The sequence below is a fragment of the Pimephales promelas genome, chromosome 6 (genome assembly GCF_988280905.1).
Source record: "Pimephales promelas chromosome 6, fPimPro1.hap1.1, whole genome shotgun sequence".
Taxonomy (NCBI): Eukaryota; Metazoa; Chordata; class Actinopteri; order Cypriniformes; family Leuciscidae; genus Pimephales; species Pimephales promelas.
This window is the reverse complement of record NC_142774.1, coordinates 17,257,421-17,545,778: the sequence shown is the minus strand read 5'-3', so window position 1 is coordinate 17,545,778 and position 288,358 is coordinate 17,257,421. Positions and strand designations below refer to the sequence as shown.

At 39.2% G+C, this 288,358-nt stretch overlaps 3 protein-coding genes, 1 long non-coding RNA gene and 2 pseudogenes across 6 annotated transcripts; 2 read left to right on the top strand and 4 right to left on the bottom strand.

Moving 5' to 3' along the window:
- Positions 1-47,696: 47,696 nt before the first annotated feature.
- On the bottom strand, positions 47,697-55,693 carry LOC148978523 (uncharacterized; annotated as a pseudogene). Its single transcript, XR_016168839.1, has 5 exons — positions 54,403-55,693; positions 54,167-54,208; positions 53,978-54,082; positions 52,479-52,592; positions 47,697-49,478 (listed from the first exon to the last, which is right to left on the bottom strand). The product of XR_016168839.1 is annotated as an uncharacterized LOC148978523 (transcript).
- Positions 55,694-56,299: 606 nt separating this feature from the next.
- On the bottom strand, positions 56,300-66,736 carry LOC148978522 (uncharacterized). Its single transcript, XM_089132196.1, has 10 exons — positions 66,686-66,736; positions 64,657-64,772; positions 64,012-64,168; positions 63,634-63,826; positions 63,359-63,460; positions 62,143-62,244; positions 60,927-61,028; positions 58,333-58,599; positions 57,402-57,524; positions 56,300-57,024 (listed from the first exon to the last, which is right to left on the bottom strand). The coding sequence occupies exons 2-10, from the start codon at positions 64,763-64,765 to the stop codon at positions 56,323-56,325; spliced, it is 1,857 nt and encodes a 618-aa protein (XP_088988322.1). The 5' UTR covers positions 64,766-64,772; positions 66,686-66,736; the 3' UTR covers positions 56,300-56,322.
- Positions 66,737-71,875: 5,139 nt separating this feature from the next.
- nlgn4xa (neuroligin 4 X-linked a) lies at positions 71,876-232,977 on the top strand. Of its 2 annotated transcripts, XM_039649529.2 has the most exons (7): positions 71,876-72,254; positions 77,967-78,729; positions 99,610-99,669; positions 110,958-111,110; positions 186,335-186,520; positions 203,980-204,769; positions 230,656-232,977. In XM_039649529.2, the coding sequence occupies exons 2-7, from the start codon at positions 78,267-78,269 to the stop codon at positions 231,542-231,544; spliced, it is 2,541 nt and encodes an 846-aa protein (XP_039505463.2). In that variant the 5' UTR covers positions 71,876-72,254; positions 77,967-78,266; the 3' UTR covers positions 231,545-232,977. The 2 variants fall into 2 exon arrangements, with proteins under 2 accessions (XP_039505463.2, XP_039505462.2); XM_039649528.2 differs by lacking the exon at positions 99,610-99,669.
- Positions 210,533-227,972, bottom strand: LOC148978521 (uncharacterized; annotated as a pseudogene).
- A 24,888-nt stretch (positions 232,978-257,865) lies between the features above and the next one.
- Positions 257,866-269,491, bottom strand: LOC148978520 (uncharacterized). The gene is made up of 4 exons (XM_089132627.1): positions 269,330-269,491; positions 261,782-262,722; positions 260,344-260,401; positions 257,866-257,904 (listed from the first exon to the last, which is right to left on the bottom strand). The coding sequence occupies exons 1-4, from the start codon at positions 269,489-269,491 to the stop codon at positions 257,866-257,868; spliced, it is 1,200 nt and encodes a 399-aa protein (XP_088988753.1).
- Positions 269,492-275,955: 6,464 nt separating this feature from the next.
- LOC120461367 (uncharacterized) lies at positions 275,956-277,347 on the top strand. Its single transcript, XR_016169020.1, has 3 exons — positions 275,956-276,479; positions 276,610-276,818; positions 277,283-277,347. It is a non-coding gene; the product is annotated as an uncharacterized LOC120461367 (long non-coding RNA).
- The last annotated feature ends 11,011 nt before the right edge of the window (positions 277,348-288,358 follow it).

The window sequence follows — 288,358 nt, the reverse complement described above, 5'->3', positions numbered from 1 at the left end:
CGCTTCAGGGACCAGCCAAGACTGATCACACCGGTGTGATCGTACGCGTGAAAGGGTTAAGTTCTGTTATGCTTTGCAACAAAATCCTTAATAACCATTTGTAACCAAATAAAGTTAGGGTACTGACCCATCATTAATGGATAAGAGGTTTGTAAATCCCATTTAGGAGATTTGAGAAGCATTCGTCAGAAGGTTACAGCTGTTGTATAGCTGTGGTCCTTTGGAAGTTTATACAAATGAACGTGCTTTTGCAGAGCAGTAAAAAAAGTCTTCTTGAAATGTACACAACAGGAACCTTCAGGTAACTACAATGTTTGAGGGCAGGTCAAGTTGTTCTTGGGCGGACAATGTACATAGATGGGCATTAGGCAGATGTGTAATCCAGTGACGTGTATTCATAACGGAGGTTGGATTCAAATTTGTTTACGTTTACAGACAGCTACATTATACATTGGATGGAAGGAAATATTTGAAAAAGCATAACAGAGGTAGCCTGGCTGTGCCCTCCTAACCACTTCCGCTCAATTTAATTTTACTTCAGTACTACGTATGGAACTGCTGTATATTCTCAGGCCCTGTTTACACGAGAACGCTCGCGGGTAAAAACATAAAAGTATTTTATTGGATGTGCCTTTCGTTTACACGGCGATGGCGTTTTTGAGGCTTAAAAACGCAAAAAAGTGAAACCACCCTCCAGAGTGGAAATCTTAAAAACGCTCTACCGCTGCGTTCCCGTGTAAACCAGTAAGATGAAAAAGATGGTTGAGTCTCGCCGCGGCTGACGGTGGTCCAAAGCTTTTCGCCCTGACAGTCCCCTTAACACAAGCTACTGCAGTGGTTCTGCAGCAGCCAACGAGTCACAACACAACCCGCTCGCCTGCACACAACTGCTTTTTTCACGGTGACCCAGAGAAATCTCATAAAGAGCATAATGTCTGGTTGTCTGGCTCACATCGATGGTGTTTTAAATGTAGAAAAAGTGCCCATGCCACAGAGCTCACCCCTACACAGAAACAAAGCACTTCCTGTGTCACCCACAGAGCCCACTCTCATAAAGCTGGCAAATGCCGCTCGAGTGTCCGTGCCCACATCTACTATCTGCCCGCTCAATTACATGGCCAAGTCACTCATATCAGTCAGGTTATGAGTGTAAGTCTAACTTACTGATATGCACTTCGCACACGGTGCTGCGTGCGCACCACGAAGTGCAGAAATATTATCTTAAAGAGCTGCGCTCCTCAGTCACCTGGAAACCGCTGGGTCTCACGGTCAATTGAACCAAGAGCTCATTACTGCCCAGTCAGTCAAATTTGCTTTTTAGGAATAGAACTGGACTCTGTGGCTATGACAGCTCACTTATCAACACAGCGTGCGCGTGCCATGTTCAGCGACTGGCCGCATTTGACCAGAAAGGCAGCACCACCCCTCTGAAGACATTCCAGAGGATGCTGGGCTAGATGGCTTCAGCTGCTGCGGTACATCAGCTGGGTTTGCTGCGCATGCGCCCGCTACAACGCTGGCTGGCATGTGTCACACCGAGCTTGAGAGTCGTGCTGTGAGCGGATCAGAGTGACTCTGATAGGAACCAAGCCCTGGTTAGCGGCCGACTGGTACAAGCGGAGAGTGATTATGTGAACTGTCTCATACCGAAAGGTCATCTCAACAGACGCGTCCAACACAGGTTGGGGCACTCTCTTCGAGGGCAGACCAGTCTTTGGCCTGTGGTATATGTAATATTGTACATAATACATATGTACAATATTACATATGTATTATATTTTTTCTTATATCATTAAAAACAGTTGTTATTATGATAAAAATAAACACATTATATTAATTTAAATTTTTTTTTTTTTTTTTACATTTTTACATTTGACGGTAGGTCTCCCTTCCAAGCAATTTACTAGCATTGCCATAGTAACTCTTCGGCTTTTGCCACCCGGAAGAACGTCTATTAGTGTTGTGACGTCATGGTGAATTGTCGTATAAACGAGCAGACACTTAATAGCTACTTGCTCTACATTTATTTAAAATTGACAGCAAGACAGCTAGAAGCAAATGTTCTGTCGGTTTGAAACTGATTCCGTTTGAAGCAGATTCGGCTTGAAGTTGGTCATCTTCAGACACTGAGCACTGTTACAATAAAAAGCCGTGCACACAGCCAAGCAAAATGGGGTCGGTCATGTGCACCGAACATGCCATTTTTGACGCACGCACCTTCTAGGGTTGTGCGGATGCGTCAAGTATAAATAAGGCTTTACTCGATGTCGGCGCGCGCTCTGATTGGTAATGGGGCACAGACCTCTTCCGAATCATCTCCAGCAGTAGAAGCCTCCGAATCCAGTGTAAGCTGATATATTAAAGTTAGGACAGTAAGGTTCAACTTCGGCATCCATCTTCGTAAATGTACAAAACCTGCTTCACCGTCGCTGTGCTGTCATCATCGTGTAAAGCCCACCCCAACGTTTCTGATTGGTGCCACGATTTCAACGGATTAAAAATGGGCTTGAATGAGCTCTTTGCCAGACTAACTTGCACAGCAAATCTAAATTTGCCCGAAGTTGTCTGGGTTTTCCCAGGCTAGAGAAAAATGGAAATTCACATTAAATTGCCAAATAAACAAACATACCCTTCATTGATTTGTCAAGTCAGTGGACATATTTAGGGCCCAAGCCCTGAAAGGGCGAAGGCCCTATTGTTTTCCTTGGGATTATTCTTATTTTCTATTATTATTAGGGCCCAAGCCCTGAAAGGGCGAAGGCCCTATTGTTTTCCTTAGGATTATTATTAGGGCACAAGCCCTGAAAGGGCGAAGGCCCTGTTGTTTTCTTTAGGATTATTAGGGCCCAAGCCCTGAAAGGGCGAATGACAGGTGGGCTGCTGTGTAGACGCTGCTGTATGGTGCCAGACGGACTTGGTTAGAGGGAATGCTTACGGACTGTTCCTTTCCTTGTGCCTTTCCTTTTATTATTGAAATAAGGTTGTAATAAAAAACATTTCTATTCAAACTGTTGTCCGGGTAATCCTGTTGTGTTGCTCCCACCAAACTAAAAGAACTTGAAAGCCAGGGTGTTTAAATTAATAGAGTCCCAGCTCTTCAATTGGGTGGCGTAGTCGGGCTACATTGTTGGCTCACATATATCGGATATCGGATATCGAGTATCGGATATCGGAGCGGCGTAACCCTAACTACTATAATGTAAACACAAGTAGATGTGGACCTGGATGTACACCAGACCTTTTAGAAGGCTGCTCACGCATACTTTGTGGTTGATTTGTGCCCTCGATTCGCACTTTTGCAGAGCCCTCACTGATGCAAGCTCTTCGGCACACTTCTTTTCGTCAGTTAAAGCGGGGGTTACGTTTTTGCACGTCGTGCAGAATAACCCTAAAGGCACCGGCTTTATATATATATATATATATATATATATATAGAATGAATGTTAAGAAAAAAATTAATAATTATAAAGGTAAAATTTGACTTTTCCCACTGGCAAAACTGTTTTGCCTCTCTATAGTTTATGAAAAATCGTTTTGCGTCTCAAATAAATGTTTTACGCATGCTTAGATTTTTTTTTATTAAAAAATAATAAAAACAATATTTATTTATTCATCACACATTGAATTTGTTGTCAGAAAAGAAAGAAAGAAAGAAAGAAAAAAGAAAGAAAGAAAGACAAAAAAATCTAAGTCAAAAACAGCTTTTAAAGATATTTCCTAGTTAACACCATGCATGAGAGGATATAGCATCAGATAAATTGTTTAAATATCTAAGCAAGTCAATCTAAGATTAAAAACAATTTAAATCCCTTTAAAGGCATTAATAAATATACACATCAAAAAGTTATGTTTTCGCCAGCAGCCTATTTGCACAGTTATTTGCTGATAGAGTCCAGTGGGGAGTAATGGATACCCACTGTGTGATAGCAAACATCTCCCCACGTTCCTGTTCACACAGTTTTTTTTCATCCACATGCACAAATCAATGGCTTTCTGTCTGTAAAGAGCAATCTCTCTGCTAGTTTGAAACATGACATGAATTCTTACTATCATACATGATTTGCTCTCATCTAGAGATACAGACATGCACATGACTTACTAGGTGCATTTATTATCTAGTAAGTCTGCTTGCAGCATCTCACCACATGTGGCCTGTTAGGTCAGGCAAGGCGACATGCTCCACAGAGAGAGGATCAGATCCTGCAGGCTCGGGAAGCATCAAAGCCTCGGCTGGTCGACCCTAGAGTTTCCCTCTGAGCCCCTGAGCCAGAGATAAGACAGACTTCATAACAACAGCAAATCATGAGTCTTGGATAGAGGATAGAGGATGGTGAAAGTACTAAATATATGCTGCTTTATGAAAACTCAAAGCCGTAAGAGCATGAACTGGAGAAGGGGGCAAATGGTTTGATCAATGATGCACTGCGATTCAGTTTCTGATTATTGATTATGATAAGGAATGCATATTTACTTTCCAAAGTGAATTTCCTTCAATCTAGCAATTTCTATAAATGTGTTCACTATATGAAGAGTTCAGATGCAAAAGCCTCTAAATGCCATTTGAAATTTTCTTCTAGAATGGTCATTTTTATCAAACTTGTATATTTAAGTTCAGTGATTTCACTTAAATGGCAATGATAATTACCTATTAATTGTTATTTAAGTGAAATTACTGAACTTAAATATACAAGTTTGATAAAAATCATCATTAAAGAAGAAAATTTCAAATGGCATTTAGAGGCTTTTGCATCTGAACTCTTCATATATAATTATTTTCTTTCTTTTTTAACTTAGCTTTTCCAGAATTAAAATGCATCCATTTTTTATCAGTCTGCTGGAACATAAAGTTACGATAACCATGCTGCTACATGAAGTTGCTGAATGAGAATAAAATATTTTTCACTTATTAATTCAGTGTTGTCAGAACAACCAGTCACTTCAGCATCATTTCTTGAATAAGCTCCCATTTTATGGTTCATTCTTTTTTATTTCTTTTTGTATTGTGGGGTATCATCAGTTTCAGAACTCACATTTTAAATGTGTCATGTAAAATGTAATAAATAAAAAAATAAAAATTACATGACATTTCAAATGTGGACATTTATGTAAAGTGTAATTGTAATTCATTTAAATAATCCTGTCTGGACATTTGAATAAGAAACAAAGGAGAGTTTTTATAGTAAGAATTCTTGCTCTGTTAGACTGTCTTGAACTGATACCACCCTTGGCGTTTAGGTCGAGGCTTGTGACTGATTCTATGATCTCCTGCTGCTTAATGTCCCCAATTGCCATGTTTTCTTTCTTCATCTAGAGAAAAAGAGTGAATGCCAGAGGATGGAGACTTCTTAATTGATGCATAACTCATTTACCCCTTGTAAAATGAACATACAGATAAAAAAAAAAAAAATGTTGAGGCAATAAGAGGAGAATATATTGAGAAACACCCCATTATCACACTGCCATTACACAACACATTGCATAAGAGCTCAGAATGTCAGAATGTGCTGATTTGTGCCAATGGCGAAGCAATGCTGATCTAACCACCATGTCATGCACATGAATAGCCAGAGGTTTGAGTCTATATTATAATTTATGTGATGCAACATCAGCCATACTCAGATTTACCTCAATGGAAACTGTTTATATCTGATTGGCCGAGTTGATATCAGACTAAACAATGGCAGAACAAAACATTCTCTGCAATCTGATCTTTCAGAAGAACTAATGTTTCATTCTCAATGACCCACATTAAGACACTTAAGTTTTAAACGTCTTTTTTCATCCTTGTTGCAATTTCTCAGCTTAAACCCATTCTGCCTACTGTGCAACTCACATTTCTGGTTGTGGAAAATATTGAAGGCCAAAAATAACCAGAGGACATGTTCTTGCAGCGGCTGGAGCATTTATAGCCTCAGCAAAAAGATTTCATGTGATTCTGTGCCCCATGTTTGCTAGTCTGCTCAACAACCATATAAAACAGTAAAATACTGGCCACTAATACAAGACTAAAGAGTGATGAAACAGAGAAGCAGCCTCACTACTTCCTGATATCAAAAACACTGTAAAAGATTAAATGTGTAAAAGTTTAAAATGCTTAAACCTTCTTTTACACACAAGCTCAAACAAGAACAAAACAATGGACTTTTACTACCAAATTTACCAATGCTTTAACACTGTATGTCAGAACAGATAACGCCATGTTCGAAACCTAACCTTACAGGCTAAAGTCAAGGTAAACAGCTGTTTATATTCTGAATTGAAACACAAATATATCCCCTGTATTTTATTCTATTGTTACTGAGAAACAGCCGATGTAATTATAGCAAATATATCAATCACAGCTCAAAGAAGGCCCAGAGCTAGAGTAACTGATGAAATAAGAGCTACTATAATAGACCATGTCATAAACCACGGGCTATCATACAGACAGGCTGGGGAACAAGTACAGCCAAATCCAAGCCGGGACACTGTGGCATCCATTATCCGTATTTTCAGAGAAACCAACAGGTAGGATATTGCTTCACCTACAGCAAAGTGTGAATAATTTTACCATTTATTAGAGTGACTGTGTGCCTTCGGTTTCTTAAATGTAACTGTATTTTGTCCCTCTAAGGATTCAACGTCTACCTCTCTCAGGGGGCAGAGGAAAGCTCCTGAATGAAGAACAGGAACTTGCTATTGTCAACATGGTGATTGCTGACAATGAAATAAAACCGAAGGACATTCAGTCCAGAGTTGTAGAGGACAACCTTGTCTTTGGCAACATTGCAGCAATCGGCACAACATCCATTTCTCGGACTCTAGCTAAACACAGAGTCCGAATGAAACAACTATACAAAGTTCCTTTTGAAAGGAAGAGTAAGCGCATCAAAGAACTCCGTCACCAATACGTCCAGGTAAGGTTATGCAATACAGTCATTACAGTTTTTCTCAATCAATTTGGTACATTTCTCCAAACTCAGGTCACTGCTCTCAAAACATTTAACACAGTGATCTGTACACTTCTTAATTGTCCTAAACAGATAGTAAATTCTCCTTCATTTCATACAAATTACAAATCAAAAGCATAATTTTCTCAAAACACTGTGCAGAAAATTCCCTAATGTTATCACAGCAGTTCATACACACAACCAAATCTTTAATATATCAGGAAAAACTTTTGCAGCTTTTTCATTGGTCTTCACAAAGATCACAAACATTTTTGTACAATTTTCAAAACACAACAAACAAAACTCCATGAATTGTAAAATAGTCAGTTGAACACCTTATGTCCTCAATTAACCCCAAATTGATATCTGATGAGTTAATAATCCCCTCAACACAGACAACGTCTCGGTTACGGATGTAACCCTCGTTCCCTGAGTAGGGAACGGAGACGTTACGTCAGAAGTGACGGAGAATGGGGGTTTCGCATAGAAAGCCAATCCTCTTCGAGTATTTAATAATGAGCCAATGGCATGAAAATGCCTTGAGGCTGCGGAATTTGCATAGTGTCACTCCACCCCACCCCTTGGGTATAAAAGGAGGAAGTGAACGCAACCGCAGTATGTCTTCGCTGAGGAGCCAAGACTGAACTCCGGCGTCTACCCAGCGGTACAGCAGAAGTGGCAAGGAGACGTAACGTCTCTGTTCCCTACTCAGGGAACGAGGGTTACATCCGTAACCGAGACGTTCCCTTTCGTAGCCACTTCGAGTTACGTCAGAAGTGACGGAGAATGGGGGTCTGTGCCATCACGCCATCTTTAAGCTGTCTTCCAGTGCCCTGCGAAAGTCTGGACTCCTGACCCTAACTTAACCCAGGAGAACTACTTTGACACAGGAATACCAAGGTACACTGGGAAACATATCCCGGGATGGACATGCAACCAGATGCCTACCGAAGGAGAACTACTTTGACACAGGAATACCAAAGTACACTGGGAAACATATCCCGGGAGGGACATGCAACCAGACGCCTACCAAAAGAGGACTTAAGAATACACATATGGCCCCGTAGGAACTACATATGGAGATCACTGGAGCACCAACCTAATAGGGTGGCTAGAGACTTAACTCCAGGAGTGGCAGATGGCTTGCCAAGGGAAGACACATGCTCAGAGAGGCTTACAGTGGAAAATACACATGAGACAGTTACCGGAGGGAACCGTGCACATGGAGGCACCTAGCCAGCAACATAGCAATAGTAGTGGTGGCCGCATCATGGATGCTGGAGGACTCAGGGCTTCAACAGAAGACTCAGCTGAGGAAAATCTCACTTATCCAGTCTCTGGGGAGTGGAATGGCGAGCAAGCGAAGACACCTAAGCGGGTCCAGTACTGGCGGAAGCGAGTACGCGTGAGGACACTGGCTCGATTCGCAGATTATAGAATCTTGCGAAGGTGTTTGGTGTCGCCCAGCCTGCAGCTCTGCAGATGTCTGTTAGCGAGGCGCCATGCGCTAAAGCCCAAGAGGAAGCCACACTCCGAGTGGAGTGGGCCGTCCCACCAAGGGGGCACGGTCGACCTTGCTGTTGGTAAGCCAAAGCAATGGCGTCCACTATCCAGAGAGACAGCCATTGCTTTGAGAGAGCCCTTCCCTTCTGGCTCCCCCCATAACAGACAAAGAGCTGGTCTGAGGTCCTGAAACACCACGTTCTGTCGACGTAGGCACGGAGCGCACGTACCGGACAGAGCAGTGCCAAGGCTGGGTCTGCCTCCTCCAGAGGCAGCGCTTGCAGGTTCACCACCTGGTCCCGGAAGGGAGTGGTAGGAACCTTGGGCACATATCCAGGCCGGGGTCTCAATATCACGTGAGAGTAAGCCGGCCCGAACTCCAGGCACGCTCCGTCAACAGAGAATGCGTGCAGGTCCCCTCCCCTCTTGATGCAACCAGGAGTGCTGCCTTCATGGACAGAAACTGTAACTCTACCGATTGCAAAGGCTCAAAGTGATGCCTCTGCAGAGCACTTAGAACTACTGAGAGGTCCCAAGAGGGCACGAGGGGAGGACGAGGTGGATTTAGCCTCCTCGCTCCCCTCAGGAACCTGATGACCAGGTCGTGCCTCCCGATGGACTTACCTTCTACTGCATCATGAGACGCGGCAATGGCCGCGATGTAAACCTTAAGAGTGGAGGGTGACAGCCTACGCTTCAACCCCTCTTGCAGGAAGGAAAGCACGACACCGATCGAACATCTCCAGGGGTCTTCTCCGCGAGAAGAGCACCAGTTGACGAAGAGGTTCCACTTCAACGTGTAAAGGTGTCTCGTGGACGACGCTCTAGCGGAAGTGATGGTTGCCACCACCGCAGGTGGCAGCGAACTCAAACCTGCCTCAGAGTGCCACAGAGTGCCCCGTCTCTGAGTGAGTAGATCTTGTCTCAGAGGAATAGGCCAAGGAGGTGCTGTCGCGAGGAGCATGAGTTCGGAGAACCACGTCTTGGTGGGCCAATAGGGGGCTACCAGCAAGACCTGCTCCTCGTCCTCCTTGATCTTGCACAACCCCCGTGCAAGAAGGCTCACTGGGGGAAACGCATACTTGCGTGGGCCCCGCGGCCTGCTGTGCGCCAGTGCATCTGTGCCGAGCGTGCCCTCGGTCAGGGAATAAAACTGGGCGCAGTGGGATGAGTCCCGGGAGACGAACAGATCTATCTGTGCCTCCCCGAACTGGTCCCAAATCAGCTGGACCGTCTGGGGATGGAGTCGCCATTTGCCGGAGATAGGGCGGACCCGTGACAGCTCCTGCATAAATGTGAGATTGGCCCCTACAACACAGACCACCTTCTCTTGTTTTTAGAAGACCTGCACGAAAGACTAGTGCCAGAGGTAGAAAGGGGACAGGTGGGAGACCACTTAGCAATATATGTGATAATATGGGACAATATGCTATTCCACCATTCCCGTGCAGTCACAGTATGGTTTGATGCCCATCCAAGGATGATGTCCCTTTTCCTTGCTCCTTACTCCCCTTTCCTCAACCCAATTGAGGAGTTTTTCTCAGCCTGGAGATGGAAGGTTTTTGACCATCGTCCACATGACCAAATGTCCCTCTTGGATGCGATGGATGCTGCATGCCAAGACATAACAGTTGAACACTGCCAGGGGTGGATAAGGCATGCAAAAAGATTCGTCCCAAGGTGCCTTGCCAGAGAAGATATCAGGTGTGATGTGGATGAGAACATGTGGCCAAATGCAGAAGACCGGGCAGATTAATCTTTTTTTTTTTTTTATTATTATTATTATTCCAGTGATTTTTCTGTTTGTATATCTTGCAGCAATGTCGTTTTGCAAATACTGTAATTTTTTACTGCAACAGTTCTGTTAATCTTTTTTATTATTATTATTATTCCAGTGATTTTTCTCTTTGTATATCTTGCAGCAATGTCGTTTTGCAAATAAATTCTTTCCTGCAACAGTTCTGTTGGTCTGTTTTTTCATAAACTGTACATTCTATAAAGCTACCCGAGATGGGCATTTATTTTTTTGTTTTGAATTTCTGCAGCAAAAGAAACAAAATGCATACATTTAAACCCAACAAAACAAAAAATTTAGACGGGCATCAAAAGAAACTATAGTGCTAAACACAATCTATGATCAATACAATATACTGTCTATTGTGTAAGGGCAGACCTGGCACATAAAATAATGCAGTTTCTGTAATTTCAGCTGATGATAGTGGTTTTTTTTTTGTCATTATGTTATGATTGACTAAATGTTCTTGTTGGAAGAGAACATTTGTTTGTGTTTTGAATAATTATTTGACTTTGAAACATGTTTGCAGTGTTTTGTTTGACCTAGTGTGTTGTGTTAGTGTATTATTGTATTTTGAAAATTATTTTTTGAGTTTAGTTTACAATGTGTGATTTTGAGCATGAAATTAAACGTTTTGCCAATTGTGTGTTTTAGGTGTGTTAGTGTGTTAATAGTTTAGAAAACTTGTTAAATGTATTGAAAAAAACCGTCAAAGCGATTGGAAAAAAACTGTAATATTCATAGCGAATTCCCTATGGCATAGGTCTGAACCAATGAGATGTGATTTTCAAACTCATGCTGATGTGAACAAAACGATCTCACTTGCATTAACTGACAGACCTGAAGCGTGTGCAGGGTGATCAGTGATTGGCCCCAAAAACCTTAATCGGAGCACCCTAAGATTTGAGTAATTCTGAAGGGTGGAATATAATACTATTGTATCAGTTAATTAAATATATGTTCTTAAACCTAAAATGTTGCAACCATATTTTTACAGTAAAGTTCTGTCAAGCTCTTTGAGCCATAGATATGGATGTTTTGTAACGGCTTTAGTAGTGGAATGATTTGCAGATGAATGCAGTGCAGTCTGAATACTGTATACCTCTCTAAAGGTCAACAGGATTGTGAGAGAATGGGAGCGGTGTCTCTCTGAGAGGCATATCATGCTGTCTGTTCCTCTGGGTAGAGATTGTCCTTTCAAGCTGATTTAGGAACAGCTTCCCCTGAGTAAATCTTACCTTCATAGTGAGAGGAGAACAAGAACAACAGGTTTTGGATCAGAGACAGCATGAATAGGAAACTTCAACCGACTTATTTCATGTGCAGTCAGAGCACCAAACTGATTTTGTATGACTGTGAAAATAAGGTTGAAAACAAATAGCCATCACAATGGGAAGACAGCTGGGATCAAGAACACTAAAGTCCATACAATCCACTGAATATGTAACTTTTTTTGAAAACACCTTTGATGCAAATGCTAGGGACTACAGTACTCTTTTTTCATTGCTGTGTAAGTGTTCATGTAAAAATGGAGCTAGAGCTGTATGAATGTACACATTAAAATGCATACATTTGTGGCCCACAAAACTCATCCCTGTGTGCAGAGATTTGTTAAGATGCATTTCCACTGGGAATTCTCAGAGTGTAAAACAGAAAGCCCATTGGTATTCATTAAGCCTGGCAGAGAATAGCTTTGCTTGACACTCTCTTGCAATTAAATTGCAAGTGCAACATTGGAATAGGCAAGAACAGGGTGGCTCTAGCTGTCCAATGTGTTTTGTCAGTTATTCCGTTTTGTCATCTATATGTTCAGCGCAATTTTTCATCAGCCTGCATTAAAATACCTCAGATACATTTTGGCATTCAGTCGCCTACTATTATTATTGTAACATTTTGATGGTAGCCTACCATTATTAACTATAATAATTATTATCCATATGGGCATTGTTACTGTTCAATTGTGTTTTTGAAGACTGTTGTTGTTCTAAGTTTGACAGATAGGTCTTTAATAGGCTATTGTATGTGATAAGGGAATTAGAGAAATGGCTGATAAAGAAGCAAAAGTTTTGTCAATCAAGTCAGGCAATAGAGGGAATGCATTGTCACGTGACTTTCCTGCGTGACAACCCCCCTCAGCCTGACCGAGTGGCAAAAGATCTGCTGCGTGACTGGATTTAATAGGGGAAAACTGCGGAAATGCGACTAAATCGAACAATTTTATCAATTTAAACTAAATGTGGGACTCAATATAGTGTTCCTTACAACTTACTAAAGATCCAGTAATTCATGGATATTGACATGCAGCCAGGAATCATGTTGCCTGACATTTATGTTTGCCTGATTTCGACACCGGGGAAATAAAAGCAATATAGACCTAAACATAAAGCAAATTTGCCTGTGAACGCTTTATATAAATATAATATAGGTCATAATATAATAATATAGGTCTAAATCCGGGTGATCACTTATATCAGTGTTATATATAGCCTATATATATATATATATATATACAGTATATATATATATATATATATATATATATATCATATCGTCCAGCCCTAAAACTTTATAAGTTTTATTGGTCAGTGTTTATTAAAAAAACATCAAATAATGCAGAATATGCAATGATAAATATTTAATTGATGAGTTGTTAATGTATATAACAATACAATATATATACAGTATATATATATATATATATATATATACAGTATATATGGTTTTACAGCTAAATTCAGCATATTGACACAAAATGATAACTGCAAATCCACCTTTCGCTGACTGGAGTCCAGTTGTTTCTGTGAATTGCTGCGATCCATTTGCTCCTCTTTCAATAGCAGTCTGTAAAAATAGACTTCCGATGTTTTGTCAAATCTACTTCTAGGCCTACAGTCAATTGCAAAGCTCTTTCCCACTTTATTTGTGTGTGTTGTGTTTGTTTTTCGCGGCATTCACGCTGAACACATATACAGCCGCTCAGTCTTTTTGCCACTCACTGCGAGGAACTGCAGGCACTCCAGCCGACGGTGACGTCACGCGCATTCCCTCTATATAGCTCTAAACACATGTTTCGTCCTTTACAATGGCATGCCCATTTTTGGATGACATCATAGATGATGAAGCACTTATATTGAGAAGACCTTTCAGACGTGAAAGAATGTTTCGGGACAGGTCCGACCCATTGGCTTTTCCTGACAATTACCTGCAAGAGCGTTAGGGTAGAGTGGGGGAAAACGCCCCTCTTAAGGAAAATGTGACATTACTGTAAAACATAACATAAATGTGACTAGAATTGCCATCCCAGTTTTGAGTGTCTTTGGCAGGAGTTTTTACCAAATATTAAAATTGCTCAACCTTCATAATCAATTTTTTTACTGAAAATATTTTTGTACAAAGTATTTTTTTTTTCGCTATGAATATTTTTGTACTTTCTTACCAACCAGTTTCTTCATAGATCAACAGCAAAATGAACATAGTTTTTAATCTCTAAAAGTAAAAGGCAAGTAATGCAACAACATAGTATATATGAAGAGTTCAGATGCAAAAGCCTCTAAGTGCCATTTGAAATTTTCTTCTAAAATGGTAATTTTTATCCAACACATTCTCACCCCAAGGCGTCACCTTTGACCATGCTTCAATATTTGACGTTTTAGGCGCCCTTTAACGTCACTTACATGACGCGATCCTACGGCGTCATCTAACTGACGCTAAAGGGCGCCTAAAGCGTCAGATATTGAAGCATGGTCAAATGCTTCCCAAGGCGTCAGTTAGGTGACGCCTTGGGAGTGAGACCCAGACAGCAAACTGACATTGAATCAACGTGGAAACGACGTCTCTCATGACATTGAAACAACGTTGATTTGCTCATCGAATTAACGTTGAACCAACGTCAGACGCGGCATTCTTCAAAGCTAAATGAAATCGAAAATTGGTTTGCTTTCATAACGTTAAAACAACGCGTTGATTTCAAGTTGATTTTCCGTTAGTTTTGAAAGAATGACGCATCTGACGTTGGTTCAACGTTAATTCGATGAGCAAAACAATGTCAGATCAACGTTGTTTCGATGTCATATTTCCACGTTGATTCAATGTCAGTTTGCTATCTGGGGAATGGGCTGTTTTATCAAGCTTATATATTCAAGTTCAGTAATTTCACTTAAATGACAATTAATAGGTAATCCTCATTGCAATTTAAGTGAAATTACTGAACTTAAATATACAAGCTTGATATATATATACCTATTAATATTTATTTCAGAAATGTACAAAATAGCCAAATTTCTACATTTGAATATTTTGATTTCTACACTAGGCCTATGGGTTGATAATTGTAGTATTTGTTCATCACTATCATCAAGAAAAACAGAAAACCCTAAATAAATATTAAACATAAATTAGTATATTAATAGTGAAATATATTCCATAAATTCATTAAAAGACACTGTGTTTTATCATTGGGTCACGTCACCTTTGCATCATTGCAAATTAAAGTAATTTTTTCATGTTTTGTTCAAATATTTTGATTTTACCGCCTAGTTTCTGCATTAAAGTGTAAAATAAAGACTTTGATAAACAGAAATATGTTACTGTAGTAATTATGATAAAAAGAAACTATGCCCCTTGGGGGGCATTTTCCCCCTACTGCTTTTCTGGGGATGGCATCTGCTACCTGTGCAGACTATTGGGTCCCAAAATTTGATCAGACACTTGCAGTCTGCAAAATGTTCTTATATTTGATCTTGACCTGTTGCCAGGTCCTCTTTGGTCCAGTCATGTTTGTTCTGTATAAATATTGATAGGATATAACACAAAAGAGTAACATAAATTAATCAGCTGTCAGATTCACACTTTACAACATTGACTTGACTTCAATTGTTCATTTTTAAGTTGTTCATTTGTTCAGGTTGTACAGTTGTTCATTTGAGCAAATGACAAGTAACTCCTTGAATGTATAAAAGATGTTGCTCATTTGGTGTGTGAAGTATGCAGTGTTGGGTAAGTTACTCTAAAAAAGTAATTAATTACTAGTTACTAATTACCTCTTCAACAGTGTAATTAGATTACTGTACTAATTACTCTCTCTAAAAAGTATGTAGGCTAATTACTTTTAATTACTAATTACTTTCAAAAGCCCATATCAATCTCAACCAGCTGAATCATACAAGGATGGACATGGATCTGTTTTAATTCTTTCAAATAAATACTATAAAATTGCATGAATTATTCTTAGACTGACCAAGGTGGAGAAGGTTACATTACTTTTTAGCATCAGACAATACATTTTGATGTTAAACCCACTATTGTTTTATGTCTGATCTCATGACATTTCACACTTTTTCATACATATTTTGCAATAATTCATACGAATTTGTACGAGTGCAGTCGTAATATTTAGACACCTCATAAAATGCATCAGAGCCGGCTTCAGACCGCTTTTAGCAGGGGGGCATTTATTTTCAATGGGTGGGCACTAGGTATATGGGGACTTTTTTCCGATATTAGATATCCTATATTTATTATTGCTACTGCCTTTTCTGTTAGCTATTAACATGAAGTAATGCAACCCACACAATAAACACATAAAACATTACACATTGTTGCAAGACGAGCGACTCTTAAGAAATTTGATCAAGGGTTAAATAGGCCTATACAAAAAAAAATTGCAAGACCGACTCTGACCACAGCTTTATAATAGCAAAGCTAACGAACATGTACACAGTCTCTCACTGACAGAATAGCCGTTTATATGCTATCTCAATGGCGGAAGTGAGAAAAAAAAAGCTAAGTTACTCATCTTTATTCTGCTATGTTCTAATATAAGCATTCGTAGCCTTAAAAATCATCATGTAGTTACCTTTATCAAATAAAACCTTTAACACCTTTAACAAATAAAAAACACCCACAACATTCACAGATATTATTCTACAATTTCCATTTACAAGAAAATATAGGCTTAAATACCTGTTTCTCCACGGCGGGAGTGAGTGACATTTCAGGACAATGGGCAGCGCAAAAACTAGGCCAACTAAACTCTTAGTTTCATCACGTGACAACACATAGTGAACCTTACAGTACATGCCAGTTAGATAAATAGCTACACTTACGACTCGGACTCGACTGTCTTTGGTCTCGGTCTCGACTACAACACTGCACGGTAGAAGAAGCACCAAATACCAAAGCCGGGCTGTCGTTGTCTTGCTGTATGGGGTAATCGATGTGTAAGGAGAAACTGTGGTATTGAACCATTTTCTAATTTCCATTTTTGGAGAGTTTTCATCTGTTTACTTTGTTTTGAATGCAGGAAGCTCGCGCGGTCGCGCCAACTGAAAATCATTTCATTCAAGTATTAACCGACGTATTAACGTGCGTGATTGGGGGGGCGGAGCTGGCAGGGGGGTTTCCTCACAGCGTCACACTGGTTTTTATGTTGGCTTTATTGTATTTTCAGCTAATGAACCGTTTGTAGACATATATTTGTACTATTTCTCACTGAAATGTGAATTAAATTAAACTGATATTATTTTGTAAATTATATCATAATTCAATTTGGGGGGGCACAAAATAAATTTGGGGGGGCATTGCCCCCTAATGCCCCCCCATAGCGCCGGCACTGAAATGCATACACATCGGATTGATCTATACACAGTATTTACCTCAATTACATCAGAAGTAACTGTAATTAAATTACAGATAAATTAAGAGTAATCCCTTACTTTACCTGTTTTAAAGGAAAAGTAATTAAATTACTTAGTAGTATTAGATTAATTAAATTAATTTAAATTACTAAATTAAATAATTAAATTAGTAGTATACTTAGTAATTAGTTACACTCAACAGGAAGTATGGCACACTCAACTTATCCATTGTAGCATCAATGAATCTGTAATTGACTGTGTGGTCTCTTGAAGAAAGCTGTTGACACCCACTTATCTGAATTACTTATACCTGGCTTGACATAACTGCTCCTCCTGAGCCTGGTTTGGCCTTTGTGAAACTGATAAAGGCAGGATGCACTGATTACACTAGGTCAAGCCCAGCTTTATCTCTTATCCTGGATTTCTAAATTCTGCTTTTGTGAAACAGCCCTCTGATCTGTATAATATCTATATTTATAAATTTCAGTGGTCAAAAGTGTGATGGTGATACACCTAGACGATAAAATAAAATAAAAGTATATGCTTGGAAATAAAGCTTTTTTATTATATACAAATTATGTTTTATTATAGTTTCTTACAAAAAGAGAAAGAAAGATGACCCCTGATCATCATGGGTACGCTAAGATCAGAAGATTTAGAGCCATTACACTGAAACCTTCCAAAAAATATACCGTAAATGGTATAAATATAAACAATAACAACAACAAAATAAACCAACATCAATAATAATAATAATAATAATAATAATAAAGCAACTTACAATTGATATATATGTTAAAGGTTGCACGCCTCTGGGGCAACTAGAGGTTAGGTGTCTTGCTTAGGGATACATTGGTGTCTCACAGTGGATTCGAACCCGGATCACTCACACCACAGGCATGGAACTTATCCACTGCGCCATCACCACCTAGTAATAAAATAATAATATTAATAATAATAATAATAAACAACATTTCTAAGAAAGAGTGCCCGCAGATTCTTGTATTTGTATCAGTAGATGGATTGTGGACTTTAGCTTTGATATTTGACCATTATTTATGATTCAAATGGTTACAGAGAGAACAACATCCATTAGGGCTTTTAGTCCAAAATTGAGTAAATTTAAAGATTAGATTTTTAGATTTGCAAATAGAAAACTGCACGTCGGCCACTATTCCTCCAGTGGAAGCTGCGTACAAGTGAATATGCTGTACAACAGTGTCGCAATAACTAATTTCTTCACTGTCACGCCTTGTTAGCAGCCTCTGCAATCCCAGCAATGTGCGTAATTAATCAATACTTTTTCCAAAGAGGTACAGACAGCAATTATACCAAGGCATGTGTATGGTACTGAACTAAATTACATCTGCAAAGCAAAGAAATCCCTGTCAGTCTATTGTCGTTGGAGCTGAAGGCTGTAGCGAGAGCTGCTTTACCAGTGACATCTCTCGTGGAGCCTTTAAAATGTCATTCACATCCTCAGATATAACTCTGATGCGTCACCATAGAAAAAAAAAATCCTTTGTTCCAGAAGGCAACATTTTATCAGCACCTTGGAAAGCCAAGGACATGGTAACCACATTGTACCAATACCACATTGCTGTGGTATAACAAAAATGGAGCAGGGGATTGGAAATGACATGGTGCAATACACTTCTCTCTATCTCTCTCTCTCTCTCTCTCTCTCTCTCTCTCTCTCTCTCTCTCTCTCTCTCTCTCTTTCACACACATACTTGCTCTCCATAACTGGCCACATTACAGTTCATTTCTAACTACTTTTGGACAAAGATGCATCGGGGGTGTCATAAATCAGAGTGTAGTGTAGGACAACCGTTTTTCAAGGGGTGGTGTACTGTTTTATTTTTTTTTTTTCTTTGCATGATTGTGTTTATGGGGTGCAATATCACATGTATTCATGGTTTTTCTTTTTTAAAAATCTTATTTTTCACAAATTTCACCTTTATTGTAAGCCGCTTTCTCCTCTGTCATTTGAACAACTGGTTGACTGAGTCTATGAAACCACTCTCTCAGAAACAGGCAGTGGGCTCAGATTGGTTAGTTTGGGCCAGTGTGTTGTGATTGGCTAAACTGTAGTGCACATTGTCTAGAAGGTTCACGCCCATTACCTTTACAGGCAAAGTTGCAAGTGTTCCTGTCAATTGTAAATAATGGTGTCGATACTGTAGTATCAGTATGAGCCAGAATCAGACCCAGAAAGCGGCGGCGATGAAGAGAGGCAAGCAGAACCTCACCACACACATAGCAAAACGTTACAAAACAAACCTTACAAACGTTTCTGAATGGTAATTTGCCTATGGTACTGTTATGTGGATGCAGGTGATGAACCCAAATGCAGGCAGAGTGCGATGAACACAAGGTTTATTGGTGAAAAACAGGAAAACAAAACCCACGAGGGGGCAAAACAGACAAAACAAACGGGAGATAACTACAGTGGTGTGAATAAGTGTTGGCACCCATGCTAAAGTTGCCTAAAAAGAGGAATAAAAAATCATCTTTTGGATATTGATCTTAATGCCTTAATTAGAAAAATGAGGAAAAGGACACCAATTTTCTTTGTGAATGAATACTGTATCATAAATAAATAAATAAATAAATGTTTTTCCTTAAAATACAGGGTGCATAAGTCATGGCACCCCTATGTTAAATTCCCATAGAGTCAGGCAGATTTTTATTTTTAAAAGCCAGTTATTTCATGGATCCAGGATAATATGCATCCTGATAAAGTTCCCTTGGCCTTTGGAATTAAAATATCCCCATATCACACACCTTCCACCACACCTAGAGATTGGCATGGTTTTACTTCAGTTAGCCTAATAGCAGGTTTGATTTGCATTGAAAGATGATCTTATGGAAAGTACCCCATGCCAATCTCTAGGTGTGGTGGAAGGTGTGTGATGATGTTGGGATAATTTAATTCCAAAGGCCAAGGGAACTTACCTGGATGCATATTATCCTGGATCCATAAAATAACTGGCTTTTAAAAATAAAAATCTGCCTGACTCTATGGGAATTTAACATGGGGGTGCCATGACTTATGCACCCTGTATTTTAAGGAAAAACATTTATTTATTTATGATACATTATTCATTCACAAAGAAAATTGGTGTCCTTAAAGGTTGGAGTTTTCCTCATTTTTCTAATTAAGGCATTAAGATCAATATCCAAAACGACCTGTGGAGACTTGTAAGTGTTTCACCGCACACTCTAGCTGCCTCACTGAGCTGCCCCAAACCCGGGTACGTCTGTGGTGCCTCTGGTCCCCCTGGCCCAGTTCATGGAAGCCTGGAGAGTGCTTCCCAACCAGTCCAGCTGGCTCCTCTGCACCATCAGACCCAGTGTCAGCACAGATTCAGCAGTATTTGTTACACTTCATTGTTGAGCGAACATGCCCCTGTCAGGCGTGCGGAGATTACAGTCCTACTGGCGAAGGAGGCAATAGAGCCGGTCCCTCCGGCCAATATGAAGGCTTCTACAGCCCGTACTTCATTGTACCCAAAAAAGGCGGTGGGTTACGGCCAATCTTGGACCTGCTAGTCTTGAATCGGGCCCTTCACAAGCTTCCATTCAAGATGCTAACGCAGAAACGCATTTTCGAATACATCCATCCTTGAGAGCCGACGAGCTCTAATGACAACCTGTGGCCCAGGGAGAGTGGAGACTCCATTTCCGGTCCAGCTGATTTGGGACAACTTCGGGGTAGGACAACGTACAACCTCCGTGTTTCCCCAGTGAGTCTTCTTGCACAGACACTGTGCAAAGTCAGCGAGGAAGAGGAGCAGGTCTTGCTAGTTGCCCCTTATTGGCCCAACCAGACCTGGCTCCCTGAACTGATGCACCTCTCGACCCATTCCTGTGAGGGAGGACCTTTTCTCTCAGGAACAGGGCACCGTATGGCACCCTCATCCAAACCTCTGGAAACTCCATGTCTGGTACTTGGATGGGATGCTGAAGTTTTAGGTAAGTGTATCAAAGTTTATGTTGCTTCTATTGCCGCACATCACGATGCAGTTGATAGAAGATCCTTGGGGAAGCACGACCTGATCATCAGGTTCCTGAGGTGCACACGAGGAGACTGAATCTTTCTGAGCACTGGCACAGGGTGCCTTACTCACAGGTATTTTCAGAGCTGTGGGCTGAGTGACACCAAACAGGTTCGCTAGATTCTATAGCCTACCTGTCAAGCCTGTAGCTTCCTGTGTGCTCTCTTCACATAGAAGCCACATGGAAGCCGCTTGAAGTTTCAAAATGGACTGGATACGTGTGCCATTCTTTCTCCAGTAGAGTTCCTCTTAGCCGAACCCTGTTTAGTTCCTCCACACCCCTGGGCAACGAACATGGTGGAGCGTCTGTTTCCAGGCCCATCACTCGCATGCACTGTGGAACCTGTGCTAGGCTTGGTCTCATATGTGGTGATCCCTACTGCGATCCCATTTTTGTATTCTTTAATGATACGGCTCCCTGCAGCAAGCCTGTGTCTTTTCCTTGGCAGAGTCCGCTCTGCCATCTCTGACCGGTTTTGTCTCCCCCCTCCTTAGGCCGAACCTACCCCAGTGACACTCCATATGTTATACTGCCCAGAAACGCCCAATCCGTGTAACCTCCACACAGTTTAGCATCAGTGTAGCTCCCTACAGGCAGGATGTGGCTTCAGCACCATTTCCAATGAAAGGGCATGCTTTCCCAGTGTTATCCAAATCCGTCTGAGTGGATCACGTGGAACAGCAATGGACTGGCCTAAGCCATGTCCCATCTCCATCTCAATAATTGCGGGGGGATCAGGAGGCTTCCACTAGGCACTGGAAGGTGGCAGTAAAAACTCTTGACACAACGGATGAGATGGGTCAGCAATAATAGCCTTAGCCTTCCTCAAACATCTGACCCTGTACACCTTGCTAAGTTCATTTAAGGCAATTCAGCAATCTTACTACACACTTAGACAACATCATTAAGACGGTTCTTTTGCTTTTCCAAGAGAGAACCGTACTAACAGATAAATGAAAAAGTAAGAATTGATTCAATAAAACCGGAATAAAACATTTTCATAAAAGTAGTATCCAGGTTAAACTTTCTAAGTTTCCGATAAAAGTACATATGTTGATGAGCCTTCTTGCAGACAGGATCATGTTCATAGTCTTTCTGACTTAGTAGTGAAACAATGACAGTGTCGTCAGCAAACTTAACAACATGACGACCTGGATAGCTGCGCTGACAGTTATTAGTATATAGGACAAATAAAAGTGGCGACAGTACACAGCCCTGCGGAGATCCAGTTTATGACCAAAGAACATCCGATTGGATCCCATTGACCCTGACTCGCTGAGGCCCCTCTGTTAAGAAGTCCATCAGCCAACTGATCAAACCTGGGTCAATGTTGAAGTTTTGATTCAGTTTATCAGCTAAAACATGAGGCTGAATACAGTTAAAAGCAGAAGAAAAATCAATAAAAGGCAAGCGGACTAGAGAACCTGCCCCTTCGAGATGATTAAAAAAATCATCCACACCTCAACCTGGTCTATAAGCAAACTGTAAAGGATACAGTCTGTCCTGCATACAGTCCATTATAGCAGTCTTCACAAGTTTTTTAAACAATTTCATCACCAGAGAAGTGAGTGCTATAGGTCGAAAGTCATAGGTGGCGTTTTAATTGGGATCCCAATCAGTATGGTACGTCCAACTACGTCAAACTTGCCCAAACTGAAAGGAACATCTCGTATGTAACCCTCGTTCCCTGAAGGAGGGAATGGAGATGTAGTTCCGTTGCCACTACGTAGTGCTGGATCACCGCTGACCCCGGTCTCTGCTTGGCCCCACTGCAAAAAACAAGTGGTGCATGTCTCGCACCATAATCTTGCATGCCAATGTGCGTTGGCTCGTTTTTTCAATACTCGAAGATGGCAGGCTCCCTAAGCATGATCCCAATCAGTACAGTACATCCGACTACGTCTCCGTTCCCTCCTTCAGGGAACGATGGTTACATACGTAACCAAGACGTTCTATGGAATAAAACATTGAAAATAATACTAGAAATAATACTAAAAAAAATTTAGTTTAAAGCTTCCTAATTTGTATGTTCTAAAATGTTTTCTGAGAAATGTGTATAGCCATCCTTTTTCCATAAAATCATACATTGTATTTCTCATTAGGATAGATTGTTACCTTCAATTATTCACAAACTTTCAAGTGATCTTTTGCTTCCTGAGTGTGGGTGCATGACAGAAGGACTCCGTCACTAAAAGAACCAGCAGTATGTTTTCTAATCTCTCTTCCCCAGCCACCGAGCGGGAGTGAAGACAACTTTTTAAAGGGACCCGGTTGGTCAGCTTTAACGGGACACTTGGAGGCCGTCGGGACACTTGGAGGCCGCAGTGGGGGAGGTGGTCGAGAGGAATCTCGACACCATTCTCCACTCAGGCCTCTCTTAGACCCTGGGCTGGTGAGATCCAGTCTAGAGTTCCATCCGCGGCTGTTTCCGTCTAGCCCAGAGCATGCTCATTGCCATCAAAAATGGCGGAGGAGGAGGAAGACCTCCATCCTCCCAAGAGCCCGGAGGTCGTGCCCCAGTGGCCCGCCGTTTTTCCATCTGCCCAGCCAGAAACTGTTCACGTCCTGTCTGCCCTGCCAGAGACTGTTCACGTCCCGTCTGCCCAGCCATAGACTGTTCATGCCCCGTCTACCCAGCCAGAGACTGTTCACGTCCCACCTGCCCAGCCAGAGACTGTTCACGTCCCGTCTGCCCAGCCAGAGACTGTTCAGGTCACGTCTGCCCAGTCGGAGATGGATCAGGAGATGCCCTTTCTCGTGGCCGCGGGGGCACTGACCGGCTGTTTAGAGCATCTAGCTCAGATCCTGGAGATGCCCTTTAGACCTTTCGTGTCTGCTGTTCCTGAGCTGGAGCCAGTGTCTGTCTTGTTTTGTTCTACTGTGGATTGCTTATACGGATTTTGACCTTTGCCTGAACTGTTGTGGAGTACGGATTCCCCTAATAAATAATACTGCTATTGGATCTTCTGCTTCCTGTGTGTCGGTGTGTGACACAGTGAGAATGAGCACACAGAAGAGTCATTTAAACAATGAATTTTGGGCAAAGACTAGTCTACTTTTGGCTGCCACTGAAGAAATATGAGGACACTCCACTTTGACTAAGAGGTATTTTACAATTTTGAAGTTGAAAAGTCGTACAATGGAAACTTTAAGCAAGGACATTTTTATTTTCCTTGCACCTCACAGCACTTAAAATTGCATTTAAACCATTTCACTGTGAAAAACAAAATGCTATGCTTATGCTATCCTTCAGACAAATACGAGTAGCAGAGGAGCTGGCATTTGACCTGAAATAGATTTTAATTTATGCTGAACAGCTGCAAGCCTCACAGTATGGACTTTAAAGAAATAGAAGATATTAGCCTAGGGACATTCAATAACTAATTTAACCCTGGGCACTAATGCTCAGTCTGACTGATCAATCTAGAATGTGTTAGATTATTTGATGTTTATGATTCAGGAACCAATAGCAGTAACAGACTCAATCAAACATCAAAAGGCACAGAAGATAATTTTAGCTGATTATTGTGAATGCCCCAGCCTTAGTTAGTCTTGGACACCCCTGGTCTCGGTGGTCTCGGAGGTGTTGTTCTGCTGAGTTAGATAGTAAACCTACCAGCCTTCCAAAACCAACATCTTTCAGTTGAATATAGATGCTTTTTCTTCTTCTTCAGCAAGCAGGGTTTAGGCCACATTTCTTCCAAATTCATATTACAGAGGATGCCTTTCATAAGATACTGACTCAAGTGAGTATTATGTAAGATGCTACTTGGGGAATGTAAATTTAGGACAAAATTTGCATGCGTGTGTGTTACTGTATTTATCTCAAACTTGCTGTCATTTTCTTAAATTTATCTGCTTTTTTATTACTTTATTCTACAACAGTTTTAAACTGTACACATTAATGAGGTGGACTGCAACACTATTAGAAAACAAGGGAGGGTCTACCAGGACATCTGCCACCTCAGCATTTGGTATCCCAACGTATAAAATTGAAATGCAAGTATTGTTTCCTGGACTGCTTTTGTGCAGGGGAGCTTCAATGTGATAAGATAAAAAAGACTATCCAAGCCAACTAGTCCAAGTAGGTACTAGATTTGACTCAGAACTTACTTAGCTATAAAAAAGAATGTTCTATATAGTATGATTGTGTGTAATATGAATTACATCTGGACACACTACATCCTCATCCTGCACCCATATTGTCATTATCATATGACTTGGCTTCAATTGCATCATTTCACTGCTATTCACAGCTTCTCTCTTATAGGAAAGTAAAATGTTGATTGGATGTGCATTTCAAATTCAACTATATCAGTAACATGTTTTAGTTTGTCACGATATATAAAGCACCGTTTATTAAGAATGTGCTTGTGCATTTTCTGTAGTACTTAAGAACAATTTAATCTGGAAATATAGCAAAATAACAGAAAAAAATGAGAAATAGTCATCATGTCTGTAATTTATAGCAAAGCATCTATCATTAATTCAATCTCAAATGGCTATATTAAAATAAGTTATCACTCCTTCACATTTGTGACATCAATAACCAACATATTTGTTTGCGACAATAGAGTGCTGAAATGATGACGTCACTTTGTAGGACAACTTGGAAGCTAGTAGGGCTGGGTATTGAGACAAATTTCACAATTCGATTCGATTTCGATTCACAAGCTTGCAATTCGATTCGATTTCGATTCGATTCAATATCGATTATTTTGGATATCAGTTACAATAAATGGGAATTTTTCTCAAGGGAATCAAATCTCTTAAATGCTGTAAACTATGGTCTATATATATATATAGTCTAGTTGTAGCCTACTAGGCTTCATTAGCCTAATATGAAGCTAATAATTAACTGTTTTGTAGCTATACAAACACTTAAATTACACTTTTATTTATTTTTATAATAAGAAGATTATATGAAATATAAACATTTAAATGGTGGCTGTCATAAAAACTTGCCATATTTATTCAAATATGCATAAATATTGAAGAACACTAACGAGTGTGGACTAACGAGTTTATGTGGGTTTTCTGAGGTAAATATGACGATACATGACATTGATTACAAGCTGTTTAACTGACGTCTTTCCACGGTTGAAACGCAGATTGAGCGAATCAATGTGACATGATAGGGATTTAGATAAGTTGTACTCTATCTTTTAACACACTTTCAGTTCATTTGGCGCTGTGACTGGTATTATTAAGCCGGAAGAGAGATCAGCGCTGCTGCTTCTCTGGAGCTGCGCCAGAGCGATCTCACGCCACAACGGCAAAAAGCTATTTAAGTTTTTCAATTTCTAAAGAAAATGGACGTAATTTGAAAATTGAGACTTTGTTTCATATCAATAGTAACAAAGGACAAAGATTATTGCGATTTGTTGGATGCGCGCAGCCGCGATACAATCTCTCATTCATTCAAATGAAACGGGATGACTAATCGATTCTTGAGATTTAAGAATCGATATCGGTTTGTAAAAATGAGAATCGATTAATATCGAGAAATCGATATTTATTACCCAGCCCTAGAAGCTAGCGGCTCATAGGTTCCCTCGGTCGAAAAGCAATGCATTTTCCCCATAGACTTTTGGAAAATCGCAAAAAATAAGATCTGTGTTTAACAAAGGGTTGTGACCCTTACACGTTTTGTTTAGCAAGATAATATTTACAAGTTAATCCAAAATTTATACATTTTGAAGCCTATATAAAGATTTTAAAAAACACAATCTGACACAATAAAGTTTAAAAAACCACAAGCAGGTTATAACTGTGTGTTCTGTGTCATAGATCAAAACGTGAAAATATTTAAAGGCTCTGTTCACCACAGACCTTATTTCAGGCGATTTAGCAAAAACCCATTCAAAAATCCCATAGGCTTTAGAGCGAGGGAACCGTAATGCTAAAATGCTAACTCACTTCCGCGTTTTGGCCTACAGAGTGACGTCATAACTTCGGCACTCTATGCGGTTTCTGGAAACAGTCTTGACTAGCTAGTTGATTTCTTCAGTGATGAATTATATTATGGTTGCTATGAAGCAGACTGTGTCACTGTACGGAAAGCATTGATTCTAGTCTCAGTCTCTTTAGACATGTACATCTATGTGCAGATAATAACGAGGACACAGTTGAGAGTGAGGGGAAGAGAGCAATTTTTTCTTGTATAGTTTTCCCTCAAGTTTTGCTCTTATAGAGCTGTCACTGTAATAGTTATGAGTTCTAACACTTCACTTTTTATCCACTGACAGGAATGAATTGTATAAATTAAGCCTGTGTCAGTCCAAAAACATATATATCATGAGCTATATATTTGAAAATCTGCTGACAATGATACATTATAACCCACTACTATGAGAAGTGAAATGTTAATCTTTTTTGTATATATTTCATATACAATATATATATATATATATATATATATATATATATATATATATATATATTTATTTCACATTTGTTAACAGACACTTACTGTTACTGTCACCTTAAACAGTTAGTGATTATGTATGACATATACGCCTATGTATTATTTCTGACGTGTTACAATCTGGTCCGCTCTTCCCTATTTGAATTCCCTATTGGAAGGCCTAAAATACTGAAGCTATGTCAACATTCTACACAAGATAAATACATTTATTTTCCAGCATGTTTTCTTTATTGGTAAATATCTCTCTATATTTAACCATAAAATATGGTTAAATTATGGGAGAGTCACCATGGAGAAAACTTCCCATCAAATGGTCTGAATTTCTGTAATTAAATGGTTGTCAATATTTCATGTTTTACAAGAGGCACACTGCCAACCACTGACCTTGCTCTGTTCCATGCAAGTCATTTGCTTGTCTTATCTCAAGTGCAACAAGGTTACAATGTGTGAAAAATAACTCTTTTGTACAATTGAACAAATCCATTATTGCCGGGAAACAAACAAATTACATAAAATTGCCATAATGAGATACAAGGATGTTTTGCTGTCTAGAAAAAGGGAGGTTGTTTTCAGTCCTGCTGCACAGCATGCTGCAATCTGTAAGCGCTGATTCGCAAATCGATTCCAGGGCGCGGATAGCTTTTTGATTAAGAACCTCAATATCTTTCTCTCTCTCTCTTTCTCACTGTCTCTCTATCTATTTCTTCTGATTTCTCCCCATGCTTTTACTTTTTCTTACTATTTTCTTTCTCTCCTCTGCTCCTTCTCTTTCTTTCTCAAACCCTCTTTCAGTCTACCTTCCTAATCTTTCCTTCCACTCCTAAGAGGAAGTTGTCCTCGTAGACAAGGAGTATTGCTCTTGTGAGCACTGCTGTCTGGAGAAATGCATGGGTTTGTGATGTAGGGAATGCACTGAGCACAGTGTTATAGATGGGCTGCAGGTCACCTATTGATCGGACCCAAAAACTCATCAACTCATTCCAAGAAAATGTCCCATGGATTCAACATCCTGGACATCAGTATAGAGCATGTCCCTCTCTCCTTTAACTGATGAGTGTGTCCCATCCTTTTGGAGGCCAAAGTTGCAGTCTAACATTCCCTGATGTGTCCTAATGAGATGCTAATATTTTACATTTGACAGAGTGGCCCTGAATTGACCATTTGCTAAGCTCTGCCTCAAACAAATTACTGAGTGAGCAAACCTACTTTATATGCTGCCATCCACCATTTATCAGACTTTCTTTTCTAATGTAAGTCTTTGAGGGATCTGTGTGTTTTTATAGTGTTAAATGGAATTTTATATAAATTCTAAATGATAAAACTCTTTAGTATGGTAAATAAATCTTTAGAAATACATGCTGTGAATTAAACAGCCCTCTTTCAAACATATAACACAAGAAGGGCATTACACGGCCTCCAAGGTAAATGAATGTTAATTAAACACCATTTCATTTACTTATTGATTAAGGTAATTGTAATGTCCATAGTGACTAAGTGACAAAGTTCACAGTAATGTGTTGTAGAAACAGTTCTGTAAATCTTACACTAATATTATCACTTTAAAATGTGGCTTTTCTCTTTTCAGTTGACTATGGCCTCGTCCACACGAAGCCAGAGCTTCCCCTATCCAATATTTTTTTTATAAAATTTTTTTATAAAAAAAGTCCGTAAACACAGCGGCGTCTCGAAAAATATCTGCGTCCACACGAAACCACCGAAACCGACTGAAAACGATGTAGTAGACATCCCAGACCGGTATGTGGCACTGTAATTCTGCCATAGATATCCACTAAAAATGCGAGAAGAAGACTTAGAGCATGCGCATAAAAACTTGTGTGCTGTAGGCAGTAAAATAAAAGGCTATGAAATAATATTATGCACAGTTGCTTATTTTCTTTTTTACCAAGAACCTTATTGAACAACCATAAATTGCCTGGTACAAATAGGGAGTCACGATATTCGATTAGATAGCGGACTCAGAAAGCTTGCCACAAAAAATAAATGTATTACAAGTTTTTTTTTATTTAAATTGTTTGTTATGGTGCAAAAGTTGCATAATCTAAATACGTATGTGCTAATTTGCATAAATAGCACAACATATCTAAACATTGTGTATAGCCAGGTGAAAATGTCTTAAAATATTGTTGACATCTTATGCCATGTTTCATTACCATTACCAGCTGGACTCGCCTCTCTCTCCGTTTTCCATTGCAGACAGTACTACAGATAGTAACCGGTCGTCAAAGCAACACCTTTCGTTCCTCGTTGCCCCATCAAGCTCTCGCTGGATCCTCTCTTCGGCAACCAAAGAAAGGAAAGTCTGCACCTCCTCGCTTGACCACGGCATATTCTTCCAAGTTGCCATAATAATAGTAGTACGTTTAGTAACTATCTCTCTGGCCAAACTATTTAAAAATGGCGGGGTCTTCTGGATACTCCAATCAGTAGTCGGCACTGTTTTTACACAACATTTTAGTGTCGCCTCAGCTCACTTGCCGGAGGTGATACAAAAAAAGTACCCGAAAGCAGGTACAGGTACAACTTTTACAAAGTGGAAAACCAAACAAAGGTGAGTCGAGTTTAGCTGGTAGTGTGTAGTGGAAAAGCGCCATTACAGAAAAAGACTATCAACTATATTCTTACTTAGGACATATTGAGGATACAAAATTAGTTGAGTTTGCTTCTGTTGCATTATTATTATTATTATTATTGTTGTTGTTGTTATTATTATTATAAACATTAAAATAAATCCCCTTTATATTTACATGCAAATAAACATACCCCTTTAAAAAGAACTTGGATAACTCAAGGCTGGGAGTAATCAACAGAAACAGAAAACAGGTCTGGAACTCAAATCAGTAACCACAGAAACAAACTAGTGGCAGGAAAATGGGAACAAAGGAAACAGAAACTAGAACTGAAACTACAGAATCAACACAAAACATACATGTGACACATGCCTTACATTTCTAAGAATAATTTGGGCAAAGATACAGTTATTTTTTTAAAAAGACTGAAATAAAGCGCAGTTCATTATATAACAAACATGAAAAAAGAGACAGGACTTAGTCTTTGTGCATTCACTGCCAGTTTTGTCCAAAGTTCTGAATCACGTGTTAAATTAGCATGTTTTATGGGGACATTCCTTAGACATAATAAATTATATAAACTGTAAAGGGAGAGTCGCCTCATCCACACCCCGATCTACTGACTCTAGAAATAGAGCTAGTACTTCGGCTGGCAGGCAGCCGCCTCATTGCATGCCATGGCCATCCTGCAGGTCCACCAGGCCCAGGTGCTCAAGGACATGCATGAGGGAAGGACTGACGAGCTTTGATGAGCTGCGTTCCTGCGGCTTGCTTTCGAGGGGCAGGCATACCAGTATGCGGTTCTCCCATTCGGGCTAGCCCTGTCTCCTCGCGTCTTCACAAAGATTGTCGAGGCAGCCCTTGTGCCTCTCCGGCTACACTGGGTTTGCATCCTGAATTATCTCAACGACTGGCTGATCCTAGCTCACTCTCGAGACCAGGTTTGTGAACACAGGGACTTAGTGCTCTGGCACCTAGCCCGCCTGGGCCTTCGGGCAGAGAATCTTTTTTTTTGGTATGGAGATCGACTCGGTCGCCATGTGCGCACAGCTTAGGAACGAGCGCGTGCAATCACTGCTGACTTGGCTGAGACAGTTCAAGGGCAAGAGGGCGGTTCCACTGAAACTTTTTCAGAGGCTCCTGGGGCATATGACATCGGTAACTGCTGCAACGTCACTCGGATTGCTTCATATGAGACCGCTTCAGCTCTGGCTTCACAATTGAGTCCCGAGGTGGGCATGGCTTCAAGGCATGCTCCGAGTCCTAGTGACTCCAGCCTGCTGTTAGACCTTCACCCCGTGGTCGAACCTCAGCTTTCTACGGGCAAAAGTGCCCCTTGAACGAGTTTGCAGGCATGTTGTAGTCTCCACAGATGCCTCTATGACGGTCTGGGGCGCCATGTGCAATGGGCATGCTATATTGCCACACACCATGAACCAATCGAAGGTAAGTCAGTGGGGAAGCATGACCTGATCGTCAGGTTCCTGAGGGGAGCGATGAGAATTCAGTCCACCTCTAGTGCACTCTTGGGACCTCTCAGTGGTTCTAACTGCCCTGCAGAGTGGTCCCTTTGAGCCCTTGCAATCAGTTGAGCTTAAGTTCCTGTCAATGAAGACAGTGCTCCTGGTTGCATTGGCCTCCATCAATAGGGTAGGGGACCTGCACGCATTCTCCATTGACAAAGCCATTGACGTGATCCTGAGACCTCAGCCTGGATATGTGCCCTAGGTTCCCACCACTCCCTTTCGGGACCAGGTGGTGAACCTGCAAGTGCTGCCCCTGGAGGAGGCAGACCCAGCCTTGGCACTGCTCTGTCCAGTACGCGTTCTTCGTGCCTATGTTGACAGAACGCAGAAAGGGAACGGGAAAGGCTCTCTCCAAGCAGAGGCTGTCTCACTGGATAGTGGATGCCATTGCTTTGGCATACCAGCAGCAAGGTCGACCGTGCCCCCTTGGTGTGACTGCCCACTCCACCCAGAGTGTGGGTTCCTCTTGGGCTCTAGCGTATGGCGCCTCGCTAACAGACATTTGCAGAGCTGCAGGTCATTCGCAAGATTCTACAATATCCGAGTGGAGACAGTGTCCTCTCATGTACTCGCTTCAACCACCCGCTCATGTGTCTTTGCTTGCTCGCCACTCCACTCCACTCCACTCCACTGACTGGATACATGCAATTTTTTTCCTTAGGTGAGCTTCTCCTGTCAAGCTTCCCCCACAAGCCCTGAGTTCCTCCAGCACTGCTTGGCTAGGTGCCTCCGTGTGCATGGTCCCCCCTCTGGGCGACCCCCACGTGTATTTCCAATGTAAGTCTCTCTGAGCATGTGTCTTTCCCTTGGCAAGCCACCTTGCCCCACTGGGGTTGAAATATTCAACCCTTCGGGCTGGACACCCCAGTGTTCTCCGTATGCTACACCCTTCCCCCCCTTCAGACAGGCACTATTTGCATATTTCCTCTGAGATATGCTTCCCAGTGTACCTTGGTATTCCTTTAAGTACGAGTCCTTCGTCCGTGCCAGTCTCACAACAGGGAGCTCAGACTTACGCAGGGCACTGGAAGACAGCTGTGAAGCTGGCTTGATTAGACTGGAACCCCATTTATTGTCACTCGACGTAACTCAGAGTGACAATGAAAGGGAACGCCTCGGTTGCATATGTGACCCTTGTTCCCTGAGTATAGAACGGAGACATTACGTCTTCCTGCCGCTTCCGCTGTACCGCGGGGACCACCTGAGTTCAGTCTTGGCTCCTCAGCGAAGAAACATATCTGCATGTTGCCATCTTCTTCCTTTTATATCCACGAGGTGGGGCGGAGTTGTGCCATGCAAATCCCGCAGACCCATGGCATTTCTTTGCCATTGGCTCATTTTTTAATACTCACAGTTGATAGGCTTTCTAAGCGAAACCCCATTCGTCCTCACTCAGCGTAACATCTCCGTTCCCTACTCAGGAAATGAGGGTTACATACGTAAGTGAGACATTTTTTTCTCACACTCCTAGTGACGATTTTACACTTCTGTAGCACCTACATACAACAAACTGTACAGTCTTATTCCCAACTATATTGTGAAGGTTTTTCCAGAGGGATTTGTTGATATATCATTCTTGGCCTGATTTATATGACATTTTATGCTTAAAAATAGGGCGGAAATCTATTTAATGCTGTTGGCAGTATTTTCTGATTTCCAGGGTAACAAAAAGAGATATTTATAGTCCCCTTAGGTGATGTCTTTTCATTGAATATATCAACAAAATGCTAAAATATTTTTTAACCTTATTTTTTTTCAACGGTGAGATTCGTCACTTCAAAATATATGTAAATTAGATATAGCCTATTAGATGTAGATATAGCCTATTAAATGGTAATTAGATATAGCCTGATTAGCATATTTAAATTTAAAATTACAGAAAACTCGCAATACATTTTTTCTCCTATTCCTGCGAGTAATCAACTGGTAAAGTTTCATGGTGATATCTGCAAGTTAAAATTTTTACCCTATTCACCTGTAGTGGTGTCTCACCTTAAAGGGGAAATGAAGCAGTGAATCAAGTTTACATGATTTACAAGATGGATTTCCAATATAATCAACAATTATATAAGGAACTTTACAAATGTAAACATTTAGAAGAAAAAAAGAAAAAACTTTGTATCTTTCGCCGCCAGGGCGCCGCCATTGTGCAGGTGACGTCACAGGGTTGGTTGGCTCAAGTTTAACAGGCTCTGGGCATTGAAAATCGCGACATCAAACTGTGTTTACACCAGTGTTTTGACCGCGAACGACTAATGTTAGGTACAGATATTAGACAAAAAGACGACGTCTCATGTTATATGTTGACAAACTGCACATAGAAACATTGTTCGCGATGTCTGCCGTCAGATATTCCCGTCTCGTCAATAACATGCAAGTTAGCACGTATTTGTTAAAGGAGAAATGAAACGTCCATATTTTCGCACTGGTAGTGCTAGTAACGTTAGCTACAGCCTACATATACTAGGAAAAAGTGTCTCCGCTCTGACATCCTTCAGGGAAAGCATCGCCGCTTCCACACGTCTAACTCCCGGCACAGCATGGTAAACGTGCGCGCCGGTGATGCAGAATTGACCACGCAACACATGGTCAAGATCAACCTCTTGACAACAGATGGACTTTGACACGGAGGGCATCGCAGGACAACAGCCACACTGACACCTGAGGGCTATTTCACAAAACCAAGATAGTGGATTAAGCCGGGATTTTCCAGATATCCTGGCTGAATTAAGCCGGGACTCGGTTTCACAAAAGCAGTAGCACATAAGTTACCATGGCGTTTTATTCTGTGCAGCTAGCCTGCTCCAGACCAGGCTAACAGCCAGGCTTAGTCAATCCTCGTGCCTTATCTGTTCAGTCAGCGGTCATGCAGATCAGAATCCAATGTGTTTTGTCAGTTATTCCGTTTTGTCATCTATAAGTTCAGCGCAATTTTATCAGTCTGCATTAAAATAACTCAGATACATATTGGCATTCAGTCAAGTATAGCTTACTATTATTATTGTAACATTATGATGGTAGCCTACCATTATTAACTATAATAATAATTATCCATATGGGCATTGTTACTATTCAATTGTGTTTTTGAAGACAGATAGGTCTTTAATAGTCTATTGTATGTGATGAGGGAATTAGAGAAATGGCTGATAAAGAAGCAAAAGTTTTGTCAATCAAGTCAGGCAATATAAGTAGCTCTAAACACATGTTTCGTCCTTTACAATGGCATGCCCATTTTTGGATGACATCTGATGAAGCACTTATATTGAGAAGGCCTTTCAGACGTGAAAGAGTGTTTCGGGACAGGTAACATTTGAATATTTTGATTTCTACACGAGGTCTATAATTGATGTAGTATTTGTTCATCACTATCATCAAGATAAACAGAACACCCTAAATAAATATTAAACATAAATTAGTATATTAATAGTGAAATATATTACATAAATGCATTAAAAGTCACTGTGTTTTATCATTGGGTCACCTAACCACCTTCCATCATTGCATTCACCAAGCTAGCTAATGCTCACTTGAAGTAATTTTTTCATGTTTTGTTCAAATATTTTGATTTTACGGCCTAGTTATACTGCATTAAAGTGTAAAATAAAGACTTTGATGAACAGAAATATGTTACTGTAGTAATTATGATAAAGAGAAACTATGCCCCTTGGGGGGCGTTTTCTCCCACTCTACCCTACTGCTTTTCTGGGGATGTGTAACAAAAAAGAGGAACATTAATAAGCTGTGTAACATAAATTAATCAGCTGTCAGCAGTGTTGGGTAAGTTACTCTAAAAAAGTAATTAATTACTAGTTACTAATTACCTCTTCAACAGTGTAATTAGATTACTGTACTAATTACTCTCTCTAAAAAGTATTAAATTACTTTTAATTACTAATTACTTTCAAAATCCCATATCAACCAGCTGAATAATACAAGGAGAGGCATGAATCTGTTTTAATTCTTTCAAATAAATACTATAAAATTGCATGAATTATCCTTAAACTGACCAAGGTGGAGAAGGTTACATTAGCTATAAAAACATACTTTTTAGCATCAGACAATAGGCTACATTTTGATGTTAAACCCACTACTGTTTTATGTCTGATCTCATGACATTTCACACTTTTTTCATACATATTTTACAATAATTCATACGAATTTGTACGAGTGCGGTCGTAATATTTAGACACCTCAAAAAATGCATACAAATCGCTGTGAGGTCGGATTGATCTATACACAGTTTTTACCTCAATTACATCAGAAGTAACTGTAAATAAATTACAGATAAATTAAGAGTAATCCCTTACTTTACATTTTCAAGGAAAAGTAATGAAATTACAGTAACTAATTACTTAGTAATTAGTTACACCCAACACTTGAAGTATATGGCGCACGCAACTTATCCATTGTAGCATCAATGAATCTGTGATGGACTGTGTGGTCTGTTGAAGAAAGCTGTTGACTCCCACTTATCTGAATTACTTACACCTGGCTTGACATAGCCGCTCCTCCTGAGCCTGGTTTGGCCTTTGTGAAACTCATAAAGCCAGGATGCACTGATCACACTAGGTCAAGCCCAGCTTTATCTCTTATCCTGGATTTCTAAATTCTGCTTTTGTGAAACAGCCCTCCGGTAAGTTAGCGTTGCAAACCCGCTCTCCGCCCCAAACCACCACTGACTGTTCTACACAGCAACGTAACTTATGGTGTTGACGAGACGGGAATATCTGACGGCAGACATCGCGAACAATGTTTCTATGTGCAGTTTGTCAACATATAACATGAGACGTCGTCTTTTTGTCTAATATCTGTACCTAACATTAGTCGTTCGCGGTCAAAACACTGGTATAAACACAGTTTGATGTCGCGATTTTCAATGCCCAGAGCCTGTTAAACTTGAGCCAACCAACCCCGTGACGTCACCTGCACAACGGCGGCGCCCTGTTGGCGAAAGATGCAAAGTTTTTTTTATTTTTTTCTTCTAAATGTTTACATTTGTAATGTTTCTTATATAATTGTTGATTATATTGGAAATCCATCTTGTAAATCATGTAAACTTGATTCACCGCTTCATTTCCCCTTTAAAAAGCCAGTTGGTGGTCATCTTGAATTTGAAGGTCAAAAATAGGTAATCAATAAATCTACATAATTTATGAATTTCTTGACCCAAATAGTCTCAGAAACCATGTATTATGCAGCACTGTGGGCAAAACCATTAAAAAGTTAATTTCACAGCTTGGCCGACGGCAGCCATTTTGGATATCGGGCTCTCACAAAATTTCCCCACATTTTTTGTGAGGGGCACCCCGGCTCATTTTTTTCTTTACCAAACCAAACCAAAGCCAAACAAAACAAAAAGATACACCCCCACACCATTCATCACAATATATATATATATATATATATATATATATATATATGAAGAGTTCAGATGCAAAAGCCTCTAAATGCCATTTGAAATTTTCTTCTTTAATGATGATTTTTATCAAACTTGTATATTTAAGTGAAATTACTGAACTTAAATATACAAGTTTGATAAAAATCATCATTAAAGAAGAAAATTTCAAATGGCATTTAGAGGCTTTTGCATCTGAACTCTTCATATATATATATATATATATATTAGGGCTGGGTATCGATTCACATTTCAATTTCGATTCGATTTCGATTCACAAGCTCTCAGTTCGATTCGATTTCGATTCTCGATTCAATTTTCGATTTCGATTCCTGATTTGATTCTCGATTCGACTACAATGAAGATGTAATACAAATCCTATATTTATAAAAAAGAACAGTGGACATAAGTTTACTAGTGGTTAATTAATACAAGGAAATTAAGAGCCATAAACCTGTATATAAAACTCTTTTTATTTTAGATACACTAAATGCATACAGAGAATAAACAGGATTTTGATGCAATATGCAAAAAAAGTCAGAACAGTCGCACAGCTTGATCAAACAGTATCATGTTATTTTATGTTTAAGATATATATAGATAAATAAATACATAAATATTTAGACTGTTTTTTTTTTACATTGATCTTACCTAAATGGTAATGTAATTTTTTGTTTATTTTTGTTTTAAGAGTTTATGTATGGAAGCTTGATTTCAATCTTTGAATTAAATTGAAAAAAGTAGCACAAATAAATACAATAGAATAAATACACAAATTAAGAGTAAGAGACATTTTGGGGTAGTTTTTTGGGTATGTCAGATATACTACAGAAACTGAATAAAGTAATCCAATGTAAAATAACACTGGATAGTCTTTATAGTCCAGACTGAATTAAATACAAAGGCTATTAATTCTAATTGCTTACAATTAATACTATATTCTGTTGTTATGACAACAGAATTAATGACTGACACAAATGGCTGCATTCACTTTAAGAACTAGTGCGCGAATCCTTTACCGTTTCATTAACTTTCTGTCACACGCGTTTAATGCTAATTTAAGACATTACCGACTGTCTTTACGGGGTTACTCACCAAGACCAGAGTTTTGTCATAATGTCGCGTGTTTTAACTGTTAAAGTGATATAATCCAGGGATAAAACTTTTGTTTCTGGCGAGCTGTTTGTGAGGCAGATTTAGGCTGTAACGTTACTGTGCACGCAGTGAAAGACATCTCTGAGAGTGCGCGAGCACGGGATGGTTTAACATTGCTTGTAAAACTCAAAAAGACGTGAAAATGATAAACGTTAGTTACGATCATAGGTTACGATGCAATGCTGGCCCGATTGTTAAGTGAATATTCCGTCATGTCCCGACTCCTAAACGCGTGTGTGTATCGACAGCTGCAGCGCTTGGCGCTTGCCTAGTGTAGAGAGACGAGAAGATGCAGCACTGCGTCCGCGAGCCCTTTATATGGAAAAAATCGATTCCGGCCGTTGAGAATCGATTTTGAATCCAACACATTTTAAAAAACGATTAATCGAAAAATCGATTTTTTTGATCAGCCCTAATATATATATATATATATATATTAGGGATGGGGCCGATCCGATCCAGTATCGGTATCGGGACCGATACCAGCGTAATTCACGTATCGGATTTTTCCGATCCAACCTGCGTAAAAATCCGATATTTATGATCCATGTCTGCGCTTTAACGTTGTCTGCTGAAATGACTCCAAAAGGGATTCCCCCGGGCCTGCTAATCTGCTAGCTGGTTGCAAACTGTGGAATGGATATCCTGAACGGAGGTGCAGCTCAATCATAGACTGTGAAAAATAGGGCTCAATGAGACACACCCCCGCTCAGGAAATCCATTCCGCAGTTTGCAGCTAGCAGGATAGCATTGAGCTACCAACATGTTCGCTGTGTGGAAATCATATGGTGGAAATACTTCACACTGGAAACACCGCAGCAGAGCAAGACAGCAAAATGCAATGTTTCCAAAGCCGTTTTAATTAAAGTATTTGTCTGTGATGCATGTTTGCAATTCGCAGTCCAGAAGAGAAAGAGAGAGATCTCGTGCCACAGCAAGCACAACACGACAGCCCTGCGTAATGAGTGACGACAGAGGAAACGTAACCTGGTTACAGATCTGTGATATTAGTCTGATTTCCAAAGATTAAAGAATATATTGAGGTAAAAAAAAAAAAACATTAAAAACAATAGCCGCATTCTGTCTAGCCAACATCCCGTCATTTCTCCTTAAAACTAAAACTTTAAGACAGAATCAGCACGATCGATGATTGTTGTAAAATGCAGTCTCTGCTGTTGCTAAATTGCGGGACGCTTTTAATAATAAAGAGAGCTATTAAAAGCACAAAATCTGCGCAAGAGATTCTGTTCCCAGTGCGGCGCGCGCTCCGTAACAGACCGCAACAAGACAAGCAAATTATACTCTGGGCTTCATATGCGCGTCTAAACGATCAAATGTTGCATGCACAAGCAAAATGTCAAAACGACCGGCTTGGACATTAACACTTAAACCATTTATGTCTAAAATGAACGTAGTTACGAAATAGTTGGGAGAAAACATGGCGCATCAGTAGACTATGAAATCTGAACTCGTTCTTAAAGGGGCAGCAGTATAAATGTGACGATTGCGACATTACTGAGAATCAAACAACAAAAGGCAAAGAGAAAATCACTCACAGCTCTTGAATGAATTACTTCAGCTTTAATAAGCATAAATCTATCTATGATAAACTTTGCAGTGCTATTTATAGCCTACTTTTGATTACTTTATTATAATTCTTTTTAGACCATACCTGAATAATGTTAGTAGACCTTCCTGAAATTAAAGCACTGTGTAGGCCTGTATAATGTGTATCTTTGTTTAATTGTCTATCTATTGTTTTATATATATATATATATATATATATATATATATATATATATATATATATATATATATATATTGACATACATACGTACATATCATCCTTGCCTGTAGAGAGGAGTTTATTTCAGCATCATATAAAATGAAAAATAATGTTAAAGCAAACACAGCTCTGGTATCGGAAAAGTATCGGTATCGGCCGATATCCAAAGTCAGGTATCGGGATCGGATCGGAAGTGAAAAAATGTGGATCGGTGCATCCCTAATATATATATATATATATATATATATATATATATATATATATATATGTATATATATATTTATATATATATATATATATATATATATATATATATATATATATATATATGCCTGTATAAACTGTTTTACTAAAAGGGATCTAAAAAAAAATCCCCACAAGATCAAAATTTATTTACTGATATTACTTTTGCCATTACATTTGGTCCCCAACACCTAGGGAACACCAGTTACACCACACACACACACACACACACACACACACACACACACACACACACACACACACACACACAGGCACACACACACACACACACTCACACTGCCCCAGCAAGTAAGCTTGTCAGAGTTTGTTCTATCCCCTTCACACTGTGAGATGAAAGGGAAACAGAATGTGAGTCAGAATGCTGTCTGTTGCTCCACAGACCTTCCCCCCAAATTTCTGTCCTTCAAAGGGCAGATTAGACGATTCATACTGTGCACATTTGGAATTATTCCTGAATCCTTAATACCTCAGTGTGTAAATCCAAACCCTGGCACTTGTATGAGTCAAAAAGACACTCTCTGAGCATGTCACATTTTTCTGTCTGTTATGATATTTAGTCCATGGGGTTTCAGCAGTAACTGCCCCATTGTGCTGATCTGAGACCAGTTTTCTAAGCTCTTTAAAGGGCACCTATTATGCCCCTTTTTACAAGATGTAATATTGGTCTCGGGTGTCCCCAGAATGTATTTGTGAAGTTTCAGCTCAAAATACCCCATAGTTATTTTATTATAACCATTTGAAAATGTCATTTTGGGGCCTGCTGAAAAATGATCTGTTTCGGGGGTATACGACCTTAAATGCAAATGAGCTGCATATCCCTGCCCTGCCTTTGGATGAGGGCGCAACTTGATACCTATGGCAGTCGGTACTGAGAGACTGAGAGAAACCGCTGTTTTGAATGTCATTCAGCGTACGTTTGAATCGTAATATATAAATAGTACGAAGAGACTCCGGCAGAATAAACATAAATGAGAATGGACCAGTACGTCTCGGTATGGTTATTTGATACATTTATGTACTTATAGCGTTGTAATCGCATCCAGATGTGCAACACACACACACAGACACACACAGAAACACTGAAACTACTTACACATTCTGTGATAAAGTTTGCTACGTACGTACATGCGAAATTACATTTTTGCGAGGGACCTGTTGCGTCATGTTTACTTGTCATACAGGTGCTTCTGTGGCAAATGTGAGAAGATGGCTAACTTACAGAACAACAACATATTGTATTAAAAACTGCATATATCTTTAAAAATATATATATATATATATATTTATAAACGTGTGGTTACACACTATACAAACAAGGTTTAAATTATATAGCCTACACAGACATCTTACGACGACAACAACTTTAGACGCATTTGTTGTTGAATTGGCTGACATTGACTGAAAAGACTATTTGCTCATTAAACACACTTACTGTTACTGGAGGTGACGGTGGATTGCAAACAGTAGATGACGATCCACGGATTAACTTTTAAGCCACAACAACAGGATTAACCCACGAGAGAACGTTTACGTTTCCAAGAGACATTACCGGCTGTCGTTGAAACAATGGAGGATGATGTGTACAGATCACCGAGGGCGGGGTCTATGCCACAACCACACTGTCAATCAAACCCCTTTCTCACTTTCTACATCACAAAGAGCTGGATCTCAGAACAGCTCGTTCTGACACAGTGCATATGATTTATTGAGATTGTAAAAAAAACACTGGGTGGATTTTTATCATTCTAGGGTGGTTTTGCTCACACACTGCCAACACACATTTATGTTTAAACACCAAGTAAAAGTGAATTTTCCATAATAGGTGCTCTTTAATAACCTTTCAGTCTGGAATCCTCAAGCAACGAGGAGGAGGAGGATGGTCCTGGATAAGATGAAAGGGCAACTTGTACCTAGAGCAACAGAAGACTATGGTCTGTCATGTTCATGAGAGGACAATCATGAGATCAACATCGATGGAAGCCTCACAGTCCTTTTCATTTCCACTGTGAGAGAATTAATTTACTGTTTACACTTCTTTATTGTCTGGCAAGCTAACATGGCAGAAGACCAGTATAGTTTGAAGACCATCCAGGTTCTGATGAATGAGCATTATTGTACTTGTGGAATTCTGGTTCTGGTGGAATTCTGGTCTTATGCAGGATTATCAAGGCGGGCCCCCCTACTACAGCACGTAATGACGCAATATCCAGGAGTAGGCTACCATAAATAGGACAGGATAGGATCATAGAGACACAGCAAATAAGAGATGAGATTACTGACAAAATCAGGAGTAGCCTACGCACATCACAACAACAACAAAAATACACTGGTGAATGCGCACCATAACTCATGAAAAAACACTGCTGGTGATGGCACACCATAACACATGAAAAAGCTGCTACTACCAACGGTTGCTTCAGTTGCTTCACTCTCTTGCTCCAGCTCAATCTTGATCTCACCCTATCTTTTTAAAGAAGCTTCCTATTTTGGTAATTTACTCATTTTGGTAAATTACTCTTTTCGTTTTCAATTTTTAAAGCCACTTTTGTGTTTGTAATTTGACTCCAAATCGATATTGTCTGTCTCAAGTTCAAAGATTTTACTTTTTTGCACGCAAAACATGTTCACTTACCATATCCAGGATTTAAATTAGGACCCAGGATTCCCTCAACACAAATCGAAAGAAATTACACCAAAATCCATCATTGTTCGTGTCAAACATGTAAAGGTAAAATATGATGTTCTCATTATTTATTCAAATAAATTTGCGATAAAGTAAAATGCGATCAGACTAAAAGTAGTAAAATGCGAGAGGGGGCCCCGGCTGTCAATCAATATCTTTCGGTTATGCGGTCCTGATTGGTCCGGGACCATAAGCAACCGTGTACCCAGCTTACCGGTAGTTACACCTGTGGGATAGGCATTTATCATATAAATTTCTATTTCTATTCAGAGATGACACAATAATTTAATATGTAATGACAGTAAAAAGTGTTTACAAAAGATTTCTTCCACAAATAATAGTTATATTTATTTGTAATATCATTTTACACTATTGATGTTTTTTTTACTGACCCCAAGTTTTAAATTGAATCCAAAAGTGAGAACAGGCCAGTGAGACAGAGAGAATGAGAGAGAGAGAGAGAGAGAGAGAGAGAGAGAGAGAGAGAGAGAGAGAGAGAGAGAGATTGAGATTTATTGAGATGCTATACTTTGGGTTTGCTGAAACCATTTTTCTAGCTGGTGTCTGTCAGCCCTGAGAACTCCTATCACCCTCCGAACAACCTTGTGCTTGACTTGCCAAATTTTTTTCTAGCTCCTCCTTAACTCCTGGTACATTTTGTACCCATCTGCCTTGTTGTTTTCATCACTTTCTATGGAGCTTTCCATTTAGTCTTCAGGCTGTGTCCCACGTACTTTAGGTGATCCATCTCATTGACCTCTTTGTTTCTAATCAGTGAATGCTGTTAATGTTGCATTAGGAGCTGGAGGCCTATTTGAACGGTCTGCACTTGATGTCTTTTTTCTCTATTGATCTAGTGCTTTGTGCTTCCATGAATGTATCCATGATGTATGCATATGTTTGCATTTCATCCTTTATTGGCCTTGACACCATAAATCCTGCCACTTGTTCTTTTCAACTTGTATGCAGCATCTTGATACTTCAGGTGCAATGCACATTTCTTTCTGTTGGCAGAATTTCTCTTAATGTCGACTTCTTTCTGTTATTCTCTTGTTCAGATTACTATGGTAAGATGACTGGCAGGGCATACACATTGTTCCTGTAGTGTTAGCAACATCAGGGTCATGGGTTTGACTAAGGGAATGCATAAACGGATAAAATGTAAAGGTCTATCTTGAATTGCAATGGATAAAAACACTTGACATGTAGTCTTGAGCCTATCCATTAGTGAAGATGTGCCTGAAGGGTTTCGTGTCTATCCAGATCAGAATTGGCTTGCTAGTCCTAACACCTTGTGAAGTCGCCATTTGGTGATCTTGATTTGGCCTTTAGAATCATGAGTTCCTGATGAAGGTCCGAAGTGTTTTCTTAACCTTATAGTGCCAAGCCTTCAATTATATATGTGGCATGAGTCATTTGCTTCCCTTTAGTTAGTCTGGGCTGAGGTTAATTTGGTTTGTCTGGTTTTGGGGAGTTGAGTTCCTGCTCTTACCATTACTGGTGCTTCGAGCCACGTGGTGTTTTTCTTCAGATCTCTTCAAAATTGTTCTTGTGCATTCAATGCAATATCAATAGTACTGTTCCTGTATTGACTTTTCTTTTTCTTTCTTTCTTTCTTTCTTTCTTTCTTTCTTTCTTTCTTTCTTTCTTTCTTTCTTTCTTTTTTCCTGACTTTTTCCTTGATATATATATTCTTTATTATTAACGTCATTTGCAGTTATTGCATGAGAAATGGTCCCTCCGAGTGAAAATAGTTGTAGAGTTGTTATGCTTCTGTAAAAGATTTTGTGAGATCAATAACAGGAGTGACAGAAAAATTATGATTTGATTAACTTTATATTTCTGTATTAATGTCTGCTCTGAACCATTAACAATTCTGACATTATATTTTACTGTATATATGCCTATTATAACTATTGTTTAAGCAGAGATTTATATAAATATGTAAATTTTATGTATTTAAAAGTTATATTTGTAGTTGCAGTATTTTGATTGCAGCTGTCTAAAGCTACAAACAATATTCTATACATTACTTTGAAGGGGATATAGTAATGTGAAATTATGAAAAAATCAATTTTGAACAATATTTTAGAGTTAATTCTTTAAAAAAGGTTTCTAAAAATACCCTTTTTTTTACACTTGAATTAAAATGATGACAGTGAGAAATAAAATTACGTTTATATTAACCTGTTAACTGTCACCCCCCCTTTTTTGAATAGACATGAAAATGCACATTTCGAACTTAAATGGTTGTAATTCAAGAATGCTTTGGAATATAGACATATGATTGGTCTTGTTTTAAAGAAGACATTTGGCAGATTTTTGTAGAAGTGAAATAAATTAAGAAAGTGAAACAGAAAAAAAGTTATAGAAGTTTGAGTTTATGGAAATGTACAATGTAAAAATATTAATTATTCATATTTTACATAAAATATATATTTTCAAAACCTGGGCTACTCTAAAATGTCAGAAAGATCAAAGCCAAAAATCTGAACAAGTTGTGTTTCAAATTTTAGTTTGATATCTCAAAAAATGAGCTTTCAGTAAGATTTAGTTTGAGCGCAGTACCAAACTTTTTCACTAGGGCACAATCAGACTCCATTACTGCCCATATAAGGGCGCCTGCATTTCCATTCGTGTTTTGAGTGATATGAACCATTATTTTCACAATTTTCATACAATTTCTGAAGTAGAGATCCTATTCAGAAGTAGCATGGGAAGTTTGGCAGATTTTGATATGAATTGAACCTCTAAGAAACACATACAAAGAACACGCATGCAAGTCATAGCTAGCTGCCACGTCACAAATGGTGAATTTATTATTTTTTTCTTGATATTTCAAACTTTTCAGACCTTTTTTTCCCAAAATAATTGAATGGATTCTATCTTTTGAACTTTTGGCATGAAAACAAACTGAGGTATCTACCATTTTTTCATGATTTTTCATGTTTACTGCTATTTTAAAATAAAGGTCTGAACACGCCTTATGAGTATGAAAATATTCTTGTTTTATATTGATAAATTATGGCTCCTCTGTAATATATTTTGAAAATCAGTCACCAAATATGGAAACTAGAGATTATAAGCTTTCAAATGATATATAGTTTGTCAGTATTATTTAAGGTATTTACTAAGATATTATTGTTTTAAAAACATAGTGGCAAACGTCCCACCTGTGCAAGTGTATTTATGCTTTTGGTGTGGGTGTATGCGTCTCTGCGAGTGTCTTTGTCAGGTATATATACGGAGCCAGAATCACTACATCTATAAGCAGGTCAGTCTCGGAAGCTCCCCTTGAAAAAAACCTGAAAGAGTTCTATACCACCTCTAATGACCAGCACTATTTTTATTTTTCAAGAAAGTGGAACCTACTCTCCAGACCTCAAAAATTAAGAAGTAAATAAAAATCTCAATTAGACAAATAGCACATAATATATTCCCTAAAATCAATCATAATATCAAAATAAATGCTATTACCAAAATAGTATTCGCATCACCTTCAATATTTAATTTGGTTATAAGTTAGCCAACTCATTTGCCAAGGAAGTTAATATTGTTGTTGCATATTTGCCAGAAGGCAAAACAAATATGCACCCATGTGAAATGAGAATAGCTCATTTTAATGCTTCACTGTGGGAGTGTTACACAATAATGTTTTATTTATTTTCATCTGATATGCCTGAGTGAACTGTGTCAACAAATTCACATGAGAGTCAGTGAAAAAATGTTATGTCAAAATTGTTAAACATGCAAACTATGATACACAGTCAAATAGGCTTGAGGTTACTATCTTTCCCAGCCTTTTTTTTTTTTTTTTCAGAATTCATAGCTCATTCACTGACCATCTTTAAATATCTTATTAAATCATCAATAAGCAGATTGACAGACTGATAGAAAATGAAAGTGTAATTCAGGGATGCAATTATTCATACCATTATAAGAGGCTCTTTTGAACACAAATAATTTCATCAGTCTGTAAATTATTAATGGCTCAGGTCAAACCACATCATCCTTATCCATCAACACGTTCCGTTTTGACATTGATCTTTCCCTCCTGTGCCTTCCGTATCTGTTGCCTCTGAAGGACAGGAACACTCCAGTGCTTATTTTAGCTGATCTCTGAATATGAAGAGCCTTTAGAATTGGACCACTCAGTTTGTCCATCAGCCCTTGAGAGACTGGCAGATGTCACCGAGGATTCATATCAAATTTTGTGCATGGAAGTGTGGAGTGCTTCTGTCTGATCTGGGAATTTTGAGACCCTGTGGTCAGTGTCTGGGCAAGGATGTTCAGTGTGGGAAAGATTGTATCCTCAGTGTGTCATTTTGCACCTTGCATTGCCCTTCTTTAACTCCTTATGCCCGTGTTATTGACTGTGAGGTGATCTATCACTCACACATCACAGACTCAGACATATTATACTTTATTTCATTTTATTAAAAAGAGCTTAAACCCCCCCTCCCACACACACACACACACACACACACACACACACACACATTCTGACGCAGGCCCCCTAATGGGGCCCACAAGTTTTTTTATGCGTTGTGGGATCCACCCTTTGCAGTGGTCCTACACTGCTGTAAAAAATAACATTAGATCTAAAAAAAAATCTAAATCATTAATATCACTTCAATTTGACAAATTTCTAAAGTTTTGTCCAAAAAGGTATTTGGCCCCTTGTGGGCCCCGTTTCTAGGATTGCCGACTTGTGGGGTCTGCCCACATACACACATACATACCAAGTTTTTATATGTTAATGGGGCCCAAGGTCACTATCTGCAGCTGCTGACACCAGCCTTTATTATTACTCCCAGTTTCCTTATTTTGGACTAAAATAGTTTTGTAATGAGTAATTATAATAATTAAAATGAGTAATTATAGTAATTATGTATATATGTGAAACTTTCCATCTGCCTTTACAGATAACAAGACATACGACTTTAAAGACAGTTTTATGACAACTGAAATGACCAGTTTTATTTTAATGACAGTTTATGCCACACAGTTGTCAGTCCAACTTTTTATGAAATGATTAAAACAAATTTTAGTTTTTAAACAACAAACAAATTACATTTTAGAAAGTTTTAACAAATTTTGAAATCATGATACACAGATATTTAAAGAAATGAAAAATCCTTGAAATGTGAAATATTTAACATATTCCCAACACACTTTCAGTGTTCAGGCCCTAAAATAAATTAAAAAAAGATATTAAAATAAACAAGAATAAATCAATATCCATCCAACATCCATCCATATATCCAACATCTACCCTACATCCATCCATCCAACATCTACCCTTTATTCATCCATCCAACATCTACCCTACATCCATCCTTCCAACATCTACCCTACATCCATCCTTCCAACATCTACCCTACATCCATCCTTCCAACATCTACCCTACATCCATCCTTCCAACATCTACCCTACATCCATCCTTCCAACATCTACCCTACATCCATCCTTCCAACATCTACCCTACATCCATCCTTCCAACATCTACCCTACATCCATCCTTCCAACATCTACCCTACATCCATCCTTCCAACATCTACCCTACATCCATCCTTCCAACATCTACCCTACATCCATCCTTCCAACATCTACCCTACATCCATCCTTCCAACATCTACCCTACATCCATCCTTCCAACATCTACCCTACATCCATCCTTCCAACATCTACCCTACATCCATCCTTCCAACATCTACCCTACATCCATCCTTCCAACATCTACCCTACATCCATCCTTCCAACATCTACCTTACATCCATCCTTCCAACATCTACCCTACATCCATCCTTCCAACATCTACCCTACATCCATCCTTCCAACATCTATCCTACATCCATCCAACATTCATTACCTCAGTTCCAGTGCTTTTCACAGTAGACTTTTCTTCTCAGGGCTGTAATGTGATTTTTAACATATATTTAACTGCTTTCCAGTCTCTATTTCTGAGAGCTTGAGGTTCTGCAGTAATGCAGCGCTGACATTCTTCTTTTCCAGGAACTTGATTCATTGATTCTTGATTCAAGCCCCAAAAATTCATCCATCCATCTAATATCCACCCTACATCCATCCAACATTCATCCATCCAACATCTACCCTACATCCATCCAACATTCATCCAGCGATCATGTATCCTACATCCATCCAACATTCATCCATCCAACATCTATCCTACATCCATCCAACATTCATCCATCCAACATCTACTCTACATCCATCCAACATTCATCCAGGCATCATCTATCCTACATCCACCCATCTCTCAAAAATCCATCCAACATCCATCCATCCATCTATTCAAAAATAAAATTAAATAAGTGCTGTGAAGAACTGTGAAATGTGTTAAAAAAAAAAATGAAAATTTGAAGGCCACTGGACACCCATAAAACCTGAGCAAACCCCTACAACAAGGTTACAACAGAACACAACCAAAGACTAAAATTTTAAGATCCTACCTCAAATCTTTTGGTTTTACCTCAGTTCCAGTGCTTTTCACACTAGACTTTTCTTCTCAGGGCTGTAATGCGATTTTTGACATAATATTTAACTGCTTTCCAGTCTCTATTTCTGAGAGCTTGAGGTTCTGCAGTAATGCAGCGCTGACATTCTTCTTTCCCAGGAACTTGATTCATTACAATAAATCTCCTCAAATGTGTGTCCACGGCAGCACACTCGTCTGGGGTCCAGCTTCTTTTGACGGCCGTTTGTTTTCCTATGTAGGCAAAAACACAAAACATTGTAGGTTTTCTTTTATAAATAAATTTTTATCTTACTTAACCCTGTAAGACCCACTGTTTCAGAATTACATCAATTGTGGTTATTCCCCAAAACCCGCTTTGTCTTTTTTAATTGTTTGTTTTCCACATCAATATGATCTGTGGGTCCTACATTTTATTCCCACCACGTAATTGAATCCAGGATTTGTGTACAAAGCCCACCCTTAAGTCAAGAAATGACACATCCAACAACTTTCTGATCAAGCAACATGCCTTTGAATTACTGGACTGGATTCATCTTCAAGTAAGTAAAATGCTTGGAATATGTTTTTCTGTGTTTATTACAGTGTCTAGAGCAAGGACATTTACAGTAAATGTTGAAAATATGCCCTACATTTTGTACATTTTTGAGCTTGTTTTATAAATAATTTTACAATTTTACAATAATTTATAAGAAATTACAATGTTGGATGAGAGTGGCAGTCGTAATTGCCCTGTATTTAAAGGAATCATAACCTGCAATTTTCACTTTTCCACGAGAATCAATGTATGTTAAGATTGCCTAACGATTATACATTGCAAATTGACAACGAAACCTAACAAAGAAATTCAGAAATTCTGTGTGTACAAAATGTTCTCATCAATTTATAGTCAAAGTGCTTATTATCATTAGGCCAATAACCTTTATTTAACCAGGTCTGACCCATTGAGACCCAAGATGTCCTCTTATGTAAGAGACACCTGGCCAATCCTCCAAGCGGTGCTTTGTTCTGACACAGGTGTAAATGTTCATCACTGTTAGATTTTGTTGTAAACTGGACGGTGAATGCATTCCTGTAAGGATTACAATCACAGTCTACTATAGGTGAGCCATTAGGTATAATGTGACCGGTGAGATGTGTGAATAGGCTGCTTTAGTCCAAAGTGTGAACACGTCATAATGAGGCATGTGTGCTATTTGTATATACAAATGTACATTTGTTTCAATTTTATCTATTTCTTTTCAGAATGCCACCAGCAAAGGAGAAATCCTCGGTACAATGTGCACAATGTAATCCAAAAGTTTGTGTCAGAAGATTTGGTTCAAGCTCTGGCAACAAATACGAATGAGTACAGCTTTCAAAATGACGAAAGATCAGTCAACACTAATACAAAAGAAATACAGGCAGCATTGGGCATGTACCTGAGGATGGAACATTACATTTTGTAAACAATTTAACCTTGCCAGAGACTGACAAGAGGGACAAACTCTGGAAACTCAGACCACAGCTTGATTCAAAACTGCCTGCAGATGGTACCAGAAAAGCACATTCCATGGACAAGATGATGATCCCCTTCAACAGGAAGTTCAGCGGCATCAAGAAGTATATGCAAGGTAATCTACGCTCATGGGGCTTTGAAGTATGGGTGAAAGCTGAAATCTCTAGCATGATGCTTGACTTTGATGTTAACCAAGGGAGCAACAATGAAGTACGAGTCAAATCTAAACTTGGATTGTCAGGTGGTGTTGTAATGAAGCTTGCCTCCACATTTCCAAAGGGTCAACACAACAAGATCTAGGCAGACAACCACTTCACCTCCATTCCACTGGTAGTGAAGCTCCTTGAGGAAGGAATGCATTATGTGTGAACAGCCAGGCAAATGCATCTACCGAACAGTAATCTTTACATGCGAAGAGCTTGAAGAAGAAGGGCAGAGGAATCTTTGACCACAGAGTGGTGGGGAAACAACATCTGTGCTGTCAAATGGTACGACAACAGGGCGGTGACACTTGTGTCATCCTTCGCTGGACCAGGACCTGTTCAGGAGATTCAAGACTGGGACAAAGCCGCCAAAACCTACATTGACGTTAGAAAGGCTTCCATTGTGGGCATCTACAATAAATACATGGGAGGTGTGGATCTGTTGGACTCAATTACAGCAAATCACAAGTATGCACTGAAATCCTGGTGGTGGTACATGTGCATCTTCTGGCACACAATCACCCTTACTGTGGTCATCGCCTGGCTCCTCTACAAGCAGCACAGCCTATGCTCTCAGGATGCCAAAGAGGGAGATACTGAACATGAGAAAGTTCCAAGCACAGCTGGCTTCCTCTCTCATTGCGGTAATGATCTATTTGTGCTATTTACCTTGTTCGTGAAAAATCAGACTGGTATTTGAGATGTACATAAATTGAGACATTTGTTCTTTAGATTCTAATCTGGTGGACAGAACACTGAAAACGCCAAAGAGAGGACGGCCATTTTCAGCCAACAAGAGCCCAGAGATAGGAGCCCTCTGAATGGTGGAAAGAGACCACACATGGATGATGGAAGTCCAAAGGCTCCCTCTTCTAAAAAGTCACGCAAACCACCGCCCATGGACGTGCGCATGGACCAAACTGGACATTTCCCCCTGAAGACAAAGAGAGGGCTCTGCAGATGTTGCAGTAAAGGGTACACCAATACCCAAAGCAGCAAGTGTGATGTCCGCCTCTGTTTTTCAGAGGACAGGAACCGTTTCTGGGATTACCACTATAGAGAAGAGAGAACACTGCAGACGTTGCACTGTTAACAATGTAAATAAATAAAGTTCTTATTTGTTGGAATAAACAACTCTTCATAATAACATGACTGAGATTATTATTCATTTTATACACTGGTTTGAGACTTGGATGAAGGAACACTAGCAGTTAGGAGGTATTTAAGGTGATCGGAGGTTGTTGGAGTTTTTCAACTGGTCACTGTATACCTCTGTCGTTGGAGGAAATACAAGCATTTTTCCTGAATAACTCCATAAAGTGTTAAAGATTTTTTTTTCTTTAATATAACAGACTTCTTATTGATATAAAGGTGATAATGGCAGTCTTTCCCCAACCCTGGCACCGGACAGTAAGGAGGGATATTAAAAATATTTAAATATTTAAAGTGTTGAGTCAAGGAAGCAAAGTAAAAGACCTTAAAAAATAAATGAGCAACTCTGGCCCAAAAGAGAGAGCAAGCCCCAAAGCTTACCTCTCTTTTTTGCAGACACACTCCGGTTTTGGACTTGTGATGTGGAGGGACATTCTTGCAGGGATGACACGCTGACCTCATCTTCTGACCCCTCTTCTCTTGGCATACTGACATCTGGACAAAGAAATAACTTTATTGTAGTATACACAACATGAAATACGTAATAGCCGTCAGTACAGTGGTTGTGTTATTTTATAAAATAATTCAGTTTATTTATATAGCCCCGATTCACAACAGATGTCGTCTCGAGGCACTTAACAAGAAGTCAGTATATGGGATTTGTGTCCCTTACAGAGACACTGTTTATTTCATCCCATCTCCTATCGTCCTAAATTCTTCTCAAGTGACTAGTGACGTGAAAATATTAGTTTTCATGTTAGGGATGAGCAACTCCAGTCCTCAAGGGCCACTATTCTGCAGGTCTGAGATGTTTCCCTGCTTCAACACACCTGATTCAAATTAAATAAATCAAACAGCTTGTTGCCAAGCTCTGCAAAATGAATCAGGTGTGTAGCAGCAGGGAAACATAAAAGGACCTAAAGGATAGTGGCCCTCAAGCAGTACATTTCCTCATATAGTATAAGGACGACAGACCGTTCCCACGCAGTCCACTAGTGCTGAAGTAGCTGCGCGCTGTAAAGATTGTATGTTGGACAATATAAGATGAACTGATTTCATCAGACAGAGAGCGACTGTAGTTACCATCACAAGTAGCATTAACGTTTAGGTTAGTGTGCCCTCACCTACTGTTTATAGGTTGCTCCAATCTCACGGCGCAGACTTCACGCAGGGATTGCACGGCTACTCAAACATTTGTCCTCCTCAACTATGTACGAGTACACAGTTACAGCGAGTCGAGTACGAGTACGCAGATGAGGAGGTAACATGTCAAGACGACACGGCTGTACGAGTTTATTTGATGTCATCTAACCCGATGGCATGTGCGTTTGAGCCAGTGATGAGGAGGAGAGTTGAGAGACCCGTTTTTGCAGAAGTTGAGGGAGCTGCAGTGGCTCCGGAGGAGAGGGTCGGCAATCCTTTGCAGTGCAAGTGCAGTCACTGCGATCAACCGTGGAGTCTGTTTGCTGCCATGAACCAGACTTGGATAATGTGCTCAGGGAATTGTCCTGCATCACCTTATCCAGCTCATTTCAGATGTTCTGTAGTGACAGGGACGTGTTGGAGTAGCTGTGCTATCCCTGTATGAAGTCCGTGCCAAAAGATTAGAGCAACCTATAAGCAATAGGTGGGTTCACGCTAACCACAAAATGAAATGCTACTTGTAATTTCAGGCAGTACTGAAGCAGTGTTCAGTTTTAAAACTGGGGTTGTGTTTGACTGATTGTGCAGCCTCTGCATCAGACAGGTCTCCTGACAGAGTTGCAGGAGAAAGAGGTGGGTAGGACAAAGAAGGGAGATGGAGTTGTTGATGTTCAATTTTTTGCCAAGTGCCGTGTGAAATGCAAGAAAGGAAAGGTAAGAATTGCGTTCAAGCTCACCGGTTGAAGACACTCTCTGGTTTTGACTTTGTGATGTGGAGGTACATTCTTGCATGGATGATATGAGCTCATCGTCTGACCCATCATCTCTTAGCATACCGACATCTGGAGAGGGAAATAACTCATGAATACACAAAATATCTAAAACGGATCATTTAGAATCAATTTAGGAACATCGTATACACATACCTTCAATATCCTCAGCTAAAGGTCCCTCCATGTCAATGGTCTCTAAAATGATAATTGATAAAAAATTGAGATTGGAAAGCTGAAACTATGGGCAATCTGCAAGAGTATACAACAGTAGTATTATCTCTCATCCCGTCACTATTACTGCCCTATGCTTTACATTGCAAATAGTTGTTTTCTGAATGCGGAAGACTAAATGTCATATATTGTGCCTTCAGGAATATAAAGTTAATTACCATTCACATCGACTTGTATTTCATCGAGGCTCTTTCCTTTGTAATCTCCTAGGCGTCCTTGTTCCATTGCGAGGAGGACTTTACTCACTTTGGCTAATTGGAGGGTGCTTTCTGGGAGCCTGTAGTGTTTCCTGTGAACAGCGATATTATGACCGAGGAAGTCTGCCAACTGGTCGAGCTCGGTGGTTTTGAGGTTCAAAACAGTAGACAGGGTAGCAATATGTTTCCTCAGTTGAATTGATTTTAGCGCTTGAGGATTTTTTATGTCACCGCATTCACTGACAAATTGCCTCATGCAGTCACAAGCCCTGAGGTAATGGGCAGATTGTGGCAATGCAAACAGATATTCATTGTCCTTCAGCACCCCACATACTTCTCTGCACTCAGTAAGAGCATCAAGTGATTCTCTCATTAATGGGGTTAGAAGAACTGGAACCTTCCTTCCTCTTTTTCCAACAATTGCTATTCGCACGAAATGCCTGCAGAGCTTCTGCTCAAGCGGTGTGAGGGCCAAATTTACATCTCCCTGTTCCTCTGATGTGTCTTTCGATAAGTATGCAGACAGGTGCATTCGGGACACTTCACCTGCTCTCCGCCGATTAAAAAGCATAACTTGAGTCAACGTTACTTTTGCAAGTTCCTTCCAATTTGTGGATGAACGATGTTCTTTTAAATCTTTGAGATGTTGCTGCTGTTTTTCTTCTAGATAGCAATGTAGCTTTTGGATATCTTGTGTAAGAGGTAAAAGTTGCGGTGCTTCCATTTGGCCCGGTTAAGCTGGGTTAATGCCTGGCCTGCAATATCAAACCTCCAACTCTCTAAATACAACTGTGCGAACTCCTCAGCATCTTTAATGGTTTCCTTATCTCTCTTTTTCAGTCCTTCGGACTTGATAAACATAGCCAACGAATGCAGGCTGTGTCCTACCTTGCGTGCAAGAGATGGACATTGGTATATCCCAGTTTCCTCACTGAATCCAGATAGGTTCTTTGCAGCTCTGACAACCTGTGAGTACTGTTCAGGTTTGATGAGTTCTTGAATGGTCCTCACACGTGTGATTTTGTTAGCTTCCAATAAAAGCCTGCCAAGTTCTCGCAGTTTTTGGCGTATATACTGGTGTTGACTGACTATCTTCTCATTCTTTTTGAACAACCTGAACCCATAATTGAGGATGCAGTTGTCTCCTTTAATTGCAACTGTGATCTCGTCCTGAATCATTACACTCAAGAACTTCCAATACGCATCTGTATATTCTGATGGAGAAGGTTCAGCGAAAGCACATAATGCCTGAACTCTATTTTTACCAGGTTTAGCATTTTTGGGTTTGAAGCTGCAGACCTTGAAATGCCGCCACATCGCTCTTCTTGAGAACAGCCCATAGCAATGAATGCAATGTGCAAATTTATGTCCGTCTGACTTTTTTACTGGTTGTTTACATGGGATTAGTTTTCCTTTTTTTTTTTCCAAAACATGACTGTTGTGCTCGAAGTTTCCCTTATTTCGTATGTAGTCCAATTGTAGTTTTCTTTCCTTTGAGTTTTTTGGTAAACTGAATGCTTTCGCAACATCCGATTCATCTTGGTGTTTACGCCATAAGTGTCTTGACATTTTCTGGACAAACTTCTTGCAATAAAAGCAGAAATGTTTCTTGTTATAGCTTCTGGATCCGTCATCTTTCTTTAAAGTTGGACTGACAATCATGTACTGCTCTTCTTCCAGGGGCACTGAAACACTGTTTTCAGAAAATGTTGCGATTTCCTTTTCATTCCCATCAACTCTGCTATTTGGAAATCTTTGTGTGGGATCATGACATCTTTCCAAAAGTCTTCTCTGGCTAAAGTCAAATTGGCTATGACTAGAGGACTCGCTTCCACTCTCTCGGGAGGATCTACTTCCACTCTCCATGGACTTAGACTTGCTCTATCTGGAGGACTCGCTTCCACTCTCTCGGGAGGATCTACTTCCACTCTCCATGGACTTAGACTTGCTCTGTCTGGAGGACTCGCTTCCACTCTTTCGTGAGGATCTACTTCCACTTTCCCCGGGCTTAGACTTGCTCTGTCTGGAGGACTCGCTTCCACTCTTTCGTGAGGATCTACTTCCACTCTCCATGGACTTAGACTTGCTCTGTCTGGAGGACTCGCTTCCACTCTCTCGGGCGGATCTACTTCCACTCTCCATGGACTTAGACTTGCTCTGTCTGGAGGACTCGCTTCCACTCTTTCGTGAGGATCTACTTCCACTTTCCCCGGGCTTAGACTTGCTCTGTCTGGAGGACTCGCTTCCACTCTTTCGTGAGGATCTACTTCCACTTTCCCCGGGCTTAGACTTGCTCTGTCTGGAGGACTCGCTTCCACTCTCTCGGGCGGATCTACTTCCACTCTCCATGGACTTAGACTTGCTCTGTCTGGAGGACTCGCTTCCACTCTCTCGGGAGGATCTACTTCTTTCTCTGGGCTTAAACTTGCTCTTACCGGATGATGCACCTTTCTTCTTTTTTTCCTTTTTCAGGGTTAATTCCATACTGCTATCACTTTCTGTGCTTTCATCCCTGGGATTTGGAATATACTCCTCTTCGCTACCTAAGTTTGAGTCATCTGATTCCACGAGATTCATCTGAATCTTTAAAAACAAACACAAATCTGTTAATACCTATTTTTTCAAAATTACATATAAAAACCTGAGTATACTGATTGAACAGGGTCAGGATACTAAATGAAGAAAAATCTGTATGGACCATTTTCAATACAAGTACATTTTTAAATTAGAAGAATCCCCATTAGACTCACTAGCAAGAGCAACTGCCCAGCCCCAGCCCAACCCAGCCCTAGACCAGCCCTAGCCCCAGCCCAACCCAGCCCTAGACCAGCCCCAGCCCCAGCCCTAGCTCCAGCCCCAGTCCTAGCTCCAGCCCTAGACCAGCCCTAGCCCTAGCCCCATCCCTAGCCCCAGCCCCAGCCCTAGACCAGCCCCAGCCAAAAAAAAAAAAAAAGACTTACGGGACGGCAAGACCTTCTTCTCAGCTTCTGTGAAACCCTTTCAGGATTAAAAAAAGGAGTCTCCTCTGCACTGTCACTACTTGAATCATGGAGACCGTGTGTAAAATCTTGTACTCTATCCATCTGCAAAAAGGGAGACATGGAGATGTTTTGTTGTATGATTGCTGTATTTTTAATTGATAGGGAGACCATTCAGGGGTTGTCAGGTGAGCTAGACACCTATGAAAATTATTGACCAATATTACCCCTCCATCAACCTGCTGAGGCCCATGTCCAAACTGCCTTCCAGGTGAAGTAAACGTTGACAAAAATATATATATATATAAAAAAAAAGAGTAACATTTCAGTTTTCATCCATTTAATTGTTAAAATTAATGACTTCACAAGAATGATTCATCATAATAATATAGTGTCATTCCTGTAGACATGGAACTACTCCAGAGAGAGGGAGAGATTAGTCAATAATTTTCCAAAGTGTCTTCCTCACCTCACAATTGTCTCCCTATCAATTAAAAATCAGCAATTAGTCAGAAAAGAATAATTCTCTAATAAATGATTACTGATCGATTGTTGGTGAACTCTATTTAATTGATAATTTAATGCACCAGGTGAGGCGGAGGACTCAACCAGATTTTGGCAACAGAGACCGGCCACTAGGCGCGTTGTATCTTTTTTTTTTTTTTTTAAACACACCTGAGCGCTGATCACTGGACATCACTCCTGCAGGTGTTTATGCCAGTCCAATAGATTCAATTTCAAATGAGTCCATTTAAATTCAGATTTTAAAAGCAATTGTTCAAAACAATCGATTCAGGTTCAAAGTGAATGATTCCCATTCAAATATAAAATAATTCAAATTCACTTACTAGTGGCACAAAAATTATCACATAAGCAAGTTAATTATATTGTTAAAATGTGTTTCGGGGCATACCAGAATGCTTTTTGTGCGTCTCAGCCGTGGAACAAGTTCATCATCCGATTCATTGTTGGAATGGTTGCTTGAAGAAGCCTCATCACAAGTTTCTTTCACAACAGTTTCATCTGAATTGTACAAATGATCTGAAACATCTGGGCCAATATCATTCTGCCCTATAAGAACATCCAGGTGTGGGGTGGGAGGTTCGTTTTCCATACCATCCTCATCAGTTTCATCACTATCTGGATAATCAACCAGTGAAAATCCTTGGACAGTAAATACCTAAAAAATAAACAAAAATGTATTAAGTATGGAATTAGAAAGGTTGGCCAAAGAAACATGGCATGGTCTGACTAAAAATCTAAATCCAGAAATGTGAACACCAGCCCTTTTAGACAGTGTACAATTATAAATGTTAAAATCAGAGTACAGTTATACTGAAGTATTACAATACTATCATACAGTTGCCTGAGGAAGACCATTTGGATCCCCACGTTGGTAACACTTTATTTGAAATGGTGTGCATAAGACTGACATAACACTGTCATAAACTTGACATAACACCTGTCATGAACATGAAGCAGTCTTTATGAATGTTTATGACTTTTGTCATTAAGTGTCATTCGGTAAATTATGACACTTTTAATGCAAAGTGTGTGACGTTACCTGGCCGTTAACAGCCAATATAAAGCCACATAAGCATTGGTCCACTTTAGTAATAGAACGCCACATACATGTCAGCATAGATGAAGTGTTTGAAAGTACTTTTACCTCTGAGCAGGTCTGATCTGGGTTTGGTCCATCATTTAGCATCTGAGGAACAGGGCTGGTCTCATTCTCTACTGCGGCAGCAGGAGTCTGAAGGCCTTTCACCTGAAATAGACAGACAAGAAGAGACTCAGAACTGTATGAAGAGACATTCACAGGCTAATACAGTCATCTAATGGTGAAACAGCACTGAACTTTGTGGACTAAAAAGCAGCTCACGTCTATTCAAGGAGTTTGCAGGGGATGAAATGAAAATATTTCTTTAAAACATCTAACAGCTCAGATACAGTATGCAATTATGAATGTTAAAATCATAGTTGAGGTCTTGTCAGGTGTTGCTATAGTGCATTAGAAACACTTACAGTAAGAACTGGACGGAAGGGCCCCACAAGGGTCTGACTACAGACATGTGAGTGTGTAAAGGAGAGACTAGAGAAACAAGTGTATTTGGAAGATGGAAGGAAGGACCCCATAAGGACATGACTGGAAACATGACGGTGTGTGTGACATTACCTGGCCTTTAACAGCCAATATAAAGCCACATAAGCATTGGTCCACTTTAGTAATAGAACACAACCACATACATGTCAGCATAGATGAAGTGTTTGAAAGTACTTTTACCTCTGAGCAGGTCTGATCTGGGTTTGGGCCATCATTTAGCATCTGAGGAACAGGGCTGGTCTCATTCTCTACTGCGGCAGCAGGAGTCTGAAGGCCTTTCACCTGAAATAGACAGACAAGAAGAGACTCAGAACTGTATGAAGAGACATTCACAGGCTAATACAGTCATCTAATGGTGAAACAGCACTGAACTTTGTGGACTAAAAAGCAGCTCACGTCTATTCCAGGAGTTTAGAGTGGATCAAATGAAAATATTTCCTTAAAACATCTAACAGCTCAGATACAGTATGCAATTATAAATGTTAAAATCATAGTTGAGGTCTTGTCAGGTGTTGCTATAGTGCATTAAAAGCACTTACAGTAAGAACTGGACGGAAGGGCCCCACAAGGGTCTGACTAAAGACATGTGAGTGTGTAAAGGAGAGACTAGAGAAACAAGTGTATTTGGAAGATGGAAGGAAGGACCCCATAAGGACATGACTGGAAACATGACGGTGTGTGTGACGTTACCTGGCCTTTAACAGCCAATATAAAGCCACATAAGCATTGGTCCACTTTAGTAATAGAACGCCACATACATGTCAGCATAGATGAAGTGTTTGAAAGTACTTTTACCTCTGAGCAGGTCTGATCTGGGTTTGGGCCATCATTTAGCATCTGAAGAACAGGGCTGGTCTCATTCTCTACTGTGGCAGCAGGAGTCTGAAGGCCTTTCACCTGAAATAGACAGACAGAGACTCAGAACTGTATGAAGAGACATTCACAGGCTAATACAGTCATCTAATGGTGAAACAGCACTGAACTTTGTGGACTAAAAAGCAGCTCACGTCTATTCCAGGAGTTTAGAGTGGATCAAATGAAAATATTTCCTTAAAACATCTAACAGCTCAGATACAGTATGCAATTATGAATGTTAAAATCATAGTTGAGGTCTTGTCAGGTGTTGCTATAGTGCATTAGAAACACTTACAGTAAGAACTGGACGGAAGGGCCCCACAAGGGTCTGACTACAGACATGTGAGTGTGTAAAGGAGAGACTAGAGAAACAAGTGTATGATGGAAGGAAGGACCCCATAAGGACATGACTGGAAACATGACGGTGTGTGTGACATTACCTGGCCTTTAACAGCCAATATAAAGCCACATAAGCATTGGTCCACTTTAGTAATAGAACGCCACATACATGTCAGCATAGATGAAGTGTTTGAAAGTACTTTTACCTGTGAGCAGGTCTGATCTGGGTTTGGGCCATCATTTAGCATCTGAGGAACAGGGCTGGTCTCATTCTCTACTGCGGCAGCAGGAGTCTGAAGGCCTTTCACCTGAAATAGACAGACAGAGACTCAGAACTGTATGAAGAGACATTCACAGGCTAATACAGTCATCTAATGGTGAAACAGCACTGAACTTTGTGAACTAAAAAGCAGCTCACGTCTATTCCAGGAGTTTAGAGTGGATCAAATGAAAATATTTCCTTAAAACATCTAACAGCTCAGATACAGTATGCAATTATAAATGTTAAAATCATAGTTGAGGTCTTGTCAGGTGTTGCTATAGTGCATTAAAAGCACTTACAGTAAGAACTGGACGAAAGGGCCCCACAAGGGTCTGACTAAAGACATGTGAGTGTGTAAAGGAGAGACTAGAGAAACAAGTGTATTTGGAAGATGGAAGGAAGGACCCCATAAGGACATGACTGGAAACATGACGGTGTGTGTGACGTTACCTGGCCTTTAACAGCCAATATAAAGCCACATAAGCATTGGTCCACTTTAGTAATAGAACGCCACATACATGTCAGCATAGATGAAGTGTTTGAAAGTACTTTTACCTCTGAGCAGGTCTGATCTGGGTTTGGGCCATCATTTAGCATCTGAAGAACAGGGCTGGTCTCATTCTCTACTGTGGCAGCAGGAGTCTGAAGGCCTTTCACCTGAAATAGACAGACAGAGACTCAGAACTGTATGAAGAGACATTCACAGGCTAATACAGTCATCTAATGGTGAAACAGCACTGAACTTTGTGGACTAAAAAGCAGCTCACGTCTATTCCAGGAGTTTAGAGTGGATCAAATGAAAATATTTCCTTAAAACATCTAACAGCTCAGATACAGTATGCAATTATGAATGTTAAAATCATAGTTGAGGTCTTGTCAGGTGTTGCTATAGTGCATTAGAAACACTTACAGTAAGAACTGGACGGAAGGGCCCCACAAGGGTCTGACTACAGACATGTGAGTGTGTAAAGGAGAGACTAGAGAAACAAGTGTATGATGGAAGGAAGGACCCCATAAGGACATGACTGGAAACATGACGGTGTGTGTGACATTACCTGGCCTTTAACAGCCAATATAAAGCCACATAAGCATTGGTCCACTTTAGTAATAGAACGCCACATACATGTCAGTATAGATGAAATGTTTGAAAGTACTTTTACCTGTGAGCAGGTCTGATCTGGGTTTGGGCCATCATTTAGCATCTGAGGAACAGGGCTGGTCTCATTCTCTACTGCGGCAGCAGGAGTCTGAAGGCCTTTCACCTGAAATAGACAGACAGAGACTCAGAACTGTATGAAGAGACATTCACAGGCTAATACAGTCATCTAATGGTGAAACAGCACTGAACTTTGTGAACTAAAAAGCAGCTCACGTCTATTCCAGGAGTTTAGAGTGGATCAAATGAAAATATTTCCTTAAAACATCTAACAGCTCAGATACAGTATGCAATTATAAATGTTAAAATCATAGTTGAGGTCTTGTCAGGTGTTGCTATAGTGCATTAAAAGCACTTACAGTAAGAACTGGACGGAAGGGCCCCACAAGGGTCTGACTAAAGACATGTGAGTGTGTAAAGGAGAGACTAGAGAAACAAGTGTATTTGGAAGATGGAAGGAAGGACCCCATAAGGACATGACTGGAAACATGACGGTGTGTGTGACGTTACCTGGCCTTTAACAGCCAATATAAAGCCACATAAGCATTGGTCCACTTTAGTAATAGAACGCCACATACATGTCAGCATAGATGAAGTGTTTGAAAGTACTTTTACCTCTGAGCAGGTCTGATCTGGGTTTGGGCCATCATTTAGCATCTGAAGAACAGGGCTGGTCTCATTCTCTACTGTGGCAGCAGGAGTCTGAAGGCCTTTCACCTGAAATAGACAGACAGAGACTCAGAACTGTATGAAGAGACATTCACAGGCTAATACAGTCATCTAATGGTGAAACAGCACTGAACTTTGTGGACTAAAAAGCAGCTCACGTCTATTCAAGGAGTTTGCAGGGGATGAAATGAAAATATTTCTTTAAAACATCTAACAGCTCAGATACAGTATGCAATTATGAATGTTAAAATCATAGTTGAGGTCTTGTCAGGTGTTGCTATAGTGCATTAGAAACACTTACAGTAAGAACTGGACGGAAGGGCCCCACAAGGGTCTGACTACAGACATGTGAGTGTGTAAAGGAGAGACTAGAGAAACAAGTGTATGATGGAAGGAAGGACCCCATAAGGACATGACTGGAAACATGACGGTGTGTGTGACATTACCTGGCCTTTAACAGCCAATATAAAGCCACATAAGCATTGGTCCACTTTAGTAATAGAACGCCACATACATGTCAGCATAGATGAAGTGTTTGAAAGTACTTTTACCTCTGAGCAGGTCTGATCTGGGTTTGGTCCATCATTTAGCATCTGAAGAACAGGGCTGGTCTCATTCTCTACTGCGGCAGCAGGAGCTTGGGTTTTTTTCAACTGGATTGCAGATAAAGAAGAACTCATTTTAAAAACACATCAAAGACCAAATATTAAATGCATTTCCATAGACAGTCAAGAGTAATATTGGACACATGGTTAATATTGGAGAAATACAAAATTTGCTTTTGCAAAAAAAAAAGAAAACTCTAAACTTAATCTAACCAACTCACCTTACTGCGCCAAGGCCATTTTGAATCACCATAGTTGTAATCAATTTCATCTCCTATTTCTATTTTCTTCAGAGAAAATAGGCACAAATGTGGTTTGTTGTCAACTATGATTTTTTTCATAACGCAATTCGGATTTTGGTGGTTGTCGTTGACCAAACGTCCTAGAGAAAAATCGTCTTGCGATGCATCCAGGCTGAAAAGTATCAGAAAAATGGTAACAGTTTTACATCTTTTTAAAAGTTTTATTGAAAGAGTTATTTTTAAAGGAATTTAAGAGTATTTGTGCTTAATTCATTCATCAAGTATTAAACCCTTGTTTCAGAGTTAACTCGTAATTTCTATAAATCAATAAAAAAACATCCATCTTTCAATGTTTACCATAAGTGATGATTCTGCCACTGAAAGTCAAAGAGAAATGTGCTTTCAATCTCTGAGTATTTTCTTGACTTGCTTTCCTCCTGTGTGAGGAGTTTACCCCTGTACTCCAACACGAAGTCCCCGGGTTCAATGGGTTGTGTGGCAAACACTCCTCTTCCTACAATAATATATAATAATTAAACATTTCATTCTGGGACTCAAAAAGAGATACTACAGTATTTTCAAAGTGAGGATGAGGTTCTTGCGTCTAGTCAGTGTATTACCTGCAGACAATGATCACAGATTAAGAACGGACCAAACTGTCAGGGACCAGTGGATTAAATTCATTTTTAATGACGCAGTTCCTACAACCTTTCCCACTGGCTTAACATTAGGTGTCTGTGCTAATCATTTTATCATTTGGGATCAATCAAGATGAAAATTTGCCTTAAACTCTAAACTGCAGCTAGTCTACCACAGCACTTCAGTAGAATATTCTGACAAAGCACTCTGACAATCTTGCCTGGGCTGTAAATTATCACACTCACTTCGATCACTGTCTGTCTTTGACAAAGGCAAAAACTGTACCTGGTCATTACATCAACAACAATACTTTTTTTGCTTCTGAAATGCACAAGTTGTGTCAATGAATCTTCTGCAACTTACCTTTGTAATGGTCAATGAATCTCGGCATAAACCCATCCTTGTCAGTGCAAGACAGAATGTATGTCTTTGCATCGTCTATAGGCTTTTTCCTCCTCCTCCTTATGGACATAATGGCTCTGTGAAAATAATTGTAATTCGTAGTTAGTTAAGGCAAATCTCACAAAAAGGTATTCTATTGTGAAAAATAAATAAATAAACAGACATTCATACAAACATTGCAACAGCTGTGTAGCTTTGCTATTGCAGGATGCATATTGTTTAACATCAAACACGGGCTAATGAAATATGCAAATTCTGAAATATGCACAATGAAAGCTGACCGAGCCTGTTGAAACTGAGAAGTTAACTTGTTAGATGATAACCATGTTATGCTGCACAGACACTCAGTAATCAATTTAAACTAGGGCTGTCAAACTTAACTTCTGGTACAGCAGCATGGCGGCGTTGCCACATGACCATTGACTGACAGCATCACATCCTTCCTCATACATACGCGCATGGATGGTTATGGGGGGGACGGGGTCCAGGGTAGGCCGGTACCACCCAGACAAAAAGCTTGGTGAAATATATATATATATATATATATATATATATATATATATATATATATATATATATATATATATATACACTGTCTACCAGTCAAAAGTTTTAGATCAGTAAGATTTTTTATGTTTTTAAATGAAGTCTCTTCTGCTCACCAAGGCTGCTTTATTTGATGAAAATTAAAAAAACAAACGGTAATATTGTGAAATATTATGACAATTTAAAATGACTGTTTTCTATTTTTATATATTTTAAAATGTAATTTGAAAGCTGAATTTTCAACATCATTACTGTTGCTGATTTGATTACACATCAGTTTTCAGTGTCACATGATCCTTCAGAAATCATTCTAATATGCTGATTTTATGCTCAAAAAACAAATTATTATTTTCAACGTTGAAAACAGTCGTGTACCATTTCACCCCAAAATTCTATGATGAACAGAACGTTCAAAAGAACAGCATTTATTTAAAATATAATCTTTTCTAACATTATAAATGTCTTTACTGTAACATTTGATCAATTTAACTCATGCTTGATGAACACAAGTATTTTCTCATTTCTTTCCCCCAAAAATAAAAAAATAAATTCTTACTGACCCCAAACTTTTGAATGGTAGTGATTAATGTTACAAAAGCTTTCCATTTCAGATAAATTCTGTTCATTTACACTTTCTATTCATCAAAGAATCCTGAAATAAAAATGTAAAAAAAAAACTGTTGCTGATGATGCTGTAAATTCAGCTTTGATCACAGGAATAAATTACACTTGACTATATATTCACATAGAAAACTGCTGTTTTAAATTGTAATATTTCACAATATTACTATTTTTTATCAAATAATAGCAGCCTTGGTGAGCAGAAGAGACTTCTTTTAAAAAAACATAAAAAATCTTACAAATCTAAAACTTTTGCAAAGTAAATTTGGAAAAAAAAATTATAATATTTTCTCTCAACTGTCCTGCTCTAACGAACCACCTGCGGGTAGGATGTTATTCCAAAACGGCACCGTACATTAGCTTCAGTCCTGCGTTAGCTTCTGGCTAACCTCCATTAGAGAGTCCTGCCCTGTCTTGTTTACAATTCACAACCGATTCTACCTTTAACGACACGATTTCACTGCACCCCGTCTCTGTCCCGCTGTCATGTCCGTGGTGACGTTATTAGATTATGCCAACAGCTAATATTATGTCGCTAAAGTTAGCTACATGGCAGCTAAACGAGGTAGCAAACATCACGATGTAACGCCAAAATATGAACTCACCATAAAAACCTCACAATTCACAACCAACTCTACTTTTAACGACACTTCACTCCACCCCGTCTCTGCCCCGCTGTAATGTCCGTGGTGACATGTTATTAGGTTAAGCTAACTGCTAATAGTAATATTATGCCGCTAACATTAGCTAAATTGCAGCCACAAACATCACGATAAACTATAACGCCGAAATAAACTCACCATGAAAACCATGCCTAGCTTACCTGATGGATGCAGAGGTCGGTGTTTGTAAAAATGTTCTGATTTCCAACCCGTCTTCTGTCTTCAATCTTCTATCCTTGAAGTCGTCTTCTTCTTCTACGTACGTTACTTGTGCACTTTCCGCAGTTTTCCTTACTTTCGCGGGAATCGCGGCTGATTGTACAGTGCTGTAATTTCATTGGCTAAAGGTTTCAGATTCCCGCGGTGTGTATTCGATTTCGCGGGAAGTGTAAACCTGACTTCCGGTGAAAAAAAAGCTCGACGATACACACCTACACACAATTACCCACTTTTTGCTACCTTATGGGCCACTTTTTAGAGATGGAAAAAAAAGCAATGGGAGCATCAGGGGAAGCTGCTGAGCTTATTTAAATTGAAATCGGAGTGGGGCCCACCATTTTGGGCCCCACTCCGATTTTGGGACTCCTTAGGTGGGTGTGCTCCCACCGATGGGGACCCACACCGACGTATTTGTAAGTACACACACACACACACACACACACACACACACACACACACACACATATTTTCAATTACCTTGATGCAGAGAGCTGCTGAAACCTTATAATGTTAAATGGTGAACATGACAAAGATACAAAAGACAACCAATGTGATCTTTCAAAATGAGGCTGTGACATTTCATCAAATTACATTCTGCTGTCTCATTTTACAATAATGACATTTTCTTAAAATTGAAACGTGAAAATCATATCATCAAGGCATATCAATGACTTGCCACATAGTTTTTACAATTTACCTCTAGTTAAATTCATAAAGAAAATTGTTGAGGATTTTGTTCTCGGAAAACAAATATTGTAGAAATCTATAAATTATTATTTATTTATTCATACATACACAATATTTAAAGGTGCCATATGTAATCATTGAGGTAAAAATATCCAAAAAATGAGCTACACGCATCAAAAGAATGAAAAGAAATAAGTGCAATGATGTAATTAAAAAACTGACAAGTTATAGTGCTGCCGAGATATAAACCCAAATTAGCATGCTAAATTACTAGCCCCGGCCCGGCAGGTGTCGTAATACCAGTTTCGGCCATGGGAGGCGGTATGCGGGCGGGCAACATTACCACCAGCCAAACTGCAATAGACGAGTAACTCGCGCGGCGTGTGTGTGTACTTGAACCTGATGTCAGTCGTGTGGAAATACAACCCACTACTACATTTCAGTTCAGGGAAGAGTTCAAAAAATGTTTGGTCGACATTATGCATGAGGAATACATTTTGGTAAGTTGTAGCATACTGTATCTTTCAACAGTGTTCGTGTTCTTTTTCCATTAGCTAGTAGAGATGATCGGTTGACGTGCGCTAGGGATCTGTCGTGTAACAGTTACAAGCGCCAAAACGGTATTTATTGTTTGAATTGTGTAATAAAATTGACAGAATCTGAGAGCTTAACTAACCTGCTTGCTAAGTGTTAATTGCATGCGTCTCACGGTGAATTCGTGAGAGTTGGCAGCTCTGAATGGCGCTAGGTTGATCAACATCAGCGAATGCTGTCTGTCAAATCAATTCAAACTAACAATAAAAGTGTAATATGAACAAAACGAATACCGTAAACTTAAAATAATAGCCCGCAAGCTTTTATTTTCCCATATCGTCGAAATGCACCAGCTTGTTTTTGAGACAGGCGTCTATGAGATGGTCTTCATCATTTAGTGTTGAGATGTTGTTCATTGAGTCTCTGATCTCTAAAAATCTCCAAATGCTCCACGTGAAACTGCGGTCTTCCGAACTTTTACTATCGTGTCAAATGATTTGAAAAATATGCGGAGAAAGAGAGCAAAACAGCGCTCGCTTGTGTTGTTTGAAAACGTGAGAGTGCGCACGGCCGCGGCACAACGCATTTTCTGGAGGTATACTGCCCCCATCTGTTATGGAATATGGAATGTTTTTTGATTTTTAGTTCCAGATGGCACCTTTAACTGCCACATTCATATTCATTGTAGACTAAGAATCCACATTTATCAGATGTATTAGAGATAGGGAGTGATTTCTCTTAAAATCATACACAAGCATGCTTAACTTCATCTCTCGCTCAATCATCTTAAAAAAAGAAACAAATTTATTAAATATATATATTAGATCAGTATTATTATTTTTTTTTAATTCTACCTATTTTCTTACTGGCCCCATTCAAATCTAAACAATGATGTTGTGTATTTATACTCTCACCCTTGAAATTTTCATAGTTAGATACTCCACAAAAGTGCAATTTTTTTTTTCTCTATACCAAAGCCAAATGTAATACGTAATATAAAATCAATACATACTGTGCTAAATGTCAAATACAGAACATACATTATTAAAGACCAGTCATCTCAGTCTTTTTCTTACTCTTATTCCTTCTGACAGGCACACTTCAGGTGTAAAAGCTGATATGCCATTCCATACTGCCCATAGCACTTGGCCAGCTCTCAGCAGCCATTGATGCGGGTGTCAAGTCCGATACATCACATGCTTTCCACTAGAGACATAGCAATTGTTACGTGACTGCGGGATGTGGCCAGATTAAATGTGTAACTAAGTTTGGGGTCAGCGGGCACTAGACAGATCCCTGCTATTAGGCCGAGAGGATGGAGACAGTGAAGGAAAAGGAGCTGCATTGACTCAGTTGCAGCACGATAAGTGAGAAAATCTGAGAAATAAGAGACGTAGAAGTTTCTCAGAAGAGAAGGAGCTGAATGCTGTTGCTGGGTTTCTTAAATGTAATAGTCATAGAGTGGACAAATGGGCTAGAGCCTCAGCACTGACTTGGAAACTAGTGAGTGCATTTACAACATCACAACATTTAACATTAGATTTATGAATTTATGAACTCAGAATTATGAAACCCAGTTTTTTTAATGATTGTTGTATTGACACAATCTCTTTGAAAATTCCTTTTCAGTCTCAGCCAGAGGCTGGAAATATTTATTTCCTCAGGCTTTCGCTGGGGAGACAAAACTATAAAGTATATGGTATATAATATCTTTTAAAAGTACAGTTTTTTTTTTTTAACAGATATGAAGAATAGGGAGTAAACAGTGGCAGGGATCTACTCACATTAAACTCGCGTGGGCCCTCGGCTGCCATATAAATCCATTTGTTGCCCTGAGGCAACAAGCTTCATCTGTGCCGGGAGTTTGAATGCCTGGAGAAATGAGCGTCCATGGTCTTTGATCTAAGTCTCTTGTGCATGATTGTATCTTTGCAATCCAATGCACTTTACTCTGTAAATTACACTATCGCCACAGCACCAAAGTGCATCAGCCACTGTTGTTAATTGTACCTTTTTTACAAAAATTACATAAAGGATCTCGTTTTTAATCTAAACATCCAATTACAGCCGCAATTAGTAATAATAATAATAATAATAATAATAAAATTATAAAAAGTTGATAAATGACAGAAGCTTTTGTGAGAAATAGAGATGGCCCTCCTGAAAATGACAGTGTGCCTTGTCATCCAATAAAGTTTAACGCCAAACTCTGTCTGGTCATACTAAATGTAATGTTCAGTGTCTGTTTGCCAGAAAAAGGGATCAGGGAAACCATTTATTTTTATGGCCCCCTTCAGAAAGTGAACTAAGTAACGTTGCACCTACAAGTCAACTAACTCTCTTTAGAGTATCAATAGATTATTAGTAGACTGTCCGCTTAACATATGCTAACATTTTATGGTCATGATCATCCAACAAACATTCTACTGACAAAAAAAAAAAAAAAAAAAATCACTTTTCAAGCAACTTAATCTACAAACCCTAACCCCTTATTATACTAAACCTATCCTTAACAGTCTACTAATACTCTACTACTCGAATGATAGTTATTTGACATTTAGGTGCAATGTTACTTAACCTGGATAAGCAATATTTCTATATGTAAATGGATTTATTATTTGTGTATGTTTAAGATACTCATATATATGAAGAGTTCAGATGCAAAAGCCTCTAAGTGCCATTTGAAATTTTCTTCTAGAATGATCATTTTTATCAAGCTTGTATATTTAAGTTCAGTGATTTCACTTAAATGGCAATGATAATTACCTATTAATTGTTATTTAAGTGAAATTACTGAACTTAAATATACAAGTTTGATAAAAATCATCATTAAAGAAGAAAATTTCAAATGGCATTTAGAGGCTTTTGCATCTGAACTCTTCATATATATATGTATATGTATTAGGGGTGTAAAGATATTTGAACCGAACCGAAAAACCACGATACTGAACTCTTGATTCGAATCGCGGTACTCTCATTGCAAATTGAACAAGCCCCACCCCCTACTACCCTGGCCCCACCCAGTCCGGCTCAATAGACCTCATGTCTTATGTGTTCACACAACAAATTCACACAGACACACACACACAGATTGTGACAATATGATGAACATACATGCAGCTCACAATGAAATCACTTTCAAACCAAGTTGCTTTCCATTGGCCAACACTGCAAATTGACAATGAAATCAATGTCGGGAAACTGTCTCCCTCACAACTGCATGGGTTCCTATTGAAATGACTGGATTTGACAAAATAAAAACTTGCTGAACAATGCTAAATGTTATTGCACCTTTAGAGTTTCTCATGCAGATTATTTTGTGCTTTTAAAGTTATTATTTTGTGCCACTTCATGAATGTTTGGAGTGGGGTTTCTCTCTACAGGAAGAGAAACATGGAAAACCTAGTGTGGAGCTCGAGCTAAGTGATAACAGAACAGTTTGAGTGGAGGAGGGAAAATCTCTGTAACTCTCCTCCACTGATAAAGTACACTGTTCCAGACTGCTTTACAATCTGTACTGGCAATTTTGCAATCTTTATCTAAATGCAATTTTTAATGCTTGACTTCTTTTGTAAGTATTTCCATTGGAAAATAACAAGTATACAAAATAAATGCCTTTTTTATTGAAAAGTAAACTACTGTACACTATTAACTGGTTAAGTGTGACATCATGACCTACTGTCATGTTGATATTCACACCACTCATATATAACATTGATGTTAATATACATCGAAACAACGTAACCACAAACACCCAGCAATTATAAAGGTAATAGCAGCTGTTTAAAGGGTGATAAAGTGAATGCGGCAATCTATTGGTTGTAGGCATTGTAAATTTCATTCAGTGCAGTCCAATGGCAACTAGAGAGAGAGAGAGAGAGAGAGAGAGAGAGAGAGAGAGAGAGAGAGAGAGAGAGAGAGAGAGAGAGAGAGAGAGAGACGCCTGATACAGCCTCATTCTCTTTCCCTTTAATCTCTTTTTTTTTTCAGTCAGTGTTGCCTCTTTCTATGGAGACAATCGGATTCTCTACAATTTACTGTTTCTCCGCAGTGATTTCAACGAATTATCCTAATCTATGTGGGTCATTTACATCTGATATGTTGCCGCGTCTGTGTTGAACAGTCTCCGTTGAGCCACCTCTCTTTCGGACAGCAGCATCACGTTGGATTTTAACAGGGGCAGAACGGAGTTAGATTTTTTTCCCTTGTGTGGCACATACATTTTGACCGTAGCCTACCTCAGGAAGTCGGGCGTCAGGACAGAAGCCGTACGATGCAGATACTGCAAAGGTAAGACACACGAGCAGCCGTGGAAGTTAAGTAGCCCATCTCTATTTTTACACAGTTGAACTGTTTGTCTGACGCCGCGTACACGGTTATTTCCAGCTGCTTCACAATATTTTCCTCCCTTCTATCGCTCTCTGAAAGCTTCATCCATCCGGACCAGGCAACGATTTTGCTTTGAGTGTTTAATTCGCACCGGGTACACGCGCTGCATGATTTGCATGAAAAAGGCAACCTGTTTCAGTAGTTTTTGTGGCAATTTTGCGTTTTGATTTTTTCGTTATTGAAATTATAAGCATATTATCATTAAAACCCTTATATTATATTTCCGATAATAGTGGTATCCACATTTAGAGTTTAAAAGCAAGTATAGCACTAGTGTATTTCATGCGTCATGGGAAATGGGTAAAATGTACGCACTTGGACAGTCTATGAGGGAAAATGGCTTTAGAAGGGGAATCGTGTGGGAGAACTAAGTGTTTCAGTAGGCTATAGCACTACTTACCTGTGGCTAACCAAAGCTCGGTACAGAGATATGCTTCATGATTGTTTTCCTAATGCACATCCATGCGTGTTAAACAGACACTCGGCTAAATATGTAGTGGCGATAAATCGCTCGAAATTTCATTTCTCGAGAGCCATAATATTAGCTCAAGCTTCGAAAAAGACGAGGTTAGACTACTTAAAACACATAATACAATCGCGATAAAAATAAAATACAATATTAGTCTGAGACGGGACACAGGTGCGCCCTCATTGAAGAAGAATTATTTTAGCGATATGGTGTGTTGTTTAATTAACTCTGGCCTATAGCTTTGCTGTTGGCTACAGGAAAACTACATTCTCCTCAAAAGATGCGGTGACTCCGGACTTTCATCACAGGAACCACTGTTTCAGTCCAAGCTATTCCGCTTATGCTGTGGTGAGCCACAAGGTGGTACTGTGGACATCTCCATGCGCGTTTGGGCGATGGAGTGGGCCGCCTCTCGAACATTCGCACTGTACAACATTTTAACCTTCTCTTCTGTCAGGATGCGCGGCAAATGCGTGACATCATGTCAGATTGCGGTGAAATAATGTTCATACTAACGATGTGCAAACCGCTTCAATCATTCTACCTGAATTACGTTAATTAACTTTAGGTAGGCCTATGAATTTTAGGAATTGTGTGGAATTGTTTGGAAAAGTTTTGAACATTTTTTTTATACATTTTTGTATAGGCCTCCAATTTACCTTGTGGGGTATCTATAGTAGTATTATAGGATCTTGTTGTGTTTTATTCAGTTTGGGGCAGATAGGCCTAGCAGATTTTGGTGGTATAATAGGATGTTGAAGAGGCCTGGACTAATCATGAGCTTGAGAACCTGTTGGGTTTTTTTTTTTTTTTTTCACTGTTGATTTAATTAAGCTATAAATAGAATGTAATGAAGCTACCTTTGAGTGTTTATTCACATGAATTGAATATTCTAATTTAAAAATAGACTGCTGGTTTTAAGAGCAATATTTGGTCATAGTCATTTAGAGGTGCAGTTCGTACATTCTCTTTCTCTCTCACTAGCTCATAGGATCAGTGGTTTGCCTTTGAATACATTTTCACTCTCTCTCTCTTTGCTTGCTGGAGTTCCTGTCCACACTCAGTCAATTGACAGATAGAAAGAGAGAATACAGCTTGAGAAAAAAAAGAAATTCCAGCTGACTTGCTAGTCCAGACGCCATGTTGAATAAGTCATAGCAGGTGCATTTGCAGCAGAATCGCCCCACGTTTATCTGAAGTTCACCCAAAGGTCACAGCGGTTTTCTATGCTTTATTTCTTGGTCTATCGTTTGGACTGAATCAATACTATCTCCTTTGTATCATGAGTCACTCCTTGAACTGAACAGTGCAATTGTTAGAGCCTCCTTCAAATAGATCATTTATTATAATTAAAATGCAGAGAGAGACTCAGCACCTTCATTGAGATTCGCGTGAGTTATCTTCCTTGATCACACAGGCAGTGATTCTATTTTCTCTCCGTTTATTCTCGTCATTCCTTCTTTTTAGTTTTCAGACTCACAAAAAAAGTATTAAAATTCCAACCAATCACCTTTATCTAAATGTAACTTAGACATATGTGGTCGTGGGGAAAATTATGAATTTAAAATGCTATGCATTTAATACTAGAACATGGAAGAACACTAATTTTTATAATACGTAAATTGAGAACATCACTAAACTGGTTGAATGTTTTTAAATGTTCTTTACTGTATTTATTCATTTATTTAAGTTACCATTTAAAACAATATATCACATTTTAGTGATGCAATGAAGGAAGATATTTTGAAATATGTCACTTTGAGTGCTGTTATTATTATTATCATTTCCACCAGACAATGAGGTCCAATGTTGTTTTGCATCCCAATGACTCTTTTATTGTGTGGACAAAAATTCTTCATACAGGTTTTGAGCAATGAGGGTAGGTAAACCAAAGGGACCTTTCTTTTTGGTTGAACTATCTATTTGGGCTAATAGCCCAAAGAGTATAGACACACGTATTCTTTGTCCTTGTTTGTTGCAATCAGGTATTTTGGCAGAAAGTGCCTCCAAACTGAACCTCTTGAATTTAAGAATTGCTTGTGGATGTAGCAATATTGGTGTAAAGTTATTGAATAAATCTCTCTTGGCTGATCTAGCTTGGACACCAGACGAAAAGGGCATTCAAACTGGTGGATGTTACATGGCTTTTTGTCTGTGTTGGAAATTAAATTGCCGGCCAGACATTCAGACCCATCTGCTTTGGAGGACAAATACGTGAAAGGTTTTCTGAAATGCCCAACTCAATGTCAATATATTTTATTATCAATGCCAAAGTAAACAAAGGCTTTTAAAATAGTATGAGTATAGCGCAGCAAAGGCCTCTTGATGGGTACTGGTCTTAATTCTTAATTGTTTATCAGTCTATTAAAATGTGATTTTTTTTTTTTTTTTTTTTAGAAAACTATCTTTTTTGTGTCTCTCTATAATGAAGCCACTGCGTAGCATGTACAACACAAACCTTTATGTCTGGGCTAAATGATGGTTTTAATTAAAAAAAAAAAAAAAAAAATAGAGTGGACTTCTAACCCCAAGGTGTCATGAGATGTTTTTTTTCTCAGACAACCAATAAAGATCTTTTAAAGCATGTCATGTGTAAGGTGTACAGGGACTCAATCCTTATGGCATTCTTACTCCTTCATTATATTCTGCCTTAGAGGAATATCACCTTTCAAATGCTCTTAAATCCCTGTAAATGTTAAGCAGAATAATATTTTACAGCCATTTACCATACATGTGGATATTTTCTGCATTGTATAAAGGAGAAAAAGCTTTTTTGTTGTTTGTTTTCTTGTGCTTTCATGTTTTCTCTTGTGACTGTCAGTGCTTTAAAACATCCTGCTGTTGTAAAGCGTTCTGTTATGAAGTGGAGAAGTGGAGATAACCCTAATCCTTTTGTAATTTAGCATTGCTCAACACCAATTTAAGTTAATGTGACTGTCTCAATGAGTCCATTATATCATCACTGCTTTGTTCGCACAATTAACTTTCCATGGGTTATGCTATCTACTCTATGATCTCTGCTGAAATTGCTTTTTGATATGAGGAAATTAAAAAGTTGTATTAATCAATCTTAGATTATTGAAGAATTATTTAGAAAGGCTTTGAAAATTACAATGTAGATAACACTGGGTGTGACATCTGTTGAACACACCATATTTTTAAGCTGTTGGCAAACCGATGCCTTTTTATATGTTGAGGATTTCAATTTAAATAAGAGGTAGCCTACTGATCATAAGAAGCTTCCCCACTCCGGTTTCACTGACAGAGCTATTAATGGAGGGATCAGAGCAAACGAAAGAGTTCATCGGTTGTAGTTTTACACAGGACTTAAGTCATTAAAGTTTGCCTCCAGAGGCTCCAAGGAGTCCAGCTCAGTAATTTGAGGCAAATGTGCATGAACAATCCATAAGATGATCTGGAAACTTATATAAAGCTAAACAAATCTGAGCTGTGGTGTGTGCTGTACAACTGTGTTGAAGTTCAAGAGTATCAAATGCACCAACTGGTAAGGATCTACTCAATTCTGTTCACACCCACTCTCTTCCTCTTTCTTGTATGTGGATGTAATGCATAGAGCATTCATTATTCAAATTATCTCACAGGTTAGCATTTCTTGTGAGTTATCTGCTCTCAGCTTTGTGTGCTTCTTCTGTTTGTTCATTCAGGTAGAAAGATTATGTTTTTTTTTTTTTTTTCAGATAATAAATGTGATGTAGACATACCGTTTTACTATTAGCATTTAAATCAGTGGCAAATCTACTCCAATATATGCCTCCAAGGAAATTTATTTTGAATGTTTTTTGGATTTATTCCAGAGGATCTTCCTGGAAAGATTCCTGAAAACACAGTGACCTTTAGTGTTTCCACAACAAGAGGCATCTCAAACCAATGTCTTTCATGTCATTTATTCTTCTGTAATCCTGTACGAATGGTTTCCTTTTGCTAAATTCCCAAATTTGTACTTGAACAACATATCTGAGTCAAAGGATAATGGATAAATCTGTTTAGATTTGTGTATATGACTCAGCCAGAGACATGATGAATTCTACTCTCTGAGTGTGCTCATTGCCTATATATATCAGGCTATTATTGATGGTGATTCTGAAGAGTATTCTGTAGCTCAAACAGCTGAACATGGCGGTAATGCAAATGTCATGGGTTAGAATCCCAGGAAATGCCTGGATTGATAACATGTTTGCTTTGAATGCAATGTAAGTTGCTTTGAATAAAGGTTTCTTTCAAATACATAAATGTAAATATGACATTTAATATGACAAAAATATGACAAAAAAAAAACAGGATTATGGATGTCAGAATGAAAACTTAACATTCATTACTGGATCAAGCCATCAAAATGCTTCAAAGTCTGAGATTGGTCTTTCCTACATTAAATGGATATTTCACCCCAAAATTAATAATTGATTCATGTTCAGATTGTTCCAAATCTCTATGAATGTTCTTTTTTTTTCTGAACACAAAATAAGATATTGTAAAAATGGTTTACCAAACAGTTGATGGGACCATTGACTTTCATTAAATGAAAATAAATGTTATGGAAGGCAATTTGATTCCATCAACTGTTTGGTTACCAACATTCTTTGAAATGTATTATTTTGTGTTCAGCAGAAGAAAGAAATTCACACAGGTTTGGAACAACTTTGCATTTTTGGGTGAACTATCAATTTAAGTAATAAGGAGAAATAATGTATAGATTGGACAGAATTGTATTTCTAAAAGAAAAAATAACTGCTCAATCATACATGTTTCAGTCACAGATAAACTGTTTCTATATTGGATATAAAACAGGATATAATATATTTTTTGTTTGCGCAACAATGCAATGCTAACAGTAATTTGAGCCTATCAATTTACCAGACCACTTACTTTATAAATCGTGGCCCAGTCAATGGAAACCTTAAATCATATTTCATTGTTTGAATCTGGAGTATAATGATGTCTAAGTGTTAGCATTTATTTGTTATTTGAGTTTATTCATGTATTTGTTTTCCTCTTTCAGTGCAAGGTTACCTTGGCATCTCAGATGCTTAATGCAAAGCATACACATTAATAAAGGAAATGGAACTCCTTTGTTTTTGTTTATGACAACGAATGAAAATTTACGCGCTGTTCTTTCTTTCCCACAGGCAAACCAATAAAAGAGGGATTGAAAGGAGGGAGTAATTACACCAGAGAACAGCTCAGGGGAAAAGAGCCACATTTTGTTTCTCGTCAAAAGGATAGCATTTAAAGAACGACAGAAATACAACAGAGATCCAGAATCACCCTCATGGCTTGGAGGAATGCCGTGATTGTTGATTTGATTGGTGTGAGTGCTGTCAATCATCTGTCCATTGCAGCCTGAAGGCAGGTTTCACCTTGGCTGTGGGAGAAGGGAGGAGTGGAGGACTGTGAATTCAAATAACTCTGCCAACCGCAGCTGGACCATGTCACGGCTCAGAGGAACTCCATGGATAACACTCACCATGGTTCGTCCGTTGGCTACTCTCCGTCTTTTTTCCTGGATTGTGCTTGCGGCTGCTTGGCTAGCCGTTGCACACTGCCAGCAGCAACCCATTGTCACGACAAATTACGGCAAGCTAAGAGGCTTGAAAACATCTCTGCCCAATGAGATTTTAGGGCCTGTGGAACAGTATCTGGGGATTCCCTATGCCCTCCCACCCACGGGAGAGAGAAGATTTCAACCCCCTGAGCCCCCCATGTCCTGGCCTGGGATTCGAAATGCCACACAGTTTGCTCCAGTTTGTCCTCAGTTTCTGGAAGATCGGTTTTTACTCAATGATATGCTACCTGTATGGTTCACCGCCAACTTGGATACTGTTGTAACCTACGTACAAGATCAAAGCGAAGACTGCCTATACTTAAACATTTATGTTCCCACCGAGGATGGTATGTAATTTAATTACTATAACATAATGTGATGTTTGTCTTAAAATTTTTTTCTTCTCAACAAGTTTCATTATTGTTTGTTTGCTAATTAGGTTGTAGAAATGACATCTTTTTAGTTGTGATAGACCATTTTGGTTGTTTTACAGCACCATCTGTTCAGTTAGCATCATCACAATGCGACCTTTGAAGATTTTCCAAACTGAGCAAGTTGAGAATTCCCAAATGGCTTTTTGTGTGTTTGTCGCTGAAACTCTGAAATTAGATTTGACCATTTTTTTGGTAAACTTTTATTATTATTATTATTATTATTATTTTCTCAAAATCTGGCTAGTATACAATTTTATTTCTTTTGGCAAGAATTTTGACCATGAATGTTTAGGATGGTTTATATCCATGATGGGAAGTTAAAATTTAGCTTGAACACTAGATCGGCAGATTGAAAATGTAAGAAACGGGATTAACTTGCAACTGAACATCAGGTTGTATAACAACAAATTTACTTCTGGGAGAAGTCACTCAAGGTGGTTAATTAGCCACATTTGTATGTTAGCCAATATATATATATATATATATATATATATATATATATATATATATTATTCTCTTTTTTTCATTACTATAACATTATGATGATAAGATATTTGATGAGTCAGTCATTCGGGGAGTGGATAGGGAAGCTATGAATCTTGCTCTTTATTACATAATGCTTTTATTATTCATTCATTTATTTATTACTTTATTTATAAGTATAACCTTTGTTAAACAGAAGTATGTATTAGAACCTGAATTCTGAAATCTATATTGAAATTTGGAATAACTGGATAATTAGGGATATTATCCATGATTCTGACCTAAAATCAAAGTTACTATAATCCTTCCTATATGACTGTTGCAATGCAGTAAATTTCCAACAAAATGTGTCTGAAAATTGTGACCTCGCATAGTTATGCTTTTAAAAAAAAGTCCCTCCTGTAATGTTGAAATTCAATCCTCCTTTGTGTCATGCTGAAGATGGTCATCCCCTGTTAGCTTTCAAACGCTTACCACCCATTATGCCTTGGCTCTCCAAATTGCCCTTTTCAAAATCCTGTGTAATATGAGAACTTTGACTTAAAGAGGGACATGCTCTGAAGTTGTCCCACAATTGAAAAAGGGATGACAGATATATATAAAAAAAGCCCTTTTGTGCCATTATCAAAAGAAAAAAGCATGACGTTCAGGACTAGAATGGGAAAACCTGGATCACCTCTTCCTGATCTGTAGAAAACAGGCTAGAGACATAAATTATTTGTTTTAGTTTCCTGCATCTTTTGTTAGCTATACGCACAAAAGAGACTGCAGTTTGTTAGTGACGCAGTCAGCTTTATCTCTGTGTTACGAGTGAAGACTGTGGAGGTGGCATCCTGTTTTGTTGTGAATTAATAACAATGAATGCCTCAGCCTAAAGGGACGGTTTTGGGGAAGAGACAATGCAGGCTCCCTTCCATACTTTAATTGGGAAAAGCTAACCAATTTCATTTTTATTGAACTATTTAAAAAACCCATTCAGAGAAAAAGAAAGAAGTTGAAAAGAAGCAGTCACAACAAATCAGTGCTTGTTACCCTCATTGATTATCTCAATGGGTGGACTTTTAAACATCTGAAATCCAGTCTTGTTTTAAAGGTAATTGAGATCTACATGTAGATTGCAAATGAGTAACTGACACTTATGATCATGTACTGTAATTAATCCCACTCCCTGCCGCACAGCCTATCAGCCTATACATTAATTATATGACCAGCCAATTATATGCCAGACAATAATTGACACACTCGTGCGGATACTTGTTCATTATTTATTAATTGTAAATAATTTATTTAGAGATTTATTTTGGGATTAAAAAATAAGAATGAAACAATTCTAAAGTAAAATAATTATAATAGCAATATATAGACACGGTGATATGGTAAAATCTTAATATTACTAGAAATACTAGTCATTGTAATTAGTTTTAGTCTTATGTCCTACTTCACATGTATGTGCAAAACTTGATTCCATCATTTGAGATTATTACAAATAACCAAAGAGTTCAAATTTGTCAAATGTGCTTATTTTATAAGTAAAAACTGAAGTATTATACAATATATGCTGTATGTATATATATATATATATATATATATATATATATATATATATATTATCACAACTTGAAGTTGAAACACCTTGAAGTTGTTTTTTGAATCCTTAACTTTCAATCTCATCTCATTCTCTTTCACACCACTAAATATATCTCAGAATACATCTCAGAAACTGCTGATCTCCTGGGATTGTAACACACAACAGTCTCTTAAATTTTGAGAGTACGAAAAAGAAAGGACGAAAGAAAGACATCAAATGAGCTGCAGTTGTGGTGATGCTGGTGAAATTGCTTCGTTAATGAGAGGGTTTGGGGGAGAATGGCTAGAACGGTTCAAGCTGTCAGGAAGGTGGCAATAACTAAAATAACAAGGTATTACAACAGTGCTATTCCAAAAAACATCTCTGAATGCACACTTTGAACCTTTAACTTTGGCGGCAACAGCAAGCAAACACAATATGTTCCTCTGTCAGCCAAGAACAGGAGGCTGAAGCTACAGTGGGCATATGCTTGCCAAACTGGACATTAGATAAAATAATAAATAAATAAATAAAACATCCCTTTGTTTGGTGAATTGTGATTTCTGATGCGATGCAGATGGTTGAGTCATAATTTGGTTAACCACATGAATCCATCCTGCTTTGTATCAACTGCTACTGGTGGTTAAATGACATGGGGGATGTCTTTTGAGCATCATTTATTCCACATTCACCTTGCTGTGTTCTGCAACCTTGTTGACTGTGTGCATCTCTTTATGGCAAGAGTCTACCACCCATTTTCTGAGTCTCCAGCAGGATAACATGCCATGTCACAAAGACTGGTGATGTCTTTGAGTTTTGAGTCTCCTGGGAACGGCATGAATGTGGAGCTGATTAATTTGTAGCATATGTGTGATGCTCTCATGTCAGTTTGGAACATAATCTCAGATTATTTTTACAACCTTGTTGAATCCTTTCCATAAAAGGTTCACCTAATAAAGTGGCCAATGTGAATAATTAGTATGCCTCTAATTGTGATTGCTGTCTTATTTGAAATATGTTGAGGATCTAAAACATGAATGAAATTACATTTAACAATAGCAACATTTTTTTTAAGGTGAATATTTGAGGTACCTGTAGTACTATAATTGTGGCTATTCATTTGTTGTTGTCTATCACCTCTGAATAATTGGCCATTTTTTTGGTTAATGTGTTTTGTGTGAAACCTTTATTTGAGCTGTGGGGATAGTATCGACTGCTGGGTAATGATGAGATGTCCTTTTATGTTCAGCAAAAAAAAAAAAAAAAAAAAAAAAAAAGCGTTCAAAGCTATTTTAACTTAGTTCTTCATATTCTTCAGGTTGAATTATTAATGAATAAAATGTAATGAGCTTCTGAACTAAGGGATTAATAAATGTGCTTCGTACATGCTAAAAATACAGATTCAACCTGAGCTCAGGAGAAGAATAAAAAGTAGATTATATAGGATGATTTGGAAGTGTCAAACCGAGGCATGCAGGGTTGGAGGGTTTCCCTGTGAATTTTTGTGGTATGCATATAATTAGTGTCAATGTTCAACACTCTTCCTGAACACATTTCTGTTTTATCAATTATTGATTAGTTACGTTTTAAATGAGGTTCTTTTTTTTTTTTTAAATAAAAGGTTACTGCATTGAATTTAAATATAGAGTTACATAGGAATAGAAGTATACAAAAATATCTAAAAAACACAGATCTAAATAACATCAAATTATGTAAATTATTATTTTATTAATTCTGAACAATTAAATGTAAATACCATGAAATTAATATCAAATTTATTTTTCTATATTATGGCATTTACATCTGAAATACACTTAAATAATTTTCATATTGCAATATCAAACTACATTTTCATAAAATTGGAAACTAAAACCTTAAAATAGAATTCCAAAAATAGCATTCCATTACTTGTACGATATAAAAATTGCATCATGCAGAATCCATTGTGCCATGTTTCCAAACGTAATTTCAGTCATGTTTTAAATCCTTAACAAATTTCAATTAGACAGCATGGTGCTTGACACTTTCCTTGGAGATTATGGTCCAAACAGACATGAGAGCATCCCACATCTGCGCCAAATTTGTCAGCTGCACATTCATGCCATTTCCAGGAGACCAAAACTCAAGTTTAGTTTTGTTTTAAACTTAACTCAATGACATGGCATGTTTTCCCGTTGGAATGAACAATCCAAAAATGGGCAGACAGTGGCCATAAAGAGATACACACGATCAGCAAGGTTGCAGATCACAGCAGGTTGAATGTGAAATTTAAATGATGTTCAAATGGCATTAACACTAAAAATGTGAGAGAACAGCAGGAAGTGTGTTATGCTATTATCATCATGGCAACCAGATGCAAACTGATTTGAAAATATATTCTATGAATGAAGGAAAATCAGCTTGCATTGCAACAACAAATATTTATTTCCTTCCGTGTTATTTCATTCTATTGAGAATGAAGAATGATACAAGAGACAGCAGGTATAGGGGTCTCAACATTTCAGATCGGAAAAATGGACTATTCACCATTTAAAAACTTTTTGTTGCCATTGACCTATTTAGGAAAAAAAAAACTTGAATAGCACTGAAAATCCTTCTGTGACACAAAATTTCCAATCATGAAATAATCCCACATGAAAAGCATGTCAAAATCATAGATATGAATATAGTATTTAGCTGTTAAAAATGCCTCCTGAATGAAATTCTCCTCAGTCTTGACATTAATTAAATAATTTTATGTAAGCACATCAAGCTAATCTGTCTAAGCCAATGCAACCATAACATCACTTATACAGTACTTTATGTAAGGATAATGCTGAAAGACTCTAGGGTAGTGAATACACATTTCTAGAATATTTTGTGTACTTTAAGCACTAGTTAGAGTCGCCTTCGGGTAATTTTCTGTGGACCTTTTTTTTTTTTTTAAAGGTATTATTAATAAGATTCAGAACATTACAGTATGTATTTGACCCAACTCATATTTTAATGTTCATTCATATTTTTTGTAGGTATATTGTGTTTTAGTAGTACTAGAATTAGAATACAGTAGTATGCTGATGTGATATAGTGTAAAAACTAACTATTAGTATGGAGTGGACACCTCTAACTATTTTGCTAGCCATAGGTTTGTTGTAGTTGTAGTTCACCATATTCTGTTGGCATTGGTAGACCTATTCAGGAAAAATTTTGAATAGCACTGACAATCCTTCTGTGACACAAAAGTAGGATTTCCAGTTGTGAAATTGGACATGTCTTGTTTTGTGTGGAATCTTTCATTTGGTTGACAGTGTTTAAAAATTATAGATATTAACATTTAGCTGTTAAAAATGCTGTTGCGACCTCTGAATGAAATTCTCAGTCTTGAGATTAATATATATATTCAAACACAAACTCACCTAAATGATTATTAGGAACACCATACTAATACTGTAATACTACAGTAATACTACAGTCACCTTCAAAACTACCTTAATTCTACGTGGCATTGATTCAACAAGGTGCTGAAAGCATTCTTTAGAAAAGTTGGCCAATCTTGCAGTTGATGGAGATTTGTGGGATGCACAGCCAGGGCATGAAGCTCGTTCCACCACATCCCAAATATGCTCTATTGGGTTGGTGAGTGTGGGGGCCATTTTAGTACAGTGAACTCATTGTCATGTTCAGGAAACCAGTTTTAAATGATTTGAGCTTTGTGACATGGCACATTATCCTGCTGGAAGTAGCCATCAGTTAATGGGTGCATGGTGAACATAAAGTGATGGACATGGGCAGAAACGATGCTCAGGTAGGCCGTGGCATTTAAACGATGCCCAATTGGCACTAAGGGGCCTGAAGTGTGCCAAGAAAACATCCCCCACACCATTACACCACCACCACCAGCATGCACAGTGGTAACAAGGCATGATGGATCCACGTTTACGCCAAATTTTGACTCTACCATCTGATTGTGTCAACAGAAATTGAGACATGCCATTGCTTAAATCACCTTTATTTCCCATTCTGACATTCAGTTTGGATTTCAGGAAATTGTATTGACCAGGACCACACCTCTAAATGCAATGAAGCAACTGTCATCTGATTGGTTGAGATAATTGCATTAATGAGAAATTTCACAGGTGTTCCTAATAATCATTTTGGTAAGTGTATATATTTTTCTCCTGATAACTGGCATGAGGTCGAGTCTGGCACTGGTGGCTATTATTTAGGACTGGGGTGGTCTAAACTGAGGTTGGACTCTCTCTTGAAAAGCTAGGTGAGCTTGCTTTACTACGCAACCTCAGGGCATTCCATTTAGCGTCAATGTGCCAATATCTAGTTTATTCATCAACTCTAGAGGGCGCAGTCACATCATTACCACATGGCACAAGCTGATTGGCCTCTGTTGATCCTGCTGCCAATGCGATTTAAATAATCTGGTTCATTGTTTTTTGTAAGCTAGCCCTGCAGCACATTATCAGAGTTCCTCTGAAACCATCCACTTGCCTAGATCTGCCATTGTTGTCTATTTGTGATGCGATCTGGGAAAACCCAACACATGGTAAAATTTGACATACAGGTTTTGAGTCCATTTTAAGGCTGGGTTCAAGCCCTTTCCAAATCTGTTTTATTTCTTTTATCGTTTGTCTGTAACAAAAGTTGTGGTTATCTGAAGTCATTTGATCACTATGATTTTCAGAAACGGAATTTTGAGAAAAATCTGCTAGCGGGAGAACTGGCACTCTTTATCTATTGCCTTTTTTTCATATCACATATTTTAGTAATCATCATAGATTAGGTATCATTCAGAAGCTTACAAATTCAAAATTCATCCTGTGAAAACCGTTTTGAAATTGGACGATTGAGAGGCGAGCAAGATCTTTTAAGCGAGCAGCTTCAGACTGCTGTTCTCTTGTACATCCCACCACGCGATAGCGCTGGATTAAAAAAATAAATAAATAAAAACTTGTGTGCCGTTGTAGTTTACACAGGACTGGCGCGGGACCTTCATTCTGTTACGTGGCTTATAGGCGAAACTGTCTTATAGTGTCAAGAGAATGAGAGCTAAATGGGTGATTTTGTCTTTTTGCCCCGATCTGTTGCGCCGTGCGTGTTCTTAAAGAGAAAGACAGTGTGTCTATAAATCTCTTTTTTCTGCACTAAACTAGTGAATTTTCCCAAGATATATTCAGAGATGATAAACAAGATGTTATAGAATAATAATTTATTGAAAACACAATTTTGACAAAAAAAAAAAACCTACAGTAGATGGCATTCCATCTATTTTTGGACCTTACTGAAAACGTACCAGCGCGACATCCGACGGCTTTTCCCAGATCACATCACATTTATGGAGCAGCGGCATATCTTACTGTATATTTTTAAGCATATAACTCTCCAGTCTGGCTGTGGAAATCAGGTTAATGTGTAAAATATTGTATGTGTGAAAGGAGCATTGGCGCTCCAGGTTTAGCTAAGAGATGAGTAAGACCGGGGTATGTGTACGTGGAGCCATAGAACCACAGAACTTGTGGGGTCACTACAACGTGGGGTTATGTGTTCATAGACACATTCATATACACTCACATGTTAAAATATATAGAAATATTTTTTTACCCAATTACACATATATATGCACCATGAACCATGGGACCTCTTTTGTATATTTGTATCTGCATTGCCCATTTACATGGCCCTGATGTACTGAGATCAAGTGTGCTAAATCACTTGTACGGTCAAACAGATTGTGTGTAAGTAAGCTTTATGGGCATATTGCTGGTGATGTACTAATAACAATTGCACACAAAGCCAAATGTGTGAATAAATAGGACTCATAATTAAATAATGTTGCATGCAATAATCCCAAATGTTATCCATGCATGTGAGTTTTGAGTATGACAATTTTTTATGATTGTCACATACAGTACATATACCAAATAATTGAATGTGATACAGTATTGTGTACGACAGTCTTATCAGTTTTAGAAAGGTTGTGGAGATGAATACAATATAGCCTGAATTCACAAAATAATAACAAACTGGAATGACTTGCAGTCTTCTAGATGGGTGCAATTTAATCTATTTGTATGGTTCTGTATTTTGGCCTTTTTATGGAGACTGTATAGATTACATATTTACTATATTAGTAGATAACTATATTAGTAAGCTTTGAGATATTTTTCATGCAATCAATGTTTTACATGTTTTAATACAGAAAAAAAAACTTTAATAATGCAGGGCTTTTGTTGGGTGCAAATGCATTTATGTGGACCTTTAATAATGCATTATTAATCAGTTTAATTATTAGCAAATCTTTAATAATTTATCATTTGATTCGCATAATTAATAAGCATGGCCCATCATCAATTTTCTTTTCCACCAGGTACATATTGACATAGACAGTTAGCCTTCAACTTAATTACTGAGCCACCAGGGCACTACAGTGCAAAACCCTTGGGCTTGCTTTATTAAAAATCTGCCTTATCTCTTCCTTTAATGAGGAGGTTATAAAAAAAAAAAAAATAAATAATAAAATAAAATAAATAAAAAATGAGAGAGACTTGTCTTATTCAAGGCACAGTCCTGCGCTGTGAGGCGACATATCACACCCAATATTTATATTTAATGAATAATATGGGTATTATTCTTCTTTAAGATTTCATCTCCTGGAATTTTGTATAAGTTACAGCCGTGACACAATCCCTTGTCACTAGAAATGGCACTTAATTTTATTTTGTGCAGCATAAACAAACTGCCTCCTTTACATGTCAATTAAATTACCCAGAGGAACTGAAGTTAGTGAAAATATCATAGTTAGCAATTGCATACTTGGTGTAATGTCAGTGTCAAACTAAGAAGTATTATTATTCTTAATTTCAATCAGTAATTCTTCAGCCCATGATAGCCAGAAGTCACAACAAGATCACTTCATGATATTTATGTTTAGTAAGTCATTAACAAACTTTTGATCCTGACAGATCAGTTCATGAATGTCACAGTATAATCTGAAAATGTATAAATCAAGTTAAGTAATAAATTAAGTAATTAACTTAACTATTGTAATTTTTAATATAAGTTTGGAAGTGTTGCCAGATGACATTTGATAATTATATAATATATAATTAATGCCATGTACATACTTGTTATGATTGAACTCTCTGTTTGATTCAAATGAAAAATGAATTTGACAGCATTAAATATTTAATGCTGAACATTTTACGTTTGCATTGTGAATCTACTTTACAATTAACATTTACAAATTATTTATAACTTCCTCATTATTTTGATCTTCTTAAATTAAATCAATATTTGACAGGATTTAGACAGCACTGCATTACATTTATATCATTTTACTGATAACAAATAAGTGAAAACTGGATATTTTTTATGTCAGTCTGGCATTTTATATTTCTTAAAACAATTTAAAGTTCAATAAGGTGTTTAAACTTGTCAAAATAAATGTCAAGTTTTAGCATTAAAAATGAATGAAACACCAATATATAATATATTAATATATTATATAAATTTTTATGTACAGTTCTTGATTATGCATTTGCTTATTTTTGTTCAGTGTTGGTTAGTCTTAAGTTTGTACCATACAACCCTGTGAACAAACATGAAGAAAAGGTGAAAATAAGAGGCCAAATTCAACTCAAAGCAGATGTGTTTACTCTTGTGGTTTGCTCACATTCAGGCAGTATAAAACAGCGAAAGATCCACTGAGAAACGATTTGGTTCAGAATTATCTGTTATGAACCCCCAAATGTCTCTGTGATTTAAACGAGATTAAAGCCAGATGAAACAGTGCTGTTATGCTTATGCTTAAAAGTACTGGCATGGCAAACTGAAGAAGAGTTAGAATTTTAAAGAACATTTTGCATTTTTATTTTTACAAAACGTTTTTAGGCTACTTTTATGCTATTTTAAAGTTTCCTAATGTTGTTTTGGAGTCTCCTATAAATTACATGCATCAAAGGTCAACAAACTTTCATTTCCTCAAAATATACATTTGAACATCATCACATTTTTCAATGATTCTCAAACGACTCATCAGATGAATCTCTCTAAATCCTTCCTTTCCACAAGGAACTCTGTTCTGATTGGCCAGACAGCCCAGTGCACCACATACAGTGCGCTTGTCGATAACAAAAACACCTATAGCCATAACTGAACGCAAGCTCAGCGATTCTACACCGTAATCTAAAAACAATAAATAGTGAAGGGAAACCAAGGCTTTATGAACCTTTTGAGGCTTTCATCAAATAGTGCTAAAAAAAGGTTCATTACTCCAAGCTTTTAACACAATGCACATTAGAGACATCTTTTGGTCAGACTTGTTTCTCCACCATATCTGACAAAAGTCTGTGATATAGAAGTGTGGGATTAATACAGTTCTATTTAATTTCATCTAAATTAATTTGTGCCAATGTAACCACAACTTGTGTCATGTGTAGCTTGGTCAATGGATTAACATATAGATCAATTATGTAAATTATAGCCTACAAGTAGCTTACCGATAGTCTACTGCATGACGCTCTTCAATCGTCAAATGCTATTATCATTTCCATACAAGCATCGGTACAGTGTGTTATAAAAGTGCTTTGAAAATGTCTCAGTTACTGATGTAACCCTCGTTCCCTGAAGGAAGGAACGGGAGACGTAATGTTGATGTGACGACGTAATTGGGATCACTTCAGCGAGCCCTATCAACTTTGTGTGTCTATGGTGCCGCTGTCCTGCATCTGAGCGTGCTCACGCAGTTCAATACTGACTGGACGCTGGACTCGGTGAGGCAATCTGTCATGTTGATCGAGTCCAACTCCATACCGAGAAAAGAGATCCTCTGCCCGGGGATGAGTTTGCTCTTTTCCCATTTGACCCGAAGCCCTAAGTGGCTGAGGTGACTGAGCACCATGTCCCTTTATTTGCACAACTGTTCTCTCGACTGGGCGAGAATAAGCCAGTCGTCAAGGTAGTTGCGAACACCATGCTCACACATGGGAGTAATTGCCGCCTCCGTGACTTTCGTGAAGACATGGGCGACAGGGCCATCCCGAAGGCTAAGACTTTGTACTGATATGCCCTTCCCTCGAACGCAAAGCGAAGAAACGGTCTGTGTCGAGGGAGAATCGAGACAAACCAATCTTGGGGACGGATGCATTTGAAAATGCGTTTCTGCGTAAGCATCTTGAACGGTAGCCTGTGAAGGAACCGGTTCAGGACGCGCAGGTCCAACTTTGGTCGTAACCCTCCTCATTTCTTAGGTACAATGAAGTACGGGCTGTTGATGCCGGTCTTCATATCGGCTGGAGGGACCGGCTCGATCGTGTCCTTCGCCAGTAGGACTGCGATCTCTGTCCTGAGTACTGGAGTACTGTCTGCTAGTGTCCTTCGCCAGTAGGACTGCGATCTCTGTCCTGAGTACTGGGGCACTGTCTGCTAGAACACAGGTGAACAGAATGCCCTTGAAAGCAGGGGGGTGCCGGGCAAACTGAATCGCATAGCTGAGTCTGATGGTACGGATGAGCCAGCGAGACGGGCTGGGAAGCGTTAACCAAGCTCTCAGAGACCGAGCAAGCGGGATCAGCGTCACCACAGACGTACCCGGGGTGAGGTAGTGTGGCAGAATGCAGGGACCCGACTCGGACGGCACAGCGGCCCGAAGTGGGGTCTGAGCGTGTGGTGCAACACGTACCTGCTTCCGTCGAAGGGCAGAGTGAGTGTGCGGAGACGACAATGCGTCCAGGACACACCCACTGCTGCCCGCTAGCGACGTTGTCGACTGCCAAGCGTGCCCTCTTGGGGCCCAGAGGTTTCAGAAATTGCTTGTTACACCGAACATGAGCGACTGAAAGGGAACTGCATCAAAGCCTGGTATCCGCGGTCCCCTCACCAGTAACAAACTGACGTTGAATATATCATATCAATCCGAGCACGAGTCTGATGATAAAACAATGGAAGAACTACTTATTCAACCCAAACCTCCATAGCAAGGACGAGTCAAGCATTCTCAGTGATACACTAATCAGTTTGAGGTACATTTTGAGATGTTGCCGAGCACTAGCGTGAATGACTGTAACATAAACGTTGGAAAAACAAATCTTGCTCCATGCTTAATCTTTAATCAACTATACTTTTTAGCATGGTAGTGAGGAACCATGGTTTCAGTTACCATGATTCACAAACATTTAGATACAATGAAAGAAAAAAGGTGAATCTTAATAAGTGCAATATATATATATATATATATATATATATATATATATATATATATATACATAGTTCCCACATGACGTCACAACATACGGGCATTTGCCGACCCGGCAGCATTGCTGAGGGCAAAACATTAGAAGAAGCAATACGAGTTGAATGCGAGTTATTTAATGAGTTTCGTGCTATAAGTGAAAATGGTCATCTCCTGCTGGGTCAATGGATGATAAAATCGTGCCGGAGGTTCAGTTAAATCGGGATTTTACACTATACCCGTCATTAGACTCCGTATGGATGTGAGAAGACTCAGCTTTTGTCCTAACAATGACGGAGATTATCGCTGGCGAGCATAAACAGGAAAGAAACTCACTCAAAACACACAAGAATTTGTTTGACAAAAGCACAAACCATTGTTTCTCCTCTTATGGGCATAGAACAATCTGAGTCATTGTTCACAGGTGTTCCTTGTCTTGTAATTAGTCAGTGTATTTAAGCACTCTTGTTTGCCCTGTGTCTTTGTCTGGTATTGTATGTTTCTTGTCCAGGTTGCTTGTCAGTTTTCCTTTTCCAGTTTCATGCCTTGCCATGCCTTTGTTTTGTGTTTTGAGTTTTGATTTAGTTATATTAAAGTTTGCTTTTGGGTCCTTACCAGCTTGCCTCCAACCATTTATTACAGAATACTAGACCACAACATGGACCCAGCAAACCGTCTCTTTCGTTTCAGCCAAGATGACTGACCTATTTGGAAATATGTAGATAAGTTTTGTGGACTTTGTTATGGTGTGGATTTTGACGATGATGTCTTGAAAGACATGTTCCGTTATGGCCTTACGGACCTCTTAGAGTACCTTATGCCTGACAACACCCCGCAATGGACGTTAGAGCAGTAAATTGACATTACCCTTCGGATAAGCTCTGCTCTCCAAGTCAGCCCTGCCGTTCCAGAGATGCTTCACGTCACTTCTGCCGAGCCAGAGATGTTTCACGTCACTTCCCTTCATAGACATATACACTAGACGTCACCTTGGCTACGGCAGTTCATTGGAACGAATGCGTCAATAGAGCCGCCATCTTGAAACAGGGGAGCCCCTCCACTTTAATGCATCAGCGTCAATGTAGTAGACACAGGTCTAACGCAAATAAAATCACCATAAATCATCATGAATGCGATTTTTCTTGTTTTTTTGGTTTGTTCCAACGGCCAGACATGTATTTATCATTGATTCCAGAAAGAAAGAAAAAAATATTTTTTTTTTCCAAAAACACTCTTCCTAGTTCAGATTTCATCCGTGAACATCATACACTGCACAAAAGTCCGCCACCATCAATGAATTCGACGTAAAGGCAAAGATAGCAGCGTTACCTAGCCACTTCCTATGACAAGACCCCTGTTCCAAGATGGCGGCGGCTTTGACGCATGCTTAGAGCCCCAAGGTGAGGTCTAGTGTATATGTCTATGACTTCCCTTGAGCCAGTGTCTAAGGACAAGATGGCCGCCTCCGAGCCAGTGTCTAAGGACAAGATGGCCGCCTCCAAGCCAGTGTCTAAGAACAAGATGGCCGCCTCCGAGTCAGTGTCTAAAGATAAGATGGCCGCCTCTGAACCAGTGTCTAAGGACAAGATGGCCGCCTCCGAGCCAGTGTCTAAGGACAAGATGGCCGCCTCCGAGCCAGTGTCTAAGGACAAGATGGCCGCCTCCAAGCCAGTGTCTACGGACAAGATGGCCGTCTCCGAGCCAGTGTCTACGGACAAGATGGCCAATTCAGAGACTGTTCACATTACTTCTGCCAATTCAGAGACTTTTCACGCCACTGCCTCCGAGCCAGTGTCTTCGGACAAGATGGCCGCATCAGAGCCAGGGTCTGTTCCTGAGCTGGTGTCTGTTCCCAAGCCAGTGTGTGTCGTCTGCTCCCGAGCCAGTGTGTGTGTCTGCTGTTCCCGAGCCAGTGTCTGCTGTTCCCGAGCCAGTGTGTGTGTGTGTGTGTGTCGTCTGTCCCAGAGCCAGTGTGTGTGTGTGTGTGTCGTTTGTCCCCGAGCAAGAGTGTGTGTGTGTGTGTCGTCTGTCCCTGAACCAGCTTGTGTGTTGTCTGTTCCCGAGCCTGCGTGTGTGTTGTCTATTCCTGAGCCAGTGTGTGTGTTGACTGTTCCCGAGCCAGCATGTGTGATATCTGTTGCAGAGCCAGCATGTGTGATGTCTGTTGCAGAGCCAGGGTGTGTGATGTCTGTTCCCGAGCCAGAGTGTGTGTTGTCTGTTGCCAAGCCAGTGTGGGTCTTGTCTGTTCCCGAGCCAGAGTCTGTTCCTGTTCCCAAGCCATTGTGTATGTTTTCTGTTGCTGAGCCAGTGTGTGTGTTGCCCGCCCGAGGGGTCTTCACCGCTGCGGCCGCCCGCTCATCCTGCTCCGCCTTGTTTGACTGCTCAGCCTGCTCCGCCCTGGTCGCCTCCGCCCTGGCCGCCCGAGGGGTTGCCTGCGCAGCCCTGGTCGCCTGCGTAGCCCATGTTCCATGGCCTGGCCCTCCACCCCCCCCCCCCCCCAAGTCCGCCTCTGCTGCTCCTCCTGAACTTGTTGTTTTATGGCTATATCACGGTTTGGGTTTTGTGTTTTGTTCCTTGTTCTTGACTGTCATGTGATTCCCTGTTTGTCATCTGTTTGGTCTGGCCATGTGTCTTGTCATTTGTTAATTGTCAGGTCATTGTTCACAGGTGTTCCTTGTCTTGTAATTAGTCTGTGTATTTAAGCCCTATTGTTTGCCCTTTGTCTAGTATTGTATGTTTCTTGTCCAGGTTGCCTGTAGTTTTTCCTTTTCCAGTTTCATGCCTTGCCATGCCTTTGTTTTTTGCAGTGGTTTCTTGCTCCTGCTTTGAGTTCTGTTTCCTGAGTTCATGTTCTGTTAGTTTGCCTTGGATTACCTGTTTGTTTATTTAATTAAAGTGCTTGCTTTTGGATTCTCTCCTTTTCACTCCTGCCTCAACGTAACAGTCCTGAATTAAAAATAAGCCACAGAGAGAAAGAAAACGAGCGGAGCTAAACAAACAAAATAACAAAACCAAAACACTCACTAACTACTCTCCACTCTCCCCACTGTCTAAACTCAGAATTCTTCAGCTCCAAAATGTCCATGGGCGTCAGTTTGGTTTGAAATGTGCTGGGGACAGAGACGTACTCGGAAGGACATTTTCAAAAGTGCTGGGTACAATGACGCATTCATTCTTTTTTTTTTCTCTTACGAGTAGGTCACATTTTGAAAGACGATGTCCTGTAGCTTCCTGATGTACATAAATAAAAATGAGCACAATATCTGAGTATATTGAGTATATAAAGTATATACGCCCTTTATTGCATAAATAAAAATGAGCGCAATGTCAGAGTATAGTGAGTACAGTAATGGTCCAGAGGTAAAATTTTTGCCTAGCGTGTCGGGACTCGGGAGGTTCGAGGTTCTAATCTGCACTCGTATAGTTTTTTTTTTTTGTTTCCCCTCATCAAAACCAATAATTTTGATCAGTGGTTGAATTGATATAATGTTTATCAGTGGTTGTATATGTTTTGATGAGGGGGAAAAAATATACGAGAGCAGATTAGAACCCATGAGAAACAGGGACACGTTTGTGTGCATTTTGAATTGTGATTTCACCGGAATGAATCTCAGCAACGGATTGAAGCGCGTTTCCGAGAGAAGACAACGCATTTCAGTGCTAGATCGCCTGTTATTTAACAAACAAATGAAACGAATTCTGTTAACTGGAAATGTTTTATTTGTATTGGTACATCTGTGCCGTGAGATGTTTCAAAAGTGGTGGGGACAAAATTGACCCTGGCAAAAAGTGGTGGGGACATTGGTCGCGTATATTTTCACATACATATTAAACCTGCTTTGGCTGGTTGTATTGTCATATGATATTAACGCCGACAGTGTCTGGGTTTATTAGTTTGATATGTTGGTGAATACTGACTCAGATGTATTATTTTAGACCTTACGGTGTCTGGTCTGACGCATACATATTCGGATTATTGCTTGATCTGTATGCTCAGGGGTCCTGAGCTTCAGTGGCAACCAGTTACTCAGTGTGGCGTTTCATTCCCTCTGCGTATAGATATGCGATACGATGTGACCGTTCGAAAGAGAACTACTTGGTTACTCACGTAACCTCAGTTCCCTGAATTAGGGAAAGAAGTATTGCATAGCTGGCCGCACTGTACTAACTGGCTAGATGTCGCTTCATTTGTATAAACCTGCTATAATGGCGAATTCAGGGACTAATATAGGCTGAGGCCACACAACGGTTATGGAAATTAGAACAATAGTTCATTTAATTAAATTGCAATGAAGTTACAAACGATCCACAAAGAGAATATTAAAGAGAATAGGCTTCAAAATAGATAAATAAAAACGAGGATCAATCTGAAACTTTGTGACAATAATTTAGCCTACACACGATCCACCCCATAATTAAGTAACAGAGCATAGGCTCAAACATAAAATAAATTAAAAGAGGATCAAAGAGGATCCATCTGGAAGTTTTCAAGTGCAGCACAAAAGTCACTCAGCCTGGACAGAGAGAGAGAGAGGGAGGAGGGTGGGAGACGGGTGTTATGTGTTAGCATTCCCAGTAGGCCTATATGTGTAGCCATAATATCAAATACTTACCCATATTAATGCGACATGTGAGCTTGCATCTTGGCACAAAGCTCTCCGAAGTTTGGTGCAATAGTTCAAAAAGTTCAAGCCTCAATTCTTTCTCAACAGCATCCAGTCTTTGCCAATATTTAGTTTTACCTGTTGCAATAGCAGAGAAACCAGCCTCACAGAGATCATTTGTGGCGAAGGGCATCAAAACTCTCAAGGTTTGCTTTGCCAAGACTGTGTATTTTGTCAGTCCAAAAATCCACAAGTGGCTTTCGTTTGAACTGTAACGGCAGTGCTCCATCAGATGACAGCTCGATCAGCAGCTCCTGCTCGTGAAATGACAGCTGGATGGGCAGGGAAACTTCAAATGGATTGCGAATCCAAGCGCGAGATGTGTCTATAGGTGGCAAGTGTTTCCATAGCTGCTCGGCGAGTAGGTTGAGGTGTGATTATGAGACTTTTTACATGCTCACCCAGGTCCATGTTATTTTCCCCCAAGAACTTGTGAAGCGTAGGGAAACACAGGTGTGTGTTCATCAACTCGCCCAGAACCATAGCTTCTTTATCATGGCCTCAATCCTGTCTTGTGTGTTGAACACAATTACACAGACTCCCTGCAGACTGAGATTGAGTTCATTCAGAGCAAAGATGACGTCCACTAGATAGGCGTCCACCTTTTCTTCGTTATGCGTACTGGAGGCCAAATTAAACGGATTCTCGTCAAAAAACTGCTGCAATTCATGCCGGAGTTAAAAGAGCCAGGTCAGCACTTTGCCAAGGGATAGCCAACACACCTCTGTGTGCAACAGCAGTGATTTGTGTTCGCTGCCTATCTCATTACTTAACAGTGTGAATATTCGTGAATAGAGCGGTCGACCTTTGATGAAGTTCACCAGTTTGGCTATGTCGTTCAGCACTGCAAGTAGATCAGCCGCATGTTTTTGGCTGCGAGGGCCTCTCTGTGAATACTGCAGTGTAACCAGCTGATGGATGTGCAGACTCTCCTAATTTGAGCTATAAGCCCTGTGTTTTTCCCCGTCATTGATTTTGCCCAGTCTGTGCAAATTCCCACACAGCGCTCTCAGTCAATCCCATTGGTCCTCATAAAAAAATCAATTCAATTTTTAAATTAAAAAGATGTCTTGTCCTGTTGTTCGGGTAGCAAGGGGATGACAGAAAAAAAAGTTAAAATCCCACTTAAAAAAACAGACCACTATTAATTTTTTTCCTCTCGTGGTGCCTGGTGGCAGCTCCCGTACGTCAGAGGAGTCAGCACCATTGGATTTGAAGTTGCTGCAGCACAGTCAATGAGCGAGCTCAATGGGCTATCTGTGCAGCTACAAATGCATTTTACATATAGGTTTTAGTAAATCGAGAAAAGGGAGTTTTCCCACTGCATATATAGTTACGCAATACTTTGTTCCCTAATGCCGAGTTCAGACTGCAAGATTTTCAAAGTAGTCGGGTTGCTGTTCTTTTCAGACTGCATGACTATCTTGGCCAGCATTCAGTCGCTGCTGTGTTCATGCTGCACGATGGATTGGCGACAAAAGGTTTCACACTGCATGACTTTACAATAGGAAGAATCGCCGACAACTCTTACTAGCATTCTGCAGCGTAAACTAAGTACGTTTCACAACAAACACACGCGAGATATGACAAGGAAACAATGCGACATCACACGTGCAAGACCGGAGTTCTCACGTGAGACTTTTTCTTTTCTAACCCGGTTGTGGTACTCAGATGAAAGATGAAGTCAAACAGACATGGGTGCACCTACCAAATTTCTACTATTTTTTCTTACATTTCTCGGGTCCAAATAGACAGAGAAGAAGCCTTTCTCTGAAACAATGCCATGCTTGTTGATATGTGATCTATAACTCCTCCCCGAACTCCCCACTGCTCTGTATCTTGCTCTTTCATTGTCTGTTGGTAATCGCCGATGTAGTTTTCAGTCAGAACACTTTTCACACTGCAGGATTTTGAATTGCTGACAATTCCAGATATTTAGCATGCTAAATATTTAGCATGCTAAATATCTCACGGGCGTCGGCGACTCATCAGCGATTCTCTAAGATTCCGTCTTTGCTCATTCACACTGCATGATTGTCACTCGCGTGAACGAGCCCCGATTTGCCTGTGATTTCGGGTATTTGTCGGCGATTTCTCAAAACCTGTCGGCGAGCCATAATCGTGGCTAAAATCATGCTGTCTGAACTCAGCATAACTCAGGGAACTTAAGTTTTAGTGAGTAACCAAATAGTTTTTACACATTTTACAGAGGTTCACGGTGGCCAAGAGAGCTCAATGCACTGCAGCTGAAGAAAACACAGCATGTGTTATCAAACTGATGTTTGATAGATGTTTTCTTAATTTGCTCTTTTTTTGTTTGTTTTTTTCTATTTGCTTGTTATCTTCAGTTCCAGCATGCCAAGCTCTCTCTGCCTCCGTTATGGTTGTTAATATAAGTGAATTTACATCTACTCATAATAACCCATTCCCAACTCCTATCTGTGTAGAATTTGGCTCAGATAGCAAAGCTGTCATTTGTTATTCTGAAGCCATATAATGTTCACTTTTGTGGCTGCCAGGAACACATAAAGCTGCACCATAGCAGGGCTTTGTATAATACAAGCCTCTTTAGGAGAGTGGTTCAAAAGAAGTCGTTACTCAGAAAGCACCATGTAAAAGGATCTCTGGAGTTTTGATGCTGTGGTGATGGGAAAGATTTAGAGTCCAGGACAGAGCTGTTTAGCTAGAAGTCAAATAGATCTGTGTGGTGCAAACCTAACAACACACACACACTACATCTACAATGAAATATGGCGGTGGAAGCATTATGCTGTAGGGCTACTTTTCATCTTCAGGAACAAAACATCTTTTTACACGAAGGAAAAATGAAAGGCATAATGCAGATAACTGATGCAAGAAAATATCATTCAATTTGATATAAAACTGAATTTTGATAGTTCTTATTGGAGCAAAACAATGATTCCAATGCCATGTCACATAACCTAAATAAAATATCTAAATATGGGGATTAACATGTGCCAACACATTTTGAGTACCCAAATACAATTTTACTGTAGGATTTGTAATTTTGTAAAAGCACAAATTTGTGATGTTTCAAGAAAACATCTCTCTCTCTCTCTCTCTCTCTCTCTCTCTCTCTCTCTCTCTCTCTCTCTCTCTCTCTCTCTCTCTCTCTACTTGACATTTACTGTTAGGGTCGTAATTCATATAGAAATGGAGAGTGAAAATGCAGACTAGCAAAGTAGCTAATCATTGGGCATCCAACTGTATCATGGAAAAAAAGGAATCGTGTTCTTAAATTCTATAATTATTCAATATCTGTACCGAAATCACCTCTTGGCAATGTTATTACATGTAATGTTCTACAGTCCAACTTCATAATCCCTGTGGTGTAATGCTTATGACCCAGTATGGTGGGTGTGTTGTTCACACTCTAGTGATTTGCATGCTACTTTCTTTTGTTTATACAGCTTGACATCCAACAATCCTCTGCTAACAGAAGAAATATTGGAACCTGCATGATCTCTCAGTGTGATCCAATGTTAACACACAGTGCTGTGTATGTAATGAGCCAAGGTCATTTACAGAATCAACTGATGCTCATTTTGCATTTGATAAAATATTGATATATTTTTTTTGGCATAGACACTTTATTATTTCCCCTCATACACCAAAATTCAATACTAAGAAGTATTGTTAATATGTTATAATAGGAAAATAACGTTTGTAATTGTCTAAAAAAATACAGTATTTATTAAGGTAGAAAGCCGATTAATATCCAGTGTGTTAAAGTAGTTGTTCTACCAGATTTACATAATAATTTTCATTTAATTTTTAAGCTGCTGTTTTAAAATCTGTTCCCCCATTTATCCTTTTTACTTTTCCCCTGTTGTTGACAGTAGGAGCCAACACAGTCAAAGGCGATGATTTCACCAATAATGAGGGTGGCGAAAATAAAGGTATTTTTTCCCCATCTTTTCCCCATTTTTTTTAAAGACAAACAAGAATCTAGCCTGAAGCTTGCATGAAAGCATTTTTTTTTTTCTGTAATGAATTCTTTAATTTAATTTAATTTTGCTCTTAACCTTTTTGGCCATTGAAGCGCACCATCATAAAGCACACTTTGGACCCTTTTTGACACCTCTTTCCTCTTTGGAGATTCCTAGCACAGAGCTGAAGGGCTGTGTGAAAAGGCTGCCGTTTGCCTTTGCAGAAAATTCAATAACATCCATAAAATAACACTTGTTCTCACATAAACATTACCTTCTCCCAGTGCTGCAAGTGAAAGATGGTTGACGAAAGCCTGCATGTTTTCCCCCCTCTTCTCCGCAAAGAAATTATTAAACAGTCATGTTTTTCTCAGTTTTGCTATTGTTTTTCCTTCATTGCTCGGTGAAGCATGAACACTAACCTGTGTTGTTTTGACAGTGGAAATCTGTTCATTTGTAACTCCTAGATGCTGGGTTGGAGAAACTCTTCTCACTGTATTATTAATAGTTTGCTCTTTTGCATTCCATTAGAATTGGACAAATAGCACTTTAAGGCATGATGCACTGTAATTCTGAGAAAGGGTAGAGTCGTGTGAATGAAAGCAGTGAAGTATATTATATATGTCAAAAAAGCAACATAGGGCATATGGTAATTTAATTGATATATATTGGGGACAGCGTGTGTTGTTTTCTTCAGGTTGCTCTTGACGCGTCTGATAAATTGCTGCAGTGGATCTCACTGTGGTTTGAGGCTAGCGAGGAGTCAGCTGTCATGATCTCTGAGTGATGTGTACGATCATTGATTGCTGCTGTCCAGACATGTACATTTTGATTACCCTCTGATACCTGTTTTATGGAAGAGAGCAAACATGTGTCTGTAGATAGCTGGGGAAATACTACAAGAAACATTTTCGAAGATTTTGTTTTTGCTCTTCTTCCAGGTTAACCCATTTGTGGCCAAATTTTTCTGAATGGTTTCATGCATATAGTCGTGTTAATAATGTCCTATGTGAACATGTTCTGCATTTATTTCCTCAGTTTTTTTTTCTTCTTCTTGAAAATCGTATTTGAATGGGCAAATATGTTGTATGCACCCCATCAATGTTAAATATGAATAGGAGGAGAACATTTGGCATCTATCTCAAAATAACTGCCTTCAACAGATCAATCTTTATTCATAAACAAATTTATTGTGTATAAAAGTCGAAGAATGTTTGATGCGAACCCAAAAAAGCAGAATCTATAGCTTATAATGTCTTGAATATAAAAACACAACAAACAACAAATCCATTTGTTTTAAACCTTGTGTGCTGTTTGGGGTCTTTTTGACCCACATTTCTAACTTTCATTTATGGGGATAACATGGATAATTTGACATGGTTTAGTGTAAGATTTTTGCCAATCTTTTGGAAAATGCTGTTTTAAAAGTAACAAATTATCACTTTAACCAGTAGATGGCTGCAGAGCTCCACTATTTGCGATTTGCTATTTGACTAAATGAAAGACATATTTTCACAAGTTTTTCCAGTTGTATTCATATCTAGATATTATGAAATCACAATTATAACAATAAAAGTAACTTTTTGTCGAAGTTTAAGCATTTTTTTGTACTGGAAAAAAAATCTTTTTCAACAATGTTATAGAATCAAATGATTTTTGTCAATGGACAAAATTCATCCTCAAAATCAGAAAGAACACAGAAATTTGGTGGCACGCTTCACATAATTTTTTGAATGAAAAACAGATGTTTGAAATAAATTATAAACTCTATGTTTATAATCTACTTTTCTCTTTGTAACACCCTGATCAGGTTTGATTCTAATCATAATGTACCATTATTGAAAAACAGATTTTTTCAGTACAAAAACTGCTAAACTTTGACAAAAAGTAACTTATATTGTTATAATTATGATTTCATAATATGTAGATATGCATATATCAAAAATGTAATTTGTTACAAAATGTAACAAATTACATTTGTACAAAATTTGTAACAAAATTACATTTTGTTGCCTGGGGTCTCTGAGACCACAAACAGCCTGACTGTAAACCTCAAATGAACAGCGCACAAGGGTTAAAGTGGTAGAATGCAGAACAAAGTGCAGCCATAACAGGGCATTGTGTATCAAAAAGTGAAATGAAAATAAATAAATACAAATAAATAGAATGAAGTAAAATTCTAGAGACCTTCATGATTATGTAGATATATATATGTCAACAAAAAATACTTATTAGTAATATAAAAATTTGCTTTCTTTGGGAGGGTTTGCCTTCGCCATGCTTCCTGGAAGTAGGGGTAGGAAGTTGACAGCCTCATGTGACAGGAAGGAAGTGAATACCTTTTTTTTTTTCTTGAAATCCTTTATTTGGTTGTTTCCTTGCATGACATTGAGACACACAACATGGATAACATCTAGAAAAATACTTACACAAGGAAAATGACAACTATACACTGGGGCAACTATAGTTGCCGGTGGGCTTAAATGGGTTAAGTTATCTGAATACTATTGCTCACAAATCTTGTTGAAATAGATGTTACCTCTTTTTGTGACTTGTGTACTCACATAATGTTAACATTAAAATCTGTACAGTGTCATTGGTCCACCAAATTAGTAAATACAATTACAAAATTGACTTTTTGGGCTGTCTAAGTTGAGTTTACTCAAAGGGATGGTTCACCCAAAAATACAATTTTATGTCATAATTCACTCACCCTTGTGTCATTTTAAGCTTACTTTCTTCTGAGGAACACACACACATGATGTTTTATTAACAAAGTTCGGGAGGAACACATTCAAATTATCTATCCAATCATCACGTCATTGCAATAATCATCATTCCAATCATCACGTCAACCCGCTGTCAACATGTCTACCCAATCAGAAAATGAGTGGAGGCCTATATATACACAGTCGACTCACTTATGTTCTTCGACAGTTTTCAGCATTCCTCTTCCACCCCGTCTCCTCACACATGCCTGGTTACTTTCCTAACTAGAAGTGTGGGGGTAGTTCTCTGGGCTCGGAGCCCTGTCCTCCGACACCACGCCAAATACACATACTTCTTTATTCTGATCTGATTATTTTAAGTGTGAACTCATTAAACACATGTTTTGGATTCCATTGACTTTCATTATATAGAGTAGAAAAAAAGAGACGTGATATTTCTCAAAACATCTTTATATTCAGGTTTGAACAACATAAACAAGTAAATGAAATGATAAAATGAATGACCACATTTTCATGTTAGGGTGTACTTAGCTTTCTAAGGATTATAATGTCCTCATGTGCTGTATAACTCAAACTTGTTACGATGTTAAAGGATTAGTTCACTTTTGAAAAAACTTTTGCTGATAATTTACTCACCCCCATGTCATCCAAGATGTCCATGTCTTTCTTTCCTCAGTCGAAAAGAAATTTAGGTTTTTGATGAAAACATTCCAGGATTTTTCTCCATATAATGGACTTCAATGGGAACCGGATGGTTCAAGGTCCGAAAGATAGTGTTAATAACTGTTTCAGATGCAGCTTCAAATGTCTTTAAACGATATCAGACGATGAATAAGGGTCTTATCATGCGAAACGATCAGTTATTTCAAAGCTTATTCCAAAAATGTAACTTTTCTAAGGACAAATGCTAGCCTAGCTCTATTCTGTGAGGCGCGTTTGTAACGTCACGTAATACGTAATTACGTTCAAAAGGTCACGGGCGACGTAGCCGGAAGTACAGAATCAAAATCGTCCGACATCGTTGTTTTACCTTTTAATTCCTTTTTTGTAAACGGCGTTTGAGTTAGTTTTCACGTTCAACCTATGCGTTCAACTTGTAAACACTCTGACTCTGTACTTCTGGCTACGTCGCCCGTGACCTTTTGAACGTAATTACGTACTACGTGACGTTGCAAACGCGCCTTACAGAATGGAGAAAGGCTAGCATTTGTCCTTAGAAAAGTTACATTTTTGGAATAAGCATTGAAATAACCAATCGTTTCGCATGATAAGACCCTTATTCATCGTCTGGTGTCGTTTAAAGACATTTGAAGCTGCATCTGAAACTGTTATTAACACTATCTTTTGGACCTGAACCATCCGGTTCCCATTGAAGTCCATTATATGGAGAAAAATCCTGGAATGTTTTCATCAAAAACGTAAATTTCTTTTCGACTGAGGAAAGAAAGACATGGACATCTTGGATGACATGGGGGTGAGTAAATTATCAGCAAAAATTTTTTCAAAAGTGAACTAATCCTTTAAGGAATTATGGTAACTTTTACCTGATTTAGAAAAAAAAAAGGTAATTATATAAAAATAATAAAAGTGTAAACTATTATAAATATACTTTGGACTGAGTTGTATTGTATTCAACATATTAACATAATCCTAGTTAATCACTGCATTTATAAATCAGGTATGCTTTAAAAAGTCTTGAGTCTTGTAAGTACCTCCACCAAACACTTCTTGTGCTGAAGAGACAAAGATGGTGTTTTCAGAAGGGCAGGATCGATGCTCCGTGTCTGTACGAACATCTGCAGCGGCGATGAATTACTCTTCCTGGCTTCCTTAAGGTTGTACTTCTGCCATAAGACTCCCCTGCAAAATCACCCTACAGCAATGCACCAGCCAACGCAATTCCCTGACACTTTTAAAACTCACCCAGTAAGACTCTTTAAATGCATAAAAATTAAAGAGAAAGCTGTTCTCTCTGTCTTGTTAAAAGGATGAAACTCTTTAGATTAGGGCTTTACAGAGGAAAAATCTTTTGTTGTGAAATGAATGAGTGAAAGAATATTACTTGTCAACCATGCCTTAATTGGTTAACTTGGGCTCTGAATGGAAGGCCTACGGCATTGCTTTAACAGCTTTATTAAAGGTTGATGTTGAAAGCTTACATTTGAGACCCAGTAGCAGTACATGAATATCAAATATGGTACATGTCCAGAAGCCACAGTTGACTTCAGCTTTATTTGAGGCCAATAATCGGCATACAATTGTCTTTAATTATATATTACAGCCAAGTTTGTGCTTGCGTGCCTACCCTGTATTGCTGTGCATTAGAAATCATAGTTAAAGCTGAACAGACTGACTGAACAGCTCAGCATTGTACAGACTGCATGGTCTTTAACAGCCATCTTACCCTACTAACACTTGAATAGATTATCCAGAAATAAAGATTTTGTCAATATTTTCTTACCCTTAGAAAACCAGTTTGACTGTGCTTCTTATATATATATATATATATATATATATATGTTAAGAAAATAATACTTTTTATACAGTATATGTAATGTCTGTATATATGCTTTTGAGTCCATTTTTAAGCCTGAAAGCTTGGTAGAAGCTTTGTGGAAAAGAGTGAATAATAGTACATTCTGCTAAATATCACCTTATGTGTTGCACAGAAGTCATACAGGTTTAGGAAGACATGAGGGTGATGACAGAATTTATTTTTTTGGGTGAACTATTTCTTTAATAAGAACTGTTGAGTCTAATGAAGAATTCAGCTCTTTCTCTCTCTTTCTTGCTCTGTATAAAGATGAGTAATGTGTGCAGTGCTGTGCAGCACATGAGGGAATATATTATCCTCCTCAGCCTGTCCTGGCAATGATGAATGTCCAGGGTGTGTGCACTGCGGAGTCACCCCCATTCACTCTCTCCTTTCGTTCCTTCCTCCCTACCTTTTCTCTATATCTCTCTGAAACTCTCTCTCTATCGTTCCCTTTTATTTTGTTTCTGTCTTTCAGGTTCTCTCATTGACTTTCCTCTGCCTTTCCTTATCACAGCACAGTTCCACAGATAAAACCAGAAAGGGAACTTTTATAATGTCTAAGTGGCAAAACTCTGTCAGGGTGGATGCATAAAAGGCAGATCACACAGGAAATGTTCTTGCATTTACCTGGGATGTGCACACTTTTGGGGGGGGCAGGTACTCAAGAAAAAAGGGCACCCCTCTTATAATTATTTATTTAAAAAAAGTAGTTACATGTTGATCCTCTTTTGATTAATTATTCAATTTAACACTATACATCATAAATCAATTAAATGATATCAGTATCAACAAAATACATCTTACCATTTATCAATATCCATGTACACTGCAATTGCCTAAAAGTGTAAACATTTTATGAGATTTATTTATAATATCTAAAAATAACATTTTGAATATTAGAAATATGAAAACTATTATATATAAAACTAAAAACATTGTCCATTACATTTTTGAATGGGTCATTGAATCATTGACTGATTCATTCAAAAACAGTGAATCATTCCAGAACGAAACACTATAGATACTCTAGGCTTCTGGGAGATTAAACATTTCTTCTTTGAACAATCTCTGAATTGGCAGACGTAACATGAAGAGTCTCTGAATCGACCATCTTGTCCATAGACACTGGCTTAGAGTCGGCCATCTTGTCCTTAGACGCTGGCTTGGAGGTGGTGACGTGAACAATCTCTGAATTGGCAGAAGTAACATGAAGAGTCTCTGAATCAGCAGAAGTGATTTGAACAGTCTCTGAATCGGCCATCTTGTCCGTAGACACTGGCTTGGAGGCGGCCATCTTGTCCGTAGACACTGGCTCGGAGGCGATGACGTGAACAGTCTCTGGATTGGCAGAAGTAACGTGAACAGTCTCTGAATCGGCCATCTTGTCCATAGACACTGGCTCGGAGGCGGCCATCTTGTCCTTAGACACTGGCTCGGAGGCGGCCATCTTGCCTTTAGACACTGGCTCGGAGGCGGCCATCTTGTCCTTAGACACTGGCTCAGAGGTGGCCATCTTGTCCTTAGACACTGGCTCGGCAGGACTGACGTGAAGCATCTCTGGCTCGGCAGGGCTGACGGTGAGCGCAGGCTCGGCAGGGCTGACGTGAAGTTTTGGCTGAGGGGATATGGTAAGCTCACAGAGGTCCATCACCACGCCCACAGTAAACGATGATCCGCTCAACAGAAGGCCCAGGTCAATGTAGCTCTCTAAAGTCCCGTGAGAATCATGCAAGCGCATGAATGAACTGAGCGGTTCAGATAGTCCCCGAAAAAAGATCATAAGGCATTCTGTGTTCATTGAGGTGAGATGTGCTAGATCAATAAACTCTTCCACATACTTCTCAATGGGCTGATCTCCCTGACGGAGACACATAATCCGTGTCACAGGATTCCTGCTGGTCATTTTGGTAACTGATGGATCTCAATGTGGGCAAAGTCTTCTGTTATGAACTGCTCTGAGGCTTGTAGATGTAGATCCAAATGCAGCTTTATTAAAAATAGTCGTACAGGCAGGGTCGAGACTCTGCAGACAGGACAATGGAGAATAAACAAAGGGAATCCAAGAAACGGGCAGAGGGCAGGGCAGGCAGCAATAATCAGAGTCCAAGAACAATCCAAAATCAAAAAACAGAAAACAAACACGAAAAACACTCAGAAATGCAGACACACAGTACAACAAGACTTCACAACAGTGAATGTGAACACAAGGTATATATAGACACACTAACAGGATGAGACACAGGTGAACGCAATCAGTGAATGAGGGACAGGTGAATGTGATCAGTGATGATGAATCCGGGTAGTGAGTTCTGGGAAATGTAGTTTGTGAGTGATAATAGTCTTATCTGGAGTGCCCTCTTCTTGCTCAAAAGGGCACTCCAGCTGGTGACCGTTACAGATATAAATTTGCAATTGCGAGTAATAATTGCACAAGCATTTCATTGTGACTCGCAATTCTGACTTTTTTATTGCATTTGCGAGTTTAAACCTTGTAATTCTGACTTGGGGTTTTTTTTTCCAGAATTTTGAGATATAAACTTGCAATTTGCAAGTTATAAAGTCCAATTCTGATGAAAAAAGACTGACTCAATTGCAGAGCCGATCCTCCCTATACACACACTATGCCTCCCCCTTGTGTCAAAACAGGGGGAAAGAACCAAAGAAGAGTAAAGTAAAAGAAGAACTCCAGCACAAAATTAACATTTGGTCTAAAAAAACATTGGTACGTTGTCAACCGTTCTCTGAGATTTGTTTTCATGATAATTGAATGTAAAGAGTTTTATCTCTAAAAACTGTTTAGATTATAACGCTAGTTTAAGGGGGCATATAATAAGTAAAAAGAAATTGCTTGTTAATACCACTAACAAGGCTCAAAATAGCCCCACACTAACACAGTAACATAATGATGGTCCATACTTGCAAATGAAGCATTGGGAACTTTGTAAGTGTACAGACAGTTTAATAAGAAGATACTTTATAAAGACAGTCCATACAGTCAGGAGCCAATTTTGGAAAACAATCTCGATAAGTCAAACCAGGAACGCGTGCCAAGTGAGCTGAACTGTATGAGGTTCAGTGAACTTCAGAACTGCATGAAAAGCGTTCGTATTTCGACTTGTCGAGAAACAAAAAATTGTTTCCAGCTTTAAAGAAAATAAATAAATAAAATAAATAAATAAATAAATCAAAATTATTTGTTATTTACTGACATCCGCTATCCAACCTATGTCTATATGGATTACTTGTATGATTTCTTTATGAATTTTGGAAAATTTTCTGTGGACTTGCAATATTAAACATTATAAAATTTAGACTAAAAGTTGTAATAAAAGTCCATACAACAGTAGCTACAATACAACAGTAAAAGTTGTATGAAATGATCAGCTTTTCATTAGACATATCATATAGATTTTTACTGAGAAAGTACAAGCTAAAAGATGTAGCCCAAACTGAATAGCACTGCATTAACAACCTGAGTGTGAACGTTTTGTGAATAGCCAGAAAATCTTTCCTCTTCATCATTCTCAAGAGCCCAAATATTTGCCAAATTTGCAAATTTCCAATGCCAGTTGATTTTCAACACACCTGGGATGAAAATGTGCATAGATGTGCTTCCTCCTCAGCTACAGTAACAGCCCATCCAATTTGTCTCCTTGATCTACGAGTTTGCTGTGAAGAGCCTTAAGATGTGTATCGGCATCTACTCTACTCTAGACAAGTTCATGGCAGCACTCCATTCTCATAATGTGTTTCTGGATTGTTCTCCGTCCAATAGCTGTGGAGATGAATGAATTAAATTGTTTTCTTGGAAAGAGACTATGAAATCAGTACCTAAACTACTTCTATTGGCTCAAGTTTGCCAGTTAAGATTCACCACATGTTTCCAATTGTGTGGGTGGTATGCTCTTGCCTGCGTTGGTAGTAAAGGGGTTTACTTGCGATTTCGGGTCAGGATAGGTAAACCTAGACCAGTGTAAAAGGGTAAAACATCAACACAAAGCTTGTGTAACATCTCCACTAAACTAGAATCCTGTGCACAGCTATTAGTCAACCTGGTGGAGAGGCAGAATGTTTGACAGGAGGTTCTGGCTTTGGTGATGGTCCAGCGCAATAAAGGCGCTGCATCGCTGAAAGTTGTACACCAGCAAAGAGCTGCAAAATAGATGCACTAGCATTAGTGCACTGCCTGGCGCCCACTCAGAACCCAACCGAGATTAATCACCTGTCACGACGGGTTGTTTTCCACCTCTCCCTCTCTTTCTCTCTCTCTCTCTCTCACTGTTCCCCTCTCTCTTGTTCTCTCTGTTTTCCTTTGCGGGGCGAACGATACACAGGCTTGCCGTTAATTCTGCTCGCCTGCCCACAGGCACTGTAGGATTGTGCCAGCTCTGCAGCAGACCACGCTGTGTGTCTGTGTGTTTGTGCAGCACCTCTATGCAGTTAATGAAGCCATATGCAACAGAAACCAATAATCAAAGTACAGTGAGGTGGCTTTGGCTGAATACCAATTACTTACGCTGTCCCCTGTTGGACTCCACTCCAGTCTGAGAAGCCAACCAGAGCGTTCCTAATGCAGATATACCACTCCCACTGAGAGGAGGCTGTTTGCAGTGAGTATGTTTACAGAGGTGGATGCTAACAGATGCAGGCACACATACCGAATGTCATAACCCCTTTTTGATGCCATTAGCTCTCATTCCATCAGTTGTTTCGAGCGGGCTGAGGAAGCTATTTGATAAAATATTAGTACTGTATACACATTTCTCTAATACAACAGTGCAAACCACAGAGTATTAAAACACACTTAATTAAAGATGCGCACTGGTTATTCTCTATAAAAAACTATGTTAAAGCTTGTTTGTTACCAGTGATTTTTATTATTATTACTAGTAGTATTATTCTTTGAGGAAGCTTTGAATCACTTGTAAGTTGTTAAGTATATAGGGTATTTCTTGAGCACAGTTAAACTGTGAAACAACACAAATAACAAGCACAACTGAAGTGTAACACCATGGTGTTGAATTAGAAAACGAATTACAAAAAATTGGTAATATTATTAACTGGTTGCTTATTAGCATGCATATTACTAGGGTATTGCTTGTTTATTGAAACTTATAAAGCACATATTAATACTTAACTCTGCATGACCATATTCTACATCATTTAATCTCACCCAATACATTTAATTAACAACTACCTTACTAACTATTAATAAGCACTTTTTAGGGGTTTGATGAGGTTAATAGTTAATAGTGAGAATTGGACTCTTATCTAAAGTGTGACCAAAACATATATTATATGTTTTATAAAAAAAAAAAAAACTGCCTAAATTAAAGAGCAACATTTGTTGTTTCAAATTGTTGTTTCAGCTTCCATTAGTATACATTAATTGATATTAATGATGCAGTACAATGCAGTAAGCACTGTCGTCAAAAACTCTCAGTGTGTTCTTATTGTGACTAAACACAGGGACACATCTTGCTGTCCTGTTCAAGATCTGTAAATATCTGATGTGAAACATCTATAGTCTGGGTAAGCCTGCTTGCAATTTGGGAATTGCTATCAAAGACTTCCTCATCCTTGGGCTTCATGTCTCCTGTTTTATAATCAGCCTCCTACATGTGTACTAATCAGGGGCTTTAATCAGAACAAGAGAACCCCACAAATAACCAACTCATCTGCAGCAATTACGGACTTCCCTGTGCATGAGCCACATCGTGAGGTGAATCTCGCTGAGGTGGGATTAGTTTAAATGAAAATGCAGCTTGATAATGGTATAAAGAAGAAATTTAATTTGAAACATTTGTCTGATCTTCTCATTTGGGAATCGTACTATTGGATTTTCTTGTCAAACTGTAAAGCCTATGTGTTCTACTGATGTTTGTTTACTGAGAAAAACTGTCACTATTAGTTGGATAAAAAAAGGTTGTTCAGTCATCCCACAGATATAAAGTTTGTAGTATGTCCAGATGATTTTTTTTTTCTACTTGCAGACATCCATGACGAGAATGGGCTGAGACCTGTGATGGTGTACATCCATGGTGGGTCCTACATGGAAGGAACAGGAAATATGATTGACGGCAGCATTCTGGCCAGCTATGGAAATGTCATCGTGGTGACCCTGAATTACAGATTGGGAGTGCTGGGTAAGTTGTTCATTTTTCAGTCATTGCTGGATGGTTTTGATTACAGAATATCTTTATGACCTCTTGTTTTATATTCAGCCTCCTACACATGTAATAAAGATATGCATATGGTTTAAAGAGGAAAATGATCTTGGAATAGCTGAGGGTCATAGGCTTAAAAGTCACAGAATTTAAAATGAAGATTTCAATCAGTTATGGTCATACAATGCAAACATAGCATTTATGATTTACTTATAATCCTTAGTTTCTTGGCTGGTTGTACTTCAGTGTTATTATATTATTATATGATATTCTCAGTTTTTATTTAAATGTTGGTTTAAGTTCTTGTTGCTCTGTGCTTTTGTAATTTTTATAATTTTCATTATTTCTGTTTAGCTTATTATTATTATTATTATTTTTACTTTTAGGAAATTAAGTACGGCTACTTATAATTTTTATTTAAATTATCCTGTACATTCAGGTATCTAATACTTATATTTTACTTAATTTCAGTTTACTAAATTAATAGAAATTATATTTAATAATTGACCTCATAAACAAGCATAACTTTGGCTGTTCTTACATCTCGCTATCAGCTACAGCTCTCTCTGAGGCTGGTTATATTTAGATGTGTTGGAGCCAAGGGGGAAAAGGTATAGGAAAAGGCCTACTGGAAAAGTATGCACTGTGGAAAAAGACAGCAGTTGGGGAAGGAAAGAAAGTGTCAGAGAGGCAGGGAATAGGACTGAGAGAGTGCAAGCAAGGCCTTCGTTAAACGTGCTTCTGCTTCTCTGCCTGTCATCGCTCAGCATGAAGGTGATGGAGATAGCCTGGCTGTCTCTGGCTTTATGGAGAACAGTTTGAAGCGTGGTGGCATTAAAAACAGAGCTCTGTAGTGAGAGGGCAAAGTGAGAGTGGAACAGGTTTCCAAGCATATAAAATTGCAGTATCGTGTCCCATTTGTACCCTCTCTTCACAGAGTGATAGCTCTTTCTCCAAAACAAAAGTAATATCTTAACACCTCTGAGGTATCTTGGTGGCAGCGTGTGTGTGCGCGTGTGTGTGTGTGGGTGGCACTGCACAGACTGCTCTCTGGTTTGGCCCACGCCCAGTCCGCCACCAGTGAGACATATTTCTTCTCAGCTGTTTTTAGACCTAGTGTAGTAATATCTTTATCTAGCTTTTAGACACATGCTCACTGATTAGCCAAGGAGCATTTCGGTGTGAAAATACTATTTGCAGAAAGCCATGCACTCCTCTCTGGAATTAGCTTGTTGGTAGGGTAAAAATTGCTGCTGAACATATGTAAACATATTTGAGATAGATGCAGCGACCTGTTATGCATTGTGTGGTATGCATAACAGCGTTGTTAGTGTGATAATCATACGGAAATAATTACGAATGCTTGGGTATTCAGCTATTATCATTTTGTGTAGGCTACATGGGCATGCATGTATCAAATTTTTATGTCAAATTTGCATCTGTAACTGTGTGTGTGTGTGTTTTCATAGTAATTGCACCATCTGCAGTGGGGCACATGTGGCCTGCCAATGATCCAATAGAGCTTGTAAGAATGAACTGAGATGTGTTAATAGTACATATGACTCTCTCTCTCTCTCTTACATGGCAACATGAGCCGACTGCCGATGTGTTTCATAATACAGCAGAACAAGTCTGTTTCTGCACTTAACATGTCATTACAGTGCATTGTGGGAAACTTAATTCTAATTTGGCTTAATGAGGCATTTATGTATGCAGCACTAAATTAAGAATCACAATGGCTACATTCACATAGCAGCATAAGGCCCCGATCAGACAGAACACGTTCTTCTTTTAGTAAGAGGCATGTTTTTTAATCGTTTCTATTGGCATTGAGCTTTTTACATGCTTTTTATGCACCATGAGCACCTCGCGTTTTAGCCACCTGCTGTGTTTTTGTTGGAGTGCTCTGAGCTCCTGAAGTTTAAAAAAAAAACAACTCTGAGCAGAAAAGTGCCCGACGTCATTCGCATTTTATTTTTTAATTGACAGTTTTTTTTTCAATTGTCCAATCGAATGAATGAACACCATCCGTTGTTGTGACGGAAGTTTAAAGAAGCAGGTTACATGGAGCTATTGTGAAGGTAAAAGAGTAGCAATACTCCAGAGCACGTAGATGTGAATTTGAGAACTTGTACAAGAAATATTCATACAGTGCCCTCCACAATTATTGGCACCCCTGTTTAAGATGTGGTCGAGGACTTTTAAAAATTCTCCCTTTTTTTTAAACAACATAGAATCCAAATGCAAAAAAGAGAAAAATCCAACCTTTTATTTAAGTACATTACTTTGGTGGTAAAAAAAAAAAAAAATGTAATTTAAAAAAATAAAAACTTCAAATCATGTGTCCCACAATTATTGGCACCCCTGATGTTAATACTTTGTACAACCCCCTTTTGCCAACAAGACAGCACTTAATCTCCTCCTATAACATTTCACAAGATTGAAGAACACAGAGAGAGGGATCTTTGACCATTCTTCTTTGCAAAATCTTTCTAGATCATCCAGTATCCTGGGCCCTCTCTTGTGCACTCTCCTCTTTAGCTCACCCCACAGGTTTTCGATTGGATTGAGGTCTGGGGACTGAGATGGCCATGGGAGGACCTTGAGTTTGTGACTGAACCATTTTTGTGTAGATTTTGCCACACGTTTTGGATCATTATCCTGCTGAAAGACCCAATGACGACCCATCTTCAGCTTTCTGGCAGAGGCCATCAGGTTTTTATTTAAAATGTCCTGGTAGTTCAAAGCGTTCATAATGCCATGCACCCTAACAAGGTTCCCAGGGCCTTTGGAAGAGAAACAGGCCCACAGCATCACAGATCCTCCACCATACTTCACGGTGGGCATGAGGTACTTTTCGGCATACACATCTTTTGTTTTACACCAGATCCACTTAGAGTGTTTGTTGCCAAAAAGCTCAATCTTAGTCTCATCCGACCAAAGCACACGATCCCAGATGAAGTCCCAGTGCCGCTTGGCAAACTCCAGACGTTTACGTTTGTCAGTGTTAGTGAGAAAAGGCTTTTTCCTAGCATGCCTCCCAAACATCTTGTTGGCATGTAGAGAGCGTCTGATGGTTGTTTTGGAGATTTTGTGACCCCAAGATGCCACTATTTGATGCAATTCTGTGACAGTGAGCTTAGGACTTTTTTTTACTTTTCTTAGCATCCTCCTCACAGTGCGTTGTGGCAAGATAAACTTGGGACCTCTTTCAGCCTTGTTTGTCACTGTTCCAGTTGTTTTAAACTTCTTAATGATTCCTCTAACTTTAGATATGGGCAATATAAGGTGAGTGGCTATTTTCTTGTAGCCATTGCCTGACTTATAAAGGTCATCACACATCTGCCTTACTTGAATGGTGTGTTCTCTTGTCTTTGCCATGTTGACAAATGGGTAAGAGAATTAGGCCTCTGTGTCATGTCATATTTATACCCCAGGGAAATAGGAAGTCATGAATTACTAATTAAAAGTTCCTAGATATCCTGACCAACATTAGCAACTACAGAAAATATATATTTTTTAAAAATCAATTACATTTTTCAGCGGAATTGTTAGGGGTGCCAATAATTGTGGGACACAGGATTTGAAGTTTTTATTTTTCTAAATTTTTACTTTTTTTTTTTTACCACCAAAGTAATGTACTTAAATAAAAGGTTGGATTTTTCTCTTTTTTTGCATTTGGGTTCTATGTTGTTTAAAAAAAAGGGAGAATTTTTAAAAGTCCTCAACCACATCTTAAACAGGGGTGCCAATAATTGTGGAGGGCACTGTACTTGTATGTGAGCATTTACACTCACAGCTCCAATGTGAAAACCTGGAAAATAAAAATCTGAAGTTAAATGTTGAAATTTTCACTCCCAGATAATGAATCTGAAGCTGCAGACAAGCAGTCACAAATGTGTAAAATGCCATTCACAGTAATACAATGACAGTCACAAACATGTAATATGTATTTATATACGTATACAACCTCAATTTGGTACTTAAAGCCATAGATATCCATATAAAGGCTAGATATGTCGTCCGCGCTGCTGGCCAAGAGAGGTCGACGTCAGCACCTGGCAGCCATTTTGTCACAGGCAGCTCGCTCACTCATAACATTGTTTTAATGGTGCATGTACTTTTTAAATCATCGTAACTTGCTCAATTTTCTACCGATTTTCAAACGGTCTGGTTTGTTATAAACGTCAGAGACGTAGTTATGATACTGCATACTTTTGAATAATAAGTGTATAAATAAATAATCGTCCAGAATTATAACCATGTTAATAACGTTTGTAAGAAACCAAACGTTTGTAAATCCGTCAAAATTTCAACGAGATAAGAGTATTTCTTACATCAGATACCACAAAGCCCGCCAGAAAGCCTGCCTGTGACAAGATAGCCGCTGGTGATGACGATAAAGACTCCGCCGTGAGACATCTAGCCTTTATATGGATATCTATGCTTAAAGCTACACTGTGTGATTTTTACCCCCATCTAGCGGAGAAAAGGTATATGATCATCCAGTGAATATTAGTTTCTGTTCCTCTCAATTCCGATTTCGTTTTAACTCTTACGGTGGCCAATGTAGTCTAAGATTAGCATGGCTTTCAGTTCGACCTCGTCCATGAGCGTTAACTCAAATGTAAATGTGAAAGGCGAAGCTTGAATTAACAGGCATGTCCCTCTTTGGCTAATGTACTTTCAAGCTGGAGGGACAACATGGCGACCGACATTAGGACCCCTTACCCGTATGTATATTCAATGGCATATTATACACTCACGAGAATACTTTATTACTTGAACGAAGTAAATATACATTAATGAGCACATATATTTTTGAAAGAACTAAGTGTTTTTACCTAAGAATAAACTAAAAGAGTTACACAGTATAGCTTTAAGCACAAATCTGTCACTGCAAATTCAAATTTCATGCCTTGACTTTTGCTACTTCTTTTGTGATATACGAGGTGCAAAACTAAAGGCGGGCATACACTGTGCGATTTTCGTCCGATTTTGAGCCGAATTCTGACTCGTGCGACTCTTTTTCGTGTTGGACCGATTTTCAGCTTTGTCTTGCAGTGTTCGTGCAGTGTACAGGGAGAAACGAGAGGCGATTAACCTCTCACGATCGACAATCAGATGGTCGTATGAATTTCTGGCATGTCAGAAATTTTGGTCGCTTCTCGTGACTATATCGCACAGTTGAAGCAAGGCTACGAACCGATTGCCCTAAACTCAGTGTTTTTTCCCTCACTGCGCCTGCCCGAAAACAGAAGTTTAACCATTTCATCTGCAGCACAAATAAAATTAAAATAAAAACGAATCATCTTTAAGTTCTGTAGTTCAAACTAGCTACAAATTACTGTTGCTTACCTCCAGTTCGTGTTGCAAAATGGATAATATTACCCACGTCTTCCAAGCCACCTGCGATGTAACGCCTCTTTTATTATTTTGTCAAACAATGTTTTTGAAATAAACCTGTTTTTAATTTTCATTGATGATTATGGCAATGCTCGGACATATTATAAACTGCTAATAGTTATTTTATATGCCTATAATTCATTGTAATCGACCTAAATGTTTTAGACAATGTTTAATGAGGATTAAGATTATGTAATATTTTATTATCCTCACAGCACGTTGGATATGTGCTGTGAAAATATTGCGTGGCAAATTAATTATAATAGCGGATTAATTTAATAATAAAATTAGCCTATAGGCCTCCCCAAATAATGATAATACAATAATACTAATAATAATTAAATGCATAAATTGAAAATACTAAATCATTTTGATACTGATAGCAGATGCTTGTTTTGACAATATCTCTGGATACATACACGTAATTGCGCACGATAAATAGGCGCAATCCAGGGGGTTATCGCAGATATTACACGTATAGTATGAGCAGTGAAGTCGCAGCTCGACGATCGGACCGTACAGTGTGAGCACATAAATCCTGAACTTTGGCTTTGCATCGCATGCGATTTACTCGTTGAGTGTGAGTAGGTACCTTGCTGAAATCGTACAGACATCGCACAGTGTATGCCCGCCTTAACTTGTGCATTTGCAACTCAGTGGCGGCGAGAGTGGAAGGGGGTGGGAGCGGGGGGTGTTCAAACGAGCTGTTTTCTTGGTTGGTGCCTAGCCAATGAAATGAGACTTCTATTGTATGCGATGATGTCACGAAACCCAGCTCCTTCTGGATGTTCTGAAACGCTAACATGGCTTAATGCATTTGACTGATATTAAAAGAAATTAATGATATTATCAAACTGATCGAGTATTGCTATCGAGTGTCGAGTATTGCTACTCTTTTACCTTCATACTGTATGACTTCTTGAACCAAAATTACTGCAATGTTAACAAAAAGCAGCAGGCCAGGAGGCAAGTTAGGGTGGCAATAGAGATGTTTTCAGTTTACTTAACAACAAACCAAAGATTATACAGCACTCATGCTATAATCTTTGATTAGACTGACAGGACAGCTGATGCTGTGGTTGCCTAGCAACAAAAAACAAACAAAAAAAAAACAGTTTTCCTAACTAAAAAAAGTCAACCAAAAAAGGCAGTGTGGTGCTACGGAATTTGCGTCACTGTCATTACTATGAGGAAAACAACATCATGGATGTTAAAGTTTAAACTTTTCCTCTAGATTAAAAAAGACGAACGTGTTATTAAACTGTTGTTTACAAAGTGACAAAAAAAAAAACTTTTTTAAGGAATTGTATATTAATCATCTTATGAATATGTTTGTTAATTATGGAAATATTTTAACATATAAACATGCAAATCCATAGTCCTGTGCATTTTAAAGAATTTAAGCTATTTCCCCAATTCTGATTCATCTTATCAAAAGTTATATTCAATTTAACTCCACGCATTAATGATAAATCCACAATTAATTTTAAATGGCAACATAAATTGTAATGTGTGTGCATGAGAAACGTATCACAGATACATATAGTCTTTATTTATTTATTTATTTTTTGCGAAGGTCCCTTTAGGGGCTTCGTACGGTGCACCTCACGTTTTTAAATTGAAAAAAAAAACAGATTCTGTCTGATTCTAAGTCTCTAAGCCAGTTTTTGAGTGCTAAATACAGTTATGTTCACACACAATTTGGTTTTGAATGAGAGTGGCAACTGCATTCAAATAGACTCTCAGATTGCATAATATGTATCCTGATAGTTCAACCAAAGAATAAAAATGTATCATCATTTACTCGCCCTCATGTTGTTACAACCTGTATGATTTTTTTTTTCACTGAAGAAGATATTTTGAAGATTGTTGGTGATAGTTTTGGTAACCCTTGGCTAAAATATAAAATATCAGAAAGTCAGAAAGAAAGAAAGTCGTAACCCCCATCTTTCTTGGGAACCATGAAGTATTGGCTGTAAAACCCTCTCTGCTGACTCTCTGCTGGTAGGAGGAACCCTTCCAGAGAGAAGACTCTCTGCTGGTAGGAAGAACCCTTTCTATAGCTCCTTTCTGCAGAAGTATCATCACTTCCCGTTCCATGACCCGAGCCTGCTTGGGGACCACCACGGTGGGAAGGACCCATAGAAATCTGGGCGGACGAGAACCGAACTGAATTCTCTAATTCTCTTTGTATCACATGCAGGACCCACTGAGAAATATCTGGCAGTAGTTTCCACGCTGCCATGAATTCCACTAAGGGAACCAGTCTCTCGAGGCTGGCCTTAGATTTGGTTGAACAGACACTTCGACACCCTGAAGCAGTGAACCGGCAGGGAACAACCGAACTGACCGTTCTACAACCGGAGGACCGTATGGGGACGCTAACACCTCGGTGCCCTGAAACGGCAAACCAGCAGGGAACAGCCGAAGTGGCAGCGCTCCCCCAGAGAGCACAGAGGAAGAACGATTTCTCGAGACCGCCCTTCCCCTGAGGGGGCCACCCTCAGAAGTCTGACCCCCTGCGAGTCAGGACTTCTTCTTAGTCCAGACTTCCTTAGAGACTGCGACCGCCACCCAGGTTCCCCAGATTGTGGAGGAGCCCTGATGGCGACGCTTTGTTTTTGGCACACTCTGTGCTGAGAGGAGCTTGTACCCGGCTGAGGCTGCTCGGACTTAAAGAAAGTTCTACATCCCCCAGATGAAAGTCGATGCAGTGCCTCGGCGACAGCAGGACCTGCACCTCGGGGAACGCGAACCAAACCGTCCCCCTCAAAGGATGCTCGGCGGGAGTGGAGCGTTCTCATAGATAACTTCATACAATGCTCACAGTCAGCTGCCTCGAGAACTGACTGAGCATGCTCTACTCACAAACAAGCCACACAAAGCTGTGAGAAAACGAGGGCAAGGAACAACACAACGCTTAAACTCTTGATTCGCCATAATAATGATATGATATAGTGTGCTTAGGGTTGGGTATTGGTTGGGTTTTATCCGATACCAGTATCTGCTCTGTATTTTTTAAACGGTTCCGGTGCCTAAACGGTTCTTGAAACGGTAAACCGCACCCACTTTGTCAAAAAAGAATAAAAATAATACCCCTTTATTTACAGGGCCAAACTGGACACAATATTAACTTATATAAATACAAGTAACATATGATAATAAAAAATAAACCAATATAAAATAAAAGTTCATATTTACATAGTATCAAATAAAATAATATTATATCAAACAATGTAAGTATACTGGAGATTAATAGAGATTACTACCAGGGTAATATAATATCGACATGTCTACAGGTTCCCATGTTTTGTCTGCTTTAACTAGTCATGTAAGTTATCTTGTCATTTACTAGTTAAGCTCTTAGCCAGTTTGATATTTCGTTCCCACTGCGTCTTATACGCAGCTTTGAGTAAACATATTAAAGAGAACGTCTCTGTGTAACCCATGTTCTCTGAATAGGGAACGAGACGCTGCGTTCGCTGCCAAATATCTCGCGCTGCCGACAAGCTTCCTTTTCGGCAGAAAACTCTGAGGAGCAGATGATGCCCGCGCCAATATAATATGACGACGTGAGCGTCAACGCGGCGCGAATGGTGATTCTTCTATATCCATAGACAATCGTTATTTTGACGCGTAATTTTACACGTGAAATGCAGCCGTACATTTCACGTGTGTTTAATCTCCTCGCTATCAGCAGACGTTCCGGCAGTCTCCCGCATATTGATAACGGCTCCCGGATGATCGCAAATTAGTTCAAATCTCCCGGAATCTAGAGCGAGCGAGCAAAAGCGCGTGTGCGAGACAGATCAGACAGTGCTTCAATAAATCGTATAGTGCGCGCACGTCGGAGAGGGAGACAGCGAGAGACTGCCTGTGTGCGCCTCATGCCATAGACTCAGGAATCGAAATCAGGCACCGGAATTTTCATTCTTATTCGGTCTGGTTACTACCGTTTACTTCAGAACCAGTTTCCTGTTGGAACCGAGTTTCGGTACCCAACCCTAAGTGTGCTTGACAAACAACAATAAATAGACAAGGACAGAGTACAGAGATCACTTGCTGAAGGCAACAGTGCTTTACAGTTTCCTGGTCAAAGACGTCACATGATGTCCTGCTCTCTCACTGGACTGATTGTACAGAGGCTTCACGACGCAATCACGTTCCCCACCGCGTTCTAATGCAGCCCAAAGTTCCCTTGAAAGGGAACCATGTTTATCATCCAACAATTTGCATTTCCATTATATATTTGTTTTACATTTGTATTACATATTCAGTATTAGTCACAATAACTGTAATTGCATTTCCATTATATTTTCACATTTGCATGCATTACATATTTAGTATCAGTCACAGTAACTATATTTGCATTTCTATTATATGCTAATGTTTTGTTTGTTTTTTGTTTTTGTTTTTTTGCAAAAGATCAGCAAATGATCCTCTAACCTGGCCTTTTTAGGGGGCTTTCCTTTCTGGGTGAATAAGAGGATGAATAGTTGCTTTTTACCTGACATCTTTGACAGATGCAATGATTAATGCATCCCTGGCCAGGGTATAATTATGAAATATGACATGATTTTAAAAGTGACCTATAACATTGACTATGCAATACTCTTTACTTTAGTGCTAATACAATTATTAAGCCTATTTGGAGAGAGAGAGAGAGATGTAATGTGTCAGTAAGTCAGTCTTAATGTGCAATAAGTCAGTCATCATGTGATAACGAAAATATGACTAGACCTAGACTACTTGTTCAGAGTGTTGTCTTTGAACTGGCTGTAAAACTGTTGGCTAAGTTACAGACACTCAATGAGGAAAAACTGTTGATGTCTGATATCTGGGAAACATTCTCTAACAGCATTCTGCCCCTGTCCCCCAACCCAAAAACTAAGATTTTTCAGTCTATAACCATAACATTGAGCTGAACTGTCTAGCAGAATTGCACTTTGGCTTTTATCAAACAAGTTATTAAAAAAACCTTCCCAAAATCACCCTCTCAGTCGTTTAACAGACAGTAGCTTACACTAATAAACCACTCTGCAGTGGCTCAACCTCCAAGGAGCCTTTACCCTATTCATTTCTGTCTCTGTCAGGCTGTCTCCCGCCACTGCCTAGAAGGCTCCTACGGTTTACTGGAGGCCTGTGAGTAAAGTCTCCACAGCAGGGCAAGGACAGGCACAGCCTAGGGGAGGAAGGCCGAAAATGGCTTCATGAGGGACGAAGTGAAAAAAAAGAGAGATTAGGAGCGACAGACAATGAGAAACAGAGGGTTTTTTTGGGTCACAATTTAAGCAAAAACTATATAACGCCACAGTAATATTGGTGAGAATGTGTTTGAGTGTCTTTGGGCAAGTCATGCTGTCCTCGAGTGCCAAAAGGCAGAGATGTTTGTTGTTGTCTCGTGGTAGCTCTAATGACTGCTTTGTTTTACACAAAAACAGAGTGGAGAGGTGATGTAAGGTAACGACGGCTGGAGAGTTCAGTGGAGGACTGGTCCAGGTAAATGTGTTGAGAGTTGACGGTGGACAAGAGTGAGGTATCAGAGACTATTGAGTAGATTAAAGATAACATGTCAACACAAGGAGATGAAGGGCTGAATCTACATGCAGAAGAGGCTGCCGGGGAAGTTAAGAGGAGAGTCAACATGGGAAATTGGGAATAGAACAGAGAAACTGTGTGGCATGGAGGGGTGTGCGGGAAAAAAAAAATGTAAAAGACTTTGGTGCTGTGGTCTAACGATAGAGACTTTGTTGTGAGAAGTAGTTCAGCCTGATTTGTGCCCTGTAAAGATGGGCAGAAGCAGATAAATATATTCATACTTTTGTTACTAATGTTGCATTGAGATGATCTTCCCATTTAAATATGGCTCTAACATAGTTTTAAATTACATGATTTCATTTTTTATTTAGCATGAAAAGTAATGGTATTATAATCTTAAATGTAAAAAAAGTATAATACCTAATAGAAGTACTATTAATGATAATTGTATTACTATTAACAAATAGTTGTAATTTAGACATTTACTTATAATCAGATAATTTGACCTTTTCATGATGAGGCAAGGTTAGTTCAGGTTACAAAATTTCCTCAACTCATAAAAACCTTAATGATATTTATGAATGATATTCAACATTTTTCAAAATTTTTCACTGGAATGCGAACATTTTGCGAGTGAGTGCAGTGTCTTTTTTGGGGGAACGTACAACATTTTCTAGAAAATGCTTTCAACACTTTCATTACGGGCTCTGTATTTCTCTACTCTATTGATCAATATATATATATATATATATATATATATATATATATATATATAGTTTTATTATTTATTTATTTATTTATTTATTTTTATTAATCACACAAAGGACAAAGGATTAGGACAGGATGGATGAGGAATGAGGTTTAGGTTGAGAAACTGAGGTGACTTTTAAGGAGTCTTCAAAGCATGACACATCAAGACACAGTGCTGGTTAACACCTTCCCATTACAATCAGCTCAGAATACAAACAATAAGCAAACAAGCTCCTTCAAATTGCACTGATGCCCAAGGCAGGTGAGGGAGCTGATTTGTCTGTACCAAACAAAACCTAATTAAAGAGAGATCAAACATACATACACACCTCTAATGGCGTTTAGAAACACAAACCTCTAGGATTTATATAAATTACCACAATCCTCTCAGGATGATGCAAGCCCTGTTGTAGTGATTATTCAGACATTTTGAATCACCGTGGCCTCGTGAGAGGGTCTGGCAACTCAGATAAGGAATGCTACCTTGAGAGACCCTTGTTGAAATTCTTCCATTTAGGAATTTTACCTTGTAGCACACTAATTTCCAACATTAAATAAGAGTACAGCATTTTTATTTATTTATTCTTTTAAATAAAATAATTGTTGATATGGAATTTAAGTCCTTTTTCTTTAGTCATTGCTCATAAACATTTAGCTTTTACAATTGCTTTTGTCTTAAGAACCTTTACAGAACACAGACTGTAATGTTCAGCCTCTAGTTTGCCCTTATAAAGTTTGGATGTCTATGCTTAGCTTCTCTTGTAAAAGGTCATTGTTGTCATATTACTTTGTAAAGCCAATATTATAATGGGCTCTGAAGTATTATTTTGATCACATTCAACAAGAGAGTTTTTTTCTTTTCTTAATTATTTAAAAATTCATTTTTGTCCTGTGATGGCAAAGCTGAATTTTTAGTCTTTATGTACTCCAGTCTTCAGTGTCACATAAACCCTTTCAAAAATCATTATACAATGCTGATTTGATGCGCACGTAACAGTTCTTATTATTATTATTGAAAACAGTTATCTCTTAATATTTTTGTGCACTTTTTTACACAATTATTTTAAGAAAAGAAATTTCGAAAGAACTGTATTTAGAAAAAATAAGAATAATGCAGCTGTTCCTGTGTATTTGAATTGTGTCATTGCTGTCATTTGTATAGTAGTGTAGTTAAACTCCTTTTAATTATGATTACCCTTAATTAATTATTAACTTAATTATTATTACTTAGAAGTAATATAACTACAATAAGTGTAATTTAAACTAAAAGTTTGAAAGTCTTAAGCTTAGAGGTAATGTGTCTTGTAAATGGATGAATGGATAGAGGAATACATGAATAGAATGCCATTTTCTGTGTGAATGTCTTCGAATGCAATTCAGTAAATTCCAAATCACAATGCAGTTCTTGGAAGCTTTCTGTGTTGCACTAGCCAGGATGCCAACTGAACTTAGCTCTGCCCTCAACATTTGAGGATGGGAAGTTCAGTCTGGACTTGATCCGTTGAGAAGCAAGTATGACCGAAACAAAGCTGTTCGGACCAATCAAATTGTCAGGGCGGGCTTTATACGGTGAAGGACAGATGATCAACAGTAACGTAATCATTGACGTCACCAAAGAGCGCATGGGTTGAATTTGTTTTCAACAAAGCTGGCTGCCGATGGAGAATTGAGATGTGTAGATTCAGCCATTCATCCTGTTATAGATGATGTAGACAGCACATTAATTTTAAAACAATCCTTTCTATGGGATTTGGTCTATCCAATTTAGTGCAGAGGCATTTTTTTTCCCTGGTTCAGTTGAAAAACACCCCATAACAGCCCAATGGAGCAGTATCAGACTAGAATCTGAGTATGACGACTTCAGGCTAATTCGATTCAAATTACTCTTGGATTGCAAGTGAACCTGTTCACATTGCATCAAAATCACATTTTGAGTTTTGTTCAGCCCTGCAATAACTACATCAGAAACTTGATCAAACAAATGTGTTGTTGTTTACAGACATTAGTAAACATTCCTTCTTCTCAGATATGTGCAGCCTGTCATCATCATATCTCCACACAGACATAGGGAGCTCAGTTTGACCTTAGAGTGGACCTTCTTCAAGAACCAGATGTACTGGAGAGATATGGCCTTGTTTTCCCCCATAACTACAGATGGCCTGGTCCCTTTGAGAGGAGGAGACCTCACTGTGTTGATTGGTTAATCCTATAAAAATGGTATAAAGTGCTGTGGATGGCAGCTTGTCACTCAGGGATCCAGTGCGCTGGGGCACAAGAGGGCAAAGGGTTAATATGAATCTGGCTGCTGCCTCTCTGACTGGTGCAGGCCTTGTGTTCAGTCACGCTTACCCTGTTTTGAGCTGCTGTGCCAGGGGGAGAATGCGGAACTCTTCGCCCTGCATACGTTCGGATGCTAATGTGTTGTTTGCTTGTTTTTGTTTTGAGCTGCGGTGCAGCAGTGCCACGGGATGGAGGATGTAATTGCAGAGGACATTAAATCTTGAAATTACAATCGTATCGAGAGTGTTCACACACAAAAAAAAGAACTGGGAGAAAGATAATGAGGCAGAACAGGAAAAGTCATGTAAAAATGTAACGACATGACCTTGGCATGAACAATTTAGGGACATTAAATTGTTTTGTTTGTGTCAGTTCTTGGGGCAAGTGCACTGGAACCGGTGACAAGGTTAAAGAGGGCTCTTACCTGCAAGCTACATGCAGCCAAAATTGGTTTTATTTTTATTTTTTCTGATTATCCACCCATTGACCACTTTGTTTGTTGAGTGGTCAAATATGGTTGTGTGCATGGTGTAAAAAGCAATACATTTGCTAACATTGAAAAGTTTTGGGTCAGAAAATTATGGGATCATAGGCATTGGTTATTGATTTATTTATTTGAAAGTCATTAATAGTTATTTTCAGCAAAGAATTCATTAAATCAATCAAATGTGACAGTACAGACATTTACATATTTACAAACAAAGCCAAATAAATTATTTACTTTTTAACTGTCTATACATTAACAAATCCTGAAAGAAAAAAAGTATATATCATGGTTTTCACAAAAACAAACAAACAAAAAAACAAAACACTAAAGGTATAATTTTCAAAATTGTACACTTTGAAACCCATTTTCAGACTGTGAAAATGCCATTTTCTTTAGCTGTCAATGTCACTGTTTTTAGCTGAAAACGGTGTAGTGAAAACATTCAGTGTCTCACTTGCTCCTCAAACAGGCAGCAGGAAATGATGGATGAGGTTTCTATACAATAAGAGCAAATAGTTGCGTGCCAATTTTTTTATCATTATGAAGTCATATTGTTTTTCTTTCTTCATTTTTTTTTATATAATTCATAAAAGTATTTTAAATTACAAAATTTATGACATCATGACATTTTTTCAGTTACATTTAAAAGTGGGCCTTTCATTTTTGTTTTCATCGTGTAGCCGCTTCCACACAGTTCTATCCTAAACTGTATACAGATAATTGAGTCATTGCAGTAGATACAGATGCATTTACAGATAATGGGCTGTGTCCGAAATCGGCCCCTATACCCTAAAACCATAGGGGCCATTATCGGGTGCTGGATGGCAGAGGCAGGCTAAATATACATTAATTGTGCAGATATGAACATAAATAAATACATAATAATCAAGAAAAAGAAACATGAATAAGACTTATTCATGTTTATTTTTTAATCATTGCAAAAATTAACTAGATTTATCACACATTTTTTTTCTCTATGATTAATCACCATGAATCGCCATTCAAAAATGTAATGTTTTTAATATATTTTATAATGTAATAATATCACATTTAATCTCCAAATTAATTTATAAACAACCTAAAAGGTAGGAAATATACATCATTTTGTAAAGTTATCAAACAGTTTGCACTGCATATATTGGACTACCAGTTGGACTACCCGAAACACACCAGTTTCGGGTCGCCCAAGAAGGGGCTTCCTGCTTCCAAACAGACCGATAGCAACTTGCTCGTCCAAGCTATATCTATGGCCTACTAGGTGCTCAATTTGCCTTTACTAGCTACCAGAGGCATGGCGTCCTCTAGAGCCTTCCACTCAGCGGCCCCAATCCAGGAGGTCTGCGATGCAGCGGGTTGGGCCACCCCTCACACCTTTAAAAGGTTCTACAGCCTGGACATTACATCGCCACCTAGCACCCTTGTGCTCTCATCCTAAGTGTGCCTGTGTGCAGCTTCACACTGAGACAGGCAGAGCTTGTTGTCGAATAGTGGGTACTCGTTTCCCAAAAGTGTCGTTCAACGCAGTTCGAGTTCTCTCTAAAGGGAACGTCCCAGGTATATGTAACCCTCGTTCGCTGAGAAAGGGAACGAGAACTGCGTCGAACGACGCTTTGGGGGATGGAGTACTCACTATGCCACAATGAGCCCTGCTTGTCGCAATTGCTATAGCACAGAGGCTATCTCTCTAGTGTGCTGACGTTACGTCAGCATGCAACACCATTCAGGATTGGCTTAGTGTCATTCATACTTCAGAGGCACTATGCTGAGGGGCGTTCCCCCCAAAGTGTCGTTTCTCAGGGAACAAGGGTTACATACGTAACCCGAGACGTTTGTCAAACAAATATTTTATCCTCTACCCTTTATCTTTGCACAAAGTAGTAAGAACGACAGACAATCTGCATTAATAGACACAGTTTTAGGCAATAGTGGGCCACAGCTGCTTAGCCGGAAAATTTTTGTACGACAGTAATATCTTGAGTTTGCCAGTTAGACGGAAACTTTGCAGAACGTTTACATTCACAGCCATATTACACACTGCATGAAAGGGAAAATTCGAAAAACCATAACGGGGCACTTTACCAGCATAGATTATTGAATGGAGCTCCAAAATGAAGTATTTGCTCTGCATCACAGCTGACTTGTGAATCATTTCATAGATGCCACCCCAATCCCCCCGGAGGCTATCTATGCAGTGCTAACACAGTCTCATCCCAAAAAGTCATATAACTGACGTCTTGGGGCGTATTTTGACCATACGTCAACATCCGCCTTTTTAGGGCCCCCTTAAACGTCGGTAGATGGCGATCCCGGGCCGTCATACAACTGACGCTTTACCTTTAACGTCAGTTAGGTGACGGGTTAGGTTTAGGTATGGGGTAGAGTTAGGATCCCATAACCTCATCTACCGACGTTTAAGGGGGCCCTAAAAAGGCGAATATTGACGTATGGTCAAAAGACGTCCCAAAACGTCAGTTATATGACGTCTTGGGATGAGACCGGGTTGGCAGTGCACTCAGATACTCATTATGACTACACTAACCTCTAGCAGTAGAGGTAAGTTAGCAGATTCTGTGAAAGTGCCACATTTATATTTATGCTTTATGCATACTTCGTGAAGCCTATGTAAAGTGTCTTGCTATAAAGCATTGATTCGGGTGTTATAAAACTGACATTTAAATGCAAAACTGACAAAACCCATTTAAATGCATCAGATCATCATTGTCATGTTTCTTGTCACATTTCTATCACGCATGATACTGTCATTATCCACAACCCAAATATCAACACATGGGTTTGATAGCTTGAAATTCAAACATCCAAACATGAATTCAAACATCTGCATCAGTATGCAGAAAACGTATAGTGCATGAACAGCAAGAGCAGCATGGGCTAGAAACAATCTGACTGAAAGAAAATGTCTTTGTGTCAATGTGATGATGAAAATGGAACTGCCTTGGCAATGCTGTTGCTTTGCTCAGCAAGGCTGTAATGTAAATCTAACTTTGTTCTTGCCGAAAGACGGCCTGATCTTTATTCCCATGGGTTTTGAGTAGACATTATTAATGCTAGGGTTAATAATTAAATACTGTCTTACATATGTATCATAATTGGGTATAAAATAGATAAAATATCATAATTTATATAAAAAAGAGATGCAATTCATACATACAATGACTTGAATAAACAGTGCCAATGACAATGACTTGATTAAACAGTCAAATCATGCCAAAATAGTTGTGTGCACCCTGATTAAGAAGTGTTTTTTTTTTTACATCCATAAAGTCTGTTTTTAAGTCCATAAATGCCAGTGTGATATAACTGTCCTATTTCATAATGAATAAATAATAAATTAATTTGTTCGGCAGCATCTTTCATTATTTTGTAAAATAAAATAAAGCTATATATATATACACACACACAACTTTAATATTTGAAAATATGTTGTACAAAAATCTAGGCCATATAGTTGTCACAGTCCTTCGTCTGCACCAGTCTGTTTTCGTCATCTGCACTACACTTCCCAGGATCCTTTTGTCTCCTCTCCTGAACTCACTCCCTCATCAGCCACCTGTTCCTCGTTTTTGATCATCTGTTTCACCTGTTTTCACTCCATTATGTTTGATTCATCTGTGTATTTAGTTCCCTCAGTTTCATTCAGTTTTTTTCGGTCATTGTCTAATGTGAGCTGTGTTGCACCCGTCTTCCTGTCTTCCTGCCTGTTTATTATATTAAAAGCTATCTTTATGGTTACTCTGGAGTCCTCCGGTTCCTCAGCCAGCACCTGACCGTGACAATAGTATGGCCAATATAATTGTGTGATTGAACCAAAAATGTAAAACAGAAAATGACATCATAGCGAGATCCACTGCAGACTCTTGAAATACTGTGTTATTATACTTTTTTTTTTTTTTTATGAGAAGTCAAATTTAGTTTAGGATGTCATGTAGTGTCATATGGTAATTGATTAATAAATGATATTTATATATAAGAATTCACGTTTTTAATATTTTTTTCAAAGTAGTGGAAGGATATACACTCACATATTAAATATGTAAAGAAAATATTTTGGTATGTATTACTTGATGGCTAACTGATGGTTAAAACACTTGACACTGGTCCCTTATCGTTGTCAGAATTGGTTATTCTCTCTTTCTTGTGAAAAACCTGCAATAATGTTAATTTTGCGAGCACACAGCTTGCCAAACAAACAGTCCTAATAGTTGCTAAAGTGTGCCAAGTGTTAAATGAATTGCATTTGTCTAGTTATGTGAAAAAGGATCCTCTTTGTTTTCCCAGAGAATGAGGGACAATAGCAACATTGTGTAATGCATGCCAAATGTACTGTTGTACAACATTGCACATTTTCCCTTCCTATGAAAGCAAAATTTTAGTTTAATAACCATGATATTCACAAAGAAACACATTTTCCCCACCTTCTCCTTCCTAAAAACCCTGCAACATTTCACTTCAAATACTTTTGAATGAGGATCAGGCTGTTTTAAGAGGTGTATCTCTCCACAGGATATCTTATGTAGATTCAGATGCCTACCACTTTTACATCAGAGGTTATTTCCCTTATCCAATATAGACACTTAAGCCTCTGTCAGAGGACATTACTTAAATGCTCTTATCAAGACATTCTCACAGTTGTACTGTACTATAGTTATGGAAATGAAAGTAGAGGGAACTGTGATGGGCTCAGCAGCACTTGGCTGCTGTATGGCCATGTGATCACACCATGCACTAAAAACATGCAATATTGTGAGTGAGGGGAATTATTGGAACAATGTGACTTGATGAAATATGATTATTCACTTTGAATTAGGTGATATTACCATGAATTGTTCTAGGTGTAGCCTACATATAAGGTTGTGACACTCCAGGGAGGCACTTATTATATTGTGTTGCTTAGTGAAATATATAGCTATTTCGGAGCATTAAGAATGAACTCTGAAGCAGATTTTTAAGAATTGAGAAATTACAGTGGCAGATTTTAATTTAGTCTCAATTTAAATTCTCCATTAGCCTATTGGCCTGACAGATAAAGCAGATTTACATGGATGATGCTATTAGATATAAAAGGAGTGTTAATATGCAAAAATGCTGCTTAAACCAAATAGAAATGTTAAAAAAATGTCACAAGTAAAGCTGCTTCTTGATTTGCTGAAAGACGTGCATTTTTTTCACGATTCAAATTAGTTCTTGAGGTTAAAGGTTCCAAAGTTACTGCTGTTTTTACTCTAATTAGAATGATTGTCATGGCTGTCCCCTTTGACATCACTTACCTTATCAACATAATCATCATTTAGATCCCCTTTTTCCTATTCATTTCCTGTCTAACACTTATGGCTAATTTTAAATTAGGCATACTGTTTTGATGTGGTGGTCTGATTAGAAATGCTAAAAAAAAAAAAAAATTAAATATGCTGTTAACAGACATATACGTTAATGGCTTGACACTAATTACTGGATGATCCCTGCTGAGAATTATTTTAATTACATGAGCTTGTATCCGATTAAGGCCTTCACTATAAGTCAATATTCAGAATGTCAACATGAGCAGTGTATTTAATAAGCTCCTCCAAATATACCAAATTTACAATGTGAAATGCAATGTGTTTAAATGACAGTTTAGAGATTACAGAGGGGGTCTGGAGTTTTAAGTTACTGAATAGAGAAAACCTGAAAAGTTTCCCTCTGAATTTAGTGCTGTTGTGTGGATTTTCCTGATCTTCTGCACAGCTGTTTCTTGATGTTGCTTATTTTGAAAGTGACAGATCAGAGGCTTTAGAAATTCTTAAATATACATATTTACCATATTGGTGCACAACTAAAAGTGTAAACTACTCTAAATTAATCTTGATAGAGTATTTTATCAGACTTTAATCAAAGACTATACTGTTAGATGAGCACTTGTTACTGTCCGTAATTGTACATGTGAGTTGATTTTGTGCCACAGCTGTTCTCCGGATAATGTTTAGAAGACACTAAGGAAATCCTGTAATAGCATGCCTTTCCCCATTTCGGCTTCATCCAAATGATACACATGATCACAATTCCATCCACCATGCTGTGATGAAAGACAAGAGATCTAATTTACAAGACATGAGATTTTTTGGGTTTTTTTTTTTTCCAGGGACAATGCTTAGGGTCACACCATGGCTCAGTTTGGCGTAGTGTTTAGTTAATCCATCTGCTGACTGTTTTTTAGGCCAAGGGCACTTTGTGGATTCTTCAGAATGAATGCTTGAATTACATTTGATATCAAGCTGTTCACTGAAGCAGGTATCTGCCTGAGGAGCTGAAACTGAGACCTGTCAGAGCAGATGTCATCCTTCCATTGCAAATCTTAGATAAAGAAGGAAGGAAAACACAATCTAGTGGAACGTAGAGCTTTCTAGCTACTCAAGCTGAAAGAAGAGAAAAGTCTAACGCATCCACGTCACAAATCCTTTACTCTCTTACTAGATTTTATAACATATGATGTCCGAACACTTAAAAAGGAATTGATGCATTAGCTAATTTTCTTCATGTGTCACAATGTATTTATATTTAAAGATCATTCATGTCTTGTGATGTGCATACAGAGAAATGTGTTAGGCAGTAGGAACTGATGCTTTGACATTTAACAGGCTTCCATCTTAAAACTAATGCCGTGTCTATGGATCTTTTGGTATCTTCAGAAAATGGGCACAGCATTTGAAAAACAAAAACAAGTTAATTTGCATAATTTCTAAGGAATATATATTTTTGGAGATTAAAGCTGTTTAAAGATTAAAGGGTCTCATTCACTGAGCATTTGTGTGTGGAATCTGCATAAGAACGTTTTTTGATTCACCAAAATCTTTTGTACTAAAATGTATTCTAAATTCATGCAAAAATGTAGGAACAACTGAAACATCTCAGTTATATATGGTAACCGTCGATCCCTGAGGGAGGGAACGGAGACATAGGTCCTGACTGACTAATAGGAATCTCGCTAGAGAGGCCAATTTACTTCGAGTGAACCTAAAACAACCCAATGCACATTGGCATGCAATCATTTACATTAGCTGTGCAGCCTTGCAGCGCGGGCATTTAACGAGCAGCTGTTGCAATTGCACACTAGTTTTTTGCTGAGGAGCCAAGCCTGAGAAAGCTGGCCCCCCGGCGGGCAGCAACAGATGTGGCGACGGGACCTACGTCTCCGTTGCCTCCCTCAGGGAACGAGGGTAACCTTGTGAAACCGAGATGTTGCCTATCGGTCAGTCACTACAACGTAGGTCATAACTGACCAATAGTACCTACCTAATAGTAACAATACCTACCAAAGCGCCACAGCCGCTGCACCCCATCCAGCGCTCCATGCAAGCCTCTGCACCTTCTTGCCTGGAAGAACGACAGGAGGAGGCCTACACAGAGTGAGTCTGACACTGTTCTGAATATGAAAGATGCAGTACAGTGTCAGAGTGAGTCTGACACTGTACTGCATATGAAATAATGGGTGACTTAGCCCAAGGGAAAGACACGGGCTTCCTTCTTAGGAGCAGCCGTGGAATATATACACAAATGGGCTCTACACGTAGGCTATAGTATCTAGCAAACGTGTTAGGTGTCGCCCAGCCCGCAGCTCTACAGATATCTGTTAGCGAGGCGCCACAAGCCAGTGCCCAGGAGGAAGTAACACCTCTTGTGGAGTGTGCATACAACTTGAGCAGGCAAGACATGCCTTGAGCTTGGTAAGCCAAGGTGATGGCATCCACTATCCAGTGGAGACAGCCTTTCCCTTCTGTTGGCCTCCGTAACAGACAAAGAGCTGGTCTGAGGTCCTGATGCTTTGAGTTCAGTCCACTTACATAGGCAGAGCGGGAACGGGACAGAGCAAAGCCAGGGCTATGTCTGCCTCCTCCAAGGGCAGCGCTTGCAGGTTCACTACCTGGTCTTTGAAGGGAGTGGTAGGAACCTTGGGCACATAGCTTTCATTGTTTCTCTGTGTAAACAATGAGTTACGTACACGCGCAAGCGATCACTTCCGGCGCATGCGCAGACCGATACGCCCCTGCCTTCAGATCTGTTGGACGTGGCTGTGGTTACACGAGGTACAGGGGTTGGACAATGAAACTGAAACACTGGCCAATGTTGGAGGTTTCACATCTATATGCCTGGCGGCCAATCTTCAGAGTGAAGCACGGGTGGATCAGTGATGGTTTGAGCTCCAATATCATGAAAATCCTGATTGTATTTGATGGACACGACACTGCCGAGGACTACCAAACCCTTCTGGAGGATCATGAGCACCTGATGCTCAAACCGTGTATCAGCATGATCATGCACCAACACACACAGCAAGACTTGTGACAGAAGGGTTTGATGAAGATGAAAGTGACGTTGAACATCTCCCATGGTCTGCACAGTCACCAGATCTGAATATTATTGAGGTGTTTTGGAGGAGCGAGTCCACCAGCATCATATAGTGACCTGGACACTGTTCCGGAAGAGAAACGGCTCATAATCCCTCTGGTCACTGTGAAGGACTTCTATCTGTCAATTGGTGCTGTATTTGGATGCAAAATGAGGCCCTCACCATTCTAACAAATTATTGTGTAGTAAAACCAGGTGTTTCAGTTTTTTTGTCCAACCCCTGTAAATCGATATATATCCTGTTCATTTTCTCACACAAACCGCTCGTTTTGTGTCTTAGGCCATCAATGTGTACTTACATTTACGAGATTATTGCTAAAGTAAAAATGAAAAAAAAAAAAAAATAGAAAGTCCCTATATGGGGATGGTTGGGTGTTTTTTTATGCAAATGACAAATGAATTTCAAATGAATGACCAATTAATTTTACAGTAAACAACTGTAAAGACTTTGATGAGGAATCATGTTCGTCATTTGTAGGATTATTAATCTTCTTTTTTTTATCATGTCATCTATTCTGTGATCACTGACTTTGTAAATTCTAATTAATGATAAGCACAGATAAAACTGAAAAAATAATCTTCTTTGTAATAAGATCACAAAGACAAAATGTGACAGAGAAAGTCACATACTCTAAGAAGAGTCATTTTAGAAATTGAGTGTGCTGTGTGTACATATGAAATGTTTTATTTGCCCGTAAATGTAAAAATATGTAGCCTTTCATCCAATAGAGAAAACAGCTATGTGTTGTCATGACAACAATGATTTATTTGTATTTATCCTCACTGAGCAAAAGCATAATGATTGTCAGGCTGCATTATGGAAAAAAAAACAATTAGTTTGATAAATAGGTCATTTTTACCATTATAATGCACCTGTACTCAAGCCAGCTCTAACAGTAAAACAGAATCTCTATTTAAAATTTCAACATCCACATTAAAAAAAAAAATAAATAAATGTTAGATGCTTGGATTTGGATCCATGGTGTTCCTCTTCTTTTCCAATCAGTGTTTATATTTAAGTGTGTGTTAATACAACATAGTTCATTTTAATTCGTTGTTCAGCATCCATGGTCATAGTGATGTGAAAAATGAGGCAAGTAGCAACAACACTGTCTTTAAAGTGTCGAATGATGCTGCCGAGACACATATTGAGTCGCAAGCGTCTACCTAGATGTTACAGCTGGAGAAATTCAGTATATTATACAAAGAATACACATTTGTGCTGTTGCTGTGGCTCACTGGTTATATGTCTACATCATTTGGTGCTTGTGTTTTGTGTGGATATTAGCCTTTGTAAAGAACTCCAGTTTGTTGATAAAGAGGAATTGTTTGTGTTTTGACATGGTTATATATTTACTTAGTATTGATCTATCCCTAATGTGTCTTCTTCACTCCCTACCCAGGGCTGCATAAACCGCTTAAATATGACACAACAAAGAGTCTTAGTGGCCAAGAACTTAATACTAAGAACGAACTTTATCAAGGACCTTCTGCCAGACAAATGAATTACAGACAAAAAAGAGGCTAAATGCCATCACTAATTGGTGTCATCTTTTATGTTAGTGGATCCATATCCATACTTACTAGGCCATTAAAGTTGCTCTTTTGGTGGAACAATAAAACTTTATTTCTTTGTAATGCAACATGAAGCCAGCTGTTTTTTTTTTTTGTTTTTTTTACCCAGATAATCAAACCTTTTGTGAACTGTATATGTATATATATATATATATATATATTTTTTTTTTTTGTGTGTGTGTGTGTGTGTGTGTGTGTGTGTGTGTGTGTGTGTTTTGTATTAAATACCTTTGAATGTCTGTGTTGAAAAAACTCATGAAGTGGAAAATTCAGTCAATTGATTTGTATTTATTTTTTTATGTTGCAGTTCAATAATAATAAACTGTCCATATAACAATTTGAATTTATTTTATTAACTGTACAATCCTACTTTGGATTTATTTATCCAAAATGTATAATTCTGTGACAGTTCACTATACAGTGTACATTCCACTTCAATGACTGAATTCTGCCCGCATTTTCAGCATCATTGAAATCATAGGGCCTTCCATTTAACATCCTCTAACACCAGAGTAATAATGCTTGTGGCATGTTAACATGTTATGTAACTTAAATGTCACTGTGCACCATCTTCACACTGCCTTTGTCACTGCCTTTCATGTCAAAGGTGAAGGAGAAATGCATCATGTCCTCAGGATCTTCTGAGCCTTGAGGTGAAGACCACCTGTCTTAATGAGTACAACTGTCTCTGACATCCATCATCGACTCTGACAGAAAAGCATTTCCCAGGCGTGATGTTCATCTTGTGAGTGAAGGATAGTGGCCTGTAAGGGACAAGAGACTTCATCATGGACCTGTGTGGTTACCACTAAAGTGCTGAGGGACTGTACTCTCACCCCTGAAAGGCTCTAAATGTATGATGGAGTGAACTGAAGATGCCTGAAGTTCAAAACTGAAAGCTATTTTGATAGTCTTTGGTCTTAAGGATTGGCTAGAGGTTAAAGGACTGGATATATCACTTTATGTTGTGAGTTGTATGTTGATCTGTGTCTCTGTCTACAATCATTTTGTTTTACCTTCTACACTGTCTGTTAATTCGGACCAGTGGGTCTCAACCAAGACCCAGAGGACTTAAATTGTTTAAGTGAATGTGTTTTGTCATTTGAACACCATTCTAATGATCATGTTGTTCTCTAAAGCACAATGGGCACTGCCATGTTAATAATGCGTAAATTCATCCATAATACATGAGTGGCATAATACAAGTGGCTGCTGAACTAGAAGAAGAATAGAGTACATTTTATAGTGACCTGCACAATGCATATCTGATATACGAGCCCGTTCTCATCCCAAGGTGTCATATACGACGCTTTTGCCAAAGTGTAGACATCCAACGCACATGGCACCCTTTAGCGCCAAATGAGACGCAGATATACACTCACCGGCCACTTTATTAGGTACCCCATGCTAGTAACGGGTTGGACCCCCTTTTGCCTTCAGAACTGCCTCAATTCTTCGTGGCATAGATTCAACAAGGTGCTGGAAGCATTCCTCAGGGAGTTTGGTCCATATTGACATGATGGCATCACACAGTTGCCGCAGATTTGTCGGCTGCACATCCATGATGCGAATCTCCCGTTCCACCACATCCCAAAGATGCTCTATTGGATTGAGATCTGGTGACTGTGGAGGCCATTTGAGTACAGCGAACTCATTGTCATGTTCAAGAAACCAGTCTGAGATGATTCCAGCTTTATGACATGGCGCATTATCCTGCTGAAAGTAGCCATCAGAAGTTGGGTACATTGTGGTCATAAAGGGATGGACATAGTCAGCAACAATACTCAGGTAGGCTGTGGCGTTGCAACGATGCTCAATTGGTACCAAGGGGCCCAAAGAGTGCCAAGAAAATATTCCCCACACCATGACACCACCACCACCACCAGCCTGAACCGTTGATACAAGGCAGGATGGATCCATGCTTTCATGTTGTAGACGCCAAATTCTGACCCTACCATCCGAATGTCGCAGCAGAAATCGAGACTCATCAGACCAGGCAACGTTTTTCCAATCTTCTATTGTCCAATTTCGATGAGCTTGTGCAAATTGTAGCCTCAGTTTCCTGTTCTTAGCTGAAAGGAGTGGCACCCGGTGTGGTCTTGCTGCTGTAGCCCATACGCCTCAAAGTTCGACGTACTGTGTGTTCAGAGATGCTCTTCTGCCCACCTGCCCACCAGGAGATTGTCTTGACCATGTCTACATGCCTAAATGCACTGAGTTGCCGCCATGTGATTGGCTGCTTAGAAATTAAGTGTTAACGCGCAGTTGGACAGGTGTACCTAATAAAGTGGCCGGTGAGTGTATATGGGGCAGAAAGCGCCTCCTTGTGGTCTAACCCTAACCCTACCCCATAACTAAACTTACCATAACCGAAGCGTCTCATTTGACGCCAAAGGGTACAATGTGTGTTGGATGTCTACGCTTTCGCAAAAGTTTCATATATGATGCCTTGGGATGAGAATGCGTTGGATATACATAAAACATGTTGTCAAATTATAATATAGGTTTTTTTGGTAATGCAATAACGCATTACTTTAACAAGTAACTTTCCTCAACATTGTCAACCATTTGCTTTAATTTATCCATGATAGCAGATGTACTGAAGCTACCTGCATGAGGAAGTAATGAGGAAGCTACCTGGAAACTGGAAAAAATTATATAAAGTATTGTATAATTCATAATTTTGCAAGCAGTATTTTTCCATTACAAAACCGAGGATCTCAATTAGATTTCAGCATTACACTTGAAGAGTTGCAAGATATCTTCTTTCTTTCTTTCTTTCTTTCTTTCTTTCTTTCTTTCTTTCTTTCTTTCTTTCTTTCTTTCTTTCTTTCTTTCTTTCTACATACATCTTTCTTCATGTATGTATGTATGTATGTAGCTTCTTGCTATGTATATAATTTTTACTAAATATATAATTACATAAAAAAATGCATGAACAGCAGGATTTAATTAAATATTTGCTAAAAAATAATAAAATTAATCAGTATTACTATACTAATACTTAAAAAAAGAAGCTTATAACTGGATATATATCTAATATAAAGCACTCAGCTACAGCCAGGTTACTGGAAATGTATCGATTTTTAATATCACTGTACTATTAGTTGGATAAACCCCCACTCTAGTTCTAATTTACTGTATGCTGCAGCATTTTCTCTCTAGTCTCGGGCTGTATAGATCAGCATAGATCTGGCTGCTAGCAACAACCCTAGTTAATAATGCTGTACTCTATATGCAGACATTGGAGAATCTGGCCTATTGTCTGCCAGCTCTTGCTGAGAGTTGGGTGTTAGTAAGAGCACAGTGTATTTGTCAGATGGCATGTGCACGTGGGCTTTGCTGCCCTGTGGATAGCGACCTGGAAGACCCTGATGGATCTGATTGCTATGCTTTTGGAGGACAGATGGCTTGTGTTGAGGTGATGTGTGTGTGTGTGTGTGTGTGTGTGTGTGTATGCACTGACAACAGGGGGATTTAATTCTCTCTGACCCTGATCTCGGTTAAGCAGTCTCCACATTTTCCCCTGTCCGAGGTTGTTGGAATCCTGGGGATGACAATGTATTCTTTTCTACTGTGATATATGTGTTTTTCTCCTCTGTTCAATCCCAGAGTATTTAAGGAGGCCTGGCTTCCCTCTGTTCTTCCTTGCAGCTTCTGGTCAAGGGCAAGTTCACGTTTTATTAGACATTAAAATGACAAAAAAAAAAAAAAAAAAAAATCCCTCACATGTGTTTTGGGAAATCAGCTTTCACTGCAGAGTTTCATCTGTAGCTCTCTTGACTCAGAGATACTGATGAAACCCGAGTATAAAGTTCTGATCAGAATTCACATTCATGCTTTGGGACAACATGCAGTGCAGGCCGTGTTTTATTTATGTACAGGATGAGGAATCGGACTTGTGTCTGGATTTCTTACCGATCCTACGACAAGCGATGAGGGGAAGTATTTTGAGCTGGCTAATAGAGAAACTTCAAGAGAGAAATATAGATGTAGCTCAAACATGCACTACATCCCCCTTTCCTTTCCATCAGTGTCACATGTCTATTCTTCAGCTGAGCTGTCACTGTTCAACTGTAAAAACACTGGTGCCCTTCACCTGAGTGACCTGTCATTTTGAATACCCTCCGCCCCGCAGACACAGCCTTGATTCCTGTGTGACAGTTTAACGATACATCAGAGCAGGAAAGACCTTCATGAGCAGAGAGTGTCTGGACTCCATCACCCAAAGGGCCCTTCATCAGTCTCCCACTCACTGTTGATCCTTGTTCAGTCAAACTGAGTAGACTGGACACCTGTCTTACTATGAAGTATGAGACAGACTGAAAGCAGACTAAAGATGATAGGTAGGGGCCAATGGGTAAAGATATGCTGTCTAACAGAAGACAAAAAAGAGCAAAGACAATGAGAGAAATAGCAGGGCTTGACTATGAGGACTGTCCGATTGGGCCAGTGCTGCATCGTCATAAGCGTTTATCATTTGCACGTGTTTTTAAGCTGTGCCAATTTCATTATTCAAGCGCAAGAAGGCGGGAAAGATAACTGAAATTCAGCACTCCTTGTGTGATATGTTTTGTGTGAGTAACACATACAAGTGCATGTACAGAAATCTGTGTCTCAGACAGCATGCGAATACTGAAATTAAATCTCTTTCATGTCTTCTTCACATCTTAAGCGGACATATTCAGACAAATGTATAGCAAAATGAGCTCTAATGAACACCACTGACTTTTATTGTATGTCTAATGGAGGCTATCGTCTCCAGCATATTACTAGCATGCCCGCCTCACATGCCTGCGAGGTGTTGCGGTTTGAATCCTTCTCAGTGGCTCTCATTTATCAAAAGTGCGTACACCACATTTCCAGCGTACACCTTGCGTACACTCAAAACCACGGTGAGTTTGAGATTTATCAATATGGACGTTGGCGTACGGCACGCTCGAATCCTACACCAGCTCAGGAGGTGGTGTACGCACGTTTTGAGTTAGTGAGGAAATGCGCAGAAAAATTCCTAACACCACAAAACGCACTGACAAACTAAAAGATATGATATATTATGACCCACTGTAAAACAAACAAACAAACAAAAAAACAACATAGAAATTATAAACTTCAGTATTTATTTTTGTGTAACGTGGACTTCAATGTTTAATTTGTGTGACTTTACCAAAGCATTTGATTTGTAAGCATATCCATTCAGTTGCGAGCCCACTTTACCCTGACGTTTCAGGATTATCCCCGGCAGGTGCGCACGGACTGGGTTCGGTAGCCTAATGAAAGGCTTTCAATGACCAAAAAATAATTCAGACTGACAAAATAATAAAAATACATTCTTCTTCTTTAAAATGATGATAATAATAGAAATAATAATGACGACATCCTTCTTCTAAATATCAATAAGCATCATTAATGCAAATCATAATAATAAGAAGAATACTATTACAAATTGTCATGCAATTATTAATGTGAATGAATGGTACTTCACATCACATCATCATCATCACTATTATACATGTGACGTGATTCGAAATTGAATGCTAATTTCAAAAGACGTGCTGTAAAATAATGCATTGTGATAGGTCATTTCGTCTCCACGTCGGAGAAGTTTCTCTTCTTTGCCGTCTTCCGTGTGTCCATGGCGTAAAATGAGGGCGTGGGGGGAGCGGAGACTTGAATATTTAGGGGCGTGTTATTCTAGTGACGATCGTTTTCGGCCGCGGGATTTATCAAGGGCAGGCATTGCGTACACCTGGATTTCAAAGGTACGCACATCTTCATAAATCAGGCGGTGAGAGGAGTGTAAGTATAATCTTACACCAAAATATACACCCGTTTCTACGCAAGATTGATAAATGAGGGCCAGTGTACCAGTTATATTGCTCCCGTGACCCAGGGGGGAGTGAGGTTTAGGGAGTTGAGTGTAAACAGAGGGCAGCTAGAAAGAGTTGTGCAGCTAAGTCTCACTCCCCTGGTCTCAAGAGGCATACTAATAACTGATTATAGAGGTTGTGCTCTTTAGCATCCTTGATAGTGTGCCCTCATTCCATGTAGGTTGATGGTGATATGAATCCCGCTTATGTTGTGAGTAGGACTAGTTAACATTGGTCTCGTGACCCGGACAGAAGTACAGTTTAGGGAGGTGAGTGTAACAGGCCAACTTAGCTGTAATGGCGAACCTCACTTTCCTGGCCTCAAGAGGTGCAATTAGAGACTGATGCTAAAATGCTGCAGTCTTTTGCATCCTTGTTAGCTTGCCCCTCTTGTGAAATGCATAGGTTTGGAATTCTATTGGGGATGAGTAAGTGATGTCAGAATTTTCTTTGTTAAGTGAACTCTTTCAAGTATAATGAAAATTATGTTAATTCCCATGAAACAAAGAGACTTCTTTTTTATGCCTGTTGCCATTAAAATCATAATCGTTTTTTGTGTGCAGTTTAAAGTTAGAAAGAGTGCTAAAGGTCTGTCTAAGATGCTCAGTCCTGTTCAAGAATGTGTGTTTGAACTGAATATAATGTTCAAGTTCTAACAACAGCTCTATTTCAAAACCAGCTGAGCTGCCAACCTAGGTGGCATTTAAGGCGTAATAGGCACACATGTATCTTTATAGATAAGGAAATTATGCCTTAAATTCAAGATGAAAAATATTTAACCCTTTGATGCACAACATGGGTCTAAATAGACCCGACTGAGGTTTCATTTTCTATATCTTTGCAAGACATCATTGTTTTTGTCCAAGCCAGCCATTGCAGCTATTTACAACAAGCAACAGGGGATTGTATTTTTGTAGATTGTAGAAACGGTTTATATTTTTATATTTCTGAGACGTCACCATCGAAACAAAAACATATAAAGTATAACAATGATAATTCCAGGTACTGATTGTATTGTTAAAACAATGTATTGATTATATACTGTAATTTTGTCAACTGTAGCTGTCACAATCACGCTTAGTTTTAGGGGGCTTTTACACTGGGCTCGTTTGTTGCGGTTCAGGCTGAGCACGTTTGTTCTCGGCACCCCTGCAGCATTGGTTTGGTTTCACACTCAACTTGATTCTATTGAACCCTGGTGTGTTTGCATGCATATTACGTCAGCGCAAACGTGCATGGCGCATGATAGAAAACAGAATGCGGGTCAATATTGTGTTTTTTATTAATTCGCTGCTATTATGTGCAGTTGAGTGAATGATAGGTTTACTGTGTGTGTGTCACATAAAGTAGCTTCTGCTGCTTGCAAACGCACTCTTTTGAGGAGACAGTGGATTTCCAAATCTGGTGCCCTGATTCACGCGCAATGCATGAATACATTGCAGGCTCACTAAATCATCGACACTATCATCCCTTACAAGTGTTTTATTTAACTGAATACATCCCAATAAGCTAAAACGCAATCGCAGGTCACTTTACTTCCTGAACAAGTGCGCAAGAGTTGTTGCTTTCGCATTCACGCGAAAACGGTTCGGAAGCAACCAAACTCAGACCACCTCCTCCAGGTAGTCTCAGGTAGGTTCGGTACCCCAGTGCGCACCCAGGTCCAATGACAGCGTTCACATTAGCGATTTTTCATGCAAACTGTGCCCCATTCCAGACTAAACTGCCTGTGTGAAAGCCCCCTTACTGTCTTTAGTTTCATAGTCATTGCCCGAATTCTCATTTGTTTCCATAGTCCCTAATCAATCCTTACCTATTCCCTATTCTGTTGATTACTTTTCTCTATGTCATTTAATCTTTTCACATTGTACTAAGGGTATGTTTACACAGCAACGATATGCTTAAAACAGAGAAGTTTTTCCTTTGAGTTTTCCACATACAGGTGACAACATTGTCCCCATTCACACAGATCAAAACCACACAGAGAAAAAATGTATTCTGCTGCCAGGCCATCTGATGCCAATAAAACACTGTAGACTGAACATGTACAGTAATTCGCATGTGCATGATGTCATTGTCTTCAGAGATTCACGCTTTTTTTGCGGTTTCATTATGGAGCGAATTATGTGCCGAAACCTCACACACACACACACACACACACACACACAAAACGTGTTTTACTCACACCCAATGATTCACAAACAAACTCAATGTGGTTTGTAAATACAAAACATCTCTCACAAACTAATGCATATTGCTCTGCAAATAAAAAAACGTACCCATCAAACAAATACACTTTGTTTTACATATACATAGAAACGTATTTCTTTAATGACAAAAATATCCTCCAAGTACAAACTAAAATCTTTCAAGTACAAAACAAAATTCTACAAGTACAAAACAAAAAACCTTCAAGTACAAAGCAAAATTCTACAAGTACAAAACAAAAGTCAAGACGTACAAAACATCCAGGCAGATTTTCTCACAAATGCAGTTGAGCAACTTCCTCTTCTAAAACAGTCCCTGCGTCCCAATTCGCATAATATCCGTCCTAAATAGTATTCGAAAACAGAATTAGTACGTCCCAAATCGTAGTATGTTGAAATGAGTGTTTCAAAGATACCCGGATGGTCGACTTTTTCCGGTCAGAATCCGAAGTGTAGATCGATGCACACTCTAATGGCTGATATTGCCCACAAACCATTGCGCGTTGGACGAGGATTCAGTTAGAACTACAAACACGAGTAAAAAGTGTTAAAAAACTACAGACACGTAGTCGATACGGAGGACGCGCGAGTCCCCGCGGTTGTGTAGAGAGGTTTAGATAAAGAGCTTTGAGTGATTAATTATCAGTATCTAACCTGACGAAAATGAATTTATTCAATGTTGTCCACATTATATTGCATTTGCAGCAGCATTGCGAACTTTTGTAAAGACACGTTAAGCCATTACGTTTTAAATGCATCATTATATTCAAATTGCATGAAAGACCCACAACTGCCAGATGAACGTGCTCTCAGAAACGGTAGGAAATCAAATTAGATAGAATGGAGGATTTTAACTGTGACAAGATGATTGACAGGGCAGTTTACGGTGACAGGATGCACGCAGCACGCGACAGAGCTGTCCGTTAAAGATGACGTGATAGTAGTATGTTCCAAAGCTTGCTCTTTTGCTACACACTCAAAAGTATGTACTTTTTCCTCACAAAAAGAGTACATACTTTTAGGGCATAGTATAAGTAAGCGAATTGGGACGCAGCAAGTAGATGGCACTAAAATAGGGGATCAATTTCGCACTAGTCTCTCGGGAGAAACACTGATGTGAAATGCGTGCTCGCCTTTGCCCATGGGAAAATGAGCTGTGAACAGGTGTGTCTTCCTTTATCTAAATTAACCTTATTGAGGTCTTGGTAAATGTTTATTATATAGACAGAAATCCACATTAGCACTTAGTAGTAACTTAGTAGCACTCCACTCTAGGATAAGGCAATCTATAAGCTGAAAGCTCTGCCATCATGTTGCTTTTTACATTTTTGTAAAAACGTTTCATTTACTGAATGAGTCTATTTCTTTCGTTCTCCATAAATGAATGAGAACATTTCATTTAATTGAAAGGGTCCCACTTATTCATTAATTTAGTTGGAATTCAGTCACCGTAACTGTTAATGTAATAAAATAATGAATGAACAAAACAAACAATATACAATTGTTTCTTAACTTCCCTGTGACGTATTGCCCAAAATTATTATTTTGGACAGACAAATGAAACCCTCCTTTCAATTAAATTAAATGTTCTCATTAATGTATGGAGACCAAAAGAAATAGATTCGTTCAGTGTACATAATCACTAATTTAGTAATTTCACATGCGTCATATGTAGATTATTATTATTATTTATTATTTTTTAAAGCAACATTTGATATAGATTTCAGCTTAGATTCCCCTATCCTAGAGAGAGTGAAATGCTACTAGCGGTAATGTGGATTTTTGTCTAGATGTAATAAACATTTTGCAAAAGAAAACCTCAATATGGTTAGATAAAGTAAGACACACCCGTTCACTGCTCATTTTCCTCAGGTGTAGACAGTGTTGGGAAAACGTATTTCGTTACAGAAGACATGCCCAAAAATGTAAATAGAAAGGTATTCCGTTGCATTACTCGATCTGAGGGATTACGTCCGCATTGAATTGCCTTTTATAAGAGTAAGAATGCGGCCATCTAATCCTGTTTTCTAAACTGGCCTATTCTGGTGGGAGCAGTGATGTGGTGGTGACGCGTGTAACATGTAGGGTGGCACTGCCAATAAAGCACCTTAAAGCTGTCACAAAGAACCGGCAAACGATTATGAATATGTAAAATATAGCAAGGAGATATTTTAATTGTTAATTGATAAAGAAGTGTGTTCTTTGTCAGTGTGTCGGCTGAAAACATGAAGTTGACAATGCCGACTCGTGATCTTCGCAGTAAACGCGCCAGGATTCCATAAGCAGAGAGCAGTCTGTATCTTTTTTCTTTCGTTTTGAATTGCTCTGTTTAAAAGTACACTCTAAAAAAATGGTGCTAAAAAGCACTTAAAGTGGTTCATTGGCTTGTAATCATAGGGGAACCACTTTAAGTGCCATAGCACTTAACTTTGTCATTTGGTGCTATGTAGAACCACAAGAGGTGCCATAGAGCACATTAACCACCCCAGAGAACCACTGAAGAACCACTGAAGAACCGCTGAAGAACCAAACTGGGCTTAACTGGTTCTTTAAATGGCAGTGGTGCTATATAGCACCATGACCACCGCAAAGAACCCCTGAAGAACTGCTGAAGAACCTTTTTTTAGAGTGTAGACATGTCTGTGAGAGAGGCTATCTTTTCTCATTAATTTATGGAGAACGAAAGAAATAGACTCATGATGGGCCTACAAAATATTGCTTATAAATCACATTAAAATCCCCAGTGTTAAATCAACACTGCTTAGAGTACATGGTCCCAGCCTACATAGTGTTAAAGTAACACTGAAGCAGTGTTAAAGTTAATGAGATAATTAAGTGACTAATTGAGTGATGATTGAGTATTATTGATAAACACCTGATGTTAGCAAGCAAAATCACTGAAGGAACGAGAAACACAAGAACTACAGCTGACTTCCTGTCACAGCCTTAGTTTAAATCAGATGAAGACAAAAGAAGAGATTAAATCTCTGAAGATCTCAGCAGAGGAGGATTAAACAACTCCACAAACAGCATTACCAGCTTCATTTATTACTAACCAGACTTACTTTATTATTATATAAGTCCTCATTTTCTTCAGTTCTCTGTCTTGCATTAAAGGTTATGGATTGTTGTGTTGTCTTTCTAGTCATTTGGTGTTTATTAAAAGTATTGTTCTTTTTTCAATCTGCATCACAGATCTTCCTTGGGATTTAAACTACACGGCAGCCGTGACAGTCACCTTTTCAGTCACACAAAAATCTTACTGATCCAAAACTTATTTATATATATATATATATATATATATATATATATATATATATATATATATATATATATTCTTGATGAACAAAAGACAAGTAAAAAGTAAATAGAACATTGAGGATTCATGCAGGTATGCATTAGATGTCTTTTACCTTAGACATCTTGAGAATAACCACATTCAGTGTGAGAAAATAGAGTGAAAGGGAGAAAAAAAAGAAAGAGAGATAGCATGTTAAGAATATATCATGGTCCAGAAAAAGACATCATCCATCAAAATATGTCTTTCTGACAATGGCAGAATGGCAGCAAGTGGAGCAGAAAGAGGACTCCATCAATTACCGCTGAGGTTTTTGCTGATAGATGGGGAATATTTTGTCCTCTACAACATCATGCCCCTGAAGCTTATCCTACTGTCACACAATGCTGCCAGAACTTAGTCTAATAGAGTCATATATTAAAGACTTACTTATTTGTGCCTCAGGGGCCAAAGATAAAACACCTACCCATGAGGTATAAAGATTCACCATCTTGCAGTGGCTAATTTTATAACTGTCTATGGAAATTAATTCATAAATTTATGAATCCAATTACATTCGTACCACAAATTGGTGAGTGCAGTCTGAGGTCTAACCACCTCTTAACTCAGACATTCGCACACACACACACAAACATAACTTCCACCTGAACTTGCATGAGAACTTATTAAGAGTTATGCACTGTACATTCCCTCAGCTTTAGGGCTATTTTTTTTTTTACCTTAGGATCCTGCAAGCCTTGCAGTCCTTCTGTTAGGGGTGTCAAATAGATTCTAATTACCTCAACAGAATTAAATGAACATACGCTAATGGATCATGGGAGGCATAGCCTGGCTCCAAGGATGTGTAACCAATTGCACTCTTCACGGTTCAGAGAGACTAGAGCTGGAGAACTCACTTCACACCAGACCTTCTGTATGTATTACCTCACTATATCATTTTAAACCCAATGAAAGTCGATGAGGATTTTACTTTTTTTTACTTTTTTACTTTTTTTTACAAAGAAATTGACAGGCATATGTCATGCTCTAAGTGGTGAAGAGCACTGCTGTTCCCCGCCGTCTGTAGTTTTTCTCTCTTCTGAAATGGCCAGGATCTGACTGTCCATAGGACTCTCTACTTAACACTCTACAGTATGGAAATTATCATGTTCCTTCTCTTTCTATGAATTCCACAAAAAGGGGAGGGGGGGTTCTCTCAAAGAGAAAATGTTTTGAAAAAAAAACTCAATTTTTTTGAGTCACTTGAAGAAAGACACGCTGACTTAAATATTATTAATATAGTGTGCTATTAAATATTTATAATGCATATGTAAATATTAATATACTAATATATTTGCATTTTTGATAACAATTTTTGATTTTTGCTGTCAAACTATGTATGACAGTTTCCATAAAATTTAGAACATATCAAAATGAAATACCATTTATTGTCATAATTGGACCACAATGGATGTGCAACTTTCCACAAAATCTTTAAGTTTAGGCCCGATTATTTTTTTATTTGATGAATGTCTGAGCATGCAATATATCAAAACAAAGAACAGGGCCTCTGCTTAACAAAAATTAAAACAAAATAAAACTCTAGCTTAATGCATTCTTTATTTACTTTACTTTATTGTTAGCCACGTTGTGGAAAATTGTTTCTGGCTTCACAGTACGTATATATTAGCCTGACTACGTCAGACTTCCTACTTCCGCTAATTTCATTTCGCTCCTGTAGTCAGTCTGAGATAGCAGCCTATCTTTCAGTTTTCCACCGGTCTGAAAACAGCCGGCCAATCAACGAACAGAGGGTGGGCTGAGAGCCAGGAGGTAGATGTCACGGGGTGACAAAATTAATTCATTTCCCCAGACGGAACTAATGTTCTTTGAGTTTTCTGCCTCCCGCCGGACCCATAACAATAGGACACGGGGCTAGTTCCGGGGTAGCACAAACAATCCCCACGAACGGGGTAATCAGTGAGATCGCGAACAGCTGTGGATGGGGAAAACAAGCCTTGCGAAGGGAAGATAAAAGGAGGAAGTATAGACCAAACAGGGGGTTGCTTTTGGGAACAGTGTTCCCGTGGGAAGAGTGAGCCATGGTGAGGAGGAAGGGGGGCCAACAGACGAGCACGGGGCTGTGAGTTGGGAGAAAGAGGTAAAAATGGGGCTGAAGATCGTTTGTGAGAGGAAGTGAGTAGTCCAAATCAATTTCCACCCTCCTCTCTTGTGTCTGTGGGACATCTTGATGTGAAAGCCAGATCAGAAGATGGGCAATGGCCATACATGTGTAATTTTCCACTGAGTGCTGAATAGTTGAGATGAAGTGATGTGATGCACTGCTTGCTGTGTGAAGTGTGAACCTAAACCCGCTGGATGTCCATGTCTTACCTGAGTTTTCTATCACATTCTGACTGCATGAGAAGAGGCTAATACTGTTGTACTCCACAGACCATTGAGTGTATTTATCTGGCAGCCCGCTGTGAAGAGACATGTACTGAATGTGTAACCGACTGCTTTGCAGAGAAGAGGACTACGTTTGACTACGAAGAGGACTATGAAGAGGACTGCTTTGCAGTGGAGACCTCTAGCCGTAAGTTCTCTGTCTGTCTAGGGAGAAGAAGAGGATTATGTGCTAAGACGAGGATTGTGTGGTTGTATGCCAGAGGATTACGTACCTGTATACTCACCTGTCTGCTTTGCAGTAAAACATCAGCCGCTCTGTGCCTGCTGACCCCGCCAGTGAAGAGAATGAGACCTCCAGCCTGAAGCTTCCTGCAGCAAGTTCGCGACCACCAGCCTGCAACGAAAGGGATAAGTGCTGTAAATTCCCCCTGGTTGACCCCTGGAGAAAGTGACCCAAAGCAGCCCTGACCCTGCCCTCTTTTAAAGATCCTTTTTTTTATAATTAATAAAAACTTGGTTTTAATTGATTCCCTCATTGTCTGTCCTCCTTGCTCCGTCCTCTGTCAGGCTCCCCAAGGGTGGTGTCTCGAAGGGCGGGTGCAGGTCAGTTTGGCCCGCCCCGACCTGTGACGTGAAAATGGTGCAGTCGGCAGGGTACCACCTTGGGTTAAGTAGACAGAGGCGGAGTCATGGCAGATGAAGATGTACTAGTGGGTCGCCCCCATGTCATGCCCATCTTCATGGGAGCTCCGTGGTCCCAAAAGTATGGAGGACCAGGCTCCGAACTTAGTTTATCAGCATGGAAGACTTAAGTGGAGTACCTGGCGGGCCTTCAAGGGTTAAACGCTGAACAAAAGACCCAGTTCATTCTAAATTCACTGGACGGCGAAGCAAGGAGAGAGGTACAAGCGGCGCCAGAAGCAACTCGAGCCACAGCCCAGGCTATCCTTGATTTTCTAATGGGACTGTACGGTGACTCCACTCCTGCGGCTGTTCTTCGGACACAATTCTTCAATTGTAGACAGGGACCTCTGCAGACTATACGTGCCTTTGCTCTGCAATTGCAAGAACAATTGTCCCAGTTGGAGAAGAGGCAGGACCAGGGGCTTGGAGAAGGGGAGGCCCTCCTAAAGGACCAGTTTCTTCTGGGGTTGCGAGACGGCCCAATATGTCAGAGTCTTCGGATACAACTTCGCTGCAATTCTGCTCTGACATTTGATGAGCTACGCCAGGAAGCTCTGACCCTCGAACAGGATCATGCTGACACCTCGGACCCCTCCCACTGTATGGCCACCAATGCTGCCAGTTGTTCCCTGCCTCCTGCCCCGCCTGACTGGAAACAGGCTCTATGAGAAGAGCTGAAGAGAGACGTCCGTGAACGGATGGCAGAGCTGTCTAAAACTTTCTTAGAGAGATATTACGCCGAGAACATTACCGACCCTTGCCACCAACATGAGAACAAGCCTCCTCCGAAGGTAGTCGACTCCAAGAGCAACGTCCACCCCGATCCCTGCCAGTTTCAGTGGGACAAACAAGGTCGTCCCATTTGCAATGGCTGGGACGAACCAGGCCATTATGTGCTGCAATGCAGGGCACGGCGGGGATCGCAGGGGGGGTTTTAGAGTCTCCGGCCACTGTGGGTCAAGATGCCCCCTGGTTAACCCTGCGTGGGGCAAACGGACTGGATATTCCGTATGTTGGCTATGTGGTCACGGACCTGGAGATTCATGGGACCCTTGTGTCTCAGAAGGGGGTTGTGATCGTGCGGGATACATGTCTGGGAGCTCACCATGCCCTACTGGGAATGAACGTCATCACGGAATGCTGGGAGGAGTTCTTCAAAGTGAGACCCATGCCGTCGGCCTCGAGAGGGGAAAAACAGGAATGGGATCGGATCATGGCCGATTGTCGCCGGGTCCGCATGGCCGATGCCCAGCGGGATCGAGAGAACGTGGGAAGAGTGGGGTGTCGCTACGCACTGTCGGTCCTGGCTTAGAGCGAGGCCATTATCTGGGCCCGTCTCCCTGTTCAGCTTCATGGGTCCCCGGAGTGGGTCCTGGTGGAGCCTCATTCGGACTGCCAGACCGTGGAGGTGGCCCGGGGGTTGGCGTCTGAGGTTCGTACCCTCCTGCAAGGGATGCTTGAGAAGAGAGTTATCCAGGAGAGCAGCAGCCCATGGGCAGCACCGATAGTCTTCGTTTGTAAGAAGACTAGGGCATGGCGATTCTGCGTTGATTATCGGAAGCTGAACCAGGTTACCAAACAAGACGCCTTCCCTTTGCCGCGGGTCGATGACTCCTTGACTAGCCTCACTCGGGCTGCCTGGTATTCCACCCTAGATCTGGCTAGTGGTTACTGGAAACAGTGCCGCCGCTCCCACCACGCGCATCACATGCATTAGGATATTTTTGGTGCCCCTAATGAAAAATCAATCTTCAAACTTCTTGTTATAATCAGATTCAGCGCGTTCTTCATCTTCAATCCGCAGCGGCGCCGAGCAGAGAGCACATCAGAAACAGCTGACAGGGTGTGTGTGTGTCTTCAGAGCCTCATTGGTCTGTCACCGCTCGTCAATGTCAGAATATTTGAGATGACCAATCAAATCAAAGTAGGTGGGCCTAATATTCACAGACGCTGAGCTCGTATTTTAAAGGGGTCATGAACTGGCTTTTTAAATGTTATTATATTGTTGTCTGAGGTCAACTTATAACGTTCGCTTGGTTTTTGCATTCAAAAACATCAAAATGAACAAGTAATAGGCTATTTTGTACCCTGGTTGTGAGCCTACCTAAAAAACAGTAGGTTTTTATGGGCGTGTCGCACTGAAGACTTGGAAGTAAACACCCACTGCTGCGAGTGGAGAACAGTTTTGCATATTATAATGAGTTTAACTCACCCGTCGGTGTACGTGGGGGAAAACGTCCTATGTTGTCAAATGGCAACCGGATTCGCCCATACATGTTCAACCCAGAGTCCGTGTGTTGCACAATATTCCTGTCAGATCCAATATAGACGACACAGCACGTTCTTTACTCTTAATCGGTCTGCAAATCCAATCTTGTTGACAAAACAATCCTCAGTGAAATGAAGCGAACAGACGACGATGTTTTACCCTCATCAGCTGGAACGTCATTAAAAATAAATTTTATCCATGCAGTCCTATTGGAATCCACAGGAAGCTTATGCAGCGACTGTCTTGCACAACCAGGCACTGCACAATATTCTGTATTGCTCGGTAGCGATCCAGTTTGTCATCACGAGTTAAGCATGCACATGTATGATACTTATGTGTGTAATGCGCGAATCGGTGGGCGGGGCTAAACCTGCCGTGGTGAAGCAGGCGTTGATCATCTTCTGTGGGGGTGGTGTTTTATCCTCTTTGTCGTCATAGTTCCCCACTTTTAAAAACGAGTCGTTTTTAGAGGCTGTGTCAATAAAAGCTTTTATTGGACTAACAAGGATGTTTTCAGTTCTGAAACTTACAGGATATTCTTATAATATGATGACCTCTTAAGATGTCAAAAGCTCAAGGAAAATTAGATTTCTCAGTTCATCACCCCTTTAACAGTGCAACTCGACGCTTCAGTGTACGGTCAAGTGCGAGATAAGATGTAAGTATATATTTGACAATTTGTTTTGGTCATAAATGTTAAACAAATGACAAAAAATAATTAGGCAAACTAATATAGTTTTGTCTAATTTCGCCATTTTGAACTGAAAATAGGCCTATGTAACCATAGATATGTATGTATGTAACATGTAGCCTAGTGTAATAGTTTAGGCTACTGTCATTGTGAGGGGACAAGCAACATGAACAAAGCCTTTTTCATCATGTTAGGCACAGGATTAATAATGAATGTGTGTGTACATATTGAGAATAAAATACAAATTGTAGCCTTTAGTAAATTAAAAAAGCCAAATTTATCCAACATGGTTTTAAAGCTGTTGTTATCGATAAAAAAAAAAAAATTGCCTTCACAACATCTTAAAATTGCACATCTGTAGTTCAGAGAAATCCAAAATTGGGTGGGGGCATCATAAAGGAATTATGCTTAGGGCACCAAAATGGCTAGCAGCGGCACTGACTGGCAAGTCCAAGTGGAGGAAGGAGACCGGGAGAAGAACGCCTTTACCACCCCCTTTGGGCTCTTCGAGTGGGAACGTATGCCGTTTGGGTTGTGTAATACTCCCGCTACCTTCCAAGGTCTCATGCAGTGCTGCTTGGGAGTCCAGCTTTTGGACACCACACTCGTCTACTTAGACGACAGTATCGTGTACTCTCCCGACTTTTAGTCTCACCTCCAACACCTTGAGCAAGTCTTCCAGTCCCTAGAACGGTATGGATTAAAGCTACAGCCAGAGAAGTGCGAGTTGCTCAGGAAGGAGGTAAAGTTCTTGGGCCATCGAGTCAGTGCGGCGGGGATTGCAGTGGACCCCGAAAAGGTGTCTGCCGTCCAGGAGTGGGCCGCACCAAGGACAGTGAGGCAAGTGAGATCATGCCCGGATTGGCTAATATAAGAAAAACATGCAATACAAAAAAAGTCAATAACATTTACATTTCAGCCCGTTCTCATTCTTTAGCGTCACATAAAACGCTATATGACAAAGCGGCGCTATACTACGCACATGGCACCCTTCATCGTTAATACAACACGCGAACCCAAGACGCCATAAATCCTTTAGCGTGAATATGACATGCAGACCCTACCCCACACCTAAACCCTCACAGCGTGTGTTATACTAACGATAACGGGTGCCACGCGTAGTATAGCGCCGTTTTGTCATATAGCGTTCTATATGATGCTAAAGGATGAGAATGCGTTGTACATTTCTACAGCACTGGGCACAAAGCATAATTGGTAAACTTTCCTTGCCGATCATGGATGCCTATAGCGTCTCCCTGATGGCAACAATTGAAACTCGCAATGAAGAGGGTGAAACCTATCCTCAATCATCTTTAAACATAAAACGTATGCTTGACTTTACGTCTATAGAGATCAAATTTAAATGTCTCTGCGTCTTGCCAACTGCCTCATTCACAATCCTTGAAAGCTTGGATCTGTTTACAATACTCCATGAGGTTACCATACCATGAGGTCATATTAAAAATCAAGATGCTTTCATTCACATTTTTGACCATTTCTGAGAAAATCAAATTTTTTTGTCAAAGAATATGTCTGGATTGGATTTAGAACGATGATTAACACAGACTATGATTAAAAATGATTAAAAGGAATCCTTGCTTATATGGACCCTCATATAAAATGCATGCAGTTCACTAAATAGTGTGCCAGGTTTTACGATTAATAATGAAATATGATCAGTGAACCGGGATTTCGTTTCACGGTACTTTGATGTCCAAGGTACTACTTTATTATCCCTTTATCTATATATAATTGAGGAATATATAAGTGTCCAAACGTCTGGCACCTATCAGGTGTGGCTGCAGAGAGCATACGACGGAACAAAGGAGTATCTAAAATAAACGTTTTGATAAATCCAACAAGAATACACAGGAGATTTCAGGACTAAGAGTATTACACAACCACATAAAGACGATATTGGACAAAGAATCTGAATGATGGTTTAAATACACAGAGATAATTAAGGTAACCAGAATGCATAACCCAATCAATAACCATGGACACAAACTAGCAAAGGGAATACGAGCAAACAGGAACAGTGAAAACGAAAGCAGAAGATGCTTTGGATCATTTGCACACCATTCTGGAAAGGATGACTTGTGGGGGCTATGCTTGCTTGAATGCTCCTGTCATTAAAGCAAAGCATACAAAATATTATGAGATGTTAAACCGAGGACCTGATTCTCTGTGGTCATTAAAAAATGGACGGAAAACATGGGGGATGTAAAGCGCCACAAAATCGATCCAATGGCGGAGTTTAATTCGTGGTGAAGGTTTCACGCGTGTTCCGTCTTTCCCATAGCAAAGTGATTTTTAATTAAATGCAACACATTTAATCTTATGTATTAACTCGTTTCATCTGACTCCATAAAATGAAAAAGGTTTATCAATGATATCTGTGCATCATTTAGTATGTTAATGCTTAACTATTCATTTTAACTCTAATGAAAATATAGTCAAAGTCTGTTAGAATAATCAAGTATAACAATTTAATATGTCAGATAATGTATTATTACAATTCCACAAGAAAATCAATGCAAACCATTAAATGTTTCTAGAACAAAGAACTTTACCCAACATGCCTACATGAGCTGAGCCTTGAAGACACAACATCATGGGCTGATCTGATACAGAAAGCAGCCCAGAGCCCTTGTTGCATTTCCCTTAAATAGCCAGACCTTACCTGATATGTAAAACATGAGTTTAGTGAAAAACGACTCGGTTACGGATGTAACCCTCGTTCCCTGAGTAGGGAACGGAGACGTTACGTCGGAATGACGGAGAATGGGGGTTTCACATAGAAAGCCAATCCTCTTCGAGTATTTAATAACGAGCCAACGGCATGAAAATGCCTTGGGGCTGCGGAATTTGCATAGCATCACTCCGCCCCACCCCGTGGGTATAAAAGGAGGAAGTGAACGCAACCGCAGTATGTCTTCGTTGAGGAGCCAAGACTGAACATGCTCATGGGAAGAAACATGCTCAGAGAGGCTTACAGTGGATAATACACATGAGACAGTTACCATAGGGAACCGTGCACATGGAGGCACCTAGCCGGCATTCAGAGGAAAAGCAGTGGTGCCCGCATCAGAAGTGCTGGAGGACTCAAGGCTTCAACGGAAGACTACTGAGGAAATATCACACTTATCCAGTCCGAGGAGTGGAATGGCAAGCAAGCGAAGACACCCAAGCGGGTCCAGTACTGGCGTAAGCGAGTACGCGAGAGGACACCGGCTCTATTCGCAGATTATAGAAGGCTGGGACTGCCTCCTCCAGGGGCAGCGCTTGCAGGTTCACCACCTGGTCCCGGAAGGGAGTGGTAGGAACCTTGGGCACATATCCAGGCCGGGGTCTCAAGATCACGTGAGAGTAAGCTGGCCCGAATTCCCGGCACGCTTCGTCAACGGAGAATGCGTTCAGGTCCCCTACCCCTCTGTGGCTGCCAATGCAACCAGGAGTGCTGTCTTCACAGGACAGAACTTTAACTCTACCGATTGCAAGGGCTCAAGGGGAGGCCTCTGCAGAGCACTTAGAACTACTGAGAGGTCCCAGGAGGGAACGAGGGGAGGGCGAGGCGGATTTAGCCTCCCCGCTCCCCTCAGGAACCTGATGATCAGATTGTGCCTTCCCCTAAACTTACCTTCCCCTGCTCATGAGCGGCGACGTAAACCCTAAGGGTGGAGGGCGACAGCCTACACTCCAACCCTTCTTGCAGGAAGGAAAGCACGACACCAATCAAATATCTCCGGGGTCTTCCCAGTGAGAAGAGCCAGTTGACGAAGAGGTCCACTTCAACGCATAGAGGTGTCAAGTGGACGACGCTCTAGTGGAAGTGATGGCTGCCGCCACCGCAGGTGGCAGGAAACTCAACCCTGCCTCGTCCCATCCCGGAGCCACACGTGTAGCCTCCAGAGATCGGGACGAGGGTGCCACAGGATAAAACACAAGTACGTGTTGACCCCTGAGCAGTGCTCGAAGCGGTGCAGTGCTCGAGGCAATTGATGTGCATGAGGCGCTGGGGTCCTGTCCAGGAACCCGTGGCTACATGACCATTGCACATGGCACCCCAACCCGTGGTAAAGGCATCCGTGGAGACAATGATATGCCTGGAACTTGCAGCAGAGGGACTCGTAAAAAGCTGAGGTTCGACCACGGGAGGAAGGTCTGGCGGCACGCTGGAGTCACTGGAACTCGAAGCGAGCCATGCCCACCTCGGGACTCGATCGCGAAGCCACAGCTGAAGCGGTCACATATGAAGCAGTCCGAGCGGCGTTGCCGCGGCTATGGATGCCATATGCCCCAGGAGCCTCTGAGAAGTTTCAGTGGGACCGCACTCTTGCCCTCGAACTGTCGAAGACAAGTCAGCAGTGAGTGCGCGCGCTCGTTCATGAGCTGCGCGGACATGGCGACCGAGTCTATCTCCATATCGAGAAAAGAGATCCTCTGCACGGGGCAACGATTGCTCTTCTCCTGGTTGACCCGAAGGCCCAGACGGGCTAGGTCCTGGAGCACCAGGTCTCTGTGTTCGCGACCCTGTTCTCGAGAGTGTGTTAGGATCAGCCAATCGTCGAGAAGTACAGGATGCGAACCCCGTGTTCGCGAAGGGGAACAAGGGCTGCCTCGACGATCTTCGTGAAGACACGAGGTGACAGAGATAACCCGAATGGAAGAGCCGTGTACTGATATGCCTGGCCTTCGAAAGCAGACCGAAGAAACGGTCTGTGTCGAGGCAAAATGGAGGCATGAAAGTACATGTCCTTCAGGTCTATCGCTGCAAACCAATCCTGAGGCCGGACGCATTCGAAAATGCACGCAGATTCAGGATCGGTCATAACCCACCGGTCTTCTTGGGGACAACGAAGTGGGGGCTGTAATCCCTGACCTCATCTCAGCTGGAGGGACCGTCTCGATTGCACCCTTCGCCAGCAGGGTTGCAATTTCCGCTCCCATGACCGGGGCATAGCCACCGGCCGTAGGAAGCGAACTCCCCTGACGGGGAGGAGACCGTGCGAACTGAATCGCGTAGCCGCGTCTGATCACTCTGATGACCCGGTGGGATAGGCCGGGGAGCTCTAACCAAGCTCCCAGGAACTGATCCAGCGGGGTAATGCGAACCACAGACGTCCCCCCGAAGGGGCAGCGAGGCGGGGAGACCAGCATGCGCATGGGAATTACTCGAGCCCTGTACCCCGACAGAAGGGACCAGGGAAGGACCAGCGTTCCACGGGGGTCTGTTCTGCCGGGGGTCTGACGATAGAGGGGGAGGGGAGTGGTGTAGTCAAGGGATGGCACATGCTCCCTTCCGCACCCTCAGAGACAGAGAGGAATGAGGGGGGCGACGCACTGGATGTCGAGCATGCTCATTCCCGTCTGTGTGCTCAGTGATAGTGTCAAGTCTTTCACAACCAACTCAGGGCGCTGCCCACTCGTGGGTGAGCAGCGGGGAGCTGAGAACAAAAGATTGTCCCCTGGCCCTCCTCCGGGGGAAGGAGGGGCCCTGCTACCGCCTCCTGTGAAAAACCGTGACACTATCACTGAGCAGCCTGCCTCATGAACGTCGCTTCGCCCGCCGTTAGCGGGGCACACGGCCTGAGGGGGCTGTGACGCTCACCTGCGGCCTCCTCCGCGACACGAACCGGTTGAAGGCTGCTGCTGGGGCCGCGTGGGAGGGAAGGGAGCCGCCGGGGGGTGTCCCCGGCGGCGAGCAGGCGGAGGCATCTGAACCGACGGCAGGGTGGAGGCAGCAGCTTTGGATGGACAGGCTTTGGATGGACGCCAGGGAGCACCGCGGGAGGACGCGCTCTGCGGACGCAGTTGCATCGCAACAGAGCGCTCCACCGGGGGAGTCCCAGCATACCCACGGGCAACCGCTCCGCCGAGGGGAGGAAAGGCGGGGAAAACTGAGGCACGCTCTCAGGAGGACAAAAGGGCCCTCCAAGTGTGTGTCAGTTCCGCATGCAACTCGGGAAAAAAGGAAATTGGGGTTGGCTGTGGCCGTGAGGCGGCAGCCATACCCAAAAAACAATTATCCAAGAGAGAGATCGGGACAGGGCGGAGTTCCACTCCCACCCGATGCTCACGGCGGCCCGAGATAGCATGGCCGTCATCTCGGGATCAGACACGGCGACGCTGACGCTCCCGAGGGGGGCAACGCAGCCGCATCCTCACTTCCCGAGGAATCAAGCCCGCCTTGTGATGCTGCGATCGACATCGCATCATCCTCTGGAGCGCCGAACGAAACAGACGGTACCTGCGAAGAGGCAGACGCCTGCTGCGATCCGGCGCTCGCTGGCTCTGACACTGGAGCGGGCGGTGTGGCCCGAGGAGCTAGTGTCGGGGGTCTGTTCCACACAGTCACCGTCAAATCACCCAAACGCTGCTACTGCACGCAGAATGCCCAGACACACAGAGCAGCGATTGTGACCATCAGAAGACGACATGAATCGACTGCACCCAGAAGAACACGGGCGAACCATCTTTAAAAAGACATGCCGCGTGCAGCTCTTTCAATAAAGAGGAGGAAATTCACTCTTCTAGCGCTGAAGCTACCAGGGAGAAACGCACAATCTGGCAGACCACTGCTCAGATCGCAGGCAATGCAGAATCTCGCTGGGTATCGCCGTCACACCAACACTGAAGAGGACGCTCGTCTCGAAGAGTTGTACTCAGTGAAAATGGCTTGAGGAGTGAAGAAGTCTCTTGGCTCCGAAGCGAAAACATACTGCAGTTGCGTTCACTTCCTCCTTTTATACCCACGGGGTGGGGCGGAGTGACGCTATGCAAATTCCGCAGCCCCAAGGCATTTTCATGCCATTGGCTTGTTATTAAATACTCGAAGAGGATTGGCTTTCTATGCGAAACCCCCATTCTCTGTCATTCCGAGGTAACTCGGAGTGACTACGAAAGAGAACTACTGAATCCCCTCACCTGGGGCAGACCATTTGCTTAGTTGTAAATAGCATTCAGACGAGAGGCCAGAAGGTGTTAACTCAAAGACACATCCCTTCTGTTTGCAAGATATTTCTATATTCATAAAAACCTTATTACCTTTTCTTTTACTTCTTTGGAAATGAGACATTATTACCAGTCACCCTGAGACTTTCAAAATGATTCTAAACAGTCCTTAGAAAGATTATCACATTCACATTAAAAACATTTCTATTCTTGTGTGTGTTTTCAGTGTTACTGGCTGAGAGAGAGAGATATAGCTCAGAGGAAGGGGGTAGGGTGTCAAATGTTAATTTTGCCATTGTCTTTAGTGGCCACTGGTCAGATATTTTCTCTTTAAACAGTTTTCCAGTCTTACCGGTGTAACCCCGACATCCTGGCTAAACTTGCCCATTGGCCTATATCCAGGCCCATAGGCGCCGATTTATGTTTTCCTCCATGGGTGCTCATGGGCGCATGCCCTTTAAAAAAAAAAAAAAAAAAAGTAGTCAAAAAATGCTTGCATTTCAGAACCTTGGGAAATGGACAGCAGCCGACACGAACACACACTATTTACTTGATTATAAAGCCGTAAGGCTATCTTTCAACTCAGGACAGCGCCACTTTTCACAAATAGGCTACAGACATGATGAAACTTTTAAAGTTTAACTAACCGCGATCAGCTTCGTGGGAAATTATGAATCAATGTCACACAAATCTGTCCATTTTATTCTCACTCTGAAATCTGATTCTAATTATCAAACGCACGTACACACGCACGTCACTGTATAGTGGGTAATGAAGCGGGAATCTGCGGAATCACACTAAAGAGACGTTTTCACCCGAGAAACGCTGTGATTGGTGGATACAGGATATGGAGCAGGCGACTGACAGCAAGATAACAAATCACAGTGTGACAGACGGGTCAGACGCTTCAAATAGCACCAACTGCAATGTTTAATTTTCTATGAATATTACTGGAAGTCTGGCACACGTGGGCGGGTGCTCGTTATTTTCCGTGGGTGCTTACCCACGGTATCGGCGCCTATGTCCAGGCCCAGTTCTACGGGGGTGCAAACAAAAGTGAAAGCACCCTCAGATTCATTTTTTTTATTAGCACACATGTAAACGAAATTTTGCCGACAAAAGAAACACAGACGGATTGAACACTCATACAAATAATAGGTTACACAAACTAAATCCATTAACACAATTTTTCACATCAGAATTTTTTTCAGTAGGCTATTTCAGTAATATGTTTAATGCATTGATTTGGTTGTGTCCTTTCGTGATCGTAATAAGCATAGGTGAAGCGTCCTGCTCAGGAAATTCGTTAGCGACGGGGCTGCCTTAAGATAGCCAATAATGTCTCTAAATAAATCAGAATGAATAGAGAGTCTCTGCAATGGCGGTAGATTGAAATGCGCACAGTGCGCGTCCGAGTGAAGATTGCGTGAGACACAAGAGAACTGTACTATCCATGAAACTGACAGCAGTGGCAAATAGTGCTCAGCTTGATTTCAAAAACATCAAATTTAACCTAGCTAGATCTCTTAATTAAGAGAGAACTAAATCAATGCTCTGCTAGTTAACTGGAGATGTTTTATCTGTTGTAGGTAAATCTGTTCCTCAATATTTCCAAAAGTGGTGGGTACAAAATTAGGCTATAATGACAAAATCTGGTGAGGATTGACATCGAGTGACCAGCATTTAATCTTTAAATCAGCTGTTTCGTTTGAAAGATTCATTGTCGTCAGAAACCAAATGTCTAAAATGTACGTTACTCATAATTTATTCAACTGCAGAATAAAATTAGTTTCAATACTTCACACATTTGCATATAGGCTACTGCTGTTATTTGGGGAAAAAGCACTGTGTGTAACATTTCTTAACTATGAAATGATATGTAAAGGACAAAAACTCATACAGGGACATAGGCTACTCGATCATGGATATCGAATATTGTTTAACATTTGAGCACCCTCACTATTTTCAAAAGCACCCTCAGTGATTTGGTTCTAGAACCTGGCCTGCCTATCTCCATCATCATGGCCTTCATCACTCTGTCTCTCCACCAGTAAACTAGTGTGTGGTTGTGGCGTTTTGGCGCAGCATGGTTACCGTTGCATCATCCAGATGGATGCTGCACATTGGTGGTTGAGGCAATTCCCCATTCCAAATTTACCTTACTTTGAGTGCCAAGAAAAGTGCTGAATAAATGTAACAAATTATCATTATTGTTGTTGTTGCTTAAACTATTATATTCATAATATATTTTGTAATGAAAATGAATTAATGTAGAAACAAGCAACATGGAAGTATTTTCAGTGGATGTCTAAGACTTTTCAATCCTTGTATATATCTTTTTATAAAGCAGAAAAAGCTGAATATCTGTGGAGAAGTTAATTTACAGAACTGGAACATATTTCCTGCAAAATCATAAACGTTTCTACAGCAGACAGACAGCAGCACTGGTGGTAGAGAAATAGACACTTTCTGAACTGCACAATTCTCACTAAACAAAGAACAGATGGTGCTTTCACTACACATCAGACAGACTCACTCATAATTACACATGCTCATTTTAATCACTGTGCCTCTGTTTCATGCAGTAGGTGTGCTGGAGCTTAATTTTCTTTCTGTTACATCATTCAATTGACATTTACATCTTCATAAAACCTTTCTTGTTTTTTTGTTTTTTTGTTTTTGTTTAGACAATTATGTTTTACAGACAAATCTTTAATGGTCATGGTACACTCACAAATATGTTGGTCCAGATTAGTTTTGATGAAACATTGTGACAGAATGACTCAATTGCAACTGTGTCAGGGAAGATGGTGCTCTGTAATACTGAAATGGAAATAACAAAAAGGAAGGCTCAGAAACACTTAGGGCTAGACAATTAACATAAGTGGTGTACTTCTTTGTAAAACAAGCAACAGGAATGTTTTCTTTTTCTTTTTTTTTTCTTGCAATAAATCTGAATTTCTCATATTAGACAGAGTCATACATTATTTAAATAATGCAGTCTGACATCCTGCAAGCGTATCATCGGAATATGACCTCAGGCTGATGGCACAGTTCTACATTAAGTCCAAAGTGGCAGTCTGAATCCTGTTGTTTACTCAGAGCCAGTGGAATAAACCATTTGATTAAAAAATGTATATAAATATTCACCAAATATTGTGCCAGACTGCAGTTCACGTAATCACAACGAGTAAGTAGAAGATTGGTCAGAGACTTCACTGTAAAAAACATATTGTAATGTTAGCCGTAAAAGACTGTAAAAAAACTGTAAGAAAAAAAATATATTACAAGAAAGCACTGTTAAAAGGGCCCCTTTTTTAAGGTAAAAATACCCCCTTTCCCCCAAATATTAGTTTAACTTTCCTGACGCGAGTAGTTAAAACTGACTTTAAACACTGTTCCTGAAAATTATAACCCCTACGTTTATCTGTGTGCTGCACATTTTAAGAAGAACTGCTACCATAGCCTATGTTGAGTACAATGCAGGCTATGCACAAAAGCTTCTCCTGAAATGGAGCACTTTGTCACAATTTGTTTTCTATTAACGGTTCCTATTGTATGTTTTATGTAGTTGCTATGATGTAAACAATAAAGGACAAAGCTTTGACTCCAATCCACTAATGTGTCGATATAGTGTTTACTGTAGCGTTTGTAAGCTCTTGCTTTTGTAAGACTGTTCACCCCTTCTTTGGAAAATTAACCAAAATTGATCGATTACTGTTGGTGTTACCATATTTTTCAGACAAATGTCATGAATAAATTGTATATAACGTATCTAAAATGTCATCAATCATCATCATTGGTCGGGTCCCCTGGTATGGAGCTCAACAATAATTATGTTTCCACAAATCTCTATTCTTGGCAATGCTGATGATCGCTTTTGTTTCCTCTTCCCTTTCGTGGTTACATGGGTGAGACTGACTGCTCTTCGCTGTGGGGAGAGCTATTTGATTTTGTGCTTTTTGACCTTTGTTGTACTCGTCGATATAGATCCGGATTTTGTGTCTGAAAGTTAGGTGAGGGGCTCCTCACTTGTTCTTATCACTGACTTCTGAGTGATATATGGAGTTGATGTGGGCTGGTTCACTCTCTTCCATGCAAAGACAGTGGCCCACGAACTCTAGCTGTTGCTTGCGGATGGTCACGCTGACTAGATGTTGTTTGGTCTGTCTGTAGTGTTCCTCGTTTGTCAAATGGGTGTCAGCTTGTCTAGTTCCCAGCATTGTTCAGTAGCACTTTCTCGCTAACACATTTAGAGCAGGGGTTCATTCATTTAGAGCAGGGGTTCTCAACTCCAGTCCTCGCAACCCACTGCTCGGCATATTGTGTATAGCCGTTTCTCAATATGCGTACTTGTCTGTACTTGTGTTCTTGTGGACTTGTGAAACGTCATCAGTGTTGCCCAAGTACTGTTCCAATTCAAAGTTCACATCTAGCCAAGTCCACTTCAAATCCCCGGATGTGTGCTTGATCCGCCCCGTTTACCGAGGATGCATCGAGAGGTAACTTGTGTGGACTTGAGATAGCCAGGTAACCCAGAATGTACCTCGCACCAACCAGCAAGCGTCAATAGGTGAGGAGAAAATCCGCGAAATATCAAAATACTACTGTTATTGAGTCATGAAATGTAATTTTAAGAGTGTTTCAGGCGAGAATGTGGTTGTTTAAATCTCAAATCTGTAGTTTATTTATAAAGATAGCGCCTATCTGAAAAATGCATCTGACGTTTGCGGAGTTCTGACATCCAAGCCTTCAGCGGTCACTCAGCGAGATCAACCCCGACTGGAACAGCTTATCCTTGGCTAGTGCTTCTGACGTCTGCTGCCGGCTCTGATCTCTCTAGTCTAATGGATAAACCTTGACGTATAATTCGTCTTGTGTATAAGTCTATCTTTGGTCTCATTAAAAATAGTTTGTTCCATGGCAAAAAAAAAAAAAAAAAGTTTTTAAGGGTTTCATAACTTTATGGCTATTTAACATTAACATTTTTTTTTTATATGCAGTGAAGAGAATCGCGTTGCCTGAACCACATGGCCATTAGGCTAATATGTTGTTTTTTTGTCAATGAAAAGAGTCAGAGTGGTGTTTTATAACATATTTCGTTTTATTGTTGACGAAAAGATGCAGAGTTGTAGCAAATTTCATTTTGTTGTTGCCTAAAATATAGGCTATATAAAGAGATAACTAGCCAGGGCATGCTGAGTGACCCGATCAAGTACGCTCTGTTCCATTTGCAGAAGAACCGGACTTGCGTCCTCGCATCCTCGGGAGTTCGTTCTCCTGAGTCGAACTTGGCAAGTCTGAACTACCAAGGACGCAAGTCCGAAGTCTGCGTACTTGGTATTGAGAAATGGCTATAATGTCAGCTCGTTAGGATAGACTTACCCTGCGTCCCAATTCGCTTACTTATACTACGCCCTAAAAGTATGTACTCTTTTTGTGAAGAAAAAAAGAGTACATACTACATACAAAAAAAAGAGTACATACCCCCCCCTATATATATATATATATATATATATATATTGTAATATACAAATATTATATATATATATATATATATATATATATATATATATATATAATATTTGTATGATTAAAAATGTATATTTTTTGTAGAATTACTCAATCAATTGTTGGGGTCGTTTAGACCCCGAAGCCCAGAAGTGTAAACAGGAAACGAAGACCATTTGAAGGTTAATATAACGCCGACGAACTAGCGCTGATGAAAGCCGACTGTGTTGTCGCCTCTTGTCCTCTCTCGTCGGGGTAAAAAGCTGCACTTGCACCATGACTTGAACACACCGAGAGAACTACAGGCGACTGTGAGCTATAATGTGCATTCTGCGCCTGCGTGCAATGAGCCAACTGTCTATTTCTGCAGATATATTAGTCTATATTCGTCATTCAAAAAGGAAAACCGACGCTGTCGGCCGGCTGCAGATACACATAACGTAAACAAAGCAGCATGTGCCAACCGTTTTTAATATACGCGGGCATCCCCTTGTCAACATGTCGAAACAAAGCCGACGAGGACTATTTTGAGCCGAAGGCACGGAACCGTGCGTATCACACCGAGGAAACTAAAGCGCTAAAACCAGCTGTCAGATGTTTTCGCGCCACTCCCGGTTGCTGAGCAACGCACGTGAGTTTGACAGCTGCCTGTCTGAGTCACTCAGTCGTTTTTTAGGATTGTATAATCTTGTAAAAGAAATGGACAAATACAAGCAGTGTGTGGACAATGCACAGTAAAACTGTACAGCGTGTGCGCAGCTTTCATATTACGATACATACATTTAATTAACTTTTTTTTTCAATTCTGCAATTTGCGCCCCGTCCAGCAGATGGCGCCCCAGGCGGCCGCCTGTGTCTGACGCCTGACGCCAGGTGACGTCATTGACCAGGAAACTATAAAGCACCCTTGAGATCAGACCGCGACAGCTTCTGTTGCCTTCAGCAAGCGATCTCCGTACTCTGTCCTTTTCTATTTATTGTTGTTTGTCAAAGCTATATATATATATATATATCACTATCCTAATTTTGGCAAGCAAGATTATAGACGGTGTGTTTTTCCCTGCCCTCGTTACTTCACAGGTGGGGACACACATCAGCAATGTGTTGCTGTTTCAGAGTGGAGCATGCCAGCAGTCAGTTCTCGAGGGAGCTGACTGTGGGTATTGCGAGAAGCTGTCCGCGAGGACGCTCCGCTCCCGCCGTGCGTTCTCCAAAGAGGACGGTTTGTATTGCGTTCCTCACGCGGGTCTCTCAGTTGCCGAGGCACGGAGATGACTCACATTTCGGGGTTCGCAAGTGGATCTGACAGCGGGGGTTGGGTCGAGCTCAGCCCTATTTCAGCTTTCACATGTCAGATCTAGTGTGACTGCGATTTCCAGTTCAGAGGAAATGCTATCATTAGTGTTTTGTTTTAAGAGGAGCTTTTAAAAGGAGGTTTTATTTGTGTTTTGCCAGTTAAAATTTTACTGGCTATTGAACATTATGAGATTGGAAATGAAGAAGAGTTTTAGATTAAATTTATTTAAAACAAGAAAACTCTGTATCTCAGCCTCCTCGTCTGGGTTTACAAAGAATAAATAAATAAATAATTTCCCCCCAGATGTCTAAGGATTATAGTATGTCAGTGCCTTGGGTTAAAGAGACGCTTGTGAGCTTTCTCTCTCCCGAGTTGGTGTCATAGTTATTAACCCCGACGTTACCAGAGTATGTGAGCGGAGTGGAGTGGGAGCGGAGCGAGGAGTGGAGCGGCATGATTTTATAGAAATTATAGATTATTATCATTATAGAACTGGATTTTTAGTAAGGATTCACGTGTTAAACACATTACGCTAGCATGATACAGATGGATCACTCAAATCAGAAAAAAATGTGAGGGTTATGATAATGCCGATGGACATGAGTGGCTGCGGGAGGTTATAGTTATCAAGCCTGTACTGAATATGAGCGGGCACCACGATCTCATGAAAGTGCGAATCTATAGCACACATTTTATTTCTCGTGCCTATTATTATATGCCAAAAAATTGTTTGTGCGTGCAAATGACGCACACTAAACCCCTTGGTTAGGATGGGTGTGAAGTGCGTTCTTGCCATTAAGTGCGTATCGTAGGCTATGCCCACGAGAAATAAAATATAGATAGCCTACGCACTTTCATGAGATGGGGCGCTGGATCAGGCGGGGTGAAAGCACATTTTAAACAGGTAACACTTATTCACCAACGCAATCGCTTTCTCACTAATGCATTGCATTCAAACAAATGTAATCATACAGTCGGCTATCTGTCAGTATTTGATTTTAAATGAGCATGAATCTGTGAGAAATGTAGCGACCCGTAGATAAATAACTGATGAAAACGTAGTTATTTTCTTCTTTCCAAACAAAATGTGCTCTGCAAAAAGCAGCAATGATATTTAATTTATAATGCTGATAACCTGTAATAAGCATAGCATGTCATAGGAAAAGTTTGCACACTATCCAAATCCAATAAACAACATTGCAACTATTCTCCTAACGTTGTTTTTTTTATTTATTTACTATGCCTATGTATCTATTATGATGAGGAGACATTTTGTGAGATTTTAAAGCATACTTAAATACTTTATTCGGAATTTCCTTGGGGAGCGAACACGGAGCGGTGTTTCTGATATCAGTGAGCGAGGAGTGGAGCGGGAGCGGTAAATGGTGAACCCGGAGCGGAGCTGGAGCGGAGTGATTATATAATGCTTGGAGCGTGGAGGGGAAATTGTTGCCGCTCCACTCCGCTCACATACTCTGGACGTTACCCACTAGCTATCATAAATAATGAATACATTTTTAAGCTGTTGGGTAAGGTATATAAACATGGACGAGTGTGAGGAGCGACTCTCTGAGGAGGGTCGCAGTGCTGCCAGTTCGGTTGTTTCCCGATAGTGGCCACAGAACTATATATGTTTGTTCTGATAAAAAGATATAAATATGTCTGTTCTTCTGTACGCTCCGCTTTCAAGAAAATTATGAAATTCAGCAGTGTTCCAGAGATTTCTTCCTCTTCTTCTTTCTCTTCCTGCTGGGAGCAGTCTCGGCCTATTAAGCTCCTCTCAGCACAAGGTGCAAAACAGAACAGTCTAGCCAGTTAGAGATATGCAAGATCTGAGGACTTTTTTATCTCTAAAAAGAGCTTGGACAAAGGAGAAGCCCTGACGCCGAGGCGGTCAGGCTTCTAAGGGTGGTCCCCTCTGGGGTAGGGATAATTTTTGAGAAATCGTTTCTCCTCAGTGCCCTCTGGGGTGTGAATCTCTGAGGAGCATCGCAGCACGGCCACATCGGTTGTTCCCTGTTGGCTCGCCGTTTCAGGGCGCCGAGGTGTCAGCGTCCTCATACGGTCCTACGAGGAGGTTCGTAGAATGGTCAGTTCGGTTGTTCCCGGTCCGTTCGCCGTTTCTGGGCACCGAAATGTCCGTTCAACAAAATCCCAAGGCCAGTCTTGAGACACTGGTCCCCTTAGTGGAATTCATGGCGTGGAAACTACGGCCGGATATTACTCAATGGGTCCTGCATGTGATAGAAAGGGTTACAGAATTCAGTTAAAAGAAAAGAAAACGGTTCTCGTTCACCCAGATTTCTAGGAGTCCTTCCCACCGTGGTGGTCCCCGAGCAGGCTCGGGTTATGGAACAGGAAGTGATGACGCTTTTGCAAAAAGGGGCTATGAAAGGGATCCTCCTACCAGCAGAGAGTCAGGGTTTTACAGCCGATACTTCATCGTTCCCAAGAAATGTGGTGGGTTACGTCCTATTCTAGATCTGTGTCAGCTAAACAGCTCAAAAGCTCAAGAGTTCTTAAAAGCTCAAGAGTTAAAAAGCTAAAGTTCAGAATGCTTACACTCAAACAGATCGTGTCACAGTTTCAGTCCGAGGACTGGTTTGCCACAATAGACTTGAAGGACGCTTATTTTCACATATCCATCCATCCTCATCACAGAAGGTTCCTGAGGTTTGCTTTCGGGGGCATAGCTTACCAATATCCTATCCGTCGGCCTAGGTATGAAACTAGGCCAGTCACTCACTGTGAAACAGTTTCAGAGACTGTTGGGGCTCATGGCAGCTGCGTCCATCGTAATCACTTTTGGCCTTCTGTACATGAGACCCCTGCAGTGGTGGCTCAGGACCAAGGAGTTTTCTCCCAATATGGAAATTGTTGTCACTGAGGGCAATATATATTCCAGGGTTGATATTCTGTCGAGGCATGGGCTGAGGCCTGGGGAGTGGAGACTCCACCCCAAGGTGGTGGAGCGCCTATGGGAGAACTTTGGACTCACACAGCCAGCTCCTCTCGGACTGGATGCGATGGTGCAGGTGTGGCCTAGGCTACACCTGGATGCATTTCCCCCGACATCAATGCTCCCGGGAGTTCTGGAAAGAGTTCGCCAGGAAGGGGCACATCTGTTGTTAGTAGCCCAGCACTGGCCGACCAGAATATGGTTTGCAGACCTAGTGCCCCTCTTGGACGGCTCTCCGATGGATATTCCGGTCAGGAGGGACCTGCTTTCACAGGCGGGGGGCACAATATTTCACCCTCGCCCCAAGTTGTGGAAACTATGGGCTTGGTCTCTGAGGGGGCCCAGTTTATAAATGCTGGTCTCTCGACTGAGGTCGTGGAGACCATTCTTCAATCCAGAGCTCCCTCCACAAGAAAACTTTATTATTTCAAATGGAAATTGTTCTCTACATGGTGCAGAGAACGTGCTTTTAATCCTGTTGACTTCCCGGTTGGTACAGTTCTCGAATTTCTTGCAAGACCGTTTCTCTGCTGGACTAACTCCCTCCACCTTGAAGATGTATGTTGCGGCTATATCTGCCTTTAGATCCCCTGCGGGGGCTTTTTCTCTGGGGAGAGATCCTCTAATAACTCGTTTTCTCTGTGGAACATTGAGCCTGAGGCCTGCCTTGCACTCCAGAGCACCAGCTTGGGACCTGGCCATTGTACTCGAAGGTCTGGCTTTGGCTCCCTTCGAGCCTATCGAAGAGGTTTCAGAAAAATTCCTCACTTTAAAAGCTTTGTTTCTTCACGCTATTTCTTCTATTAAGAGAATTGGAGATCTGCAAGCTCTTTTGGTTACCCCTTCATGTTTGGAATTCGCACCTGGTATGGTTAAAGCATTTCTATACCCTAGGCCGGGTTATATTCCTAAGGTCCCAGGGTTACATACGTAACCTGAGACGTTTTCTTTCGGTAGTCATAGTAGTGTGGAAAGAAATATGTGAGTATTAATGGTAATCCACTCAGCAATGATATCTGTGCCCAGTACATTATGGATGATTGTTTACTGTTTCTCTTGGCAGATCTGACATTATTGTCTTTTTTTTCTTGCATTATAAATGATTATGCTAAAGCAGGGGTCTCAAACTCAACTTAACTGGGGGCCGCTGGAGATAGACTCTGAGTCCGGCTGGGCCGCATCATTATTCCAAAAATAAAAATTGTATTTAAGTATTCCAAAAATGGAGCACAACTGATCCAATCTTCTCAATGTTTATTATTAACGTTTCTTCTGAACTGTTCCTCTGAATTTGAACATTTATTTCTGTACATGATTGGTTCTTCATGAGCTGTCCTTCTGACAGTTGAAGTTAATTTTACAAAATGTATTTGTCTTTTTCTTATACACAACATCTTTGTGTTAGTCATATTTGCTTTTTATTTTCTTTATACACTATTATATTGTTTTTTTTTTTTTCCGGAAGGCACATTTCCTTTTATTATACTTAGAAAAACAATTATTGCTTTTGAAATGCAAATAATTATTTCTACACATGTATAGTGTCTCAGGCAAATTACTGACTTTGCACATTTCAAAGCAAACCTTCTTATCAACCGGTTGGACCCAGTTCATATTTCAAAAATGAACTAGTTCATAGTTCATTTTTTCCATATGTTGCTGCGAGCTTCTTTTTTATTATTAGGCTATTATTATTGCCACAGCCCATATACAACCACAGATAACAATTATTTTATCGACGGGCAAAGTTTGCACACACGACATGTAAGATTTTCCCATCCTCACCGACCTCATAAAACCCTTTTGAATGATCTTATGACGCCTCCTCGCTCCTCGGTTCACAGACACTAGAATGAACGAGTTCACTGTAACAGTTCATGTCAGTTCACATTCGCCCAAAATATGAACGAGCTCATGAACTATCGTTCATTGAACGTGTTCAGACACAACACATATTACAAGCTCAAAATTATTCTCACATTGTTTTAGAGCAGGGGTATCCAACACGTCGCTCGCGAGCTAACAGTAGCTGTGGCCTGATTTGGTGGTGGTAGCTCACATATTTTGCACGCTCAAGTACGTTTCAAATGTAGGCGCGCATCAAGCGCCGAGCGCGCTCATAATTGAAGCGACATGCTCATTTTTTCCAGGCGCTGTGGTTGTCTATGACAACTATTGACAACAAACCCACCGTAAGCTGTCACGAGACTATCTATGGTAGCCCATAAGGGATTAAAAAAAAACAAAAAAAACATGGGACACGCAACGACGGGCCGCACTACAGTTTTTTTTTGATTGCTAAACCACAGTGGAGCACAACTGAGCTACATGTGCAAAACTCTAACTACAGTCTACACAGCAGCAGTTCATGTGGACCAAACTCTAGATCGTTTTTCATTGCTTGAACAAAGTTTTCAAAACTCTACACACTTATCCCATGACTTTAAACACAACCTGCACAACACTGTGGATTTACAGCACTTTGTTCAAATGCTAACACACTGCTGTCAAAACTGTGAACCACCCATTCAAAACAGAATAAATTTCAGCCTTGTGCCTTTACACTGCTGATTTTCAAACAATTTCAGCTGAAAGGCTGAAAACTTGTGGCCTAATGCTTGAGAGAGGCAGGGTTATAGTATTACAGTATGTACTTTTAGTTTCTACCTTTTTTTCTCATTACTGTAATTCTGTAAATTACTACAGACTAATGAAGCAAACTGCTAATTTTCAATTGTTATGTTCTAAAAATTTAAAAATATCAAATGAAAGAATGTCACTGTTTTGTTTTTTTTTGAAGAAAATATTACTTTGTATGAAGTGTGAAATTGTTGAAACTGTAAAAATGAAAAGTTTGGATTTTCTGCATTGGTGTTTGATGCTACTGTTTTTCCTCTCAGTGTGTTCTGAGTGACAGTGTGTGTTATCTCAGTGAGGGTTGTGCATAGTGTTGTGCACACTGAGCCTGTTTTGAGCGGTGTGTTAAGAGTTGTGCTCAGGTGACTGTTGGTAATGCAGACTGTAGTTAGAGTTTTGCACATTTAGCTCGAAAAAAAACGGTAACATTAAACTTTAATGTCAAATAGGGGGCCACAAAATATCAGCGGCCGCGAGAGACCTCTGTGCTAAAGGTTTGAGAAGATTAAGATCCTTCACTTGAGCTGGAAGAAACAAGTGTACAATTGAATGTACTATTTATTTATTTATTTGTTTATGATCTTGCACATCTTTCTCCCCGTATCTGTGCAAAAAAAAGATGGGCTTTATTCACTTGTTAATGCTTCAAATACATAGATAAATAAACTAAGTGGCAATGTCAAATAAACCCTTTAAGGCGCTTCTTTATCAAACAGACAAAAAAAGGATTTCTGTAAAAGCCAAGTGTTTATCACTTTGTTTGCTTCTCCATACCAGACATGATTTATGTATCTGTGCTGAAACATAAATACACATTGAACAGAGATATTATATATTTATTTTTATGTATGTAAGGAGCAATATGAATCTCAATGTAACACATTGTCAGTGTTTTTATAATTTTTATAACCCATTCCATCACAATCATAGTGGCATTAAAAAAAAAAAAACATTCATTGCTTTAATGCTCTGTTCACTATTAGCAAACTATTTCCGACATGTGCCCAGTGAATTCTGAGAATAGTCTTCATAGTCTTTTTTCAATTGAATGTGTAGTTCAGCAAAAAAAAAAAAACAACAAAAAAAAAGGATAAAAAGGAAATAATACAATCATTCATATTCATTGGTGGGATTTATTTCTAAATGTCTTTGCACAAATTTTCCTATGTGTTTTTTCGTATTAGTCATTCTGTGGTTCTGAATTGTCAAAACACCTCTCAAAATGTTTGCTACGGATGCGAAAAACGCAGAAAATCAAACCCCATTTGATTTTTGGTACTTCGATTTTTGCCACTACATATCAACTAACTCTCATTAGAGTATTACAGTTTTTCTCAATTGTTTACACACAAATTCTGGTACTTGAGACACAATGACCACAACATGTAACTCATTCACCAACCCCCAGAACCAATTCTGCTGAACTACAAGCACAATTCCTGCTTTACACTCAAATTAGTGTAAAGTGTAAAGAACTCAAACAGTTCTAAAACACACTTTTTTTTTCCAAAAAACTACACACAAATTCTCTGCATTTGGCAGAATTTTAATGCAGAAAATCTCTTGTTTTCACGAGGAACACACTGCCATTCAAATATTCACACTGACTCGTCACATGGGCAAACACCCGTCACACAGTTTTGCAATTAGCAATCAGAGCTTTAGCATAAAATACCAAAACAGAAGAGAGGATGCAGCATAGATATTTATTTATTTATTTATTTATTTATTTTTTACTGTAACAGCATAAACATTTTTTTCTGTTGTGTTGTATGTAGACCACTGTATGTGCAACGTTGTGTTAGTTGGGGTGTATGAAATGTGCGATCTATCTCCCATTGTTTTTGTGGGAAAAATAAAATATATTTGTTACCGTGTATTTGTGTGTTCTGGGTATAAAAACAATATTCTCAAATATTTTACAACACACAATGTATGAAATGTCTGTGTAACACTGAACAAAAAAGGCCCAAATCATTATGATGAATGGAGAAGAAGTGTTTTCCATTGATCATAGTGTTTTACATTGAGCACATCAGTTTTCAACTGGTTCTTATAAATGTACAGTATATTCATATAATGGTTTGTGTGTGTCAGTTGAAAACAAAATAACATTTTGAGAATATATATAACATTGTTTTGAATGTAAAGTTTCATTTTGCACTAGAATGAGGGGTTTTGCCGATTGTGTGTGTGTGTTTAGATTTGTGTGTAGAGTTCTGAGAGTATGAGGCGTACTTGCAGGAAATGTGTGTAAACAAATCGAGAAAAACTGTAAAAGCAATATCCATTCACAAAACAGTCAAAGCTACTTCTCTAATAAAAAAAGAACTACATTCACTTTTACCAGACTGAAAAAAAGTATCCAAATATAGGCTTTTTTATTTTTTAAATTCACCTTTTGTGTTCCACAGTATAGTCAAACACGATTTGGTCACTCTTATTTCCCTGAGAACACGTTTTGCAATAATTATCCCAACAAATATAATCTCAACTGGAGATTAATCAACTGGTCTAGTGTCTAGTGTCAATGTTCTAGAAGTTGATGGACTGAGTTGATGGTGATCATTATAACCTGCAACTGCATCTTAGATATCCCGTACCAGACTGAATAACCGCTCTTCATATGTCATCCTGAAACAAAGACAGTGACCAATAAAGCCTTGAATAAACTTCTTGGTATTGTGTATGTGTGTGACCTGACCTCATTTGAGCTAATCCAGAATGCTTCTCTCACTTCTCCTTCTTAGAAAATTAACATTTCATCTGAAAGCCAAAGGGATTCCTGACAGTGAGCACAATTAGACACTATTACCATCAGCCTGTCAGAATAAGGGCTTTTTTTCCCTTTATCCTTCCATTCTTTCCCCTCTTTTGCATATTTTGATATATGCTGCTGCTGAATGTACATATTGAAGACAAAATGAGTATTTGAAATTTGAAATTTATTTTGATGATTGTGGCTGTTATTACTCAGTCAGAGGATAGAGTTTAGAGGATGTCATCTTTACAGAGAAATGAAATCATTTTTGCTAAAATTTTGTTCACAGTTATTCTCTTGAAAATGATGTAGTTGAAATAGACAGCATTCAAATTCTAGCTTGTTTCTGTCTTGATTAAAGCTTAATGTTTATGAAACATATCGGTTACCTAACGTAACCTCGGTTCTCTCTAGAAGAGGGAAAGAGTATTGTGTAAGTTAGCTTACACTGCACGAAAGATTCATCTTCTCGAGATATTGAAGCCAAAAATTATCCTTAATTCTGTATTCATTATCAACGCAGTGCAGCAGCTAGCAGACTTACCAGATGCTCAGTTCGCGACTTTCGTTGGAACTTGACGTGAGAATGAGGCGTATTTGCATCTATGCCGCACTCTCCACATCATCGCGTCTTAGCCCGCCAGAATGGGTGTTGCTTAGCGTATATAAGCGGGGCTCGGAGGCTGTCTCCTTGGTTTTCATCGACTGAAGCAAAAGTCGCTCGTGGCTCGAGCACGGCAGGTTATGCAATACTCGTTCCCTCTTCTAGAGAGAACCATATGTGTACTACTGAGCATTATCATGTGTTTCATGACGCCGAAGACAGAATCATCTGTCACAGCAAACTTTCTGCATTTTTACATAGAAAAAAAAAATTAAAGGGTTAGTTCACCCAAAAATGAAAATTCTGTCAGTATTTACTCACCCTCATGTTGTTCCAACCCCATAAGACCTTCGTTCATCTTCGGAACACAAATTAAGATATTTAAGATATTAAGATCGCTCCTGCATACAGTCCATAGGCTTCTTGAGGGACTGGCTCTTGCTGTCCCCGAAAAGTCATTAAAAACATCGTTAAAATAGTCCAAGTGACTACAGGGGCTCAATCTTAAGTTTATCAAACGACGAGAACACTTTTGTGCGCAAAAAAACAACAAAAATAACGACTTTATTTCAACTATTCACTTCCTTCTCCATGAGCCTGTAAGTCAGTTAACGTAGTGTGATTGCGTAGAGCTACGTCACACGTAGGCTCACTATTGGCCGACGCTGGTCATGTGTGTGTGATGCGTGTGACGTACAATAACAGAAGCTTACGCTATTAAACTAGTAACCTGACTCACGCAGAGGGAGAAATAAACGAATAGTTGAAATAAAGTCGTTATTTTTGTTGTTTTTTTGCGCACAAAAGTGTTCTCGTCGTTTGATAAACTTAAGATTGAGCCCCTGTAGTCACTTGGACTATTTTAACGATGTCTTTAATGACTTTTCGAGGACAGCAAGAGCCAGTCCCTCAAGAAGCCTATGGACTGTATGCAGGAGCAATCTTAATATCTTAAATATCTTAATTTGTGTTCCGAAGATGAACGAAGGTCTTACGGGGTTGGAACAACATGAGGGTGAGTAAATACTGACAGAATTTTCATTTTTGGGTGAACTAACCCTTTAAGATAACTATGTGATGCGCGAGCAACGCCGGGAGCGAATTGCTTACAAACATACAAGCAACAAACAAGCATACTTAAACACTCATGCATATGTTGAGAGAACACGCCTTTCACATGATTTACAGCACTAAAGCTTTTGGTCACATTGTAAGTTAAAGCACAAGTAACAGGTAGCACGCATATATTCATGCATACACATGCATACATTCATGCATACAATACACATGAAAATAAGTAATCACAAGAAAAGACAATATTACAAAGTCACAAAAAGGTCTATAATCTAACTCCTCATTTAATCCTGGATAGTCCATTGCCTTAAAATTCCATATCCAAAAGGTTTCACGTTGCGATAACTGTTTTAAAATGTCACCACCACGTATTGATTTTTTAATAATTTCAATGCCCTGAATTCTTAAGGATGATGGGTCACCATGTACTGCTTTATAGTGTTTGGCCATAGGGTTATCTTCGTTGTTGACTCGGATTGCGTATTTGTGTTCATAAAACTGCTCTTTTAATTTTCTTTTAGTTTTGCCCACATAGAAACACCCACATGGGCATTGTAGGCGGTAGACCACATTTTCAGAGTTGCAGTTAATGAAACCATTCGTCTTAAATTCTCACTGAAAGGATAAAAGGATAATCGTCGCTTCTCTCAGAATCTAGAGATGTGAAGAGCTTCGCTGAAGAGATGAAAATCAGGGAGACAGCCTCCAAGCCTTGCTTATATATGCTAAGCCACGCCCATTTTGGTGGCATAAGGCGCTATGGGGGCGCGAGCACCCTTCATCGGACATGACATCACGCGGGGCTCAGTGGTAGGCACCGATGGGCAGTAACACGTTAGAAGTAATGCGTTACTGTAGTCCAATTACTTTTTTCTAGTAACGAGAAAAGTAAGGGATTACAATTGAAAAAAAAGTAATAATTAGATTACTGCTACTTCCCCATAAACAGCTTGTGTTACTGTGTTAGTTAACCGTGATTTTGTTTAGTCAGTCTGTCTCGTGACAGGAGTTGTGCGTGAATAAAAATGATGTATGAGCGCCGCGACATCAGTGAAAGCCGACTAGAGCGTGCAGAAGAGAGCAGCAGAACTGCCAGTTCTCACACACGCTCACACGACACACCCCTGATTTCTCGCGCTGAAGTGTCAACCCTATCGGTCAAATGCCTGAAAGATGAGTTTATCTATAAATCTAACTGTTGAGCCACATTTGTGATTTACTACTATACCACAAATTAGTTAAAATCTCCTGGAATGTAGAGTAAGTGCGTATGCGAGACTGTGCTCCAAAGTCCAAACCTTTGGCGTGCACATGACGAGGAGAGCGAGAGAGAGACTTGCGTACTATGCAGAGAGCATCCTGATCTAGAAACTGGACCCCCATTGGAGAATGTCAAAATTCTACCTCAAATCTGAGACAGTCTCAAACGGTTAACTAACGCATCAAGCCGGTATAGGAATGTGCAACATAGTACTAAAAAAAACCCCAAACCCCCGTCTGATATGACCGCTGCGCCTGCATGCTTGCTGAAGGGACATAACCACTGTTTCAAGAAAAAAAAAAACTTAAAGCCAAAATACGGCATAAAACAGCATTTTCTGTTTTGATCAACTAATTATTTCTCCTCTCTGCACTTCTATTCAAATGAAGGATTTTACAAAATATATTTATTTTATATGCTGGAATGTGTAGAAATTTAAGTTAACAGAAGAAGGACTTTCTTTATTTCATTAAATTAAAATATGGTGGAATGTGCAGAAAATAGGTTTAAATGTTCAACAATTCTCTTCTAGTCTGAGACTGTTGAATTTAATTTAATTTTTGCTTGATGCAATGTGCATAAAGTTAAAATATTGAAACTAATAAAACAAGTTTAAAAAAGAGAATGTGTAATTTGATTACATTTTAGATGATGGTATATGCAGAAAGAATAGAATTAGGCTGAAAGGTCTATTGCTTTAGCATATTCAGGTCGTGCATCATGTTTTTGAAATATAACTTAGTAAAGTAACTAGTAAAGTAACTAATTACTTTTGAAAATAAGTAATGAGTAAAGTAATTGGATTACTTTCTTGGAGAAGTAATCAGTAACTAATTACAATTTCCAAGTAACTTGACCAACACTGGTGGTAGGCTGCTGCAGTTGCTGCAGGGCAGCCAATGAGCACGCTAGACAGACTGCTCTAGATTTGCTAGATGCTGCACTGCGTTGACAATTAATACAAAATTAATGATAATTTTTGGCTTCAATATCTCAAAAAGATGAATCTTCCCGTAAGCGTAAGCTTAATTTACGCAATTTCAGAGAACCTCTTGTAAGAGAACTCAAAGTAATAAAGGACACAGGTCATTGACAAGGTCATTCTAAGCTCTCAGGTTTTTAAGATTTAGCTACAAGGTGTTTTCGATTCATGCTTCAGCTCCCAAAGTCATTAAAGAGCCCCTATCATAGCATTTGAAATGTTCCTATTTTTGTTTTAGGAGTTCCCAAAAACAGCTTAACATGCATGCAAGGATAAAAAACACTTTATTTGTCTTATGATATGCATTTATTTTTAACTGATTTGCTCACTGACTCCCAAATGATTCGTACAACGACTCATTTTTCCAAACCACTCCTTTGTGTGACGCTAATCGGCGGTGATTGGTCAGATGACAGACCCAGTCAGTTATTGTTTGTTAGCATAATGCATAAACATATTGATAAAGCACTGCAGTACTACAAGACACTCTATTCTTTATGACAACTCCAACAACAGTGACAAACATTTCACATATTTAAAAAAAATAACATTGGAAACCTAGAAGCTGCGCTGAGCGTAACTTTTACACCCACACACACACACACACACACACACACACACACACGCACGCACACACATACTTATTGCGCGCCTTCCCTCCTCGCGCCCTTCCCTCCTTCCCTTCTCATACTCTTAGGTTCCCTGATTACTTTACTACCCCTCCTAGAAATCATAACTGTCATTGCAGACATATTTGGGAATTGTTGCTATAGTGTATTGTTCTGCTTAGATCGCAGTGGTGACATCAGCGCGAGCTTCCTTTCTTTCCATACGTCCTGCTGAGGTGTGTTTGGAATACAGTTGGAAGTGTTTTAGCGACAACAGCTTGCTCTAAGTCTGGCAAGATTTTTTTTTTTATTACTCCTGCTCAGCCTTCTGAACTCTCCATAGTATTTGGAGAGGTGACCTACATTTCAGCGTGCAGTTCTCGTAGCCTTCACCATTTAATACAGCAAAGGATTAGTGAGGGTCTTACTTTGAACAACATACCGGGAACAGCATCAATCCTTTTTGAATGTTACGGAGTGTCTATCCAAACACTAATACAAAACTGCCCAGAACATGTGGCAAAGTATTAATGTAATACTTTGTAAAGTAAAAAAAAAAAAAACATTGTCGTCATCGTACATCGTCGCCAATGTATGCTTGTGTGTTTTGAAGCCCTGGAGTGTTTTCCCTTTGTTCCTGAAAGTTGAGTTTGTAAATAAAGCAACTACATTGAGGTTCCTTTGTCCTCGTCTTCGGCATCATGCACAGACCTGACTGTCAGAATTTAATCTAGTCTCAATTAACTGCATTTTAGATAAAAACAAAATTACATTGTTTGAACAAATTATATCATTACAATTTAAATTAGACACGTACTTTAATGTAAAAAAAAAGAAATCTTTTTATCTGCTGTCCATAAATTAATACAAGTAGGCCTATTATTACTTTAGATTAATATAATTATAAGTGAATTGACTTTATGCACAGCTGCACTGCTTCCTGAACTTAAGCCAGCTCCTTGTTTCCTGTCTGCTATTATTGGCCAAATTTGATTAATTCAGGTGTGTCTGATTATTGTTGCCATGACTACTGAGGTCAGGCACACCTGAACTAATCAGTTTGACCAATAATGGCAGACAGGAAACAAGGAGCTGACTTAAGTTCAGGATGTAGTCCAGCTGTGCATAAGGCCAATTGTCTTGTGGACTACTGGGTAACACTTTAGAATACGGTTCCTTCGTTAATGAATAACTACACAAGAACTAATGAGTAACACAATATTAACAATCTAGTAACTATTATTAACTAACAAGAAACTCCGATTAACGAACTGGTAAGTAATAGCGCACAGACGAAAGTGGTAGTTCACTATTAAGTAATCAATAACTACTATTTTTGTAATACTTCCCAGAGAACTACTGAAAAAGTTTATTAACAATCTAGTAACTACTATTAACTAAAAGAAACTCTTATTAACAAATTAGTAAGTTATATCTCACAGAAAGTGTTACTAGATACTTCTGTGGGAATTACAAAATTATTTGGATTCGTATTATAAAGTGAAGATCATTGGAACTAACTAGTAATTACTCAAGTGTTACTAAAGACATTTTCTAAAAGTCTACTGTTCACCAAAAATCTCAAACGTTTGCACAAATCATGACTAGATCATGTAGTAACACTTGAGTAATTACTAGTTAGTTCCAATGATCTTCACTTTATAATACGGATCCAAATAATTAGTAATTCCCACAGAAGTATCTAGTAACACTTTCATCTGTGAGCTATTACTTACTAATTATTTGGATCTGTATTATAAAGTATATATACAATATATATATATATATATATATATATATATAACTACATGCTAATCATGCTAACCTCTTGCTAAAAACATGCTAGCATTATGCTAGCAACATGCTAATTGTGCTAACATGATGCTAGCAACATGCTAATCATGCTAGCTTCTTGCTAAAAACATGATAGCATGATGTTAGCTACGTGCTAATAGTGCTAACATGATGTTAGCAAGATGTTAATCATGCTAGCATGATGCTATCTACATGCTAATAATGCAAGCTTTTTGCTAAAAACATGCTAGCATGATGCTAGCAACATGCTAATTGTGCTAGCATGATGCTAACAACATGTTAATTGTGCTAGCATGATGCTAGCAACATTCTAATTGTGCTAGCATGATGCGAGCAACATGCTAATTGTGCTACCATGATGCTAGCAACATGCTAATCAAGATAGCATGATGCTAGCAAAATGCTAATCAAGATAGCATGATGCTAGCAACATGCTAATCATGCTAGAATGATGTTAGCAACATGCTTATCATGCTAGCTTCTTCCTAAAAACATGTTAGGATGATGTTAGTTGCATGCTAATCGCGCTAGCTTCTTGCTAAAAACATGATAGGAACCTGCCAATCGTGCTAGCATGATGTTAGTACCATGTTAATCATGCTAGCTACATGCTAATAATGTTAGCATCATGCTAGCTAATTGCATATCATGCTAACATCATGTTAGCTACATTCTAAACATGTTAACATCATGTTAGCTACATGCTATCTATCTATCTATCTTTCTTTCTTTCTTTCTAACTAATCTATCTCTTTCTTTCTAACTAATCTAATCTATATATCTTTCTTTCTTTCTAACTAATCTATCTTTCTTTCTATATATCTATCTATCTAAACCAGCTTTTTTCTAACTTTCTTTCTTTCTTTCTTTCTTTCTACCTAATCTTTCTTTCATTGAAACTAATCTTTTTATCTATCTATTATTTATCTATCTTTCAAACTATTCTTTCTTTCTAACTAATCCATCTATCAAACTTCAAACTACTTTAAACTTGTTCAAACTCTCTGGTCTGGCTTTCTCAAGCCAACTTAAAGTTTGTTTCATCAAACTGTTTTTTCTAGTTGATTACTTAATAGTGAGCTACAACTTTCGTCTGTGTGCTATTACTTACTAGTTCGTTAATCAGAGTTGCTTGTTAGTTAATAATAGTTACTAGATTGTTAATATTGTGTTACTCATTAGTTCTTAGTTATTCATTAACGAAGGAACCGTATTCTAAAGTGTTACCGACTACTGTTCTGAAAGGAAGTCTGAACTGTTGTGTAAGACAACATTTGGAGAACAGAAGTTATGAGTAAAGTTCATTACTCCTGTCACATAGCTTTATTTCTGCATACTAACTCCTGACAGATACCACAAATCAATTGAAAAAATAAAAAATAATAGAATTGATTGATTTATATATATTATATAAGGAATTAATGTTGTATACGGTAACACTTTAGTTTAGAGTGCAATTCTCACTATTTATGCAGTATTTCACTATATTTAAAGTTGCTTATCAGCATGCATATTACTAGGATATTGACAGCATATTAGTGCTTATAAAGCACATATTAATGCCTTATTCTACATTTTATATTAAGCCTTTTAAATTTTACTTTTTATATACAAAAATAAATGCTATTTTTATGCTAGGTAGGATATTTTGAATTGTTTAAATAACTTTATCTCTTAGTACATATTATTTCAGATGTTATTTCAAAATAATTCAAAATAACATTTTTCATGATGCATCTCACTATCTCCTTTATTGTCCTTTTCAGTATTCATTCAATCTGGTGATAGCTTCCTGTTACGGTTGGTGTATGCAGGAAAAGACGAGGAGATCAGGATTTCCAAAAACAATATACTTTTTACTCAATAAAGCAAAACAACAAGCTGGCAGAGGATACAATAACACCTAACATAAATGAGACCGGACCAGGAGTGAGGAGAACACAGGGTTTAAATACACTTAGAACAGACTAGCCCTGCGTCCCAATTCGCATACTATCCGTCCTAAATAGTATTCGAAAATAGAATTAGTTGAAATTGTTGAAATGAGTGTTTCAAAGATACCCGGATGGTCTACTTTTTCCGGTCAGAATCCGAAGTGTAGATCGATGCACACTCTAACGGCTGATATTGCCCACAAACCATTGCGCGTTGGACGAGGATTCGGTTAGAACTACAAACACGAGTAAAAAGTGTTAAAAAACTACAGACACGTAGTCGATACGGAGGACTCGCGAGTCCCCGCGGTTGTGTAGAGAGGTTTAGATAAAGAGCTTTGAGTGATTCATTATCAGTGTCTAACCTGACGAAAATTAATTTATTCAATGTTGTCCACATTATTTTGCATTTGCAGCAGCATTGTGAACTTTTGTAAAGACACGTTTAGCCATTACATTTTAAATGCATCATTATATTCAAATTGCAAACACGAGGAGAGCATGAAAGACCCACAACTGGCAGATGAACGTGCTCTCCGAAACGGTAGGAAATCACATTAGATAGAATGGAGGATTTTAACTGTGACGAGATGATTGACAGGGCAGTTTATGGTGACAGGATGCACGCAGCACGCGACCGAGCTGTCCGTTACAGATGACGTGATAGTATGTCCCAAAGCTTGCCTACTCTTTTGCTACACACTCAAAAGTATGTACTTTTTCCTCACAAAAAGAGTACATACTTTTAGGGCGTAGTATAAGTAAGCGAACTGGGACGCAGCATAGGAGAATAAAGCACAGCTGGGGCAAAGTAACTAGACACAGGTGAAGGGACTGAACACAAACGAGGAGCGGGAAACCTGGGACACAGGACTGAACCAAAAACACCAAGCAGGGGGAAAACACAGGACACACATGTAACACTTCCTTACCTATCCAGGCATTAACACTGTCTGTTTAAAGATTCAGGTTTAGAGGTGGTCTTGAACATGAATAGACTGTTGTGAAATCAGGTTGAAAAATAGGAGAGACACAATAGTGGACAAGGTGCAATGTGCACCAGGCGTGCCACATCTTATTGCCAGCATCATTCCATTTTGTTGGTAAATTCACTGGAATCATGACACTGAATGAGGGCTAGCTGTAGGATCATGATTGTATTGAGGAAGAAATATTTACAATCTACACACTGACATAATGTATTTGTCAGCAGAATATTTCTATAAAGGTGTACAGTAAGATACATTTCTCTTGATTTTTTTTTTATTCTTTCCTCACTGTCATCATATCATTCTGGATGTGACCATTGCCTTGGGTTATCCAGTTGAGCTACCCATGCTGTTAGCACATCAAGTCCCTTGCATGACCAACTGGATCTGTCCCTCTATCAAAAAGCTACAGTGGCTAGTTTTGCTTCCCATGCTTCTCATCCTATTAGTCCAGAGCTGTCTGGGACCAGCCCCTAAGCGGGTCTACGAGGAAAGTGCCTTTGCCAGAGGCCAGGATCAGAGATCCAAGACTGGGCAAAGGAACAGAATTGAGACCCTTGAGGCTTTTCTGGGTCTCACTAATGGGTTTAAGACAGTCAGCTAATTTGTCAACCTGTTTGTGATTTTGTACACATTGACAAGCCTGTTAAAAGAGGTTGGCATGCATATTGTAAGCCGATCGGAGAAATTTGGTTTATTTAAATGTCTTTGAGGAAATATCTGTTGCTGTATGTTGTCACTTTGATTTAGTGTCTCTTCAAATAAGGAGTGATTTTGTCAAACAAAGCCTAAAGACAAATCACCATTTAATTAGAAGGGACTGCCCTCCTTTAGTAATCCAAATGCCAATTTTGATTAGAATCTATCTTTTATCCACACAGATATTTCCACAAAAAATGCCATCAAGTCATAATTTTTATGTCATTTGAGTGAATTACTTGCCTGGGAAAATCCAAACGACTTCTGGCAAATTCAGATTTGCTCTGAAAGTTAGTCTGGCAAAGAGCTCATTCAAGCCCATTTCCAATCCATCGATATGGAGGCACCAATCAGAAACGTTGGGGCGGGCTTTACACGATGACGACAGTGCTGGGATTTTGAAGCAGATTTAGTAGTCTACATTACAAAGATGGATGCCGCCGCCAACACTCAAGAACAACACTCGGAGATGTTTCTCCGCCGCTCTGCATACGTCATCTCCTTCATCGCTCTGATTGGTTTTAGGTCTATACCCGACGTCCGTTGGTGATGCCCCTCTGGAAATGATTTGTCTATGATGCTTTGCCAGACCATAATTCAGTTACAACTGAGAATGATCTGATTTTAACCAGGCTAGTGCATTACCATTAACCAAGGAAATATAAGCACCTCCACATTCAACTTTGAATGAGCAGACAAATTGTATCAATTAACATGGAAGTAACTTCAGTATTTTCCATAAAGGAGTCTAAAATGCAACCTTTAACTATGTTCTGTTCCTTAACAGCATGTCTCTTGCACCCAAAGTGGTGTCTTTTTTATTCTTTCTTCACAATGATGACTTTAAAGGGTGAAAGGGTAGTGGGACAGATTGGGTCCAGAGATAAATAATGAGACAATTTCGAGGGCAGACATTAGTGCCCTTAACATGAAATAACCGTGTTATGCCATTAAGGGTCTCTTTTTAGAATTACGTTCTCTGTCTATTCAGATGTCAAGTGTGGTTATTCTTGTGTGTGCATGTGTTTGTGAGGGGGACGGAAGGTGTCAAGAGAAAGACAATTAGAATGAAAACAGGTTTTAATCAAATGGCTGCAGAACCCTGAGAAATAAAAGGTTATAAGGGGAAAAAAGAAGAGGGGAAAAAAAAACTTTTTTATTATTAAACAATGGCTGAAAATATGCAATGCATTACTTGAACGTAAACTAAAAGCTTGTTGTATTTTCCCCCTGAAAATAAATCATTATTATTTTGTATGTTTGTTGTCTCACTAGGGTTCCTGAGTACAGGTGACCAGGCAGCCAAAGGGAATTATGGGCTATTGGACCAGATCCAAGCACTCCGGTGGATCAAAGAGAATATCCAGGCTTTCAAAGGCGACCCAAAAAGGGTGACTATTTTTGGATCAGGAGCTGGGGCATCCTGTGTAAGCTTGCTGACCCTGTCACACTATTCAGAAGGTAAAAAGCATTTTGTAATAAACTGATAATTAGACATAGGCAATTAAGGCAAGTTTATCTATATATCACATTTCATACACAATGGTAATTCGAAGTGCTTTACATAGAAGAAATTAAAATAATCAAAACAAATAAGAATAATTGAAACAGTTTAGATTAAAAATAAATAAATAAATAAAGTACAGTAAAGACAGTCGGACAAACAGTGGCACAGTGCTCATTCAGTAAAATGCATAGCTAAACAGATGTGTTTTGAGACTGAATATGAATATGACTACTGTAGGAGCACATCTGATCTCCTCTGGAAGCTGGTTCCAGCTGCGGCTGGCATAGTAGCTAAAAGCAGACTCTCCATGCTTAGAGTGAACCCTTGGTAATTTCTTACTGATGTGATCCTAATGATCTGAGTGATCTGTTATATTCAGTGAGCATATCTGCAATATATTGAGGTCCTAGCCCATTCGTACAATGTTATCAAACCATTTTTTTAACAAATCATCAAACCCATTTCTGACATGGAGCAAAAATTTAAATGGAAAATTGTGAGATAAAATAATAACGAAGTCACATTGTGTGAGATATAATGTTAGAATTTATGGGATAATGTTCACCTGTCACCATTTTTTAGTTCATGGAGTTTTAGTTTAGTTTGTAAAGTTCTACATTTTTAGTTCAAAACAATGTTGTGTAAACAACCCCTAAAATGTGCCCTCATGCTCATTCTCTGTCTTGTCACATTAATGGTAAGGTGTGTTTTCTAGCCCCATGTCTGGATTATTATTAAACATGTTTGCGTTTATACTTCATCATCTGCCTGGGTCTTCAGTCTGTCTACACACCGCCGTGAAAACATCCAGCCGGTTGTTATCACAAATAAATACATATTTTCTGGTAACACTTTACAATATACAATATACAAAGTCTCATTTGTTAACATTAGTTAATGCATTAACTAACAATAATTAACAATGAGCGATATATGTTATTACAACATTTATTGACATTTTTAATGTTAGTAAATGACATTTTTTTATTTATTTTTATGTTAATTCACAGTGCATTAACTAATGTTAACAAAATACAACATTTGATTATTATTATTACCTTTATTTAACCAGAAAGAAAACTCATTGAGATTAAAAATCTCTCTTCCAAGAGTGTCCTGGCCAAGACAAGCAGCAGCACATTTAACAAAGTTGATCTTGATCTGCTGACAAATGAAGCTTTATTGTGAAGTGTTCCCTATTTTCTTGTTGTCACACCTGAGTGCCTATGATAGCCACCAGATGGCACTCCTTCTGTTTTTGTTATCTTATCATGGGCTGCATTTCTCATAAGCTGGATTTCCACCTGTGTGTCACCCAGTCAACCATTGTTAACTGTCTATGAGCCCTGTGTATTCACTCATTCATGGAAGTCTTGTTAGTGTCACACAGCATTTCTGAGTGCTCTCTGGTTTCCTGGGGCTCGTTCTTCATACGTCACTAACTCAGTTAGCTGGATTTGATTGTTGGCGATTTGCCATGATCTTGGATCGTTTGGCTCTTCGAAACTCATCCTGGACTTGCTGTCATAGCAACAGGTCCGTCAGCTTGAACCTGCTTGCGAGCAGGCTTATTTCATGTAAACAGGATTATATCGCGACTGATACGGGAAGTCCTTCAGCGCAGCGCGATAGTGTAACCTAATTTCTGAGATTTTTTCTCGTGAAACGATCGTCATGAGGGTGTCGTTTAAATACATTATTTTGTTGGAAATGCACATTAATGTTTGATTCGATGTCAGGCTTCAACAACAGCACAAAATGTTTGCATTGCCCTAAATTTATTTGCGAGTGGCTTCCTTTACACTATTGGAGATGCGGAGAACTTGATAAGCTTTCTGTCGTGCCATTCACAAAGTAGCGCTCTTATTTTTTATTGTTATTTATTTATTTATTTATTTATTTATTTATTTATTTATTTTTGCCAACTTAGGGTATATTAGCATTTTTAATGAAGATAATGCAATCATGATGACCATGCCGATTATGACTTACAGTCCCTCAGGCTTAACTTACGTGATTGGTGTCATACACTGTAGACTGCACACATGTTCCCATCAAGGCCTCAATGAAGGGATTTTGTGAGCAGAAAGGGGGCTTATACAGTGCAGCCAAATTACTATTACAATTTTTAATATTCCAGATTTGGAATATTATATCACTTTTTTTCTAAAAGGCATTTGGCTGAGTAAAATCTCTTAGATGGTGTGTGTGACCATGTTTCATGTCACAAATCAGTGTGAAAGCAAAATGGCCAGGATCTGTGCATGACTCAAGAAGTTTAAGAGATTCACATTTATGAACATTATTTGAACGTGGTAAGGAAAATTATAAATATCAAACTCACGGTATTACATACACTTATGCTGAGAACTGCATTTTTCCATTAAACAGGTGATTACAACAGGATCCTGCATGGAGAAATTTGTTTTATGACTCCATTCCCTGACCCAAACCCCAGACCAGTTACAATGCAGCTCTAGGAAAGGGCACACAATGACATGAGCTTTGGCCAACTAAAGGGAAGATTTCAGGGTCTAAAAAGCCTGAGGGTTACATCTGACAGGCCTTACATTGCATGTGCCATATTACACAACACTGCCAACATCAGAAAAAAAAAGTTTAATTAAGCCTAAAATAAAAGACAAGACAAATTTGCAAAACTCTATTTTCTAAGTGTTTTATTTCAATAGTTCTTTGTCAAGAAAAGCCAGTTATTCAGTCGTCTTTTTAAAAGATATTATGCAAGGTCAGCAATAGTACTCTGTGTGATTTTACTCTGAAGTTTATTTTGAAGCAACTCTATTTCTAGTGCAATTTTTTCTTAGTCAAGTTCTATTTTTGTTGACTCCCGCTGATTTTTGTTTTTTCAAAATACTCTATTTTCTGTTGAGGGCTCATATAGGGAACGAATTTAACCTTGTGTCGTTTGTGTCACACATGCCTCATGCAACAAATAAAAAGGAAAAGTTGTCTCTACACTGCTCATCCCTGTATCACTGCTGTGTGCAGACTCTTCTGTAGGCCTTTCTGTACGTGTGGACTCCTGTCAGAAATAATAGGCATAGGCACAAGTATAAATCAATTAAAGCCATCAATAAAATTAAAGTACTTCCTCCAAAGGACAGTCATCTGAGAAGTTTTCTTCACTCTCCAGTGCAATGTGATTGATAACTCATGGCAAAATATTTTTACATTAACATACGTTTATCAGTTTTTACTTTCACAAGACAAAGCAATTTATCATTACTCAAGATTTAACAGTTGAAATGACTAAACCAGCCAATTTGGATTATAGGTCTACTTCATTTAATGCAGCAACAAATTATTTCACAGTGCACAAAGATAATTTAAATCTCATTTCCCAGTGATGAAGGTGTTGCTGCTACTGGTCCCTGATGTGGGTCTGGAAGAGCTGAACCCAGGGATACCCTTCCCAACAGGGCAATTCACATTCAACCCAAGGGTCAGCTCATTATAATTTTTTTCTCAACCTTTTTCCTGGTTGCTTTTATAAACAGACAATCATTTATTTAACAGTGCCTTTTTAAAAGAGACTAGTAGGCCTATAAGGCCTAGTAAAATTACCATTAAGTAGAATATTTTTGTACTTCACTTTCACCATGTCCATTATTATAGTGTGGTGACTCGACATTACAATGAACAAAGTAATTATGAAATGAAAAAATAAAACAATAATAATAAGTTATTAAAACATCTAACATGGCCACCACAAACACAGTTAATTTTTCTTCTACTTTTGCCAGCACTCTCTCCTGGCTTTTGCACACTTTGAGGTGTTCCCTGGCGTTTTAATTAAAGACTGAAATTCGGCATAAGCTTGCATTAAAACCGCTTGCTCTGCTTGGGAGAAAAACTGGGCATGTTCTTTGGCCATGCTGAACAGCCAATAGCAGCGTTGCTGATCACTGGTTCTGCTATCGATACATGTCCCCTTTTAAACCAACGCGAGAACGCGCAGTTATCTCAGATAACTCAATCCAGCGATACTTATCATAAACAACAGGTGTGTTCGAAGAACCCAATTAGGCGGATCATGATTAGCACAATGATATCATCTTAGATGTCTCATTTGATCCCGGATGTTTTAAGCAACGTACGAAAAACAAGCCCCTGGATTTCACTGTGGAATTTTCATAACATAAAAAAGGACTGGCACATAGAATATTGATTTGAGAAGAAACCGGTTTAAAATTGTACCTGTTTATTACCTCATCATCCATTACAGTGTTCATAATAATCGTACTGAAAACAAAACGTACACTACAACATACAGAAGCCCTCTGGTTTAATTTAGAGTAAATACTGTCATTAACCTCTCCTTGAACTGCCACCTTAACGTGGTGGAGTGTTTGAGTACCCAAACGATCCTAGGAGCTATATTGTCCGAGGCTATATCCCCCTGGTAAGGTCTTCCAAGGTAAACAGGTCCTAGGGGACAGTTAGATTAAGAGCAGTTCATAAACCCCTTATTTTGCAAGGAAAAACTAGGACTGGCTCCAGGGTCCCCACCCTGGAGCCAGTACCAGTGTTGGGGCTCACATGCAAGTGCCTGGTCTCCCATGCTGTCTGTTCAGGCTCAGCCCAAAGAAGTGATGTGGGGCCACCCTCCCGTGGGCCCACCACCTGCAGGAGGGACCATAATGGTCCGGTGCATAGTGAATCGGGCGGCAGTCAAGGTGGGAGCGCTGACAACCCAATCCCTGTATACGGAAACTAGCTTCCATTAAAACTATAGACATCTCGTCTATGGGGAGGGAGCCCGAGATTGTGCATGAGGTTGATAGGTACCGACTAGACATTGTCTGTATCACCTCCACGCGCGGCTTGGGCTCTGGAACTACACTCCTTGGGAGAGGATGGACTCTCTACCACTCTGGAGTTGCCCTCTGGAACTGCTCAGCCACTATGAGTTGGAGTTCATCCCAGTGAACGAGAGGGTCGAATTCCTGTGCCTTCGGGTCGGGGATAGGTATCTCACTGTCGTGTGTGCCTATGGGCCGAACAGAGTACCCTTGCCCTCTTGGAGTCTCTGTGAGGAGTGCTGGAAAGTGCTCCCACTAGGGACTCCATCATTGTACTGAGGGACAGTGACACCTGGAGAAGCGTGATTGGGAGGAACGCCCCCTCCCCCCTGATTTGAACCCGAGCGGTGTTCTGTTGTTGGACTTCTGTGTTAGTAACAGTTTGTTCATAACGGACACCATATTCAAGCATAAGGGTGTCCATCAGAACGCGTGGCACCAGGAAACCCTAGGCCGGAGGTCAATGGTCGACTTTGTGGCTGATCACCACCTGGTGGTGAGTTGGTTACGATGGTGGGGGAGGAATCTGAACCGACTTGGCAGACCCAAACATTCTGTGAGGGTTTGTTGGGAACGTTATGTTAAGTCCCCTGTCAGAGAGATCTTCAACTCTCACCTCTGGTGGAGCTTTGACTGGATCCCGAGGGAGTCTGGAGATATTGAGTCCGAGTGGGCCATGTTTTTCACCTCCATTGTCAACGCGGCCACTCAGAGCTGTGGCCCCTCAGGGGAGGGAAGCAGAGCCCTACCAACACTGTTTACAGTGGATGTGGGCAGCTGTTGACCTCAATGGGGGATATCGTTGGATGGTGGAAGGAATACTTTGAGGATCTCCTCAATCCCACCGACACGTCCTCCATTGAGGATGCAGAGGCAGAGGATTCAGAGGTGGACTCCTCCATCATCCAATCTGATGTCATGCGGTAGTCAAGAAGCTCCTCTGTGGCAAGGCACCGGGGGTGGATGAAATCCACCCTGAGTACCTCAAGTCTCTGGATGTTGTGGGACTGTCTTGGCTGACACGCCTCTGAAACATCTTATGGCGGTCGGGGACAGTACCTTTGAGCTGACAGATCGGGGTGGTGGTCCCTCTTTTTAAGAAGGGTGTGAAGGGTGTGTTCCAACTATAAGGGACTATATAACTATAAAATCACACTTCACAGCTTCCTTAGGAAAGTCTTTGCCAGAGCACTGGAGAGGAGAATTCAGACGATTGTAGAACCTCACATTCAGGAGGAACAGCTCTACACCCTCTCCAGGGTGCTAGAAGGTTCATGGGAATTTGCTCAACCAATCCACATGTGCTTTGTGGATTTGGAGAAAGCATTTGATTATGTCCACCGTGGCATCCTGTGGGGAGTACTCTGGGAGTATGGGGTCAGGGGCCCGTGCTAAGGGCTGTTCAGTCCCTGTACAACCGAAGCAGTAGTCTGCTTCGCATTGCTGGCAGTGAGTCGGATTTGTGCCCGGTGCATGTTGGACTCTACTGGGCTAATTTTTATGGACAGAAATTCTAAGCGTAGCCAGGGGCTGGAGGGTGTCAGGTTCGTGGACCACACGATTTCGTCACTGCTTTTTACGGATTATCTTGTCGTGTTGGCCCCACCATACCAGGAACTTCAGTATGCACTGAGACAGTTTGCAGCTGAGTGTGAAGCGGCTGGAATGAGAATCAGCACCTCCAAATCTGAGGCCATGGTTCTCAGTCTTGCCAACTTCAGGTTAGTGGAAAATCCCTGCCTCTAGTGGAGGAGTTCAAGCATCTTGGGGTCATTTCAAAAGCATTTAATTTCAAAGAAATGCATTTCAAAGAGCCATTTTATAAGAGATATTAAGACCACTTTGAACATTTGTTTTGAAACATGATGCTTTTTCTCTCATAGTTTTGTTCATTTAAGATGACAATCAAATTCAGATCTGGATTAAATAGTTCTTCAGGTGATCTTAGCCCAACTGCAGACAAACTTTGGAGCGGTTCACTTTTGGTGAGATAGCAGACTCAACAGATGAAAGAACCAATATCTTTATGCATGAACTCTTCTGTATTACAGACAACACTGTTTGTTTGGCTAGTGGAACGGATCAGATAAACTGGAGGTAAAATCTGTGCACTAGGACGTCATTGCAAATCAATAAAAATGCATCTTCATTATTTATGTAAAAATTGCTTCTAATTGCTCTTCTGCTAAATAGGTGCAATGAAACGTTAATTAATTTTTGGCCAGATGCATAAAAACATACAGTATAAGTAATGATTTTTAGGGAAAAAAAGCCAAACTGTTGTCCCACTGTGACAGAACCCCCCCGACATAAACAGAGCACTTATGACCAATGAGAGAGTGGCTTTCAATGTGACTTGCATTAACAAATTTTTGCTCAGGGGTGTCCAAACTGGCCAAAATTATTGTGGTGTTGTCCGAAACCTTAGTGGACGTTATTGAGTGTACTCATTCAATCCTACGTTGCACCGCAATAACAGGTGTACAGCTGTTGTACTTTCAACGGCTGTCCGAATTCGTTCACTCTTTTTATTCACTCCTTCAAGTGAACTGTATTAGTGAACTAAAGTAGGCAATAGTAATGAAGGTATTAGGGGGCAATTTCGTATTCAGATCTGTAATGTTTAGTTCCAACCTCAATTAAACACACCTCAAATGGAAGCTTTAGCGTTAAGATCTGCCAGGAAGTCTCAATTGCTTTGTCACTTATTACCTTCTCATCTATCAATCGTGTGTAATACTTGCGGTATAAAAGACCGGTACTTAATCTCCCAAGCTTTCCTGGTATAACTGCTTATTGAGGTCTAACTAGGCATTCTAGAAAGTTCAAGGCAGGTGTGTTGAGGCAAGTTGGAGTTAAACACTGCAGGACGGTTGGTCTCCAGACCAAGTTTGGACACTCCTGTTTTAGTCCATTTATGCATGTTGCCTTGTTAAAGAAAACCAAACCAAAACACACACACACACACACACAAAACACTTTAACCCTTTTAATCCCTGCTTTGAAAAAAAACCTGAACAAACTAAGTTATGAAAATGTTTTAAATTTTCTGACACTGCCTTACCGCTGCCTTACCGCTGCTCGCCCTGCGATCGATTGCCGAACGCGTTCTTTACAGACGCGGTTGGGGCGTTTGGCTGTTGGTTGTGGAGCGAGACACTGCCTTATCGCTGCTCACCCTGCGATCGATTGCCAAACGCGTTCTTTACACTCACTTACAAACAAACTTTTTCTTATACGTGCGTTGTGCGTCTACATTACACTCGTACCACCAAAAGCCGGATTATACCCAAGACTTGAGTCATAAATAAGTATACTAATAGCATCACTGGTTGCATCATTGCTAACTTACTGTCCATCGGTTAAAATGGTGAATATGTCAGATGTATGTTATTTACCTTCTGGTGCAGACGAGAAAAAATCTGCTTTGCTCGCGGCGCAGTCTGAATCAGAGGCTGTAGAAAAGCAGATCCGTGAAAAGCAGATTAGCTCTTGAAACATCACACGCTGATGCAAACGGATCAATTATTAGTAACCCGCTGACGCTGACCACATCTACTCCATGCGTTTCTCAGCATTGGTCCCGAGCGTCCAGGTCACGATCAGCCATGGTTTCATTCACTCCGTCTCCAACACACCACCACGAAGCATGGGTGGTTCCGTGGAAGCCGCAAGCCAGGACAAGAATCTTTTTCTCCGCCTCCGGTTTTCAAGATCTCCACCCAGAACCGCTTCTCCCCTCTTCGTGAAATGGAACGTAATGCTGTGATCATCTGCGATTCCACCATCCGGCACGTTAACGCTGTGTTAGGCAAAAGTAAGGTGCACAGTCATTGCTTTCCTGGTGCTCGTGTTCTCGTTATCACTGCGCGGGTAACTGAGATTTTGAACGGTGAAAAGCGCGTCGGAGCTGTTGTGCTGCACGCAGGATCTAACGACATAAGGTTCCGACAGACGGAGGTTCTGAAGAAAGACTTCATGTGCCTTATCGATACGGTACGCAGCACATCGCCTGAAACATCGATTATAGTGTCTGGACCGCTTCCTACCTACCGACTAGGGCATGAAAAGTTCAGTAGATTATTCGCGTTAAATGAACGGTTATTGTCATGGTGCACTGATCAGAAACTGCTCTTTGTAAATAATTGGAATCTGTTTTGGGAACGACCGAGGCTCTTCCACGCTGATGGCTTGCATCCAAGTAAAATCGGGGCAGATCTTCTGTCAGATAACATCACCAAAATGTTAAATACCGTTTGAATAGTAACCAAAAATCCAAATCACAGTCTCTACTGCACCAATTTAATTGATATTAATACTAGTGTAGAACATTGCATAGAAACTGTGTCTATCCCTCGTTTACTGAGATCAAATAATAAATCTACCGCGTGATCAAGAAAAAATCTTGTAGTTATTCAAACAAAAAATCTTGCTTTTAGTGAACAAAAACAATTTCTAAAGCTAGGTCTTCTAAACATTAGATCGCTCACACCTAAAGCGGTTATTGTAAATAATATGGTCACAGATAATAATTTCGATGTTCTGTGCCTTACTGAAACCAGGCTTAAACCAAATGATTATTTCGGTCTAAATGAGTCTACTCCGCCAGGATACTGTTATATGCATGAGCCCCGTCTGACCGGTCGTGGCGGCGGTGTTGCAACAATCTACAGAGATATCCTTAATGTTACTCAAAAAACTCGTCGTAGGTTTAATTCGTTTGAAGTACTTGTGCTAAATGTTACGCTGCTAGATGTAAAGAAAAAATCCCTATTATCTCTAGCATTGGCTACCGTATATAGACCTCCAGGGCCTTACGCCGACTTCTTAAAAGATTTCGCAGACTTTCTATCAGATCTATTGGTCAACATTGATAAAGAATTAATTGTTGGAGATTTTAACATACACGTAGATAATTCAAATGATGCTTTAGGGGTTGCGTTCACAGATTTATTAAACTCCTTCGGGGTCAAGAAAAATGTCACCAGACCAACTCATCGTCTTAATCATACACTCGATTTAATTATATCATATGGAACCGATATAGATATCATTCCACAAAGTGACGATGTCACTGACCATTACATGGTTACCTGCATATTACGTACTGATGTAATATGTCATGCTGCGCCACGTTATCGACTAGGTTGAACAATTCTTCCATCCACCATAGATCATTTCTCAAATAGCTTATCTGATCTGACTCAGCTGCTGCCTGAACCCAAACAAACAGATGAACTAGATGAACTAACTAGCACTATGACCTCCATTCTCTCTAGAACATTGGATATTGTTGCACCCATTAGATTAAAAAAGGTCAGAGAAAAAAGTATAGCACCATGGTACAATAATACTACGCATGTTTTAAAGAGAGAAACCCGAAATTTAGAGCGTAAATGGAAAAAAAAAATAATAATTTAGAGGTCTTTAGTAAGTCTAGTGAAAGTATATCCCGAAATTTAGAGCGTAAATTGAAAAAAAAAACTAATTTAGAGGTCTTTAGTAAGTCTAGTGAAAGTATATCACGTTATAAAAAGGCTCTTAAAATGGTCAGGGCTCAGCACCTCAGCAAACTAATAGAAAATAACCAAAATAATCCAAGGTTTTTATTTAACACCGTGGCTAGACTAACAAATAAACAGACGACACCTGAACAAAATATCCCGTTACAGTTTAGTGGTAATGATTTCATGAACTTCTTCATCGAGAAAATTGAAAGCAACAGAATCACAGTCGTAAACTCTCAATCTTTGCTCGCGCCTTATAATTCAGCCGCAATTATCACCCTGCAAGAACAATTACAATGCTTTAAAATCATAGAACAAAAAGAGTTAAGTAAACTTATCACTTCATCTAAAACAACAACATGTTTATTAGATCCTATACCAACTAAACTATTGAAAGAAGTGTTTCCTATCGTGGAAGAGCCTCTTCTTAATATTATTAACTCATCTTTAGGTCATGTTCCAAGAACGTTCAAGCTGGCAGTTATAAAACCTCTTTTTAAGAAACCGCAAATTTAGATCCACATAACTTAGCAAATTACAGACCCATCTCAAATCTTCCATTTATGTCAAAAATATTAGAAAAAGTTGTGTCCGCTCAACTCGGCTCTTTCTTGCAAGAAAACGACATCTATGAAAAGTTTCAGTCTGGAGTCAGGCCACATCATAGCACTGAAACTGAGCTTGTTAGAATCACAAATGATCTACTTCTAGCTTCGGAACAAGGCTGTATCTCAATGCTAGTTTTACTTGATCTTACCGCTGTGTTCGATACTATAGATCACACAATACTCCCAGATCGACTACAGAACTACACTGGTGTTCAAGGACAAGCATTAAGCTGGTTCAGGTCATACTTATCTGACCGCTACCATTTCGTCTGCTTAAATGGAGAAAACTCGATCATAACTTCGGCAAACTATGGAGTGCCGCAGGGATCTGTGTTAGGCCCTCTATTATCCTCAATATATATGCTGCCACTTGGTAATATTATAAGGAAACATGGAATAAGTTTCCATTGTTATGCTGATGACACTCAAATATATATTTCATCACGGCCAGATGAATATGCTAAATTATCCAAATTGACAGATTGTGTTAAAGATATAAAAGATTGGATGACGCGTAATTTTCTTTTATTAAATCCAGTGTAGCAAATGCAACATTTATTAATATACATAAAATGTATTAAAGGGCCAATTTAGCTCAAAGGGGAAGGATTCATTTATTTGCAATGAATCTATGGAACCAAGCAAATGACTCGTTTAGAGTTCATTCGAACGGGCCGTAATTATAACCTTTGCAAGGGTATAAATACCAAATCTATAGTGAAACACTATGTCTTAGCAAGGTAACTTTAGATCGAACAGTACAAGACATTAAATGTGCAAACACAACACAAGGCAAATTATCTTTTCATATATATGGAAGACTTTATTAGCTATTCTAAACACAAAACTAAGGTCTAAACATAATAACACACACACATTCATACAAGGCGCAGAGGAAAAGAGAGCGAGAAAGAGTGAGAGAGAAAGTTTCAACTTTCTATATGCACGTAAGACATGACCTGAAAGGACCACCAAGCATTAATTTAAACCTTCGTTTCTTAGAGAGGTTATTCAAGTTACATTAAAGCACCAGTTCAGCTAAGAGTCTGGAGTACTTGCTCTTTGAGTGGCTGAATTCCCTTTGTTGCGTTGCGTCGAAGGGGTTTCACGGGTCCTCGTGGCTGGTTGTCTTTGAAGTGCCTGGATGGAAGATCCTGAGCTTGCCGGTCACGTGGGCATTAGCAGGCAATGAGAGTCCTTACGGTTCGAAGCGCGTTGCGGAGAGCCGTTTAAAACGAAGCTTTGCAGCAAACTTAACTTTGAAACGAGACTCTTACGAAAAAGAAAATAAAGGAAAGAAATGAAAGTAAGGCGAGTTGGATGGCTTGAATGAGCTGTTTTAACCCCGGTCTCGATGGGTTATTTTGTCTGCTGGTCGAATTTAGTCTAGTCGATGTAGAAGCGTGCAAACACGCTCTTTGTTTCAGAGAGAAGCACGAACAGGAACACTCTCTTCCTGTTTTAGAGAGAGGCACGAACTTAACAGTTACAAACTGAACGAATGAGAAACAGCAAAAACAAACATGAGGTCTTGCTCCTTTGTTCGGATCTTTAACTTAAAACTCAGTCTCTTGCTCCTTTGTTCGGATCTTTAACTTAAAACTCAGTCCAACCTCCCAGAAACTTCTGGCCAATGGGACAATGGCATAATTTTATGAGGTGGATCTAACTTCTTGCTTATCACTATCTTGAGATCTGCCTGGTTCTCCCGCACTTAGCAGAGAAACAAGGGAACACAGATTAAACATTAAAAAGATTATTATAATCATAAAACAGAGCATTTTATACAGATTTGAATCATGCCATCTTTTAAATTAAAAGTGTACCATTCTTTTGATAGGAAGCACGATACTTTTTCATTCATACTTCTAATAGTTGTATAACAATTACAAGAGTTAATAGTTAACAACAATTACATGATTAATATGTGATCTAAGCATGACAAACACAACACATGAATTGCAGAAATAGTAGCAAACATAGAATTAAATGTTTGAGTAGAAGTCCATTGAAAATGGTTCTGAAGTGAGTTTGATTTTATGTGGGAGATCTCAGATCTCAACAGTGAGGTCATGGTATGTTCAACTCGTGGGGGAAGAAGTCTGTGGAACATCTTTGTCAGGGGATCAAAGGAGTGCCCCCTTTCTGTGGCATTCTGTTGGTCTGCAGGGGGGTGGGGTTATTGTCCCCCAAAGCAGACCTTTTGGAGCCATCCAGTCAATGGAATGTGAGCTCCAGAACCTTTGGAGTGTTGAATCCATGTGAATTAATCCCATGAGAGATTAATTTGATTAATCTGTGTTTGATTCGCCTCAATTCCTTACACCAGACAAGACAGAGTTAATACTTATCGGTTCTAAAAACCGTCCACAAAACCTTTCGCAGCACGACTTTAACACATTAGGGTGCCCTTCTACTTTATCCGCTACAGTAAAAGACCTGGGTGTTATATTAGACTGCAACCTGTCTTTTGAAAAGCATATTTCATATGTTACAAAAACAGCCCTTTTCCACCTTATAAACATTGCTAAGCTATGTAACATGCTATCTGTCTCTGATGCAGAAAAGTTAGTTCATGCATTCATGACCTCGAGACTAGATTACTGTAATGTTCTATTAGCCGGTTGTCCTGCATCCTCAATAAACAAGCTACAGTTAGTCCAAAATGCAGCTGCTAGAGTTCTTACTAGGTCAAGAAAATATGATCATATAACACCGATTCTATCATCACTTCAATTCATTGGTTACCTATAAAGTTCCGTATTAATTACAAGGTATTGCTTTTGACTTATAAAGCTCTAAATGGTTTAGCTCCAGTCTATTTAACAGATCTTCTATCGCCCTACATTCCATCACGCTCTTTAAGATCACTAAATTCAAGGCTTCTGGTCATTCCTAGGATATCCAGATCCACCAAAGGAGGGAGAGCATTTTCACATTTAGCTCCGAAGCTCTGGAATAGCCTTCCTGATATTGTTCGTTGCTCAGACTGGCTTTCCCAGTTTAAAACTATAAGACGCATTTATTTAGCCTGGCATTCATATACATTTTTTATCTTACAGTTACTGTAAATTTGGCCTCTAGTTCATAAACGCCAGAGGAGAACTGGCCCCCGACTGAGCCTGGGTTCTCCCATGTTTTTTTTTTTTTCTCCATTGGGTCATCTGATGGAGTTTTAGGACACCGTCAGGTCACTTAATGGAGTTTTTTGGTTCCTTGCCACTGTTGCCTTTGGCTTGCTCAGTTGGGGTATTCAAATTAAATGACCCATCATAGCTTTGATCAGCTCTACCAATCTTGATTGTCTTTTTTCATGAATAAACAAACACTGTGATGTTGTCTTGATTAATACTGTGAAGCAGCTTTGATACAATCTGTATTGTGAAAAGCGCCATATAAATATATTTGACTTGACTTGACTTGATTTCAATGAAATAAAAAATATTTTCACAATTTGGGGTAAGTTCTGATTTAATTTCACTCTGTTGATTATGTTTTCATTTAATATTTCTTTTGTAAATGGGTAAAACAGCTATGTTGCCTCAAAGCAACAGTATGCAACAGTGGAATGAGAATCCCCTGTTTTCATGCTAGTTAGCAATACAATTTTATCACCAATATAACATTTCACACAGATGGAAGGAGACTTATTAAAGTATTTGTCAGTATGAAAAAACAATATCAATATTTATGATGACAGTTTAGCTGTAGTATGCATAAGCATAGCCTATGAGGGGATGTCCATCTCTAAATGTTCAGGCAGGTTTAGACCTGGGAAAAAAGACACAACTGCACCTCTACCCCTGGCCCGAGTCCACTTGGACCGCATAGATAGACCACTGGTCTGTCTTCAGTGAAAATGGCATAATCAAGGTCAAGTGCATGAAATGTGACGTGTTTCTGTGTCACACTCCTGACAAAAACTGTTTCTTCACCCTTCAAACACAATAATCTAAGATGAAGAAGGGGCTCATCCATGATTTATGTGTTAATACTGAATGATCCACCAGTGTTGTTTGTTCTTTAGTCTGTTTTAAACAACACAAATTGTTTTTTTGTTTTTTTTAAACATGAAAATTTTATGAGAATGAATGCATAAAAACAATACTCCTTTGTTGCGCATTGTTACTTCTAGGTAACAAACCCCACTAAGTTGGTAACTGAATTTAACTGGATTATTTTTTCAGCACATTTTAAAAAAAAAATGAAGTTGATGTTGAAGATCTTTCATAAAATGTGTTTTGTAATGAAATAAAGAGATATATATTAAATAGACTGCACTTTTTGTTTTTATTACCATTATTGCATGTTGTTGCGCCAAAGTAACATACCTAGATCTACCCCCTATTTTTAATTATGTGTTGAATTGTTCAATGTGCTCTATGACTGGTAATAAAATGAGTGGAAATATTTTTTTTTCTCTATTATTTCATGTATCATGCAATAGAGGGTTAATGATAATTTTATAATTTACTAATAAAATGTCATATCTGTTCATATCAGTTAAAGAACATGAGCTAACATTAACTGACAATGGACAGTTGCATTTTTATTAACAATGAATAATAATAATAATGTAACACATGTACATTGGTTAATGCAATCAGTAACATTAACTAATGAGACCTTTTTTAGTAAAGTGTTTCCATTTGTTTCTCTCTTTTTTGAGGTAGAATGTTCTGTCCCAGTGTGCCTGGCTGTATGTCATTTTCATTGTAACAACAACCCCTACAAGGCATTCATCTGAAACTCAATTGTTCTACTATAAAAATAGATTTTACATTCAATGTCCAGCCTGGCTAGGATAGCAGACGAAATCTAGTAATGGATCAAATGACCTCTGGCTACAGTTACTGTAGCACTAACACAACACCAAATAAGGAAATGCCATGTTTATTCAAAATAACAGGACAAGATGTACAGTTCTCTCCCGGTGTTCCGGTCTAAAAGGTCGGCCATGATTTATGAATGAATTACATAATGTAAATTGTGAAATAAGCAAATGGTTTTATTTTCACTTGTTACTCCTGCTGTTCATCTTAGCCCTTTGTCTACAGATACATGCCAGGCATTCTACAGAGAAAATGCCTTGAGCTTTTTTATGTTTGCCATATGACATAGATGTTCCATTAGTATTTTTTACAATGCATCTTGCAATATGCAATAAGTAACAAACTTTAATCGTATGGTTGATACTAAGAAGACAATTAATTAAGAAAATGACTCACATTCTTCAGGATATCAAACCATATTCTGATCTACAAAATAGCTTATTTTAAAACAAAAAGAAAGATATTTCCTGTTTGTATTCTTCTCATTATGTTAAGATTCCACATGCAAAGCTCAATGTGCATGACAAACTCATGATGCATCTGGACTTGATTGGGTCTTACTTTAACAGTTTAAAACATATTATAAGTATGTACTTTATGGGAAGGGTCTGCTAAGCCCCACTGTCTAGGCATTGAAATGAATATTTTTAATGCTCAATATTTTAAAAAGCTCTAGACAGTCCTGACTTTTTTCCTTTGATATATTTTCATATTTTTGACATTATAAACTTGAGTGAAGGCTATTTTTCACTCAGTGTCAGTGCGTCAGAAGCCTTGGTTCAGCCTAGTGAGGTCCGTGCCCTGAGGTATTGCTATTTTCTAGGACACAATCTGTGTCAACGTGTTATGGCCACGCCTGGCTGAGCAAACAAAGGTACAGCTACAAGACACATGCATATTAGTTACTGTCTGACTGATATTACTTACCCATAATAATATGACGGGACAAATTCCCAGGCCTCATTACCAAGCATTATTTTCTACATGTTTTCATTTTCAAGTCCTTTTTTGGCAAGGTCCAACTGAAGTCTCCAATGAGACATTGTACTATAAAGTATGAAATATGTAAACACCTTGATATTTGTTTCTTCAATTGCATTATGTGATCATTGTTTTCCTTCAGTTCTCACTTTGAATAGTGTTAAAAGAATAGTTAAAAAATGAAAATTTAAAAATGAAAAATCAAAACCCAAGGAACTTTTATTCACCTTAAAAATAGAAATTAAGATATTTATTTATTACACCTGATTTATTTATTTCCTTTCTTTAAAAGTCATTTCACCCAAAACTATGCTTCTGAAATTTCATTAAAATACATTGTAAAAGTAATCCATATGAATCAAGTAGTTTAATCCAATGTTTAATCGAGTAGTTTAATCCGAAAATACATAATTGATTCATTATCAGATTTAGGCTTTTATTCACATAAAACATCAATCAATGCACATGCATAAAGCACATGCATGGAAGCGTTATCGTGCTGTGTGACACATAAGAAACAAACCAAGAAACAAACCTCAATTGTTTCTCACATGTGAAGTTGTTTCTCACATGTAATTCAAATTTTTGGGCAAATTATTTTTTTGTTTTTTTTTAAATATTAACTGCTGTTTCTTTCTATTTCTATTTATTTTTATTTTCAGATTTGTTTCAGAAAGCCATCATCCAGAGTGGGACTGCTCTATCAAGCTGGGCCGTCAACTACCAGCCAGCCAAATACACCCGCATACTAGCCGAGAAGGTGGGCTGCAACATGCTAGATACTATAGATCTGGTGGAATGTCTGCAGAACAAAAACTACAAGGAGCTGATTGAACAGTACATCACACAGGCCAAGTACCACATTGCTTTTGGTCCAGTAATCGATGGTGACGTCATCCCCGATGACCCCCAAATTCTGATGGAGCAGGGAGAGTTCCTCAACTATGACATCATGCTTGGCGTCAACCAGGGTGAGGGTTTTAAATTTGTGGATGGCATCGTAGACAGTGAGGATGGTGTCTCCGCAAACGATTTTGACTTTGCTGTGTCTGATTTTGTCGACCACCTCTATGGTTATCCCGAGGGCAAGGATACGCTCCGAGAAACCATCAAGTTCATGTATACCGACTGGGCTGACAAGGAGAATCCGGAGACCAGACGAAAGACTCTGGTTGCGCTCTTCACCGATCACCAATGGGTGGCACCAGCGGTAGCTACGGCAGACCTTCATGCTCAGTATGGATCTCCAACGTACTTTTATGCATTTTACCACCATTGTCAGAGTGAAATGAAACCTAGCTGGTCGGATTCAGCACATGGAGACGAGGTGCCTTATGTGTTTGGAATTCCCATGATTGGCCCTACTGATCTCTTTAACTGCAATTTTTCCAAAAACGATGTCATGCTTTCAGCGGTGGTAATGACTTACTGGACGAATTTCGCTAAAACGGGGTAAGTTATACCCCTTTTTAATGCTCTATTAATTAAATATATCCACAAGTTTCCTACGCCCCATGAGGCCTTGCGTCAAAAGTGGGCGCGACTTCCGGTTGGAAGTAAACAAAGCGCGACTTGACATGTTTGACATTCGTTCATTCAACAGCTGACAGTCATTCAAGTTATAGCGATCCAAACTAGCTGGGAACACAACCTCAACAAAATTTAAAAGGGTGAAATAACAGTACCTTTACCCTCCGCAGTAGTTGATTGGGAGTATTATAATAACAGTATTAATAATCAATACTCATCAAGGCATGGTGACAGACAGTGAGAGCTGACAAACAATTAAAATAAAAAAATACACACTTAGTTATTGTGCTTTGGAGTTTATTCAAAATTATAATGTGCTACTTGAATACATCAACTGGCACATTTGGTATTCTGTCAACACAGGCTTTGATCCTGAGTTTAGGTGTAACATCAGTAGCGAACAGCCAATCACATGCTGATAGAGTTTATAGAATATTAAGAATTTAAACAAATGTACACAGGAAGATTCGTCGTCTTTTGGGAGGTGATGGAAACTACAGTCGTTGGCAGGATCACTCTGATTTCGTTTTCGGCTTATGTTCAAAACAATCACATTTAAGCCACTGAATTAGTTTACTCCGGTTATACTTACAACCGCGAACAGCACATGTTGTCCCTGAGCTCCGTAACGACATCTCTCATAAAGATTTGCGTCTTTAAATAGTAAAATAATTCTCCGAAAAACAGCTAACGTTAGCCTCTTCGCTAACTAACACACAAAATACCATTGGAATGCTACTTCCGTCGCCTTACCAGAAGTTTCACCCAATTTATTTTTTACAGGAGCGCCCCTCGGAAACTTGTGGATACACTGCATACCTGAACTAAGGCTCCAAACAAAAGTGTCATATATTTGCAGGAAATTTTTTGAAATCTTTTTCATCTGTTGTTAAGGTCAATAACATTATACACGTGTTTCTTGTTTTTCTTTTTTTCATAAGATATATTGAAAATGGTCTTTTTTTGCTGCTTTTCCTCAGCATTATAAATTTGTTCAGATGTCCATCAAGATCTCTTAAGATTCGTATTGTAAAGAATTGTTTTTAAATTGATCACAATCTTCAGAGGCCTTTGCAGTCTCCTCGCATATCACAATATAAAGACTCATTATTGTCACTCAGATCATATTTTTAATGCTATCAGACCAGCTCTTAACTATCCTTGAGTTATGGGGTTCTTTATATCTTTTCCTCCCATACAGCATCACTGTATTCAGTGCAAGCCCAATTCATCCCAAACCTCCTCCAGATATAAGTGACTGGGGCCTACTCACACTTTCAGGGCTCCATTCACAGTTTATAGGCAGAACAACCTCTGCTATTTGGCACCACTCCAGCTGATACCTGTGTGTCAGGAGATAGATTGGCAGGCTCATCAGTAGCTCACGTCAGGCTGCTCTCCCTTCACTGGCTAAGTGTTTCTCTCAGCGTGAGTACTTTAAAACAGTGGAGGAAAAACGAAAGCAATTTCAGCAGCACTTGGAGAATGCTCGCTTTGCAAGAGACACTCCAGCCTCTGGTAAACACCCCAGTGGTGATATCAGCCTCTCTGAGTGTTTCCAAAAAAAAACAACAGGGTGAATAAATACTGTGGATGGGAAATAAGCAGAGCGTAATGTCTCGTTTGTAGCCTTCCTTTGTTGCAATGACTGTCAAGCTCTGATGCTCAGACTGGAGAGATCAACATGGGTCATTAATGAAAAAAATTAACATGCATTGGTGTACTCAGTGTTACGACCCAGCTTAAGATTAAAACAAATAATGTCTAGGGCCGAAAAATAAGGCAATAATAGTAAATATCAATACAACATCAAATCAATAAAATGTTCAAAAGGAGGTTTGTAAAATGAGGTTCCCTTTCGTAATCACTCCGAGTTACGTCGGAATGACGGAGAATGGGGGTTTCGCATAGAAAGCCAATCCTCTTCGAGTATTTAACAACGAGCCAATGGCATGAAAATGCCTTGGGGCTGTGGAATTTGCATAGCGTACCTCCGCCCCACCTCGTGGGTATAAAAGGAGGAAGTGAACGCAACCGCAGTATGTTTTCGCTTCGGAGCCAAGAGAACTTCTTCACTCCACAAGCCACACAATCTGAGTTTACTACAGTGACTCACCTCTTCGAGACGAGCAAACTCTCTGGTGTTGGTGTGACGGTGGTACCCAGCGAGTTTCACATTGCCTGCGATCTGAGCAGTGGTCTGCCAGCGTGTGTGTCTCTCCCTGGTCGCTTCAACATCCGCTGGGTTTCTCCTCTCACTGAAAGAGTGTGCACGTGGCACGTCTTTTTGAAGACGATCTGCCAGTGTATTCGTGAGTGCGGGATTCTGATAGAATCAGTTGATCACGCTCAGACAGCGCTCACTCACTGCTGCCTTGTCTTCGACAGTTCGAGGGCAAGAGTGTGGTCCCACTGAAACTTTTCAGAGGCTCCTGGGGCATATGGCATCCACAGCTGCGGCAACGCCGCTCGGACTGCATCATATGAGACCGCTTCAGCTGTGGCTTCGCGATCGAGTCCCAATGTGGGCATGGCATCGTGGCTCGCTCCGAGTTCCAGTGACTCCAGCGTGCCGCCAGACCTTCCTTCCGTGGTCGAACCTCAGCTTTTTACGGGCCGGAGTCCCTCTTCTGAGAGTTTCCAGGCATGTCGTTGTCTCCACGGATGCCTCTACCACGGGTTGGGGTGCCATGTGCAATGGTCATGCAGTCGCGGGTTCCTGGACAGGACCCGAGCGCCTCATGCACATCAATTGCCTCGAGCTGCTGGCAGTATGCCTGGCCCTGCACAGCTTTCGAGCACTGCTCAGGGGTCAACACGTACTTGTCAGTTCGGACAATACCGCTACGGTAGCGTATATCAACCACCAGGGTGGTCTACGCTCAAGTCGGTTGTCGCAGCTCGCACGCCACCTCCTGTTATGGAGTCAGAAGCACCTGAGGTCCCTTCATGCAGTTACATTCCAGGAGACCGGAACCTGGCAGCCGACGAGTTGTCACGGGTCCGCCCTATCTCCGGCGAATGGCGACTCCATCCCCAGACGGTCCAGCTGATTTGGGACCAGTTCGGGGAGGCACAGATAGACCTGTTCGCCTCTCGGGACTCATCCCACTGCGCCAAGTTTTATTCCCTGTCCGAGGGCACGCTCAGCACAGACGCACTGGCGCACAGCTGGCCGCAGGGCCCATGCAAGTATGCATTTCCCCCAGTGAGCCTTCTTGCACGGGTGTTGTGCAAGATCAAGGAGGACGAGCAGCAGGTCTTGCTAGTAGCCCCTTACTGGCCCACCAAGACGTGGTTCTCCGAACTGATGCTCCTCGCGACAGCACCTCCTTGGCCTATTCCTCTGAGGCAAGATCTACTCACTCAGAGACGGGGCATCCTGTGGCACCCTCGTCCCGAACTCTGGAGGCTACACGTGTGGCTCCTGGATGGGACGAGGCAGGTTTGAGGCAGGATTTTTTTTTACGCGCGTAACGTGTCTTTGCATTGACTTAACATTGAATAGCCTGACACGCTATTCGCGTCCTGTGTGAACGCACCATTATACAGGGTATATAAATAGGCTATATTTGTGTGCAGAATAGGCCTAATCATTGAAACATTTCTCTTCTATGTCCATTCCTGTTTGGATTATGTGAGTCTGTTTTGATCAAGTTTTGATAAAGCCTACATGTGAACAATAATCATATTCATTCTGCATTTTCATTTTGGATGTGGTTGTAAAATTTAAACTGACATCTTGACAAAAAAATGTATGCCACAACCCACTGACATGCTTCTAAAGCTATTATCCAATTTGGGGGCCTTAAAACACCTTAAATTGCACATGGCGTGAGCTTAGAATTATAAGGTTCTATCTCCGTTTAGGGTAGTTCTGAGATATTGAGCATCAAAGTTTTTACATCCCAGCGGGCAAAACTGTTATGTAGTATAATCTTCTATTATAGCTCAACAAGACCATCACCCTACAGGTACTTTGAGAATAAAATATCAAAATCCTGGCACATTTGAAAATGGGATTTTTTAAGATGACCCAAATGGAGATAGAACCTTTTAAGTCTGAGAGCTCTGATTCTGTTTGGAATTATAAGGTTCTATCTCCACTTTTACAAATAAAACCCCACATTTCAAAGAATAAATGTATATAACCATTGATTTTAATCAATTTATATATTTATAATACAAACACACAGCTTATAGTATATGAAGAGTTCAGATGCAAAAGCCTCTAAATGCCATTTGAAATTTTCTTCTTTAATGATGATTTTTTATCATACTTGTATATTTAAGTTCAGTAATTTCACTTAAATAACAATTAATAGATAATTATCATTGCCATTTAAGTGAAATCATTGAACTTAAATATACAAGCTTGATAAAAAATTATCATTCTAGAAGAAAATTTCAAATGGCACTTAGAGGCTTTTGCATCTGAACTTTTCATATACTACAATATAATAGTATAGTATCAAAGCCAAGCAAATTTGTAAGAAAAAAAAAGTATTTTTATTTTCAAAGAACATGGACATGGAATTATTACACAATACTACACCCCACTCCTCTGTACTGTAAAAGCATTTAGGAAACATCTTACATTAAAAACATTTAATTTAGTAGATTAACACACACAATATTGTAACATCTTGAAAGTTATGTTTTCATCCCTTTCCACCACTCTGAAACATTTAAAAACAAGTTAACCCCCCCACACACACACACACACACTGTTACTAAACATCAGTAAAAAAAAGTTTTAAAAACACATTGTTCATTTATTTTATAACCTAGTATAAAACTATGAGACACTAGTATTATTTATTTATTATTATTCTGTATGTCTGTTTTGTTATGTATGATGTATTTCATGTTATGTAATTTATGTTGTCATGACTCTTTCCAACCTTCTATCTAGATTTTTACTTTCTAAATATTGCCTCGTAGTATGCTTTGTCAACGGCAGGCATGTACTTGAACATGGATAAAAGGTCTGACTTCTTTGCCACTGCAATTGTGCTTTTTTTGGTGAGCAACTTTGGCTTGGGCAGCAAGAGATACGTTGGCATGTTAGCCCTAGTTTTGACATTTGAGCCCCTAATATCCACCTGTATAGGAGGCTGAGCATGGGAGGTACTGTACTTCACACTGAACAGATTTTGAGAAAATGTTATTTGGGCCACTGAAGCGAATGGTACCTACTTGAACTGGAAAAGTTTTGAACATGACTGAAAGTCTTTGAAATCTGTGTCTTTCATCTGGATGACAGTGTAAGGATTAGTTCTGTTCGCTCTCAGAAGGACACGCAAGAACGACAGTGGGCTGTAAAACTCTGAGCTTGCCATTGCCTTTTCGATGTTGCTATGCATGTTGTCTACTTCTTGGACCGCCGAGTGGCCAGGCGTAGAATATTTCATTGTGATCTTTTGGATTTTGGTATTTCTTGACAAGAACTCAATGATTGCAAAAGACATCATGGAATTTCTATTTTGTGGCACACAGCTGTCACTCCATGTGACTAACTCAGTTACCTCAGGATGGTCTTGAACAACTCTTTCAAGGATTTTGACTATGGCACTTGCCATTTCATTCCCTCCTCTACCTGACATGGCCTCCGTCCACACAGCACAATACCCTTTCTTAGTAAGTGAGCTGTGGGCAGTCATATTATATAGATTCATCTTCCTTTTATACAAAAAATTAACTAACCTCTGCTCGTGGACATGTGATGACATTTTCTAAATCAAAACAGACCGTAAGCTGCTGTTTATCATCTCCATCCGTTTGGCGCTCTTGACGGATGGCATTTTTTTCATAAACATGTTTATTGTGTTCATGCTCTTGGTGCTGGTGTAACAACCCCTGTTTTTGCGCTGCTTCATGTACCTCACATTCATCACACCTGTCTGATTTGGGGACATGAAAACCAAGATTAAACTCTGTGTTAAATATAAATCTATAGTTAGACATTTTCACTGGTGTTTCATGTACACCACATTTGATTTTATAGAGATCATACATCTTGGCCACATTTAGAGTTGGCTCCAGATATTGCTTTTGGGTGCGGGCACGACAGTAGTGTGACTCGACGACAGGGAAAGACCTAATGTGCTCCAGCACCTTCTCTTTTTTGTCCTCATCTATGCGGTTTTTAGGATACCTTCCTTGTGCATATGACTTTGGTATGCTATTCTGGCATTTCTTTTGGTGTACATTATACACTGATTTCTGAATTATTAAAAGAGTACCTAGATAAAAAGGCTTGCATACTCTGACATTCTGACCCTCTCCTATATCATGTAAATATCTGAATGAGTGTGTACGACGCGAGTCGCCACCACCACCACGTTGTCTCTCTTTGACATGGCACTCAGTTGTCATCATAATGTAGTCATATTTCCTGTCCTGATTCAGCCTGTAGTACCCTTCAAAACACCTCTCCCTCTCACCATAAGTGATTTTCCTGGCACAGTTAAATTTACAGGACACGGTGCAGTCCTTAAATGTTTTTTATCTGTTTGGCTGGTTCTTTATCCTCTTGATAAAGCCTTTTTCTGCATACTGACTTCCATGATGATGGAGTGCTAACCATTTTCCGACTCTTCCCTTGCTCTGGTCTCTGCTGTAACCCTACTTCTGGTGTCTCTGCTGCCCTGGCCCTGGGTGTCTCTGCTACGGCCCCTCTCACCGCTGCTCTGGGTGTCTCTGCTGCTCTGGGTGTCTCTGCTACTGTCCCTCTCACTGCTGCTCTGGGTGTCTCTGCTGCTCTGGGTGTCTCTGATGCTCTGGGTGTCTCTGCTGCTGTCTCTGGTACTGTCCCTCTCACTCCTACTCACACTCAACAAGTAAATCGCATGCGATGCAAAGCCAAAGTTCAGGATTTATGTGCTCACACTGTACGGTCCGATCGTCGAACTGCGACTTCACTGCTCACACTATACGTGTAATATCTGCGATAACCCCCTGGATTGTGCCTATATACATGTATGTATCCAGAGATATTGTCAAAATAAGCATCTGCTATCAATATCAAGATAATAGCATTTTCAAATTAATTAATTTAATTATTATTAGTATTATTGAATAGTTATTATTAGGGGAGGCCTATAGGCTAATTTTATTATTAAATTGATCCGCTATTATAATTAATTTGCCACGCAATATTTTCACAGCACATAACCAACGTGAGGATAATAAAATATTACATAATCTTACTCCTAATTAAAAATTATCTAAAACATTTAGGTCGATTACAATGAATTATAGGCATATAAAATAACTATTAACAGTCTATATTATGTCCAAACATTGCCATAATTACTCATCAATGAAAATTAAAAACAGGTTTATTTCAAAAACATTGTTTGACAAATTAATAAGGTGTGACATCGCAGGTGGCTTGGAAGACGTGGGTAATATTATCCATTTTGCAACACGAACTGGAGGTAAGCAACAGTAATTTGTAGCTAGTTTGAAGTACAGAACTTAAAGATCTCCCTCTTTTCGTTTTTATTTTATTTAATTTTTTCTGCAGATGAAATGGTTAAACTTCTGTTTTCGCGCAGGCGCAGTGAGGGAAAAAACACTGAGTTTAGGGCAATCGGTTTGTAGCTTTGCTTGAACTGTGTGATATAGTCACGAGGAGCGACCAAAATTTCTGACATGCCAGAAATTCATCCGACCATCCGATTGTCGATCGTGAGAGGCTAATCGCCCCTCGTTTCTCCCTGTACACTGCACGAACACTGCACGACAAACGACGCACGACAAAGCTGAAAATCGGTCCGACACGAAAAAGAGTCGCACGAGTCAGAATTCGGCTCAAAATCGGACGAAAATCGCACAGTGTATGCTCGCCTTCACCCGGCTGGGTAACAAAAAACATACCCAACACTGGAAAAACATAACCCAAAGACTTACCCTCAACCAACTATTTGGGTTGAAATAATAGCCCATCATTGACAGTAAAATCTTAGAAGAGGTCTGTCTCCTGCTGGAGGCAGAATACTTTCACTGAGTGTTTTAGAGGTGTAATAAGATATAAGAGGTGATGTAAATGACTCTTTATTTGCCACTTCCAGCCTGAATGCTTCTGCAATTCAGTTGTTTTTTGTTACTGGTTAACATAGCAGTTTGCTTTACAAGCAATGAAATATTGTCAATAATGTGCATTACATTACAAATGATGATAATGGCTCTACACAGATATTAGTTCCAGGAAGCATAAACGAAAATGTGGAGATTCCCCGTTATATTTTGCACACACCATTAAGTGGATCTTTAAGTAAATGTATTTCTGCATCGTGGTATCACACCGTTTGCCAATTTCTGGCTGGGAGAGTCAAATCTGTTAATGAAAGTGAAAATCAATATGGATTTCAGGCATTACAGAAGTATACCCACTGGAAATGAAGCATAACATTCCCTGATGCTGTCTAAGGATACAGTGGATTTAACCATGGAAAAGGCTTTTGTATTCAAAAGGAATTACCATTGGCTATAATGTGATCAATTTGAATATAAGCATGTGAAGGGAGTATACTTCAGGCAATAATTAAATAATCAAAGCAATGTTTTATTGAATATCAGCTTGGCTGTGATGCATGTGGCTGTGCAGTATGTAACATTTTCAATGTCGCCAAGCAACACAGACTGACAGCTTGTTTGGAATGCTGCAAACACAGACAAAAGGAGTGATACACAGTGAATCATCACAGTAATGTACTAAATATCAGAACTGTTGGTTGTCCACATGTCCAGTTAGAACTGTTGTAAACTGTTACAACATTTAAAAACAAAATGATGGGGTGAATGAATCACCTACAGCATTTAAGGTCATTCAACGAATGCCCTCCAGTTTCAATGAATGCCATGAATTTATACCCACCTCTACCCCTTCACCTCCTAGCATCTTCATAATAGAGCATTGGATTTTGTATATAAACTCTATTTACATAATCATTGTATCTTCTTCTGTAACCAAAATAGCCCCACACTAACACAGTAATATAATGAGCAGGGGCGTGTCTAGAGCATTTTTAGTGGGGGGGGGGGGGGGGCATGCTGGGGCACTGCCTCCAAATGGGGTGGCCACCAGTGACCAAAAAAAAAGCTAAATTCTACAGTATATTACGTAAATCCTATTGATTGGAGTCGAGAAAGGGTGAGAGAGATTAGCCTACCTGACAATCAATTAGGCTAGGCTACTTTCTATGGGCTACTTTAAGCTTCATAAAAAATAACTTGCATACAACTTCTGCTCCAGTCTACTGATTTTTGTTGAGAAAGCATGTTGATGACGTGATCTGGGGTCAGACGCGACCGCAACCTGTATGGTGACCCTCAAGCCTTGTTTAAACTTTCGCCTGGCACTTCAGCGCGTGAGCGCGAGTCTCTGCAGACTGTGTGTGCTTGCGGACGTGTCGAGTGTAAACAAATGCTTCAGTCCAGCCGCTGAAAACACCGCTCTGATGAGGGGACTGACGTTGCCGGGATGCACAGGTACCTCCGCGCTAACATGACCAGCCCGGGGAACACGTTCACTTTCCACTCACACTACGCAACGTAGTAGCATTAGTAATATGATAATCCATAATCGATAACAAATTAACGTGATCGACGAAATTCTTAATGATCAATAATCGATTGTCGATTAATCATGCCCATCCCTAGACTGAACATTGGATTGAAATCAGCCACGATCAACGCGAGCAGAGCCTGACAGGGTAAAAACCACATTGATCTGAGAAAACCATATAAACATATTAAACCATTCATAAAGGTTACTTATCAGCTCTTTGTTTGGTGTCTTGACTTCCCACACTTGATAATCCGCAACGACCGTTGTTTCTCTGGCGCTGCACTTCTTTGAATCACAAACTTCCGTAGAGTCTATAAACTGATTGGCCGTAAAATGAACCAATCACAAGACATCTTATAGGGGGGTCGCCTGGGGTGGGGTGCCCCCCCTGGCCACCACGTGGACCCGCCCCTGATAATGAGGGTCACTGCATGCAAAACGAAGCATTGAGAACTTTGTAAGTGTACAGACTGTTTAATAAGAAGATCCACAGTCCAATTCGTGTATACAGGCAGGAGCCATCTTTGGAAAACAGTCTCGAAAAGTCAAACCATGAACGCCGTTCATACAGTTCAGAAGTTCGCTTAACTTCATACAGTTCAGCTCACTTAGCACGTCATTCGTGGTTCATCATATTGAGACTGTTTTCCAAAGATGGCTCCTGCCTGTATACATGTAGTGGACTGTGTTTATAAAGTATCTTCTTGTTACGAATACACATTTAATAATATACATAAAATGTATTTAAGGGGGCCAGAAGGCCAATTTAGCTCAAAAGGAATTATTCATTGATTTATAATCAATCTTAACCGAATCACTATGCGGCTGAGTAAATGACTCGATCAGCGTTCATTTGAACGGCCCGTAATTATAACCTTTGCAACGGATATAAATATCCAATCTATAGTGAAACACTATGTATTAGCAAGGTAACAAGTTGAACAGTTCAAGACATTAAATGTGCAAGCACAACACAAGACAAGTATCTTTCAAATATAGACAAGACTTTATTAGTTATTCTAAACACATACAACTAATGTCTAACACAATCACACACACACACACACACACACACATACATTCATACGAGTCGCGGAAAGGAAGAGAGAGAAAGAGTGAGTTGGAATGAGAATGAGAAAGAAAGTTGCTATATGCACTTACAAGACATAACGTAGAATGAACCATCAATCATTAATTTAAACCTTCGTTTCTTAGGCAGGTTATTCAATTTACATTAATGCACCAGTTCAGCTAAGAGTCAGAAGTGTTACTTGCAAGTTCTTGCGTGGCTTTGGGGATTCCCGGTGTTTCTTGAGAAGGGGTTTCCCGGGTCCGTTGCTTGCCTGTATCTCTTGAGCGGCCAATCACGTGTTGTGTTGGCAGAAACGTTTAAACGAAACTTTGCAGCAAACTTAACTTTGAAACGAGACTTTTACGAAAAAGAATACAAAGGAAAGAAGAGAAAGTAAGATGAGTTAGATGGCTTGAATGAGCTGTTTCAACCCTGATCTTGATTTGGTTTGAATGGTCTGCTGGTCTACATTGTTACTGGTCTGTCCGGTGTTGTCATGGCTTCTAGACGACCGCAACCATGATGTTTTAGGGAAGCGCGCAAACTAGCTCACTTGCTGTTTTAGAGAGAAGCCCACCTCGAACCATTGTCCGGGTCATTAACTCAAAAGTTTGTCCAGCCTCCCAGAGAAATTCTGACCAATGAGACAATGGCATAATTTAGGAGGTGGATCTATTTCCTACTTATCTGTGATCTTGCTTGGTTTCCAGCACTATTAGAGAAACAAGAGACCACAGTTTAAACATTATAGATTATTATAATATTATAAAACATTTTACACAGATTTCAATCAAGTCATCTTCTGAATTAAGAGCATATGATCTGATAGGAAGCACGATACTCTTTCATTCACACACAATAGTTATAAACAATCACAATAGTTATAGCTAATAACAATTACATGATTTATATGTGATCTAAGTAGAATAAACACAAACATGAATTGTAGGAACAACATAGACTTAAAGGGGGGGTTGACTGCTTTTTTTCTTTGCATGATTGTGTTTATGGGGTATAATCTAACATGTATTCGTGTTTTTTTCATGTAAGTCTTATTTTTCCTAAATTTCACCTTTATTGTAAGCCGCGCTCTCCTCTGTCCCTTGAACGACCGGTTGACTTCCTGATTCTATGAAACCACTCAGAAACATACAGTGGGCTCAGATTGGTTAGTTTGGGCTGGTGTGTTGTGATTGGCTAAACTGCGAAGTGACGTGAAACTCAACGAGTGGTCTGGGATGTTCACTGATATGCTCACACAAAAATTGCTGCCAAATATGCTTTCCAACAGGTTTTATCGTAGTTTTTGTCCAAGTCCATTTTCTTCCTGTTTTTGTCCAAAGTCCACAGTAGTCGATTGTCGATTTTACGTGCGCGATCCTTAGTTATCTAGTTACCAATGATCACGCACGTGAACTCGACAATTTACTACTGTGGACTTCGACCGAAAACAGGAAGACAATGAAGTCGGGCAAAAACTACGATAAAACCTGTTGGAAAGCATCTTTTGCAGCGATTTTTGTGTGAGCATATCAGTGAACACCCCAGACCACTCGGTGAGTTTCACGTCTTTGTAAACTAACGTTTTATGCGTTTTAATGAATGATTGTTCGAGTGCACCTATGCTTTCATTATAAAGGTGGGGGGTTGCTAACACAGAATCCAAAAATTCTCGTGACAGGAGCATTTGTCTAAAAAACAATCTTAACTATTCTATTTCATCAGGGACAATCTTAACACTAGAAGTGCCAGAATTCCAAAACTACTAGAACGGCCACAAACGGTCATTTTGACCGTTAGATTCAAAACAGTGTTGATGAATAATTTTCGTAATTATTTTTGTCAACCACATTTTTTCAAAGACGAAAACGAGACGATAACTAAATAAAAACTAGGTTTGAATGACTTTAAACTATGACGAAAATGTTAGATAGTGACGATTTGCGACGCGGTCAAGGCTATAATAATAGGACTCGCAGAACTAGTGAACAGCCCATGCAGCAAAACAAACAGCGCAGGACAGGGCAGAACATCTGGATCCGCCGTGTCTGATGATAGCAGCCGTCTCTTTTTGCTTGATGTGGACTCTGACTCTGAATCACTCTCTGATGAGGAGGAAATGTTAACTTGCACCCAGGAAACGTCGCTGTCACTTTCCACCTCCGATTGTTCCCCTGCATCCGAATTATAGATAACTGTAGTCCGGTTTTATTTGCTTATTTCTGATCAACAACTAATGTAGAAATTATTATATAGCAAACACCGCTACAGAGGTGACCGGACGGACCATTCTGTTGACAGTTGAGAGAGAACACGATCAACCGCGGGATATTTAACAAAAAAATACCGCAAAATTCAGTGCGGTCAATATGACCGTCTATGGCCGAAATAGGTAAATATGTTCATTTTTTTTGTTTTGCCTTACGTTTACGTAACTTAATTTATATGAAAAGCATTTTAAATGAAAATACAGACAATTTTAGGAAAAGTCAGGTACCAGCAGGATTTTATTATTTTTTTCAACAAAGTTATTATAGATATAAAATTCAAAACGGTCAAAATGACCGTTGTGGCCGTTCTAGTGTTAAAACAGGGCTTTAATTGTAAAATACCGAACTTGTCCTTTAAAGAAGTTATTTTGCTTTGTGTTAACATTACATTACCCTGTCATATGGCAACATGACATCATGGCTTTTGCATAAACATACACGCCACTTTCGAGTCAAGTGGCGTGTTAACTCTATGCATTTTGAGCTATCCGCGTGTATCCGCGTGTATGCGTGTATGTCTACACCATTAATGTCACGCCAGTTTTCCGCGTGTCTGTACACGCCGTCAAATGTCCGAGCGAAATGAAGCAAAATGTAGATCTACATCTGGGGAGTGATATTTTTTTTTTCCTAGGATGGTAGGGGAAGACTCATAAATGCCAACCCCAGTGATGGGTAGGTTTAGGGACGGGGTTGAGGTAAGTCATATATTTATATATACAGTTATAACGTTAAGTCAACGGCGCTCATAAACGCGCTGAAAAGTGATTATGCGTGTTGATAGTGCGCTGTAGTGAAGTTTTTATTCTACTACGCAACAGACCAGGAGACTCTTGAGGTATCTTTCACGCAGAAGTTCTTTATTGCGTCGCTGTAGTCATCTCAAAGATAGTCTAACTAAGGGAAAACATTCCCTTACAATTTATACATTTAGAGGGGAGGAGTTTACATTGAGGGGGGAGAAACTGAAACAAAAGTAAATGTATATGATTCAACAGGCACCTCAGTTCATCAGCATAGCAGTTTTCTGTGCCTTGAGATGCTAATCTGGAGGAGTTAAATTGAGGAGGAGTCTCTTGAAACAAAGCAAATGTAAATGTTTCAGCAGATTACCAGAGACGCTAATCTAATCAGTCTGACCAGCGTGGTCACACTTTTACCATTACAAAAGCAAAGCTGAATCTTGAACTTAATGGCCAGGAAGCGCATAAAGACAAAAGCTAATGTGTGACACCTGGAATGCTTGGCTTAATCTTATTGGTCTCAAAATGGTAAACACTGCATACATTTTTCAGTTGAAAATACTGTTAAACCTTTTTGAAACATTTAATAAATTTGTATTCCTTCAGTCCCCCCTTTTGAGAGTATAAATAACTCTCACATTATGTACAAATTTAAACACTTAAGAAAGTTCATTCATGTAACTTGTGCTAGTTACAGGCACATACTCATGTTCTGTGTTTGCTTTTTCTGTAATTACATGCTGACACAGAAAACAAACATGCAATTAGGGTCCGTGAAGCTCTTACGGAAGAATTAAACTTCAGTTACATCTGGTGTAATTTTTGCTGAAAGATCAAGACTGTTTAACCATCATGTTTGTGCAGAAGTGAGTCAATGCAGCCATCTTCGGCTGTGGCCTGCAAGGTTTCCAGCAAAAACGAGGATTGTGGAGTCTTCACTTTGTGCGATTTCCTGGTGGTTACTACAGTCTTGACAATGTTGATGGATGACTGAAGGATCCGTAAGTCTTTTCTCTGCGTTGTGTTTTTTTTCTTCTTCTTTATTTGGTGATAGTTGGCTCGGCAGTGGGTCTCGTTGTTTTCTGGAAGTGGTGTCTTCATACGCAGGTGAAGACGTCTGTGCGTATGGGTCTCGGGATTGCCATCAAGTGGTATCTGCACAGAAGGAGACAAAAGACAGGAGAGCAGTATTTCTTCAAAGACAAGGGTTGTATCCTGCTGAGTAAACACTGAGTCTGCTTTTGTTCCCTCTTTCCCTATTTCTTAATTCTTGACACCTAAAGAAACAGTGAGGTGAGGATGGACTAAATGGATGGGGAAAGCCTATGAGGGAATCTTCGCCCAAGGGGTGACCCCCGACGCATATGGCATTTCGGTTCTTCCCTTGGGTTCCTCACTTGTTCGTGTCCTATCCTACCCCTGTCGGTGGCGGAAACAACCTTACAGTGTGACACATGAGTCCATGTTTTTTTTCCTTGACACAATACTGCAGCTGCTGTAATCAACATTACTTGATGGGGCACATGCCACTTAGGCTCTAATGGCTTGACCTGTCCTGTGACATGTGTACTTTGATCTGCGTAACCCAATCATGAGTTATTTTTCCTTCATCCTCTAACAAAACATCAGTCGTTGTAGACATCATACGTGAGAATGGGTGAGGGTAGTTAAACCAATTTCCCCAATGGGAAAAGGTGACAATATTGACTTTTGCTTCATTCATTATTGCGGACACTGCATGGTGGCATTTACAGTCTGACCTAACACTATTATTGATGAAAGGCCTGTGCTGTAGAATAACATTTAAGGCTGTGAGTTTACTTAAAGCAGTCCCCCAAAGGAAAAGCTGAGACAGTCACTTTCCTTTTGTTCCGTTAAACAAACATAAGTCTTTTATCTCTGTTGTAAGTTACTGGGGAAATTAAGCACTCACAGTCCAAATGGTTAACACGTCAACAAGCTGCCCAAGTTTACTGGCGTGGAGAATGGCTGCTTCAGAGTAGCAAGAAAGCTGAGAAAAAGTTGGCCAAAAAGGTTGACTTCTCAAAAGTTCTTTCTGCTTTTTCTACACTCTCTGCTCCAATGTCCCGGCTGACCACAGTTATAACACCTGCCCTCTCTCTTAGGACATTTACGTTTCTGTGGGTTCTCTGTGCTGACCTTAAAAGAGGCTGCTGCAATTTGTACTCTTGCCTTAACATCAAAATCTCTTTCCCAAGCAGTTAACCTGTCCAGGTTACTTCTAAGAGTTCTGTGAGACCAAGTCAGATCCAAAAATGGCAACGCTCTTCTGTAGTCAGCTATAAGGCCATCTGACCAGATGCCGACCAGCGGTCCTTTGTCATTGAGTACACTTTCAGAATCATCCACTATTCCACTGTACGTTACAGCTGACTGACAAAATCTCTCAGTATATTCATTCACAGTTTCTTCTTTCTTTTGTACACAGTTAGTAATTCTAGACCAATCTATCTTGGGTCGTAGGATATTCTTTAGGATTTTCAAAACACCTTCTCTCAATTCATCTTTTCTGGCATGTTGCAGTTCAGAAGTAACAGCAGACTCAAAACTGTTGAATTCAGATTTAGTTAGAATTTGAGACATTAACTGTGTGACTTCTGTCAACGACATGTCATAGAGACGCATTTTGCTGACCAATGCTCTACTAAATTCAGTGAACTGTGTGCGTGCTGGCGGTAAACTCTGTGACAATCTTTCTATGTCTCTAGGTCCAAGCGTTGTAGCAACAGTTTGGATTTGAACAACAGAAGCACTGGAAGGAACACTTTCTGACTGTTCAATTCCCTGCAATCTTTTTCTAGCAGCACATACCTTCATGTCTACATCTCTTTCAAACAATGATTGTAAGTCAGGATAAGTTTCATCTGACTGTTGGTCTTCAGAGTTACATTTGGTTGAGGCCTGGTTATGGCCCACCTTTGTCTTGAAACAGGACAATGAGTCTGCAATTGTTTGTTCTGTTCATTTAACAATACACCTAGCTTGTTCTTGTGCAACGGATAAGCTAAATTCTCTGTGACAACAGATAATGGCTTTCACATTGTTCTTGCGAATACTTGCTCCTAGCACTTTTTTACACTCATCTACAGACCATACTTTTTCTGGGTGAATGCCAAATTTCTTTGTCAAATTCAATCTGACTGACTGAGTCACTATGGAGTCCATGTGCTCTCCTAACAATGACTTAAATTCTCTATCTGACCACAATGGAGTGGCAAGGCCACTTTTCTCAGTTGTAGGAACCAACCTAGCATTTTTTCCTAACCATTTTATGAGTTTCTTTGTTATCACACAAAACAACTAACTTTCTCTGATCAACAGAGGCTACACTTGTTTACACAGATCAACTGTTGTAAACCTTCTTTGACAGAGCAATCCACAATATTACTAGCACTTTATGCTAATACTTCCCTGTTTGTACAGAGGTTCAAATTTTCATCTCTAAAGTAAATTTTCAGTCTGGAACTCAGTCAAAAAAAGTTAATTTTGTTCTTGTTCTGGAACTCAGTCCACTTTGTTGATCTTTTTCTGGAACTCAGGTAAGATTTCTCTGTTGAAATCTTTTGTTGCAGTTCTTGATTCAGGTAAGATTTCTCTATCCGGGTCATGGCACCATCTGTAATGAAGTTTTTATTCTTCCACACAACAGACCAGGAGACTCTTGAGGTATCTTTCACGCAGAAGTTTTTTTATTGCGTCGCTGTAGTCATTTCAAGGATAGTCTAACTAAGGGAAAACATTCCCTTAAAATGTATACATTTAGAGGGGAGGAGTTTACATTGAGGGGGGAGAAACTGAAACAAAAGTAAATGTATATGATTCAACAGGCACCTCAGTTCATCAGCATTGCAGTTTTCTGTGCCTTGAGATGCTAATCTGGAGGAGTTAAATTGAGGAGGAGTCTCTTGAAACAAAGCAAATGTAAATGATTCAGCAGATTACCAGAGACGCTAATCTAATCAGTCTGACCAGCGTGGTCACACTTTTACCATTACAAAAGCAAAGCTGAATCTTGAACTTTATGGCCAGGAAGCGCATAAAGACAAAAGCTAATGTGTGACACCTGGAATGCTTGGCTTAATCTTATTGGTCTCAAAATGGTAAACACTGTATACATTTTTCAGTTGAAAATACTGTTAAACCTTTATGAAACATTTAATAAATTTGTATTCCTTCAGCGCGGAAAATGGAAATACGAATTGGCTATTTCATGAGATCAGTCTGCAACATGTTATGGTTGGTTTTAACTTTGGTTGTCATGACATCATTATAACTGTCACATGAATATTTTACTTTTCCTCAAGTAAAGTGGAACACATTGTACTAGTTATAAAAGATGTCATTAAGGGTTATTACACTGTTAAATGCTTCAACAACTGTGTCATTAATATTTCCCCTTACCTCAAGTAAAGTGGAACACGTTGGACTGATGATAAAGATGCCAGGTTGACAGGTTATGATTTCTTGGTTGATGTCAAGTTGTCATAACAAAGACATTTCTGTCTTGGTTAATGTCATGTTGTCATAATCAAGACATTTTTGTCTTTGTTAATGTCAAGTTGTCATAACAAAGACATTTTAAACAATGTCAACTTTGCATTAAAAGTGTCATAATTTACAGAATGACACTTAATGACAACACTCATAAACATTCATAAAGACTCCTTCATGTTCATGACTGGTGTTATGTCATGTTTATGACAGTGCCATGTCAGTCTAATGCACACCCCTTCAAATAAAGTGTTACCGTGTTATTAACTAGCGATTTCTCTATTAATATGCCCCCATATACTAGCGTAATAAGCTAAACGGTTTTTAGAGTTTTTAAACAGTTTTTAACCCTTTCACACGTAAGTTTGAAATATTCTTACTGACCCCCCAGCGGGAGTTTTTCAAGGCGACCGTTATTTAGAACTTGCCACTTTAATGTTTCCATGGTGACACGTCATTGCTTGTCACATGACACAGCACAACCACAACACATCGCTGTATGAATGAGGATCTGCAGTGTCATTTTTCCTTTTTTATTAAAAATATTCAAAAATGTATTAGCTATATCATGAAACACTGATATTCCGATTGTCAAATATGTGCAAGTGGATGGGTTTTGTTGTTTAGACATCCATATAACGATTGCGTTATTTGAGCTGTATGCACAATGGGCGGCACCATTTTAGTTTCTTTTTCAGTTCAGAGAATCGGATCTGTTGGATTTTTAACGTCAATTCCTCCACTTCTCACGAAATACATGATAGTAAGTGGCTGGAGAACTGGGAGAAGAATAGGGTCAAATGTTAAGCTATTTACACAATGTGTATCTGATATGAATAAAACATGTCGTCTTATTATAATTGAAAGGATTATTATTGCCGCTTCCATAGACATCTGTGTGTATTTTACAAACTCAAAATCATTGTTTTGCTAGTACATATGTGCATTTAAATGTCTGAAACCTAAAATAAACATTATGTGGTTGAAAACACTCAATAGTTGTGATATATGACAGCACTGCGTGCGTCTGTCTCTGGCTGAACGCAAGCAAATGCGCGAGAGCAAGTTTGAATTTAGTAGTTGCTGACGTGATGCACTGAACGTTCTAATCACACCGGTGTGATCGTACGCTCCAGGGACCAGCCAAGACTGATCACACCGGTGTGATCGTACGTGTGAAAAGGTTAAAACTCTTTACATTCGATTATTATGAAAACAAATCTCAGAGAACGGTTGACTAGGTACCAATGTTTTATTAGACCAAATGTTGATTTTGCACCAAAGTTCTCCTTTAAGAGACTGCAGGCAGGTAATCAAGCACCACTCTATGGTAGGGTGACCACCATCAAACAAACCAAATGTGGGATGATAATACGTTTGTGTGGGGCAATGTGGGACATGTTGACAAAACTAAAACATAACCTGAAACTGTTATATAATGTATATCTTAATAAAACATATGTATTCTGCATTTCAGCTGATACAAATACTTTGTTTTTTAGTCCCTTCCAGATAACACCATTACATCACAATGTAACATGTTTTTATTTGGTTTTTTTTATGTCATTTAAATTCAACATTACTGAGCCCAAAGGCAGCAGACATCATGCAGATAACTATTGTTTCGTCTATTTTATTTTAAGTCCAACTTAAATCCAACAAAATAAATAATGAACAAATAAAATATAAAACAACATGAAATTAGTTAATTGACATTCTATATATTAAAACAAAAACTTTCATATTTTTAGAAAGGATGTGAATTAAAACAACCACAGCAGGCAACAAGTTGATAAATTCTGTTTTCCTCCAGCACCAGAGAGCACAATACAATTTTAATTTACCGAATTATCCATTAGTTTTCTGTCAGGAACACATCATTTTGATTGACAGCTGTCACAACCTACTAGTGACCGTGTTTACTCCTTTCTTTTCAACCATTGGATATGATTTTTTTTTTAAATGGCTTTTGTATTTGTACTTCTGACGAAGCACTGTTAAATATAGGTGCACAACTACACCGTAAAAAAATAAATAAAATGCTTTCTTAAAAAGGCAAAAAAGCACATGCACGTTTTCTTAATATGATAATTAAAAACCAACAGACTGATGAAAATGCTGGACATTTTCGCAATATGCGACGTGCAGGACAAAGGGTGAAAATGTTGTGCAGTACAACGCAAACGGGACGGGTAGTCACCCTACTCTATGGTGTTCAGTGTCTAGAAACCACTCAGTTTTAGCATGTGCAGAATATCACCTTGAAGTCATATTGATGCCATTAAATGTCTCTTTAAAATCCCAATATATGCCAACAAATCAGTAGTATCTTCACACATTTGCAAGTCACCCATGACATTTGCACTGATGTACTCTATACCTTGGCAGATGTTTGCTTTTGTAGCCGTCACTGATGCAAATCTTGACGGTCCTTTTCATCTTTGGGACTAAGAACTCAAAACAAGCAGAAATGTGGACTCATCTGACTGCAGCACAGTCAGATGTTTTGGATCATCTGAGGTTTTGGAGCATCTGAGATAAGCTCAAGACAAGAGAACTCGCTGGCATCCCTGTATAGAACTGACGTATAGCTTTCTTTTTGCATAACAGAGTTTCATGTTGCAATTCTTGATGCAGCAGCAGACTGAAGTGGCAAGGACCCATGTGGCTGTATTTAACAGAGTAGCATGACAGTTTATCATGCAATGCCATCTGAGGGCTCAACAGTCATGCATATTCAACAGGTCTCCTGCTTTGCCCTACATGTACCGATATTTCTCTAGATTCCCTGAATTTTGTTTACAATATTATGTATGGTGGAAGGTGAAAAACATCAATTCTTTGCAATATTGCATTAAGAAATGTGATTTTTGAATTGTTTGACACTTCTCTTATGATATTTAGCACAAAGCGATGAGTCATGTCCCATCTTAGCTTGCAAAGACTGAGATGCTCCTTTTACACTCAATCACAATATGCTCCCTTATTACCAATTCAAATACTTATTGTGTACTGTTTCAAAAGAGTTTGACTCATATATTCTATAAGCTTTTCACTTTTGTTTTGCCTCTGTCCTAAATTTTGTGTTGCTGCCATCAACATTTAAATTTGTTTCTATTTACAAAATACACTTAAATTGATCAGTGGAAACTTTGAAAATGTTTTTTGTTTTTACATGTGTCAGTTAAACCAAGGTTAAAGAGAATTAACAAATCACAGATTCTTGATTGTATTGCATTTAAAAAAAATTCAAAAACTTTTCTGGAAATGGGGGTTGTATGTATAATTTATATCATGTATTTATTTGCCCATCTCCTTACATGACATCTCCTCTCTGATGAGAGCACTTTCTCAATCCCAACTCACATATGGAGACTTGGTTAGAACCCCTTGACTTAATTTTTTTAACGCATAGGGTATGCCTTTAATTTCATTTTTTTTATGTGCATGGTATTCCTTATGTGGTAGATTAAGACACATTTAATTATTTGTATGCATTTGTAAAAGTAATCATTTTATAAAGATTAATACTTTTATATATTTTGCACCCAATCCCAAACCTACCAATTTGGGTTAATAAAAGTACTACCAAAGCGCCACAGTCGCTGCACCCCATCCAGTGCCCCATGCAAGTCTCTGCACCTTCTTGCCTGGAAGGACGATAGGAGGAGGAATACACACGTAGTGTTTGACACTGTTGTTCCTCTATAACCCATACAGTGTGAGACCTTGGATAACACCGGGAAAGCGTGGCCTTTCTGAGGGAGGGGAATGTTGCTGAAGCCACTTCCTTTAAAGAGTTATGTGGAAAATACATATGGACTAACCTGGAGGCTGTACTGCATTTGAACAATAGGTGATTTAGGCCAAGGGAAAGACACAGGCTTCCGTCTTAGGAGCAGCCATGGAATATACACATATGGGATCCCCGTAGGGTCACACATATGGAACCTAGCCCAGATCCGGTTCTCAAGGATTCAGCGGACAAGGGCCTAGCACCAGACGCTCCGCCATGTCCGGGCCGAGGGGTTTTTGGAGGAGACTCGACAGGTTTTTCACTCTGGAGTAATAAGGTTGCACAGTAGGGTGCAGTAAGCTGACAGAGCCGGGCCTCTCAGTGCTTCTACCTATTTAGGTTGAAAACACGGGAGGACACGGGCTCTAGACGTAGGCTATAGTATCTAGCGAACGTGTTGGGTGTCGCCCAGCCCACAGCTCTACAGATACCTGTTAACGAGGCACCATGAGCAAGCACCCAGGAGGATGCAACACCTCTCGTGTAGTGTGCATGCAACCTGAGCGGGCAGGGCACGCCTTGAGCTTGGTAAGCCAAGACGATGGCATCCATTATCCAGTGCGCCATCCTCTGCTTGGAGACAGCCTTTCCCTTCTGCTGGCCTCCGTAACAGACAAAGAGCTGGTCTGAGGTCCTGATGCTTTGAGTTCTGTCCAAGTACATACGCAGAGCATGAATGGGACAGAGTAAAGCCAGGGCTGGGTCTGCCTCCTCCAAGGCCAGCACTTGCAGGTTCACTACCTGGTCTTTGAAGGGAGTGGTAGGAACCTTGGGCACATAGCCAGGCCGGGGTATTAATACCACATGGTTGTCCCCCAGCTCGAACTCTAGGCATGATTCTTCGACCGAAAATATCAAACATCTTCGGGGCCCTCCTGGCGAGAAGAACACCACTCGATGAACAGGTTCCACTTCAGGGCACTTTCTGAGCCTCCCCGAAGTCTCTCCAGATCAGCTGAACCACCTGGGGGTGGAGTCACCATTTTCCCGGAAGCACAGCTTGTGATATCTCGTCGGCCACACGGTTGAGCACCCCTGGGACATACATGGCTCGAAGTGACCCCAGATGCTTTTAACTCCAGAGGAGGAGATGGCGGGCGAGTTGCGATATGCAACGTGCACGCCTTGGCGTTGCTGCAGGTCGCTAGCGGACATTCTGGATATCACGTGATGTTTTTTGACCAATTACAGGCAATTTGTTTAACTTTTGGATTCAGTTTTAAATGTTCTTTTGGTTGTATTTATCCCAGCTTTTATGTGTTAAAAAAACTGAAACAGGATGAAGGATTTTCAGGAGAACATAGCTTTTTGACAGATGAGGAACTAGTTTACCAGGATAGACCCAGCTGAAGTGCCATTTATTTATTTACTGTAAAAAAGTATTATAGTAGTATAAATGTATTATAAAAGAATAAAAAGAATATAATAAATAAAAGAATAAATAAAATAGAAATGCAAAGCCTGTGATGTGGCCCTCTGTGTGATTGCTGATAGGAACTGTTTTGAGGCATCAGTGAATATCATGAGGCCCCAAACGCCTGGACTTCTTTGGAAAAATGTCAATAGTTTTTGTTCTGTACAAGTTATAATGTTTATTCCTGTGCTCCAGGACTCCAAAGACATAAACAAACTATTTTCCAGAGGAAATTTGCTTAGCTTTTATTTATTTGTGTGTGATTTCAACAAATATTTGAGTGATTCAATTTCTGATTTATTCTTTCATTTGTCTTTATGGTCCCATAACTTATTTTACATTCAGGTGACATCAATGCAACACAAATATGCTGAAATTTCAATTTGTCCTGAAAAAAAAAGAGCTGTGTCAATTGCCTGTACACCAAAGGGTTGATGTTTTACAAGCTTTTTTAGTAAATAACACCAGACGGAAAATTAATTGTAAAAATACCCTTAGGTCTCAGAGGGTTAAAAAGACGTGAACTATCTGTGTAAGCTCTTTTAGGGACTACTCTCGGAACAGTGATAGCGACCACAAACAGGAATGTGCACCCGTGTGTGCGCTGAACCTCTCTTGCTGGATCTTATCAGCTGTTAAAACAGCTTTTGTTTGCTCAGAAATAGAGGGAGAGAGAGAGAGAGAGAGAGAGAGAGAGAGAGAGAGAGAGACTGATTGCGTTGCCGTGCCATCATGCCCGCAACGAAGAAGAGAGATCCAAAAGTTTTCTTGTTTATTTTCAAACTCAGCAGAGGCATTGAAGTGCTATGGCTCAGAAGCAAAAAGCTGAAGTGCAATCGCAGCAACTGCTCATTATGTACCCGCGCTGACGGGGCCGTGCAGCTGGTGCGGATGGTTGCACGCCAGTGTGCATTGGCTTGTTTTAGTTTCACTCGAAGTGAATTGGCCTCTCTAGCAAGATTCCTATTGGTCAGTCATGACCTACATTGTAGTGACTGGCCGATAGGGAACTGACCAGAAAAAAAAAACAGTGTAAAAATATTACAAATAAGTATTTTGCATTGGAAGACTTTTGAAGCTATATGATATCTTTATGCGAAGAACAGAGTGAAACATAAGGTTTTAATAGATGAAAATGGTCCTTCTTTATGAATGCATACTGGCCCTGTTCCAAAAAAACTCTTCCCACGAGTCCACCCTTCCGTGATATAACGCCGCTTTGACTGTCGTGATAAAGTCTGCTGCAGAGCTCACTTCAGTGCGGCATTGGCAAAAGTGTGCATCAAGGGCGCTTACTGACCGCAAATAGGGGTGCTTGGGAGCACCCTTCTGAAACCTAAAATGACAAATGGGACACTCTATGGTCTTGCGCACATGGCAGCCATTGAAAGTCCACAAGCCCAAAAGTGTATATGTAGTGTGTAATTTGGGAAAGGGCCACTGTCATACCTCATTCAAAAGATAAACTCAAACATTAGTATGATGCAATCGGTCACAAGACACACTAGAGCCAATACCATTTTGCTTTCAAAGAAGACATTCTAATTCTTCTGGCAGCAATTTTTGAATGTGTCAACAGGATCTGAGCTTTACATCGGATGGAGACTGTGATCGCTTTTGGGTCTCACAAATCAATCATTTGGCCTTGGAACACTTTAAATGTTTGTACTTTTTTTAGTCAATTGTGACTTATATTCTGTGTTTAATATTATATAACATACAAATGGTTAGGTTGGGTTACATGCTCAAAATGCCTAAATAGTGTAATGTAAATACTATTATGTAAACATAAATGTCATAGTGGAAAAAAATGTAACCAAATAGATCATTTCTTCATGAATTAATACATTATCACTGTGTATTGACGCCAACATTTTCTCTCCGAAAGCAATGGTGTACCCTGCACAACAAAAAATGCTAAAAAGATACCCTGTGTGTTAAAAAGAATGCACCTAACTGTGTGATTATATAAGTCATATAAGCAAAGTGGATGTAATGGTAAATATGATGTACACTTTGCCACTTTAGTGAAGTACTGAAGTACAATACTCAAATCTAATTGAGCTTGATGATGACACCATTGATTTCTGTAGATCTAGCTGCCTTATAGACAATTTGATTGACACATTTTGCAACATCGACACTGTTATTGAACTAACTTGAGCTGAATGATAACACTATTGTCTTCTGTAGAAGACAATTATTTTGTCTCGTATATAATGAAGTTTGCATTTGATGATCATTTTCCTGTTTATTACTGTGAAGCTGCTTTGAAACAATCAATTATATAAAGCGCCATAAAAAAGGTGATTTTAATTACTCTTTAACACAGCAATGCTAAAGCACACGCTGCATTTTAAACGCTTTTTGCTTGTAAATTTGTTACGCAATACTGATGTTTTTATTTTTTATTTCTTATTTTAGAGATCCAAATCAACCAGTTCCACAGGACACCAAATTCATCCACACAAAGCCTAACCGTTTCGAGGAAGTGGCCTGGTCTAAATACAACCCCAAAGACCAGCTCTACTTACACATTGGGCTGAAGCCAAGGGTGAGAGATCACTATCGCGCAACTAAGGTTGCTTTCTGGTTAGAGCTGGTACCTCATCTTCATAACATCAATGAACTTTTTCAATATGTCTCGACCACAACTAAGATACCTCCTCAGGATACTACGCCATTCCCATACACTAAGAGACTAGGTAAAACATGGCCGTCCACCACACGTCATCCTGGTGTTCCTCCCGCCAACACCAAACAAACAACAGACCAGCGTAAAGGCAATGATCTGGGTGACGACTCAGCGGTGGTTATCGAGACAAAGCGTGATTACTCTACTGAGCTCAGTGTGACCATCGCGGTGGGTGCATCTCTCCTCTTCCTCAACATTCTGGCCTTTGCAGCTCTTTACTACAAGAAGGATAAACGTCGTCACGAATCCAACCGACGAGGGCCCAGCCCGCAGAGGAACTCTGCTCCGGCTAATGTGGTGTCCAACACTAATGACATAGCACATTTGCAGAGCGAGGAGCTGATGTCACTTCAGATGAAACAGCAGCAGATGGAGCATGAGCACCATCATGAGTGTGATTCACTACAGGCCCACGATACTCTTCGTCTCACCTGCCCGGCCGATTATACGCTTACTCTGCGCCGTTCGCCCGATGACATCCCGCTCATGACGCCAAGTACCATAACAATGATTCCTAACTCTCTGGCCGGAATGCAGCCCCTGCACAATTTCAACACTTTTGGTGGTAGTCAGAACAGTACCAACCTGCCCCATGGGCACTCCACCACCAGGGTATAGCTTCTGAAAGTTCCTTTTCAGAACTAATGGACATGGTCTGCTAAGGCATTGGTGGTTAAGGACCTTTGTTTGTCATGGCAAACTGTGCTGACTTTGTTCCACTTTGAGACTTATCATGGTGGATAAGATGTTATTTTCCTATGAAGCCTTCTTGCAGAATATATCAAAGTCAAAAATGACCTACTTGCGAAAAAAAAAAAAAAAAAGAATGTTACTAAAGTAATACTTTACTTGGAGCCAAGCTTGTTAAAGGCATGGGACTTTACACCAAAAGACAAGAACTCTTTCTGAAGGACATTTTTGCTTGCATAGACAATATACACACAAACGACAGAGGTTAAAGGATCTAACAAAACTTTGTATGTGCCATAACATATGTCATATACTAAGAGCAACAATGAGAGCAATGTTATTATGTGAGAATTATATTTCAGAAGAACACGTTAATATTATTTTCTGAGAGTGTTGTCACATACCGAACATGTGGACTGATTTCAAAAATCCCAGCCTGAAATGTAATAATGACACAATTTGTAAAAGTGACAACATGTAAATACTTGTGAGTCAAATGCAAATATTAAAATAATTAAAGAATCTTTTATTGTTGTTTAGTTCAAAATATGCCTATTAATGAGCTTTCGTTAAGGTGCGTGTAAATAAATCAGTCATTATATTTAATTTTTATTTTTGAAATCATGTCTGTGCTAAACAGCCTTTACGCCTGAAAAATAAATAAAAGACAGGACAGCATTCTTATTCCAAAGCCTCTAAATATCCATTTCAGTCATTTAAGTGTTCCTTTGTCCCGATGTTTGACGAATATTGCATGTTTGATTGATGCTTTACGTTTGATAACCCCATACCGTGACCCCATACAGATGTTAAAAATAAGAAAGACTGCATCTAATTACATTACAGAGCTGGGTGAATTTGCCTATTTAAGCTGTTCATAGACTGGTTGTAATGGGTTTTGTTATAATTTGGGGGTTTGATGAAGGAGGGTTTGGGGGTCAAGCAACTTTCTACCCACATCCCAAATGCATTTTTTTTTTTTTACTGCATAAATCTCTCTTTTTATTTATTATTATTCTGTATCATCACTGCCTGAGCTTCAGATGTGACCAGCATTGTATAATTAAAAATATCTATAAATAAATAACACAGGCAGTGGATTTGGGTATCTATATTAGTTGGATATGTTTGTAAAGAAGTATATGTTAGATATTTCTATTTGTAACATGCTAGCAATATATAAAGTATTGTGCCAGGCTTGTGATATTTTGGGTTAAAACACAAGTGAATGAGTGTACATAAAAATAATTATGATTACTATAAATAAATACAAACAAACAAACAAAAAAAAATAACCCTGATATTTTTCAGTTCTGCATCCTACAACAAAGACGTTGAAAGTGCAGGAAATAATTTAAACATAAATGAATAGAGTTACAATTGTATATTATATCAGTTCATGATACAAGTTAACCCTTGAACTGTCAGAACCACAAGGGTCAAGATTCTAAATAATAGTTTGTCTTATATTGTTTGCAGTTTTTGCCTTAAGTGATAGATATTTCTGGCTGGACACCTGTATAATTTTTTTCTGCCGCATTTTTAATAAAATATGACAGTATTTTCAAAAAAAAAAAAAAAAAAAAAAAAAAACGTGTCTTCAGATTTTTTTACTTTGATGAAACCTTGCACCCAGGATGACGATAACAATGTGAAGATGTTCTTTCACAATAATCACACATTTTAGCATTAGTAAAAATGTACTCTATTCAAAATGCAAAATATACTTTCCTTCTTATAATTGATAAGTCCATTTAAATTATGGACTCTATTTTGTCTTTTAAATTACACCTTGTGTTTAACTTGATATTTACCATTCTAAAGGCTATAGCACTTTCGATTTTTTTTTTATCCCAGTGCACATCTTGTTCATTTTAGATGATCCCTATTTGAAAATTATTCATTTTTGTGGTTGTTACAAGATAAACTGATGGCCTCTGTTCTTTGAAAAGTTCACAATAATGTCAAGCAAATCTGAATCAATTAGACAGCAGAAGGGGGGAGAAAACTCATTCATGCTCATTCGGTAACACTTTAGAATACTGTATCTTACTTATTGCAGAATTGATAAGGAATTATTGAGGAACTAATAGGTAATTAGTTTGTTAAATAGGTAAATAGGTAATAGGTAAAAAACTACTCCTTCACTACTGTTAACTACTAAGGAAGATGTGTTAACTAATCAGTATGTAATATAATTTTATGATTGTGTTAAGTATCAGTTAGTTAATCATAACTAATTAATTCTGTCATACCTCCTGAAGAACTACTGCTAAGTATCTACTAATTAAGGTTCAAGAAAAATAACTAAGAAGTAACTACTGAACAGTCATACAAAACTAACCTCAGATTATTTGGGAACTTATAAGTAATTAATAAATAAGTATCAAATAATTCTGCAGGAATTACTTAAAAGCTGGAACAGTATTCTAAAGTGAAAATATAGGGAACCCATTAGTAATTAATACAGAAATACCACATACTTCAAAATCAAATCAAATCAAACTTACTGTATAAAATTTTATTTCGTTTTAACATGTATAATACTGTTTACATTTAAACTCATTTAACAAACATTTTAGAATTAAAAAAAAATAAAAAATACTTGACTCCATAACCTGCCCATAACAGTGCACAGCTCTGAGAACAGATTTTAACATCTGATGTAAATAGATTTAGCTAGCTATAGGGTAACTGACATCGTGTCCTTGTATGTTGCCTTGCATAAAACAAAATGATTTACAGCACAGTAAAGATTTTAAGGATTAAAAAACGTACACAAATCTGTATTTTGCTAAAGAAATGCACCAAATCGGTGGTGCTTAGAACTCTTCAGAGGAGGATGCAAATGCCTGCGCTCTTGTGTCACCAAATCACTGTCAAGTCAAGTCACCTTTATTTATATAGCGCTTTTTACAATACAAATTGTTTCAAAGCAGCTTCACATAGATAACAGGAAAACAATGTTATAATAGTATTGTTAAATTAAAGTTAAATGTTAAATGTCCCCAACTAAGCAAGCCAAAAGCCAATGGCGACAAAGGCGAAGAGAGGCGAAAAAGGCAACAGTGGCAAGGAACCAAAACTCCATCAAGTGACAGAATGGAGAAAAAAATCCTTGGGAGAACCCAGGCTCAGTGTATGTGGCTACCGCGATATAGCCGGAACTTGAATGGTGCAAAAGAAGTTTAAAATGTATGCAGCCAGCTAAGTATAATAATAAGGTGTAATATACATGATATGTGTTTGCTTATTTGCACATCATAGCCTATAGGTAAATGTCTACACTTATCTTTCTTATTAGTGCTGAAGAATGACAAACTGACTACTGTGTATGACTGTTAATTAGTAGTTACTTCACAGTTATTTTTCTTGAACCTTAATTAATAGATCATTAATAGTAGTTCTTCAGGAGGTATGACAGAATTCATTAGCTATTGGTTAACTAACTGATACTTAACACAATCATAAAATTATATTACATACTGATTAGTTAACACATCTTCCTTAGTAGTTAACAGTAGTGAAGAAGTAGTTAATGAATAATTACCTATTAGTTCTTCATTAATTCCTTATTAGTTATGCAGTAAGTAAGATACAGTGTTCTAAAGTGTTACCGCTCATTCTTGCTTTCTTTAACTTCCCTCCTATCATATTCTCATTTAAGAAGTAAGCCTTTCAATAAAACATAGGTCCTGCGTAACCTTGTCTTACCAAAACAACAAACAAAATCATATTCTTTAGTCATGTGCTCCTATATCAAACTATGACAGCTGAGAACAAATAAACAAACGTGGAAGACTGTTATTCAATTTCCATTCCCCCATCTGTCTTGACAAGTGATGTGAACAATATTTGTCATTAACATTCTATGAATATACAAACAACTCTGCTGTTCTTGTCCCCTGTCCTTCAGCTTCAGTCAAGTCTTATTTTTTTTTTTTGTCTTAGTTTTTGAGTAACATTGCTAGATGCAGGCACGTTTTTTTTTTTTTTTTTTTTTTAACGACTGATCAGCTTACCTAAATGCATTACCTGTCAATATGGAATAACCATCACAGGTGCTTTAATGGGGCTTTTACACTGGGCTCGTTTGCTGCCGAGCGTGGTCCCGAGCCCGAGCATATTTGTTTTTATTAATTTGTTTTTATTAATTTGTCCATGTTTGTTTTGTTTTTTTTTTTTAAATTAATTTGCTGCTATTATGAGCAGTTGAGTGAACAATACAGCTTTACTATGCGTGTCACATAAGGTGGACTTCTGCTGCTTGCAAACGGACTCTTTTGCGGAGACAGTGGATTACCAGATGTGTTGCTCTGATTTGACATGCAATGCACGAATACATTGCAGGCTCACTCTCGCTCGTATCCAATGTAAATCATCCCTTACAAGTGTTTTATTTAACTGAATACATCACAATAAGCTAAAACGCATGCGCAGGAGACTTTACTTCCTGAACAAGTGCGCGTGCCCAAATCCGTGTTGCTTTCACATTCACGCGAACCGCGGCACGGTTCGGAAGCAACCGAACTCAGGCCACCTCCTCCAGGTAGTCTCGGGTTCAGTACCCCAGTGCGCACCCGGGTCCCATGACAGCGTTCACATTAGCGATTTTTCATGCGAACCGTGCCCCGTTCTGAACTATACTGCCAGTGTGAAAGCCCCCTTATGCCGAGTTCAGACTGCATGATTTTCGCCACGATTTTGGCTCGCCGACAGGTTTTGAGAAATCGCCGACAAATGCCCGAAATCACAGGCAAATCGGCGCTCGTTCACGCGAGTGACAATCACGCAGTGTGAATGAACAAAGACGCGAACTGAGAGAATCACCGACGAGTCGCCGACGCCCGTGAGATATTTGGCATGCTAAATATCTGGACCTGTCGGCGATTCAAAATCCTGCTGTGTGAAAAGTGTTTTGACTGAAAACTACATCGGCGATCACCGGCAGCCAGTGAGAGAGCAAGATACAGAGCAGCAGGGAGTTCGGGGAGGAGTTATCACATATCAACATGATGTGGCATTGTTTCAACAAAAAAAGCTTCTTCTCGGTTTATTTGGACACAATAAATGGAAGAAAAATTAGTAGAAATTTGGCAGGAGCACTCGTGTCTGTTTCACCAGCTGTACCACAACCGGGTCGAAAAAAAAAGTCTCACGTGAGAACTCCGGTCTTGCACGTGTGGTGTCGCGCGTTGTTTCCTTTTCATATCTCACGCGTGTTTGTTGTGAAATGTAGTTTGCGTGCAGCGTGCTAGACAGAGTCTGTCGGCGATTTTTCTAAAGTCATGCAGTGTGAAACCTTCTGTCGCCGATCCATCGTCCAGTGTGAACACAGCAGCGACTGAATGCTGGCCAAGATAGTCATGCAGTGTGAAAAGAGCAGCGACCTGACTACTTTGAAAATCGTGCAGTCTGAAAGAGCCATTAGAGCAGGGGTGAACAACTATGGCCCTCAAGAACCCCTTTCCTGCTGAGTTTAGCTCCAGCACTAATCAAACACTCCTGAACAAGCTAATCGTGTCACAGTCCTCCGTCTGCACCAGTCTGTCTTCGTCATCTGCACTACACTTCCCAGGATCCTCTTGTCTCCACTCCTGAACTCACTCCCTCATCAGCCACCTGTTCCTCGTCTTATTCATCAGTTTCACCTGTCTTCACATCGTTATGTTTGATTCCTGTCTGTATTTAGTTCCATCTCATTCAGTCTGTCTTTGTCGGTCGATGTTGATTGTTACTCGGTGTTATCCTGTCTTCCTGCCTGTAATTTTGAATTAAATATGTATCTTCGTATGAATTCGGACTCCTCCTGTTCCTTCTGCCTGCACTCCTGCACCACCCCGTGACAAATCGCAGGTACGTGCACTAATCGTAATTACTTGGTAATTTTATGACTTACTGGCAACGTAACTACAACGTCGCATGCCCGTAGTTTCATTACCATCATATTACCAACCCACAACGTCGTCAGTATGTCCTCCTAAGGTTATAAAATAACCAACAACGTTGCAGATACGTACTCTAATTACTTGGTAATTTTATGACTTACTGGCAACGAAACTGCAACGTCACAGGCCCGTAATTTCATTACCATCTTTAATTTATATAAAGAGTGCTTTCACATTCTCTTTTAATGTAATATATATATATATATATATATATATATATATATATATATATAGCCTAATACAGATGTCTCTTGAAATTGCTTAGCCTACATTAGCAAAATGGTATAACAATTGTCAAGTGATTGGGTCATAAACTACACAATGAGTTTTAAATTCATTATTTAAAATTAAAGATATTTTAAATTGTTAAATGTTATAATTCTGTGTGCCTTTTGACATGTTCTGTGGTTTCAATGGGCGTACGTGCGAAGTCGCAAAAGCTGATTCAAAGACAGGAGCGCGCACGAGCAGATGAAAACCATGGAAACGAGGGAACCTCATCAACTGACAAACTGCAAAACTAGCGTCTCTCACTGTTGTTTTCTCTGCTTTCAGGTAAGTTTAGTTCCCAAAATCACTCAAATAATACATATAAACGTTCTGGACACCTTTCCTACGTGTAATTGACACACTCTGTTGAATATTTACTTTATAGAAATGCAGGGCTCTCGAGTCACGCTGTTCAACCTGTTCACACGCTCACACGCCACACCTTGTATTTCTCACGCATAGACATTAAGAGGATAACGCACACCAAGTTGCGGCGCTATTTTTTAAACAGTGAATAGAGCAATCAAGTGAGTTCCCCGTAGAGCTTTAAATGCCCTGCCACGCACCAGTTAATCAAATAAAAAATATAGTTATCGAAGTCGAACAGCCAATCAGAAAATAGTATTGCGGTATCTGGTTAAGATTTTCACAGGCTCAGATCCGGATGCTCGCTAAAGTAACAAAGAAGAACATATCATATCGTACAGTAAGTCATCTCATCATTGCTGGGAATATATGTGTCCAGACAGCTGGAATGTTAGCTAACAGTTTGACCAGAGTATCATGTGAACTAGCAAGCCTATCTAACGTTAACCGGTTGAATCCCTGCTAGTTTCAGCAGCTATTCCAGGGCTCGACATTAAGGCTTGTTCGCTTGTCTGGAACAAGTGGATTTTGTGTAGGACAAGTAGAAGAGAAAATTAGTTGTCCGACCAGACAAGTTAACTTTCAAACAAAATAAAATGCCATGTTACTTTATGTTATGTGCCACTCGTTACGTATATTTTACAGATTTAATTTTACCGATTTGAAACCGAACACATTTTTCGTTCTGCCTGTCCTGAATGTGAATGTCCTGAATGTGACTCACAGAAAGACGAGCATGCGCATGCACAGACCGCACGCCAGAAGTTCTCTTTCGCGCTTGAACGAACATCAACAACACAATTAAGCCAAAATATAATTTGTCGAGTATCTTCATAACATAAGAGCAGTCTTATGATGGACATAAAGAGTTGTGACTCGTGAGAGAATGAGGCGCGTGTGAGATCCGTGTCTCTGTCCACAGTGGTTGCTCTTAAAGGGCCAGCTACCAATAAAGCGTTCAGTTAGTAAAGTTACATTTTGACCATGCTTCAATATCTGACGCTTTAGGCGCCCTTTCGCGTCAGTTAGATGACGCCCTAGGATCGCGTAGTCAAACCAAAATATTTTCTTAATAAAATAAAATTATTAACTTTTTCAAATAAAACAATGGCATTTTTAATAATTAAAAATAATCTATTTTTTGATTTTGACAACAAACACACAGTAAAACACAACTATACAGGATAATTCAAAACAAAATAATAATTAATCATTTCTGAACATTTGGTTTCAGTCTTTATTTACATGTTTCTCATGTTTTCTCAATAGAATTCATAAAAGTATAGAATATAATAGCATATTTCTAATAAGGGCACAATGTAACGCGGTGACAACATGCCCCAACTGCACAACTGGGGTTTAAACCCTGCTAGTGTCGTCTGCTAGTTAGCGAAGCATTAAAGGACTATATCAACTGTTAAACTACAGATTTGAGATTAAAAAAAATACAATTTGTCTAATTTTAATTAAACACAAAAAATAGAGATGAAAAATTAACTTAAGTAGGAAATGTACTTTTGCTATGGTTAAATGTTCAGTGATATCTTACAAAGATCTCTGAATTTTGGCGCTGTATAGTGTTGAAATGGCAACTAGTAAATACATCAAGTTTCCTCATGCTAGCGTGTGGAAGTATTTAAAACAAGCGTGTTACAACTAGCCCCGCGTTACGTTGTGCCCCGCATTCCCCACAGTCAGGGTTAGGAAGGTTACTTTGGAAATGTAATTGCTCACTGTTATAAGTTAACCCATTATAAATGTAGTTTAGATTAATTTATTTGGATTGCTTTATCAAATGTAATGCAATTTCCTTTTAATTTGAAAATTTTCCCCCTAAAGATTTACTAAAGTAATTCTCCGAAATGGCCTTACAATTCCAATAGATCAAACTTATTATTTGTTCTGTGACTAGAGCTTTTAACATTCATTGCTGGGGGAAAATATTTCCTGGAAGTTCAAACTAATATAATTTATATAATATCCAATCATATCTGACATATATTGTGTTATGTAAAGCTACATTGTTTAACACTTCAATTAAAATATCTATATGAATTTCTTAGAATTTTTATTGAATTGTAATTCTGTTTCCTTTAATTCAAATTTGAATTGATTTCTAGATCCTGTTTTTGACATCAATTCAAATTAAATTCAAATTCAAGAATTGAATTGGAATTTAGTAGTCATTCTCAATTCAATTCTGAATTGTGCACGAGCCTGGTGTGAAGAGGTTGTAATCACATATTACAATGATCCACTTGTCGGGTTTTGCCATTACCTCTGAAGGCCAGTATTCCTATTTTTATGTGAAATCTCCAGGTCGGATTTTCTGCGAAATCCATTGAATGTGATGTGCATGCACGCTCCCGAGCCTCTCTCCTTTGTATATACAGTCTATGTGACGGCACTGAAGATAACGATATGAGTCTGAAAACACGGATCAACATCGGCAGAGCATTTGAATTATGGAGAGACCTATGCTCTTTTTATTGTGATGAAATACACGTTTTCAGATATGTTGAACTGACGGTAAACTGTAATGAAATAGCAAGGTAAAACTACAACATGAGACATGAAATGAATAAACGACTGTTCCAGGATAACAAAAAGTAGGTGCTTTAGGATGTAACTTTTATTTTATGTTGTGTAGATCTACTGTCTAACGTCACTCATCCCACTACTATCATTGTTTATAATACACATTTCCAGACACGTTCAGTACAGAAATGTTACTTCCTACTATCTTACTGTTACATTGAAATTGTTCAGTCTAGTTCACTGACTGTTTTCGTTATCATATTATACATTCACCTATGTTGACATTGCTGATTGTGAAAGATACATGAATGATAAAAGTAGCCTATTATTGTAACATTAGTGGGAGTTTACATGAGTTTCCAGCATGTTGTGTGATGCTTTCTCCGGTGTGTTGAAAGCCATGTACCATGAGTGCTCGCTCTTGTGTTCGAGCACGCGCAAGACGCCTCACTGATAGAGGCCGCTTAAATATACCAACGCATTCTCATCCTTTAGCGTCATATAGAACACTATATGACAAAATGGCGCTATACTACGTACATGGCACCCGTTATCGTTAATATAACACGCGCTGTGAGGGCTAAGTTTAGGTGTGGGGTAGGGTCTGCGTGTCATTTTCACGCTAAAGGATTTATGACGTCTTGGGTTCGCGTGTTATATTAACGATAAAGGGTGCCATGTGCGTAGTATGGCACCGTTTTGTCATATAGCGTTTTATGTGACGCTAAAGGATGAGAACGGGCTGAATATACATATAGCACCTCCAATTCATAAGAGTTAAAATATAGTCCATGAGTTTTGGTCTGCAACCTGCAATCTGCAATGGGAAACAGTAAATATTCTAAAGTTGTTTTTTTTTTTTTTTTGAGGAGACTTACAAATAAGACCAAGTGATTTAAGATTTTAATAAGGCAGTAAAACAAAAGTCCTATTTGAAGCCTCAGCTAAGAGTTTTACTGTCGTTCTACTGAAGCCTGCATTGCCGTTTCCTGCTTCCTTTTCACTCTCCAGATAAATGATGCAGGCTGGATTTTTCCAAATCACTCATGTTCAATAATGATCAACGTTGTGGCCCTTCTCTATTAAGATGGAGACTGACTTGCTTAAAAGACAAACTGCCTCATTGTTCATTGTTCTTTGTTCTTTCTAGCTCAACACTGGAGGAATTAGTCATCCATTTACTTAAAAAGAGACTGAGCACCAGTAAAAAAATTCTCAACTCTGAAAAAGTTGATGATGTGGTATTGATAGGAGGGAAAACAGGGAAAGGAAAACATAGGAAAAAGTTTATCCGTGCTTTATTCATTACTCGGCAGCACAGATGAGTGTTCCTCTCCACTTAACTGTTCAGCATATATATTGGCTCACAAGAATTCATATTCATCTATTAAGGTCTTGCCACTGAGGGACCAAAGGCAATCAGCTGAATTCGATGCAGAGGTATTTACCTGAATTTTAATTTGTGTTTAGAGAAGGAGAAGTGCAGACGATGGAGGAAAGAGTTTTTGGAGTGGGAGAATAGGTGTGTACCCAGATAGCAAACTGACATTGAATCAACGTGGAAATATGACATTGAAACAACGTTGATCTGACATTGTTTTGCTCATCGAATTAACGTTAATCCAACGTCAGATGCGTCATTCTTTCAAAACTAACGGAAAATCAACTTGAAATCAACGCGTTGTTTCAACGTTATGAAAGCAAACCAATTTTCGATTTCAGTTAGCTTTGAAGAATGCCGCGTCTGACGTTGGTTCAACGTTAATTCGATGAGCAAATCAACGTTGTTTCAATGTCATGAGAGACGTCGTTTCCACGTTGATTCAATGTCAGTTTGCTGTCTGGGTAGATATATATATATATATATATATATATATATATATATATATATATATATATATATATATGTTTCTTTGTATTGCATACATTTTATTTGTGGATACACATAACCATGCTACATTCCCTTACCCCCAGGTCTCTTCCATTCACACTCCTCCTCTTTGAATGGCTACCTTGTCACAGCTTGGATCGATATGCCACAGTAATGACTGCTTAGAAGGGCCCACACATGAATGACAGACAGGGGGCAGGGAGAGTGATGGAATGCTGGAGCTGGCTTAATTAACTTCCAGTTGAGTCAAGAATATTCAGGCCCACTCACTCCTCCTTTCTCTTGCTGCTCTTGTCTCTGATAAACAATAAGCGTGGATTTAGGTTAGGGATGTGCCTAAATCTAAATACATTCACAGATAACGGCTTCAAAACGAATAACCAATTCTGCAGAATAATTGGAAAAAATATTCCTCAGACTGTCCTCGTGTTTGCTGTATAACACTTTCCCTGCCATTGTTGGATTTTTCCATCATTTATGAGACAATGCTTCCCTGCAATTGACGGAATTTTCCAACTTTCAGTGTTTTCAACGTTATGCAATCAGGGGGCGCTATTGGGCATCTTCTGAAAAAGTACAGAATCTCCGGATCAAAGCAGAGGTGAAAAGAAGCAGAAACAATCAATAGTATTAATGCAGATGCATATGTAAAATAACGTGATCATCAACATTAAATAGCATATCGATCAAAACGGCTAAACATTACCAAATGAAATGTTGATTCAGGATGCGGTATAGGACTGTGTAAGTTTTATGGGTATTGATGGACTTGATATACTCACTGTATCCATGAATCCGATCAAGATGTTTTCTTTTTATGAAACTTGCCACATTCAAGTAACAAAAAATAATGCATTAAGCTTGAATAAAACATTTGTTGTTGTTTAAAAGTAGAGGCTATGTTTTTTCTTTATATATAAATATATTAGGGGTGTAACGGTACACAAAAATCACGGTTCGGTACGTACTTCGGTTTTAATGTCACAGTTCGGTTCATTTTCGATACAGCAGAAAGAAAGAAATGCCAGAGAAATGTCCTATTTGTAAAAAAGAAAAAATATATATTTTTAAATAAGTTTGAGTTTCCCTACATCTTGAAACTTTGAGGTTTATAAACATGTAATTTTTTTTTGTTATGTTATGTATGTTTTTCATGTGTTATGTATTTGTGAGGTAATGTACGTACAGATGGTGGAAAAAAAATTTCCTGAAAAGGACAATAAAAGGAATCAATTCTAAATGGGAGTCATCTCTGAAGAATGAACAAACAATGTTTTGGTCATCACATTAATAATAACATTTAAATATATATTTATTTATATAATATTTGAGTTTTGAAGTGCTGTAAAAAGATGTGTGACGTACTTGAAAGCATGTCACTATTCCAGCCAAACTGGTTACAGTTAGTGTTATTATATTAAATCCATGGTGAATGTTGCTGGTCTGTGGACGTAAAGTATTACTTGTTCATTCACGGCACAATGTTTCTCCTGGTTTCCACGTTAGTGCTGTGTAGCAAATGCAACATTTAATAATATACATAAAATGTATTTAAGGGGGCCGAAGGCAAATTTAGCTCAAAGGGAATGATTCATTGATTTACAATGAATCTTAACCGAATCACTAATGGACCGAGCAAACGACTCGTTTAGAGTTCATTTGAACGGGACGTAATTATAACCTTTGCAAGGATATAAATACCCAATCTATAGTGAAACACTATGTCTTAACAGGGTCACTTTAGATCTAACAGTACAAGACATTAAATGTGCAAACACGACACAAGAAAATTTATCTTTTCAAATATATGGAAGACTTTATTAGCTTCTAAACACAAAACTAAGGTCTAAACATAATCACGCACACACACACACACACACACATTCATACAGCCGCGGAAAGGGAAAGAGTTGGAAAGAGTGAGAGAGAAAGTTTCAACTTTCTATATGCACGTAAGACATGACCTGAAAGGACCACCAAGCATTAATTTGAACCTTCGTTTCTTAGAGAGGTTATTAAATTTACATTAAGCACCAGTTCAGCTAAGATTCTGGAGTACTTGCTTGTGTCCGCGTGGTTTAGGGAATTCCTTTCGCAGTGTTGTGTCGAAGGGGGGTTTCCCGGGTCCTCGTGGCTGGTTCGTCTTTGAAGTGCCTGAATGGAAGATCCTGAGCTCGCCAGTCACGTGGGCGTTAGCAGGCAATGAGAGTCCTTACGGTTCGAAGCTCGTTGCGGAGAGCCGTTTGAAACGAAGCTTTGCAGCAAACTTAACTTTGAAACGAAACTCTTACGAAAAAGAAAATAAAGGAAAGAAATGGAAGTAAGACGAGTTGGATGGCCTGAATGAGCTGAATTGTAACCCTGATCTTGATGGGTTATTCGTCTGCTGGTCGAATTTGGTCTAGTCGATGTAGAAGCATGCGAACACGCTCTTTGTTTCAAAGAGAAGCACGAACAGAACACTCTCTTGCTGGTTTTAGAGAGAGGCACAAACTTAACAGTTACAAACTGAACGAATACAAACTGGAAACACAAACAACGAACACAAAACTGAACATGAACAAAAACATGAGGTCTTATTCCTTTGTTCGGGTCTTTAACTTAAAAGGTAACACTTTAAAATAATGGTCAGTAGTTAACAAGTAGCTATGCAGGAAGTAATAGGTAGTACTGCATTAACACCTAAGTTAATACTATTAACTAATATGGAAGCAATATTAACTAAGCATTAAGTAATAGGTAATTAGTACAAAGGTAGTTCCTTGGTAGGTATTTGATTGTTACTAAAGAAATATATCCTCATTGAGAACTACTTGTGAACTAAGAAATAATAACCAATTAATTACTAATCACAAAAGTAACATGTCTAAAAAGTGAACAATTGTGGGGGTTTTATACTCTTAACGTGGTCACAACATTTCAGAAGCATGTGCCTCAAATGGGTTCTTTGTGGAAACCAGTTTATGAAGTTTATATATCCCCCCAAATACATTAGCTTGGTTGAGATTATGACCACTACTCTTGCCAGGATGGACGCATGTTCTCTGTTTATTTAAAACTTAAACATAAAATAATCCTAATAAAGACATGAAAAATAAACCTTAAATAATTATGAAGTGATGCTGACACTCTCATGATTGGATTAGTTCACAATTATGAGCTCTATTGAATGTCAGTCACATATATCTCAGACTCCAAAGACCTATAACTTTATGTTACAGTAGCTGCCTGAGGAGGACTTCTCTTTAGGACATGAATATAAACATTGATGTTCACTTGTCAAAAACAATTAGCATCTTTAATGAAGAAATTGGCAGCATTTATGTTACGATAAGCAGAAAAGCCACATCTTCCAGATTACAGTGTTTGTTATAATATTAGTGCCTCACAGAACCTGTACAGTATGTGTCAAATATAAAATTAAATTACTTGTATCATTTGTGAAAAACATGTTAACTCCTCACTAACTACTTAAGCGTTACCTTGTTATCCCGCAGGAACTACTAGTGATGTGGCCCATTATTTTAAAGTGAAAAACATGTTAACTCCTAACTAACTACAAGCGTTACCTTGTGTAAACATTGCGGGATGACGAGGTAACGCTTGTAGTTAGTTAGGAGTTAACATGTCATCCCGCAGGAACTACTAGTGATGTGGCCCATTATTTTAAAGTGAAAAACATGTTAACTCCTAACTAACTACTAACTAACTACAAGCGTTTAACGCTTGTAGTTAGTTAGGAGTTAACATGTTTTTCACTTTAAAATAATGGGCCACATCACTAGTAGTTCCTGCAGGATAACAAGGTAACGCTTAAGTAGTTAGTGAGGAGTTAACATGTTTTTCACAAATGATACAAGTAATTTAATTTTATATTTGACACATACTGTACAGGTTCTGTGAGGCACTAATATTATAACAAACACTGTAATCTGGAAGATGTGGTTTTTCTGCTTATTGTAACATAAATGCTGCCAATTTCTTCATTAAAGATGCTAATTGTTTTTGACAAGTGAACATCAATGTTTATTTTGATGTCCTAAAGAGAAGTCCTCCTCAGGGAGCTACTGTAGCCTAACATAAAGTTATAGGTCTTTGGAGTCTGAGATATACTGTATGTGACTGACATTCAATAGAGCTCATAATAGTGAACTAATCCAATCATGAGAGTGTCAGCATCACTTCATAATTATTTAAGGTTTATTTTTAAAAACTGTCTTTATTAGGATTATTTTATGTTTAAGTTTTAAATAAACAGAGAACATGCGTCCATCCTGGCAAGAGTAGTGGTCATAATCTCAACCTAGCTAATGTATTTGGGGGGGATATATAAACTTCATAAACTGGTTTCCACAAAGAACCCATTTGAGGCACATGCTTCTGAAATGTTATGACCACGTTAAGAGTAAAACCCCCACAATTGTTCACTTTTTAGACATGTTACTTTTGTGATTAGTAATTAATTGGTTATTATTTCTTAGTTCACAAGTAGTTCTCAATGAGGATTGGAAGCAATATTAACTAAGCAGTAAGTAATAGGTAATTTAGTACAAAGGTAGTTCCTTGGTAGGTATTTGATTGTTACTAAAGAAATATATCCTCATTGAGAACTACTTGTGAACTAAGAAATAATAACCAATTAATTACTAATCACAAAAGTAACATGTCTAAAAAGTGAACAATTGTGGGGGTTTTATACTCTTAACATGATCATAACATTTCAGAAGCATGTGCCTCAAATGGGTTCTTTGTGGAAACTAGTTTATTAAGTTTATATATCCTCCCAAATACATTAGCTAGGTTGAGATTGTGACCACTACTCTTGCCAGGGTGGACACATGTTCTCTGTTTATTTAAAGCTTAATTCTAAAATAATACTAATAATGACAGTTTTTAAAAATAAACCTTAAATAATTAGGAAGTGATGCTGACACTCTCATGATTGGATTAGTTCACTATTATGAGCTCTATTGAATGTCAGTCACATATATCTCAGACTCCAAAGACCTATAACTTTATGTTACAGTAGCTGTCTGAGGAGGACTTCTCTTTAGGACATGAATATAAACATTGATGTTCACTTGTCAAAAAAAAATAGCATCTTTAATGAAGAAATTGGCTGCATTTATGTTACGATAAGCGCAAAACCACATCTTCCAGATTACAGTGTTTGTTAGAATATTAGTGCCTCACAGAACCTGTACAGTATGTGTCAAATATAAAATTAAATTACTTGTATCATTTGTGAAAAACATGTTAACTCCTCAATAACTACTTAAGCGTTACCTTGTCATCCCGCAGGAACTACTAGTGATGTGGCCCATTATTTTAAAGTGAAAAACATGTTAACTCTTAACTAACTACAAGCGTTATCTTGTAAACATGACAAGCGTTACCTTGAAAAACATGTTAACTCCTAACTAACTACAAGCGTTACCTTGTAAACATGACAAGGTAATGTTTGTAGTTAGTTAGGAGTTAACATGTTTTTCACTTTAAAATAATGGGCAACATCACTAGTAGTTCCTGCGGGATGACAAGGTAACGCTTATAGTTATTGAGGAGTTAACATTTTTTTCACAAATGATACAAATTATTTAATTTTATATTTGACACATACTGTACAGGTTCTGTGAGGCACTAATATTCTAACAAACTGTAAAACTGTTCATTAAAGATGCTAATTGTTTTTGACAAGTGAACATCAATGTTTATATTCATGTCCTAAAGAGAAGTCCTCCTCAGGCAGCTACTGTAACATAAAGTTATAGGTCTTTGGAGTCTGAGATATATGTGACTGACATTCAATAGAGCTCATAATAGTGAACTAATCCAATCATGAGAGTGTCAGCATCACTTCCTAATTATTTTATTTTTAAAAACTGTCTTTATTAGGATTGTTTTATGTTTAAGTTTTAACCCTCCTCTTATCGTTGGGGTCAATTTGACCCCATTCAATGTTTAACGTCTGTAAAAACATAATTTTTTATTTTTTTTTTGCTTCAAATTGAATGACTTTTCCTAATTTAATGGGGACAACTCTGTAAACATAAAATTAACCTGCTAATATTTTTTCAAAGTCCTGTACAAATTTCGTAGCATCGGTGTTCCTTGGGGTCAATTTGACCCCAGGCTCTTTTAGTTGTATAATAAAACAGAAGAAATATTAAAATTTCACACACATTTGTTTTGGTTGTTATATTGAGGTCATTATAACATGTTATAATTTGAATTTATAATATTCATTGTAATTTTACATATTCAATATCATTTTCAAAAAACGTCCCTCTGTTTTAGGGCTCTAACCAAACATAACCATATCTGTAGTATTGCGAGAACTACTAGTAGTTCACATGACATGTGACATAATTCTCAAGATAACTAATAATTCTTTCCTGTGCATTGGGGAGGGGAAAACATCATTTTTGTGAGAAATTTGATGTTTCCCGTGCCATGGGGGAGGAGAAAACATAATTTTTGTGAGATTGACCCCAAACATAACTCGTGTTACTATCCTTGATAAAATAAATAGTTTTTCTTTCCAAATGTCATAGATTACATAAATCTATACTTAGAAATATTACAAATACAAAATACAAATAAAACACCAGATGTATTTATAGTTTTCCAATTTTAGGTCAAATCAGTAAGATTTTATGTTGATTTGTAAATTTGTCCATAGTCGTGCAATGGCTATTCTGGATGTATAAGGGGTTCGGTGGGGTTAGGTGGGGTGGGGAGGGGGGGGGGTGGGTGGATGTCAACTTAAAACATTACTTAAGTAATCAACAAAGACATAAACTAACTGAGACAAACCTTTGTAAAAAAAATAAACATATTGTGGAGGTTTAAATTACTGGGGTCAAATTGACCCCAGAGGGTAAAAAGTGTTATCAGATTTGAGGATAACAGGAGGGTTAAATAAACAGAGAACATGCGTCCATCCTGGCAAGAGTAGTGGTCACAATCTCAACCTAGCTAATGTATTTGGGGGGATATATAAACTATAAACTGGTTTCCACAAAGAACCCATTTGAGGCACATGCTTCTGAAATGTTATGACCATGTTAAGAGTATAAAACCCCCACAATTGTTCACTTTTTAGACATGTTACTTTTGTGATTAGTAATTAATTGGTTATTATTTCTTAGTTCACAAGTAGTTCTCAATGAGGATATATTCTTTAGTAACGATCAAATACCTACCAAGGAACTACCTTTGTACTAAATTACCTATTACTTACTGCTTAGTTAATATTGCTTCCATATTAGTTAATAGTATTAAGTTAGGTGTTAATGCAGTACTACCTATTACTTCCTGCATAGCTACTTGTTAACTACCGACCATTATTTTAAAGTGTTACCAAAAATAATTGTCATAAATAAAAATGTGAAAAACCATACTTTGAAGATATTTGATTTTCAGTTTTAGATGGCAATGGTTGATTTGTTTTACTAAAAAAACTAAATGCCATATAAAAATGTACAAACACATACTTTGAAGACCATAATTAAGGTAATTAAGAAACAATAAGACGTAATATGAAAAATTGTTGTTTATTACACATCTGCAGACAGAGACAGACTGATCATTCACTGTAGCAGCTAACGTTACAGCATTTGCGGCAGATCAGAAAACGACCACAGCGGCGTATTTGTAATGATTAGACACAGCTTCCACCGTTGGATGTATATATCACTGTCCTTCGTGTCAAATATACATTTCGAATTAATAATTGTTCCTAGATTAACAAAACCTGCGGCGCTCGTTGACTGAAATCCTATTGTAAACATAATCCTCTTCGGCGCGTGACATACGTCACTCACGACACCCCGTTAGCGATTGGCTATGGCAGATCGTGAGTGACTTTGGGCAGATCCTATAGATTTGAACTTTAATAGTGAACCCGCCTACAAGGAAGGAAACGTTTCTCAATGGAGCGGTTCCAGACTCTATGTGGAAATGAAATGAACTAGAGTCTGGTTGAACCAGGCTAAGACTCTGCATCTCTCAGCTGAATAACTAAACGAGAAAGTAACTTCAGCGTAGGATGGATCCTGTCATGATTCTTGAAATATTATCATGACAGGCTGTCGGGGAGAAATGGAAAATAATTCACACTGAAGAGTTTGGCTATTGAGGTCCCTCCCTCTTTCCTCGTGTCTCTCGTTCTCTCTCTACTAATGGTAAGAAGTCGCTCTGTGTTCCTTTGGAAAGGCATTTCCATGGTTACTGATGTAATATGCAATCTGCCACAAGCTAAGTGGACAGAGAGGAGGAGGCGTGATGAATGATGAGGTCTAAACGTTGACATGTAAAAGCGGAAGCATATCACACACTCAAAAACTCACAATTTAACTAGCATGAATAAGTGAATGAGTCTAGCACTGGACCACATATTAAACAGCTTTGAAACTGATAACAAGCATTTCATTACATTTAAGGAATTCAACAACTTAGTGTAAATCTACAGAAATCAATACATATCTAAAGACATTCAATTATTAACCCCCCATCCCTGGCAGTCTTTCTGCCATTGAAGAATGTACTGATTAATGTACTGGTCATCCTTTTCCATGCAATTAAATTAAAAGGACTCAAAAGTACCAGAAAATTATCATAAAGTGCTTATATTACAAAACTTCCTTTGTGTCCAGAGCAACCTGGAATTGGTTATTCACTGTAAATCAAATCATAGTTTTCCTTTCTGTATAATTTAGGCTACATTTTATTTGGGTTTTGGGAACTTCATCAACTGAATCATCAACATAATGGCCCTCATTTATCAATCTTGCGTAGAAACGGGTGTATATGTTGGCGTAAGATTATGCTTAGACTCGTCTCACCGCCTGATTTATGAAGATGTGCGTACCTTTGAAATCCAGGTGTACGCAATGCCTGCCCTTGATAAATCTCGCGGTCGAAAACGATCGTCATTAGAATAACACGCCCCTAAATATTCAAGTCTCCGTTCCCCCCACGCCTTCATTTTACGCCATGGAGGGGAGCTTCCAAAGTGAATAACGTCTTACATTTCATTCGGTTCTTTACACAATGCTATGGTCTCTCTTCAGAAGACTTAAAGAATAGAACCCCCATATACTGTAGACCACTTCTAAGATTTTTTTGGTACTTTTTCATTCTTTTTTTTTTTCATTTTGTAACTTGACAGCTCCACTTACAAATTTTATTCCATTTAAAAGAGTGTTTTTTGTAACGAACCACAGGGAACATAGGAATCCATTTGCAGCTTTTATTAATCAGAGTCGTACAGGCAGGATCGAGACGAGGCAGACAAGACAGCAGGATAATCCAGTACACAGGCAGAGATCAGGGCAGGCAGAAATAATCGTAATCAGGAAACAGTCCGAGTTCAGGCCAGGCAGATAACAATCGTAGAAGAGTCAAACAGTCCAAAAACCGGACAACCAGAATCAGGGTATAAACACTCAGAAATGCTCACCGGGGCAAATCAAGACTTCGCACTGGTGTGTGAAGGTGTCTTTTATGGGTGTGTGCAAATGCAGTGCAGGTGTGATGCGCAATCAGTCCCAGGTATGAGGCATGATGGGAATTTGAGTTTAAAGCCAATGATCAATATTCCGGGGAAGGCTCCCTCTGGTGGCGGAGAGGAGGCGGAGCGGGAGCCTCCACTGTAACCGTTTTCTGGTGAGGCTATTCTTGTCTCTCACAGACAATCCATGTTGGTTTCATGGATTGTCTGTGAGAGACAAGAATAGCCTCACCAGCATTGTTAAAATCTGCTCCAAGATTATTGGAGTTCAGCTGACAGACTTGAGCTCCCTCTGGAAAAAACGGGTGCTTCAGAAGGCTAGACAAGTTTTGAGTCATCCTGACCACGTCCTTAGTCAGGAATTCTGTCTAATGCCCTCAGGTCGGCGCTACCTCGCTCCCCCAAGGAAAACTAATAGATATGCTAATTCTTTTATTCCTTCTGTCATCGGGCTCTTAAATACTGCTGGCAGTGGCAATTAGTCATGTGCCTTGAATCATATACCTTGTATGTATTTAATTATTTATCATTATTGTTATCTATTTATGTATTTATTTTCTTGAACTTGTCTTAAGTTCAAAACTGTATAACCTATAAAGTTATAGGTCTTTGGAGTCTGAGATATATGTGACTGACATTCAATAGAGCTCATAATAGTGAACTAATCCAATCATGAGAGTGTCAGCATCACTTCCTAATTATTTTATTTTTAAAAACTGTCTTTATTAGGATTGTTTTATGTTTAAGTTTTAACCCTCCTCTTATCGTTGGGGTCAATTTGACCCCATTCAATGTTTAACGTCTGTAAAAACATAATTTTTTATTTTTTTTTTGCTTCAAATTGAATGACTTTTCCTAATTTAATGGGGACAACTCTGTAAACATAAAATTAACCTGCTAATATTTTTTCAAAGTCCTGTACAAATTTCGTAGCATCGGTGTTCCTTGGGGTCAATTTGACCCCAGGCTCTTTTAGTTGTATAATAAAACAGAAGAAATATTAAAATTTCACACACATTTGTTTTGGTTGTTATATTGAGGTCATTATAACATGTTATAATTTGAATTTATAATATTCATTGTAATTTTACATATTCAATATCATTTTCAAAAAACGTCCCTCTGTTTTAGGGCTCTAACCAAACATAACCATATCTGTAGTATTGCGAGAACTACTAGTAGTTCACATGACATGTGACATAATTCTCAAGATAACTAATAATTCTTTCCTGTGCATTGGGGAGGGGAAAACATCATTTTTGTGAGAAATTTGATGTTTCCCGTGCCATGGGGGAGGAGAAAACATAATTTTTGTGAGATTGACCCCAAACATAACTCGTGTTACTATCCTTGATAAAATAAATAGTTTTTCTTTCCAAATGTCATAGATTACATAAATCTATACTTAGAAATATTACAAATACAAAATACAAATAAAACACCAGATGTATTTATAGTTTTCCAATTTTAGGTCAAATCAGTAAGATTTTATGTTGATTTGTAAATTTGTCCATAGTCGTGCAATGGCTATTCTGGATGTATAAGGGGTTCGGTGGGGTTAGGTGGGGTGGGGAGGGGGGGGGGTGGGTGGATGTCAACTTAAAACATTACTTAAGTAATCAACAAAGACATAAACTAACTGAGACAAACCTTTGTAAAAAAAATAAACATATTGTGGAGGTTTAAATTACTGGGGTCAAATTGACCCCAGAGGGTAAAAAGTGTTATCAGATTTGAGGATAACAGGAGGGTTAAATAAACAGAGAACATGCGTCCATCCTGGCAAGAGTAGTGGTCACAATCTCAACCTAGCTAATGTATTTGGGGGGATATATAAACTATAAACTGGTTTCCACAAAGAACCCATTTGAGGCACATGCTTCTGAAATGTTATGACCATGTTAAGAGTATAAAACCCCCACAATTGTTCACTTTTTAGACATGTTACTTTTGTGATTAGTAATTAATTGGTTATTATTTCTTAGTTCACAAGTAGTTCTCAATGAGGATATATTCTTTAGTAACGATCAAATACCTACCAAGGAACTACCTTTGTACTAAATTACCTATTACTTACTGCTTAGTTAATATTGCTTCCATATTAGTTAATAGTATTAAGTTAGGTGTTAATGCAGTACTACCTATTACTTCCTGCATAGCTACTTGTTAACTACCGACCATTATTTTAAAGTGTTACCAAAAATAATTGTCATAAATAAAAATGTGAAAAACCATACTTTGAAGATATTTGATTTTCAGTTTTAGATGGCAATGGTTGATTTGTTTTACTAAAAAAACTAAATGCCATATAAAAATGTACAAACACATACTTTGAAGACCATAATTAAGGTAATTAAGAAACAATAAGACGTAATATGAAAAATTGTTGTTTATTACACATCTGCAGACAGAGACAGACTGATCATTCACTGTAGCAGCTAACGTTACAGCATTTGCGGCAGATCAGAAAACGACCACAGCGGCGTATTTGTAATGATTAGACACAGCTTCCACCGTTGGATGTATATATCACTGTCCTTCGTGTCAAATATACATTTCGAATTAATAATTGTTCCTAGATTAACAAAACCTGCGGCGCTCGTTGACTGAAATCCTATTGTAAACATAATCCTCTTCGGCGCGTGACATACGTCACTCACGACACCCCGTTAGCGATTGGCTATGGCAGATCGTGAGTGACTTTGGGCAGATCCTATAGATTTGAACTTTAATAGTGAACCCGCCTACAAGGAAGGAAACGTTTCTCAATGGAGCGGTTCCAGACTCTATGTGGAAATGAAATGAACTAGAGTCTGGTTGAACCAGGCTAAGACTCTGCATCTCTCAGCTGAATAACTAAACGAGAAAGTAACTTCAGCGTAGGATGGATCCTGTCATGATTCTTGAAATATTATCATGACAGGCTGTCGGGGAGAAATGGAAAATAATTCACACTGAAGAGTTTGGCTATTGAGGTCCCTCCCTCTTTCCTCGTGTCTCTCGTTCTCTCTCTACTAATGGTAAGAAGTCGCTCTGTGTTCCTTTGGAAAGGCATTTCCATGGTTACTGATGTAATATGCAATCTGCCACAAGCTAAGTGGACAGAGAGGAGGAGGCGTGATGAATGATGAGGTCTAAACGTTGACATGTAAAAGCGGAAGCATATCACACACTCAAAAACTCACAATTTAACTAGCATGAATAAGTGAATGAGTCTAGCACTGGACCACATATTAAACAGCTTTGAAACTGATAACAAGCATTTCATTACATTTAAGGAATTCAACAACTTAGTGTAAATCTACAGAAATCAATACATATCTAAAGACATTCAATTATTAACCCCCCATCCCTGGCAGTCTTTCTGCCATTGAAGAATGTACTGATTAATGTACTGGTCATCCTTTTCCATGCAATTAAATTAAAAGGACTCAAAAGTACCAGAAAATTATCATAAAGTGCTTATATTACAAAACTTCCTTTGTGTCCAGAGCAACCTGGAATTGGTTATTCACTGTAAATCAAATCATAGTTTTCCTTTCTGTATAATTTAGGCTACATTTTATTTGGGTTTTGGGAACTTCATCAACTGAATCATCAACATAATGGCCCTCATTTATCAATCTTGCGTAGAAACGGGTGTATATGTTGGCGTAAGATTATGCTTAGACTCGTCTCACCGCCTGATTTATGAAGATGTGCGTACCTTTGAAATCCAGGTGTACGCAATGCCTGCCCTTGATAAATCTCGCGGTCGAAAACGATCGTCATTAGAATAACACGCCCCTAAATATTCAAGTCTCCGTTCCCCCCACGCCTTCATTTTACGCCATGGAGGGGAGCTTCCAAAGTGAATAACGTCTTACATTTCATTCGGTTCTTTACACAATGCTATGGTCTCTCTTCAGAAGACTTAAAGAATAGAACCCCCATATACTGTAGACCACTTCTAAGATTTTTTTGGTACTTTTTCATTCTTTTTTTTTTTCATTTTGTAACTTGACAGCTCCACTTACAAATTTTATTCCATTTAAAAGAGTGTTTTTTGTAACGAACCACAGGGAACATAGGAATCCATTTGCAGCTTTTATTAATCAGAGTCGTACAGGCAGGATCGAGACGAGGCAGACAAGACAGCAGGATAATCCAGTACACAGGCAGAGATCAGGGCAGGCAGAAATAATCGTAATCAGGAAACAGTCCGAGTTCAGGCCAGGCAGATAACAATCGTAGAAGAGTCAAACAGTCCAAAAACCGGACAACCAGAATCAGGGTATAAACACTCAGAAATGCTCACCGGGGCAAATCAAGACTTCGCACTGGTGTGTGAAGGTGTCTTTTATGGGTGTGTGCAAATGCAGTGCAGGTGTGATGCGCAATCAGTCCCAGGTATGAGGCATGATGGGAATTTGAGTTTAAAGCCAATGATCAATATTCCGGGGAAGGCTCCCTCTGGTGGCGGAGAGGAGGCGGAGCGGGAGCCTCCACTGTAACCGTTTTCTGGTGAGGCTATTCTTGTCTCTCACAGACAATCCATGTTGGTTTCATGGATTGTCTGTGAGAGACAAGAATAGCCTCACCAGCATTGTTAAAATCTGCTCCAAGATTATTGGAGTTCAGCTGACAGACTTGAGCTCCCTCTGGAAAAAACGGGTGCTTCAGAAGGCTAGACAAGTTTTGAGTCATCCTGACCACGTCCTTAGTCAGGAATTCTGTCTAATGCCCTCAGGTCGGCGCTACCTCGCTCCCCCAAGGAAAACTAATAGATATGCTAATTCTTTTATTCCTTCTGTCATCGGGCTCTTAAATACTGCTGGCAGTGGCAATTAGTCATGTGCCTTGAATCATATACCTTGTATGTATTTAATTATTTATCATTATTGTTATCTATTTATGTATTTATTTTCTTGAACTTGGGTCCCTGCTCTGTCTTTGTGTTAAGCAATATCACTGACAGTGTTTCTGAATGTTCGACTGATTGTTGTCTTGTCTTGTTTAAAATGACTGGAAGGCTAAAACTGAATTGCCCTATGGGGATAAATAAAGTTGTTTGAATTGAATTGAATTGAATTCTTTCAAAATTGTAGGACAGAGAGTTCCACCTGAGAAAGAACATCATATAAGTTTGGAACAACATCAGGGTTAGAAAATGATGAGAGTTATTTTATTTTGGTATGAACTGTTCTATTATGTACTACTTAATGGTATTTTTTTTAATTTTTATTATTATTATTTGCACTGATTACTCATTAGCTGTGAAAAATAATAAGATTTTAATGTAATGTTTCATATTCAGACCTAGCCTGACCCTGTTAAATACTTTCTGTAAAATAAATCATTTCAGTTAGAATTCCTTAAAGGGAAATTTCAAAATTCACTTCTTCCTTTTCAGTGCCGGAGGGATACTTAATGGCTTCTCTCAGTGATTTGTCAAATTCAAAACATTAGCCCTCATTCACAGCCCGAGTTAAGCTGAAATCTAATTCCTCTTAATGGCTGGCTGTGCATGCACTACACTGTTAGCGGGGAAGAGGAGCAACAAAACAGAGTAAATGTGCTCATCGCTCTTCCTGACTGTCTTGATTAGATTAAAAGCTGTAAGGCTCCCTTATTGCCTCTGATCCAGGACCAGCATTCACATCTTAAGTATAAATCTTACTTCTTATGAGGCAGACTTCAAAACCATTCTGAGATCAGTGTGATAGGGCAAGTTAATTTAAGGTTAAGTGTTGTATCTGCTGGAATTACTGGTGAAAATGACCTAGTTGGACACAAAGAGAATGGTGATACGCAGTGATACAGAGTTCACTCTCAGCAGCTGGGCAGCCAGCTGTGATTTTTTAATATGGTCATTTTTTGAAATGGTTTGCTTCCCATCACCAGCTCATTTGACTAATGTAAGTCAATTATATGGACACAAGCAGCCAGTGCCATTAAAGATACAGTGAATGACAGCCTTTTTTGTGGGGGATGGGGTGACAGAAAGAAGAAATGTAATAACATAATTTTCAGTTCCCTGAATTTGTAACAGATGTAGCACCATCTTGATTCCTAAGCCATATTTGTCATGTCGTGCTTCCAGCTTGTTTAGCTGGTTGATGGTGGACATGTGTGCAGCGCTTAAGCACTATTAGATGATTGTTATTGGATGCTATTGGATAGACTATCTATTAGGAATGTAAGCTGAGCAGCAGCCATACATTAAGAGCACTTTATGTAACATCACCTATTGTATGGTGTAATACTTGTACAGACATGATCATCTACTTTGCAGCACCTATCTCAATTAGGAAAATTCTCATAAAACAGATGGACTCTTTATTGTGTTAAATCATTAAATCATCATCCCGAGTCTTTAATAGACATTATTAGACATTGCATCCAGTGGGACTGATGCAACATGAAAGCGGAGAACACAGCTGACAATTCTTGCTGTGTATGACAAAATGATAAAGAGATATTTATGTTTATTTATTTTTTATATTTTTTGCCCTATCAGAGAGATTATTTTTGCCCCTTTCACTAAGGGGATGAACATACAGCAATGATTTATAGGGAATCTGAGGCATGACATGCCGAGCATAGCAACTTTTTAGTGGTCCAGAAGATGCAACTGAAATTGGGTTACTCACAAAATGCAAAGGACTTCGTTTCAGCCTTACAAACTCAATCAGTCATCCTATCTCTGGAGGTAATTTTAATAATGTCACATGACAGGGATTTCTTGGCTACTCTTTTAAGCTACTCTTTTGGGAATTTTTCAAAATACAGCATCCTTCAAATACTTGGACTGTAATCTCTGGCAAGATACAGGCAGGGGGAAAAGATTAGATTTAAAATAGCAAGCCATCTGTGTAATGTTTTATTTTATAATATCAGTGATTAGATAGATAATATGGTTACAGTCATGATCCAGCAACATGTAGTGGACTACTGGAATTAGGACTCTTTTTTTTCTTTTTCTAGTGTAATGTATATGTCTCCGTTACTAATGTAACCCTCATTCCCGAAAGGGGAGACCCATCATACAGTGATGGTCAGCAACAGGGGAGACGGAATGTAATGATTGTGATCCCTGTGGAAATCGCCATGGTTGCTGCCATATCCAGCACCCTACGCAAGACTCTCAGACCCCCAACTGACTGGAAGGCCTGCGTAGGGGGAGTTCAAATTGCTGTTCTGTTATACCCCACACAGTGGAACTCTTGGATAACTCTGGGAAAGTGTGCCTTTCCAGGGGAGAGGGACACTGCGGAAGACAGATCCTGTCGGAAGGGAGGTAACGTGTAAAATATACATATGGATTCGCCGGTAGTACAACAAGGGGAGGCTACACCGGACAGTGACGGAAAGACACAGGCTCACCGCAGGGAGCTGGTCATGGAAGAAAAAGCATATGGGATCAGCCTAGTAAAAGTTATACAAGCATAGGAGCACTAGGCCTGGCGTTGGGGTGCGGAGGAACTCTACAGGGTTCGCCTAAAACTAATCTAGGCTAAATCTAGTTTTAGTCTAGACTAAATTTAGACTAAAAACTTTCTTCTTTTTTACCTGGCAATCACATATGGCATTATACATTTCTATTATTCAAATCAGTTAAATGATTATTAGGCTGCATAGATTAGGTCAGCCGGAACTGGGGACACTTCCCTATGTAGGCTACTTGTTACATCATGAGAAGAATGGCATCAACACTAACGGTAAATGTATTCGTATTGAACGGGTTCGGTTCGAGGTTTCCGGTTCGGTATGCATACAAACCGAAAGATTCCTTGGACCACTTTTCCTGCCGACAAAATTGGCAGGAAAAGTCCTGTCCTGCCGACAGCCACCACGCAGTGCCACGCCAGTTGCTCTTTTATAAGAAGAAAGTACTCTTTTAACACTCTGGGGTCGGCAATCACGCAATCTGCTCGCTTTTTTCTTATCAGTGCAAACAGACTCAAAATACTCTGTTGAGTTGTCTGTCACATCATTAAAAACTGTTAAATGTCGTCTTTTATGTGTGTATGCTCATAATAAAAACAAAATGTTGTGTTTTTCATAAAATAAAGATAATAAACATGATGCGCTTTCTGACGTTTCTCTAAATGTGAACTTCATTCTTAAACCCAACATAAAAGACCTGTTATTCAGCAAAGGTTTGTCACACGGACAGGGCCGTGCAGAGACAAATTCAGGAGAAAAACCATCAGATTACCTTCATCGTCTTCATACAGCACTGAGCTCTCTTGTGAGAAGGAATGGCTTTTCCGCCACTGACATGGACAGGCAACTTTTGAGACTGTTTAGCTGGGGATGTTGAAATAATGCTCTTATTGTAATCCTCCAGCTTGAACAACGTAAGAGCACCCCCCCCCCCGCCCACCCCACCCCACTATTTCCAGAATTCCTGATTATGTTGCGCACCGAAGACAACCGCCAAGCCACTAAAAGTAAGAGAATGAGACAGCACCTTGGAATTAAAGTGAAGGTTCCATCCAGTGTGCAGGCTACATGTAATCCTTGTTTGACCCAACTTGACTTCCCTGTGGTAGAGGATTAGTCCTTCTGCAGTTGTACGACCTCTGCAAAAGCAAATTGCTGAAGCAAAAATAGCAAATCTCATGGCCTCTAAAGAGGAGAAAACTGTTCAAGAAAAAAAGAGGTCAAAACAAATTCAGAAGCAAGACAAGAAACAGGTACAACAAAATCCTGCTGCCAATTCAAAGCCTAGACCTTGGTACAACTTCAGATGTGGCCATATCGTCTCCTCCTGTGGTAATCCTCCGAACTCAATATTAGTGCAAGCCAAGAGAAGAGAACTTAGAGAAAAGCAGAAAGCTTGGAATATGCAGAATGGTGCAGCAGGAATGCAGGGTTTAAAAGAGTAGAAGTTTCTGTTGCGGGACAAAAAGGGGCCATGCATGACCTAAGTCATGTCTGACATGTCTCTGCCCACTTACAGGGACATATATAAAAAGAATGATAAATGGAAAGGAGTTTCAGCAATTGCAGGAATTCCAAGTAAGTTTAAATGATTGAATAGCCTGTAAATTTAACTATAATTTTTTTTGACAGAGCAGGCTGATCTCATGAATTAGCGTGTGTATGACACGGCAATTGTTATTTCCATTTTTGGCATGCAATCAACACGCATAATCGCTCTTTTCAGCGTGTTAATGAACGCTGTTGACTTAACGCTATTACTGTATAAATAAATATATGACTTACCTCAACCCCGTCCCTAAACCTACCTGTCGCTGGGGTTAATGGCATTTATGACTGTTCCCTTATCATCCCAGGAAAGAAAAAGATGTAGCTCCCCAGATGTAGATCTACATTTTGCTTCGTTTCGCTCAGACATTTGACGGCATGTACAGACACGCGGAATCACTCGGACGTTAATGGCATAGACATACATGCGGATAACACGCGGATAGCTCAAAATGCGTACAGATAACACGCCACTTGACTCGAAAGTGGTGTGTATGTTTACGCAAAAGTCATGATGTCATGTTGGACAGAGACAGTAAACAAAACCTAAACCTACTATAATGGCCTTTCTAATATTTTAGCAATGTTTACACTCTCCATTTACACATGTATATAATGTACCGTCTAATGTTATTGAAATCAATGTATATGAAATCAAGCACTGCAGAACTTGCTGAGCTTCGAGAATGATCTTTAGATCGGGTCTTAAGTAGGACTCAAATGCAGAGGAAGACCATCTGCCCAAGATCTTGATAGCAGCAGTAGGGACGCCATGCTCGGCTGCTGTAGTGGCAGCACCAATCCTGAATGAGTGGCCAGTATACTTGGAAGGGGATAGACTGCAGTTTTTGAGGACGGAAACTAAATGAGACCTGAACCAAGCTTTGGTAAGAGGGGCCCCATTAGGTAGAGAAAATAGAGGGGAGTGATCTGAAGATTTAGGGCGAATTTTAAGAAATTTAAGCATAGATGAGAAGGGACAAAAATTGTTGCTAATTTTAGAAATAGTGATTGAGATGCCAGAACCTAAAGAGTCATTTTTTGAGTATTTGAGAAAGAGAGTAAAGAAATTATGTGAGAAGTGTAAGTCAGAGAAAGAGAGACCACGGACGGTATCAAAATGTTTAGACGTTGAAGCGAATTCACCTGGACACATAAACCCGTAGAAAGCAGTTAGAAACACTGCTTCCAGCAAAATGTTAGAGTATGCTGAAAAAAGCCCATTACGCACAGAAAGAATTAATCTATGCAATAAAGATAAAGTAAAAGGCAACCGTTTCTCTGGAGAATTCATATATGATTTAGCTATACCTTTGAGCAGTAATGGAATGGGAGAAGCTGTGAAGAGACTCGGACAATCGGGATTAAAATATTTTGCATAAAATTGAATACCAGCGAGCAAGCTGCGGATGGAGGAAATTTTCAAATTGCGATTTTCGAAATTAAAGTAGTAAGTGTAAACGGTTGTAATCAAGATAGGAAAAAGAGGAATCTGAAAGGAAAAGCAAAACATTACAAAATAAGACCAAGCGGAAGTGTAAGCTTTTGAAGTAGAAGAAGCTAATCCTAGACATATAATGTCTAGCTGATCTTTGCAACTCGACTAGTTTAATGTTGTTGCTGTTAGGGGAAGGCAGGGTGTTGGTTCCGTATTGGCCGAAGGGCAAAGCCATCTGAACGTCTGAAAACGAAACCGGGAGAGCGCATCAGCAATGATGTTGCAATGGCCTGGGATATGAGCAGCCTTAATAATGAAATTGAAAGTGACTGATTGCCAGATTAAGCGTCTCAGAAAAGGCATGATCATCTGACACGATGATCTGCCTTTATTGATTATGGCGACAGTGGCTTAATTATCGCAGAACAACAGGATGCGTTTCCTTGACCACGCTGAACCCCAAATTACGCTAGCTACGACTAAAGGATAGATCTCGTAGAGCGTGAAAGAAACGGAGCCTGATTTTTTCTTAGGGAATTCGGTTGGCCATTTCTTTGCGAACCATTGCCCTTGAAAAAAAACACCGAAACCGATAGATAGGGCAGCATCGGTAAATAATTGTAGGTCTGCGGATGATTCAAAAGCATCGTTGTAAAAAAAAAGAAATGCCGTTCCAATCGTTAAGCAACTGGGTCCAAAATTTTATGTCGGACAAACACCCATCATCCAAGTGAATCATATCACTTAATTTTTGAACGGAATGTGCCAAGGTTAGAAACCGAGAAATGAAGGTGAGGTGACCGAGCAGAGAGAGCATATCGCGTTTCGTAACGCTAGAGAGGAAAAAGATTCCAGGAACGACCTGATCCTTAGAAGCTTCTCTTGTGGAAGGGAAGCTTGCATTTGAACTGTGTCGAGAGAAATGCCTAAGAATTCTAACGAGGTACAGGGGCCCAAAGTTTTTTCAGCGGAAAGGGGAACACCGACGTCGCTGAAAATCTGTTTGAGAATATCGAGAATAGAAGATTGGGAAGATGGAAAATCGATAAGCAAAAAATCGTCTAATAAATGCAAAACGAAAGGAAGCTTACAGATGTTCAGCAGAATCCAGCATAGAGCCTCCGAAAGACTTCTGCAACCAAATGGAAGTCTCACGGCGAAAAAGAATTTTGAATTCCATTTAATTCCGAAGTACGGCCAATCGGAGGGGTGAATTGGCATGGTTTTGACAGCGTCGGAAATGTCAGCTTTAGCTAGCCAAGCACCTTGACCGGCTAATTTAATCAACTGGATAGCATTATCCACAGTAGCGTAATGGAGAGAAAACGGTGTTAGGGGAATGCATTCGTTAACGCTTGCTACGTTAGAGGAATGTGAGGAAGACATATCGAATATGAGACGTTTTTTGCCGGAATATTTGCGAGTTGCGACGCCGATGGAATTAATCCGAAAAGGAGAAAAAGGAGGAGAAGTGAAAGGGCCAATAACAAATCCTTTATTAATCTCTTTGTCAAGAAGAGCTGAAACCACGTCGGGTTCATTTCTGTCAGAATGTAAATTTTTGGCAACAAAAGAGGTAGAAAGATGTGAAAGGATGCCCACCCGAAACCCTCGAGACAGACCGGTGATTAAATAATCGAAGAATAACGGATCAGGATGGGAAGAGAGGTAGCTTGAAAGATTAAGGATATTGATAGGAGTAGATGGGTGTTTATTCAGAACTTTCTCCGAATTAGGGCTTTCCCTCGGGGAGCAGGTTTGTACCGGCGTGGACAAACAGATTTCGGGTGTGGATCCTTGCAATAACTACAAATGTGAGCAAATTTGCAATTAGGAAAAGAACAGACAGCTTCATTGAATTGAATACATAGAGGTGCACTATTAGAGTCAGTGCCAGAGCGACCTCTGCTGTTTAGCAAAAGTCTTACATTTTCAGTACCATAGACAGCGCCTGTAACGTTGCTAGCGAAGGCTTTAGGGCAGAATGAAGCTTTGTGACCGTGAGCACTGCAAATAGTACAAGCCAAGCTTTTTTGGCCTCCAAAATGGCGGACGAGCAGTTCGGTGTCAGTAACTGACCAGTCTAGCCTTGAGTTGTAAAGAGAGATGAAAGATTATTCTGTACCCGCGGGTCGGAAGTATTAAGGAGTACAGCCACGTCACCACAGTCAACCATTTTTCTGTCGGCAGCAGGCGAGGGAAGCAGTAAGGTAGCAAGGTTAATGTCCTTACCTTGGACAATATTAGCTCTTAGAGAGTTAGATATTGTTGCAGCGGCTGGAGAAACGAACCGCCTACCGAACGTTTGTGCTGGAGCTGCTGTGGAGAGGTTAAAATTTGAAGAAGCCGCCGGAGCAGAGACGTCTTGGAAAGGCGACTGAATTGGAAGCAGAGGAGTTGGCAGGGTAGTTGAAGTCGAAGGCACGCTTTAGTTGAAGTCGAAGGCACGCTTGGAAGGTTACTTAACCCAGAAGGAGGACCCGATTGCGGATTAACAGAAGAGTTTGTGGCCATATCTGCGTTGGATTGAAGGTTAGTCAAGGAATGTTCAAAATTAGTCATTTTGGACTGCAGGCGACTGTTTGAGAGAGGCTTTGAACTGCGGAGAGAAGCTGGAAATTTGTATCAGTAGCATCGTTAGTCTGTGGAGAAGATGGTACGAAGGCAGACTGCACCTCATAAAATTCGTACGAATTCCCGTGAGATCGGGTTGATCTAGCTTATAATGTCTTGAATATGAAAACACAACAAACAACAAATCCATTTGTCTTAAACCTTGTGTGCTGTTTGGGGTCTTTTTGACCCACATTACTAACTTTCATTTATGGGGATAACATGGATAATTTTACATGGTTTAGTGTACAATTTTTGCCCATCTTTTGGAAAATGCCGTTTTAAAAGTAATAAATTATCACTTTAACCAGTAGAAAGCTGCAGAGCTCCATTATTTGCTATTTGCTATTTGACTAAATGAAAGACATATTTTCACAAATTTTTCCAGTTGTATTCATATCTACATATTATGAAATCACAATTATAACAATAAAAGTTACTTTTTGTCGAAGTTTGTACTGGAAAAAAAAATCTGTTTTTCAATAATGTTATATTATGATTAGAATCAAATGATTTTTGTCAATGGACAAAATTCATCCTCAAAATCAGAAATAACACACATAGACAGCACAAACGTTTTAACTTGTACAAAATATGTAAAAAATTTGTTACAACATTTTGTTGCCTGGGATCTCTGAGACAACAAACAGCCCGACTGTAAACCTCAAATGAACAAACGCACAAAGTTGTAGCGTGCAGAACAAAGTGCAGCCGTAACAGGGCATTGTGTATCAAAAAGTTAAATGAAAATAAATAAATACAAATAATTAGAATTAATATATATATATATATATATATATATATATATATATATATATAAAACAAAAAAAAACAAATGACAAAATGGCAAAAAACTAAAATAACAGTGCATACAGACAGTACTAATGAACAGTAGAGATATCATTCTAAAGGGCTGTTATCATTATCCATATTCCGGTGTTCAAACAGCGCGTCGCATTCGGTTACGACAGTCAACACGATGAAACTCTTTCCAAGATGATTAAATGGTAATATTATTATAATTGATAGGTAGATAGATAGGTCTATGGTTTCATAAAATGACTTTCTTGCTAGTCTTTTATTGCTGTAACTTAATCACTTTCTACTGAGTCTGAGTGTCTGTTAGATCACAACACTAGAGTAGCGCACTATAATTAATAATAATAATTCATTACATTTATATAGCGCTTTTTTTTCTGGAAACTCAAAGCGCTTCACATAGAGGGGGGGGGATCTCCTCAACCACCACCAATGTGCAGCATCCACCTGGATGATGCGACGGCAGCCATATTGCGCCAGAACGCTCACCACACACCAGCTTACTGGTGGAGAGGAGACAGTGATGAAGCCAATTGGTGTATATGGGGATGATTAGGAGGCCATGATGGACAGAGGCCACTGGGCAAATTTGGCCAGGATGCCGGGGTTACACCCCTACTCTTTCGAAAGACATCCTGGGATTTTTTTATGACCACAGAGAGTCAGGACCTCGGTTTAACGTCTCATCCGAAGGACGGTGCTCTTTGACAGCATAGTGTCCCCATTACTTTACTGGGGTGTTAGGACCCACACAGACCACAGGGTGAGCACCCCCTGCTGGCCTCACTAACACCTCTTCCAGCAGCAACCTGGTTTTCTCAGAAGGTCTCCCATCCAGGTACTAACCAGGCTCAGCCCTGCTTAGCTTTAGTGGGCAACCAGTCTTGGGCTACAGGGTGATATGGCTGCTGGCAATTGTTCTTCTTGCGCACAGTAGCCTATCTGAAATTTAAAACTGTTAAAAGAAAAGGCTGAATAAACTATTGCATAGATACTGTATAATACACTATGCATCGATATGTCTTTCTCTTTCCTTGGTGCTTTTAACTTTTCAATGCGGCGGACTCGAAGAGCTGCGCGCCGCCCTGTGACTCCGTGTTGCTTCAAGCGCATCATTCAGCACTTGCGGTGCGGATAAGCGCTGTGTTCAGCACTGTTTTGGAGTCTTTCACAATCATGTCATAATACTTTTACGCAATGAAAGCTTATTAATAGCTTTTCTTGTTCTGTCCTATCTATTATATGTTGCTGCCTCACTAAACAGCCGTGCTTTACATTTAAAACAGCTGTGCATCTTATTTTTACGTTGTTATTTTACAACAATACAAAGAGCAATGTGTAACGTTTTACCAAATTTAGTGCTACACTTCTTGTCTCTTATTTGTTCCCCAGTAAGGAATGTTTTTTTTCACTAAATGTTCAGATTTTATACAATTATTGTGCAATTGTGATTTTTCTAGGATAATTTTTGCTGAGTTATCCACTAATCTAGTTTACAATAGCATTTTTGTCATAGGTTATGGTCATATATTTTATTTGTTGTTTTTCTTTATAAGGAAGTTGTCTGTATTAAGTAGATTTTAACACACAAAATAGTGATTATCAGATCAATGAGGCCTCACCATGCTCGCCAGTCGCCACAACCCTGATTTAGGGTTTTATTTAGTTATAATAAACAAAAAAATTAAATATAATTTTTATCCGATTAATCGAAAAAATAATCATCCGATTAATTGATTATCAAAATAAGAACACTCTGTTGAGCTTGACAGAAATGTATGGCTCCACTGCTATCAATTGCCTGTATTAATTTGGGCAGGGGGGTTAGCTGACAGGACTCAGTGATCACCAGTATCCACAGCATAATAGTTCAAAGAAAGTGAAGAGGAAAGAATATTGGCAAGGATATCCAAACAGACTAATTATCACATTTCGTTAAGTGTTAATTGCCACCGTGAGAAGCTGCTTGTCTGCACTAATGCCTTCCAAAACACACACACACACACACACACACAACAATTTCTCTCCAGCTTTGTTGTACTATTAATAAGCCCAAATTCCTCCAGCAGGCAGTCCAGTGGTTTCATTAGAGACTGTGTGAAGGAGTGCTATAATCTTTACAACACTGGGTAAAGAGTCCATTTTTATATCAACCTTCAAATTATATATTACTAGCATGGTCATCTCCACACAGAATTGGCCTCTGTACACTTATATAGTAGCCTGGATGCCAGCCCGAACTCCACCCACAACATTTTTTGGTCGGGAAGTTCGGTCTGGACTCGATCCATTGAGGAGTAATTATGATCAGGCAAGAAATGAACGGGCCAATCAAATTGCCAGGTGGGGCTTTATACGATGATGGACAGGTGATCTGCAAGGAGGTAATCATCACGTTATCAAAGAGCGCTTAACTGTTTTCCCTCAAAGATGACTGCAAGTTGTCACATGCCTGTCCTGTCTTGTGTTGCACATGGGTGTTTGTTCTGTGTGCCAATGTGCTGTTGTGATTGTTGATCCCTCCCCCTCGTTACCTGATTAGTGTTTGAGTTGTTCCACCTGTCCTCTCTTGATTTGTTCCCTTTTTAAGTCTCCTCTTGTATGCAGTCTTTGTCGGTTCGTTGTCATACGTCATCCCAGTTCCTTGTTGATGGTCTTATGTTCAGAGTCAGTATTGGTTTCATGTTCATTTATTGTGGTTTTTGATTTGTGTTTGTTCTGTTTTTGTTAATAAATCCTCCATGTTTTTGCACTTGAGTTCTCTTCCCATTTTTGTAAGTGTTCCGTGACAGAACGAACCGACCCTTTGAGAACTCAGCAGCATGGAGGATTTTTGCTGGAGGTATATGGATGATGAAGACTTGGATTGCCCAGATTACATCATTGTCACATTTGGATCAACCCAATTCTCTCCGATCGGCGGTGTCAGAAGGACTCCGCCAAACCGGGGTTCCAGCGGGGGGTTTTCGGACTTCTCTTCCCCAGCCAAGGAGCGGGGGAGGAGAGATTTTCGGGGGACCCGCTGGGTAATTTTTCCGGTGGAAGGCAGTTCTGGGCCGGCTTCTCGCCGTCATGGATGGAGGAGGAGGAGATGCCCCTCTGCCCAGCGAGAGACTGCTCACGTCCCCTCTGCCCAGCGAGAGACTGCTCACGTCCCCTCTGCCCAGCGAGAGACTGCTCACGTCCCCTCTGCCCAGCGAGAGACTGCTCACGTCCCGTCTGCCCAGCGAGAGACTGCTCACGTCCCGTCTGCCCAGCGAGAGACTGCTCACGTCCCGTCTGCCCAGCGAGAGACTGCTCACGTCCGGTCTGCCCAGCGAGAGACTGTTTGCGTCCCGACTGTCCAGTCTGAGACAGAGCCAGAGATCCCCTTTGGCGTGGCCGCCAAAATTGTGACGTGTAATCTGGAGCGTTTGACTCGGATCTTGGAGAAGCCGGTCTCTGCTATGCCTGTTCCTGAGCCGGAGGCAGAGCCAGTGCCTGTTCCAGAGCTAGAGCTCATGTCGGTTCCGGACCCAGACTGTTTCTTTTCTGGTGTCTGTTCCCGAGCCGGTGTCTGTTCCTGAAAGATCTGCACCGCCCTGGCCGCCCGAGGGGTCTGCACCACCCTGGCCACCCAAGGGGTCTGCACCACCCTGGCCACCCGAGGGGTCTTTACCTCCCTGGCCACCTGAAAGATCTTCTCCGCCCTGGCCGCCCGAGGGGTCTACATCGCTCCCTGGGCACCCGAGGGGTCTTCACCGCCCTGGCCACCTGAAAGGTCTGCTCTGCCCTGGGCAGCCGAGGGGTCTTCATCGCCCTGGCCACCCTAGAGGTCTTCTCCGTCCTGCCCGCCCAAGGACTCTTCGCTGCCCTGGCCGCCCAAGGGCTCTTCGCCGCCCGAGGGTTCTTCGCCGCCCTGGCCGCCCGATGGACTATATGTTTCGCCTTGGGCGGCCGATGGACTATGTGCTTCGCTTTGGCCGGCCGATGGACTCTGTGTTTCTCATTTTTGTCCTCTTTTTACCTATGTGTAACTTTTTTTTAATTGATGCACAAGGGTTAAGTCTCCTCTTGTATGCGGTCTTTGTCGTTTCGTTGTCATACGTCTTCCCAGTTCCTTGTTGATGTTCTTATGTTCAGAGTCAGTGTTGGTTTCATGTTCATTTATTGTGTTTTCCCCCTCGTGGGTTTTTGATTTGTTTTTGTTAATAAATCCTCCATGTTTTAGCACTTGAGTTCTCTTCCCATTTTTGTAAGTGTTCCGTGACACAGGTACAGTAAAACATCAAGGCTGAATGAATATCGTTTTTACATTGATAAATGTAAAAGTTTCCAATTAATCTGTCATATCTTTCAGCATTTCTGTTCAAAATAACATTTTGATCCTGAACCGTGGAACCATGGAATAACTTTTTTAGAATAGTGTCAGTAACTGTCAGTGTCTGCTTTTGGTCTGTCAACAAAAATAATTTTCAAACAAAGTCAAAGCACACATAACATTCATTCATCTCTGTAGTGTTTTGGTGTTTGGGTAAATGATTCAACGACTCACTCATAAAGATAATAATAACAATAAATTGTGGCAAACTACAGAAAAGCCAGCTGAAAAAAAATCTAATTAATGCAAAACTTTATTGCTTTTTGAATTACTGGTGATATTTCAATCATGGCAATTCTCTGATTAGTTTTAGCATATTAATGCATATGACAATACTTCTGTATTTTGTATTAGCATATTTGGAATTCATAAATCTTGTAAAAGATCTAGACAGTTGGAGCTGGAGTTTTTCCAGAGAAAGAATCAGCTTACAGCAAATACTGGAACAAACTATTTACATGTTCATTAAGCCCATTGGCTGCAGAATCAGCAGAGGCCAATCAGTTTGTGCCACTGTAAAAAGTAATGTGATGGCTTGCAGATTTTGTGTAAATTTCCTATCATCCTGTGCCATTTAAAGTTTCATGACTGAACTAAGTATTTCAGTGGCATTGTACTTGTATTCTGAACAATGACAATGAATTTGTAAGCAATATAATCTAATATAATTCAATATAATTGAATCTACTATTACACTCAAACAATGTATGACTCATACACAGAAAGGCCTGTGAGGGAACAAAAATGCTTGTGTCATGAGATAGAAGGATGGACCCAATAGCAGACAGTATGCAACACTCAACTAGGTTTATTGACAATGAAAACAGAAAAACAAAACCCACAATGGGGCAAAACAAGACAGGAAAGCAAACACTAGATTAAGACAGGAACAATGAAAAGACTCTTGAATAACAGTTCTCAATTAATTACTCACTGCTAGAATCACACATCAAACAATGAACCGACACAGGACAGCAAATACAAGGAGATTATAAAGGGAACACTAATGACGAGGACAGGTGAAACTGACTAGACAAAAATGACAAGACATGGATAACAAGGGGGCGGGACAACGCAAGCACATGTAACGAGACAACGCAAGCACATGGCCCAAACAATTGGCCATGCGCTTGTACACAAAACATGGGTCTGCCATGATCCTGCCACAAGACTAGAAAAATCAAAGACTTGGGGTGCTTCTCAATATCCCTCCTCGTCTCCTCGCTCCTCCGTCCTCCCTCCTATGACCCGGAAACCGATCGAGCTCAGCCATCTTGAAGGACATCTCAATTCTCTAATTGCACTGTGAGGAGTCGAGGATCGAGGAGTGAGGAGGCTTCCTGAGGAGTCATAAGCGAGGATACACAGGTGCATCCTACGCGGAACTGTTATATTGACTAAACGTGACGCACGCCAATTCTCCTCCCCCTTCACATCGGTCACAATCATTTTAATTTATACTTTACCTTTGCAGTTTATATAAACCACACATCTCAGATATTTCAACAGTATAGCCTATCTTTATTCATTATTTATTATGAATTTATTAAATAACCAAACTTCAACATCATAAGGGCAGATCCTTTTAGCGCTGCTGATGACACTGTGGAGTGACGCTCGAGTGATCAAGTATTCCAATGTATATAAAAAAGCTTTTATTCGATTCCTCTGTCCTCCTTTCCTTTTCTCGCTTCCTTCCCTCGCGTCCTACAGGGAGTGGAGCTGAGACGCAAGGAAAGGAATCAAGGAAAGGAAACGAGGATGCACAAATAAGAAATGAGAAGCACCCTTGATGGCAGAATCATGACAGGTTGCTTTATTGACAACTAACATGTGCTGATACATTATCTGCATCTATGGAAATCATTGCACCATATGCTGGAGTCAAAATATAAGTAAGGTCTCTGTCCCCTTGAAGGTAAGAAAAGAATAACATGTAGAGTCTTGTGAATAATGATACCATGGATATGATTTAACTATACAACACACTTGCAGGGAGTGCAGAGAGGAAAGGTCATATTCACACAGGCCTTGAATTATAATGAGACCTCCAGTTTTCACTCCCTCTTTTTCATTATTTTCCCTATTCTTCTATCGCCATTGTGACTCTATGTCTCATTAAACTATGAATATAGCACTGTCGGCTTAAAGTGTGCAGATCTCTGTGTGTCTACTATTTTATCTAATTGATTCACTGTCTTTTATGTTTTTCTGACAGTGTACTTTGTTGGGGTCGACAAGGCCGTCGAAAGTAACTTTTGGAGATAAAAAAACATTGTCAAGTGAGGTAATTACACAGACGAGTATCTTTTGTGAGGTACATGTGCAAAATGACAAGGACTGTTTTGCAGTATGCACTTTAAATGTAATTTTTGTAGAAGATTTTCATAATTTATTAGACTTTTCTTTTTGCACTTTCAATAATATTCTCAGTACAACCGACACATTAATAGTTTTTTTAGAGCCATAAAGATGGAAGAAAATCATGTGCCTTAGAGTAAATGTATACACTCTTAAGTTCATGAGCACTTTTTTCCCCAGTGTTGACACTTTAACAAGCATTGGCTTTCATGAGCATTATTGGTGCTTGTATTTACTGTGGTGGTTGCAGAAACCAACATGTCAACTAGCTGTAGAGGGGTAATGGATTTCTACTCTGAGCTAATCATGTCTCCAGCCCTGCTCACAAATAGGTTCTAACTCAGCCCTGTGCTGTAAAGCCAATTTACTCCAGGAGAGCAGTCTACAGCTAACCAACCATTCCTAACAAACAGGTTGACAAAAGAGACAGCAAGAAAGACTACTTTGCTGTTGAGGTTCAATATAAATGCTGAAACAAAGTGTGGTGTATAATGTTGTAGCAAATTAACTAATATTAGCTCCAAATAATTATAATTAATTATAAATAACTTGGATCAGTTAAAACAATTAATAAAAAATAATATTACATTCAATTAATCTTTTTGTCCAGCGAACACTCTAATCATCTTTTAATCATCTTTCAACACTCAGAAAGCAGAATTTTCACGGCCACAGAAAAATAACTCGTTCACAGCTGTGATGACATCGTTAAAGGTATGTTGATTTACAAGCAGTGACCAGAATCAAACTCGGATGAATGCACAAAAATTGTATTTAACTAAATCACAATCACATAACTAATCTAAACCAGCATATACACACCATAATGCATTGTGGATATGGAAAGTGAAAGTGATAGAATGAAATCTAAAACAGAAACAGGGGAATGAAGCTATGGAAAGGAGTCATTTTACCATCTGAACAGAATCAGTTTCTTATTTCAAAGTACATTGCTAACAAGGGGTCTATGGCTTATACAAAACCTCTGTTTAGTTCGGTAAATGAACAATACTTCCATTGGCCGTTGAACAAGCTTCCGGATGGTTAGGGTTAGGGTGGTCACCCTGACAGTATCCTTTAACTGTGGAACTCATTCCTCCAGGGGGTCAGTGAGACAATAGTAACTTTTATTTATTTATTTATTTTTTAAGTTTAAGACCATTTGTCATGATCATGCTGTATTAAATATGTAACTGAATTAGGTGCTGATGGAGAAACTATAAAAACGTATTGTATTATTAATATGTTGCATGGTATCAACGTATAACATAAATGATTATAGTTCAGATAATTAAAATACAATTTTGTAGATATCAATCAAGCATGGTATAGGTGATGTTACATTAACTAGTGGTTTTATCATAAAGCATGCAGAAAACAGTATATAATACAAAAATGCACCATACAAGACAGTAATAATTATACACAAAATGTCCGGGAGATATGCATGTTTATTCATAGAAAGGTTTGACGACGAATTAATGGAAATACGTCCTTTTTTATGGGACTGGTATGTCTGTCTTGTGCCGAGTCTTCCTCTTTTTTTACATCGTAAACCATTTGGCTGGTGTGCCTTTTGCTGCCATGGTAACCAGGTTTTATCCTGTTAGGACCTTGTCCGAATGTTGGACAAATCTTTTACATTTTATTTTACATCACACAATTTATTAAGCGTCTGTTTTCACTCAAGAAAATCACTGTAAGAGTTGAACAAAACACAGAACAAGAAGTGCACATTAAAGTAATATCCATAAACTCTCTCTCTCCCTTGCAATATCACTGTAACGTAGTTAGAAGTAGGTGGAAACCAGCAAACTTTCAACAAACTTTAATAATAAAATAAACCAATACAAAATAAAAAAGTAAAGACAGCACTACCTCAAGGACAACTGCAGCCAGCCACATTTAATAAAACAAAACATCAAATAAAACAGTCCTGGTGTTCCCTCGTCCTTCACTGTCATTGCTCCTCCTTTTATCCTTACGCTCCTTCGTGAGAGACACGAGTATTAACGAGCCAATGCCAATGAAATGCCATGGGTCTGCGGAATTGCATGAACTAACTTTTCTGCATCAGAAATAGATAGCATGTTACGTACCTTAGGAATGTTTCTAAGGTGGAAAAGGGCTGTTCTTGAACCATATAAAATATGATGTTCAAAAGACAAGTTCCGCTCTAGTATAACACCCAGGTCTTTTACTGTAGTGGATAAAGTAACAGGACATCCTTCTATATTAAAGTTGTTGTAGCATATGTCCTGGACTCATGATGGACTCCTAAACTCAGTATATAATTTTTAGGACGTTTTTAACCTTTAAACTCATAATGGTAAATTAGCATTGGAGCCGAGGAGTCTGAAGTGAATTGATCTCTTGTGACACATTTGTTATCGAGTGAGGTGTCACAGACCATCTCTCGGAACTCCAGAGGGGACTTCAAAGAAGTCCCTTATCTCTCCACACACACACAAACACCCATCCACACACATGGTTTCAGTCCTCTGCATTTAATCCCAGAATTGAGTAATCCCACAATCTGTAGGTGACATATTAAATATGCATGTTTGATTAGTTATGTTATGTTATATTGTGTGAGTATCTAGTGTGTAGTTTTTGAATCCTAAGTGTGTATTTTTGTTTAAGAATGATCCGCTATATTGTCCTAAAAATCCTTTCCTCTGCTTGACCATAAAACTTTACGACCCGGAACAGAATTTTTTTAGAAGAACACAGCAACTTAAATCTTGGTAGAAACAGCGGAATAGAAACCTTATTAACACTATATATATATATATATATATATATATATATATATATATTCTATAGCTATACATAACCACTGGATAAATCTGTAAACGTGTTTAATTTGCCTTTCCCTCCTGTTTTCTCCTCTCGGTTGCTGCCTTTTTGGTATTCCAGGTTAACCAGGTTATATTTGTGATAGTTTAAGTGCTAAAAGTCACTTTCCAGCTTTGAATATCACATTCTTGGTAAAGTTTAAAGGGTTAGTTCACCCAAAAATGAAAATTAAGTCATTAATTACTCACCCCCATGCTGTACCAACCCCGTAAGACCTTCGTTCGTCTTCGGAACACAAATGAAGATATTTTTGATTAAATTTGAGAGCTGTATAATTACCACATTGGCTCCTAAAGGACTGCCTCTTAAACCATTTATAAACCATTATAAATTAAATTAAATAATAATAATATAAATTAAAGCCATATAAACCTTCATAAACCATTTCAGTGTGGGTTTAACAATAATAGTAACTTTCTCTTTAAACGTAATTACCACTGGAAGACAATGACTTCCAAAACGGACCTTAAAATGCAGAATCTTGATCAAGTCTTTTGACGTAATTGATATCAAGGGGAAGTTACTTATAAGTGTTTGTCAATAAAAGCTACATTTGGCAAACAATATTCTAGATTTAATTCTGTTCTTTATATAAAGCATTTGTGTATCTTTAAAAGTCAAGGAATCCACAGACAGCTGTTAATTAATCATAGTAGATTTGTTGTGTGAACATTGTGACTATATGCTGAAAGTCTAAAAAAACTTAGTTTAAATCTTTTAATATTTAGTTTAATCTTGTGCCTTAAGAATTTTTAATTTGCAGAAATGTGATGACAAATGACAGAGTATTGGTTTATTGTTCTGTAGCAGATCATGAGAAAGCCAGACAGAAGGCCAAAAAGGCTGAGACATCCTCCTGTCTCAGTTCAGAAAATGACACCATGCTGGGGAAATGTAATCGCAAAAGGAAGTAAGTTTCTTGGTTTTCGCATTGATTATAAAACTTAAACAGGAGAAAGAAGTGGGAATGTAGAGTGTGTAATTTCAGATTACAAAAATCTAGGATTAAAGGTTCACGATGTGACTTTTATTTACACCAGACCAAACTCACGGCACCCTGATCAGGGCCACTCTTCATCTGAAGAAGTGAGTAAAAGAAGAAAGGGCTCTGTACCAGTTCCACCATCCCCGCCATCACCTCCATCCCCACCATCTCCGCTGTCGACACAAATTTCACCAGCCCCGCCTATTCCCCCTGCACCACCTGGCCCACCAGCACCAGTTCTCTCAAGAAGGCAGACTATTACACGTAAGCACTGATTTCAGGTTTATGTCTCATGAAAAGAGGATATTGTTGTATTAGTTGAAGAACAATCGTAAATTAACAGTACATTAATGCTTACAATGAGTTTTTGTTACTTTTTTTGAAAATTTTATATTTTCTCTGTATCTATCTCTCCAGCAGCGCAGAATGCCAAATTATTAGTCAACTAGAACACCTGAAAGGGGAGGTTGCTATTATTAAGCAATTGCTTTTAAAAATGACAAAACAGAGCTCTGTGAATGCAGACCTGCCAGAGGGTGTCAATTTGCCTTTGAAAAGTCTTATAGACCTTCAAAAGCTAGAACTCCAGCTGAAGGATGAGGCACGCTACAGTGCAATGGTACACTTGGTTTTATTAAATATTTGGTTCTATAGAAGTTGCTTTTTTGTTTTGTACTTTTTCACTACAGTTTCTTTATATACACTTATGTGTTACTGCTTTAATTTAGGCAAAGTATCTGGCAACAGTTGGGGGTACAAGCGTAACCTCCAACACCAGACGTATCCTGGTCTGACCATTCCACTTGCCCAGCAACTGTGCTGGAAGGGCTCTGGCCAGAAGATGGCCTTTGGACAGATGTTGGTCTGCAAAGCAGTTATAGGTGCAGTATATGATATGCCCTTATAACAGGAAGGAAAAATCAGTAGCCAGGTGTAAATGTACAGTAAGTGAACAATGTTTGATCTATCTCAATTCCTGTACACAGTAATCCTCGTTTGTTTGTCAACAAAGGTCCAATGCACATTTAGCATAAACATGGAGATTTCAGGGCCCTTGTTACAAAATGTACTGTATGTTGTTTAAACATAAATATTAAAATAATAACAAATTAATTTACTCTTTCACTGTGTAATCTCAATTCTGATCCATTAGTCTAATTTTCTATACCAATAAATGGCAACACTTTATAATAACTTTCAGTTGTGAGTCATTTATAAGTGGTTAGTTAATGATGAACTAATAATTTAAAAAAACATTCATAAATGATTAGCAAGTGATATACTGACATTCTATGTATGTTTTGTAAATTTTGTTACAAGTCATTGACAAGTGATTAGTAAATGATTAACTAATTATTTACAAAAACATGACTGCGTTTAATAAATGTTTATTATGTTGCAGTTTTTTGTGTTTTGCTTACAGTACATCAGGTGCACAATGGTTCAAAACTCCATGTGACTCCAAGACAGCTGTCTATATCCTCACCAGTCAGCACTTACACTGTTCCACAACACCTGTTATAGATCATGTGTAAATGCATGAATAAATCATTTACAAGCAGAAAGTGTCGTATATGATTTATTCAAACGTTTAGTCATCATGGTGTTGAACACTGTTACTTACCAGTTACAAATTATCTGTATGTGTATACAAGGCATTTACAACACATTCTGCACCCTCTAATTGCTACGTACACACAAAAAATAAAACCTTTATTAAACATTTCTGAAATGCATGTTCATGTTTTGTAAATTATTAGTTAATCATTAACTAAGCAATTGTAAATGACTTATAACTGAATCTACAAAACATACATGCAATAATTAACATATCACTTATTAAACATTCATGAAACGCATAATAATGTTTCATAAAAAAATTAGTTAATAATTTACTAATCACTTGTAAATGACTTGTAACAGAATTTACAAAACATACATAAAATGTTTGTAAACGCTTAGTTCATCATTAACCACTTATAAATGACTTACAACTGAACGTTATTATAAACAGCAGCTCTCTCATTGACCTATTCAGTCATTGGCTATAGTTGAGCATTTATATAGCACCTGGAACAATCAGAAGATGTTTCCAGGTTCTTAGGTTGAAATGGCTTAACACTACAATTCATTTGTTTTTAATATTTGTATTTGAATTGATCCTTTCTCGCTTAGATGCTGTGACAAAAAGTAGCCAAGCTACTGCATGTGAGGTGGAAGCCTCTATAAAAACATGGCTCCGTAATGCCAGGGACAGAGATGGGGGAAGGCAAGGAAGGGCCAGAACTGCAATACCTACTGGTGCCTTTGAGGATTGATTTTTAATAATTTACATTGATGTGTTTTAAGTGTTCTGTGTAACTGTTTAACTGTTCTGTGTAAACTGTTTAAGTGTTCTGTGTAAACTGTTTAATTATTAATTACAATTATTATTAAATATAAATAAATTATTTGGGGGGAAAAACATGGCCCTTGATTTATTGCTGCTAACAAGTGCAATTGTACCTGATCTGTGAGCTCAAACTTTGCAACTGACCCCACAGTGGACCCACAACTGGCCCCAATGGGGGCCCCACCTGGGTCCCGAAGTGTGGGGTCCACACGTGCCCCGCATTTCACACCGGTATCTGGGCCCACAGTGGGCTGCCCGTAAGGGCCCCATTCGGGCCCCAAAGAAGCTTGATTGCTGGGGCATTTTATTTTTTATTCAAATCATCTCAAATATATTTTTTTAGCATGCAGTGCATGCTAAAAAATTAGATTTTAGATGATTTGAATAAAAAATAAAAAATGAAACATTCAAACCACTCACCTGTAGGTGGTTTTCCATCATGCGCGCCATTGTGACTGTTCAAAGTGTCACGTGACAAGGTCGATGCGTCGCCATGGAAATTAGAACGCAAGTCATTGCATAATAACGGTCGCACAAAAAACCTCACGCCAGGCTGCCAGTCTGAATATTCAGAACGTACGTGTGAAAGGTTTAAATAAAGCTGTGTACATGCTCTTTCATGACATCCAGAGACTTCACATAGAAATAAGAATACTGGCCTTCAGAGATAATAGCAAAACCCGACAAGTGGATCTTTGTAATTTGTGATTACCCTTCACACACAGGCAATAAAAAAAGGATTCATGCATCTTTCATGTATTTTGGCTTGTTTACAACACTCATGTAAAAATTTGATTGAAATTATGTATGCAGGATTACTGGGTATGTTTTGTTACCCCAAGTGGTTTTCCCAGCAAACACAAAACGTTTTTACAACTTTTCACAACGTTGTATTTTGGTTGTAATTAGGTAATGTTTTAGTACAACGTTTTAAAACATTTTTAAAAGTTTTTTTTATAAATGGATAAATAATGTAACCAAAATAAAATGTTTTAAAAACATTGTGAAAATACCAAACTGGTATGTTTTTTTTTTTAAGTAGTCAAAAAACGTACATATCACGTTTGTTTACTACTAAAAGGAAACTAGACCAAACTACAACTTTTGGAAGACATTTTATTCAGGTGTTAAATTAACGTAATCTCTACCCAGACAGCAAAATGACATTGAATCAACGTGGAAACGACGTCTCTCATGACATCGAAACAACGTTGATCTGGCATTGTTTTGCTCATCAAAACGTCAGACGATGAGCAAAAATTCTTTAAAGCTAAATGAAAATCGAAAATTGGTTTGCTTTCATAACGTTGAAACAACGTTGATTTCAAGTTTATTTTCCGTTAGTTTTGAAAGAATACCGCGTCTGATGTTGGTTCAACGTTAATTCGATGAGCAAAACAATGTCAGATCAACGTTGTTTCGATGTCATGTTTCCACGTTGATTCAATGTCAGTTTGCTATCTGGGTACGTTGGAATAAGACGTTTCAAAAACGTTGTTAAAATACCAAACTGGTACATTTTCTTTAGTAAAAAAAAAAGACTATTACGTTTGTCTACAAAACGAAACAAGACCGAACTAACCGAGGCAGCACCAGACGTCATTTGGACGTTGTTTTTTCATTTTTTTTCTTTTTTCCCTAAATCAAGTTGGCTCGTCAATAAATTAAAAAGCCATAAGCACATATACGTTCGCAAACCACCTACAAGATTTGGCATGGCAGAAATCCAGCAAAAAGCGCTCCCCGGTGGTTCATATCTCGTTGAAAACTATTGTGCTGTATAGGCTACACCTATTTCGTTAACAATCACTACATTTAAATATGCCTATAATGCATAGTATAAACACCATACAACCCAATAAACAACAGCACTTAAATAGCATATTAATAACTGTATAGCCTACTATAAGCACTGTTTAATATATAAATAAATAAATGTGTGTATCTAAGAAAATATGCCTTAGCCTATATCATAGTTTTACAATTGTATTTCTACACCACGTTTACCAGCCTATAAGCATATATAATTCAAACAAATGTTTTACATTTCCAATGCTTAGATGCTCATCCATTTACAGTTTACGATGGCAACATACCTAATATCCATTCATAACGAATCAAGTTTCAGGATATGTTTTCTGATTATCAATCATAAATTATAATTCATTCCATCAATTCTAGACTAAATGTATGTAAATGCTGCGTGACTTCTACATGTTTTAATGGGCGCGCGCGCTGAAATTCGAGCCGCATCTGAACTTGAGCGGAGGGCGTTACCATGGAAACGGGCCGACAGCTCAACTGACAACCCAGATAGCAAACTGACACTTGACATTCAACGTGGAAACATGACATCGAAACAATGTTGATCTGACATTGATTTGCTCATCGAATTAACGTTGAACCAACGTCAGTCAAGTGAGCCAACATTCTTTCAAAACTAGCGGAAAATCAACTTGAAATCAACGTTGTTTCAACGTTATGAAAGCAAACCAATTTTCAATTTTCATTTAGCTTTGAAGAATGCCGCGTCTGACGTTGGTTCAACGTTAATTCGATGAGCAAAATCAACGTTGTTTCGATGTCATGAGAGACGTCGTTTCCACGTTGATTCAATGTCAGTTTGCTGTCTGGGAAGCTGCTAAACTCCGTCTCTCACTGTTGTTTTAACTACTTTCAGGTAAGTGTAGTCCCTAAAATTACACAACTAGTACATACAAATGTTTCTGACACTTTCTTTCATGTAAATGACAGACTTCCGTTGAATATTTACTGTATAGAATTGGTTTAGTGTATTCGAAATAGTCTGTTAGCATCTTAACCATCATGCTAACGTTAGGCTAACGTTAACTGTTCGAGGAGGCAAGTTTGTTTGGGCGTTTAATTGCATTTTATGTGTAACGTTAGATGAGAGATTTTGATAGTTTTGTAATGTTAAATGTTTTACTGGCAAATGGTATATGGATGTGAATAGTAAGCTCATTTATTTAACCTAAAAGTATGCACTGTCTGTAAGTTAACAGTTTAATTAATGTTTTTACGTGACGTCACTCAATCAAGCAAACGTTTAGCCACAATTTACCTGACTGAAATCTTGTACGTGTAGAGGGATAAACTCCAGAGTATACTTCACATTTTGGACAACCGTTGTTTTTTTTTACATTTACATTTTGGTTATTTTCTTTCTCACTTTAGATGCTAGAGAAAAAACAACCAGTCTAAAGGATTTAAAGTGGAAACTTCTGTCGTGGCTGGTGGCTCAACAATCATTGCATGATCGAGCTTCCGCTTCTCCATGAGAGATGCGAGACCGGTGTGCTTCACAGGTCCTGCTCGCCGTCCTGCTCACCACATTTAACGTTACATTTTATTTATTAAAACAAGGTAATTGGTCAATATTATTAAGTGTATCGTTACAGCCCTATTAATCAACATTGTCTATTTTTTGTTGTTGTTCATATATCAATATTTTAGCATTATTACAGTTGTGTGTATCTGTATGTTCTTTGTATAGTTGGTTTTGTCAACATTATTTTTTGTAATAGGCTGCAAATGTTGTGTATTTTCTTTATTGATTACATTGATTTTGGTAAAATGGTTATAACATATATTTTATATTGTTATATTGTTCATTTATATTTTTTCAATTTAAATTTTGTATTATTACATTTATTTATTGAGACGCGAGCTCTTTTCTTTTTTGAGGAAACCTTTTGTTTTTTGGACACCTTTTGCTTGAAGGAAAAGTTGGGTAGTTAGGCTACATGAATTAATGAATTAATAAATCAATCTATAACTTTTAATGTAATAAGTTAAATCAGTCCCTAAGAATTAACTGTCTGTAGGCTATTTATTTCCAGTGACGTACTGTTTTTAACGGGTCGACTACGCTTCACAATGGAATAACAAAAGACCGATGTGGAACATGCAGTGTGTGAGGAACACTTCAAGGTAATTTACATTCAAAGCAAAACCTGGAACTTCGTGTTGGTGATTTCAGGTAAATGTGTTATAACCAACTGACGGTGTCCAGAAAGTAAGATGTGATATTTACGTTTTAAGAACGTTGCATTAACAACGTTAAAAAACAACTTTTTTACGACTTTATGCAACTTTGTAAAAAAACGTATTTATAATGTGAAAAAAAACGACATCTGTCGTATTAAATAAGTCGGATAAAAACGTTATCACAACCTTTTCACGACGTGAAAAAAACCCGTTTTTGAAACGTTTTTGTGTTTGCTGGGTTACTTGCTGCTCTCCCCACTCTGTCCAGGCATGGCTGCATGGACGGGTGCGTGGATATTGCCCATAACAGAACCACACCACCAACACTAACTGTTTTCATTATCATGAGAAATTTGACGAAAGTGGCCCTGACTGAACTATGTCATTCAATGTCATAGATAATTATGTGAAATTATGTTTCATTAAAAACATGACATTGCCCATGCACAAATCAAGGTCCATGAAATATTTTTTTACAGAGTTTGCACATTTTGAGATACAATAGATTAGATGTCCAACAGTCAGTCAGACCCCAGTTTCCAACATCCATGCTTGACTTAACTTTTGCTCAAATTCAAATAAGAGCATGTCCCCATTAGCCATGTGGAAACATCTAGTGGAAAGCCTTCCCAAGTTCACAAGCAGTTATTATTGTTTGGGTGGCCACATTCTTTTGACTATACAGTATTGTGTATTTTCATATACATTCAATTCAAGTGTATTGTGGGAGATTTGAGGGATAGTTGTTTCTCCTCTTCCTGTCTTGTCTTTTTCTGTGAATGTGATGGTTACTAACTGTGGCTAGCTTTGTTCCTGCCTGCTAATTACACAGGCATTAGCATTGCAGCCCTCGTCCCACCTTGAGGAGGGGACATGTCTCCAAATATCAGCCTCAGATCTCATTAGACTCTCAGCGTGCCTTCCCTCTCACGGGTGAAATGACATGTGTTAATGATGCTGCCCCTTTTCCTGCTCACGTTATCATGCAGAACAGTCAGCGTCTCTCTCTCTCACACTAAGGATGTGATTTCAGCACACTGTAGAACTCTGGGATATTGCACTTCAGTGTCAGCGAATGGAAGAGAGGCTCCCACTTTCTCCTTGGAGAGCCCATTTCAAGGAAATTATTCATGGCCAACCCCATGCTCTGTAATCACTTGTTCAGTCCCAAGAAATCTCCATTTGTTCTAAGTGGCTGTAAATGAATTTTTAGATGGGTGCTGTGAAGTGGCAATATTTGTAAGGAACAGTCATATGCAAAATAATGTTACTGGAACATAGTTCAAATGTATTGAAGCTCTTCTGAATCTAGAGTGAGTAAAGGATCAGAAACAAACATCATATATATGGGGGTCATGACAAGGATTGAAACATATTTGAAAATTCTTCTTAATGAATGGGTCATGACAAGGATTGTTTTGTTATTTTAAAATGTATATATTATATCTTTACATTCAAGCACGAAATGACTCGTGTACAGTGCTGCAGAAATGTGTAACTATATTGGGCCACTGATAGCAGAAGCCTTCTGCGCAACAACACTTAAATCAAAGAACAAAAGAAAAAGAGAAAATTCACTTGTTTTGACTGAATAACTTTTGAAACTATATTTGTAATGTATCCTTTACCTTTAAAGTGCAGTGTTATTTTACATTTAATTACAATTTCTGTACAGGAATAGCTGAAAATCTCAAAACACTGTTTATTTTAATTGTAACTTTGTTCAATTGTAACTTTTTTGTCATTGCTATTTTTTATTTTATTTTTTTTTTTTTAATTACTGTGTTTTCTTGAAATGCATATTAGTTAGGCCAGTTGTTTTTCTATGGGATTGTTAAACCATAGGCAAAATTCCTTGCGTAAGTGTTCTTTAGCCTGTTGATTTTTGTTCATGATATTCTGCTACAATTAAATGTTTTACAATAAGAAAAAATGTGAATGATATATACGTTTTTATTTTTCTTTACCAAATTGGAATCTAAATTAGGAATCACAAAGAATAGGAATTGATAAGCAGAATCGAAATTGTAATTGTCACTGTTTGGAGTCCACCTGACCCCACTGGACATTTCCTTCATTTTAAAAAGTGTAGAGAATCTGAAATCTATCAGGTGGGCCTCCTTCAACCTCACAGTTGAAAAGCTTTTAACCTTTGACTTCCACGTGGTAACTCACCAGCGAGCCCACAGGAAAGTCTGCCCTAATGCCTTGAGTTGATTTGAACATTGTTTACACACACACACATATACACCCGCATACACAAGCCCCTTTCAGGAATCTTTTCTTTTGTTTAAGTTTTGTTTTTCTTTTAAGTATTTCTACCTTGTTCATTTCCACAAAAAAGGAAATGGATTTAGCTGATTTTTTTATTTGGTTAATTACCTCAAAGACTTTTAACCTTTGTTTGAACGTACGCGCACTGGAACACATCAAACCACGATTTGCACCCTTATTCAGCAACACAAAGAGAACTATACACTTGCAAGTATATTTTTTCCGTGTTGTCTTAAAGGTTTAAACTGTCTAGGTGAATTTTGCCAAGTCTTCGCTCCGTGTTTGTTCGTTATCTGTTGTATATACCATGTAACCTTAGTAATTGTATATTTAGTCTGATATTGTCGGAGTAAACATATGATAGACAATAATTTACATATTAATATTTAATTATAATCCATTCTGATTAAATATTGATATTCAATTGAGCTAATTTTTACCTGTCTGTAAAACGTGATCTATGCAATTAATTATAATCAATTTGTGTTTGATTGCTGAGGTACACATGCATGCAGATGCAAGTAACATTTCATCCCGTCTCTGGAGATTTAATAATATCTAGTCCAAACCTGTATGAATTATTATTAATTATCAATTATAAATTATAATATACAAATTCCCCATATCTATCAGGTCAGGCTCTTTACAAAAGCGTTACCTTCATCTCAGGGGCATGAGACTCTTTTGACTTTTCCTAAATAATATCTAAACACGCACAACAAATCTGGGCTTGATTTGGTTGTTCTAAAGGTGTGTCATTTATTTTTTACCGTTTAAGGTGCTTGGGGTCAGACTGAAATACCTTGTCCTTTTAACCATCGTGTCATAATTAAATGGCGATGGTTTTCTTACTCTAGTATCTATATAAATGGATAGTAATCATTCATTTCACTGCAGAAACATGAAGGTCCAACTAATTAACTAATGAATAGAGACAGAAATAGGAGACAGAATGAAAAATCAAAGAGTACAAAGCAAAAGATGAGAGAGAAATGAGAAAGGTCTTTATTGTAGTCAAAGATCAAAGCCAAATAATTAAATGCATCTTAAAAGACAGGGCAAACCTGTCTTTGTTTCTCTCATCAGTAATCTAACCCTGTCTTATCTCAGGACAAATGATTTAAAGCAAAAAGCCTGCAACAGGGATGTATCAAAGTCTGACTTAGTTGTTTAATATAGTGACATCTCTTTTTTCATTAAACCTCGGGACCCGTATCCTTACATGGTGCCACAGAACACTAGTGTTAAAAATAGGTCATATAAGTGTTTAATTGAATTCCTCTCTGCCTCAGAGCACTTTACCCATGCTATATACACACACAACAACCCCTCACAAACAGATCAGACTCAGCCTCTACCTATCTCATGAGTCATATCTTCACCTACCAAGATGCTCAGAAAATGCCACTTAAAGGCAAAAAATAAGCTTTGAATACTGCATATCAAGAGTTTTATTTATTGTATTGTCAAGGGCTCCAGGGGATAAAGTCTGAATTATAACCCTGAATCAGTAAATGATGTGGGTTCTGCTGAAACATATTTCAGAGCATTTGACTGCCAGGTAAATAAAATGTGTTTAGCATTTTTTTTTTTTAAAGAGTTTGTTCTCCAAGCAGTCTGAGTTTGTTTCTTATCCTGATAAAAGAACCACTGTGGAGTCTGTAAAATAGATCAGTGCATGTTGTTCGGTGGTGACTCAATTATTGTCTACAGCACTAAAACTATTGGTAACACTTTATAATAACTACACGCTAATAATCATTAGTTAAGCATGAGTAAACCATTAATTCATCATTCATAAAGCATTAATAGACATTAATAAGCAGTTCATAAATACAGCTATAAATGCTTTCTTCTTGATTTAAAAGCATATCTATAATTTGTTAAATAATTGTATTTTCATCCTTTATTAATGATCAATTTATCATTTCTAAATGAAGAATTGCATTTTTTATGAACCAGTTATTTAAAGCCACACCGTGGAACTCTTCAAACTTTATAATATATTACCAAAACCCATTGAGATGGTAGATCGACTTACAATAGGTTGAATGACGTGTCTGCCGTCTCCTGAAGGTGTCTGTATCACTTTTACTTGCACTTTGTAACTTCGAGTTTCGGGTAGGAACCCGACCACAAAACAAACTACAAAATTTGACCGCTTTACGGCATACGTCACTTCCCCCACCACCCACAACTTCCTCAGAATCTAACGTTAGTGCTCAACTCGCGTTTGACTGCCGTCCGTATGTTTTCGTCATGCCGAACAACAGCTACAAGGAAGAAGGCAACGGTTTTATCAGAGGAAACTAAAAAAGAAATGGGGAGAGTGACAAATTAAAAGCTAGGACTAGGATTAACATATTGGTCCAGCTTTCGCTTCGCTCGCTGGCGTGAGCTAAAGGAGGAAGGGTGCTCGACCGATGCGGACGCTTGCCTGCACACAAATGCCGTTTCCAAGGTAACCCAGATAAATTCATATAAGCAGTGTAGTATTTTCTGGTATTCCGGCCACAGCCGATGGTGTTATGAGTGTAATAAAATGCCCACAGATCAGTGTTCATTTCTACAGACACAGCCCGCCTCAGTGCAGGGCTCGCACTAATAAAATCGGCTCTTGTGAACGTGCCCGCGACTCAGTAGTACCCACAAACACTAACATTACACACCACATGTCCCACTGTTTCTGTAAAAATAAACCAACACACATAACGTTACAGTCAGCTGGCCGACGGTGTTTTCAGTGCAGTGAATGTGTCCGCGCTGTCCCGCGCCCACATTCACTCACAGACATGATAATCTCCACGGGGATCACCCCTCTCGCTGTCAGCCGACTGCTATAAGGGAATCAAGCGTGGCAAGGCTGCCCGGCCCGCCTCATACATTGCAAGCACCATCGACAGTAAAAGCACAAGCACACACAATCTAAAGACACGGGAGGCTGACCGGTTGACTGTTTTTTGACTTTAATTTGCGACAGTGCTGCGGAGCTTGTGGCCTCTAGGGACGGTGGACGTGAAAATTACATGTCGAGCACCATCTAGTGGCCAAAAAGTTCCGCAGTGTGGCTTTAAGAGTTGTCAATGGTTCGTAAGATTACTTAGAGCGAGTAAGTGAATGATTAATAAAC

What these genes read in the sequence shown, in the direction of transcription:
- LOC148978522 (XM_089132196.1), bottom strand. Translation starts at nt 64,765, where the DNA reads ATGTCCATAAGGAGGAGGAGGAAAAAGCCTATAGACGATGCAAAGACA. An exon ending in ATTCATTGACCATTACAAAG is followed by an intron (nt 64,169 to 64,656) that starts GTAAGTTGCAGA and finishes ATATTATTGTAG; the next exon opens with GAAGAGGAGTGTTTGCCACA. An exon ending in CAGATCAGACCTGCTCACAG is followed by an intron (nt 58,600 to 60,926) that starts GTAAAAGTACTT and finishes TTTATTTTTTAG; the next exon opens with GTATTTACTGTCCAAGGATT.
- nlgn4xa (XM_039649529.2), top strand. Translation starts at nt 78,267, where the DNA reads ATGTCACGGCTCAGAGGAACTCCATGGATAACACTCACCATGGTTCGT. An exon ending in TTACAGATTGGGAGTGCTGG is followed by an intron (nt 111,111 to 186,334) that starts GTAAGTTGTTCA and finishes TTGTCTCACTAG; the next exon opens with GGTTCCTGAGTACAGGTGAC. An exon ending in CCTGTCACACTATTCAGAAG is followed by an intron (nt 186,521 to 203,979) that starts GTAAAAAGCATT and finishes TTTTATTTTCAG; the next exon opens with ATTTGTTTCAGAAAGCCATC.
- LOC148978520 (XM_089132627.1), bottom strand. Translation starts at nt 269,491, where the DNA reads ATGAGCTCTAGCTCTGGAACAGGCACTGGCTCTGCCTCCGGCTCAGGA. An exon ending in GAAGCTCAGCAAGTTCTGCA is followed by an intron (nt 260,402 to 261,781) that starts GTGCTTGATTTC and finishes TGTCCATGTCAG; the next exon opens with TGGCGGAAAAGCCATTCCTT. An exon ending in GCTGTATGAAGACGATGAAG is followed by an intron (nt 257,905 to 260,343) that starts GTAATCTGATGG and finishes GTGTCCAACTAG; the next exon opens with GTCATTTTCACCAGTAATTC.